General features: G+C 41.6%; 14 protein-coding genes and 1 long non-coding RNA gene across 24 annotated transcripts; 8 read left to right on the top strand and 7 right to left on the bottom strand.

Moving 5' to 3' along the window:
* Nucleotides 1-2,613: 2,613 nt before the first annotated feature.
* On the bottom strand, nt 2,614-30,787 carry zfyve28 (zinc finger, FYVE domain containing 28). 2 transcript variants are annotated; one of them, XM_033643349.2, is made up of 14 exons: nt 30,342-30,787; nt 14,359-14,499; nt 10,557-10,694; nt 10,160-10,362; nt 9,925-10,014; nt 8,978-9,067; nt 8,782-8,883; nt 7,135-8,682; nt 6,809-6,904; nt 6,187-6,350; nt 5,989-6,105; nt 4,860-4,964; nt 4,649-4,752; nt 2,614-4,531 (listed from the first exon to the last, which is right to left on the bottom strand). In XM_033643349.2, the coding sequence occupies exons 1-14, from the start codon at nt 30,375-30,377 to the stop codon at nt 4,400-4,402; spliced, it is 3,066 nt and encodes a 1,021-aa protein (XP_033499240.2). In that variant the 5' UTR covers nt 30,378-30,787; the 3' UTR covers nt 2,614-4,399. The 2 variants fall into 2 exon arrangements, with proteins under 2 accessions (XP_033499240.2, XP_033499241.2); XM_033643350.2 differs by having other exon boundaries at nt 4,860-4,961.
* A 2,393-nt stretch (nt 30,788-33,180) lies between these two features.
* cfap99 (cilia and flagella associated protein 99) lies at nt 33,181-42,239 on the top strand. 2 transcript variants are annotated; one of them, XM_078175053.1, is made up of 15 exons: nt 33,181-33,810; nt 35,613-35,757; nt 35,849-35,943; nt 36,034-36,140; nt 36,219-36,396; nt 36,547-36,627; nt 37,695-37,763; nt 37,931-38,017; nt 38,131-38,219; nt 39,214-39,418; nt 39,585-39,726; nt 39,810-39,961; nt 40,176-40,381; nt 40,491-40,680; nt 40,821-42,239. In XM_078175053.1, the coding sequence occupies exons 1-15, from the start codon at nt 33,697-33,699 to the stop codon at nt 40,926-40,928; spliced, it is 1,968 nt and encodes a 655-aa protein (XP_078031179.1). In that variant the 5' UTR covers nt 33,181-33,696; the 3' UTR covers nt 40,929-42,239. The 2 variants fall into 2 exon arrangements, with proteins under 2 accessions (XP_078031179.1, XP_078031178.1); XM_078175052.1 differs by having other exon boundaries at nt 33,200-33,810; nt 40,488-40,680.
* On the bottom strand, nt 38,122-40,256 carry LOC144466963 (uncharacterized). Its single transcript, XR_013493354.1, has 3 exons — nt 40,127-40,256; nt 39,558-39,593; nt 38,122-39,440 (listed from the first exon to the last, which is right to left on the bottom strand). It is a non-coding gene; the product is annotated as an uncharacterized LOC144466963 (long non-coding RNA).
* A 1,136-nt stretch (nt 42,240-43,375) lies between the features above and the next one.
* On the top strand, nt 43,376-51,123 carry LOC117266871 (uncharacterized). Its single transcript, XM_033642256.2, has 9 exons — nt 43,376-43,575; nt 45,579-45,752; nt 45,888-46,026; nt 46,134-46,222; nt 46,502-46,565; nt 48,021-48,109; nt 48,218-48,330; nt 48,423-48,579; nt 50,398-51,123. Exons 1-9 carry the CDS (start codon nt 43,518-43,520, stop codon nt 50,553-50,555), a joined length of 1,041 nt encoding a protein of 346 aa, XP_033498147.1. The 5' UTR covers nt 43,376-43,517; the 3' UTR covers nt 50,556-51,123.
* Nucleotides 51,124-54,084: 2,961 nt separating this feature from the next.
* mrpl35 (mitochondrial ribosomal protein L35) lies at nt 54,085-56,887 on the top strand. Its single transcript, XM_033642967.1, has 4 exons — nt 54,085-54,175; nt 54,407-54,572; nt 56,385-56,529; nt 56,623-56,887. The coding sequence occupies exons 1-4, from the start codon at nt 54,145-54,147 to the stop codon at nt 56,809-56,811; spliced, it is 531 nt and encodes a 176-aa protein (XP_033498858.1). The 5' UTR covers nt 54,085-54,144; the 3' UTR covers nt 56,812-56,887.
* A 61-nt stretch (nt 56,888-56,948) lies between these two features.
* On the bottom strand, nt 56,949-68,056 carry reep1 (receptor accessory protein 1). Its single transcript, XM_033642966.2, has 8 exons — nt 67,722-68,056; nt 65,576-65,648; nt 65,008-65,084; nt 64,764-64,884; nt 64,245-64,358; nt 63,655-63,817; nt 61,022-61,287; nt 56,949-59,749 (listed from the first exon to the last, which is right to left on the bottom strand). The coding sequence occupies exons 1-8, from the start codon at nt 67,898-67,900 to the stop codon at nt 59,678-59,680; spliced, it is 1,065 nt and encodes a 354-aa protein (XP_033498857.2). The 5' UTR covers nt 67,901-68,056; the 3' UTR covers nt 56,949-59,677.
* Nucleotides 68,057-69,281: 1,225 nt separating this feature from the next.
* chmp3 (charged multivesicular body protein 3) lies at nt 69,282-72,216 on the bottom strand. Its single transcript, XM_033641934.2, has 6 exons — nt 72,059-72,216; nt 71,472-71,532; nt 70,900-71,079; nt 70,667-70,788; nt 70,395-70,509; nt 69,282-70,282 (listed from the first exon to the last, which is right to left on the bottom strand). The coding sequence occupies exons 1-6, from the start codon at nt 72,101-72,103 to the stop codon at nt 70,143-70,145; spliced, it is 663 nt and encodes a 220-aa protein (XP_033497825.1). The 5' UTR covers nt 72,104-72,216; the 3' UTR covers nt 69,282-70,142.
* A 4,461-nt stretch (nt 72,217-76,677) lies between these two features.
* hspa4l (heat shock protein 4 like) lies at nt 76,678-85,822 on the top strand. Its single transcript, XM_033643527.2, has 19 exons — nt 76,678-77,100; nt 78,107-78,164; nt 78,283-78,423; nt 78,847-78,969; nt 79,057-79,156; nt 80,168-80,301; nt 80,387-80,631; nt 80,723-80,799; nt 80,897-81,048; nt 81,180-81,286; nt 82,004-82,137; nt 82,388-82,584; nt 82,732-82,806; nt 83,001-83,144; nt 83,674-83,799; nt 83,892-83,999; nt 84,143-84,262; nt 84,668-84,829; nt 84,919-85,822. Exons 1-19 carry the CDS (start codon nt 76,994-76,996, stop codon nt 85,105-85,107), a joined length of 2,499 nt encoding a protein of 832 aa, XP_033499418.2. The 5' UTR covers nt 76,678-76,993; the 3' UTR covers nt 85,108-85,822.
* A 1,551-nt stretch (nt 85,823-87,373) lies between these two features.
* plk4 (polo-like kinase 4 (Drosophila)) lies at nt 87,374-94,730 on the top strand. Its single transcript, XM_033642573.2, has 15 exons — nt 87,374-87,574; nt 88,484-88,579; nt 88,904-88,999; nt 89,596-89,710; nt 89,835-90,816; nt 90,911-91,002; nt 91,275-91,621; nt 91,717-91,821; nt 91,937-92,039; nt 92,130-92,279; nt 92,402-92,630; nt 92,716-92,818; nt 92,920-93,045; nt 93,127-93,233; nt 93,670-94,730. Exons 1-15 carry the CDS (start codon nt 87,545-87,547, stop codon nt 93,794-93,796), a joined length of 2,808 nt encoding a protein of 935 aa, XP_033498464.1. The 5' UTR covers nt 87,374-87,544; the 3' UTR covers nt 93,797-94,730.
* Nucleotides 94,332-135,494, bottom strand: LOC117267012 (inositol-tetrakisphosphate 1-kinase). The gene is made up of 11 exons (XM_033642574.2): nt 135,263-135,494; nt 134,631-134,781; nt 129,611-129,635; nt 116,228-116,353; nt 109,634-109,751; nt 101,978-102,076; nt 101,663-101,703; nt 100,401-100,566; nt 99,048-99,115; nt 98,795-98,957; nt 94,332-97,065 (listed from the first exon to the last, which is right to left on the bottom strand). Exons 2-11 carry the CDS (start codon nt 134,723-134,725, stop codon nt 96,746-96,748), a joined length of 1,221 nt encoding a protein of 406 aa, XP_033498465.1. The 5' UTR covers nt 134,726-134,781; nt 135,263-135,494; the 3' UTR covers nt 94,332-96,745.
* A 2,738-nt stretch (nt 135,495-138,232) lies between these two features.
* LOC117267016 (putative E3 ubiquitin-protein ligase UBR7) lies at nt 138,233-144,108 on the top strand. Its single transcript, XM_033642580.2, has 11 exons — nt 138,233-138,448; nt 138,790-138,923; nt 139,014-139,074; nt 139,158-139,253; nt 139,376-139,429; nt 139,521-139,626; nt 139,727-139,869; nt 141,745-141,939; nt 142,104-142,260; nt 142,387-142,448; nt 142,686-144,108. The coding sequence occupies exons 1-11, from the start codon at nt 138,332-138,334 to the stop codon at nt 142,767-142,769; spliced, it is 1,209 nt and encodes a 402-aa protein (XP_033498471.1). The 5' UTR covers nt 138,233-138,331; the 3' UTR covers nt 142,770-144,108.
* Nucleotides 144,109-144,125: 17 nt separating this feature from the next.
* On the bottom strand, nt 144,126-166,505 carry btbd7 (BTB (POZ) domain containing 7). Its single transcript, XM_033642579.2, has 11 exons — nt 166,151-166,505; nt 159,278-159,505; nt 156,263-157,396; nt 150,722-150,930; nt 150,102-150,177; nt 149,497-149,657; nt 149,241-149,384; nt 148,577-148,766; nt 148,245-148,423; nt 147,605-148,009; nt 144,126-147,465 (listed from the first exon to the last, which is right to left on the bottom strand). The coding sequence occupies exons 2-11, from the start codon at nt 159,357-159,359 to the stop codon at nt 146,689-146,691; spliced, it is 3,357 nt and encodes a 1,118-aa protein (XP_033498470.2). The 5' UTR covers nt 159,360-159,505; nt 166,151-166,505; the 3' UTR covers nt 144,126-146,688.
* Nucleotides 166,506-168,382: 1,877 nt separating this feature from the next.
* Nucleotides 168,383-169,545, top strand: LOC144467087 (cytochrome c oxidase subunit 8A, mitochondrial-like). Its single transcript, XM_078175430.1, has 2 exons — nt 168,383-168,576; nt 169,294-169,545. The coding sequence occupies exons 1-2, from the start codon at nt 168,460-168,462 to the stop codon at nt 169,399-169,401; spliced, it is 225 nt and encodes a 74-aa protein (XP_078031556.1). The 5' UTR covers nt 168,383-168,459; the 3' UTR covers nt 169,402-169,545.
* An 872-nt stretch (nt 169,546-170,417) lies between these two features.
* On the top strand, nt 170,418-213,279 carry unc79 (unc-79 homolog, NALCN channel complex subunit). Of its 8 annotated transcripts, none has more exons than XM_033642840.2 (51): nt 170,418-170,553; nt 171,895-172,015; nt 176,787-176,941; nt 177,705-177,875; nt 178,007-178,102; nt 178,212-178,267; nt 180,850-180,979; nt 181,102-181,166; nt 182,484-182,572; nt 182,969-183,009; nt 183,764-183,792; nt 184,970-185,199; nt 185,448-185,619; nt 185,776-186,006; nt 186,363-186,553; nt 188,132-188,255; nt 189,978-190,118; nt 190,780-190,995; nt 192,036-192,263; nt 192,454-192,595; nt 193,761-193,840; nt 193,936-194,084; nt 194,193-194,350; nt 196,890-197,071; nt 197,168-197,369; nt 197,503-197,685; nt 198,304-198,372; nt 198,768-199,105; nt 199,233-199,415; nt 199,609-199,771; nt 201,146-201,295; nt 201,405-202,658; nt 204,993-205,094; nt 206,070-206,186; nt 206,302-206,404; nt 206,495-206,635; nt 206,762-206,800; nt 206,918-207,030; nt 207,270-207,355; nt 207,749-207,922; nt 208,233-208,301; nt 208,385-208,495; nt 209,730-209,834; nt 209,940-210,017; nt 210,139-210,228; nt 210,355-210,530; nt 210,853-211,036; nt 211,144-211,347; nt 212,316-212,393; nt 212,487-212,528; nt 212,631-213,279. In XM_033642840.2, the coding sequence occupies exons 1-51, from the start codon at nt 170,532-170,534 to the stop codon at nt 212,817-212,819; spliced, it is 7,962 nt and encodes a 2,653-aa protein (XP_033498731.2). In that variant the 5' UTR covers nt 170,418-170,531; the 3' UTR covers nt 212,820-213,279. The 8 variants fall into 8 exon arrangements, with proteins under 8 accessions (XP_033498731.2, XP_033498726.2, XP_033498727.2 ...); XM_033642835.2 differs by having other exon boundaries at nt 176,628-176,941; nt 183,767-183,792; XM_033642836.2 differs by having other exon boundaries at nt 176,628-176,941; nt 198,816-199,105.
* A 2,494-nt stretch (nt 213,280-215,773) lies between these two features.
* LOC117267211 (proline-rich membrane anchor 1-like) lies at nt 215,774-230,573 on the bottom strand. The gene is made up of 4 exons (XM_033642960.2): nt 229,453-230,573; nt 228,487-228,628; nt 225,909-226,041; nt 215,774-218,071 (listed from the first exon to the last, which is right to left on the bottom strand). Exons 1-4 carry the CDS (start codon nt 229,732-229,734, stop codon nt 217,972-217,974), a joined length of 657 nt encoding a protein of 218 aa, XP_033498851.1. The 5' UTR covers nt 229,735-230,573; the 3' UTR covers nt 215,774-217,971.
* Nucleotides 230,574-233,884: the final 3,311 nt, after the last annotated feature.

Below are 233,884 nucleotides of genomic sequence, written 5' to 3'. Positions count from 1 at the left end.
ATTTCGACTGGGAGGGCATATATCCCAATCCTCACTTGGAGGAAAAAAAAAGTGTCGTTGAGTATAGTTCCTGTGGACTCTGGCAACACTAAACCCCTGAGCTTGCCTGAGAAGGATTAATTGCACAAAGCTGCCATTTCTAAATATCCCATGGAGAGAGACTCTCACTGCAGCCTGTTATATTTTGTTCTGAAAATGTCGGCATGCAGCCTCGTTCTGTGGACGATAAAGGAGGTGCAGACTTCCATCTGTGTCACCGATGATGAGGAAATACAGTGAGTGCTGGATGAACAGTAAGTGACAACAACCCCACCCATATGAAAGAGTACCCTTTGCAGTGGAAACGCTAGGGTTTAGGTACCATGTCTGAAGGGTTACTTTTAGTTTCAAAGGTACCATACCAAAAGTGTTTGTGAAACAGGGGCTACAGGTTCTCATTTTGCAGCTAAACAGTACACTAGAATGTGTTTCTGAAAGCATTTGAGGCAAGAAAAGGGTAATGCAGTAACAAAATCTTGATTCATATCTGATCAGCGCTGCCGAGTTTGACAGTTTGACCGCAGCTTACATAGTGATTAACATGACTGACATCTGCTCTGTCTGAAAACAGCCTGTGATTGCTCAAAGTCTCACATCGCAGACTACATTTTCTAAAACCTGAAGACAGAGCCAAGTGAAGGTGCAGAGGTCTGGTGTGTTCTCTCAGATCATCTGAATTTAAACGAGCTCAAAGTTTATTGTGGGATTCTTGACGCCAAAATAAAACTGCCTTCCCAAGTTTTAACTTGAGCAGTTGTAAATTGCTACTGAAATCTCATGTGGAATACAAGATTTTCAATATTTAAGGGTAAATGAATTGAAATATCTGGTTCAGCACCCTTTGGTGGAAAGCAATTAGGTACATTTACTCAAGTACTGTACTTAAGTACAATTTTAAGGTACTTGTAGTTGAGTGTTTTCATTTTATGTTACTTTCTTCTTCTACTCCACTACATTTCAAAGGGAAATATTGTATTTTACTTTTTACTACTCACTACATTTGATGACTTTAGTTACTAGGTACTTTGCAGATGAGGAGTTTGAAAACCTATAATGAGTAGATGAAATACAGTGCATTAACATATTATATTGTTATACAGTAAATTAAACAACCCAAACATGGGTGTAGGATGCTCCAACTGTAGAATATGTGCATTTGACAAAATCTGTGCAGAAAATGCACAAATTGGTGCATAAAAATTCTCCAGAATGCAGGAAATGAAGTGTTTGACACTCAAAAATGTCTGTCCCCTAATGTTGGAATGAGACCTTTGCCCGTTCACCCAACATTATAAAATGAATAAAATTAGCTCTATTGCAGCCAGCTACAACATAAAAATGCATCTTTAACATTACTGCATCAATAATGATACAATCTAACATTATAATACATAGTAATGTGACAACTAAACAGCCCATTTGGCTTCATAGTGAGTACTTTTACTCATGACATTTCCTTGTTTATACTTACACAATCCCACTTAAGTCAGATTTTGAATGTAGGACTTTTTACTTATAACAAAGTGTTTTTTTTAATCGTGATATTAGTAATTTTACTTAAGAAGAGGATCTTAAAACTTTCTCCACCACTCTTCAGTACTGCATCTCCCTGTGCTTTGAGTGATAAATACCATTTTGATACAACGCCATGAACAAATGCTGCCCCCTAGTGGTCCCTAAGTTGACTAGATCAGTTCCTGCAATGAGGCAAAGAAATTCTCCTGCACCATCAGTACTGTTTCACTTATTATATCAAGGGTGTGGGTTTTGTTTCAAATTTTGGGAGACACATATGAAATGGCGGATGTTGGGGTCATCCAGCTCCAGTCTTCTCCAGTTTCATGCACCAAGTTGTGTCTTTTCTGCATCAGTTTATTGTATTTTGTCAAAATAAAAGTCAAGTTTTTGGGGTCTCTGTCAAGAAAAGGCTTCCTGTGCTGGTCCTGAATGGTGTGCTGTAACTGTGTTTATTTAGATCCATCCCAAGAGATGGATAAAAACAATATTGAAAGCAGCAGAGACTGACATATCCTGACTTTAGCCTCTAGTATGGCTCAAGCATCAGAAACACTGGATCCTACACTTCCAGTAATATAACCACAATCTCAGTTTCACTGGAATCAATTCCCCATTTAGTAACACAAACTTTGTTAGAAAATTGTCATCATGACTTAGCTCCCTCCCTGTTTTCCCTGTAACTACTGTATGTGGAAAAATCTGAAGGCTGAATAATGTGTCACTCCGGCAGCTCCCCACAAAACTCAGAAATTCAGTTAAGCAGGGTGTTGCTCATCTGATGAGTAGGCCCACACCGCCTACTCAAGTGGCAGGAAACACTGACAAATAGGAACGAAAATAGACTCCGGCTGTAAATGAGCTTTTTTGGAGAAAATTCAGTCAGTCAATATTTAAATGAAAAAGATACTCAACTATTTCAATTTTCAACCATCTCAGTGTTCTGTGTCTCCTGAAAGACAGGACTGGACTGTAATCAATGGAAAGTACGTCAATCTATCCGGAGCACTACGGACACATTTCAGTGCAGGGGAAAGGAGAAGTTATCAGTCAACATTCTTAAACAGGAAAAAGTAATTTATTTCAATATACATCGCATTTAAAACTATATAACATTATTTGTTTGTTGAGTATTTTACACAGCTCTTATCATGGAAATGTCCTGGAATTTTACAAAATAAGACCAAGCTCTGAAACAATAATAGGAATTCCCGCCCTTTAATTACTGCATGATTCCTTGTATTTTACATAAAAGAGATTATAGCTTCATACATTATTTTTGTTCTTTATAAAAGGAAAACAAAAACATACCTTTTCAAAGTGAGTTTATATGTTCTTTGATGGAAAAAAAGACTGATCGAAGAAGAGTAGTGAGTGATTTTGATTATGTAATGCCTGAGAAACTGCTTTATGTCAGAGCAGGATGGACATGATGTGACATTTCATCGACGTTGCTCAAAGGTCCATATTTGTAGAGTGGCCACTTCAGGCCATTCAGATGTACAAACTGCGATATATTAGGAGCATGGAAGATACTTTGTATGCGGTCATTGTAATGGAAGCAGATTCAAGAGCAGAAAGGAAGTTAGTCTGTGAACAAAGTATCTGTTCTGGTCCGACAGTACCACCGGAGTCAAAGCTGGAAATAATTTAGTGTAAACCCAAATCAGCACAACTGATCTCCTCAGAAACGGCCTATATAATTACAATTTAAATAGCTAAATGTTGTGGCTAAAATGTGCAGGACCATTGCAGTTAGTAGTCACAATATTGCACTATAACGAGTTTGAGGAAGAGAAATCAATGGGCAATAATCGGCCTGTAGTCTGTAGGCCAGCACCTGAGAAGGCCTCTGGTTCAGAACACATTGTACACGACATGGTGATGAGAGCACTGAGCGAAGAGAGGTCAACTCTCCACTAGGGGGCCTTCAAGACCTGACAGTGATGACTAAGGAGTCCCTTTTATCCATCTCGGTGTGCAGCGAAGTCCCCAGAGAAAACTAAACATGCCACGGTGCAACTGTAAAAGCAGCGGGCACAGCCCATTGCCATCAAGAGGTGAACGGTCAAACTTGTTTGAACCTGGACGCCATTTCACAAAGTGATACAGAATTAAACATTCATTGCCATTAAAAGCATGAAAGAATCTCAATATAAAAGCTGTCTGTTTTTCATTTTTGCTTTACTGGGACTGGTAGCCAGGTGAAGACTGCTTTCCAGTTCCCATATAAATAGCAACTGTTTACTGAAGACATTGTAGTGTAGCTATTACCAGAATTATCCTTATTTACATGGTTATCATGACTTACATTCTTTTGAGTAATCCGAGTCCCGTGGGAGCTCTGGCACAAATGTAGGAAGCTCGCTAAAGCATAGCAAAATATGTCACAAGTCCCGTCATTTACACCTAAAGCAACAGAACAAACAAGGTGGCCTGTTTTGATTTCGTGCTGCAACCTGCTACAGACTGCTGCACAACTCCAGTTCAAAATCTCTTACTGCCTGTTCATCCCCTCTCTCTCTTGCACCTCTTTTGTCAGACAGGCATTTGTGAATCATTTCTGTGTGTTGGCTGGGCACTGAAATCAAACCCTTTGGTTCCCAGTGATACATCAGTCTCTCCGAAGCAACACAATCAGATCAAATCACCACTCGTGGCTGTGTGTCTCATCTCGCTGTTCTGCCATCTGTAACGGCCGCACTCCGAAGCCTTGCTTAGCAGGCACGATGACGACCATCAAGCTTACCAGAGCAGTGTGGCATTTGCTTTGTACACAGCTCTGGATCTGTCCGTTGCATATGCTTGTTGTGGCGAACTGTGTGCTTTCGGTGACAGTCTTGGGTTAGATGCCAGCCTTGTCGCTGTAGAAGGGCGTGACATGAAACATGTAGCAGTGCGTGCAAACCCTGACAGGCTTCACCTGGCCATACCGGGGCAAAGGAGCAGAGTGGGAAGAGCAGCGAGAGCAGAAGATCTGAAATGACACAGCATGTAATGTATCAGACACTATTCATATGATGCACAGGGTATGAATCATCAACTACACATTAAACTGAGAATCTGGCACACAGACTGTCACACATCATTATACCTTTCCACAGCTTCTACAGTGATGCTTCCTCCGGATGACAGTGAACGGAGCCTTGCAAGCAATGCAGGAGTTGCAGGCTTCATCAGGGACCCAGTCTGGAGGGTCTGCACAGACACAAACAGTTAACACAAAGTAGTCTTGTCACCATCAGTACATCTGCAGAGAAAACAAAATTTTAACTCTGAGTGGGTCTGTTTGTGGATTTTCTGACCTTCGAAGTGGCCCTCCCGGGCCTTGGCTGCCAATTCCGATGAGGAAATCGTCTCCTGACAGAGAGCGCAGTCTTCCAGCACGGCATTACGCAGAACAGGACCTGCTGGACACCATAAAAGAAGAAACTAAAATGGGTGCATTGTGTGATTGATTGCTGTTTATGTTAAAAGCTCTGCTGCAGAGTTACGGACCAGTTAGACAATATAATGCAGACTAGCTGATGCAGGTGAAATGTCATTACATTAGTCAAGATGGGATATGATATAATAAGTATTGGTGGATTTCTCAAAGAGGTTAAAGGAAGGGGGGGGGAGACAGCTGCCTTGTGGGCCACACAGCTAAACAATGAGCTGTAACTCACTATAGAGACAGAGCGCAACACGTCATACTCTGACAACCACGCCCACCAGAGGGGAAAACTATTAGTGCCACAATATGCATCAAGAGCTGAAATGCAAACAAAATGCCTGTAGCTAGCTAAAAACATAAGATATCAGCATGTCAAAGGGTTATTTTAGCACCCTATGTCTAAATATTGTCAGTCTCAGTGTCCCTTTTTACCTTGCTTATCTTGGAGAAATTATCCCACTGAATGTTCAGTTGCTACATACTTTGATATTTACAACTATGTAATTGAATCACCAGGAGAGATCATCATTTAAGCTAACAAATATCAAAACCAGGCCTTACATATTATAGTTAGCTTCAACCTCTACAATTTGTCTGGCCAAACTAGCAAAATGCTTGCTGCATGTAGGCATACTGAGTGTCAGGATCCCACTGTTTCCACATATCCTTCTGCTGATGCCTCACGTCTTAATGCTTAAAAGCTCAGTTGTTCAGGTCGGTAGCTTGTAAAAACTTAGTAATGTCTGCTTGTTTGTTAGCTGACATTAACAACAAGGAGGCACCTTCACGCAATGCAAAGTAAATGGAGAGTGATTGTTTTCCCCTCCAGTAAGGGCGGGACTTCATGCGCTCTGTCCCTGTAAAGCTCCATAAACGTTGGGGGATAATTCTCTGTAGATTCATCACAAAGAGCGACCCCCTTGTTTTGAATTCTGTCTGTAATATTTTCATGAGACAATGTACTGTTACATGTTGTACACCCAAGACACGTTCCTCACCTTTCTTGTGGTTGTCGTTATCTCCCTCCTCGCACTTGGTTGCCATGACTTCAAACAGAGTCTTGAGGATGCTGCGAAGGTCACTAGCATAGTTGGTCTGTAGCTGATCAGCAACACCTGCATCATGCCAGAACACATATCAGCATGGGAGAGACAAAGATGTGGAGGCAGCGCGACTGACACTGCGAGGGATTTTACCTGATATACAAACAAAGAGACGGTGGATGAGGTCGCTGCTGCTGTGGAAGCGGGATCGGATCTTGTTCCTGGCGGCCAGCTTGGCGTTTTGTAGGGCCAACTGGATCTCCTGATGCTCCAGATCTTCTGACATCCCTGAGCTGGGGGTCAGACTGCTGACAGGGCTGGAGGTGACAGACAGAGCAAGATTGTCAATTTCTCCTAACAAATTGTTAAAGCACAATCTACACATTAAATTCATATTTCATCCGTTGTATATTTAAATCTTTAAGTTAAAAATGATGAATAGCATATAAACTAATATGACAAAAATCAATTTCCCTTATAATTTACAGCAATAAGCCATTATCTTTAAATATACTGTGCAGAATGTATATGGAAATCAATACTACAACATCTAATTAAAAGTACAGTGTAAGCCAGGAGGCAAATTAATGTAGTCTTCTTATGGGAAGGAGTGACTGACACTTCAATCGACTGCTGCATAAAGACTGGAAGTTACCAAAGCTATCTTTTTAGCAATCATGCAAGGATTCAGTTTTCGGCTACTTTTTTGAGCAAGGGCAGAAAAAGACACTCACAAATATGACCGTGACACACACTTTCATGAGTGATGAGTTACCTGGGAGTGTACGCACTGCTCGACAGACTACACGTGGTGACCGACACACTCTCACAGTCACTACTTGACACAGAGCTGAGGGGAGAGCTCTGAGAACTAAAAACAACCAAATAAAGAGTGAAAAAAAGAACAGAATAAAATGTACATACACAAACAAAATAAAAATAAAACAGGCAATAATTAAGGCAACATAAGACAAAGTGAGATGAAAGCAACAAAATATATAATACATGATGAATGGTTAAATAAAATGTATAATTATGTTGATGCATGATTGTGTCAAAATCACACGTCCCCCAAATGAATCAATAAAAAGGACAGCACACCTGGAGCTCCTCCTGCTGTCCTCTTTGGTGTCCTTCTTCGAGTCTTTCATTCCTGGCTTGTCCTTATCCGTCTCCTTGTCCCTCTGTCGGCCTCCACTGGCCTGCTGCCTCTTTTCATTCCTCAACTGGTGGTTGCACGGGGAGGGTCCAACCCCTCCACTGGAGCCACAGTCCTGAGCGTGAAGCCCCGGCCCTGGAGCCACGACCAGACACTTCTCACAGAGCTGGGAGTTTGACTCGTCTTCAAGCATCTCTGCAGAACAGCGGGAAGAAGGGGGAGTCAACTGGGCGAGCTCACCTTTACTGTGAGGCTCGTGACTTCGTGGCGGCAGCCGACAAGCAGAAGACTGGATGACAGAGTTGGGGGCTGCAGTCTTACAGTGTTTGTCCAATCCCAGGGCAATGCCTAACTCGAGTCCAGTGGTCTCTGTGTTGATGGCGTCCTCATGGCTGTCCTCGCAGCTCCCACAGCAGACGCAGGAGTTGAGCAGGCAGTGAGTGGCCACCAGAGGGCCGCAGGGTTCAATCTCAGAGGGAGCGGGCCGCGGCAGTAGCAGCTTGTCCACTGCCAGCTCAGTCAAGCTGGGGGAACGAGGGTTGAAGATGACCGTGGCAGACAGCTTCATCCCACCCATACGGTGGGCGATGACCTCAGCCGTTTCAGACGCTGTCCCCTCCAAACCCATATCCCACCCATTGGTGTAAGGCAGAGATTCAGAGCCAGGAGCGGAAGTGCAAGGTGTGCGCTTTGCATGAGGACAGTGTGTGTTCTGGCTGCGTGGCTGTGGGCACGGCTGCTCTGACTGGGCCTCAGAGTACCAGCCATTCCTGGTAGAGTCTGGCCGCGGTCCCAGGTTACGCTGCACAGGACGGGCAGACTCTGGGGCTTTGGACGGAGAGGCAATACAACGACAGGCCCCTCTTGAAATGCTGGTGATGCTGTCTCCTGCTGCGTCCAGGTCCTCCATGAAGAAAACCTTGTCCTCCTCCTCTACATGGATGCCTGTCCTTCCCTGGCTCACCACGAGCCTGCGGGGAGAGGCCTCAGTGCTAGAAGTGCCACTGAAGCCTCCTGCCTCTCCTCTGTGGGGATGGTGTGCTGGGGACTGACCCTGGCTGGGAGGCGACAGAAGGGTGGACATTTCGTCCCCCACGCGGTACACCATCATGTTGAGCTGCTCCAGTTCCTCCTCATCGTACTGCATGGAGCAGGCCAACTCGGCCTCCTCTGCCTCCTCGCACAGCATGCCCTGGTCCTGCTCCTCCTCTCCCTTCTCCGTTTCCACCTCCTCCCAGCCCCTCTCCACTTCCGCCACCTCCTCCTCCTGGCTGGGACAGACAAACAGAGCCAGCTGCTCCCGCTCCGCCTCACTCTCCCTCTTGGAGGTGTCATTAGCGAGACTGCAGGATGAGTGATTCTCCTGGATTGGAGCTGGTGAGCCGTTTGTGGCCTGCCCCTGCTCTACGGAGAACTCCCCGTCCTGAGAGATACACAGGTTCCTTTCCAGTGTCATCAACTCCTCCTCAGTCAGGGTCTGCAGCAGGTCTCTGCAAAAGCATTGTAAGATAGTTGTGACGTAGTGACAGAGGAAAAAAGATCATTTAAAAAGGAGTTTTTTTGTGATGTTGAATATTCATGAATTGTACCTGATTTTCTTCAATAAAGTGCGAAAAGGCCGGAAGAGCTCAGACATGTCCTCTGATTTTCGGTCAAGGTTGAGAGGTCCCTCTGAATACACAACCAGCCCACTACAGGAAAAATTTTTAAAATTCTATAAGAGGACAACAGAGAGTAGAAAACAAGGAAGTGGGTGGAAGAATGGAAAGGACAGGCAACACTTACCACACAATGGCTAGTCTGGGAATTGTAAACATCAGTGCGGGTTCATAGTCATCGATCATGTCTTGAGTGAGATAGCCCAGCTTTAGGGCCCTGGAACAACACAATAGAGGAAAACACATGATAGAAAAATTAACAATATCATCTTCAGATATTATTTAGATTCTGGGAACAGGATGAATGTTTTAAGACTTTTTTTGATGCCATTCGGAACGAAATTTAGGAAAACTTTTACAATAACCAAAATTAAAGAAAAGAAAAAAAAAGAACCAACATCAATTAATTAGAGTATCATTTTTAAGACTTTAGAAAGACTTATTTAAGACATTTTTTTTTCGCAATCCCAATTGAGGCCTTATTTTTAGATCAATTAATTCAATACCCTTTAAGACGTTTTAATGATCTGCGGAAACCCTGCACACAAACACATTTTTTGATACAATGACTGACAATTTGCTGAGCCTTCACACTTAATGAAAAAACATGATGATATAATGTTTGGCTTGCACACCCTTGTGCCAGGGACACAACAGCAAGAAAGAGGAGAGGCATTAAAGCATTTTTTTTTAAAACAAACGAGTTAGCTGCAGCTTATGTGAAACTTTCCATTTAAGTACTATTTTCATATTTTGATGGCAAAAGCAGCAACACTTGTTCAGACATCTTGATGCTACACCATCACAGCTCATCTTTACATGCTGTAGTCTCTTTACAACTGTGCATCACTCAGCGCTGTCACATTTTGTTGCTCTGATTAGTTGTGGGTCCTGCCAATTGCATCCAGAGGCATTTTCATCCACAGCCGACCGTTGATAATGCCCCTTGAAAATCAAAAAGGAACTGAACGGTTCCAGACTAATTCGCATTTGTGGTCCGGCTGTGTCAGGCTAAAAGAAGTCAGCTGTGCTCTATGGGCTGTAATTCTTCAAAATGTTCCACGGTAAACTCACCTCTCCACAGTCTCACAGAAGAGCACAATCACCTCCTGCTGTACGTAGTATTCTTTGGGAGACTTGACAGGCACCATGGCTGACACATAACTGGGAATTAAAGAAAAAGAAAGCGGGATATAATGGCATTCACAGCTTTGTTGAATGTTCTTGCACCCAAGAATCCTCGTGAGGATGATTAATGTGGATTAATATTATTGCTTCAATTGCCATTACTGTCTTAACCTTTATTTACCTGAGCTCAAACTCAGCAAAAAGGCTGTCGAAATGTCGCAATGCGTCCTTCATGCGGTCCGTGTACAGGTTGAGGTCTCTCAGGGCCTGGTCTCTGGTGATGTTGCGTACCTCCTCCAGGCTGCGAGTAAGGTCCTTAGCAAGGGGCCTCATCGCTATACTCTCTATCTCCCTGTTCATGATGATGGAACCGGCGGCCAGACACTGCACAGGAACACATACATCATCAATCATTTCTCCTTGTATAGACATAAACTGAGAAAAGTATGCTTACAATGACACTTGACAATCAATAAATTTGTAAAGATTAAATATATAATTTTACTAATTTCATGCACGTGTGTACGACTTGTGGAGGGTTGTTTTCTTCTGGACTGATGCTGGAGGGAATACTCTACCTCAGCTCCAAACCACAGCTGCCCTGCCAAGTTGTCATGGCGAATCTCCTCGGGGAACTTGACACAGAAGTCTCTGTTGGCCCGGTCGGTGGGAATACATTCATCCATGATCTGATTGATAATGTTCAACACATTGTCCTGCAGATGAGCACAAGAGTGACAGAAAGCAACATTGAACAAACTAGTTGGAGGCATAAACATGAGTGTTCCCGAAAAACAATTTTCTCAGTTTTAACTCTGAGTCACTAATGTTAGTTAATAACCCAGGTCTCAGCTCTTTCAGGAAGGTCGTTGTATTGCAGCATTTAAAGACCATTGATTAGGAAGTGAATGAAAACTATTTGACAAGTACATGAGACCATTATGGCCCTTGCAGTTACATTCTCCCTCAATAAAAACACGAGACTAAAGCCCGTAATTCCAGCAGTGAAAATGCAGTGTCACACACAGCAAGAGCTAATCAAGAGCTTATGTGCCGCTGGCATGTACAACAGCCATAACAATGACTTACAATGAGCCTTTCACTCAACCGCAGCTGCACTGTGCGCTGTAATCTTGTCAGGCACAGCACTGCGTCTTTCTCTGCTGGCCCCGAGGAGAAAGATTAAAAAGCTTTGAGAAGGAGAGCTTAACCACTGATTCCTTTATGGCTGTGTGTGTGTCTTGGCCCGGCCTGAGTACCACCCCACTGTCTGTGAGCGTCTCCCAGCAGGGGACATCGATGATAACCTTCACTACTGTTGGTTCCATATCATCCAGAGGTTGTGACTTTGGCGTGATACCTGTGTCTGACAAAAGACTGGCTTCCATTTTTTCACAGCCTACCCCTGACTCCTCTCACTGTCTCTGACCTATTCTGTTCCCTCTGTCTCTCGTGTACGCCATCTAACTCAATCTTTGTCCATCTCGAATGCACACACAGTCGCTCGCCTGTTCCAGCAGGCCGCACTGTAAGAACAGCCGTGCCAACATAATATGAGCAGCATGCCAGCAACCCCCACAGTGGCCCATGAATAAGAGCTGATAGCAGCAGTGGCAGGTTCAAGTGCAAAATTTTGGCTTGAGTGCACTTGTCTTCTATTCTTGGGGCCTCGGGGCTGTGGGGTATCATGCTGCTTAATTCATACTCCGAAAAAACCCTTGAGGAAGCATGCCACTCAAAAGACTCCTCTGAACATATGAGTGCTGAGAGTTTGCTGTGAAACATTTTCACTGCAACTTGTAGGGTGACAAAGACTAATTTGAGGTACGCGCCATAGGCTGTACAAAAATAACAGACGCAGCCACCTAACGTCACCCACTGGTTTGTGGACTCCTGTTTCAAAGGGCTCCACAATGTCAAATGCCCGATTGCCCGGGGCAAGTTAAATGCCATGTCGGGCTAGTAAATCTAGCAACTCACTTGCCCAAAACTTGCACTTGCAAGTGGTAAAAATAATTAAACACATTGTTTTTTCCAGAGCTGATGATCAAAGGAGTGAGCTATCTCGCTTCCTTCTCATCTCTGTCAAGAGTTGCACATGCGCAGTACTGATCGGGCACATGTAAGAAAATGGCGGCGTGTACAGACAAAGTTTATGAGATACAGCACAAGGGAGCATTTTAATTATCCTGGAACCAGGAGGTTAATTACGTGGCGCTAAAGGATGTGGGTGAAACTCCAACTGTGTCTATTGCCAGGTTTGCTGGAAGTTTCAGTGCAAGGCGGATAAAACTGGGTCGTTTTTCATGACAACTACCTTTAATCTTTGTTGATATTTGATAACTACAAATAAATAAAACAATTTGTGTAGTGTGGGTAGAAACTGACTTTGGGTAAGTAGATTTTTGACCCACTTGACCAACCATTCTCTAGTTTGGCATTTTGGCTGTCACCATCTTGGATTTTTGGAGCCAGACATGACCATCTTTGGACGAGAGGGTGGAGCTGTGGAGGAGCGAGGGGTGGATCTGACTCATAAACTGTAGCGACCCCTCACAGCAGCCTGTCACTCAAAGCAGCCAGGCCCTTAATTATACATAACTTTAAGCCTTAACGAAATTGAAGCAGTTGAGTTAAATATTTTACAGCGAAACAACATTCCACTGAAATGTTACTGAAACATATTTGATCAGCCCTGCATAGTTTGACAGTTTTTCTGCAGTTCACAAGCAGTGAATGACACGACTGACAGCTGATTGGTTGCTTTTGGTGCACCGTAGTCGATTTTAACATATGCCATTAAAGCCGCAGAAGGAGGAGGGTTATGATTTTTTACACAGATAATCTGTCTCATGTACGTCTTTCAGAATACAGTTTCAGCAAATATGCCAGATTTTATTTTCATTAAAGTGACCAACTGTAGCTTTAACATGGGTGTCTATGGGGACTGACTCGCTCTTGGGGCCAGCCTCAAGAGGCCATTAGGGGAACTGCAGTTTTTGGCACTTAGCTGTTGGCTTAATTTTTAAGCCCTGGAGGCCACTTGGTACGGACACATCCTAACCAGAGCTACTCATTCAACTGCTTCTGCTGAAAAGCCTCAGCTTGATTAACTTTGGGTGATAGCAAAACAAACATTTGAAAACTAAGTAAGAAAGAGGACAAAGAGCATCGGGACAATTAAAAGAGACTGCAAAGACATATAAAAGAAAAACAAGGTGACAGACTGGTGGAGGGAAGGATGGAGGGGAGAGACACAGAACAGTCAGGGATCAAGTGATGACCTTATTAAGTGGTTCTCCCCTGTGTGCTGTGGCGGTAGGGGGAGGCTAAGGCACAACGGGCCAGATGACGACCTCCCTCCACCACCTTCAGCTCTCTCAGCGTGATGCAGCATGGCAGCCATCACTCATGCACCGCATCACCTTCTAAGCTCCTCTCCACCCTGATGACGAAAAGACCAGAACCAACCTGCACAACCTGGACCTGTATCACCACATATAATAACTGACCATACATACAATCCCAGTGTTTCGTACATTAGAGTGAAAAGAAAAAACAATCTGACCTAGTTCTTAGTAAACACCATTACCTCAGTCAAAGCTACAGCTATAAAATGCCTCTTACCCAAAGACACCGCTCTTGAAACCATTTACTAATAACCACATGACACACAGCTGAGCCAAGACGAGGTCTACTTATCTCTGTTTATCAGCAAAACTGCTTGATGTAAGAACCCGCCCAAGCGATGTTTACTGAGGCAACAGTCATATCACTATGCATGTATCCAGTAAGAAGGTGATAAAGGTGGTGTCTATTTTTAGCTTCCAGGTCAAACCCAAAGATTCAGTCAGGTGATTATGTTAACAAAAAGAATTTAAAGTTAACAGAGGACTTGGCTCAGAGTCAGGTCAACAGTGAAACAGGATTTCTTGCTGTATTCATTCTATTAATCTGCATTAAATGTAAGTGACGGGGGATAAAATCCACCTTCGTCACTGTTTCCCAGACGCTCAATATTACACGTCCACACAGATGCAAAGTAACCCAAGTTTTGAAAAATCTTCCCCTTAGAAGGTGTTTCAGAAAAAAATCTCAGTTTTACAAAAATATCTGCATACTTGTAAACAGGGCCTTAATGGACGGAATGAAAAGAGGGAATGATTACAGCAGCAAAACCTGTTTAAATGCTCATATAAGCACCTGACTTTAAATACTGGGATCCTGTTTTTAATTCTATTCCAACTGCAGGGCTATTTGTATGTATTATTAATGACAAATGAATGAAATAATAACACTAATTCACAAAGACTGACATGTATCCTTAGGGAAATGAAAGGCACAGACAGATGATGACTTTGTCGGTTTCTCCCTGCTGACCTGACAAGAGCGGAACTGGTTGACCAACAGGGTACATCTCTGAGGGTCCTTCCTGCCGTCGAGGCTGTCCAGCTCAGTGGCCACCTGATTCAGCTCTTCATCAGCGTAGTAGAACTGGGCCAGAAGCTGAGGGTCCGTCCTCTGCACAGAAACACAAAAAGGGACATTAGGAGGGCATTTTTAATACTGGTATAGTACAGGAAGCAACACACAGGATTTTCAAAACAGGGCAGAAACTTAAGATTTTTCTTCTTATCAATTAACCTGTCAATTATTTTCTCGATTAGTTCTTCAGTCGAAAAACATGTCAAAATGGTGAAAAATAAACTTCACAATGCCCTAAAGCCTAAGATGACTTGTCAAGTTTGGTCAGTCCAACAGTCCGAAACTAAGAGATATTCTGTTTACTATCACAGAAGACTAGAGAAACTTGAAAATATTCTCATTTGAAAAACTGAAACCAGAGATTTGTATTCTCTTAAACAGTCCGACTCTTCTTTAAGTTACATGTAGCCTAAGCATGACATTGGAGACAGGTAAGTGAGTATCAGTTACTATTCTGGCTGTAAGACTTTTAAACCTCATCATTTTAACAAGGCAAAAATGATTATTTTGTTATTGTTTTAACAAATCCTGTGAGTCTCAGCCACAGACACACTGTCACCGCTTCATTCGAGCTACAGTTGCTGGACTGTTAACCAGCATCGAAACCAAGCAATCAAATTTAATATATCTCTGAATATGTTTGATGTAGTGAACTTCACTCCAATCACAGCAAAGCACTGCGGAGCAAAACGTCTGAGTGCCCTTTCCTAACTGGTTCCTAAGCTGTGGACACAAACACTATCAGAGCTCCAACAGCCGTGAAATCATCTGAGCCAACCTTGCATCTCTAAACAAAATATAAACAGAGGAAATGACCGCACATATAAACAAACAAGATTTATATTTGACTCTAAACAGAGTATACCGGCCAGGCCAGGACAACCTGGAAATCTACTAAACTGTGACAGATATGGACAAACTCCCCCGATGTCCTAAACCTACTAGTTGATCTCATAAGGTGAGTCAATTATTAATTTCTGCTGCAAAATTTCGTAACTGGTGTCAGGCATCAAGGAAATCCTGCAACAATACAGAGTGACGACTATTGCTTTATTCTGGTCATCAGGTCCACTAAAGGAAGGATGTTTCCATGTATAGCGCTTGGTGGAATTAATGTGTACACTATTTAGAGCTCTGCATGAGTGAAATACAGTGTCAGGCATGGACAGCTGCAGCCTCCAGAAAACCAGCTTGATGCCTGGCGGTTCTCTAACTGTGGGCAAGTAAACACATGAATTACGTATTATGTCCTGCAAGCCTCCTGGTTACAGCAACACTGTGCTACTACAGCACTTTGGTGTTAACAGGTGGAGTATTAGCATAGTTTCACCCACTCTGTATACACTAAACAGTGAACTCTTTTATTCACCTTCTGCTGTGGGGATATAAACTGTAATCTTGTGCAAATAAACCACAAAGCTGAGACGGTGTGATGTAGAAAGAGCAGTCATGTCAAGGCAATAGCAACATACTTCAAATCTGTAGGGACAAAAATAAAATCAGGTAAGTAGGGCGTTGTATAGGCCAGCTTAACAACAGATTGCTCTTCCATTTGCCAAGGTAGTCTGGTGATTTATGAGCAAACACGAGGCATGGGTTATACACATTCATACACATAAACACATTTTCAACAAGTACGGGAAGGTAAATGATAAAAAATGGCATTAACCCTGACAAGAGGAGTTAACAAAGGTTAATATAGTGTGAAAGCTCCCCAGAAGAGTGGGTGTAATTAGAGAGGCTGGCCCTGGTAGAGGATTTATGTCATTATCTCCCACCGTGCTCCCCTCAGTGTGTGTGTGGTGGGGTTGAACAGCACAGCACAGCAAATCACTCCACTGCTGTGTGAAGTACACGAACAGCAACAACACACAAGGTAGGATGCATGAAAAAAATGCAAACGTTTGTGTCGCTAAGACCTATCCAAAATGAAATAATTGCAATTAAATTTCACAATAAAGATACCAATTTTTGAATCATGACACCAACAAACACTGTATGCACTCACACACACACTTCTCAGGGAGGGCTCATCGAAAGGTTAATGGTTTTGAAAATGGCGACCGCATGCCGACGTGCATCATCACAAACCACATGGACCCACTGACGGTACAGCTTAAAAAGGACAGCATGACTGTGCAGACTGGAAGAAGGGAAGAGCTACGCCCGTAAACAGGATCGTTCTGCCTGACACACAACAACTGTCTGGAAATGCTTTTTCGCAGAGTCAAACTGAATACTGGTATTTACCAAAAACCTCTCACAGGACCTTTTCCCTTAAGTTTGCAGTGCTTCCTGTTGCGTGATGCTCTCCCCGTGGGCCCTCGCTTCTCTCTGAATATGATACATGGTGCTGTTCCCTCACTCTCTCTCATTAATAATGAAACAAACAGCAAGGAGAAAACACAGAGATGTAACCTACAGCTGGGGTACTTGTCGCATTATTACTGTGAAAGGGAGTGAAAACATATTTTATATTTTAAAGGTTATTTGGAGGACTGAGACATGCCACGAAATTATACTAAAGATGGGGAGGGATATATTTTGACATCCTTTATTTTTTGTGAATGTCATGCTTTTTGGGGTGTTAACACAGTTGCAATATTTAAAATAGCAAGTATGGTCCTTTACTGTGAAATATTTGTGTTTTCATATGCCCAGAAGTAAATCAGAGCTGACCTAGAGCAAACTGGCACTTATTTTCTTGCTCAAGGACACTCCAGTAGGGCCGATATCTGTCGACATAAAACCCAGTTTGTACCACGGAGCAAAATCAATATTATTCCTGCACATTATGTTCATGTGTGTGAATTTTAACATCTGTGGCATGTCATGTTTACTGAATAAATTGGAGGGGGAAAGCATCTAATCCAAACTAGAACAGGCAGCTGAGTCTATATTACAGCAGGCAAATATAGTTAGTATTTCACACTCTTCTCAAGTGTTCTTTGTTAACAAGGTCACACACATGCTCGATATATAAATAATCTGTGAAGAATGGGAATAGGCAGCCACAGTGTTATGGCAAGACAAAAAATAATCAGCAGGCTGTAAAGTACTATAGTAATGTACTGTAGTAATTGTCATCATTGTATTGGCGTTGCTACAACAGAAATACATTTAAGTGTGTTTCTGTGAATGTGTAGGCTTATGGGAAACGAACACAAAGGAAATCTTAATTAGACAAGAAAACAAACAAATTCACCATAAAAAATTGGGGGTTTATCATAACATCACAACATTTAATCTCCTAATAGTGAGACAGGCAATGATATCACCCGATTTGACTGGACTTCACACAACAATGAGCGAGTCTATGATATAAATGTCAAGATGACCAAACAGGAAAGAGGAGTGGGAGACAGTGAAAGACCTTTTTCTAGCACAGGCACAGCACGGCCCACAGAGTGGTGGCATTCATTTTGAGATTTCTGGAGCATATAGGCCGACGCTGACAGAGGAAGAAAAGAAGTATTTGAGACAGATGCCATCCTATAGCCTCCTCCTGCTGCATTCCTCACACAAGAGGGAACATTCCTACAGTATTGCATCATGGGGGAAAAGTCAAAGGGAGGCAATGTTCAAGACGGGTAGATGTACTTTTAGATAGGTGGCGACACTTGAGCTGCTCTGTCAATACGTTTGGAATAATCATTGATATCATTATCATTAATGATAAGAACAAAAAGGTATGAAAACAGAAAGTCAGAATGGGTTGAAATAGAGTGAACCAAACAAACTACTGAGATCAGGAAGAGATTAGTTGTTACTACATATTTGCACCTAGTATTGTAATTGTCAGGTTTAACCGTTACCAGAGACAGTTAAGAAACAAGAGAGTCTGTTCACTCCAATGGGAGAAGTGAACGATTCTTTCACCCCATCATAACTGAAGTAAATATTGGACCCATTTTTATCGAGCCACATAACTTCCAAACATTCTGACACAAAATTTACATTTTTCAGACTAACATGTAAGGAGAAAAAAAACTTTGCTTGAGACCCGTCTCTTTCACAGCAGCACACTCTTGAAAGATCTGGCAACAACTGACATGATCTTGTTCTTAGTTGATTCCAGATATTAAGCTAGCCGATAAAACAAGCAGTAGTATTTTTCATATGCCCGTCAAGGACAAAAGAGTACAGAAAGTACTGTATTGTCTACTTATTGCCTGAAATGTTTTTAGAGACATATTTTAGTGCACTGTTTGGCTGTAATATGAGAATTTGTGAACAGGAAGTGAGCGTCATACTGTAAAAACACAGGGAAAAAAAACTCAGATCAAACGGTAAAAATAGGCAGCGCTGATCAAATATGAAGAAAGATTGTGTTACTGCATTGCCTATTTCTCCCAAAACAATATTTTTAAAAACATATTTTAGCTTACCATTAAACTATAGTTCAAGATTGTTTGTTATTTGCCAGCTGCCATAATGTTTCCTGTGTCAAAACAGCTAAGCTCACATTACATCACCCACTAGCAGGAGCGTTTATTGGTACAGTGTGGTGCATTGCATCCTGGTAGTTTTAGATTTTCTGCCACTTAAGCAAAAGCAAATTCCAAAGCCCTCTTCCTCCATTTTCTCTGGTTATGCAGCATCAATGCCAAAATCAGTTGCAGATCTTTTTATTGCATAGACAGTCCAGTTTTATGAAAAGTCTGAAATACTTCTTCAAATACAAATATTTCTCCATGTGTGCATATATAAATGAAATAAAGTCAAACTTATCATTTACAAAAGATTAGTGGTAAAATGAGAATGCAACGGTAGAGATTTTCATGGTATGAAAACCATCTATGAAAATATTGCAGTTTCACAGTATTACAGAATCATTATTATTATCAGTCAGAATGACGCTTAAGGGAATTAAATCAGAAGTTTTTTTTAATTATTATTTTTTGGCTTTTTTTTGATAGGACAGTCTAAGTGCTAAAGAGGGAGAGAAACGACATGCAGCAAGGGGCTGCAGGCTGGAATCAAGCCCGCAGCTGCTGCGGCAAGGAAGTTGCCCCTGCACATGGGATGCCTGCTCTACCCACTAAGCCAGTGGGCACTCCAGAGAGGTTATTTTTGGTTGAACAAACGTTTTGTTACCAAGATTAAAACTTAAAACCATTTTTTAAATGGAAGTATGTGTAAAAAGTCTCCCTGCTGAAAATAACAAAAAGAAAGGTGGGATTCTCCATCCATTTTTTTATTAATACCATAAGCAAATGTACACGGTATGATAACGGTCAATTTTAATATCATAGTATACCTTGAAACCAGTATCTCTGCAACCATTATTGGCAGTTGAGTTAGTACACTGTTTGGCCTCCCAGTTGATTGCTTTTGATTTGACACCAGATGTTTCTTGGCGACTCATTTATACATTACAAATGTCTTTACTAGCTAAACTAGCTTTCTAACAGCTGGCTCAACCAAATCTTGGGTCACGGCAAAAGTGAAAGCAACATCTGATCAAATTCAGCTCAGTTAACACCTCTAGCTAACAGTCCCTGAGAGATGGGGCGATACAAGTGATAAACTACAGACTAATCCTTGGTTCGTAAGTAAAATTTAAAACCTTGAAAGGTAATATTTACTCTGTTACATGGACGATGAGTCAGTGGTGATGGGAGACTCTGAAAAGCAAAAAAAAGGCAAGCTGTCTGGTTACATAACATAGATTGGCACAGAGTAAAGTATTGGCCTTTGAGTAAATGCTTAAAAAAGATGCAGCCAGTAACTTGCAACTATTAAAAAAAAATAATAATATGCAGCTATATATACCTCCAGCCTGAGAAAAAAAATGTGGTGACAAAAAAGAAAAAAGTGACTAGGAACAATCAAATTAAGGAGCTGGAAAATAACACCTTCTTTTAAGGCTTTAACAAAAACTAAGTGTGTGAACACCCGGGGATCGGACTCCTGAACTTGCCAGTTGTGTCATCATCACCAATGACAGCTCTACCTTGCGCAAGTGAGGAAATGATTCAGCAGATTCGGCTCCTGTCCCCTGTGGCGTGCCACTCTCCTGTTATACTCCTGCTGTCAGTTGTCCTGGGTGCCCTCTCTTTGAGATGACTCAAAAACTCTACCCACCGCGGTCACAAACCCATCATTTCAGACTATTAGGCTCCCATAACTTTACCCAGAGTGACAATTACTGTTAAGCCCCCTCAATCACATCGTTTCACAGTGACTCAGTGAAATTTCTGTCCCTTTTGTTTAACATTAAATCAATAACAGGCGTTGAAAGTTCGGCTCTTATTGAAGCGTGTTACTGAGAATTGCCTGCTGCTGTACCATCAACATTTTCATCAGCCAGCTCACTCCTTGAGCGGCTGATGCTGGGCTTAATTTCTATTCAGACTGTGCGGATGATGGAGGCCGTCAGGCTAATGCTTCATGAATGTCCATAGCATCGGTGCGTGCACATTGAGCCCACTTAAGGGACTTATGAGAAACCTTGCCTCTGCCCTCCATACTCTATTCCAGGCTCAATTTGCTGCCTTCTGGCTGCCATCCAAGAATCAGAGGCAAATATTGTAGGGGGGGGAAACCAGTTCACTCTGCTTCATCCAGTCAGTTGGCAGACTGGCAAAAAAGCAGCCGGATACAGTTCATCACCTTATTTATTATTCAGGACTCAGCATAAAAGCCCTGGCAAGAGCGAGCCAATCGCTTTGGTAACAAACAAGGCACTTCCTAAACCATTATTTATATTAAGTTTGGCAGAATAAAAAGTATAACCTTTCTAAGAATGCAGTGTTACGCTGAAGTACAGTCAGGTGTTGAGTCATTCCTTTCATGTTCAGCTCGCAGGCATTTCTTTCTTCACCTCTGTGTTGCTTTCTGCAGCTTCGGAGTTATTGATGGTGACTTTACAGGCATGAACTCAAACTGTCTTAAAATTGCTCACATTTTAAGACAGTTTCAGATTTTCTATTAAATAAATGTGCAATTAAATTAATGGCACTAATCACAGGCTGCTGAGGAGTATGTCTGCACTAACCATCTGAAAGTTAGATCCACAGCAGACCGCACATTTCCCTTTATTGACTCAATATATTCAGAGTGGTCTGCCCATCTGCACCGACGGCATAATCTGTGTGCTTGTCTCCTCTCAGAGGGCTGCCCTAATCTGGCATTTGGACTAAGCAATGACCTGTGCATGTGCCTGGCACATGGTCTAGCATGACAGGCCGAGGTGACACAGGGGGGCGCAGAGGATTTAGGTGGCTACAAGTCTTGTCCAGGATCCCCAGATGGTAATGTGGTGACATGTGGGGACACTCCTCTTCCTCGCAACTGCAGTGAAGTTCTTATGCAAGAAATAATCTGGTTATACAATCAAGTACTGACTGTTAAATTGAGGCTACAGAGGGGTAGGTGAATTTTAGATGTACAAAATCAACAACCTGACATTTTTCATGGAGTGTGCTAAAGAGATGGCAAGATTTGTGGAGATGCCTCCTGTCTAAATACAAAACACCTGCAACAGTGAAATACTGGCATGCCAAACATTTAAGAATGAAACTCAAACAAACCCATCTATGCCCTGTCATGATTCCTCCCTGCAATTTTGACCCACATCCCCGCTTCACTGCTGAGGATGTGCATGACTCATAGTCAGGCTAATTCTATCCACATACCTTTCATTGTTACAAGCAGTGACTGAGAGCTGGCATTGCCCCGGCTGTCCCAAATTACACGTCATTACACAATGACAGCTGTGGACAGCAACAGTACATGTGTGAGTAAACACACATCTGTGACTGCTGTCTGTGGAGATTAAATGAATGCAAGTCAACATGCAAAAATAAAAACAAAAAATTAAAAAATCAAAAATAACAAACAAGTGGCACTAATCTGTTTGCATCTTTCCACATGGCATAAAGCAAATTTAAAAATACTATGCATCAGTCAGACATTACTGACTTCACTTTTGTCTCTCCTCTCTGACACATGAAAACTACAGGATGATGACAGACATATTTTACTATACATGTGTTGAATACATGCAATTTTCTCTTAAAAATATGAGTTAAAATATAAAATCTTGTTTGATTTTATCAGTTCTTCAGGATTTTTTATCATCCCGGCACTAGAATCCAGTGAGAAGAAACACTAGAGCTGCTAAAGAGAGACATCCTCTCATTTTATCTCCTGCCAACTGTATCTGAGGCCAAAATCTAATCCCAAAAAATACAGGCCCACTGTTCTCCTCCTTTCCCTCCCATTCTCCCCTGCTGATAAGACACAGCCCAAAGCAGGAGGGGTGGCATTTCATTTGCTGGCTCTTCCCAGAACAATCAGACTCATAATATAGACAAAGGGCACCTTGAATGCATGCTTTATGTTTATCATCAGTGACAATGAAGAGGGGAATTTAAAAAGCCTTTGATCAGAGAGGGTGCCCATTATTACCATTAAGAAATTGAATGTAGAAGTGAGTGCAGCCTCTCAGTCCATACCGGCACAATCTGATTCTCCCTGGTACCCTTAAATCTCACTCTTCTTCCACAGCTATTTTCTTTCAATCATCGCTTCCCCACACCTTGGACAGTGGGCTCTGATTCCCCAATCCTGCAATGAATTTAAAAAGGCCTTCAATCGCCTGGGCTGTCTCGATCTGCACTAGGGTCAGCTCTCTAAATCCCGGCAGCTGACACCAAATCAATTACCGCATGGCTGGTGGGTAAGCAGAATGGGACGTCTACGAAGAACTCCAGAAACAAGGCTAAATATGAAGCCGTGCTGGCCACTGCTCAGCAGTTTGCCAGTCATCCCTCTTCCATCAACTCCGTGCCAACAGTGCAGAATCAACTTTGCAAAGACAAGCCTCTAATCGCTTCACCTGCTCTCAGTTCTCCCACCTGCATGTCTGCAATATTCTCAAACAAACCAGGGTAGTGATAAATGACAAGTGAAGGGCAAACTAGAAGCTGAGGTAAATCACGTAACCAACAGCAGAACCTTCTACAGCCAGACAGGGCAAAAGAGTACAAGCGACCAAATATCTGTCAAGCACTGCTAAATATTTTCATTGGTGGCATTGGTGAGCCTGACATTTGGCAGGTCTGTCTGCTTGTGTAGCATTTTTTCCCCACCCACATTCTGCCAAGACCCGCCTCTACTCTGCATCTGATTGGCTCTGACTCAAATATTCTTCTTTGCTGAATGTGGGTGGGGGAAAAAACTGCACCTTGTACTCCTCCTTGAGTGACATCACAACTTCTTAACATACCAGTAGTTCAAGATAAGGAGAACTACTGACCCTACCCATAACACCTGTTCCAAGCCCTGAAAGGCCCATGATTCACCAGTTGTTGAGAACTGTGACAAAACATGTTTAAAGAAGAAGAGTCATGCTCTGATGGAAATATACATGAGAGGTATTCATCTACAGTTTTATATTTTTGTACAAGATTATTTATTAATTGGGAAAAAGCACCTAAATTTACTTATAGTAATTTAAAGTTTAAGTATAAACTGAGTTAATGGGTATTTAAAGAGGAGCAGTGCAAAGGATTAGGTTATTGTCAAGTCATAAAATTGTGAAAAATGCCCATGTCTGATGCCCATGATGTCTTCAAATCACTTATTTTGTCTGACAAACAGTCCAAAATAAAAGGATATTCAAATTACAATTAACAAAAGAAGCAGGAAATGCTCACATTTAATATGCTTGGACATTTTCGGTTGATTAACCAACAGAAACGATCTGCACAGATAATGAAAACTTGCCAATTAGTTTCCTGTCGTTTTGGAAATTGTTTCAGCTCTAAGTGGTAGGTAGATAAATCTATGTTGTTGTTTTTTTTAGATGTTTACAATCCAAAAAAAACAACAACTAAATTTCAAAGTTAATCATCAACTGAATTTATGGGTTATCAACTTAAAGGCAATGCACACCTAAAATATGTCTTGGTGCTTGTTTTCAATCGCACTGTCGCAGATTTTTAAAAACCAAATAGGAAAAAAAAACAATTACCCTGCCTCCACCTCCACACCTTCTAGCTGTTTTTTAATTCGACATATAGAGCTATTACTACTGTTTTAACCATGTGTCATAACCACCTCTTCATAGACGAACATTTCTTTTCAAAGTCAAATTCAACTGCTGCATTTTAAGTAGGGCCCACACAGCTGGCAGCAGAAGGAAAACTGGCTCCTGAGTGGATGGTAAGTACAAAAAAAGTGTTGCTTTGTCAAAAACATCAGCTGTCAACATGTCGAGTTTTCCTTCTGACAGTGAAGACAGACATCTCAAAGGCATCTTTTATGGTGGCATGACAATGATTTATGACCATGATAAATACTTACGTGCCTCACTGTGTTTTATTAACATGTGTACAAATGATTTCGCAACATTGGTTTGATGAGATTTTACCTTGAACTACTGAATACATATCAGTTTAAACATTTATTTTGAGCTGAAATAAAGAGGCCAACAACAACTGTAATGATTGATACATTTACAAGTTTACGATAAATATTTGCTGGGTTTTTTTGTTTGGTCTTCTAGGATAGCAAATTGAATACATTGAGTTTTGGACTGCTGCTCTACGAAAAGAAGACATTTGAATGTGCCAGCTTGGACTTTAGGGAACTGTGATGGGCATTTTCATCAACTTCGTGGCTGACAATGATTAATTATTTGATCAATCAAGAAATGAATCGACAGGTTGATAATGGAAATAATAATTGGCCCTAATTAGGGCTGTAAATATAGTCTTATTGGATTGGTGTGCATTATATTGCACATGCTTTGTTACTGTGTACACTACCAGTATGGATTTAATGAAACTAGATATTATACTTTCACTGTAATACAACAGTGGCAAAAGACAGTTAAATCTAATGCTTTTTAAAACACCTTTTAACCAAATTTTGGACCATTTTTTGAGCAAATCATGTTTTACTATTTAAGTATCGCAAGTAAGCATTGCAGGTATGAAGTACGTACAGGTGTTGTGTATGAATATGGTTATTAGAGTGAGTTAAGCGGATCTACATTTTGAGCAAGTATTAAGTAAAATGAGAATATCATACTTCTTTTAAGATTTGTAACATCAGAAATGTGAACTTTTACATAGAAAGACTTCACTTATTTTCGCAGAAATAAATGAAAATTTGTGTAAATGAAACTAGATAAAATGTTTGTAGCAGTTAAGACCTCACACAGTCAAGTTTAAGACTATTAAATGACTTTTAAGGCCTTATACAATTGAATTTAAGAAATTTTAGGACTTTATAAGGACTTGCAGACCCCCTGTGAAATTGCTTTCTTATTTTATCATATATGAAAGATAAAGCTTCGTAACAAGAATGTTACACACAAATATTATTCAAATCCTGAGGAAATTAGCTTTTGAAGCTATATATTCATGCTACACTAAATGAATAAATTAATGTGTTTGTTAATACTTTTGACATAAAATCACGTGAAAAAACAAAACTGGAACTGGTCAAATAAATAAAAAAGGTGTATTTAGAAAGTTACACTAAAAACTACTTATAAATTAAAGCACTTTTCTTATGGCCAAGCCTGTTAGGGTGACCATTTTATCTGATTATATTCTTCTAAAATTGAGGTCGCAAAAATCAGCGACCTGTCGGATGTTTGATCACCTTACCACAGTAGTCAGGAATGATTGGCACTATCATGTTCATAGACTTGTGAACAGGCTCCATTGTTACACGCTGATATGTGTTTGACATTTCGATAAGGAGGAGCGCAGAAAGTATCAGCTACCCATGCACTACACAGGCTGGTGGGGAAAGGGGAGGGAGTGAGAGGCAAATTAGTAGCATTCTGTAGATGGAGGTGAGAGCACCCGGCCTGGTGCGAGCTGTGAGCCCGTCACACTGACAGATGAGGTGGTGTGGAGCTGAAGGTCGGCTCCTGAATGCCTGATGGAATAACAACCACGAGAGGAACACAGGCTCCAGAGGAAGTGTACAGCTTTAGCCTCCTGACATCTCTCTCTCTAGCCACCAGTCACTTTGTAAGTTTGCAGCTGATGAATGAGAGGTAAAGAGCGAGTGGCCATTTTGACTGCTCAGAAACCTGAGCCAGGTCTTCTCTTTGTTTGGGACTGTGGGGATGTGTGCTGAGGCAGATTTTTATGAATACTTCTCCCCAGAGTTCACCCTTTCCAAAGCCTCTTAACCAATGTAAAACTTTTCCCTGCAGAATGTTCAGTCAAAGTTCAACTAATGAGCAGCCACACAATACCTAAAGCAAGCGGTAAGATTTCCTTTGTAGATATTTGGGGGAATAAAGCTTCACTATTCACACAAAAACCAGCTAAACCAGTTCACATGCTCCTTAGGAATGTGGAAAATATCCTTACTTTGGGTGGGCTGACGATTAAAGCCTTTCCCCTACAGCCTTACAGAAGAGCAGGACAATCCACTCTTAGACATTCATCTTTTTCTCCAAAAGTTGGCACTTTGATGACAGAGTCAGGCACAACAGACAGGTACATTATGTCCTGCACAGAGCCGCACACCACTCTCCAATACACTGGGAAGGGATTGTGTAGCAGGGGCAAAAGAAAGTCCTCCTCAGTGGGACTTATCTGGTGAGGTAAAGAGCAGCCCTGGAAATATCAATAGCTGCGCTTCAGTCAAGGGAACATGCTGATTCAACACTTTTCTGTCTCCAGGAGAACATAGTTCAATAATAAACGGCTTACTGTTGATGCAAAATGACAATGCTCTGCGGTGTTCAACTATAAATGCCAGAATATGTGGGTTGGGCACAGATTTTAATTACCCCAGAAATATTTTCTCTCTGTGCAAAAGAGACTTGGTGTAGCTGTAGCTGCTGTTCAGGAGAGGGAGCATAAAGTGATCTGAACCCTCCTTTCATTACTGTTGTCTTTTCATACTGATTGGCATAATTACAGAGGCTCTTAGCGCCTTTCTCTTCACTCCTTTGAGGCAGAACTGATCATTTAAAACCCACAGACTTATGTGTAATTCTCTTAATTCCTACCATGGCTCTGATTTGGCAGAAAAGGCACTGATGTAATAGCTCAGCACTTCAGAGTCAGGAGTCATTCATGAATGTGACAATACTCTGGTGAACCCCGACACTTAGGCCTAACCTCAACAATGAACCGCCGAAATGCTGTGACAGCAAACATGGTCACACAAAGAAAAGAGGAGTGACGCAGGTGTGTGTGTGCGGTGAGGAGCAGGTGGATAATATATAATCACAGGCATTTCATTTCATCCCAGTCTGACATTACTGTTGCAAAACTCCCAATTACGGCTACTGTTTGACATTGAAATGCAGTTGTCTTCTACTATCAGAGAGACTGACTTGTCAATTTAGACAGGCTATTAGAAATACATGCTGGCAAGCCTTTTAAAGGTCCAGTGCGGAGGATTTAGAGGGATGTCTAGGCAGTAATGCAATATACTGAAATAAATATGGTTTCTTTAGTGTCCAAACACCTGAAAATAAGAATCGCTGTGTTTTCAAGAATGAGCCATTTATATCTACATAGGTATGGGATCCTTGTCCATGGAGTCTACCATGTTACACCGCCATGTTTCTACAGTAACCTAGAAAACCTAACACTGGCTCTTTTTGGACAGGAAGAAACCTCTGCGTATAATTTAGCTCTCGGTAAAAACCTCCTGTACGACTGGATCTTAGTTATCAGAGAAAAAAGTTGAGCTCACGTTAGCAGGTGCCGGGCTAGCTGCCGGTCTGTGATGAGCCGAACAGCCTTAGAGAATTGTGAAACAGCTTTATTCCATGTTTTTACCAGTTTTATTCACCTGGTCTGTTTGTTTTGGAGAGTTAGAGACCTCTATGAATAATTCTGCTCCCCGTAAAAACCTACTGAACAATCAACACTGAGGGAATTCTAACCGGGAGAAGTTTCAGATGGCTGCAATCTGCAATCCCACCACTAGATGCCACTAAATCCCCCTAAAAGTAAAGCTAACAATTTAATTTTCTATGCCAAGAAACACAACAATACACCACAGTCACCAATTTGTTTAAGAGGCTGTCTGTGTTTTTCCTCTGCTTCTATCAATACAAAAATCAGCTTTTGAGACTAATCTACAGCAGTTATGATACATGATGAGCTTTTATGTGCCCCTCTTATGCCAATATACTAAAAGAATGCATTAATAAACACTGGTGTGTGGACCAAAGAAGATGACTTTACACCTTCAGCCTCTTTATCAAAAGTCAAGATTTTTAATTGAGTACAAAAAGTTGGAGGAATTCAACATTTTTTAAATTTCCATAATGTTTTTATATAAATGCTCCGCTGTTGATAATAATAACCTTTTGTACACCCTCCTCCAGAAGAGGCTGCATTAAAATACTGTGTAGTACAAGTGGTGTGCGTCAGTTCCCAAAAGTGGTTTTCAATAGAATATTTGCTCAGTCTCACCAGTAAACAGAAAACTTTTAAAGCATATGAATAATTGGGGTGAGGAAATGATTAGTACATACATGCTGGAAACCCACGTCAAACATCACAACATGCAAAGCTCAGTCAGAATTCTCAAGAAGTCCATTAGGGTAGGAGTTCCTCAATCCAACTTAGGCACAAAATCTCTGACTGTTTACTGCTTGAGTGAAATGCTGTATGATGATACAGCATTAAAAAGTACACTGAAGCTTTGTGTGTGTGCAAGTCATCACATCAAGTGCCGTGCTTTACAATTCCTCCTCCTAAAACCTGAAAGTTACAAGAATTCCCTCCCTGGAGAAATATTCACCTCCACTCAAACTAAAAAAGTGCTGCAGCTGGCACATATTAAACTGTTCATTTAACAAGGCGATCAAGCCTTCAATACTTCCTCTGCTGTGTCAGGCATGTTTCCACACTCTGAGCTTGATTTAAAGAATCACAGCACATCCATTACGAGCTCAACCCAGAGGTGATGATTTTGCCTGCGAATGACGTGTCTCAGGCCTGAGCGGCGTTTGATTTGTTTTGCTTTTAACAACAATTCATCCAGTTTGGAGTGATGTCTACAATCAGCAAACAAAGCAAACCCATTCAGATGCAACAGAGCTGAAACAATTAGACATTTATCTAAACATTTAGAGAAAAAACTAAACATTTTTGATCATCAATTAGTCATTTTTCAAGCTTGAATGCCAAACATTTTACCCAGTTTCAGCTTCACGGCTGAGAGGGTTTTCTTTGTCTGATGTTATGGTAAATTTGATATATTTGTGCTGTGGACTGTTTCCAGACAAAACAAGCAATGATAATACCTCACTTTAGGCATTTTTTTTACTGTTTATACCTAATAAATAATAAAATAACTAAGAATATAACCTGCAAACTAATAGATAATGAAAACAATAATTGCTTGCAGCCCTAAAATGCTATAAACTATTTACTTTTCTATCAAAATGCCATTTCTTATTTTGTAAAATGACATTATCACTATTTATAGTATTACTGTTTTATTATTACTTTATAATAACTGCTGCTATTGTTGTTGCTACTATACCATTATGGTTTTACAATGAATTTTTGACTTTAATACCAAAAGAAAATCACTTCAACAATGTCTAAAATTAATGACAATGCCATCTGAAGGCAGCAGTCAGTATAATTCAGTGTACATTATTAGGCTGTAACATTGTTAGCCCTGCATAGCGCTTGAAAACAAACGCATCAACATCAACAACAACAACAACAAAGGGATAGGTGCTGGTTAACACAGTGTAACATCAGGAGCACAGGCTAACGTTAGCAGATGTGTGGCACTGTATGAAGTGATCAGTCTCGCGAGCCACACTGCTCGGCTGTTGTGCTAGCTATCTCCAAAGCTAAGCATAAAAAATGACTGACTGCGGAGCTGACACAGCGTGAGGGTGCAAGATAACTTACCTTGGGCTTATACAGCCACTTTCGGAAGCGGTTCATCGTTACCTCGCCACCTTCCTTTGTCACCAACCCCTCCTCTCCTCTCCTGTACCTGTGTGTCTGACACTATCAGCGGCGGGCTGCTAAGCTAGCTCGGGTTGCTGGGTTCCCAAACGCTAAATGTACCAAACACAATGTACGGTAAGTTGTCCTGAACGTTACAACGCGGCTGTGGAAGCGCATAAAGGAGATGTTCGACAGCAACGACTTATTTCCATCTTCCCTGAATCTCGAGGTTGGCTGCCTGTCTCCCCCGCCCGGCCACTTTCCAAGTCCCGACGATACAGACGAGCGGAGCACCGACGGCTCTGCTGTTCTCTGCCCCTCTAACGTTACTTGATGACAGTCACGTTGACAACATTCACCTCCCACTTTCCCAGGAAGTGATGCCTTCATGTGCTGCTCCCAAATACAGTGCTCCCCACCGCTCCTGGTCAGACAGATCATAGGCTACAAAACAGACCATGTAAGCATTACAGGGGGACTGTTTTTTATTTCTTAAAGATCCCCTTCATGCATGATTTTTAATAAAACAAATGCTCGAATTTTATTATTCGTGTCTGTTATGATTAATCCACAAAAAACTGAATTACCTGCAATGCTGGGGAGTAACTAGTCAGGGTGACGTCAGGTAATTTAGGACACTTTTTGGTAGATTACCAAGTAAAAAAAAACACCTGAAACTCTAAGTACTACACTGAGTAAGCTTTATAACTTGCTATAGCTTTCTGCTATATTTCTATAAATAAAACTGAATAGAAACTCTGGACTTTCAAACATATCAAGAAACCCCACATGTTCAGGCACAATGTGTGACAGTCATGTTTGTTTTTCAACTGGTCAAATCTAATTACAAGCCCAGTTATTAATCCATTAAACCACTAATATAACCTGTGTCTATTCATTAAAATCTATTTTTTCTTCCATGCTTTCCCTGTTCTTTTGCTCTCTGTTTCCTCTGTGATAGTTTTTCTACACTCACTCAAAACCCTTTATCATAAAGTGTATTGTGAAAATGTTTTGGTTATAAGTCAAACGTTTAATAAAATGCAACATCTTACAACCATTTTCTGATGTTATATCCTTATTGCTGCAGTACTCTCAACATCAAAATGAGAAAATCAACATCATGCCATATGGCTTACCCTGCAAGACAAATGAAAATAATTAATTTAAAGCAAATTTTGTAAAAATGTGTAAAAAAAATAAAAAATAAAATGTAATAACGTGTTTGGTGACTGGCTGCTACTATGTAAAGAGCCGAAGATAAAAAAAATACCTTATTTGTCCCATTTTACCTGATCTCCCAAATTATCTGACTTCATCCTATATGCAACTGGTTGCATGCAATTAAATTATAAAATAAATGTAATTGTAGTCTGTTTCAGTTAATGTGAATAAAATTGTTATTAAATTACAGTTACTCATCAAACTGTCGGTGATTACAAATGTGTTACATCTGCAAAAATTATATTTTTAGTAAAGTACTTTTATCATACAATATAATATTTATTTTGTTGCCTTGCATCTTTCCACCATGCATAAGTGCCTTCTTTTGGCAAAACCTATTTCTGGACATTTTTCAGCATTATTGCATAGTTTAAAACATTTGTTATGCAAGTAATCAAATGTAATAAGTCACAAAACTTTGATGAAGTACTTAAAATAGTTACATTAGGCTACTTATTACGTTTCAAAAGCAACCATCCCAACGCTTATTACAAATAAATATTTCTTAAAATTACACCGAGACCAACTTCTCCTTCATTGAATAACCTAGATTCTGTGAATATTTTTAATTTCAAAAGTTTGACCACTGGACATGAGATGTCTCGTACATACCTACTGTATCTTTTACGTAATTTACCACATCAAATTGCAAATTAGACCCTTGAAGCAAATTTGTGATTTGCAATATTGAACTTTATAAATCAAGATGATGTGACTAGACCATGATTGGCTTCCAAACTAGTTGTGTTGTCATAAAATCATGCGTTCATATGCACATCTTGGATTAAGGTTTGAGGTCAGCACAGACAAACTTTCAGATAAATATGAAAACAAAGTCTGCACATTAAGGTCAGGAATACAAAGTAACAGAGAGCAAAACAGATTTATGAGCAGCATGTGACTTAAATTCAAGTTGCGTAGAGTTACATTGCATCAGAGATGTTTGCTGAGTTGGACAAGGAAACAAGAGGTGGCAAAATAATCTCAGCTCATGGTCCACTCGCTTGTTCTGGAGCCTTCAAAATATCACACAGTGTTCATCAGCAGACAGTTGATAGCTGAGTTTGCTTTCAGCAGGAATGACACTGTTAAAGTTAAAACTAGCCTAATTCTTCTCATCCATGTTGTCTCAGATTTAATCTTGAGTGTTTATTCTTACAGCTCAATCTTTGGCAAATCACTGTTAAAAATGGAAGACTAAATATTGAGCCTATTTATATTTCCAAACTACATTTGTGACCACAGAGTGACAACCCAGTGACTTTGATTACATGCTCACGAAAATCAGTTTATGATAATCAGATTATGGCAGGAAATCAGATAATGCATTGTGAGACTATAAAACCCCAAGTTTGCATGTGATCTGTTCCGTAATCAGCTTTTCCACACAAACCCCTTAAAAACCCTGATGTGAAGTTAGTCACTTCTCCCGTCAACATGTATTTGTGTTGTTGCTGTCTTAATCTGGGTCTAATTACCAGCATGTATTTCCTCTGTCTTTGTTGTATTTATCACGTTGATGTGCTCGTTGCAACATTTCCCACGGCCCATGAAGGCAGCGCAAGGCTCGCACAGACGTCACAATATGCTACGTCATATTTATTGTTAGGGCAGCCAACAAAGGATCAGGATGTCACACTGTTAATCTGCATCCGAGGGATTAAAACCATGAGTGTTGTTTATACGTTGAACAAAACAACCCTGTAATAAAAACACCTCTCATTAATACAAATAAGAGTTGATGATTGTTGTTTTTGTAGGCGACATCTCATTTAATATTATGTGTTTAAGCTGGGTTACGTTTCTGTTTACGCCTGTGTGTTGCTAAGCAACGACTGTACATGGCAACAGTTTGCGCTGAAAACAAACCGCTCCGCGACTTTCTATGACTCTACAGTATGTATCTTTTAATAGAAACCTCTCTGGTCTGTCTCAGGTAGAAGTAAAATGTGACTTTTTACACAATCCATAGGCTGTACGTGAGGAGTGAGGACAAGTACTGCACTGTATTTCTGTGGGCTTTTCTGCCAGCAAAGATCTTTTCACCACAGTTATCAATCTCCACCAGCTTTCTGCAGATCGATATAAAATGGCATCAAGCTATGGATCACTTGCCAAGGAGGCCATTGTGCTGCTCGATCAATTCAGCGCTGGCAGACAGAGTTTGGATGACTTCATTGAGGAGGCTTCAAAGCACCTGCAGGTTGGTGGAGTCAGAGCAGGGCCCTGATGCAGCTTGTTGCATAGGTGTAGATTTCAGGGGGGACGCAGGGGGACATGCTCCCCTAAATATTTAGAACAACTTTCATTTTAAAATTAAAGACATTTATAACATAAATTGTTGCAGAAAAGGCACAAAATGGTGCATAAAAATTCACCAGATTGCAGAACATTAAAGGTCAATTGTGTAAAATTTAGAGTGATATACTGGCAGAAATTGAATATAATATAGTATGTATGTGAGTATAATCAGCTGAAAATAAGAATCAGTGTGTATTCGTTACCTTAGAATGAGCCATTATATCTTGATAGGGAGCAGGTTCTCATCCATGGAGTTTGCAATGTTGCACCACCATGTTTCTACAGTAGCCCAGAACAGACAAACCAAACACAAACAGATAGGGCCATTTTGTTTTTATGTCGGACTATGTTTTTACAGGTTTAAATCAGCATGTAGCAACTACTTTCAATGAAAAAAGCCACTAAGAGGCTGAGTAGGCTCTTTACCATGACTCATTCAATAAAATCCATGCTTAAGTCCAAAGTTGCGTTTTTATGATGCTTTATTAAACAAACAACTGAGATAACTTAAGCAAATTTAGATGAAACAAAATATTACTGATGTGATAATGTGATTGCGTCATTACATTATGTGATAACAGTCAACAGCAAATATCGGAGCCACCCTCTTTGTCTGAAGGCCGCCACCCCAGTGAACAAATAGGTCAAATAATGTGAAACCACACCCATACCTGTGCCAATTACTGCCACAAGTGAAAGTGATTAAAAGAATGTTTGCAGCTTAACAAATGATGAACGACAGAGGTTACATACACATTCTGGCTACTACACAGCAGGTCTGTTTGTTTTGGAGAGGAAGACATTATCTGTGGATAATTCAGCTCGCAGTAAAAACCTCATGAACGTCTGGATCTTAGGTTGTCAGAGAAAATAGGTGAGCTCATATTAGCAGGTGCTGGGCTAGCAGGCCATCTGTGACAGTCAAAGAAACACTGTTCTGTAACGTGAAACTGCTTTATTCAGTGTTTTTACTGTTTTAAATCACCGGATCCGTTCATGGATGCGTTACTGAATGGGCCTACCAGACACAAGCCCAGGGACCCAGAGTTTCAGTCGGGCCCACAGGCCATCACCTGCAAAATGTCACTTAGATTAATACACATTGAATAGGAGGAGACTCAAAATGACCACATAAAGGTAAAAAGGAACTGCAAAGAGACACAAAATAACTACAAAAGGGGCAAAACAACCACAAAGAGACAAAAAATGACCCAAAAAAAAGACCCAAAATGACCTCAAAGAGACACAAATGACTGCAAAGAGACGCAAAACTACCACGGGGAGGCACACAATTACCACACAAAAAAACCCCACCAAAAAGTCTGTGTGTCTTGCTTCTGTGTAGGATAGGTGGTGGGACCTTTTGCATATATGTGCCCAGGGATTGGTTCTCATATAATCTGCCTGTGGGCCATTCGTTTTGGAGAGCAAGAGACCTCTGCAGATATTTCGGCACCCAGTGAAAATCTCCTGAACTATGAACACTTAAATTATCTTAACCAGGAGATCTCACTTGACACATGGGAGAAGTGTCAGCTTTTTGCAGTGTGCAGTCCTCACCACTAGATGCCACTAAATCCTTCACACTGGACCTTTAAGTGTTTTCTTGCAGAGGACACCCAAACTCATAGACTATGTGTCTCCTGAAACATTGAGATGAAACTTACGCCCTTGCCTGAATGTCTCATTTACTATTTGTTTCAGAACATGGATACTCTGCATAAGAAATTCATACTTGATGTCGTTTCTGGATGCGTTGAGCACAAAAAGTTACTGGACATAGTGATCAATGTCTTCTATGGCCAGAACTGGAAATGCCTATCTAGAGGTGATCGCAGTCAGTTTGTCAGTAAGTTAATGAACTAAAACTTCTATGTTCTAATCCAAATTTTGACTCAAGATTGCCACTGATGTGTTTATAATGCTGTGTTGTTCTTCAGTTATCTGTTACCTCGCCACATTTTGTCTTGATGACCTTGGACTTCAGCATTTTAGCAACATTGTCAAATCTCTGGACATCAGGAAGATGCACACAGTAAGAAACTCTGATCACAGTGGTGTTGTTTCATTGGAAATAACCAGCAAACAATAGCTTCATTAATGTGTCCTCTGTGTTTGGCTGTAGTTCCTGACTTTCTTCTTCACAAACCTCACCATGTGGATACAAGATGAATGGAATAGTATCTATGATGCTGCCTTTGTGAAGGAACACTTGATCAGCCCTCTGCTAAGGTGAGAAAAGTAGTTTTTTTTTAGGAAATCTTTTTTTTTTTACCAAAGGCAAGGAATAAAAGCATATGTGTCCTTTAGATGGTGCCCTGAGATGGATATTCTCATGGACCAGCTTGCTGCCAAAATATCTCGTGGGAGTCAGGTGAAGAAAGCTCCCATCAAAACCACGGAGCCCCAGGAGTTCTCTCTGACCAAACCTAAACCTCGACCTCTGCCCGTGCCTGAGCTCATTCCACTGCAGGAAAAATCAAAACCAGTCAGTCCTATTACAGTCATATACAATATTTCCTTCAAACATTGTCACAGTTAGTTTCTGTATGTCTCCTATAGGCTACAGACAAGACGGGTCATTAAGCTGTATATTGTGTTGAGGCTGTGACTGACTCACTTTGTCTTTGTTTTATAGGTACCAAATAGCACATACAAGGCTCCAAAAGAGATGCAGATGATAGAGGAGATCAAACAAAAGAACCATCAAAAGACTGAGGTACAATATCTGCTTTTACCATTATCATCAAAAAAGGCGATGACTCCTAAAAGGCAAAATACAGTCTGTTATATTAATGTAATATAAAAGAAAACAAGCTTGACAAAAAGAGTAGATTAACAGCTGACATATACACAGTTAAATAAAACACAGAGAAACCAACATATACATTACAGAGGCAGAGAGCTCTGTGTCTGACAACAGGTATAAATCAAGTATGGATTGGTGTAGTATAGTATTGGTATAGTACACAGTGTTCATACTAATTCTATTCAGCATCATACCTGCGTTTGGCAATGTTGTTGAGCTAGTTTGCTGTTTCTGTTAAGTAGCTCTCCATTAGTCAGTCACTATACAGTAGGAAATGGCAATTCAGAATGAAAGCTCTGTGCTGGAAATTCACTGTACTCCAGAATAAAGTGTTTTTTGGGAACAACTGCTCTAAAAATCAAGGAATACTTATTGTGGTCATATTTAAAGATTTGAATATAGTACAAACTGGCCACTCAACACAAAAAAATCTTCTATCTTAAAACCATGTTGGTGGAACCCTTTTGCCAAGTCACTGCCACAAATCTAATATATAAATAGTTTATGAATAGTTTGGTCTGGTGACGCCAGCGTTACCACACAGGGGTGGAAATGTATGGAAAAATGCACACTCACTGACAGTAAGTAGTTGGTCTGACTGAATGTGGAAAAACTGAGACATGTTGTTGAAACTGTAGGCCTACTTATTTTTCTGAAGATATCTTAGGCGGTTTATGATCTGTTTTGTAAATGGATTAACATTTTCAGAACAAACCAAAGAAAAGAGAATCATTTGGAGGTGTTTTTATTAATAGGTTATTATGCAACGTCTTTACTGGTCAATTCCACGTGAGATCAAATTGGTCTGTAACAAATGAGTTTGTTACAGACCAATTTGATCTCACGTGGAATCGAATTGGTCTGTAACAAATGAGTTTGACACCCCTGGCCTATATTACTATCATATTAATATCAGCAGCACTTACACAAGCTTTACATGCCTCTGTAATGACATCCCTATTTGTTTTTCACCATAGGAACTGCTCTATGAGGCAAATGTGAAACAGTTCAGATGTGCAAACCCACAGAAGTCTGAACACACTAAGGTAGGGGCTGTTCTCTGTGCTTTACATAGATTTCCAAAGTAATATGCTTAATTCATGTCCAAGCTTACTTACATAAAAATGTAGATCAAATGAGAAACCTCAATGACTGAGTGAACCAGTGGACAGTTCAAAGTTACATTTCTGCTGAACCATCATTTGCATTGCAGAGAGTGATGTCTCAGATTAAAGAGGACTTGGATTCAAAACTCAAGTTCAGCTCATGTCATTCTTCTGGACGTCCCTCCAGTAAAAAGGTGAGATCTAATTATTATTTCACCTACTTCAGCTGGTCAGTCTTCACTACGACAGAGATGAATATCAAGATGTAATACCCACTGGCATGTGTTTTTTTTTCTGATTCTGTTAGAAGGACAGCTGGCCCATCAAGCTCAACAGTGCAGCCATCCTGAGGCAGGGGGCACTGTACCACCGTCAGGTGGAGGAGGAGCTGCAAAGGTACAGAACTGCCAGTGCTTGACCTATTTTTAGTGATTTCAGAGAGAACTATTGTATACTTTACATTGCTTATTACTCATTTATTTGTAAGTGCTGGTAACTAGTTACTTTACAGATGAATTCAACTTTCATGGATCTTAAAAAATATGATGTTCTGTTCTAAACTAACCCAGACCCAGACAAAATTATTAAACATAAGCTCCACTTCAGTCAGCTAAAATCCTGCTTTGGCATGAATGTGTGAATAATAATAATATAATGATATAATATAAATAGTATACAGTCACAGGAGACAATTTTCTGCATCGAAGACTTTTGATTCTGTAAATATATTTCCCTGATTACACTTACATACTTCTTTTTAAAGGTCCAGTGTGTGGAATATAGGGGGATATATTGGCAGAAATTACACATAAAATTTGAGTATGTGTCAGCCACCGTAGCTAGCAGCCCCTACATGACGAGCTGATTGGCGTCGGAAAAACAATAATTTTTTATGTGAAATTGCTTTATTCAGGGTTTTTTTTCTGGTTTAAATCACATTGTCCATTTGTTTTGGAGAAAAAGAGACCACTGCAAGTAATTTAGCTTGTGGTAAAAACCTCATGAACAATAAGGACATGGGAGAAGATTCAGCTGATTGCAGTCTGCAGTCCTCACCACTAGATGCCACTAAATCCTACACACTGTTCCTTTACATAACATTTTCAAGGCAGGACTTTTACTTGTAGTGGAGTATTTCTATAGTGTGGAATAAGTACTTTTACTTACGTAAAGGATCTGTTTGCTTCCTTCATCACTGCCCTTTTAGTAGGATTATACATCTCAGCATCATCACTGATGGCTGCTTTGTGTCTTGTTGCGAAGTTGTGGATATGTTGTTCTAATGTCTCTATTGCAAAAAAGACCTTGATCTCAATTAGACTCCTTACATCAAAAAAGCTCAAGGAGACTATTTACAGCGTGGAGTCATTCCTTTGTGTTTGTGACCCAGAATAGAGCGTTTGGTGGAGGGGACACGTGAGCCGTCATCTTTCCTCCAGTGGCAGAAGGAGATGCGTGAGAAGGACCTTCAGGAGGAGCTGGCCAAGATTGAGCGCAGGCGTCTTGAGAGACGTATCAGTTACGAGGAGGCAGCTATGGCCCGCACACGGCTGATGGAACGCAACCAGAAGACTGCTCAGCAGAAGAAAGAAGAGGTGGGTGAACATCCCTCGACAACTGATAAGAGAAAGCATTATAAAAGATTACACAGCGCTTTAAAACGTGTAACAAGACTTGACAAAAGTATGTCTGTTCTTTACACACCTTGAAAGAAGTGATTTTACATGGACTTACTTTCTTTATGGTTTCTGTTTCTTGCAGACAGCTCAGCTGATGCAGAGATATGCGGAAAAAAGGTTACAGGAGGAAAAAGAAATGAGAGACTTGGTGCAACAAGTGGCGGACGGACACAAGAACTCAAAGACAGCTAAAGAGAAATTACAGAAACTCAAGCAAAACATAGGTGCGCCTTCTTGTTTGACATCGCTCGATCACTTTTTTCATGGTTGTCTTTTCATTCTCAACAATTGTATGCAAATTCCACAGTGAAAGAAGTGTCAGAGCAAAGTCGAGAGCTCCTTCGTCAAGCACTGGAGGAAGCACAAGCAGAGCTCAGCAGGAAATTTGAGATCATCCGAGAAATCCACGCCATTGAATCGCTTCCTCACGTTACAGTCAGGAATTTTGATGACACAGAGGTGAGTGAAGGCAAGCGTGATGCCACCTAACCGGGGGCATGATACAAAAGTCTGGACAGTGTATGGACTGCATCCATAGCATTAGGGCCCTGTATACTACACACACACATACACATACAGTATATACACACAGCTCTATGCCCTTGAATCTATCATCTGACTTACTTTCACACACTTCTTGTGTCATCATGGTTAATTTGTTGTCCCATGTCAGACTGCAGGCCACGAGCTGCTGGGAGAGATGTCCCTGGTGGAGCTGAAGGAGCGGCTGGCCCTCCTGAGGGAGGCGCAGCAAACAGAGCAGCAGGAGAAACGGGAGCAGATCCTGGAGGAGAAGCAGAACAAGAGGCAGCTGCTGTCGGAGCAGCTGGACACCATCACCCTCCACACGAGAGCGCTGGCACAGGCTGCAGCCATCAGGTCAGGAAAATGTTCCGCTTTGCCTTGATTATGGTAGCAGAGAAGTGTGGGGCTGAAGCAGATACATACACAAGCACGCACTGATGACAGTTTTGGCATATCGCAGAAGAGAGGAGAGGAAAGCCAGGCTGGGTTTTCAGCAGGCGGCATCTCAGGATGAGACAGTTTTGGCTCTGCAGAAGAAGCTCGAAGAGAAACAACAAGAGCGCCAAAAACTGAAGCAAATTGAAAGCAAGAGGGCCAAAACCTCCGAGCAGGCGGCAGCACACACTGTTAGAAACACAGGGACGCACAACAAAGTGAGTATGAAATCCAAAACAAAGAGGAACTGACTCCTCTCAGTCAGTAAGTTGAAAGCCGTGTCTGTGTTTGTTAGTGTTGGGATTTTTCATGCTTGAAGCAGTAATAATATTTGTCTCTCTCTTTCTTTTACTGCCAGAAAAGCCTGACGCAGAAAAGCTGGGAGGAATTGGAGCTGAGCTTAGAGCGTCATATCCAGAAGAACGCTCCTTATGTTGTTTCTCACACAGAGACACTCAAGACATAAATATGCTCAACATGCTCCACAGGCCTGTGAATGTTTAATTTTAGATCAGAAAGATGATTAGTTGTATTTGCTGCAAGAAATGTATGGGATGATTAGCTTTTCCTCTTTTGTTATGTTCTTAATTTGACACATTTTGCATTAGCATTGCTGGAGAAAACGTCTGGTTGCCACTATGATTTATCACCACAAATTGTTATTATTGAATTCCATCTGAGTGATCATCCAGGGTTGTTTATAATTTAAGTGTTTATTGTTGTGTGTGTGAGACATGAAAGGGGAAGTGAACCTTCCAACATATGACTGATAACGAAAATTTCCCTTCCCCAAAACAATGTTGTTATTTTGTGCCTTGTATGTTTTGGTAACAAGTTACTGTACAAAATGTCAGTCATGATTACTCATTAATCATCATCCAGGTCATGCACCAAAGGAGAACTAAGGCAAGTATGACACAGAAATGTGACTGCAAATCTTTATAATTGGTATTTTACAATGCAATATTTCTATCTATCCATCTACCTACCTACCTATCCACCCCCTTCCTCCCCATCCATCCATCCATCCATCCATCCATCCATCCATCCGTCTTCCTACATATCTATCCATTTATCCATCCCCCTACTTATCCATCTATCAGTCCACCTACCTACCTATTCATCTACCTAACTACCCATCTATCCATCTACCCACCTATCTATCCATCTACCTACCTATCCATCTATCATCTCCCTACCTATCTATCCATCTACCTACCTAACTATCCATCAACCTACCTATCTATCATCTATCCATCTACCTAACTATCCATCTACCTACCTACCTATCCGTCTACCTGCCTAGCCATCTATCATCTACCTACCTATCTATCCATCTACCTACCTAACTATCCATCAACCTACCTATCTATCATCTATCCATCTACCTAACTATCCATCTACCTACCTATCTATCCATCTACCTAACTACCCATCTATCCATCTACCCACCTATCTATCCATCTATCCATCTACCTACCTATCCATCTATCCATCTACCTGCCTATCCATCTATCATCTACCTACCTATCTATCCATCTACCTACCTATCCATCTATTCATCTACCTACCTATCTATCCATCTACCTACCTATCCATCTATTCATCTGCCTACCTATCTATCCATCTACCTACCTAACTATCCATCTGTCCATCTACCTACCTATCCATCTATTCATCTGCCTACCTAAATACCTACCTACCTACCTATCTATCCACCTACCTACCTATCCATCTATTCATCTACCTACCTATCCATCTATCCATCTACCTACCTATCCATCTATCCATCTACCTACCTATCCATCTATTCATCTGCCTACCTATCTATCCATCTACCTACCTAACTATCCATCTGTCCATCTACCTACCTATCCATCTATTCATCTGCCTACCTAAATACCTACCTACCTACCTACCTATCTATCCACCTACCTACCTATCCATCTATTCATCTACCTACCTATCCATCTATCCATCTACCTACCTATCCATCTATCCATCTACCTACCTATCATCTATTAATCTGCCTACCTATCTATCCATCTACCTACCTATCCATCTGTCCATCTACCTACCTATCCATCTATTCATCTGCCTACCTATCCATCTATTCATCTGCCTACCTAACTATCCATCTGTCCATCTACCTACCTATCTACCTTCCTATCTATCAAAGCACACAATATACAATCACCAATATACTGTTAAGCATCTACATATGCATATGTGCTGTATATAGAAACACTCAGTCCCATTACAGAAGACACTGATGCAACAACTAAACATCTGTGTAAGAGAAAGGAAAAATAAATACCAATTAAAAGAAATAGCATGACAGAATAATAATAAATAACAATTTATAACTAGGTGGAAGAAGGTATGAAACAAGAACAAGACAGGACACATCGGTCAATTAGGTTAAATAGGCAAATAAATAAATAAATACCTCATCTCATCACCCAAAAATGCCACCCCAATAATAATAATAATAATGATTATGATTATACTTAATATTATCATTATCATTATCATCATCATCATTATTATTATTATTATTATCATCAGCATTATGTTATAAAATACGTTACACAATTATTATAATTTTTAAGCACTCTTTCCAGATCAATTTTCTATTTTTATAAATTTCTTGCTAATTTTCTGTGTACGTTGTTTGTTGCTCATTGCCTTCTTCCCATTTAAAAAAAAAAGAAGAAGAAGAAATCATCCAATTTGCTCAGATTTCAGAGGTTTAACTAATAGTTAACTAATAGATTTTAATCACTGACATAATCAGACAAAAGGGGAATGGCGCCCCTGCTGGTTCTTCCTTATAATAACACGATATCTGTCTGAATCCGACCCATTTTTCCTCAGTTTTTCCCTGCAAAGCAAAATCACATGATGTGTATTTTGTCATATGACACTGATGAGAGGACCGATCCCACTGCGAGCGAGCGTCACTGACGTCTGCTGTAAAAACAAAGGCAGCTCGGGCATTTGTCAGGGATGAGATGCTGTAGGCTGACATTGTCTGGAGGTACTGCTCGATAATATGTGGAGGATGGACTGTCGGGGAGCTCTGCCTGCCATATGCGCCGCTTGTTTCATAGGTAAGCTTGACTCTCTATTGACTGTAACTGTTGTAAGCCTATTACAGAAGGCACTGTGGGTCTATTATAGACATATTGTCGAAATATAACAGATACATTTGTAGTAGGCTAGTTCACCAATTAAAATGGGAATAGCATATTATAAGTTATTATAAAGCGTGTAAAGGCATAAAGACACAGATACATGGAATAAGTTATACTTTTAAAGTTCATCAGTTGGGAATTTTTACCTTTAAACTTCAAAAGTTCATAACAAACTTTCACTTCATGAAAAATGGCCACTGTGCTGACTTACTGTGACCCTATAGTGGAAATAATGCTGATGTTAATTATGATACCTTACTGTGGAATTACTATAACCTCTCATTTAGCTAGCATTTGAGTCTGATCCTGCCAAACTTTCAGCATTACAGCGTCTCTTTCTGCCAGTTCAACAGAGGCTCCTGTCTAAAAGTTTAAGAGAAAAAATGTTGCCAACCCAGAGCAGCAGAGAAATCACATGACCCCCTCTCTGAATAATTGCATTTCATGAGGAGGATGGCTCCTATTCAAGAAAGCACTTAAGCACATGGCTAATGTGATTACTACCACAATATGGCCTCTGTTTTGCTGATGTGCTTATACCTGTTGCCCTCGCTTTCTCGGTGGCAGATAAAATTGAACGGTACACTTAAGATTCTGGGGAATGATTTAAGATATCATGATAATGCTCTTTTATTTTATATGAGGAGAACCACTCATCTGCTTTCTCACATTTTGGTTGTGTTTTCGAGGCTGGGTCCATGTTCAGTGCATGCCTGAGATGGGAGATGAATTTATGGTGAAGCTACTTAGATCAACTATTTCTACTACTTCTAAGACAGCTACTATAAATGTATTTATTTATTTAACCCATTTTTACCAGGTAAGTCCCATTTAGAGGGAGACCTGGCCAAGACAGCCAAACAAGAACACAATAAAAACCTAAAACACATACAGTAACATGTAGAAATAGAACATCTACGCACTGCTTTAAAGTCAGCCAGAGAGACCAATTCACATAGTTTCAACTTTTTTTGAAGGTTATTCCAAGTGAGAGGAGCAGAGCACACGAAAGCTTTTAATGCCTGAAAATATCAATAAGGATATAAATGCAATTTCTACATAACAAATCTTCCCAAAACTAAATCTGCAAGCATTTGGACATCACAACAGCCACATTTTTTAATGGTATTTGTATGTTTAGTGTGTGAACATGTGAGCAGGAAACAATACAAACAGAGCATGAGACTGAGCCAGAAAAACTTTGGAAGCAGAGACTGTAAGCAAGAGATTGTAGTTACTATTTAAAATAAGGTTGCTAATGTAGTTGTTACATGAACAAAATAGGGTACGTTCTTTTTGAGTGGTTTTATAAATGTAAGAAATTATTAGGGGTGAAAATGTGAAGGGAAACCTCCCTGAGGCAAATAACCATAGGTCCCAGAAAGCTCAGGCCAGCCCTGTTAATCCTATTTAATATTTCACTTTTTTTTTTTGCTTCTACTGCTGTATTAAATGTTGGGGATTATACAACAAAAACCACACAGAGATTTGCATGACCTTTGCAACAGGTTAGCTGCTGGTCAAATCAATAATTCTGCTCCTTTTACTTTAGTTATGACATATACACAGTGGTGGATGAAGTACTCAGATACTCTCTGTGTGTACTACTGTAATTAGTTGCATTCCACCACTGCAAGGAAACAACTTTCTTCCAGGTGTTAGTTGTGCATTTAATGCCTCTGTTAGATACCTGACAATAGAAAGATGAGACAAAATGGAGACAGATGGAGATGGATTCAAATCAGGGACGTTGCAGCCCCTGATTAAGCCCTTAAACCCCAAGACTGCTAGCACAACTGCAATCGTTATTTATTCATGAACAGTTTATGGTAAATGAAAAGGTTGAGGTTGCTTTGCGGCCCTGTGTAAGTCCACTGTCAAAGGTCAGATGTGAAACATCCAGTGCCCCTCTCTTCCAGGTATTGTGGTGAGCCAGACCACACTCACTCCTGCTGTGACCAACACCACTCTCATCGAGAATGTGACCGTTCTGACTATAACTCCCGTGATCCTCAGCAGCACGACCCCAGGTTGCTCGGCATTCAACACCTCTACTTGTGAGCCCTGTGCACCAGGGTCGCAGTACGACAACAGTGAGTCAGCGGCTACTTCATCTGACACGAAGCCACCATTTTATGATAACTCCTAAATTCTAACTGCTATTGCAGCAATTAAAACAGTAAGGATGGAAAATCATTTTTAGGAAATGCTTTGCTATTGCTCCCCAGACACCCTGTTGTGTGCGTGCTGCTCTGACCCAGGGCTGTGTCTATTTCCTGGAGCCTGCCTGCCATGCAATAAGGGTTTCTATCAGCCACTAGCAGGACAGCAGCAGTGTCTGCCCTGCAACCGTGGCTTCTACACAAAGTAAGGACACAGATTAGTGCCAACAAATTCTTTCACGTCTAATAGTTTTGACTACTTTACTGTGTACTCCTCTGGTCAATGTCTCATGTATTTAAACTTCTGCACAGCTTCACTGGAAGTCCACTATGTCGCCCTTGCCCTCCTGGATCCTTCAACAATAACACTGGTGGAGAAAGCTGCACAAGTTGTTCACCAGGTGTGTTTATTTAGCTAAGGACAAAAACTTGTAGCACTGTTGTAAATCAGTAACTAGTGATATGCATACAGACAAAAACAGCAGTATGCTTGTAGCCAGAAATTAGACTTTGATATTTAAAATGTCTTTACAAGCTTGCAAATAAATAGATTATCTATCTATAAAGATGCATGATTTCTGATTTACATGCAATGACCTCAACACAGTTTCATATAATCGAAAACTCGGGAGAAAACTCGAATCACATGTGTTGAGTTATTTTCTGTCTGCTGCTTTCAGGTTTCTTTTCATTGCAGCAGAGCTCCACTTCATGTGCACCATGCGCACTAGGAAGTTTTTGCAAGTAAGTTGCACTTGAATGTCATTTCTGTGCCTTGTTCTTATGTTGTTGGTAACCATGACCTGGAAATCAGTGCAGAACAGTTGTAAATATCTCTGTGTTTGGATAATCACTTATCTAACAACCAAATCCAACATCACATGATTTCATCCCATGGTTCTCTTTGGCAGCACAGATACACACACACACACACACACACACACACACAAGACCAGTTACACAGTTGCTGCTTTGATTAATCAGCAGAGGGTATGAAAATGAAAGTGGCATGTGTGATCATGTCCCAGAGCATATGAATGCGGCCTATAGAACTGGGCTTGGAAATATGAGATGGTCGTTTCAGAAGCAAGATGACCATGATCAATGCCCTGATAGGGGTTAAGGTCTCCCAGGGGGATCTTTGAGGCGTCTCGATCAAAGCATGGAAGAGGAATGAAAGGACAACAGTTGCTTTGAGCTCCTTCCACTTATTTGAGCCCATACACCCTGTAAAGGAGACTGATATTGGCCTCGTGTAATTGGGATCTCATTCAGAGGTTGTAAGGAGGATTCATTGGTGCCACATGAACTTCACCTTTAAAGGAAAACTTAACAACCCCAAATGATCATTTGTAAATCAATTACCCACCCTACATTAAATTGAATTAAAACTTATGGCATGCCTTTGAGGAACGAAGAATCCAAAAGCGGAGAAAATTCCTGTTGAATTGAGGTAAAAGGGGTCCACGTTTAACTGCAGCATTACAAAACATCTGTTTACAAACTCTTGTACAACTCACTGAGTATAATCCAAGTCTCATTTATCCAATTGTAGCTCAGTTCTTTCCAAACAGACAGCCCCTTTTGTTAGGGAACTGAACTAAAAGGGAAATTTGTCTATGCTGTCTTCAAAGCCAGACCTTACTGACAAAAACAGTTATTTGACCGTGCTGAAAATAGGAGCTGCTGGTCTACCACTGCCTGAACTCATTCAGCCAACTGAATAAATGAGACTTAGATTATACTGCGTGAGTTTTGGATTTTTTATTCACCAGAGGCATGCATGGAAAGCATTTCACCACAAATTTAAGATAACACAGGGTGAGTAATTGATATACAAATGATCATTTGGGGGGGAAATATTCCTTTAATGCTCTGCTCTTTACTCTGACAGTCATATTTAATCTTTAGTTTCAGTAAGTGCCCAAGCAACTTTACTTGTACACACATCTGAAACACTGAAAACTGTTTACAACTGCTCACTCCAATGATTTCCATCCTAATGCGGCAGTGTTTTTACGAGTGGTAATGATGTGTCAATATGCACTGTGAAACCAAGCTGCAACAACAGCTCTAAACTAAATCAGCTCTGACATACCTCAAAAATGCCTCCAGGCTTCTTGTGGCAGTCATGAAATTCATGAATTCATAGTCGTTTGTCCATTTACAGTCACAAACAAGTATCTCTCTGTCTGACAGCTCCTCTGGTTGTAGCCAGTGCCAGATGTGTCCTGGAGGAACAGAAGCTCTACAGACCGCAGCTAAAGGCTGCACACAGTGTCGGCCAGGTAATCCACATCATGCAAACGTAATACGTAATGTTTATGAGTGCTGCAGCTCATAATAGAGAAGGGGAAGCATGAATATTCATCCAGGTGATATCTGGGTTTGAACAGGTATGCACAAGGCTCCCCATCAGATTACGTGTCAGATCTGTGGCAGTGGTTACTTCCAAATCCGCTGGGGCCAGGAGAGCTGTGATGTGTGCCCAGAGAATCACTACTGCCCTGTGAGTCCTGCACCCTCCACGCTCTGACCAGCAACAGAAAATTAATCTTTATGTGTTCGATAAATATGTTTGGTGACGTGTTGTTCTCTCAGAGTCCAGACGTGAACCCCATTCAGTGTCCCGGCGATGCATTTTGTCCAGAGGGCAGCCTATCTCCAAGCTACTGCATGGAGACTTTCTTCCGCAAAGACGGGGACACTTGTGAACTGGCTCCGGTCACTATTGCTCTTTTAGTTATTGGAGGAGGGGGTAAGTCACAACTACCTCTCCACTATGTTTTCTTGATGTTTCAGAGCTTCTTCTTCTTGCATTTCTGTTCACTGTGTGACAGGCACTGGACTCACAGCTATGCTTTTCAAACTGATTACCTCTTAAGTTGATAAGCTTCAAGCTGCAATGTCATACATTAATATAATCTGATTACACACAGAACAGTTTCTTTAAGTACTATAAACTAGTGTTTGATATAGTGATGGTATATAGCTCCCGTTGGATAACATTAGACACGCCCGTTTCCTGTTGCTTGAAGGGTCAGAGCTTGTTTTTTCCATTTGTAAAAGGAAATGAGCAAAGATGAGACAAACTAAACGTGCAGTCGAACTTCAGAAAACGTGCTACTTTCCACTTTTTACTACGCAATGATTAATTAAAAAGGACTATAAAACACGATCACTTTTCTGTACAGACTGAATTGTTTTCCTACAACCATATACTGTGTATAATTGAATATTTTTAATGCCTCCAAGCCAGCAATATTATGTTTTCGAGTTGTCCGTCCGTCTATCCATCCCATTCTCTTCAAATTTGGCACAAACATCCACCTGGACTCAAGGACGAACTGATGAGAGTTTGTTGGTCAGAGGTCAGAGGTCACATGTTTTTGGCCATAACTCAAGAATTTATTTGCTAATTATGACAAAATGTCACACAAATGTCAAATGAAGTGACAACATATTATATCCACAAGGTCAAAGGTCAGCTTTACCATGATGTCATAACGTTCTGCAACACTTTTCTGATCTTTTCATTATCATGACTGGGGAACAGAAGCTGAGACATTTGGTCAGATACTAAATTGGTGACACTAATCTTTGGTGTCCATTTTGAAATTGTGTTGATTGTATAAATCTCTGTGCTGCTGGATTGAAGTCTTTGCTACAACATCCATATTTGAAACATTGTCAAGTGTCATGGCTACATACTGTTTACATGCCTCAGTAAATCATCAGCAGCTCGGCTTCAACTAGTGCAGAATGCTGCAGCTCGTATTTTAACTGGGACAAATCGTAGGTTACATATCACCCCAAGTCTCGCCGCCCTCCATTGGTTGCCACTTTACTTCAGAATTGATTTTTTGATTCTTTTAATAACTTTTAAAGCTCAACATGCTTTAGCCCCCGGTTATATAGCTGAGCTTCTGACCACCTATGCTCCAAGTCGTGACCTGAGATCTTCAAGCCTACCCTCACTAGTTGTTCCTAGATTGAGGTTGGTAACTAAAGGTGACCGGGCCTTTGCCATCAAGGCCTGAGGAGATTAGGCTGGCTAGAACATTACCTTTTTTTTGAAATCACTGCTTCAAACATGTTTTGATAGGAAAGCTTTAAATGCCTGATTTGTACATTTTGACTTTTGTGTTTTATTTCCTTTTGTTCTATTTTTGCCTCTGTACATACTGTTTTTCTCAGCTCTTAACATTTTTAAATATTATATTATTATTGTTATTTTATTTTCATGCACTTTGTGAGGCACTTTGTAACCTTGTTTAGAGAAGTGGCCATTTTATTTCTTTATTGTAATTTTATTAGTCTGTATTTAAATGGACAAAATGGATTTCTTACTGCAGATTTTCTATATTAAGTAAGCACTGTCCTGGAAACGTAGTCTATGCGTTTTCTTTTTGCACACTGAAAATAGATTGTCCTCTCACACTGAGACCACTTCATGCACAAACAGGACATACTGTCATTAAATAAGATGCTCACATTATAAAACACTGTTTGTGTGTGTGGAAATAAGCCCTACTGTAGATGGACATTTCCTGTAACATTCTCTGTCTTTCCTCAGTGGCCCTACTCTTCATCATTTTAATGGTCCTACGTCGACGGAGAGACACTGATGGAGAGCTGACCATAGCCCGAGCTCCATTACTACGCAAAGAGCGACCTCAGGGTCGATACTACGGGATCCCCTGTGATGCAGAACCTGTATATGCTGGCTGGTGAACCAAAGGACCTCAGCTCAGCTTTCCTAAGTGCTTGGTTGGACAAAACCCACTGAAGTCTTTTCTGACTGAAGTCTTTTTCTGATGGTGAAACACTGGAATGCTGCCTTAAGAATACTTTTGACAACCCACCAGCTTTTTTATGTGGTATTTGAATATATTATTGAGAAGCAGAAGTTTATGAATTCCTGTAGTTTGGCACTGTTACAGTCGTTTCATTCAGAGACAAACACGCTCCTTTTGTAAACGAGATTATTGGATTATGAGAGGTATGCTGGAACGGTGAAAACGAGATGTGTGCCTTGACTTGGTGGGAACCTATCCGTCTTATGAAAAGCACTTTTTTTTACAGAGGTAATTGATTTACTTTGCACTTACATGTTGGTAGACTTAACTCATGTAGTGACACAGTCAACTGTGGTTGGTGCCTTGTGTTTTTTAATGCATCTCATTACAGCACATTGTGTTGTCTGTAGTTTCACTGATACATTTGCTCAATGTTTTTCATCTGCTTTTTTAAGGTTATATTTGTATGTTTAAAAGGAAAATAAAGATGATTAACTTGAACCTAATTTTTAGCTCTTTGTACTGTGAATTATATTACAAACTTAAAGGAACAGTTCACCCCAAAATCAAAAATACATATATTTCCTCTAACATGTAGTGCTATTTATCAATCTAGATAATTTTGGTGTGGGTTGCCGAGTGTTGGCGGTATCGACTGTAGAGATGTCTGCCTTCTCTTGAATATAATGGATCTAGATGGTACTTGGCTTGTGGTTCTCAAAGTGCCAAAAAATATACATTTGAATAATTCAACAGTAATGTCTCTTTCCAGAAGTTATGATGCAGTTACTTAAGATAATCCACAGACCTTGCTTTCTTTCTTCAAACTACGCCCACCAACCATATTACCGCACAGAAGGAAGTGTGCATCTACTCATGGACGAAAGGCTTATGCTTGTGACAGCACGAGATGTGAACATTAATGGCATCCTCCTCAGCTGAGCCATAGCGTTAGCTAGCCCAGTGGTGCCAGATGAGCTAGCAGTAGATGTACGCTTCCTTCTGCGTGGTGATTCGGCTGGCGGGCATAGTTTGGTAGAAAGAAAATAGTTCCTACATGAAACTGCTCACAACAGGGTCTGTGGATTATCTTCAGTAACTGGGTCATGATTTCTGGAAAGAGACATTGCTGTTAAGTTCTTCAAATGTATTTTTTTGGCACTTTGACCACAAGCAAAGTGCCATTTCATAATATTTGAGAGAAGGCAGACATCTTATACAGAGGGTATCTCCAACACTCAGCAACTTACACCAAAACAATCTAGATAAAAAGCACGACAGGTAAAAGGGAAAAATATTTATTTTTGATCCTGGGATGAACGTTTTTAAAAATGCATGTTACAAAAATATTAACATTTAAAGTTTTTCTTTTTTGTCATTTATTCTTGGAAGCCAGGTTATTACTGTCCAATTAAAATGTATGCCATGATTGAGTTAATTTATCCCACCCTGTGTGACAGAGGGCAACCATGGATAACATATCCAGCAGGTGTACACCTTTTCTGGCAATCATCAAAAATTTCTGCCAATATTTTAAGTCCAAGTTGCCCCATAATGTTCCACACAGCTTGACATCTTTGACCTCTTAAACGCCTCACAGGTCTTTTCTCTTCTTTTTTGCCTTCGTTTTATGATCTCATTACAAGTATTCTTTAAAGGCCATAAAAGGCCATGTGTCTGAAACACATGGACATCACACAATGTTACATAGCCTCTGTAGTTTTTTCAGTAAAGACATAGATGACACTATAGGCCTTTATTACAGCAGACATTTTGACATATCATAGCAGGAAAATCACACAATAACATAAACAACTGCGTTTAACTTCCAGATCCAGGGCCACTGAACTGTACTCTCAAAGGGAATAGGGTCATTGGTAATGTCATTAGCTGCACCTGTGCATTTCCTGCTATGACAAGTGAGAAGCATGTTTTCAGTAATTACTGCGAGGTTTACCAGACTGCAGAAAGAAGAGAAGTCCCTGGAACACCACTGTGGTTTGGTCACACAGCACTGAACAATTCTTTCCACATTATATAAACATCCAACAGGAGACTGTGACAAACAGCAGATCTCTGGATCAGATAAACATGTTTACACGTGGAGTACAAAGAGAGATATAACTCAGAGCTGCATACAAGGCTATGAGTTAGAGTCATAACACACACAGAGAGTTGATGCTGAAGTACAAACTTTCTAGATGCAGAAATGCACCTCTACAATGATTTTTGGGTTGTCTGCTAATCTATTTGTTATCAAGATTTTAATAGAAATGCCAGACAGCAGTGGTAAAAGAGCGACTTAGATCATTTAGTAAAAATAGCAGTGTTACAATGTAGAAATAATATTAAAAAAATCCTGTATTCAAGTAGACACAGTAAGTATTCAAAGCAAAATACTTAAAGTATAAAATCACAAAGTATTGTAGCTTATTCAGAATAGAACTTCTCAGAGTGCTATATTATTATACATATATTATTTGTAGCTTGTTACTATTGATGCACTAATGTGTAAGATGCATCTCAATATTACCAGACATGGAGGTGGAGCTAATTTTATCTTCTGATGGGTAGGTCTTATTATAGACTAGAAAATGCCTTGTATTTTATAAGCTCTTTAAAAAATATTATCTCAATGGCTGTGAAATAAATGTAATGAGGTAAAATTACAGTATTTGCCTCTGAAATTTGGTTGATTGGAAATATACAGTAGCAAAAATGAATAAATAAATAAATTAATAAATTTCAGTAATTTTTCATTTTAAGCTTTTAACATACAAAGTGAGCAGAAACAGTATAAACAGAATCATACGATGAAGCATTGAGAAAATAAAAATAAAAACAGTACTGAACAGAAAAAGATGACAACAGCAAAACAAATTTAACAAAAAATAAAGTAGAAATTCAAGATTCATTGAAAGGTTTTGAAGATAGTATATACATTATCATTTTGATAGCTTTTGTTTTGTTTTGTGAGGAAGAAATGGTTGACAAATATTGTTCCATTTCCCTCATAAATAGCTTCGGCATTTTTTTTTTGGGCTTGTTTATAAATTTACAGTAATATCTAATATTATCTATTAGCCTATTAGTAATATCTTATCTATCTTCCCAGTATATGTAAAATGACAAGACCAAAATATGAGTGAGCAACTTTTAGGATGTAATTCACAAAAACAGCAATTTATATCTATGTCACTCTTTAACTTCTTTAAAGAAATGATTCACTGGACAGAATCTATGGATCAATTTAAATGACAATGTTAGGAGAAACTTTTGGACCGAACTTTCATGCAGTTAATATCGTTAAAAAAATGACTCAACAAAATGTTGCTGCAGAAATAGAGACTATGTTGTCCTGAAACAAAGCCCTTCTTGTGAAGTTCATTCCTCTATCAAAGGTAAAAAACAAACAAAACAAAAACAATTGCTAGATGGCGGTAATCCACTGTGTCATTGGATGCGCTAATACTGAAGTTTGTCCAAGCAGGACTCCGTACTCACGCCAGCATTCAGAAGGAAACATGGCGGCCGTCCTGGCAAGGAGGATGTCTGGTGTGTACTTACAACTTGACATTCATACTTTTTCTTTTCGCTCTCCTCAGTTCGTCAGTGTTTTTTTATCCATGTTTTAATGCACTGAATTTTTAGAGTAGTTGTATTTACGTGTTGTTTGCTAGCACAGATAATACGTCATGTTGCTACGTTAGCTAGTTAGCATCAGTGCTACGTTTCCTTCCCTGTGACTTCTCTCATGTGTTGTCATGTTGTCCTTGTGTCTGACAGGGCTGCTGAGGCCGCTGTCTGCCTCTCTGTGCGCCAAGACACCACAGGTCTGTCAGCTCTCCACCCTCATCCAGCCTCCACCTCTCTACGGGTCTGCTGCAGCCGCTGTCTGCGCTCCTCTGCGGGCTGCGGTGTGTCAGACACCCCGGTACAATATCCTACAACGGTAAAGGACATGGGGGACACCCCTGTTGATACTAATGTGAAGTGGATATTATCAATAGCTACTGTAACCACTTTATTGTTAGCTTAATATCCACACGTATGTTTCTCTTTTAAATTCTATTCTGTATATCGTGCCAGGCAAGAGGAATTACATTATATTTACACTATACACTAAAGTATGTGAAAGGGGAGCACCACCTATATTAAAAATCCAGTATGTTATTTCCATGGCCATTGAAAGTTCAATCAATATTTGTAAACATGAGCTATTCTCTTTCAAAGCCAGACACCAGAGAATTAAGTCTTAAACTTGTGATGTCATAGGGTATAAAGTCTGGAGATACTCCATAGACAGTGACTGGGAGACTAATTTTGTAGACACACAGAATGTTTGTTTTCTTTTTTATAGCCTAATGAGCTGTATATTACTGTAGTGTTTTCGGTTCTGAAATAGAAAATGTACCCATACTCATACTCAGTGTCATCTATAACATCCGTCACCATTAATTGTCTATGAAGCAGCTCCAGACTTAATACTCCATGACATCACAGATTTGAGTTTTAGCCTTCTAGCTTTTGGATTTGGGAGAGAGTTGTTCATTTCTACTAAAATGTTTGGACTGTCCTAGACCATAGGAGTAACATGTATGCGTTTGTTTTGTATGAGTTCCCCTTTAACACCCTTGTCTGTGTCTGTTTTGTATTGGTTTGAGTGGGACCCCTTTGTTCTGTTGAAGGAAAATCTCAGTACTGCACTGTTATATATATTTTTTTTTCTCATTTTTTAAAAAAATATAGATAAAAGTAAAATCAGAGTTGAAATCAGTGGTGCAACTTGAAAACTGGCTTATTGGAATGATAAAAAAGTAAGCTAACCACAAACAATATCTCAGAGACAGATATATCAAAACCCGAGCAAATAAAATTAAACTATGCATAGCTAGTGATACTTGTTTGTGTTAAAGGAATACTTCACACCCCCAAATAACCATTTGTATAGCAATTACTTACCCTGTATTATGTTGAATTTGTGAAGAAAACTTTTTCTCACATGCCTCCAGGGTGAACAAAGAAACCAAAAACTAAAACAAAAAATCTTCATAGGGGTTCAAGTTTAACTTCAGAATAACAAAACATCCATTTACAAATTCTCACACAACATGTGCAATATAAGTAAGTATCATTTATCCAGTTACGTGCTCAGCACTTCCCAAATGGACAACCCTTTCCAACAGGGAACTGAACTAAAAATGAACTTTATTTATGCTCTCATCAAAGCCAGACTCCATTGACAAGAATTCAGAATTCAGAAGGTGCTGGTCTACCACTGCCTCTATCAGGTACTTTGTGTTAATGTGACTTTAATGACTTTGGTGTTTTAATGGGTTACTTTTGATTCACACAAAATATCACCAACTAACTGATGGGGGCAGCAGTAGACCAGTAGCCCCCTGTGTTTGGCAAGGTAACATTATTGTTCTGACAATGGAGTCTGGCTTTGAAGAGAGCATAAATACATCTCACTTTACATTCAGTTCCCTGTTGGAGAGGGCAATCAGTTTTGGAAGTACCAGTTCCACAGGATAAATAAGACTTAAATTGTACTGCACATATTGTGTTAGAGTTTGTAAACTGATGTTTTGATTTAGTTTTACCGTTGCTGTCAATAGGCAAGTTTTTTCACAAATTGAACGTAACATAGGGCGAGTAATTGATATACAAATGATCCTTTAGAGGGTGAAGTATTCCTTCAAGCAATAAAATGTCATTTTGTAATTTGAGTATATTGAACCTTTGTCTCTGGGTTTTTCAGGGTATCGGCTCTTATTCCCAGTTTGACCCAACAACCAAGCAGGAGCCTTACGTATATCAGTCTGAAGAAGGGGAAGAGGAAGAGTGTGAAATCTGTGACAGAGAGGTTCATGAGGCTGCATTGCGGCCTCTGGATCAGACGCAAGGTACGAGTCTTTTACTGTAAAACTGCCAAAATCACTGATTTAAACACACACACAGGGTTGCCAATCTGAGTTCTTGTTTTCGGGTGTGAACAGGCTGGCTACAAGAAGAAACTGTGGAAGAAGAAACCTGCCAGACGAAAGCGCCTGAGGGAGCACGTATTCTGTAACAAAACACAGAGCATGCTTTTGGATAAAATGACAACCTCTTTTTGGAAAAGGAGGAACTGGTATGTTAATGATCCTTACCTGAAGTACCACAATCGGGTCAACCTCAAACTGTAATCTGCTGATTCATGTAGTGACATCTTCATAATGTTATAATGTTGTATATGTAATAAAATCATATATCTTAGTTGAACATGTGCTTTAAATTTTTCTTTTAAGATAGCAAGACAAAAAAAGATCAACACACAAAGTTTTGCTTCATATTTAATGGCTGTAAATCGATTTAAACAGAAATATTTAACCTAGTAGAACAATAAATTGACAGCCATGGACCATCATGTCATCATTTCACTGCTTTTTGCTTTTTGTTCAGGTTGAAATTTAAGTAATTTGACATTCTGGCCTGCCAGAACAAAATTGCTTAGCATAATTTAAGTGGTTTTTAGTCATGAATAAAGTCAAAGTGGTTAATTTATCGGTAAATAAGACATTATCTATATATATGTAAAGCCAACATGGATAACATTTCATAGTCTTTCTACAAAGCAACAAAAAAATGACAACATAATTCATCGTTTACCAGCAAGGCATCCGAACAAAATCATTCAAGAAATCCAATTTTCATACAAATCATAACAAACATCATGCAATGATGAGTTCATCAGTCTACGCACAAGTATACAAATCTGCTACTTAGCAACGTTTTTTTTTTCTCCATTTTACTTTGCATGAATTTTAACAGAAGGAAATCACCTCCAGCACTAACACTGATACTACTAATGCTGAACACACATACTCTGATTTTTCCTGTTTCTTTTTTTTTCCTCACCATTTATCCAGTAAAAGGACATTTCATGTGCATAACAAGTGTATCTACAACATCAGAGTGATGGACGTGTAAACAGAACAGTTGTACCTGAGAAGCTTTTGTTTCAAACTTCAGACCACCCTAAATGATACAGATACAATGATGGAAATTATAAGTCTACAGCAGGAGTCCACCCATCAACAACCAACACAGTGATACTTTGTGTAAAATGTCGCTATGATTCAGGCTCAGTGAACTAAGTACAGGATGGAAACATACAGTGTATCACCATGCAATATTAACTTAGATTTAAGTTTGTAAACCTGCAAACCGACAAACTCCCTCTAATGAATTCCTAAAAAAAAGTAGAAGGTAAGATCGTTGGGTTTAGTGTTGCTCAGTTAACAGCAGAGCACTACACAGTGATTTCAAACATGGAAAAAGAACCATGTTTAGATACAGTAAGTATTTATTCATGTTATAGTCTATCTCTGCTACAGCTGAAAAGTAACATACACCGATCAGCCGCAACATTAAAACCACTGACAGGTGAAGTGAATAACATTGATTATCTTGTCACGGTGCAATGTTCTGCTGGGAAACCTTGGGTCCTGGCATTCAAGCGGATGCAACTTGACATACACCGAAACACCAGTGCAGACCAAGTGTACCCTGTCAAGGAAACTTTACCCCCCAATGGCAGTGCCCCCCAGCAGGACAGTGTGTCATGCCACACTGCAAACATTGCTCAGGAATGACCCGAGGGATGTGACAAAGAGCTCAAGGCATCAACCTAGCTTTCAAATTCCCCAGATCCCAGTCTGATCGATCATCTGTGGGATATGCCGGTACCCCACCTGGCAACCCACAGGACTCAAGGGATCAGACCATGTCTCGACTGGTCAGAGGTCCCACAGTGGATCAGACTTGGATAGGTCGACGCCTCGAGCTCTTTGTCACATTCCTTGAGCACTGCCATCTGCGTTTGGCATTGCCATGTGGGAGTATACTTCATCTGCAACAGTGCTTGGGTGAGTTGTGAATGTCAAGTTGCATCCACATGAACGCCAGGACTCAGTTTCCCAGCACAACATTGCATTGTAATGAGATGATAACTGCTATTCTCTTCACCTGTCAGTGGTTTTAATGTTGTGCCTGATCGGCCTCAAATTGCCAAATAAATTGTCAATTAAATGACAAAACATGCTCACAAACTGAACAGTAGATTGTCAGAAACAGTCTGCTCCATTGAGGAAAACTCTTGCAGTAGTGATTTCATTTTTCTGTGTTGCGAAAGCTATGACTTGTCACACAAGTAATTATTTCTTTACCACAGAAGAACAGAGCAATAACAATAAAGTTATTGTAGTTGATAATATTCAGCTACTAATTTAATCTGATTTTTGGCCATTTCAGAGTACTGAGGGCAGTAATTTCATATTCTAAACATAGTGCAAAATGATTGTTTAATGAGAACATAGTTGTGTAATAAATTCTTATGTGTGGAGACATTTTAGATTTCTGCTATGTCTTTCTTTAAGGCTTAAATAGAGAGGTAAATAACAGAATATTGTCTGCCACTGCTGTCTGACTCTTCATGATCACAAAAGGTACGTTGTCTCATCTAAGAATGTTTTTAGGTGATTTCTGAATACCTTAATATGATAATCAGTGCAGATTCAGCTACTCACAGATATTTCTCCAGAGGAGATTAAATGGGGGTAAAAACAGCAACGCCTTTTCTTTTGATCCTTGGCTTTTCACACATTCTCTAACAGTGACAGTGACAGTGACAGTACATTCTGTTGAATAACAGTGGACTAATGACTGGGAAGACACGCATGCGATTGCCTACCCCAACCTGATATATAAAAACAATCAAATCAGAATGATGAAGAACACACAAACTGTACATAAATACATATTCAATAACCCACTAACTCAAAGTGTCTATCAGCATGGAGCCCATTCATTCATTTGTACTATCTCAGTGTCACAAACCTCACTGTTTTTAAATCATGAGCCATGAGATACAGTGTATATATAGAGGGGTCATCATAGGTCACTTTGGTAATACCTTATTCCAAAGCAAGGCTGCTTCAGTCATGTAGCTTTTGGCCATTCAGTGTTTCACTTCTTGCAGCAAAGGCAGCGGGATGAGTCTTTAGGACAGTTTCACATGGCTTCATTGTTTGAAGAAAGAGCACTCCTGGATCTTGTGAGAGGCCTTAAGACTTTAAGAGGAGGCTAGAAGGGAGGACAGATAAGGATAAAAGCAAAAAGGGACATGGAGTTTAGTCAGCTAATAGCTACAACAAGTTGCACATTATTTAAAGGAGACCTCGTGTTATTTTATATTTTTCTTATTGTCAACAAATCCCAGGGTCCAAAGACCAAAATGAACAAGTCTGTCTCTGAAGACTAGCTGACCTCCACATGCTGTCTGTGAATTAAGTGTCTGTGTCCAAAACCCGCCAGTTCCTACTGAAGACATACATTGTGAATTATTGTATAGTTAAGTCACTATAGTAACATAAATTGGTACTGAAAATACCATAAATAAATGATGGAATTATAACTGTTGATGATTGAAGTACATCCAAGGGTCAGTCTATTGACTCTGACTCTCTGAGGGAGGAGTTGAAAAGCTGTGACGTTGCTGGGCATTGTAGTTTTTTGGAAATATTGTTAAAACGGGAGTGACTAGTATTTGTCAGGGACTATTTTCAGCTGTGGAATGATACATATTTGGTCCTCCACTGAATATTGATGATAGCAACATCCTCTATGTAGGTCTGATATGAATAACTACAGTACACATGTTAATTGTGATGACGTAACATGTCACCCAGTGCGACAGTGTGGCTTACTGATGTGTTTTTAGTAGTCTTTGGACAACAAGATGTCTTTGGCACCAAGGAATAAACTATACCAGGCTTTGGCCACACAGACAATACCTATCAAAATGATCAATTAATTGTTGGTTTTGTTTATTTTTTCTTGGGATTTGTTGACCATCAGAAAAAAAATAATAATATGCAGGTGTGTCCTTCACTATCACCATGCCAAACAAACTGATATTAGATGTTGAAATACACTAAAAAAACACCCATTCATTCCAGGGACTGATTATCCACAAAGATCACATCAAAAGTAGAAGTTATTATGAGGGGTGAAATACGCTGTAAGGTGATCCATGTCAATCCGTCAGCCATGTTTGGACTTATTTTCATGCCTCATTTCCAAACAAGTGAAAAACTGCAATCATGCAAGAGCAATATCACACATTCATTTGAACGAAACAATGATTCCACTAAGAAGTCAATACATGGTTCAGCTTCATCAGTGCAGAAATCCTGTTGGCGGCCAGACTCTCCACAGTTGCAGAAGAACTTAACCATGATGATTTATTTAGCTACACAGCAGCAGGAATTAGTGAATCGGTGGGTGAATCACCACTCTCAAGGGGCAGTTAGGATCAGGCAGCAGCTGAGCAGCCACGTGGACGAGGCAGTGTACCTCAGGAGCCTTCCTCTTAATCAGCCTGAGCTGTGGAGAGCTTGATGCTTCCTGCACCCCTTTGCCCACCTCCTCAGCCTGCTCCGGAACTGGAGGAGGAGAGGGGGGTGGAGAGGGTGTGGGGGGTGGGGAGGACTTGGGTGTCAGTGAGGGCGTAACGGGTGTGGACTCAGACTCAGAGGGTGAAATGGTCTGGGACGGCAACTCCTTGGAGTCCCAGTGGTCCAACCCCAACATCTCATACTCAGTCATGTCAAAATCCTGTCCTGTACCGTGAGAGAAGGTCGGTGGAGAGGATGAGCAACGCGTAAATCCTGTCGCTGGTCTATTAAATTGAAAGCCAAATACCCTTTGTGTAATTGCTGTAGAGTGGCATCTGATTTTAGTCAGCAGGGATTACGAAAGTTCATATTATAATGCATTACCATTCTGCAGACCACAAAGCAGAGGCCAAATAGGACGTTATGATAAATGGGAGCCAATTTGTTGCAGCACTAACAAGCCTCTGTCTTATTATAAGTCTCTGTTTAGTTTCTGCAGAATTATGTCCACTCAGGCCAATGTTTTTTTTGTCATATGAAGCAATGACAGGAGCAGACAGCTGAAACATATGTTTGACAATATTGTTCAAACATCACAGTAGTGTTCGAGGACAACATTTGTGATATAATATATTTTTCATATTGTCAACAAATCCCTTAAAAAGACCAAAACCAACAATAACTCGAGACTTGCACCTTTTTTTTCTGTACTATAAACCTCCATTGTTGTCCAAAAACTATATAAAAACACATCAGTGAACCACAGTGTTGCACTGAATGATATGTTCCTAGATTACAATGAACATGGGCACTGTGTTTCTTTTACGCACTGAAGCACGAAGTGTGCATTAACCCGCTGCTGTAAATAGTCTCCAAAAAATACACTTTTCATTATTGTTTTAGCAGTGTTTCCTGAAAGTGCAGTGTCCAGCAGTTCTAGAAAATTACTGAGCTTTTTTAAAAATGAAATATACTTGCCACCTGTGTTTATAGCTACACCATGCAGGAATTTTCGGCTTCTGTTTGCTAGCGAAAGTGGAAACCAATGCAAGACTCACTGCATTTGCGTTTTTTTTTTTTTTTCAGTGCTGTGTCTGGGTTTTTGTAGCTTCCTCTTGGATGCCTATTGCTTAAGGTCTGGAATCTGGTCATTATCTTTTTATAAAGTCTCGACCTCCCCTGCGCACTGTGCCAAGGAACGTCCCGGGCACAGCAAAAATACATGCAGAGGGAAGAGTCTCTGCAAATAAATACAGGTCACACACTTTAATGGGGTCATAAGTGTTGCTTGAGTACGTTCACATGCACAAAATATTCAGTTTAGGCCCTTATTCTGAAAAGACAATATTCCTACTAAACTCTTTACATGGCTAATGGCATGAATAGTCCACTAATATTCCCATTTACATGCAGCCTCCTTTTTCAAAACTTCACCAGTTACGGACTTGTTCAACCATTCAAACACAGCCTCCCTCTTTCATTAGCAGTGTGTCGCAAACTACTGTAAAATCCCAGTTGAGATGCATAATCTGAATGTGCTGTATAGATGTCCAAAGAATACTCCTAAAACTTGAATAATACTGGCATATTACACATGCCTTGATCAGAAAATGTTCCAAACGAAAATATCCAAATGAAATACGCACCTATCAAATTTAGAATATTGTCAGGGTCGGAATAATAGTGGAATATTAGTGTGTGTATGTATACGTAGTCATTGAGAAGGATTACTTTTGTATGAGTGTATACAGTGCCTTTTAGGAAAATCCTGCATAGTATACCTTTACATATATATATATATATGTCTTCAGTGGGTACCAGTGGGCAGAGAGCCACAGGCAGGGTGTAGAAGACAGTAAGTACTTAAGGATGGATTCAAACATGGTTTTGGTCTCTTAATGGGACTTGTTAACAATAAAAAATATAAACTAACACCAGACTTTTCCTTTAAATTATGGAGAACCCATAATTGAGTGTGGCCATAAAATGACAGCAGTTATGTTAAGAATATTCTCAGATATTAACAGAAGCAGTCTCAGTTCTTTGTATAATAAAAGGGTTAGTTGTGTCCTAACTGTGCAGCTATTCCTGTCCAACGTAAACAGCAGTGTCTAAATGTTATGTCTGAATTCCATCTACAAAGGAATAATTATTTGCCGATTAAAAAAAACATGACACCCGATCCAGACTGAAACAAACAACAACTGTTTCCACATGATGTTAAAGTAGGAACAAATCCCCCCAGCTACATGTGAGTTTTATCACAGGGTGTTGAGCCTGGCAGCGCTGTGAGGTCTGACCTGCTCCAAACAGGAAGGCAGAACTAAAGTTAGGGGGCCACTCAGGAAAGCAGGGGTCCTAAACAATATCTGCTAGCTTAAATAAACTTCGACAGGAAGACAGAAATCTACATGATAATCTATTTTACACAAACAAACCAGGCACTGCTATTGCCTTAGAGTCCCACTATTACAGCTAATGTTCTCAACACCACAACAGAAAATTCAATATGCCTGTTTAACACTAATAGCTTGTTGGATCCAGTCAGTCTCTATAGTGGCTTGTACTTTTCTGTGCTCTGTGTCTACTCACCCTTGTTGTAGCTCTCCGACTTGCTGCGCATCATAGATCGGGTCCGATGCTGTGCTGCTGCAGGTTGCGTAGTGCCAGGGACGGTGTTATCGGGGTCAGACTGATAGGAAGACAGATCCTGCATGCTGAAACTCCTCAGCCTGTCTGACAGGACCCCTTGGCTCTACAACAGGTAACACCAGGGTTTCATTTTAGAGTTGGCAGCAATGTGTGACAGTTTGAGCATAGATCATATTCAAGGGCTTAAATAATTTGATGCCAACATTCAATAAGCCTACTTTGATATGTGAATCACAAACCACGTACCAGGCTTGATACGCTTATACACATTCATATAGATTTCGGGGCGTCACAGGGGACACATCTCCTTCGGTATTTATGACGTGTGCACGTAGCAGAGGACTTACACCATAAATTGATGCAGGAAATTAGCTGTTTGATGCTTAACATTTTCTGGCAGGGGACCCCTAGACCCCCCTGTTTCATATGTGTCCCCTCCAGTGTTGAAACAAAACCTACGCCCTTGTAAACAATGACCCTCCGCCCTAACCCCAGGTCAACACAAAGCAAATATCCAGCATCTGCATTACCTTTGTTGCAGCCATGACTGCAGCTGTGGCGGCAACATTCAGCCCTTTTCTCCCATAATGCACCAATGTGTCATAGCTTTTGTCCTTCGCTTGGCAGATATACTCATCAATGTCCTGAAACAAGCACACAAAAAAAAATAACATGAACTTTGTGTCTCTTGTAATTAATATGTCACTCTTATTTTACAGCATGTTGACAGGTATTTCTCATATTGCTTGATTACATCATTAATCTAACGTGTTTCCTGAGTCATCCACAGAGGAAAAAGGAAAAGAGAAAGGGAGGATCACCAGGACACTTCCTTTCTCCTGACCTGCGAACACATCTTTAACAGCTAATGTGGAAAGCTAAATTGGCACAAAGGCACTTTTTGTTCTTTGCACAGCTGCAAAGCTCAAATTCTATTAGTGACAAAAAACACAGACTGACTTAAACTGAATGTTTTCACCTCAGCCTTTCCTTGAACTGCACCAGCAGGAAAAAAAAGGGAAGGAACAACAAAAGGAAGGGATTTTCACCTTTTCTTTTGAGGAAAGCGTGGGATGAACAAACTTCCTGTATAGCACACTGGAGCCTTTAGTGTAAGGGGACAGCAGCCACACCACAAAGGCTATCTTCAGTTCATAGTAGAAAGGAATCCTGCAATGGAGACACAAAATGATGGAGCTACTGGTACAACAAAGCATAAAGCTTTACATCCCAGTATGTGATATGGACACATACTATTTAATAAATCAACATTAAATATCCGAAGTGACTTACCAGCAAAGAAACATATCTGTAAACACTTCCACAGCAGTGAACAGGGCAAATATGATCCAGTACATCATCCATTTTACCTGCAATTTAACACAGCGGTTCAAGACAGTTACAGTAGCTGCAGAATCATATTTATGAAGACAACCCTGCATGATATCATCTTGTAACTAAAATACAAATAAGAAATGTATGACATGGAGAAACTTCTCTTTTCTCTTCTCTCAGATTTTGTATCAATAAGTGTTGTAAGTATTGGTCCAAATGGTTATTACACATGAATGTGGAAGATAAATGTCATTAAAATTAGTCATTTTCATTCCCTTTAGAGGCTAGGTGGACAGAGGCTGATACCTCATGTGATGCCCTGTTAGTGTTTTCTTTTTATGCCTCTCTTTCTTCCTTGGACTATTGGGAAAGTAACCTTTGACACAAAGCCAACTACTGATAACATATGAGCTGTAATGTATTACCCTTGTTAACCTCTTTGTTCAGTTCTCCTGTGCATTTTTGTTCCACTGAAACAAAAGCTACACAAATAAACTATTCATAATAATACAAATGATATACTCACATATTCTTTCACATCTTTCGACTTCACAGCTTTATAAGATGAGTATGCAGGATATAGTGTACCGAACACGAGTCTGGAAGAGAGGAAATGTGCACATCAAGTCCAGAAACAAAACATTTAACAATTCAGTCCAACACATATTTCAAGCGTACACAAAAACACATCAAATCAAGACATTTTAAATGTAATAAATAACAATTAAGGACAACATATTACGGCAGAGATTTCAAATTATACGCTTGACCTGGGCTAACATGTTAAATGTATTTCTTTGTCTTGAGAAATCCTTGTAAAATATCTGGAAATAGTTTGTTATAGTGTATACATTTATACATTTTTTGCCCATGAGCCTCGGCCTATACGTAATTGGGTCACTAAACAGGTCTAACAGGTACTGGCCAAAGGGCCATTGGCCTTCACCTGTAAAATGTCACAAAACCGACCGGGTAGAGACTCAAAATGAGCACAAAGAGACACAAAAAGACCACACAGAGACACAAAATGAGCAAAGGGCATAGAAAATTACCTCAAAGAAGGAAAAAAACCCTCACAATATGACCTCAGAGACAAAAAACAACCCCACCCAATTACTAGACTAAAAATGACTACAATGGGACACAACACAACCAAAAGAAAAGAACAAAAAATGACCTGAGAGATACACTAAGTGGCGAGACACAAAACAACCACAAAGACATACAGAGACACGCAAAAAAAGAGGCAAAACCACTGCAAAATCAGTGTGTCTTGCTCCTGTGTATGACAGGTGGCGGTGCCTTTGCATATCTGTGCCCAGGGATCCACTGTCTCACAATCCGCCCATGCCAACATAACTTAACCGATGAACTGCTTGTCAGGTGAGATAAAGATAAAACAGGGAACAGCTTGTCCCTTCTAGAAAGAAACTAAATCAGCCATGCTTGAGGTTATATTTTGCCTTGGCTGATTTAAGCAGTTCAGGTGATAAACATGATGTAAAATTAGCTTCCATGTGTTTTCTTCCTTTCCTTTATATTTCTATTCCTGTGTGGGACACCTGTGCTGCTGGGTGCCCTGACAGAGACGGCACCCTGTTGAAATGCTACAGCCAGGCAACAGCTGTGAGTAGGACCTGATCATGTTACTGACCCACATCATGTTGCACCTCTCCGTCCAGTCCAGCTAACTGTGCTCTGCCAGAGTTAAGACACAAGGACACTAAAAATAACCAGATCATCTGTAGGAGACAACTGAACCTTTCTGTTGCAGACTGGACCCAAAATGACCCACTTAACCAGGTTGTGCACAGCCAGGGCTGAGGCAGCTTCATCCATGTAACAAGATCTAGTAATCTAAATTTAATTGCTTCACTATTTTGGGGTTGGGCCTGCTGCTGTTGGTGTACTCCACTCCACACGCTCTGCAATGGCGCTGATTCATACTTTGTGCAGGTTAAAAATAACCATAAGTTACTGTAATAAACCTCGTCCTATTATTTAAAGATTCAAATTCCTAGCTTTAAGGAAATGCATCGAGTTTTGTGCATACGTCTTCAATAATCAATAACTCTTGCATTGTAACCTGAGAAGGATGACCCATCCCTTTTGTTTTTTTCCAATATGGGACATCAACAGAGAATATAGCTCCACTCAAAGACCGCTCCTGTTTCAGTCACCTCGCCGCTCAGTGACATTTAGCTCTCTATCACTGAAAGACGCCTCTGATTTTCTGGATCTGACTCATATAGTCATAACGTGGATGATAATAGATTATTCAGCCAATCACGTCACCTCTTTGTCCGTAATCATAAAGGGGTATTTGATAAACACAAAGAGTGCCAGGCTGCTGAGCGCTGTTCAGAAACACACAAGGTCCACACAGGCCTGGCTCAGCATTCCTGCTGCTGAAATGGCAAAGTACAACCCTATGGATTTTGGACTGTTTTTCCAAGCAAAAAATAAATAAATAATAGCCAGGCGTCTGCTCTCCGTGCACGCTGACGTCTTCTTCTGATTATATATTAGACAATTTGCGGGGGCTTGTAAAGCGCGCCGCTCCTGCACCGTCAATGAGCGGCTCAAATACCCGCAATAACCGGGAGCAGCTATTTAATATTAACCCACTTTATGACAGAGCATATGGAAAGAAATAATAAAAAATGACTTACACCACAAGTCTAGAGATGATCCAGGAGACCATTGCGCTGGAAAGGCGACAGGACGCGCTGTCTGCGGGGAGGAGTTTCCTCCAGATGACAGGCGCGTCCAGGCGGCTGCGTCTGGACGCACACAGGCGGCAACGTGATGCAGGATAAACAGTGAGCGGCGGAATGTAACCCTTATCCATAGATGGCAGTGTTGCATTGCAAAGACGACACGGAAACTCGGCATGTCTGCTGGGTAAACAGGAGGCTGCCTGGTCAAAGTGTGTTCAGATGTTTTTAGCATTACCTGATTAACCTGTTGGGCCCCTTATTGACACCCTGCCCCCCTTTTCCTTTGCACAGAGTGTACCCTGCCCCCCTTAAGTTCCCTTAAAGCACAGACCACCAGCAAACATGGCAGCCTAATTATTTACCCAGAGATCTAGTCAGTTTGTGGCAATTTAATGAGGTTTACTTAGAATAATGCAGTATGTGATGGTGAATCTAAGTTATTTTATTTTTCTATTATCTATATGTATATATATTTTTCGTTTTTTTTATTGGGTTATTTTTATATATTTTTTTAAAAAAAATATTTTGTTTAATCTATGAAATGTAAGATATAGAACAGTGAAAATGTCCATCACAGCTCCTTAAAACCCAAGTGACGTCTTCAGATTGATTGTTTCGTCCAACACTCCCAAATATTCACTTAACTGTGATATTAAAAAGAAAAACTGTGAATCCTCACATTTGATATTCTGAAACCAGAGATTGTCTGCTGTTTTTGCTTGATGACTTAAATTATTAATCATCAAATTAGTTGCCCATTCACTTCCTGTCACTCAACAAATACATGAATCATCTACCTGTTTCAGCTCTCCATATTAACATGATAATAACTCAACTAGATGGGCATGAAATCTCTCCACCACTGCTCACCTGGGAACCCCTGCTCCATTACAGCTACCTTTGCTTTGTCCAGCCTCTGGCCTACATACTGAAGCCAGAGAACAGAGGCTTGGTTTTGTTAAAGTACAACAAAAGCGGCAGAGGGAGTGCTGTAGCTGGTAGAAACCTAATCCTTTTGTCCGTTTTGAAGCCGAGGAATGGACTCAAAACAAGGGTGCTCGGAATTCACTGCCAAAAGGCTTTTCTAATTCTTAAGAAACAGACCTATCAATATAATGTAATCTTCTGGCAGGTGAAAGAGACAAGGCTAAGGAGGGGATTAATCATTTGACAGTGTCTGAGTCATACCTCCAGTACCTGTTTTTTGGTAGACTACCATCCCTGACCAGAAGAGAATGATTAAAACCAGTACTCTCCATCATTTAACTCTTTAATGGTTGTTTTCAGAGCTGCTGAGAAAGCGTCTCTATCTGCTGGAAGGTGTTTGTGTCAACAGAATTTCCACTTTCCACACAGTACACTTTCTGACCTGCTGAGTGGGCTGTTAATAGCCCAGGTTCCCAAAAGCTTATTTATGATCAGATTAAGCCAAACATATATTTATTGTGATGTTAAAGGGCTAAATGTATACTTGGTTCTTGTTGAGAGTATAGAAACAGGTGCTGTACAGTCTGCTTATTGGCGGCCTTCGTTCTTAAAAGTTTATTTCCGTATTTTTTCCCCATTCACATAGAAAAATTATACACACAATACTTCCACAATACATAGGTTCTGCACTAACCAACCTTTCCATTTCCTCTGCATCGTCTTCCTGAGAAGGAACTCAATCAGGTTACAAAGTCAAACACTTAACGAGCTGAATGTTAATGCAAAAAATGGGTTAGGGTAGTATGCGTGTATTTTTCTGATGAGTGCATTTAACATGTATGACCACATATAGAATAGATACATTTGGACTGTACAGAAAATTAACTATCAAAAAGAAGTAAACCACCCACCATCTCTAGTGTTCCAGATAATGTCGGCTAGTTACCAGTAAACAACACAGCTGAATAACAGATTAGAGAAACTGCTGAATAGTGATCTAAGTTGTGATTTAAGTGCAGGGTGGTTATTTAATCGCTTGTTTGGATCATAAATACCCAAGTACTTCCACCCCTTGTCCATAACTTAGGACAGAAGAATATGGTGAAGCACTGTAGGCACAGCAGGCTTTTCATACTTACATTATATACACGTTCTTAAACCTTCTGTTTGACTTTGGATAATAAAGACTTACTGAGGGTTACCCCTGATAATGAAGACAAAAAGCAGTAACACTTTTTCTTCTGGCTGAGTAAATCAAATGTTCTATAAAAAAAAAATAAAAGACATGAACTGTCATAGCACAAAGTTAACCCCAAACGATTATGTGAAATAATAATTATTATATGAAGCGGAGAGGATGCTCAGCACTGTAAACCCAGCACCAGAATTGTCTCTGTCCTTTTTGGAGTGAGCAGACTGACTCTGACAGATCACTGGCAGTTCACCTTAGCTCCTCAGAGCTTCCAATCTTGACTGCATCGCTTCTATGTCCTCCTCTGACTCTTCGTCTGAAACAGCAGCGGCTGCAGCGGGGCTGATTTCCGGCAGGGCATCTGTGACTTTGCTTGGAGCTTTGCCAAGAGCACCTAAGAAGGCAAACAGAGCTTAAATTCTTAGAAAATCTAGACACCAAAACATAGGCACAAAACAGGAATGTAAAGAAGTATTGTGATGACTTAGTTGAACAAATCTCTTCACCTGCTGTGATCTCAAAGAGGATCTTGTCAACTTCCTCCTCTGCTGCTTCCTCCATCTCCTCCTCATCTTCCATGCTCTCAAATGTGTCTTCCAGCATTTCCTCAATAATGCCAGCCTGAAAATTGAATATGTGTACATGATGCCATAGTTTAGCAACTTGTCTTAGAAATAAGTAAATGGTATGGTATCAGAATTAGTTGTAATCTTTTTTTTTTTGTAGCATTCTGATTGTAAGTAAACTCTATCCATTTATGTTGGACGCTGCTGCTGACCTTCATCATCTCCTTTGATAGGTCCCTCATGGTGGCCTGGATCTCTGGGATTTTAATAAGGCTCTGCATCGCTTTCATCACCTCCGTGCTCTTCTGCAGGGACCCAGCTACACGTAGTAGAGCTACAAACACACAAAATGCAAAGCAAAACCATTCAACTGATGACAATGAAGAATTTTAAATGTTATGATATAAAATTTCCCCTTGTCTAATGACCCAGCTGCCATACTCACCAAGCTGATTCTTCATGCTGAGGACCACAGAGTTCATTTGGGCTTTGGAGGCGTACAGTTTTGTCACAGCTCGTTTTGACTGAATCATCTCCTTTGCGAGGACCACACACACATCCTTCTGGCCCCTTTTGGCTGCATCTTTTATGGATCTTTTCACTTTTTCTTCTTCCCTTTTAATATCTGAAACAAAGGGAGGATGTCAATGCAGACAAAACAGACGAATAACTTATATAATTAGGTCACTAACTGACTGTTGATGCTGAAATTATACAACAATCATACTGAGGAGTCACTGCCTTTAGTGTACAGTCATTTATACTTTCTACTAAATAGTTCAAAACATTGTTTTTTTTTATTAGAAAAAGTGTCCCTTCAAGATATTCCAATTGAAACTAATGTGATTATTTATTCTACTTCTTTTCAGATAGCTAGAAAATACAGACTAATCGTGAAACTACATTAAAGTGAATGAATGAATTAGACAGACATTTTACAGTTAAACAAAACACTACACATTTTCTTAAAACTTACAGCTGTTCAGTGGTTGTTGTGAAATGCTGACTGTATCTTACCTCGGATCTGTCTGTCAATCACTCTCATTTCCGTCCTGATTTTTCTTTGCCACTCAACGACCTGAAATTTGACACTTACTATAAACTACATTGATAATGCCTTAACTGACACAGTAGGTATGTAATACAAATATCAACACAACGTTACGTGTAACATGACGCATAACTTTTAACAGTATAACAGATCATGATGTCAGCTACGCTACAGCGAACACAATCAGGGTTTGTTTACATTGAAGCGACAGGCAGCAGTGTTAGCTTAAATGCTAACTAACGTTAGCTAGCTCTCAAAACAGAGAGCTTAAAGAAGATTAGCTGATCGGTTAATGAGGCATATAAACAACAGAATAACGTTAAATGAGGTACAAACAAAAAGGGTTATCGTAGGGTACTATTAAAGGGTCTGCTGCCTGGTTTTTAACTAAACTAACGTCAGCTGTCCAGTTAGCAAGAAGCAGCAACAGATTGGACGAACTAAGCCGAAACTGACAGCTAACGTTAGCATGTTAGCTAAAGGCGATGTCGTTGTTTCCTTCACACGAACAAACTCTGAAAGACAGTCGTGGTCTTCAGCAGTCAGTACTCACCAGCTCCTTGGGTGGTTTCTCTGATGTTCTACCGAACAGCCCCATTGTTACTAGCGAGTTCAACGCCAAGCTAACCTACCTGACTAAAACTAGCTGGCTAACTGAGCTTGTTGGACCAGCACTTCCTGTTCTTGCTCAGGCCGTCGGGCTCAGTACAAACATGAAGGGAGATTCAGTCCATCTGGTCCTCATCAAGGAAACAAGGACAAGTGTTCAAGTGGAGATGAAATTGAACCAGACACACAGCCAATTAAATTATGTTTATGGTAAGACATTTTAACATGTAAAATGATTTAGAATGAAGGATATCCACGGTGCATTTAGGACCAGTCAAACATTTACTTAAATACAGCTTTAATTATTTTATCAAAGTTAAAATGTATGATATCTGTAAATACATTCAGACTCAGAAATTTGAAGTCCCGATCTAAATTCTGACTATTCAAAATTCAAACCAGGATCCTCATATAGTGCTGTAGTGATGACATTTATTTGTCGGCCAAGGAAGTCAGCGTCGCCTTGGTTTCCTCCAGCTCTGTGCCATACAAAGTTTATGATTCTAACATGTTTTATCCAGCAAGAATTTTTTTTTTTACAAATTAAAACCACTTTTATGATATCTAAAGTGTAAATGCAATTGCTAAAAGTAAAAAACTAACGTTAGGCTATAAATGAACTATACTATGGTCATGTAGCAGCTGCAGAATGGTTGCTCATGGATTGAAGAACCGCTGTCACACCAGGAATCAGGATCTGCACATTTATTCTATCAAAAGTAGCACAGGGCACATAGTGGCAGGCCTCAGTCCCCAGCACAAAAGTTATCCATGCTATAAATAAAATATGTCCACATAAACATGCCCTTACAGGGGTTACAAGTATATTTTGAATTGGTAAATACTGTAAGAGGAAAGAGTTGCATGACTTTATCTCCACCACAAGGAGGCTGTAAAGCCATGTTCAGCATGATGATGTTCTGTAGTCTCATTCAGCCACAGGTTAGCAACCCTCCTTTTTTAAGACACATAAAGGCTTCAGAATTTATGAGCTGGGTATTTATTGATGGATTTCATGTCATAGAGCAAAACATGAACATCTCCCAAGCTTATTTAGGCATCTAAGCAAAAACCCATTGACTTTGAGACGAGGGATCCGGGAGGGCCAAAATGCCAACTCATTTCTGGGACTCATTCTTGCACAACTCTGGTAGCTATACCACAAAGTGGTCTCTAATCTTTCCGGGGTCCACACAGATAACTTTATGTCAGCACATTTAATGTTATAAATTAGTTATTACTGTACTTACCAAATTTCATCTGAAGATATCTGAAACTGAGGTCAATTTAGGTTTTCCAGTTGCAGTTTCTTTTAAGAAGAGATCTAGAGCATGGCTATTTGGCCATAATCAAAATCAAACTTGATATCAAAAGGCTTCTGATGCAGTAGATGTATGTATTATATGCAGGAAAAAGAAGTTCATTGTCCATATAAAGTCTTTATCCTTGGCAAACAATAGAACAAAGAAATGGCTCCTGGTTCTTTTTGTTCTGGTAAAAAAAATCATAGACCCTCACAAGTGCGTACTGGTTCTAAACCAAATAATGCCTGTGGTGTGTAGTGTTGCCCCATTCTTACAACTAGCCAAAATAAACTAAACAACTGCCCAACCTAAGAAAACTCAATGTATAAATTCTAAAAGAAAATACTGAATACATCTGGAAATAAAGACATCATCTAGAGTAATTAGTAAATATGAATGGTAAAGTTGTAATTTGTCACACCATAAGTGCAGCTAATATAAAGAGGTGTTAAGTAATCAGTCTACACATACTATCTGCACTGGCTGTAATCAGACAAAAGTGAAATCAATTGTGCAGGTGTGCAGAGCCATTAAGCACAGCTTTGAGGTTCTTGTAGCCTACTTGACTATTTAGAGTTCTTCTACTTTGTTTTTTTTCTCCACTTTAATCTTACACCACTACATTTATTTGACTTTCTAGCTGAAGATCTTACAAAACATATGATCAGGTTTATAAAATATGATGCCTTGATAAGAAATAAACTACCCATTAATGCATAAAGTGGTGTAAGTTGTCTCCCTGATGACCAACTACAACATTAAAATGCTGTTTACTCATTAATACAGTACATTAGTAAGAATAATAATAATATGATACAATATACATATACCATTCTGTAATGGCCCATTCTGTATAATGAACAATTAAAAAGTTTAACGTATTACTGTGGCTTTATGTAATTCTAGTTGTTTTTTTTTGATAAACATTTGACTTGTTGTAGAGGAAAAGCACGGGCGTTACAAATAACATTAAAGATAGCCCTGATCTATTTAAGTGTCTGTTAGTCATGACAGTGTGACTAGTGTGACAAGACGAACAACAATAGGATCATACCATCACTTATTCTATTACTCACACTTGTGTTTTTCCTGCTGTGACATGTAAAATGTCTTCAGTGAAAGAGGCCTATGACTAAGGTTGGTTAGATGTCCTTTAGTTGTTTTCTGTCACTTATTATCTTATTCATGCAGACATAAAAGTCTATGAGTCAGTGGTGGAAAGTACCTCAGCACATGTACAATGTTACTGTACTTATGTGCAATTTTCAAATACTTATACTTTGCTTAAGTAGGCTACTTCAGTCTGATTCTATTACAGTAGGGAAATACTGTATAGTACGTTTACTCCACTTATCTGACAGTCACTGTTACCTTTGCAGACCTCTGATGGGTTTTTAAACAAAATTGGTTGTTATAGTAGATAAAACTACCCAACTTATTATAAAGTAGTAATAGATCCACCTCAGCCTCAGTTAAAATACTATTTACATGTTAATGCCTCAGAAATAAACAGTATCCTCATACTAGTACTTGAGTATGTCGAGAGATGACAAGCTTTCATTTAATGTGTACATTGCCTCTCTCGTTATAGGAAGATTAAGGTGAAGATGTGCTAAGAAAAAACTTATGGAAGCTACTTTTCTGTCTGTGATTGATGACATATTTTATGTGCATGCAACCTCCTCCATTTTATGCAGCCTTGATTCAGTGTACCATGTATCTCTACGTTTTATTAAAATACAAAGTCACTTACTCATCACTGCAAGCTTTATCATTTGGTGGGTTGGACATCATTGACCACTTGCAGACAACAGCACTGGTATATCTTTATCTATAAAGCAATATTGGGCAAACCTCCTCCTTACCTCTGCACCCTTCTGTGTGTCAGCTCTGGTAGTTACCAGCTTCGCTCCTCCAAGTGGTTTCTTTTTAATGTACCCTGGGTTTTAACAGATCTGGGGAAAACTGTACTCTCCTACTCTGCACCATGGATATTACACTTATATCAATCGATGAATTTAAGGGCATCATAAAGGACATGTGCTTGTTTTTCTTGAGAGGCCACTATGTTTGAGTAGCTGTTGTTTCATTGTGGATTTTTGTTTTACATGTTGTATTTGTTGCATTTTAAATGTGTATTGATTGGCTGCTACCCCGGCCAGCTCTCCTTTGTAAAGGAGATTTTCAATCCCAATGAGACTTCCTGGTTAAATAAAGGTTAAATAAATGCATAAAATAATTATACAACATTCTAAAGAGGCAAGTAGGGTCTAGCCTATCATACTTTAAGTATATTTTGCTAATAATATTTCTGTGCTTTAACTGAAAAAGTCTTGAATGCAGGATTTTTACATTTTTTCACACAATAATATTACAATTTTTTACTTAAGAAAGGGGTCTGAGTATTTCTTACATCATTGCAAAGTGTACATCTGTGAATCTGGGCATCTGAGCGTAGGTCATGTTAAAATAAAACACAAAGAAAATGATTAAATAAAATCTTTATGCGAGCACACCAGTTCAGGATGATTAATTTGTGTTTTCTCACTCAATATTTATTACAACATATTAAATGGATGAACAGTTCATCATATGGCCAGATTTTATTTATTTATTTAACCTTTATTTAACCAGGGCCTGAGTATTTCTTACATCACTGCAAAGTGTATATCTGTGAATTTGGGCATCTGAGTGTAGGTCATGTTAAAATAAAACAAAAAAATAAACAAAGAAAATAATGAAATTGAATCTTTATGTATTAAATAATACACAGAGAAACTCAGGATGGTTAATTTGTGCTTTTTCTCTCTCAGCGTTTACAAATATTTACATATTTAATACAACATATTAAATGGATGAACAGTTCATCATATGGTCAGACCCATGCCACACCTGTGCCACCAACATGGGAGTTTATTCCCCTGTCCACAGCCTTTCAGGCACGCTTTGTTTTTAAACTGTGTGTGCCAACCCTTGCATGCTTCAGATATTAATTAGATATCTGTAACTTAATAGATATAATAATAATCTACAAATCAGTGCTGATGTACGTGAGATGTAGACAGAGAAACTCTCCCCTGACAGCTTTAATTTAGGGCAACATGTCCGTGAGTCCACCGCTGTCCCTCCTGCCTGTGACGTATCTCATGGTCCCCTTTCCAAGGGGTTCTAGATGTTTCTGTAATCGATTGGTTGACGCACCAATCACGTAAGGGCAATGGGTGTGACGCAGCCAATCACAGCCGTCTGGGGGCGGGCCGGAGAGAATCCGTCCGTCAGAGCCGCTGGGTGACGTGAGGGCCGCCTAGGAGTGGGAGAATCCGGTCTGGACATCATCGCTGCCTGGGATTACTCTGAATGAGTTTGCTATAAACAGCTTGACTTACATAACAGCTAGTAATTCAGTTAGTACTCCCTCAGCTAGCTTCCTCGTAGATTTCCAGAGCAGAGGACACGCTTAATTACACCTCATTTTGGAGCAGACCGCCATTGTATGTATCTTTTTTCCTCATAGGTGTCAAGTGCGGTCGCTGCGGAGGATAATTTGCAAGAGGTGAATTGTAGAGGCGCTCACTATGTCAGTGGTAGGGATTGATGTAGGTTACCAGAATTGTTACATCGCTGTGGCCAGGAGCGGTGGCATTGAGACCATTGCCAATGAGTACAGTGACAGATGCACACCGTAAGTATAAATATTGAGAGTCGTCATCACCGTGAAATTTGCGCTGGCTGCGAGTTTGTTACGCAATGTGTGCGACCGGAGGCTGAGCGGTGATGGTATATAGCGGCAGCAGGGGTGATGATGGTGCTGGCTGTGATGAGGCCTCTGGCTATTGGTGTGTTCACCGTCACAGCAGGTGAACGGAGGTCAAAATGTCGCGTGTGTCTGAAATGACTTTTTTTTTTCATTACACACAGACAGCTGACATGTCTCCTGATGAGCACAGTGCTGCGCAGTGCGTCTCAAAGTTGAATGAGATGAGTAACTTAAAGAGGACAGGATGTTATTTAGGTTATATGTTAGTATACTGTATGCTTTAAATGGAAATAAATGGCTTTTGTGAAATATATGACATGGTGATTTTGTCTCTATACCCTGCCAAAAAAGCTACATACTTAAATGACAGGGAATTAAGGGTGTGCCATAATTGTGAATTGTGTGTGAATGTTTTATTAATAGAGGATATAATGAGTTAATAATCTCACAATACAGAGACGTCTCCATGTGGCTTTATGGCTCTGGAGGCTAATATGCTGCAGCATCCTACAAACTGGGATGTGCAGCTGGGAAGGAGAATGAGCATTGCACCTTTAAGTGAAGGGGGATATTTTTGAGGCAAGGTGAACTTGTCACTGCCTGCAAGTGGTAAAGTGATCCCCACACATTGTATGACTATAAGCATCCATCTTTGTCAGTATTTGTTTAAAGAAGAGTTACGTTATTTTGTTGGAAAGGATGCGCTTACTGTTGAAGGTGAGCTGTTCTGTCTCAATGCCCTATTTTGTGGTTCCTTCTCAGACTCCCTTGTGAAATTTCCTTAATCGAAATCAGCCTCTCAGCCCTCCACATTTGATTCTGTCTGCAACAGTCAGTCAATTACAGTTCTGCCTCGTCTGCCACATCTGTTAACAGGATTATCTTTGTCGTAGCCTGCCTAATTTGCTGATGTTTTTTGTCTTCCATCAAGGGCTTGTGTAGCTTTGGCCTCCAAAAACCGCATAATTGGGAACGCAGCCAAAAGTCAAGTAAGATCAGCCAACATTACACACTGAAACGATCGCATAAATTGTAACTCTTGTCTTTGAATATGAGGTTATAATCTTTACAGTACTACTGTACAAACTGATTATCTTCTCATTTTAGATCACAACAAACTTCAAAAACACAGTCCATGGCTTCAAAAAGTTCCACGGCAGAGTATTTGATGACCCACTGGTCCAAGCAGAAAAACCCAAACTGCCTTACAGCTTACATAAACTGGCCAATGGAAACACTGGAATTAAGGTGAAGCACTCTACAAACCTCCAGCATGTTCTTCCCCCTTTCTCCTTTTCTGCTGTGACTGCACACCTTTGTTCTTTAAATTCAAGAATGCACAAATGAATATTTTTCTCTCTGGTGGCTCAGAGTTAGAACAGGTTGTACTCTAATGGAAAGGTCAGCGGTTCGATCCCTGGCTCCTCCATTCTGCATACTGAACCCCAAATTGTTCCCGATGGCTGTGTGATGGTGTATGAATGGATAACTGAGTAGCAGGTGGCACTTTGTATGGTAGCCTCGGCCACCAGTGTGTGAATGTGTGGTTTGAAAAAGTCTCCATACAAGTGCATGTCCATTCAATTTACTTCCACATAACTTGATGCTTAATATGCTGTACTCTCTAGCTTTTAATGAGCCTTCGAAGTCCTAATCGAATCGTGTCTACAGGTGCGTTATTTGGAGGAGGACAAAGTGTTCACAGTTGAGCAGATCACAGGGATGCTGCTCACCAAGCTGAAGGAGACGTCAGAGAGTGCCCTGAAGAAACCGGTGGTGGACTGTGTCATCTCTGTGAGTGGTCAAAACATTACAGAAGAGCATCAACATTACTTACAAAGTGGTTCATTGATACATATTGATTTGTGTCTTTTTTTTCAGGTCCCAAGTTTCTTCACAGATGCTGAAAGGCGATCTGTGTTTGATGCAAGTCAAATCGCAGGGCTGAACTGTTTACGGCTAATAAATGATACCACTGCAGGTCAGTGTTCTTGGCGAATTTGATAAAGTGAAGCAGGACAGGACTAGAACCTCAGTTATGCTTTCTGCACAGACAGTTGCATAGACATGAGCTAACGAGGCATCGTTACGAAGACACGTTTGGATCTTTTATACTCCATGCGGATTTCTCCCCTCGCCAAACCAATAGTTTCCCAAACTGTCGAGGGCAGTGTATCCAAAAGACTCTTGTCCACATTACTGTATGTTACTCTGTTTTCTTTGTTCATCTGTGTTGTTAGAAAATGTCCGATGTTAACAGACCAGGCCCTCAGGAAAGCAGCTCAACCTTGCTGCTAATTTTCCCCCAGTGGCCACTTATGGTATTGCAGAAAAAAAAACAATCCTGTGGCCCCAAAGCATTTTCCCCAAAGACCACCGTTATAAAAGATAAAACCTTCAAAACTGTTGACAGGAAACCTCGAACTGCAAGCAGTGTCAATTAGGACTCTTTCTATTATGCGATTTAAAAACCTGTGACATCATCACAATGTAAAGCTTATGTGAGAACCACTACTGTGCATATTCAGTGGGCTGCATACCACAATTATGCAAGGTAAACCTAGAAGCTAGAACCTTTTTTGGCGAATTCGTAGTTTCATCGGATTCAATAGGCGCCATCTTGTGGTATGGTATCTAGTTATTATACATTTATGATGAGGCCCCCAGGAAATGTGGCGGGCGTTGAAGCCAGTTTTCATGGTGGCTTAACAGTGTAACTACCTACGTCATGTGATACCCTGTGGCTAATGGTGTGACGTCACTTTGGTCTTGCAGACACTCGCGACCCTCGTTGATGCGTCAAGCATAAATAAAGCTTTAAGTGGAAGGACATTTAGTTTGTGCAATCAGCTTTGTGAACTACACTAAACTTTGCCACATTTCAATGGGGGTGCACACTGAACTTCTGCAAGGCATTACTAGAATAAATGTACTTCATAACGCCACTAACAGTAGTATAATTTGGCATTAATATTTGTATTTGGATTCACAGTGGCTTTGGCCTATGGGATCTACAAACAGGACCTTCCGACTCCAGAAGAGAAACCAAGAAATGTGGTATTTGTTGACATGGGACATTCATCATTCCAGGTCTCCATCACTGCCTTCAATAAAGGCAAACTCAAGGTTAGCCTTTCACCTTCTTTCCACCTCGATCCACAACTGCATCTGCAGTTTATAACCCTAACTCATCCTAATTCTGCTCTGTCAGGTCCTCGCCACTGCATTTGACCATCACCTGGGTGGACGTAATTTTGACGAGGCATTGGTAGATTACTTCTGCGAGGACTTTAAAAGCAAGTACAAGCTTAATGTGAGGGAGAACCCAAGGGCTATGCTGCGGCTGCACCAGGAGTGCGAGAAATTGAAGAAGCTTATGAGTGCCAACTCCTCCGATCTGCCTCTGAACATAGAGTGCTTCATGAATGACATTGATGTTTCAGGCAGGATGAACAGGTATGAATTTTAAGTTTTCCTCCTTAATTGCATCTTTTCAGTAGAAGTGGAGCGTCATAAATATGTTTTCTTCATTATGTGTAACCCACAGGGGCCAGTTTGAAGACATGTGTGCTCAATATCTGATGAGGGTAGAGATGCCACTGAAATTAGCCCTTGAACAATCAAGTACGTCCGTCAAATGTGGCTGAATTTTTAAATGTATATTGCTTGAATACTATATGAAGGAGGTATCCACTCAGTCCTGTTTGTGTTCTGTGGGCAGAGCTGAGCCGGGATGATATCTATGCAGTGGAGATAGTCGGAGGAGCCACGAGAATCCCAGCTGTCAAGGAGAGGATCACCAAGTTCTTCAGCAAAGACATCAGCACCACGCTCAATGCAGACGAAGCTGTCGCTAGAGGCTGTGCACTTCAGGTGTCTTCACTCTAACAGATAATGTTTTCTTGTTTTGCTGCACTCTTTAAATATTCTGCTCAGTTCCTCGAATATAATGCAGTAAATGTGCATTTGTTTGTGTGGTGTGTGTGCTGATTTTTTGGGTGTAGTGTGCGATTTTGTCTCCAGCGTTTAAGGTGCGTGAATTCTCCATCACTGACGTGGTTCCCTTTCCTATAACTCTTCGCTGGAAATCACCAACAGAGGATGGATTAGGGTAAGGACATTTGACTTCTCGCAGGGCCTGGACACATGATGTCTTTTACTGCCTGGAAAACGCGTGGTCTGGTGCTGGGTGCTTCTCTTGTGTTACCTGGGTCCAGACATTTGAATCTGCCCTCTCCACCAAGTTTGACAATTCTGTCTGCTATCAGGCAAAATATTGTGCCTACTCTGTGCCAGCTTTCAAGGGCATAGAGGCAGGTTTTGTCTGAAGTTGCTAAACAACCATAACCAGCACCTATCATGGCCTACTTGCCAGAAATCCTGAGTTCGGAGCTGACCTTTTTCCAGGCGTTTTTCTTCTTCTTCTCCACTTACTATAAACTGATATTTATGGACAAAAGGAAAGCTATCTGCCAGCTGCGATTGGTTGCTCCTTGTCACATGACATGCAGCGCACGTCACTGCATTCCAAAAGTTGAACTTTGTTTATTTCAGGGCATAGCCGTCTCGCTCTGATAAATAGGTGCTTGGGAATGCTTGCACTTGCCACACCTTAACATTGAGAAAAATGGATTTGAGGGTACAGCCATGTGTGGCATTAACGGTATACAGAAAACAAACCATTACATTTCTCTGTAGTCATTTCTCTATGTGCATTTCTCTATGTGGTAAATCAAGCTAGGTCAGCTAGCTTAAGGATACAGTATTTGCTGACTGTGTTTCAAAAACCTGACTTTGCTTTTTTCTCTTTGTGTATTTTTTGTCACAGGGAGTGTGAGGTGTTCAGTAAAAATCATGCTGCTCCATTTTCCAAAGTGATCACGTTCCACAAGAAGGAACCCTTTGACCTTGAAGCCTTCTACAGCAGCCCTCAAGAGCTCCCCTACCCAGACCACAGAATAGGTAACTGCTCATTCTGTTATCGCAGAGTCAGACATACCTGCCAGTAAACCAGTGCCTGAAGTTGTTTTTTTGGGTGGCCCATGTGTGGCTGAGTCCCTATGGAATAAGGCACAGCCTCTAACAGATGGGTCCTAATGAGCCAGGGGGTTGGGGGGACGCTCTCAGATGGGATATCACTTCCACCTATGAATGTGTTTAGAGTGTTTAATCAAAGCACTTTACAAACTATTTTGTTTCCATCTGCCACCAGGATGTTTTTCTGTACAGAATGTGGCTCCCCAGCCAGACGGAGACAGCTCTAAAGTGAAGGTCAAAGTGCGTGTAAATGTCCATGGCATCTTCAGTGTGTCCAGCGCCTCTTTGATTGAGAAGCAGAAAGGAGAGGGAGAGGACATGCAGATTGACTCGGAGCCAGTGGTGCAGAATGAAGGCAGGGCAGAGGACCAGGTACACAGATTCTGTTGTGAAATCAAGGAAGGCCAGTTTCTGGAATAAATATGGCTTAGAAGACAGATATAACTCAGATATTAAGTATTTTGTTATTTATATCTAATCTGGCTCTGTTAAAATGGCTGAATGTGTGTTGTGCCTCAGACCAAAATGCAGGTGGACCAGGAAGGCCAAAGCCTGGGGGACCAGCAGAACGAGGACATCAGTTCCAGCAGTAAGGTCAGACGGACCTAAATTTAGGGATGTGTGGATATTTTTTGAAGCCAGTGCTAGTATCCCCTGTTTTCCTGTATATATCAGACAGCGTTGATATGCTGATATTAATTAGACTACAAAACTGTAGAATTACAAAAGAAGTTCTGTGAGGACTGCAGCCGAAAGAATGAATTGTGTTTTCTGGTTTCCAAATCCAGGAGGGGGCGGCTGGGGATAAGCAGGACCCAGCAGCAGGAGGGAGCAAGCCCAAAGTCAAGGTGAAGAGTATTGATCTGCCCATCGTGGCCAACAACATTCGACAGCTCGACAGCGATGTCCTTAACAACTTTGTAGAGTATGAGGTGAGAGCTCCTGCTGGCCTTTTGGAAAAGCCGAGTCATGGTGTGACTGAAATGCTGATTACCTGAGAACTACTGATGGAGTAGAGTTAAAACCTGATGTGTTCTGTATTTGCTGCATCGTCCGGACATGGTCTGGGATTGTTTGCCGAGGCGACTTATACTTGTAGTCATTATTCCGTTCTTGCATTTTCAAAGCACTGATTGGCCCAGTAAGGAGCCACAGTGTTTGTTTAATGATCACTATTTTAGGGAAATTGCTTTTTCTGCATATTGCCCCTTATTCTCAGGCACAATGATCCCCCTATTAAATGTCTTGATAGTAGGTTGACATGACAGAAACGCCATTATGACTACAATGCAAGCTGCTCTGGTATTATACAGTCAATGATCATTTTTCTCAACTTTGTCAGAGATGTTCATTCAACTCAACGTATAGTTTTTGATCTAATTAGTCAGATAACATTATATTGTAAGGTATTGCCATTGTTGTTTTGCTCCCCTGTGACATTTTTGTGTTTTTGACTCACAGCATCAGATGATCATCCAGGACAAACTGGTGAAAGAGCTGAATGATGCTAAAAATGCTGTTGAGGAGTACGTTTACGATCTGCGGGACAAACTTTGTGGGATATATGAAAAGTATATCACTGAGGAGGTGAGTGCTGCTTTCTTACAAACCTTTATGTAGCAAGAAAATGATCTATGACTGTACTTACTTAACAACTGTTGTTTCACCATTAATAACAGGACAGTAACCGGCTGACACTGATGCTGGAGGACACAGAGAACTGGCTGTACGAGGATGGAGAGGACCAACCCAAACATGTCTACGAGGAAAAGCTAGATGCACTCAAGGTTTGTCGTTATGTATTCCAAGGAAATGTCTATTTTCAATTTAGAAAAGGCTCTCTACTGAGCTCTAAGAGTTTTTTAAAGGTTTTAAAGATTTTAAAGTGAGAATAAATATCAACATTAACATGAATTCTGTTATTTTCCAGAGGTTGGGTCAGCCCATTCAGGATCGGCACAGAGAGCACGAGGACGGGCCGAGGGCTTTTGAAGAGCTGGGAAAGAAACTGCAACTCTACATGAAGTTTGTGGATTCCTATAAACAGAAGGTAAATATATTTGATATAGGGATGCAGTGCATTTACATCTTCTTTAATAATTTAATAATATAGGATTTTTAAAAAATGTGTTGGCTTTGCGCAGTTCTTTACAACAGTGGTTTTCAAACTTTTTGTGCCCAAGGTACACCAAAGTGCTATCATGAGGACGAGTGTTTAAACACAACACAAAATAAACCACTGCCACAAATCTTTGCATATAAACTATTAATTAAAAATGTATACTGTTTTTGAGAATCAGTTCAGTATCACAAAACGTAATATGGTGATACTCAAGTGTATCAATATTTTTTCTCACACAATAATGCTTTTTTTTAGCTTGGTTTCAGTGACACCCACTGAAAATCTTTTGTAGATGTAATCTTAGTAATTTTCTTGTCACAAACTCTCCCCCAGGATGAGCGATATCTGCATTTGAGTGCAGAGGACATGGGCACTGTGGAGAAGCGTGTGAATGAAAGCATGGGTTGGATGAACAGCATGATGAACGCGCAGGGCAAACTCAGTATTACTCAAGACCCCATTGTTAAAGTAGCAGACATCATCACCAAAATACAGGTACGTGAATGACTATTTAAGATACAAGTATTACTCTAATTAGAAGTGACTGTCTTTCACCAACACATTTAATGCTTCTTACTCACCAGGAACTGGAGGAAATCTGTAATCCAGTGATCAACAGGCCAAAGCCGACAGTGGAGGAGGCCCCTGAAGTGAATGACCAAAACCCTGGAGCTCACAACGGTCCGACAGCCAAGCAAGGAGCAGAAGGGAAGGGAGACGCAAAGGGAAGCCAGCAGACAAAGCCCGGCACCAAAGAGATGGAGGTGGACTGAGATCAGTGTCTGAGAAGCAAAGTCTGCAACCAGTACCGCGTTTACCACAACTGACCATGTAGACAGTAGAAACATTGATACCTGGGACCATCTCTCAACCGTCACCAGCCACTTTTGTGGATTTGTTTTTTTATTTTGTGCCCTCTCGTTGGACTTCACCTTTTGAGGTTTCTGTTTTCATCCTCATGTGTGACAATGGTGTGCTTTACTCTCTCAAAGGTTTGACATACTTAATAAATTAAAGAGTGATGCAATAGATAAATCTCTGATTCTGACATTAAACTGTTTCCTCAGTACCACACAGGAAGAAAGGTGCCCTTTGTGTTTGCATTCCATGTGTCTCATCAGTGTCCTGTATCAGCAGTAAATCCTATCACTCATAAGGGAAAATACTTAGCTCTCCAAACAGCTGCTATTGCAGAACTATTAATTTGTATGCAATAATACAAATTATATATATTTGTATTTAATGAGTTATAAATGATGTCCATGTCTAGAAACTGTAAATACTATTTTAGTAAATAAAAGTGGCCAGCATATATAATATATGTACATAAAGAACATATTCCTAGTATAATGGCAATGCTTGATACACCAAATCTCTTTAGGAAGTGTTTGGTTGCCTAATTCCTTTTGTTTTCTTGCATTTTTCCACACTTATAAGTCATGGGATTTAAAGATGGCAAAAATAAATACATTTGTCTGGAAGACAAGATTTCTTTAGTCTGAATTTTTTTGATTTTCTGCAGTGGAACCTTAACGAAATTGGCAAAATCTATACTTGTGTCTGAGTAAAGTCCCGAGATGAGATCTGGACAACAAATGCAAAATGAGATGGAAGCTCACTCTGACACAACTGTAATTGTGTATCTAAATATTGTGAACTGAAGGACTGTGATTACACACACACCTGCAGTGTGATTTTTTTGACTCTCTGCAGGTAAAATTACGCTTCAAGAGATAATGTGTATGGAGCCATAAAGCGTTTAAAACTAAATGAATAAATCAGACATTAAGGAATATTAATCATATAAATAATAACAGAGGAAAGGTTAAATGCAACCAGCAAATTATCAAATAATCCAATACATTTTTCATCCTATTTTTTTTTAACAATGAGATCATTTTTAGGCATTTCCAGCACTTTTATTTAACAAGGCCAATTTGTCCTATATTATTTTCATGTCATACCATGCTACCAAGTCTTTGCCAAAAAAGGAAAACACGTTGGAGCCAGTTAAGTGCCTGTAATTCAAGAAATTAGAGTGTAAATATCCAGTTGATTAATTGATTTGTAGACTGAATGAAAATTAGCAACTATTTTGACAGTCTATTACAATTAAGGTATTTTTTTTAATTTAAATTTCACAATCCACTCTTCATTTCACAATTTCACACTTATTTCATCATGAAGTCCTGTGCTTTTTTTTCCCTCCCTTTTCTTTGAAGGTAAAGTGACAAAATATTCAAATACAGATAAAACATTTGTTATATGACCATGCCTTTAAAAACAGTCCTTGTGGTTCGATAAATTAACATATTTCAATCCATGAGAAAACGTATTGGTAAAAATAAATAAATAAAATGAATAGATAGATAGATAAATAAATAAGATAAGTAAATATTTGGCAAGAAGGAAATAAACAAATTAAATAGTTGAAATAAAATAAACCCTTCACCCTCATAAAAGAAGGCAATAATACCAAGTCCCACTCATAGAATCAATCAAACAATAAAGGTAATTTTTAAGCAAACATTCACTTTTTCTGTGTTTTATCATTATAAATGGAATATTGATAGGTTTCGGACAGAAATCATTTGATCACCTCAAACTGGGAAAATTGTAACAACATTATTTTGATAAATTTAATAGAAAAAAATGATTGATAAAATATAATTATCAGCTTAATGGACTATAAAAATAAGTATTTGCATTTAGATGAAATAACATTTGATTAGAATGGGCTGACTTATGAATGAATTATTTCACCATTTCATGGTTATGTTTAATAATGTCTGTATGCATTTATCTGATTCCTTGTTTTACAACATAGTATTTACTTAGACTTGTACACAAATACAATAAATATACAAGCTTTACGGAAACAAACTTTAATGTACAAGCTTACAAAGTAAGATGGCGGGTTTAAAACTACCTTTAAACACATTTATAGAGCTTCATTACAAAGTCATGTGTGGGACGCTGAAAGGGGGCGTGGCATTGCCGGATTGTTGTTGTCGACGTAGCGTGTGACGTAGGCAGGAGAGTAACGGGCGGATATTTTCAAAATGGAAGAAATGGCAAAGTTTTGGAGGGGAACGCAAGAACAACATTTATCTGCCCTCTGAGTCCTCCTGTACCGACCATCGATGCACTCAGCCGATCGAGGAATACTTTTTGAAACTTGCAGGCGTCTGCATGTGAAAACCAGACACGATGAGTGTTTCAATCGGCGATAAAATTGAGGTGAGTATTTATGTTAGGCTAACGCCCACATGCTAACTTCAGACTCTGCTCTGTTTGGTAACGTTAGCTGAAGTTAAGGTTGGGGATAGCTGTCAAATAGCTAGTAAGTCGTGAGTCAGACGGTGTTTGTCGCTATAGATTAACATTTAAACTGTGAAGAAATAAGTCAATATTATATATTTAACTGAATGTGTCAAACGTTTAACTTTCTGCTAACGTAGTGCAAGCTAACGCCATTTAATTAACTTAGCCAATTACGATAGCGTTAGCTTTTTAGCATTTTTATCACGTTTGTTTATGTCCCGAAAGTGCCCGTGGTTTATTTTAACTTCTCTTATCACTCTAATGTCATCATTATCATCATCTTAGTGTTGTCGCTGTTATCAACGTCATGTTGCAGCCTCGGTGCCTGTGTGTGTAACCTTACCCCGACTCTCCTCTCGGGACAAACACTGTTGTTTCACCTCAGTGCATTAGTTCAACATGCTGCTTGGAAACGGCAACAAGTGGTGCTCGTTAGCGGGAAGAGAACCGGGATAATTAAAGGTTTTGGTTGGCCATATGACGGCGTCAGGTGTTGGTGGCTTGTCTGACAGTTAACGTTTGCTGTGGGAGGATTTCTCCGATGCGAAGTCGTTAGATGCGGGATTGTTGTGTGTTGCTGTACATCACAGCATGGCGCAGGCAGTGTTTGATCAAGTTATTAACTATTTCTTCCTAAACCACTCTGCTGACACACAAGCCAGCTGCGATGAGGAGAAATGTGTATCTTATGCTCAGGAGGTCAGGATTGAGGTATTGTTCTTTTAAAGATCCTGTCTGTCACGGGATCAAAACATAGTTATATGTCTCTGCAGATCCATCTTTGTTTGCAAATCTCAATGTTTGTTTTTCTGTCTTCTCATACAGGATTTTAAGGTCCTCACCCTCCTTGGCAAAGGCTCCTTTGCATGTGTTTACAGGGCAAAATCAGTCAAGACTGGTCTGGAGGTTGCGATCAAAACGGTAAGAATCCCACCATTCATGTCTTTGTCAGTGATATGAGACAATTATGGCATGCTTCACCTGTAAATAGACTGTTAATCATAGCCCAAGCTGTTGCTAGTGACAGTTGAAGTGTAAACTGGAACTGTTTGGATCATTAGACCTTAGTTGCCTCCCAAGGGTACCTTGTGGTCCCTTGACTCCCCACCAATGAGGTCTCAATGGTTCACTGTCTTTGTGGGTGACAGATTGACTATTAGCCAACAGACCAAACCACCAAGCTGCATTGCACGTTAATCCGATAAGTGTTGAGTGTATAATTATCTCTGTTGTTCTCATCTGCAGATTGACAAAAAAGCAATGCACAAAGCTGGTATGGTCCAGCGTGTGACAAACGAGGTGGAGATTCAGTGCCGATTGAAACATCCCTCCATACTTGAGGTAATGTTGGTCAGACACAGCTAATTTCTTGTCATGGAGTAGTGTGACTTATAATTACTCTACATAAAGTCTACCGTGGCTCTCATATATTTGTTCTGATTTAGATTTTCTGTATAACATTAATGGTTGAAATACACTTTAAGTAGGAACAAAACTTTACAATGTGCCAGATTTGCAGACAAAGACAAACAGCACTAGTAGTGGTAATTCAGTCCAATTGTTTTTGCAAAATGAAAAACACCCTACAGTTTCAGAAATCTGTGTATGTTGGCTGTGTTCGAGTCTGTGTATATGAGCTTTGTGCTATGGTTGTCATGGTTACCTTACCCACTGTAATTACTTTGTTCAGTGTTAGCGTCACTCTTCAGTATGTCTTTGAAGATTAACTAGGAGAGCGGGATCTTTTGCTTTGTGTCGGTACTGAATTTGATGCCATTTTTTTTTTTTTGACCACAGCAGTGTGATCATTTTAGATAAGAGTTTGATAGTTTCATCAAGTTCAGTTGTGTTCTAGATTTTGTTGCACTCATATTTTTGTGTCCTCTCACTTTGGCATGATAATAAATACTGTATTATATGTCATGTTTTTATCCAAGCTTTACAATTACTTTGAGGACAGCAACTATGTGTACTTGGTGTTGGAGATGTGCCACAATGGAGAGATGAGTCGGTACCTTAAAGAGCGGAAGATGCCTTTCTCTGAGGATGAAGGTCAGGCAGAACTATTTTACTTTGAAAATAAAATTTGAATGATGTTGCAGTAAATATTTTACTGAGGTTTAGTTTGGCGAGCTGCTTGCCTTTAAAAAATGTTGTTTTTTGTTTTGTTCCACAGCAAGACATTTTATGCATCAAATAGTGAAAGGAATGCTGTATTTACATACCCACGGCATCTTGCATCGAGATCTAACCTTGTCAAATCTTTTGCTGACAAGCAACATGAACATTAAGATAGCAGACTTTGGCCTCGCCACTCAGCTCAAACTCCCAAATGAAAAGCACTTCACAATGTGTGGGACACCCAATTACATCTCCCCAGAGGTGGCCACTCGCAGCGCTCATGGTCTTGAATCAGATGTGTGGTCACTGGGGTGCATGTTCTATGCTTTCCTGATGGGCCGTCCTCCATTCGACACGGACACAGTCAAGCACACTCTGTCTAAAGTGGTTCTTGGGGATTATGAGATGCCCAGCCATGTTTCTCTAGAGGCTCAGGACCTGATCCATCAGCTGCTGCAGAGGGACCCTGCCCAGCGGCCCAGCCTCTCTGCAGTGCTGGACCACCCGTTTATGACCCAAAGCCTGCTGGTCAGGACCAAGGAGCTGGGGTTGGGGGATGAGGGATCCATTGACAGTGGCATTGCTACCATCTCCACAGCCTGCACCTCCTCCATCTCAGCCAGCGGCAGCAGCCGCCTCCAGAGAAGAACCAAGCACATGATTGGCTCTGCTCTACCTAACAGGATGGCGCCTATTCCAAGTCTTCCACGCCAACCCAACAGCGCCTGTTTTGAGGACGGAGACCAGTGGCAGCAGCAGCATCCTGCAGACAGATTTCACAGAGAGGGCAGGAGCAGGGGGGTTCATGGTGGAGACAGCGGGCAGCCTCATTCTCGCTACCTGAGGAGGGCTCACTCTTCAGATCGCTCCAGCTCTTCTGCATCAGGCCAGGGGTCGAGTCACGCTGAGCTGGGGAGATGCCACTCAGAGGAGACATTGACAGGTTTAGGTAGACCAGTCTTCCCCATGTCCTCTACTCAGCACCCATTTACAGAGCACGGAAGGCTCCCCTCTCCCCCCGTCAAACAGTCAGCAAAGTAAGTCTCTATTTATGATCTTCAGTTACTTGTTTATTCATTTTTTATTTTTAACAAATTTATTGAGACTAACAGATTGCACTTTCTGTTTCAGTTCTGGGTATATGTTGTCCACGCAGACTGCACATCCACCAAACTTGCAATTTCAAGATCTGGAGGGAGTCACTAATTGGCTCAATAATGAGGGTAAATCTGATGTTTAGTTTTTTGATTATCTGTGCATATGAGAGATTTCAACAGCTATCACTCAGCTTATGTTCTCACTTAGGGCAACTTTTAGTTAGTTCAGTAGCTTGATTTGGGGCTGACATGCCTTTGAATGAAATTATCTGTTGTTATTAGTTGATTCACCCTTAGATACAGAGGCTAGTATAGGCTCCAGCTGCACTTGTGAGACCGAATGTTAAAACCATCCTGTTAAAACCAGATCTTTACAAATGTTGTCTGTTCTTTCTCAGCCTCTGGGCAGAAGCCCACGGACAGCAGCACTCACAGCAGCAGTGGCAGCTTCCACAGCAGCAGAGGACCTTTGGGGGTTCATAATTCCTGGACAGACATGCCCATGGGCCGAAATATGAACCCCCACCACAACCAGCACCACATGCACCATAACCTTCCCTCCAACTGTGACTCGTACAGGGAAAACATACCTGGAGCAGAGTTCCAGCCTCCTCACGGCAGAGAATTAAAGCCTCCTTCAGTCAAACCCGGTGTGGATAAAGAGAAGAAAACGCTGAGGGACATAGTCCCGCCCCTGTGTGCATCCAGACTGAAGCCAATCAGACAGAAGACCAAAAATGCTGTTGTAAGATAATACACTCTTTTTTAATTGATCTGTTACTGTTCACTATGTGAGCTGTTACAATAATTGTATTTTTTTATTTCTTGTGCTTCCTGCAGGTGAGCGTGCTGGACACAGGTGAAGTGTGCATGGAGTTGTTAAAATGCCAGAATGGTCAAGAGAGGGTTAAAGAAGTCCTTAGGATTTCCTGTGATGGCTTGATGGTGAGTTCACTTAAGTGTTCCATATGTGACTGGTAGGGGGTGGTATAACAACATAATATGTCACTAGGCTGGTGGCATGAAATAATATGAAGCTTAATATTATCATCTGTTGTAGGTGACGATATACCAGCCTAATGGTGGAAAGGGTTTTCCTGTCCTGGACTGTCCTCCTGCTCCTCCAGAAGATATTCTGATTTGTAGCTACGAGGACCTTCCAGGTATTCAGATGGACGCATCACACCCAGTGACATCAGCTTGTCTAAGATTAGAAATTGGACTTACTTGATTAATTTGTGTTTTTGTCACAGAAAAGTACTGGAAGAAGTACCAGTATGCCTCCAAGTTTGTGCAGCTCGTGAAATCCAAGACTCCAAAAGTGACTCTCTATACCAAGTACGCCAAGGTGATGCTGATGGAGAACTCTCCCAATGCAGACCTGGAGGTTTGCTTTTATGATGGTGAGTCTAATGTGTGTATTGAAACATGTGAGGAAGAAGCTGCACTGGCCTTTTTTTTGTCTGATAGGGCTTCAACTAACTGAGTTTATGTGTAACCCTTCATAAACACTTGTGTTGTGCAGGAGCAAAGACCCACAAGACATCAGAGCTGGTGCGAGTGGTTGAGAAAAGCGGGAAGTCGTACACGGTGAAGGGCGAGGTGGGGCTGAGCGGCCTGAGCCCAGAGAGCAGGCTATATGTGGAGCAGTCTGATGAAGGCCACAGCATGTGTTTGTCCCTGGAGGCCGCCATCACAGCAGAGGAGCAGCGCAGCACCAAGAACGTCCCTTTCTTCCCCGTCACTATCGGCAGGTGAGATGCTCACATTTTTATATATTCTTGGTTTAATGTCACCACTTGTGGCTAATGTTAGCTTTGTGTATGTCACCGCTCCTAGGAGACCTGCCAACCCAGACACGCTGTGCTCATCATCCCTGCCCTCCCAGCCGGTTCTTCCTGAAATAGCTTCACCTCCTCAGCCTCCACAGATCACTCCTTCAGTGAGTGTCTCACAGCCCTATACTTCAGGATGTATGAACAGATGTTTAGAGGCTCTCACTGCTAGACTATGATTTTTATTAATTTCCATTTTTATGTCCAGATGATCTCCTACGATGGGTCTGACTTCACCACAGCCAGTCTGAGTAAGAAAAGCTCCCCGCTGCGTCAGGAAACAGGGAAAGTGGTGAAGTCGATATTTGTACCCAATGTTGGATGGGCCTCCCAGGTAACTGAAGAATAAATTAACCTAATATTCTATAATCTGCAAAGGAATTGTCTGTGATTAAATCTATGTTTGTATCTGCAGCTGACGAATGGAGAGGTGTGGGTGCAGTTTAACGACGGGTCTCAGCTGGTAGTTCAGGCGGGAGTTTCCTGCATCACCTACACATCTCCAGAGGGGAGGATCACCAGGTACAACACACTTTCTGTCACCTTAAGGACTTGTGTGTTCATTAGCTTTGTTACTAAAGGAATTTTTCACTCACAAAATGACCATTTATACAGTAATTACTGTACCCCGTGTTGTGTTGAATTCCTTAAGACGTTGTTTTTCTCGCATGTCTCAATGATTCAATGTTCACAGATCACAAATTTTAGTACCAGACCTGTGTGCTAGGTACCCCAAAAGAAGGGGTACCAAAATTGGGGACGGTACGAAACGATTTCATTGGTACCATCCACAACTTTTCACAATGGAAACGGAAAAAAAGCGTACCGAACTGAACTGTACCATACCATACCGTACTGCTCAGTGGAAATGGGGCTATTGATATGCAAATGGTCATTTTGGAGGTGAAGCATTCTTTAAGGCAGTGGCAGCTCTCACTAATGTCCGTCTCCTCCACAGGTATAAAGAAAACGAAAAGTTGCCTGAACACGTCAAGGAGAAGCTTCACTGTCTCTCCACCATCCTGGGACTGCTGGCCAACCCGACAGCACACCATCTACAACCTCATGAACACTTGGTGGTTTAAAGAAACAAACACCCAGCACCCTAGAGGCCTGGCAGAGAGCAGAAAGTAGCATTAGAAACCTTAATACCCTCTTTTGTCTGGCGTTCTTGTAAATATGTGGGCTTTTTTTTTTTTACATGTACAGAAGACTAAAATTATGAGAATATATATTTTTATTTTAATAAGCAACCATTTTGTGTCAATTAGCCTTGTTGGAAAAAAAGTTTGTGTCATGATATGTGTGTCTTGGTTTTTTACTGTGTCTCCAATTCTATGAAATGTGCGATTCATAAACGCTGAGTCAATAAACACCTGGAGGCTGGGTGGAGAAATGCTGCACTCTGTTTTGCAGTCTTCTCTTTGCACTCATGAAGGATTTTTTGATGGAAGAAATTAAAGTATTTAATAATGACCTGAAGGGATCAACTGAATGGATTGTGCAGAATTAAGAAACATTTTTCGGCTTGAAGTCTCATGTGACAGGTGTAAGATGTGATACTGAAGAGACAGCATGCACCCACAAACAATCAGACAACCAAAGCTGAATCAAACAGAGTCCGGTAAGGTTTCACGTTTATTTCGCCCTGTTGTTTTGGCCATTTAATTAAAAAAAGGTCACAAAATTGTGGATTCCTCTCAATTACAGAACTGATACAAAACAACATACTGTACGGATGTAAGCCTAGGCATATATACACGTACTGTACAAGACACCCAAGAAGTAAACATTCAGGTGGAAACTGGGAGCATGATGACACCGTCTGGGTTGCAGAAATGACCAAGGGTAGGATTAACCATTTATTTCCCATTTAGAAGCACGATAAGGAACACAACATAGGACACACAATATAGTGGTGTACACAGTATCAGTCTTTCCAGCTTTAACAGGGACGCGCCTAAAACTTTGCCCCTTTTTCCTAGATGAGTCGTCGGGTTATAAGGATGTGAAAGCTCCCTTTGAACCTGCTGCCATACCTTTACATTCTTAATTCACTGTTGCTTGTTGGAGATTGAGGAAATATTCCCACAATATAATGTGTCTAGTGAGGACAAACTTTCAGAGCATCACTGGTGTTCTCTTGTCCCAGAGAGATGCTGGTGAGATGGCTGCGCTGACACTATTATTTACGATCACATTGCGAGCAAGAGGACAGTCAGTTCCCTTGGATACTGATGGAGGAAATAAAACAGCTAGGAGGAGCTCTCTGGGACAAGAGAAGGAGAAGCAGGCTCAGAGGAATGCAAAAAAAAAATCTAGATGCTAGAGGGAGACAACAGCATCAAGCACAAGCTCATCCATCCCTTTGACACCACCTGTACAACCACACCCAGCGTTTTTTACTACACCTCGAGTAAATATCCACCGTTTATTCAAAAACATCCACCGTGCTTTCACTTCATTTATATAAAACATTTTTTTCCCCATAAAATCTCAATAAAATAAAGTTGCTCTTAGTAGATATCAGGACAAAGATATTAACAAAATTGGAGTAAAAAAATCTCACAGTGAACACTGGGAACAAGAGCTGGACCATCTCCCCCCCGCCCCTCCACTTCCCCTCCAAATGATTTTAACATGTGACACAAATACAGCAGCTGGAACAGAAGACAAGTCGGAGAATTTAAGCAATCGAACCAACTGGTTTCTTTATCTACATTTTGTCAAGAAAGTGCTGTCAGAGTTGAATCTAATATCATAAAGCTGAACAAATTCCTCAATTTTCTGGAGCCGTTTTCATTTCATGGTATCAAAAATAATTCATACCCAATTCATGGGTACTCAAACACACATTTTACCTTTAAATTTAGGGGAATAACTGATTTTCCGATTAACAATTCTCTGATTGACACAGCAGCCCCAAGTCTGTTGATAGGTCAAGTTGGCCTCAGGAGAGTAGTTTGCTCACATGACAGACACAAGCGTTGAAGACACGTTTTTTTAAGGAGATTACAAACCCATGAAGTGACGAGAGAAATCTCACTAGATCCCACTGGAATTCTGAGAAAAAAAAATAAAAATCACGGAATTCTCTGAAAACATCCACAAACACGAAAAGGAATGTGATCCTCGTCTTCCTGCACTGGAGCGACTCAAACTGGGACTCTAACAAGGACGCAGCTTGTTTGTTGAACACCTAACACCTTCCATCTGACATACAGTAAAACACACCTTAGAAACATTGGTGCAAAAGTAAAAGAAACTTGGTCACATGGTCATGGAGATCTGCTTTCTTTTTTTTTAACCTTTATCTTTCTGCAGGCGTCCTTCCTACACTTAAGTTTGATGGCACTCGGAAAAGTAAACGGCTTACCTGTTTGTTCAAACTAACAAAACCCCCAAAACTATCTTGTCGTTCATGTTCGGACTCTTTACGTCCTCTGCCGTCAGTTGGCCACAGTCACATAGCAGCCCAGGATCTGTGGAGTAGTGTTCAAATGCCCAGCCACCTTTTCTCCCCCTCACTTTTGCAGAGTCAGTGGTATTGACCAGAATACAGACACACATCACCGGCACGGCCCGTTGCAATGTAAACGTACCAGTGTGTGTGTGTGCGTGTTTTGTGTTTGTGAGATACAAGGGATCATACATTGCACGTCTAGTGGCACATCTTTCTCCAGTCCTGATTCAGCCATTCCCCGTTAGCTACCTCGTCTGGACCCTTTCATTACAGAGAACTCACACAAGAGAGAAAAATAAAAATCAGCTATTAGGCAAAAGTTCCCAAAAGTTCACATTACAGTACTGTTAAGTCTCATTAGACAAAACGAAAAATACAAAAAGGCAGAGAGAAAAAAGCTTACACTCAATCACCATCATTTTCAATATCTATATAGGAAAATGTTTTTGATTAGATATATTATCATCATTAACATCATAATTATTATGATTATTATTCATTATTATTGTCACCATTGTCATCCGTTTTGTTTTGTTTTTTTGTTCAGGGATCAAACGGAGAGGGGGATCAGTCACTGGGAGGAAGCCTTGGTAGCTATCGTGGAGACACAGTGCTGCTGGAAGTTGGGGGACATGGCCGAATTGCAGCCCAGTCTCTGACGGGGGCCCTTCAGCCCTCCGTCGCCCTCTACGATCCAGGGGCTTCCGCTGGCCTCCTTTCCCAGCATGCTGCAGCAGCCAGGGGCCGGTGGGGCAGCGTTGGGTACCGTGGTGCTCACTGGCAGGCCTTTGGGCTGCTCGCTGGCAGGAGCGAAATCCGGGTTGTGGGTCTGAAGCACGCTGGTGATGTGGTTCAGGAGGTCGTTGAAAAACTCTGGGACCCCCTCATAACCTGAGAATATAAGGGGACGACAGTCAGCTCAGCTAATTCAGCTTTTGAACATATTCCAAATGTTTACAGGGTTTTACTCATGTTTAAATACAATAGCTGTTCTTTAATGACTGAAGGAAAGCAGGCAGCAAAAAGATGTATGCAGTGTTTCAGAGATCTGGAACCAGTCTGTATATTAACAACAAACTCAACTTAAATTCTTTTGTTTCAGGTTTAAAGGGTAACCCCGATATTTTTCAACCTATGTTCCCATGGTTTTGCTTCTAAGTGACCAATAGAAACCACAATTTTTGAAATTGGTCCAGTATTGAGGAAACTGCTGACGCTGGCAGCCATGAAATAGGTTGCAATGTCACCAATCATGGCATGTTTGCACCGTCAATGCACGTCCACTGAAAGTGTTTGTTTTGCCACTGACAGGCTCAAATTATTATTTCAAGTCTCTGACAACTTCTAAAAAGGATTCCTACAGAGATAGACTTTTGTTAAAAAGTAGGATCCATTTTGTTTAACCAGAAACAGCCCTGAAATCACCGTCATCAAACCCACCAGACTCCATTTAAATAAACAGTAATTTTAGTGTGTATAAAGCCAGCATATTTTTACATCTAACTGGGTGAATAAAGGGTTTATTTCAACCAAATCAGAGATGGTGATTGTTGGACGAGTGGAAAGATGAACCAAGACTGCTTTTCTGAATTTTATTTTGTTTCTGTCAGCTGTGAATGAAGTGTGTTTTATGATGATATACTTACTGTTTATTTAAATGGGGTCTGGTGGCCTTGGTGATAGTGGTTTTGGGACCGTTACTTTTTGTTTAACAAATGGATCTTACTCTTTAACCGAAAGGTGTATCTATGAGGGTTTCCTTTACACAATGTTGTCAGACACAAAATAACAATCTGAACCTGTCACTGGAAAAAACAAGCACTTTTAGTGGACTTGAATGCTCCCAGGCTGTTTCGCTGCTGTGGTGCGTTGTTTTTCCCTTCATGCACTTACACAGGAAAAAAAAAAAAAAGAAAGAAAATAAGGGTCCAGGTTAAAAAGTACCAAAGTTACCTTTCACTTATAAAATGGGGTCCTGTTAACACAGTGACTAAGACCTGGTCCATGTCTCAACAAACATTTGAATGCGACATTTTTGTTTTTGCTCCCATTTTTCACAGGTTTTAACTTAAAGATCTAAGACATTTTTATGCACTCAATAGATACAATTCTCTCAATCTACCTCAGCTGGATGTACTGCTAAGTCCACAGAAACGACAGTGGAGATAGCTTATGAAAGTGAAATGAACATTCACTTGCACTTGCAACGTCTCTGGCGCCAATGGCACGCTCCCTCAAAACTTGTGACATCTGTAGCATTAAGTAGTGTGATAAAACTGCACATTTTAGAGTGGCATTTTGTTATAACCAGCTCAAGGCACACGGGTAGTGATGATGCTGTTTACTCAGCATCTTAATATTCCACACCCGTCAGGTGGATGGATTATCTTGGAAAAGGAGAAGTGCTCAGTACTGCTGATATTAACAAATTTGCAATCAGAGTGTGAAAGAAATGTATCTATTGCGTACACAATACAATCTTAGATCTTTAACTTAAACCTGTGAAAAATGGGAGCAAAAACAAAAGCGCTGCATTCAAATTTTTGCTCAGCATAAAAATGAACAAGATAATCAAATCACAGACAACCAGGGGCCCCTGTGGATGGAAGAATGCACCTACCAGGGAATGCATTGATGTCAATAACGGCATGTTGGCCTGTTTGGTTGTTGATGATGACGTCAATGCCAAACAGGGACACGCCCAGCGCCTGCCGCAATGACCTGGACAGCTCTCGGATGACATCGTCACTGGGTGGCTGAGACACTCCCTCTACGTTCTCTCTCTGAGATAAACATTAACAACAAAATGTTAAAAAAAAAAACAAAAGAAAGGAACCACATGGAAGTAACCGTTGATGATGTTGTGGACGTACCGTGGTCAAGTCTGAGGATGACTCTGGTTTGGAAACATTGTGGCTGTTGAAGAAGATTGCTTTCCTGTCTGAAAAAGAAACAAGAACAGGTGAGGTTGAATTTTAAAGATCTTTGACTGCACTTTGACATCCTTTCCCTGTGTGGTCATCTATATACACTTCTCATCTCTGGCAGTAGGTGGCAGCAAAACTTAAGTGGTTACACATGTAATAAGGAAATCAGAGCTTTACTAAATTAATGTCTTGCGGATTTCAACACCTGCTGTAAAGAAACAGAAACTGTCTCAGTGTGAAGCCTTTTAATCTTTAACCCTCTTAGTCATAACCATGTCATGTTGGGTGTTCATGTATGAACAAAACTGCACGTAAGGCGTTTGCCTCAGGCGAAGGATTTCCTTTGAAGCAGAGATTAATGTGATGGGATGAACTTTAGAATTTATTGGCCACTTATTTCGTTGTTATCGTTGTAATGATTAACATTAGAGCGTGCTGGAGGGAGAGAAGAGGGGCGGGGAGTGGAGGGGGGAAAAGTAAATTCCATACTGTCCAAATAAATATGCCCCTCGGCTTGTAGAGGGTCATGGTAATGAAGTGTTAGGCAGATGGGCTTGTCCATTCCCAGACTGGACGAGCAAGCACCAGTTTAAGTCGACAGAAGCATGAGGAGGAAGACTGGATGGGACAGAACATCTCTCACGCAGTTATTTTTAAGTTCTTTCCGAGCACTAACCCCTACCTCTCTTTATCTTCATACCTCACTCTTTCATCCGGCGTTTCCCTCCACTCACAAAACGCGATGCATAGCTCCAGGCTGCAGAGCGCAGCGATCTAAACGCTGTGCAGATGTAACACTGTGCTATGTTGCTTTATGTGTTTGACAAGGGTCGTGCTTTCCTGCCGCACCACTCAGCATTCCAGGCTGAAAGCAACTGTTCTCTGTGCACCGTTACACAAAGCAGACTACTACGCTGATGGTGACACTGCTTTGCATGAGGGCCTCTACTGTATCTGCATGCAAATACTGGAGTCATCTGTGCCAGGGGACAACCCTGTATTCAAAGTTGCATCATGGGTAAGGCTTCTGTCATGTTTATGGAGAAAAACACCACTGCTCTTGTTTGTTTTTAACAGCATGTACCAACAGGGTGAAACTGAATTGCACTCTGCTGCATCCCTTAAAAGGGTGAATGGGTCCAATCACAGGGACTATAAAGCCATTTTATGAGCCCTTTTATTGGCTTATTTGGAAAAGCCATGCAACTTATACAGTGTGGCCAGTGTGGCTGTTAGCAGCCCTTGGACTTCCCCGCCTGTCTCTCTCTGACCCCTCTGCCTGTCTGTCTGTCTCCTCACCTGCCGGCCCAGCGGGGAAGTTCTTCAGTGAAGGTCTCTCCACCACAGTGTAGGAGTCTCCCACCACGAACACCTTGTAGAGCACTGCGTTGTGGTTGATGAAGCTCTGGATCACACAGGGAGGCTTCACGTCATTCAGGTCCTCTTCACTGAAGATAATGGCCATCTGTGGACAGGAGGACACACAGTAAATGACATGCCTACACATAAAAAAAAAAAAATCAACCAAAATGGCTGTTCAAACCAACAACACTACTTAAATCCTAACTTTAGTGAATGCAGTGAGTGTGGAGTAGGAATGCTAATTTAGAGTCTTTTTCGTGACTGATAGCCGACCCTCGTTAACCGATCATTAACCACAAACCAACAAGTTGGGAGTAGGGTGGGGTTTACAGTGGGTAAAATCTTATTTCATTGCAGACCTGCATGTAGCGTACTGCTTCGCTCAGCACCTCCTTGCCCCGCTGTCTCTCTCTTTATCTCTGTTTATCACAAAACTATTACTGCAGGAAGGTGAGCTGCGTGCCATGGACATAGAGAATCATGTGGTGACGGGGTTAATGGTATCACAAAGCCAACATTACCCAACAGGTTTAAACACAGAGTCCAGCTGTATCAGTGTCAGTGTGAGTTTGTTAGGACTGTTTAACGGCTCGGTTTTGGATGTTAGCTGCTGCTGCGTAAGCTCATGCTAACCAGGCAGACACTAAACTGACTGTTCTGTGTAACAGCAGCAACCGAAAGTTTGCTGCTCCTTTCCACCAGTAAAGAGGATAATCGTCAGTATATAATGAGTGGGGAATTGGCTCTCACGTAGGTGTCCACCTCTACCTATAGTCATTGGCAAGTTGAGGGGCGCTGTAGTCGTCTCACAGGAGCAACATGTTGGCATTGCCCTGGCTGTGGCATACGACTCAAGTCTGCTGTCTCATCTCCCCCAGTAGCGTCATTATATTATATTTAATCTATATACTTTAATTGTTTAACTGATAACATCAATCACTCAAAATTCTTAATGTTGATTAACAGTGAAATAGTTAATAATTAACGTCCATGCTGTGGAGGAATGAAGGCTATTTGGTCAGCCTGACAGGGGTATTGATTTCAGCTGACACGCAAAGATACAAGAGGTACAGCACTTTATCTGATTCTGTTGTTTGGACTTGAGTTAAATGACAGTCCTGTGACAGGACAAGTGTTACTGCTCTCACAAAGCAAACTGTGCAGGGCGTGAGTGACCTCTGAGCCCTGTGGCCTCTTACCTCGTGGGAGTTGGTTCCATGAGCCACCCGTGTTTTGCAAACTGAGGGAGAAAGAAGGGCAAGGAAACACAGATGACTTAGCACGGTAACCTCACTTAGTGAAATATTGTGGAGCAGGAATGACATTTCAGCAGGAGAATAAAACGTCTCACATTAAGGCCTTACACTTTGACCATGAACGTAGAAATGTGAGACAGGAAATTAGTTTATGCGACAAAATTTCAAAGTACAATGTTAGGTTCAAATAAAGTAAATGGAGTATAGATTTAAGTCCTCAATATCTAGAGGATATTAAGGTATTAAAAAGACACTTACTGAAGGGGAATGTGAGTCCTTGCCTCTTGATCTGCTCCAGCACATCTGGGCTGCACTCCGAGTTCAGGACCATGAATGGAGGAGAGCAAATTCTCTCATCTAATAAAAAGAGAAGTAAAAGAGGGTTGACAAAATTGAACTCCAAAGGTCCTGGAAATTTTCAGTTTTCCAGAAATGATGACTGGGATAAATGTCAGATATTAGCTTGTGAGCTTTTAGAAAGAGAAAGACTAACACAAGGGTTGCAACCAGTGTTTATTTTCTTTATTAACTACTCTGTTGATTATTTTTAAAATCAACTAATTGCCTGGTATATAAAATAAAGAGAGGCTCACGGAGCCGAAAGGTGACATCTTCCAGTTGCTTGTTTTGCTCAACCAACAGTCTAAAACCTAAAAATATTCAATTTCTGTACATAAAATATAGTAAATCATTGTCATCGATCAATTTTCTGTTAGTCAGCTAATTCATATGTACACTTATAATTACAATTACATTAGTGGACATGAAAAAGGAAGGTCATAACCTGTACTATGATCCATACATAAAAATAAGGAGAACTGGTTCCTAATTGTCCTGTCTATCAGATTCCTTTTGTCACTTCCTTCATGCATTTCTGTCAGTTATTCATTACAAAACAATGTCGTCAAATTAATTTACCTACACTACTGGAACCTTGCAACATGGAGTCATGGTGAAGAGGAAGAAACGGTCCAAAGTGTGGCTGCATTTCTTGATGAAAGACGATAACAGTGCTACTAATGATCATCTCAATTAACGGTGGAAAGAACGGCAATATTCTGAAACATTTCTCTCATCTTCCAGTATTGCCATTTATATGACACTCTACACACAAGTACAACTGCTTCCCAGCCGAGCAGCACATCTGTACCAAGGGTAAATATCCTGCGTTATAACAACAATAACACCAAGCAGAGAGAGGGAGGCTTAGCAGGTTTTTGACTTTGACTAAGAAAACCTCAATGAAAATGTAAGCTGTACAAATATTCTCGTATTTCATCTCATTACCCTGTGTTCACACTCAGAGCTAACAAAACAGTTGTGTTGACACTGAAAGCCTGTGTAGGCCTACTTTTTTTCCACACAGACAACTACTCAGGAATCAAAAAGGCAATCAATGAAGAATCGGACTGATAAGCAAAACTGATAACAGCATTGCTATCAATAAAATCTTATCAATTCCCATCCCTACATACAAAATATGCAGTTACTGATTTGGCAAAGTTATCACTGTTGTTCTTTGAAATAAATCTTGTTTTAGTCTAACATTAAGAATCAGGTTATTGTCAGTCATCACTCTCTGGTGAACAGCTTTACTAGATGATGATTAATGTTCCTGCATACTGTCTCATAGTAATGATGATAGCCGAAGTGATATGTCGAACTTTTAAAAGTTTTCTTCCCTGAATTAGCAGCACTTGAGGCTATTCGTTCTGCTATCATCCATAGCCTACTTAGAAAAAGATTAGGGGCAGCACATCCGACTGTAGTCAGAGTGAAAATGCTCAACACCTGTTCCACACAGGCAGCAGATGAGTCTCTCCCATATGCAGACACACCTTATTTAATTTGGCCTAAAAAGATTATATTTATATGTCATCCTTAAGACAGGTTTAGACAACAAACTCAGCAGAGGCCATCTGAGACCCGGGGGGGAAGATGACTCCTGTTCAAATAAATAAAGCAGAAAGCTGCCAGGCCCTTCTGCTCCTCCCAAACAACACACACACACACACACACACACACACACACACACAGAGGAAAATGCTGAAATACAGGAAGACACATAATCTCAAGAGGGACTATAGACAGGTCAAACCAGCTGAGGACATTACAGAGTCATCACATACATCACCTGACTGATGGACGTGATTGATAGCTCACAAGGCACCCAAACGGCAAACAAAGCAGGGGCAGTTAGACTATACAACCTCAGCCGTACCTTAATTAATTACAACTGAGGCCAGGAAAAACAGCCAGCCTCCTTCTAATCCATCTCCACCGTGTTTTTACATCACATCATGTTTGTTTACATCATATTTTTACATCACATCCTGGAGCTGCAAGTCGGTCAGTTCCGATAAGACTGAAAATAACAAACATCCTGCAGCTCCGTCATACTTCACCATATCAGGGCTCAGGATGCATCTATATTAAAGTTCTGCCTTCTGTAATTTCCCCTCTACATTAGGTACAGGGGGGTGATAAAGCAGCTGGTTGGAGATATCACCACAGGAAATCAGCGAGGGGGGCCAAACCAAGAGCTGGCAAATTGCTAATGACAAAAACACAATAGAAACACGCCGGCCTTTGTGAGCTGTGGGCCTCAGCAGTGGCAGGGCTCTCTGCTCTCGCTAGTGCTGAGGTCAGGAGAATCTCATTTGCCTACATTAACTCCAGTGTTGAGTGTTGAACTCTGGGTGTGCACTGGGCCCCACAGACATCTACAGCGCCCACAGAAGCCAGATAGTGCAGACACACACAGAAACTTTTGGGAAACCCCACAATTAAAGCTGATGCATGAGGCAACATGAGATTTTCAAAAGCCCCAAAGGTTATCAGAGAAACTTCTTTGGTGACATCAAGCTGTAGAGCAGGTTCCAGGAGCTCATGAGGAAGCTTATACAGTAGACCAGAGTTATGTAACAGGGTTGCACAATGGTGTAATGACTTGGAAGATATCATTAAAGAGGCTCTATGCAAAATTTAGAGCGTGTCTGGACACATATGTCACCATGGATGTGGCTGAGCCGGCAGCTAGCAGCTAACAACGCTAACTCCTTAAACAGCACTTAACAACAGCAACAGTGCTGACAGAGCTAAGGATGGTAACCAGGAGGGAACCTGAAGGTGGGTGCTACGCTTTTGTGATGCCGCCATCCCAGTACCAGCAGGAACTACTGTATGAACAGTGTAGAGCTGCGGCAATAAGCTAGTGGATTTCAACACACACAGAGGTGTCTCTCTTATTGTTAATGTCTACTACAGTCATTCTGCTGTTCTCTGCTACTAATGAGGAAAAGAAAAGACGTCACGTGGTTCTGAACATGGTTTTTGTTTAAGGTTACTTTTCAACGTATTGTAATTAAGGTAGAAATTCCAGTATTGCCATAATACTACTACACAGCAACTCTTTATTCATTTTCTGTAACCACTTATCCTGTTGGGGGTCATGGGGGCTGGAGCCTATCCCAGCTGACATTGGGCGAGAGGCAGGGTACACTCTGGAACAGGTCACCAGACTATCACAGGGCTGACACATAGAAACAGACAATCATTCACACTCACATCCACACCTCAGGCAAGTTAGAGTCACCAATTAACCTGCATGTCTTTGGACTGTGGGAGGAAGCTGGAGTACTTGGAGAAAACCCACGCTGACACAGGGAGAACATGCAAACTCTGCACTAGGGTCAAACCAGGAACCCTCTTGCTGTGAGGCAACAGTGCTAACCACTGCACAAACATGTGTCAAAGTTTGCAGATCGACATCCAGGATCAGATGGATGAAGGATTATTACTGATATTTCAGGTACAATCTTTTTGGTCTAAAATAATCTGGCTCGACTGTGGCTTGTTTAGAAGCTGTCCGACTTTTATTCTAGCAATTTTGCAGGTTTTGATATCTCGTCAATGACTTTGGTGAGTAAAATATTATCACAACTGATAGAAATGATGAACACAGCTACAGAAATAACCTGGAACAACCCTTCAAGAATCCACCTCCTTGTTGTTGTGCTCATCAGCTAATTGCTCCGCTGCAGTCGAGCATGTGCTTTGACCACCATGTACAGAACTAATTTCCTAATAAGAACACTTTTATTTTCACTCCAAAAAATAAATCAGCATCACAATCTGATCTAGCATGGTTTAAATGCTTCACTTTTTTTTGCTGTTACATGACGGACGAACAACACAATTCTCCTATTCTCTCTCACAGGCAGATACTTGTTCTGTGCACTATAACCTTTCCATGTACAGCTGGGTCTCTTCTAGAGTTGGCTCAGCAACCAGTCACTTCTTTGGAGCAGGAAGCCTGGAGGGTAACCCATCAGTCATCTGTGTACTGGCCACAGCCACGTTTATCGGACTGCTGTTATTTTACCAGGACAGGAATAGCTGCATCAGAAAACAAGCCTGGTGGGGAAAATATCCCCATTACATCACCGAGTTCCCAAAGACGGATGGCGCTAAATTTTGTTAAACAAAAAACCATCAAAAGAATATAAACCTTGTCAAACGGAAAACATTGCAAGCTCCAACTTCAAGATTTATAATAAAGAGAGCAAGGAATGGTGGATAAGAGCGTGTGGCCAAGTTTGTAATAGCGTGCATGCTTGGCTCTGGTCGACGCTTTAGGGATAAGGGGGGGTGGAGGGGGTGGTGGGGAGGATCAATCTCTGGCTCTGTCTAAACACTGCATGCTCACAGCAGACCCTGTGGAGCCGAGGACGACGTTTACGGGAGATGCTTTTTAAATGTCATTATCCAGTTACACTGCTTTTTTTGTTGCTCTTCTTCTTTTATCTCATCGGGACATCCGCTGCAACCCCCCCCCCAACTGTCCGCTCGGTTACATCATATTCATGCATGCAAATAAATAAACTCCAAACTTATACGCAACGACTGGTGTTTCTGAGAATGAACAGAGAAGAAATTCCTGCTTTAACACCTAAGATTCAGACGATATGATCCGTCTGGTTTGAGGCATTACATGCAGAGAACGACAGAGAGCCAAGTTACATTAAGCTTCATAAAGTGTGGAGCTGTTTAGGTGGAACGCTGAACTTGCCTGTTGCTATTTAGAGCTTGTTTCCTAGAAACCCCAGCATCCTCTCTCGCTGCTCTCTCTGCATCCCCCTCCTGAGGCAAAGCTGCAGGATTTTCAATATTTTAAATTGAACTCCAAACACAGCTCCGAGAGAAATGCAATTCTCAATATCACGCTCTAAGAGGCTTACGCTCCAATAAAAATTATGAGTCATTTATTTTGAAAGGGAAAAATTAGATGGGTGAATCCTGCTTTGATGAGATATTCATCATTTAACAATTGGGACAAAGCGCCATCATGTACCGGACAGGCTTTTACTCTAGTTGGGCAATCCTGGCTGCCCGCTCGGCTCATTGGGCTGAGATGAGTGTTTGGGTTGTGTCTCACTGTTTGTCTTTCTCATGCTACAACTATGATTAAATATTGATCACTTGCATAAACGGGACACTTGTTCTGTTGGTCCAAGCAGAGGCGTGGATTAATGCTTGCACAGGGACCTCAAGACAGTCTGACTAATATACGAATAAACCCAGACAGGTTTCAGTTTGATCCCGAGGAATCTGCTTGTATTCAGGGAGAATTCTTTTATCCTGAGCTGGAGAGGAATAAGCTTAAAACACTGGGAGAGGATTTGTTTTATAGAAGAGTTGACTTGACGACGGTTTCCGTCTATAAAAACAGTCCACGATATCAAAACTCAAACATACACAGGAACCAGCGGATTCCACTAAGTAACATAAACAGTTACCTTGCTCTGGCTCACATAGGAAACACAAAACCGAAACAAAGCAGCGCCAAAATTTCAATAAGCACAACTATGAATCAGTGACACTGATCCATTAGCGCTCGTGTGGCCCCTGTCTGGCTACTTTCTATTAAACATATCATTAAGTTGAGATCATTCTTGTACTTATGTTTATATCAATTTAAACAATTCAGAGCATAACAGCTAAATGTACTGTGACTGGGGCTATTTAACATGGAGAGACCACTCAAGTGATAAAATAAGGTTTCCAGAGAAAGCACTAACGCACCTCGAGTGCTTCCTCCTATTGAGCACTATTCTGAGTAATGCACACTGTGAAGCATGGCAGGCTCTCTGTGGCCTTTTAGCACAGGGTTGCCTTGGCAGCTGCTCCAGGACTCCATGGCCTCTGCTGATAAGGAGGAGGAAGTGGCTGTGCCTAAGAAAGCAAGGTAGACTCTCCATGCTCTCACACTATCCCGCTTTTTCTCTAACCTTAACCCAGTTCTCCCAGTCAGTCACCCTTTTTTCTCTGACTGAAGAAAGTACTCTCTGTCACATGCTGTTTTTCCTACAATCACAGTGGTGTGGTGTGGGATTATAATGGCTTACACTCCTTGTTTGTGTCTAAACCAACCACAATTGTCAGGGAAGTTTGGTATGCAGGCCTAAGTGTGAGCAGAGAACACCACTTGCATTAATGGAAGGAGTAAATAAAAAAAGGAAAGGAAAAGCATGTAAATGCAGCCAGTGAGCCATCTTCCTCTTTAAACCTAATAGAAACAGTAAGACAGTGCGATGCAGCTTATACTCTGTTGCATAACAGCCATCATGTCTGTTTGGATAAAAAGACGTCTTCTTGCGGTTCTATTTTAAGACACTAATGACATTGCCGACATGCTGAAACGCCTCTGCTCTGACACCACACTGCGGCCCCTTGTGGAGTCATAGACGATCAGTGAAGTAATACTTAAAAGGTTTACATTCCCTGCCATGTATGGGGTTAGAGGAAGTGTGGAAGAGTCACAGGTGTGTTTACAGTGTGAGTGGGTAGGGAATGCGCTCTTGCCGTCTGCCTACAGCCAAAATATGTCTCCAGCTGATTAGTTTAAGGTCTCAGTGACAGGGGAAGGTGTCGGGCTGACTCGGGACGCAAGGATCCATCAGTGAGAAACCTACACAGAGCCAAATGGGTTCAGGCGGAGGAAATGGAGAGGTGCTGTGTCGAATGAAAGAGAGGAGAGAGAACTACGATATCAGCCTAGCACCCTGCCGGCAAGCATTAAACATCTGCTCGGAAGCGTGGAGTAACATTAGTCAGTGAGAGGCGACTGGGCCGTCACATGTTATCCATGTATCCCCCTCTAGAAGTGTAGAGGAAAGACAGAGAACCCACAGTCACCACGACTCCTTTTAATAACATTTGACATGTTGCATAAGGAAGAAAGCAGCGTCCATGGAATCAACAGTTCCTTTGTTATTTTAAACAACTTCTGCTTTTATGTAATAATGAGGACTCAGAGAGGAACAGAGACATTAACGGTGTTTGTTTAATTTGACCCCGTGACACGTTGTGTATTGACTCAACACACAGAGTAAGAGCCTGGTCACACGGTGAAATGACACAGCATAAAACCACTCAGTTCCCAGTTAATTAGGTACACCTAGCTGAAACAAATGTAGTCTGATACAACAGTCCAGCTGTTCATTTTACTTTAATTCATTTTGAACATTTAGTTTTTGTTGATTTTGGGACTGATTTAGCTTTGAGGACATTTTGGAGGCTACAGTTTGTAGTGCTTCAAGTGTCACGCTGTTATAATTCAACAGCACTAAAAGGTGTAGCTACCAAAATGACAATAAAAACTGAGTCAGCACCTCTCTAACATTATAAACTTCATGGGCTTGTGTATTAGTCTGCATTAGTTTAAGATATGTGTACATAAACTGTGTGTTAATCTGCATTTCTTCTGAAACAAATGGTGCTGAAGGCATACTGATGTAGTGACTACTTGTGCCGCCTGTCATTAAGCGGACAGTACGTTAAGACGGTTATTGAGAGCCAGGCAGAGGAAGCCTGATGTGCACAAGTATCACCAAGTTACATGAAACATCTTACCTTGCATACAGCTCTCTAGCCTGTGGATGAGCTGGTAGGACTTGCAGCGATCCAGCAGAGTACGGATGGCTGGAAGGGGGTCCAGGACGATGGTCTCAGGGTGGGCATCGATGTAATCCTGGAACACAGAGATGCAAACATTTTAACAACATTTTATGTCCTTTAAAAAAACAAACAAACAAACAAACAAACAAAAAAAGAAGTATTAAACAACATTAAAGTCTTTCCAAACCGGACATGATTGTGACACGCTACCCATCCTACAAGGTGTAAGTAGCATCTCCTCAGATTGTGGTGACTGGACGCATTTTTCATAAATCCTTTTTATTTTTTTTCTGCAACACTAGAAGCTACAAGTGTGTGTCTATCACTGAGACAATTACTTAATCAACGATTTACCCATTAACAGAAAATTAATTGTCATCAAATTCTGATAATTAATTGTTAAAGGCACTTCTCTTGGAAAACTGCTACTGCTGAAGAGGTTTCTTTGAGCTCAGGGCATTTTTCTCTATTTTCTTAAACTGTTCAGACTCGACACATTTATTGATTTCAATTGGTGAGAAAATAAGTGACAGATAAATCATAGGGATGCACCGATTTATCAGCCAAACATCCTTGTCAGCTGATATTTGCCTTTTTGCTGCCATTAGCCTATCGCCAAATAGGATGACATTTACCAATGGCAGCCGCTGATGTTTTTCTGTTGTTTCATGCTAGTTTTGCAGAGACTAAAAAGCAGGCCTCAAAACTAACTGTCTCATAGCCCAGTGGACAAAAGACGTGTTTGGGATGAAAAAGAAAAAAAAAATTCCCCAGGATGCATTTGGGGTTAAAGGACTCAGTAAATTCACTATGGGCACATCAGGGAACACTATTTTTCTCTGATCATGCCATGTTGTGAACAATCTGTGTTAAAATCTGCAGGAGGAGGAGAGCTAGTTAACATTAGCTGTTAACAACTGGTGCTGAAACTGAAATTATAACATTATCAACATTTAGTTTTTGGCAGGAAACTTGGATAAACACATTATATTAAAGGTTGTTAAATAAATGTGCATGATTGAATTTGTGCTCTTTCAAAGATATTGTAATGAAGAGATAAATGACTTTAAAACAACAAAAACAACAACACAAAAACATATGTATCGACTATCAGCTAAATTGTTATTTTCAAAGATCGATCCAGAATTTCACAATGGGTGCATCCATTTTAATCAATAAAGAAATGTGAATGAGGGTGTGTTACTGTAAGAAACAGTGTGCAAACATGGGGGGGGGGGGGGGGGGGGGGGCTGCACATCAGCATATGGAGGTTTCACACCACAATCAACCATCTGTCATGACACATGACATGCACACAAATACATCCGTACAGATTAGGATTGTTAGACAAACATATTGAAGTAGGCAAACTACAAATACAAACACTGAGTTGAAGGGTCACCATGCCTCACTCTGTATATGTGTGAGAGCCAGAGACAGCGTGAGATGTATGCCAGCGGGTCTGCGCAGGTTACATCACTACATCTCTGCATGGCCGGCTGTTAGGTCAGCGTGAGATTTGCTATTTTACATAACTGCACTCCCCTTTGCTTCTCTCGTCGGCTCTCCTCTGGCTCTGTCCCCGCACCACCTCCTTTCCACTTTGCAGCTCTACATGCTCTCCACATTTCTATCTCTGCTCTGTGGATTTCACTGCCAACCATCCCTTCTGAGCAATTTTTACTGATTCACAAACGCTGTCAGGTGGAGCTGGCTGGCCTGCACATTACACAAACAGCCTGCCGCTCACATCACAGTCCTTTGAAAAACACCCCAGCCCCGCTGTCATACACGTAAGCATGAAATTAAACACACGCGACAGTGTCAGACATCAACCACACACGTACAGTGTTGAAAAAAAAATGTCATTTGTGAAGTGGCTCTCATGATACATACACACACTGACGCAGGCAGCATGTAAACAAATGCCTTTGCTTTGACATGGAGGACCCATCTGTAGGATTTGCTAGACTCTAACGGGCAATGCTGATCAAAGCCAGTTGAGCGGTTATGTAAGTCAAACAGGCTTCTGCCGAAAAATAAATCCAAACTAATCTTCCAGGAGTTCAGAGGAATACTCTGCTGATAAGGACTGTCATTTGCTGAGTTCTGCATCTCAGAAGAAGAATCGCATTCAAACACAGACAAGAGGGGGAGGTGAGATGGAGATGAGCGCCGGCTAGCAGGTGTTAGAGAGGAAAAGAGCCAGACGTATGTCGGTGTGGGTGTAAGCGAGTGGGCATGAAGGCTGCACATTTTCTGTTCGTTTTTACGGGCAGATCTGTTTCCATAGGGAAAAAAGACTGTTCAAAATCTCACAGAATATGGTTAGTGGAGGATCGAATCTGTGCTACTGGTTGAAAGCCATGTCTGTGATGCCACAGGCATCAAACCTGTAGTGGGACGTATTTTTTTTATCACTTAAAAGAATCACAACTTTGTCAGCTTGAGTGACCTAAGTGCTGGATCACAGAGAAGCACACTAGACTAGAAACTTAAAGGGGCTGTACACCACATTCAGAGTGCATCTATGGTCTGAATCTAATTTAGGTTGTCTGCACTAGGGATGCTCCCAATGACTAATTTTCCTGACATTTAAACAGATGCTTAAACTTGGACTAGCTAGCACCGAACAGTGCTAACAGTGTCAGCAGAGCTAACAGTGTTAACCAAGGTTCCATCCCAGTATCAGCGGTAACAACCGTATGAGTGCGCACAGAATAAATGTGACTTCTGGTCAGTATGCCATTACTCCACTATATCTTTAAATAGCAAATAGTTGTTTGGTGCTTTATGAATGCTTTGGATGTTGTATACAAAGCTTTTAATTATGTTTGTATCACCTGTATGGCAGCAAGATAAAAAAAAAAAATCCACAAGTCTTAATAAATATCAATAACTGCTTATAAATGCAACTTTGCTTTCCAAATGTAACCATTAGATTGCTAACACGGCCAAAGACGCTAATAAAAGATTCAAAGGTCAGCAAACTAATAGTTCCTCAAACCAGCCTCCTACACAGATTACTATAACGATCTACAGCTCCAAAATCATGCTAATAATATTTGTCCCAGGTCCGCTGTGCACACGGCTCACACCTCAGGCCACTGAATCACCCGAGCACATCACGGCCTGACATTTTGTTTTAAATAAAGAGGTATTTTAGAGAGGAAGGCTTTTTCCCTCCACCACACAAAAGGTTATTTATGATCACAGATGTGTCATGGTAGAAATGCGCCAGTGCTTATATCTCAAGTAAATGTAATCACACATGACAACTATGTTCAGGTAAATAGCCAGAACTGAAGAGGCACAGACAGGACTGAGCCGCAACGCTGAGCTGTTGACTTACCAGCTAATTCTCGATCCAACCTTCATCTCCAGTCACAACCTTCGTACCAGGAGTGAACTGTTGGACTAAAACCACTGTTTCTCTGCACCGAGAAAAGCCTGCCCCGACAGTTGGGTACTTGGTATTAATGCTTAGAGGGTGCCATCCTTTCGAGGTACAATGTTCACAGCAGGCTGGAGACCCTTAGTTAGGATCAGGACACACTGGGTCCTTGAGGATCCCGTTTACAGGCATAGCTGCGAAGAAAGGAGGTCTATGCTACCCTGTAATTAGTGAGCTGGTTGAGAAAATTGTTGGAATAACAGAGATTTAGAGGTCAAATAAGAGAGCACTGTCAATGAACAACAAATGTTCCGCCTTTTCAATTTAGAAATGACTCAAATGATTAATCTATTATCAAAATGTTTTATCAAATAACTGTAACAGCATGTCTTTGTTTCTGTGTGTCTCCATGTGTGCTTGCGTTAGGTGAGGCTCCAGGGATGATGCTTCTCTGTGGGCCGATGTGGAAGTTAGCGTTGCCCTGGTTCCTTCATCAAAAAGCCTATGGGATTTGGGGTTATTGCAGAAAATAAGCTCTATGATACGTATGCAATTTGCTCAGCAAGATAATCTTCACAATTCAACTTCAATTTGATGATCTTTGAAGCCTAAATGCAATCGCCAGAAGTGAAAAGCTAATGTTTGGTCATACATAAACTACACTGCAGTCACGTGACTTAACGTTGCCCCCCCAAATAGCGCTGTAAAGCTGTGTTGGCTCGTACTCGTCACATTAACACATCAAAGTTGGAGGCAGTTAGGGTTAGAGCAAAGAGGTTCATGGGTCTTGGATCTTCGTCAGGCCAAAATGGCTGCCCCTGTACATATCCATGTATGGATATATATACATGGACATATATTTATATTACATATATTTTCCTTCATAGGAATTTGATCTGGCTATATTTTAGGGAAGTGTTTTAGACCCAGTTTCTGTGCCTGTATTTGACATTTTTTGTGTTTTGCCTCTTACTTAATGGGATGGGATGATGCATTTTAATATATCACTTTATTAATTATGCTATATGTTTAACATTTTGTAGTATGGCCTGCATTTTTTTCCCTATGTATTTTCTTGAAATGTTTATTGTCAATACCACTCGGAGTAGCTCAAAATGGTTAACCACACATGCCATCCTAGAGCTCATCAGCCTATTGGTGTGCATTGTGTATAAATGCAGTTGTAGTTTAAACGTTTCTAACACTTTGACCTGATGAAGAGCCAAGTAGGATTTGTGGCATGGAGTAAATGTGCAGGAGTTACCTCTTTCTTCAGTATGCGCTGTTTTTTGTTTGTTTTTTTAGCCTTGCACCTATGTGATGTGCAAATAATTATTCCTCCTAAAACTGGTCTAGCACTAGTCAATCATAGCACAGGAGGGCAGGACTTGCCAAGAGATGCAGTGAGATCCACAACAATGCTGGGTAGAGGAGTAGCAATGCGTATCTTCCCAAATATGGTCATTCTGGCTATCTAGGGCACTTTTGTGGCAAATGGTTCTTTACAAAACAAAAAAAAAAAACTAGGTGTGTGCATTTGTTACAAAATGTCCAGAGCACCACTAAAGTGTGCAAATGCAGCCATGTGTTGATATATTGACCAGGTTCTGCTGTATAAGTGATTGCTCCACACCAACTTCCTGTTTGTCTTTCCTAATTGAGCAGTCAGGAACACGCTGACAGAACTGCGTGACGTTGATCATGATTACAGATCCTCTGAGTCATTCAGAGAGAGACAGAGTCACAGTGAGAGCTGGTGGAACAAAATTAATTTTCACATCATCTATAACACTGCTGGATTACTGTACACACACGCACGCACGTACACACACACGCCAGTTTTTTGAAGTGTGTTCACGGTGCCACATTTGGAGCTGTGACCTGCTGTCCATGTGAGATTTCTCTCACTTCAGGAAGAACAAGAGAAACTCTTTAAGAACTTTCACTTGAAGCATTTATGAGTCACCATATAGCTGCTGATGTCCTTTATGTTCCTGGAGATAAGTTAAGGCTCTTTGCTTGATGCCTTGAACTGGAGCGTATATATGTAAACATAAAATCCTGACGTCCATAAAAGTTTATTGACTGAAGTAGAGCTGCTGTGCTACTTTACATTTCTTTCTTCATTTCAACTGTATATGAACGCTTAGCTAATGTCCCATATCATGCCTGCTGACAGTGGCTGGGCCTTATGATCAACGGATCATGTAAATGTTATGTGTGATATTAAGGGTGCATATCATTTGAAATGTTTGTTATAATACATATACGTAACATGTTTAGTTACAAAATTTTCTTCTTCATTTAACAAAAAGCCAAAGTTCATTGACATTAAATGTTGTCGAAACACAAGCAGACATACAAGAGATCTGTCTAAATCTAAAATGTCGGAAAATATCATTTAAAGACATACTATGCAAAAAGTAATACAGAAGAAATCCCTCTCTGCCCTCTGCCTGTAATTTCCTATTTTCTTTTTATTTTTTGTGTTCAGGATGTTCATAGGTGTGTGCCCCCATAGCGCTCAGGTGAGGATGGGGCTTTAAAAAAAGGTAGGTGCCTGACCATAAGCAGCAGGCATGCAAGATTGACAGCACTGAAAAAATAAAATAAAAATAAATAAATAAATAAAAACAAATTAAAAAATAAGAACAAATAAAATAAAATTAAACAAAGCAAGTCAAAATGCTAAATGAGAGTGAATCCGGCGTTGGCTTTTACCCTCACTGACAATCCTTCATAGTAAACCTTTAAATCAGGAACTGCCTGGTCAAAGACTACGCAAGTAATTTCACAAACCTGACCAGACACTGCATGCCAGCTTTCACTCCTTCACAGTTTTAGATACTTGGTACTTCAGCCACATGTTGGCCAGTGACAAACAAGTATTAAGGTTTGATACGACATGCAGTATTATTTTGAAACTCTTTTAAAGACATTTTTTATACATTCCCATATCTATTTGTTTAAACTGTGGAATTGCATAAATGTTTGGGCAAGTTGCACATTATTTTCAAATTGTTTACGACCCACAAGTTTTTACTAAACAGGAAGTTACCAATTTAATCTGCCCCACTTCTGCAGACCTCTGTACTTGTGTTCTTCACATCACTTATAAATGCTCCGGGGAAACAAGGGGAGACAAAGACACATACCTGTACTCTTTGCACCAGCAGCACAGCCTGTGAATCATTCTGGTCAGCCTCCAGGATGAGGTCAGTCAGTTTGTGGATGATGACGTCCAGAGGACCCTGCTCCTCCAGAGGCTGGCTGAGGTCCAGCTAAGGAAAGAAGGACAGACATGGGTCAAGGGTCACGGTGCAAACACACTCCTACACTCAGGTATTCATTTATCACATTTAGAAATGGTTTACCAAATCATTTATAAAAATTGCATTTTTAAATCTGTAGTGATATATTATTGTAATATTTGTTTGATTTATTAACAATTAAATTAAAAAAACTATGACACTGTTGCCTCTATCTCTTATGTCTCAGACAGGTGAGGGGGAGAACAGTAGCGCCAACAGTATTCTTTACACAAAATCAAAAGCATGTTCACAGAGGCAGAACGGCAGGTTTTTAACCTAAAGAAAAAAATCTATTAAATCTCCACAGTTTGTTCAGGCCTCAAGTCAGAACTTGCCAAAATTCCCCCTCCTTCAAGTACTGTTGCCTGCGGGTGGTTGACAAACTTATGCAATTTCCATTTTAATGCGTTTCCCTTTTACCTCCCTTCCCTTGTTACAAAGCATTCACCATATTTGCATGTTGGAAAAATGCAAGAGGAAAGTGTGTATGTATCGGCATGCTTTATTAAAGGCATACATGCACCAGTGCACTGGCCAGGCAGCTTAGGTAGGAGGCAATACAAGTGATGAAGTCTAGGATGTATAGGAATTACTGTAATATATGTATAAGACTGAAGCTGCACCTGACTGGCTGCAGAATTCACCAAAACTAAAACTGACTACAAGCTAATTTAAGCTATTTTTTAGTGTGATAGATAGCTTTTATTTTTAAGAAAGAAACCACTAATTTGGGAAAATCATCAATCTGCCATTGCCCTCCTCATTTATACTCCCAATCTGTTGATAGTAAAAGAGTAATCTCTCCCCCCATCTCATAGCTCTGCTCTAGGAAACAAACATATTTTGTTTTCTGCCTCGTTGGTTATAAAGCAGCGTTGGGGATTGACTCTAAATCTTCCTTCTCCCTCTTTTATTTATAGCTCTAACTTTGGTGCAGCCAGAGTTTATGTTGTATTTGTTTTGAATTACACCATCAGGATTTATTTCTGGCGTCATCTATTTTACTATGAGTTACAAACTTTCTCTCCCTCTGGCCAGACCTCCAGTCTTGCTGAGCATATTCGACAGTCTCTGAGAAAACGCCAAATTAGCACTCGTTTGAAGTTTACCGCAGATGAAAGACTGAGTGCACTGGCCAAGTAGTTCACAAGTAGTCAAAGCAGCTCTACGAGTAAGATAAGACTTATGTAGGTCAGCGCTTACACACGCACACACACATACAAGTAATAACAGTACATGAGATGGAGAGATACTAGACTTTAGCGAGCCCTCTGCTGATGTAATTGCAAAGTCCAGTTCACAGAAGGCCTATATTGTGGCTGAAAGTGTCCAGTTTGTTGGACAAAGGAAGTCAAGTTGTGTGTGAGAGACAACTTTTAAAGTCAGAAAACACGAGGGTGCTTGGAGTTGTGACTGCTTTTTCTGTTGCTACATAAGGGACCTTCTGAATTTAGGAGGCAGGGTTGTGTGAAAGGACAAACAGACAGTCAGAGAGACCGATAAAGCAGCCTTCAATACGTGGCAAGGCATAATATTACTGAAAAACAGCCATGAGGTTTTTTACTTTGAGACAAACTCATCATCACATATCTCTGGCTTAGGCTCTGTTTTCTAACAGCAGTAATACAACTGTGGCTGTCTTGATTTATTAGGCAAACACTGTGACAAATAATCTAACAGCACATCATGAATTCTTGAATGTGTAAAATGAAATTACAGGACTAACAGACAACTGAAGCCAGAGCAAACACATTAACACTGCACTGACAAGACTGTGTCAAAGAGAGCGTATTGTGTTGGTTGTAGCGCTGCGGTTGCGTAAAGCAGTCATACACTAACCCATTAGCTAATCAGCACATGTGAATCACCTGATTGTTACAGACAAAAGACAACTCTGCAACACCTGTGCAAATAACTCAGAGCTGGGCAGGACCCCACTGTCCTTCCTGCTATCCAGACCGTACGCAAACTGAGAGCGAACACACCTTAATCACACTGGTGTGGATCAATGCAAGACCTGTAAAACTGTACAGAGTTTCAGTTGGTTCAGGGTTGGCCGCAGTATACCTGTCAGTTAAGCTAACATCTCCTGGTTAATAATTGTGAGAAATGTGATGGATGGATGACTGATTAGCGTACCCTTGGTCCTGCCCTGAAAAGTCAATTGCGCAGAGTGGTAAATCTGTTAAATATCAATTGATTTAGAGACCATGTTCTTCACACTGGGTGCAGCAGGAAGAACAAAAAGTCCAGTTGTATTAAGTAAGACTTTGTTTTGACAGAGACGCGGCATGGAATATGGGCTTTTTCTTGTGTTAAGCAGGCACAACCTATACCACAAATCACACAGTCTGTGCACAGCATGCTAACACACAAAGAAATACCAGCACACACCCTGTAATGTTTCAGTCAGGCTGCATTTCCTTAAGAGCTCATTATGCTACATCAACGCTGCATGTCTTTCCCTGTCCATCTTAACACTGCTGGATCTCATTCTCCTCCATTCCTCCTGCATGTAGAAACACGCCCTTCAGCTCAAAAGCAATATGCCAAGGCGAGCTGCAAAAATGTATACAAGGCAATGAGGCTGAAAGTGTCCTGGGAGTCTGGCCGGTTTGCTGGAATTTACACACACAACATTTTCAAATCGACTGCATGGAGGGCTGAGGTTAGGTGTGGGCAATATGGATAAAATCGTCTACCACAGCACATGTAATTTCGTATTTTTCTATATATCTAAAGTCAGACAAGTGCACAGTTATTCTTTAGTAGCAGACGTTACTGTAGAAGACAGTGGCTGATCAAGTATTTACACACTAGACCACTGTGGATAAGAAGTTATGATGCACTGTAGGACTCAAAAACCAGCTTCAGGAGGTGATATGCAAAGCTACGGTGGCAATACTTCATCTGAATCAACCAGTATAAATACATAAACTAAAATGGTAAAGCCCGGGTTTAAAGACAAACTCAAGCAGGGTCCAAAATTAAAACCTGCCAAGCTCCAAATAAGGGTGGATTTTTCATTTGGTAAATAAATCTCAGAAGGCTATTAGCCATACAAAAATAGCTATGTAAAAGTTTTGTGTCATTAATGGGCGTGCTGCTTTTGTCGTCAGTGTTGGAGATTGACACACACACACACACACACACACACACACACACACACACAGATGTGTTTTTATGCAAGTCTAAACAGAACCGTGAAACGGACTTTCTCGAGCGCGCGGAGATTGAGAAGTCTGATGAGGAGGTTTATGTTTATTAAAATGATATATCATCTACTAGGTTTACACAACCTTCAAATGTAATCTCCTGTTTGATCCTTTTGTACATTTAATAGCAAATACTTAAGTAGAATTTTGAGTCACGAGTTGTACTCAGGCTTGAAATTATTACCTTCAAATAACTTCACTTCAAATTATGCGCTGCCCTCTTCTTTAAAAGGTATACTTTACAGATTTACAACCAGGTGTGTGCCACTGTGGTGTGGGGAAAGTGTGCAGATGAACAGTTTTAAGGTGCCCAGCAGTGTTCAGGTGCCCCTGTGCCACTAGCTCCTAGTGCGGCCGGCACGAGGGGAAGCAAAACACTGTTCATCTGCACACACTCCCCACAATGCGGAAAAATCGGCAATCTATCCAATGTTATGCCTTGTTATCTCAGTGAAAAGTACTGAGGGATTGTTTTCATCTTCCAGCCCCCTTGGCCAGTGAATCAAAAAGTAAGTTTAAGACACTGCTGCAGACGTTTTGGTGACTCAGTGTCTCGGCAGTCGAGCTGGTTTATCAGGAATCATGTGGTAGACAGAAGTGTGACATATGGCAGATGAATAAAACACACAAACATGCTGCCATGACCTTAATAGCGCTGTTTGGCTGTCGTAAGTCAATACTCGTAAAATGTGTTGTCACCTGTGGATAAACTATCACTGGGTCTGCAACACTATGAGCAGCAGTTGTGACAGGAGTGGTGTGAGGTACGGCGTGCTGGTAAAAACAGGAGCAGGTCTTTTCTGACTGGTTAGCAGTGTCAGCATGCAGGGTAGAAGGGAATTAGTCTGTACTCCACTCCGCTGAGGCACAGCTTTTAATCTCTTGCTTACACAACACAGAGGGCCCATCCACAGCCTGGCCCCTCCACAAAAGCAGGACTCTACATCGCGGGGGTCAACACCCACTGGCAAAGACACATTGCAGAGGATGAAGCTCTCCTCTTGCCGTGCGTAGACAGGATGACCCCGCTTTAGAGCTCATCCAAAAACCCAGCGGTAAAGTCACTGATGTCCTGCTAAATGCTAAAAGCAGAAATGTCAGCTGACGTCTTTGCAAGTTCCTCTGGGACTGAGTGCGAGCGATGGGCCATGGTGGTGACCGACAGCATAAAAAACATGCTGGATCCTGGAGGGAGAGTAGTTCAGGGCCAATGTATTTTCAGCTTTGATGTAGCTCCATGGTGGGCCCGAGCTTTACCCCAGGGAAATCTAAAAATGGTGAGTTTCAGCAAACAGCAGGGACAAAGCTCATATGTGTACCTCCGTTTTCAAAAATAACTGTGCACAAATACAGTGCACACAAACTTTATCAACCATTGTTTTGCAGCAGCTATTTGTCTCTGTGCCTGGTGAAGTTTTGCCATGGAGCCGCTTCATCCTTTAGATCTCTCTTTCTAGTTGCCCTCAGCTGGATCTAATCTCACCTGGCTTTTGCTTTGTTGTCAGACTAGCCCAGAGTGCAGACAGACGTGATGAATGATTTATTTAGTATGGCGTGCAGCACTCCACACCTCTGTGTAAGAGAAACATATGTGTCTGTTGGCCGCACCTCGCATGAAGTAGAAGACTAACATGAGAGAGGATCAACATGACCGTCAATCTCCAGCCAAAAACCATACGGAGGGTCAAACTGGGAGCTCATTAGGCTAATAGCCGTCTCCTCAGGATCCCTGGAGTCACCACGGATGACTGTTGAGCACTGGAAGCTAATGAGGCAACTGCCTTTTTATCAATTTATTCACTTTGTTGAGTACAATATTAAATTTAACCACTAATAAATGTGCTTGACTAAAGTGACTCAGCAGAAGAAGAAGAGAGACTTCAGACAAGCCCTACTAAGAATGGCTAAGGAGTCTTGATCCATCATGTTGGTCAAACTGATGATTATCTCATCCATCATCATCTCCATGCTGAATTTAAATCACCAAACAACCTTCATACTAATTGCAAATAATGGCCACCAATCAGTATTCTTTGGATGGTGTTCCACTGGTGGACCAATTAATACCACCTAAAGACAATATCTTGTTTGTCAGGCTCCAGAGGATCAATATGTGGGTGAGATACAGTAGCATGCCGGAAATTAACTTTAAATTCCTAGGCACTTACCATATAATAAAAACAGTAACTCAATAACTTTCTATGGACAGCCCACTCAAACGATGGCCATTTGCTGTGATGGGTTCTCTCCCAGAGAGCGAATATTGGCTTTCGCAAGGCCGAGCCTGGTGAGTTAATCTCATCAGCTCTGTGATACAGACAAGCTAATGTACAGAGCGCTGGGTGGATGGCTCTCATGAGCTCAGGGCTATGGGGTCAGTATTGATGAGCTGCTACAAAATCGCTTGGATGAGGGCGAGAAAGCATGGGGCGGGATGAAAAGTAGAGACAAGGTGAGCGCGATAATGGGCTACTTAAAAAAAGAGCTGGAGTGGAAAGATGCCGGAGGCTAAAGGGGCAATCATGTAAAGTCATTCAAAAGAACAATCTGTTCTTTTTCAGTTCTGTCAGTCTTGGTGGGTATACATGTGGCTTTCCCACACTAGAAATGGAAATATAAAATGAGGTCCCTGGGGCTGCCAGATTTAGAAAAGATCACACAGGGTGACGTCATAATCACTTACAACCCACTGGAGGATCAAGCCTCTTGTGGCAAATACCATACATCAGTGGGGAAGTGCAATGTAACATATGTATGTATCATTTTGACCTCTTTGTAAAATTTTTGATTAAGTAGATTTTAGAGATTTATTTAACTGCTAGAAACATGGTGTCTTCATAAAACTAGGTTGTTGCTATATGACCAGAGAGAACAGAGGAAAAGGGCTGTGGCATTCTCTTTTACTGAAAAAGTAGAAAACCTACAACTACCACAATGCACTGCACGACACCAGACCAATAAACTCTCCTGCTGATATGTAACATAATGCAAGTTACTCATCCCGAAAACAATATGGCAGCTGAACAGTAACAAACAATCTTGTATGAAGGTAAGCTTAAATGTGTTTCTAAAATCATTTAAAGAGAAAAGTAGGCAGCACAGTAACAGAATCTTGAATTATACAGTACAGGCCAAAAGTTTGGACACACCTTCTCATTCAATGCGTTTTCTTTATTTTCATGACTATTTACATTGTAGATTCTCACTGAAGGCATCAAAACTATGAATGAACACATGTGGAGTTATGTACTTAACAAAAAAAGGTGAAATAACTGAAAACATGTTTTATATTCTAGTTTCTTCAAAATAGCCACCCTTTGCTCTGATTACTGCTTTGCACACTCTTGGCATTCTCTCCATGAGCTTCAAGAGGTAGTCACCTGAAATGGTTTTCCAACAGTCTTGAAGGAGTTCCCAGAGGTGTTTAGCACTTGTTGGCCCCTTTGCCTTCACTCTGCGGTCCAGCTCACCCCAAACCATCTCGATTGGGTTCAGGTCCGGTGACTGTGGAGGCCAGGTCATCTGCCGCAGCACTCCATCACTCTCCTTCTTGGTCAAATAGCCCTTACACAGCCTGGAGGTGTGTTTGGGGTCATTGTCCTGTTGAAAAATAAATGATCGTCCAACTAAACGCAAACCGGATGGGAGGGCATGTCGCTGCAGGATGCTGTGGTAGCCATGCTGGTTCAGTGTGCCTTCAATTTTGAATAAATCCCCAACAGTGTCACCAGCAAAACACCCCCACACCATCACACCTCCTCCTCCATGCTTCACAGTGGGAACCAGGCATGTGGAATCCATCCGTTCACCTTTTCTGCGTCTCACAAAGACACGGCGGTTGGAACCAAAGATCTCAAATTTGGACTCATCAGACCAAAGCACAGATTTCCACTGGTCTAATGTCCATTCCTTGTGTTTCTTGGCCCAAACAAATCTCTTCTGCTTGTTGCCTCTCCTTAGCAGTGGTTTCCTAGCAGCTATTTGACCATGAAGGCCTGATTGGCGCAGTCTCCTCTTAACAGTTGTTCTAGAGATGGGTCTGCTGCTAGAACTCTGTGTGGCATTCATCTGGTCTCTGATCTGAGCTGCTGTTAACTTGCGATTTCTGAGGCTGGTGACTCGGATGAACTTATCCTCAGAAGCAGAGGTGACTCTTGGTCTTCCTTTCCTGGGTCGGTCCTCATGTGTGCCAGTTTCGTTGTAGCGCTTGATGGTTTTTGCGACTCCACTTGGGGACACATTTAAAGTTTTTGCAATTTCCCGCACTGACTGACCTTCATTTCTTAAAGTAATGATGGCCACTCGTTTTTCTTTAGTTAGCTGATTGGTTCTTGCCATAATATGAATTTTAACAGTTGTCCAATAGGGCTGTCGGCTGTGTATTGACCTGACTTCTGCACAACACAACTGATGGTCCCAACCCCATTGATAAAGCAAGAAATTCCACTAATTAACCCTGATAAGGCACACCTGTGAAGTGGAAACCATTTCAGGTGACTACCTCTTGAAGCTCATGGAGAGAATGCCAAGAGTGTGCAAAGCAGTAATCAGAGCAAAGGGTGGCTATTTTGAAGAAACTAGAATATAAAACATGTTTTCAGTTATTTCACCTTTTTTTGTTAAGTACATAACTCCACATGTGTTCATTCATAGTTTTGATGCCTTCAGTGAGAATCTACAATGTAAATAGTCATGAAAATAAAGAAAACGCATTGAATGAGAAGGTGTGTCCAAACTTTTGGCCTGTACTGTATTTCATCAGCACTGCGAAGTCTTATCGTTTGATCTCAGTTTTTACAGCCTTCATTTCTCACAATACGGGCAACAGTATTGCGTCCACTTCCTGTTCACAAACTAGTGTTTCCCCCTAAAAGTTGGAGATTCATATCATCAGTCAGAGAACCTTCAATCAACTGAGACTGCTTCAAGACGAGCAGATATTTCTTTTTTTTTTTTGCCAGTCAGCGTGCAGTGGAGACTATTTCTGAGAACTTTTATGTCCACAGCAGCCTGTATCGAAGAGCGCTCACTCTGCAGCAAAATCTAGGGACCAAAAAGTTCTCCCTAGATTTTGCTGCAGAGTGAGCGCTCTTCGATACAGGCTGCTGTGGACATGGAGGAAGCTGCACCAAGGAAGAGAGGCTTAGTCCTCTAAGGCTCTGAGATGATGTTATCTTCTGCCTTCTGCTTAGAAGCGGTGAATTCACAGCTCACAGCAACTTAATACAATACAGTCTCTGGCTTGAGTTTGAAATGCAGTATCTGCAAAAAATGTTGTTGCACATTTCTGATTCATCTTTAGCGCAGTTAGCTTGTTTACTATATTTCGTGGATGTCGCCGTCACACTGAATGCTGAAATCCTGTTCAAACTCTCCAACTTCATATGGAAAAAAAAGGAATCAATTGTTGAATATTCGTATTGAACAGCCATATCTGATCTGACTGACATACATCTGAGTCAGGTACAGCCCTACAATGCAGGAACAGAATCTTGGTATATATATTCAATTAGCTCTGCCTCATTGTACAGTGTGATTGGTGTTTGAGAGAGAGAGAGAGAAGGCATCTCTTTCTCTCTATCTGCTTCTATACTTTTTGTGTCCGTGGTGTGGGGCATAAGAAAATGCAAAAGAACAATCTGCAGTTTGAGCAACAGCCGTAGAGTGAGCAAAAATCTGGGTTTGAGCAGAGACATGAGCCGGTTAGAACTGGTGAAATGGAGGGAAGTTTACCACAGTTCATTTAAACACACTACCCATGTTGTTATTGTTGTTACCAATAACTATTTTCATTATGGATTGATCTGACAAGAAAACCATGGAAATGCTCAACACAATATCCCGAAAACCCAAGGTGACACCTTCATGCATCTGGTTTATTTCAACAAGCAATCCAAAACAAACAGATTCTGCCGATCAACTAATTGTTTCAGCTCTAGTACACAGCCATTAGACCAACACATCTGTTTTTACAGACAACAAATGCGTGACTTAGCTTGTAATGAGGCTGTCAACGACATGAACTGATGGTTTATTCTGCCAGAAAAAGCCTCGACTTAACTCATCCTTGGATATCCAAGGTTGAGTTGTTATGGTCAGGATCAGTTTGCCTGTCAGATCACAGGGACAAGGTTAGGTGATTCAATTGGCTGTAAGAGATAAATCTGCAGCTATTTTCTACACCAGCCTTCTAGAGAAGGTTCAACTGACTTGATATCCACATGACAGCAACACTCTGCCCACCCTTAAAGCTAAAACAACAAAAACAACCACAAATGCATGAAACACAAACAAAGCTCGAGCTGAACACCTAATCTGCAAGGAAACACAATTTTGATTTTGAAGCAACAGCAGTGCGAGACGGTAAAGCGGTAAAGATGTTCCATTACTGTACCACCACTTCCTTTCACACGATATCCCTTTATTACCATCTCGCCTAATCGCTCTCTTTATCTGTGTCTCTAGCAAAACATTGCTCTTCTTCAATAAGATGAATTCATTCATTTACTGTAATGTCTTAATGTGTATATTTGTCTTTGGCTTCAGTGAGATTGGGCTCAAATTAATTACAGGACAACACAAGACAAGAGGAAATATATACCGAATAGCATGGTTCCAAATGCATCATCTGAAATTAGAAACGGCATCATTCAGTCAACAGTCTAAGGGAAAGTCTGAGGGTTGCTGGCCTCAGAATTTACTAGTGCAATAGGAGAAGACAGCTTTGTGCACAGACTTGTATAACAAGGCCAAAGCATTACAACGGCTACCATTATCTTCGCTCTGATGCAGCCATGACAGTACAGGCACTGACTGGCATTGGTTGCATCTCGGGCGACAAAGTCACCGGTGTAAATTGAAAAATACCTCTGGTGGTCTGAGTAAACTGAGCTTTCTAAATTGGCAGCGACAGCAAAGCTAAAAATAAGGAGTGTTTATGCTGATTTGTAAAAGTGGGGAAAAAACTTCAACAGGTAGTCCTGGAAAAGAGTTCTTGGGAAGGCCAGGGGGCTGAGCGAGTCCCTGGGTACCCCGAGCTGAGGGTTTGTGAGGACCTACTCTCCCAGGAGTGACTGAATGCACAGTGGGAAACAAAGCCCCTGCTTACTTTGGGACTATTCCCAGGACAAGGCTCTTTCTGGGTGTGCTTATATCGTTAGCACAGCGAGAGGAAAAAAATAACCTCAAAGCATAAGGAGGAAAAGGCCCCCCCAAACAAGAAGACAAGAGACGGCATTAAAAGAGAAAACCAGAGTAAGAGACTGAGAGAAAAGGCTGGATAATTTCCTCTTCAATTGCTGAAAGCACTTTAACTGACGAGTACTTGTCAACATTGAGCTCCCAGGACTTAGTAACAATTGTTACTATGCTGCTGTATGTGCTGTGTTTACTAAGTCAATGCACTGTACTGTGTCCAATATCCATTAACGACAGCAGTCTTTACTACCCTGGGGAACATATGTAGCTGAACATAACTCAGCACCCCTCTTTTACTTGAGCTAAGTAATTACTGGAGATGGGCTATTATGCCTTTTGGTATGTCCACATCAAACAGAATACCTTAAAGTGAATATAATTAGCAATCTGTTAGGAGCTGTAGCTGCTCACATTTAGGCAGTTTTATATTATAAAATGGCCAATTATTGGCCAAGTGCAATATCCAAACTCCAAGAGCTGCAATTTTGATAACAGTAAAACATGTCACAAGATACCACTACTAATGAAGGACTGGGGTGCTACAGAGATGCCCTGGCCTACAACTTATATTCCAGACGTTAAGGAACATACTTGTTTGGTACAGACCTCAGCAAGTTTTTACAGTGAAAATGAAATGAAAAAAATTCCATCCCCACTAAAATCTAAAATCACAACTCATATCACAGTATCTGTCAATTTTTTGCACATCACGTAGCCCTACTTTTGGTGTACGTGACTGATGTCAGATACTATGTTGACTTCTACAAATACTACCAAGCTTTAAAAAGTTTTAACCACACACACCTGCACCCCAACACTTTCATAGAATAAGTAACCACTGCCCCAATTAGATTTCGCTGACATTCAACAGAGTTTACAGAGTGAAGGCCATATTCTGCTGACATGAATTGCATCACAGCTCAACGATGAACATGACCTGGCTTGGTGGACCCTCCCTGATGATGCTCACAGACTGAAAATAGCAAGAATGTGAAGCAACTACACAGGTATGTAGAAGGTAACAACTCACAGTAGTTTACAATGGACATCTGACACAAGTATGTGGAGTAGTGAATGGTTTGGTTTCAACTCAGCACTGACTCAGAATAAATACTTTCTCAACAAGGATAGCCTATCCACCTAATTCCTGAGGGGAATTCTGTAGAAATGATTATGGGCGCAGCTTCCAGTGAGATAGCGGAAGTAGCAGTAAGCTAGTTAGTCCCATAGACTCTCTGTGGTTAGTTAGCATATGAGAAATAAAACCACAAGAGTTTCATGAGACAGAGCGAAAATGTATTAAATCAGAATTTGCAAAAGAGAATGACATCTAGACTGATAGGTCCGTCACTCAACGTCGGTACATGATATCCCTGTCTTTCCCCGTCCCCGACTTCATTCTCAACCTACATTAGCATATTGCTCATTATAAAATAAACTCAGCAACATACCTTGAAATATGTATTTAGTCATTAGGGCTGAGTATGTGTTACTGATTTACCGTAATTCCTTTATATCATATAAAAACATGAACACCAAAAGTTATTTCTTCTACGACTACTCTATATTACTAAAGTCTGCTGCTTAATTCAGCTTCATGTTTCACTCAGAACAGTTTTTAATAAATCAGAAGTTAAAAAAACGTGTAAACAGATTAGCTGGGAAACATCACATCTATTCACTCTACATGGAGCTACAGTTAATACTGAATTATGTTAAATGTTTGCCGCATGTGTTAGTATCTCTTAATAAGTCATCAGAAATCATAAATCATCTTTAGAAGGAGCAGATGTTTAACTTACGCTAGCTCGGGCCATGTTAAAGTTAACCATATTTTAACGGAGCGAGGCAAGCTAATTGCTAGCGTACTCAGTTGAAAAGGAAAAACAATGCGTTGAGATGGCTGTCAGAGGTGGCAGAGGTGTGATCACATAATTCCGTTTGAGCTGTAACAGGTGGTGTGTGTTCCACATTTTATTTCCCAGTTGCTCTTGGAAAGAAGAAAAGAGCACCGCAAACAAACTGTTACCATTGGAAAACGCCGGAAGTTGATAATTCACGCAAGGTATCATGGGGGCTAGCAGGGGTGGACTGGCCATCTGGAGGTTCTGGAGAATCACAGAACGGCCGGTACTCCAGGACGGCCGGCGACCACCATGCAGTCATCACCTTTTTTTTTTTTTATTTTTTTTTTTCCTTTTTCTCCCTGATAATCTACTGTTCCACGTCCAGTCCGCTAGGTGGTAGCCTTTAAACTGAATGCCAGCCAGCACATAGATATCTATGAGCCGGCCAGCTGCCAATCAAACTGAAGGAGAAGGAAGCGCATACGTCACGCAAATCGAGCAGCCGTGTGCAGCAGGTGCAGATGGGAGAGACATTACAGCCTCTTTACATTGTGATTTATCATAACTCATACCATGTCTTGTTGTGTGTTTCAGGCAGTCACCTGCATTGTATTGTTCAGAAGAGAGACATCTGGACTGTGTCGTTTATTTCTCAGTGAGTATTCCACACTATGCTCTTAACACAACATCTAGTCAACATCGGTGCTATTGCTATAATTTGGAAGGTATACTATCATGTGTTAAGATTTAAGTATTTTGACACCCGTGTCTGGGGCTGATGAGTTTCCACGCACTGGTTGTTGTGGGCTGGGCCGAGTCAAAGTCCAGGGCTGTTTTTTAGTCCCAGTCCGCCCCTGGGGGCTAGGAATAAGGTGAATAAGATTTCCCAACTAAAACAATGACTGACTGCTCAATTTTGTATTGTTACAACAAAAAAAACAGTATGCGTCATAAGTTTGTCCACTTACCTGAACAACTTCTATTCCTCTTTTCCTGAAAAATAAGACAAAAATAAAAGTCATTAATCTGACCAAAAACAAAAAGTTATCAGTCATAAACAGACACTGCAATGCATGGAAGTATCTAATTCCATAACATGCAAGACGTTATGTAAATGTGAGTTTTTCTTAATATATATATATGTATAAAAAAAAAGTAAATGTGTGTCAGGCACTATTGATGAGCTACTCAGTGGATGAAAAGATCTGAACGAGCCCACAGAAAAGCAGAAATCCAACACAAGCTAAGTGATCCAACAAATATATTTTACTTGCATAGTGAAAGTGACAAGAACGCACAGTCCTGTTAATTACTGTTTGTTTCTTTCACTTTAATGTTATGAAATATAGCTAAGTAAAACCTGCTGTTGCATCAGTTGCTCTTGCTGGATTTATTTCCTTTAAACTGTGAAGGTTCCTTTTATTCTTGACATAAACGTGATGACAAAACAGTTCCTCTTCATACGAGAGAGAAAACAGAAACTTGCCGAGGTCTTAAAACACTTTGCACAGATATGGACATGAGCTACTGACACATGAGCCTATCTGTGCATAGATGTCAAACACAAACAAACAGTGAAAGTAAATTGTTCAGTGTAGTCGTCTGGTTATAGCAGGACAGCAGAGAAGAGCCACGGAGATTGTAAAAAAAAAAAAAAAAAAAATTCCCATCCCAGAGCTGAGGAATATTCCACTTTATAAATACTAGTCTTTGGATCAGAAATAGTTGCTTGGCAACCAGCAGACCACTATAAGAGTGGAGTTTTTGGTGGAGGTGACTATCATAAGATAGTGCACCACTAAACCAGGGCTGCACAATGTATTGGCTTTTTAAAAAAAATTAATCTTCATTGCAATGTCAACTTAGGTAATAAACACATTGCGAAAGACAGTGATGTTGCACTCAGGAATTTTTTGAGTTAGTTGAACGAGAGTATGGGTAGAAAACGTCACTATAAAATGTAACTTGTGTTTTACGTCTTTTGTGTTAAATTCAGTGTTCTTTTTGTTCAATTAACTTTCAGTTTTTTAAATCTAGTAAACAATTTGTAGTATTTTAGCAGCATACTGAGAGCTGCAGTAAGGCAAAACTAAGTACACTTTAATATCTGTTTATGTATCCCAAGTAATATCGTTAACATGATATTCAACAATGGTATTATATTTTACGCATGAGGAACCTGGACAGATCTCTTCTCCTTATCTCTGCAACGTCTTCTTCACATACAGCGAGCAAGATATGCTGTCCAGATATGCTGTGAGTGACGACAACATTCAGAGAGTCTATCAAGCGCTGATCAAGCGGAAGCAACAGTTTGCTGTTGTGCTGACAATAGGTTGGAGGTGTGCAAAGCTTTGCTGAAGTAGAGCCAGGGCAAGAGTTCTATCAGACAAGCGACACGGCACTTAGCCTTTTCACAGACACACAGAGTAGGTGAGGGCATCTTCATTGGGAAAACTGAAACAATCTCAGTTAGGAAGAGGTGTGACAGTAAACAGCAGTGTTAAAGTAAATGTTTAACCACAACCACTTGTACATAATTAGAAGGCAAGATGACTTCTCTTTTAAAAGAGTTTTTCAGGAAATCTGTCAATGGCACAGAGGATGTCCCTCATTTGTTTAACATGTTGGATTTATGTTCAACCTAATCCCACCACCGCTGAAAGACAAATAACTGCCCAAACAAAACAGTAGATGGACAGAGACATTCTCACATTTCTGGTGGAGCTGGCTTGTCAAGTGACCTGTCTAGCTCCATTCTACACATCAGAAAAAAACATATATAACAAGTAAAATTTAAATGGACCAAACAACACATATCCTAGTTGGGGGAATTTACGATGAACGCGCAAAACCAGTCCAGCGCCACAACCGACTCAGTCAGTCCAGCCCAGTTGTTTTTGAGGTTACAGCCCCATGGTAACAGCAGTGCAGCCATTCACCGCTTCACAACAATGTGGATATTTAATACTGCAGCTGGCGTGTTTCATGTGGTGTGAATGGGGCCTTTAGTTTCGTCCCATCTCAGATATGGAGATCATCTGCTCTCCTATATTGTTACACAGCCAGCAGAATGAAAGGGATGAAGGAGGAGACCCAGCGGAGAAGCAGGCCAAGGTCAGACCTTTTTCAATAGGAGGTTCAATGAAAAACAAGACACTTTTTATTGCACCGTTTCTTACTGACACACAGCACCATATATTCGTAAACTCTAACCCTAAAACTGGGTATGATGGTACACCATAGACATGGCTACTGCCCTGCATGACAGTATGTGATTACAAAGTTTACGTGCTGGTGTTATTTGAGAATCTGTTGATGTGATCAAGCAAACATTAGACAGCCAGGTGAAGCCGCATTACCTGTTTGGGCTGTTAAAACCCTGTTTTGTGTGTTCCCTGAAATCAACACCATCAGCTCCTTGCATGTTATACTTGTCACAGGTTTTGAATAATCACAGTTTCCCCATCACTGGGTGAAGGACTACAAGCATACAGTGGGTGTAGCTCAATATAATCTCATTAGACTTGTTGTCCTAGCGAGGCCTCGCCTTGACAGGACAAAATGACAATATTTTCACATCATCCAAAGTCGCTGAGGCTGGCTGTTTTCAAGGGCATTGCATTATTCCAAATCAGGTATATGCGAGTCAGTAGGAAGCCTTGAAATTGCTGTGCAAGCCGACGGGACAAAAACATAAACCCCAGTGGGTCTGACAAGCAGGAATCCCTTAAGTCCAGCTGCACAAGACAGGGCAGCTCCACACTGAAGCACTCACAATGTCAGCTGCGTGCCACATGATGAGAGGGGAAAAAACCTGCTCAGTCACTACGAGAGTATGACACTGGCACATCCTGTCAGGGTGAAACATTTGGCTTATCTTTGATAATACAGCCTGACGAGTCAAAAACTTGCACATATCTATCTGTTCAATAAAATCAAGGAGCATGAAATGATATTTGGAGAGTGTGATATTGCCAAGGAAACCAGTACTTAATAAATAGAACTGGTTTACTGCCTTAGGGTTTGTTAATAAGCTGACACTAATGCACACCAGCAGCATGACTGGCACACCCTTGGAAAGTTGTACCTCCTGGTAAGACAAAATGCCTTTTAAATAGCAGTTGTAATGTATATACAGGTACCACACATAGGAAGGTTATCTTATTCCCATCTTTTCCTTCCTCTTGAAGATGCCTCTTGCTTTCTAACATGGTATATGGTGAGGGAAATATGTCAAGCAAAGAACCAGAGGACTAGTTTCAGTAGGTGATCGTACACATGATACACCCTATTTACTGCGTGGCTCATTTCCATTTAAATGTGTGGGTGTTTCTTGTTGTTCCTGTATAAAGCTATCAATGTAACTTCATCTTCTTGCTCTTCTTCAGCTTGTCACAAACACCCTTTAACACTTGCCCCCTGCCCTTCACACTGAAGAGCCCTCAGACCAGCTATGAGGGAAGACTGGGGTAAGCAGGATGCAGGGATAAAGCCAGGAGAGGTGTTACTCGGAGGTTTATGAAGAGATTAAAAATGTTTTGGTGGATTACAGTGTGGTAATCTGTGCTGGCTCAACCAGGTTGCTTTGTGAGGCAACAACCCTCTTTAAAAAGGTAGGAAGTGATTGCCTGCTGTAATGCACGCTGACCTACCAGGGTGCATTCTTGCTAAATCAAATGACTGAAGACTATTAAATGTTTTCTCCATTCTCTCTCACTGTTAGCTGCTGCCGTTGTTTGTAGTTTCAGGATGACTGTGGTCCTTATGCAGCATAGACAGCCAGGCAATGTTGCAATAAGAGATGATAAGGCGCCTGCCATACCTTGGAGCCATTCCCCAATCCAGTATACTGTGTAACAGCTATTGTAAATCAGTGAGGGAGAGTTCACATCTCCTGAAGTCATGTCTGCTGAGAAAATCCATGCCCTACTTTATAAGACCTTATATAACATTTTTACTTGGCCGGAGAAGGATAAGCTACAAGAAGATAACATACATACAGCGCTCATATAGCTGTTCCTCTCAAGGCTGGGCAGCAAATCCTTGCCACTGCAGAAATACACCCTTGAACAAATTCATGTTATGGCGATGCAGTTGGACAGCTATGTCTCTTTCCTCTAGATAATGTCTCACAACTAAACACAGACAGCTAAGACTGCTCCATGTGATATCACCCTCTTCCAATAAAAATCCTTGTAAGATACAGTAATGATCAAAGGTTAACTTTGTGGCACATATTCTGCTCTAGATATGTTAGCAACACAACAGAGATTTCTTTTTAATCCACACACACCGGCCTTACAGTTTCATGCTTCAGGACAACTGACTAAATAATAACACCTGTTTTAGCTGCTTGTCCTGTTACACATGCGCCTTAGGGCACCACACTCCTACCTACACACATTCCCTCCTCCCACTATGTCTCGACAGGCACTGAGTCAAGTCAGTGGCACCGTACCTTGGGGTATGCATACATACCAATTTATAAAGAAACGCCTTCGCATTATAATGGAGGGAGGACACACACAGGACACACAGGCTTTATCAGCTGTGTGGAGAACAGTATCTCGCTCCCATGAATGCTGAGTGTGTATTGTAGAGGTGACAAATAATCCTGGTTCTGACATGAGCAGGGAAGTCACTGATGCTGTGTGTGAGTATGAAAGAGGACGTTCAAATGAAAACTACTCCCTCTGAGAGCAGAAGAAATGATAATCAGTCCCTGTTGTCATCAAGTCATTAAGAGGAAATGCAGTGTCTGTGTCAGCACACCCAGTGGAGGGGTATACACTCACCTATCAGCCAAAAAGCCATTGAAATATATAGGAAAGTACACTCATCTATATAGTAGCACACCCACCTCATCACCTAGCACTAAACCACTGACTGAGCACACCTCTTAGCTCACTGTGACACACATTGTAAATGACATACTATGTGAATGTATGTGACCTGGCTTGGATGCATCATATTAGTGTCACATACCTGCACAAATCAGCAAAGGCCTGAAAATTCAGCTTCTTCATCTTCTTCTCGCTGAGCCAGTAGCCGACTCTCCGGCCTTTCAGGAAGGTCTGCATCTCCACTGTGCTCCTGATCCTTCTCTGGAGGTAAACGATGTGACTGAAGGCTCGACCTGGACACACGCAAACAGGAAACCCAACGTATATGTCTTACAACAGCCGATAATGAAGGGAGTACTCAAGTTCACGAGTCACACACAGCCAGAAGTGGCGCTTACTTGTCTGCCTCATTGAGCTAAACGCCCTCACGCTTCACATTATCTAGTTTACAAAACATTATAGTACAGTAGCTGTGGTTGAGCATCAGCGAACCACACACGCTGACCCCTTTTCGCTAACCTCAACTGCTAACGTTAGCTAGCTAGCTGGGCAGAGACAATCTGCATAGCTAACCGATGGCATGCAATTAGAAAACAAGCTAGCGTGCTAACAAGACGGAGCAACGTTAAACGGCTGAACAGATCCACAACACCCCTGAGTACCGAATGAATTAACTAACCACGGCTAGCAACGGCTAGTTGACTAAAAGATGAAGCAACTGACTGCACGGTAACTACGTCAAAAAGAGGCTGTGGTGAGCTAGCATTAACTAACCTGGCAATTTTAGCACAGTTCCCCCCTGAATGTGTGTCCTCTTCAGAAACTAGCTCGGGTAGTTTCCCATTCTCGGTCCGTGCTGGGGAGAAGGAGAAGAAGTTTTCAAACAAGGTGACAGATGACAGGCACAGCTGTGCTCACGTTGAGATGTTCCTGGTGCTTTCTCCCTCAGTCTCTAGGTTGAACTGACTGCACACACCCAGGAGCCAGGAGACTGACGCTGCCTTCACGGGCCCCTCGGAAAATACCGCTCCCAACTGACGAATCACAGTCTGGCCTGTTTTTACGTGCTGTTGCACTTTCGTAATCGATTAACTTGGCAGATTGTTTTCTCGAGTAATCGATGGATCAGGTTGTCTATTAAATGTCCATCTCAACTTCACAGTTATCTTGTTTTGTTTGGTCAACAGTCCATTGATATACAATTTTCACTAAATATAAAACAGAGAAAATCAGCACATCTTCACATTGAAGAGGCTGGAGTGAGCAAACGTTTTGCTTTTTTCCCTGAAAAATAAGTATTTTATTTAATTTAATTTTTTGTTTGATGACTAATTGATTCATTCATTCAAACACACAAAATGTCCTGTTGAAGGGAGCATGAAGTGGATAAGAGACCCTAAAGAATGATTACTCTAGGGTTATGGGGGCATGCAATAGAAACTTCGATGTTACACATGTAAATACATAATAAAAAATAATAATAATAATAATAATAATAATAATAATAATAATTTCATGTAGGACACAGAGAAATAGGTCCATAGCATAAATTCAGGGATATGCAAGTTGCTATGCGCAGAGGCCACTTTGCCAGGGGCCAGTCACTACAACTCCACAGGGGTCGGGTGTACACAGGGGTGTTTCCAGGATTTGAGGACATTCGGGGCTCAGCCCTGACCTCTGTCGGGGGCCTGGAATCCTTCCTGACGCTTTTGTGATAAACAAGCTCTATTTTGATGCTTTTTATGCACCCTGGCACCCTGATATTTACATTAAAAGTGGAAAAAGTCCATTTTGAATTTAGTTGTAAATTAGCATTCTGCCCCTGTCGCAGGCCACATTTGGCCCATGGGCCACTAGTTGAATAGTGGAAAATAGGCTGGAGCCTATCCCAGCTGACACTGGGTGAGAGGCAGGGTACACCCTGGACAGGTTGCCAGAGTATCGCAGGGCTGACACATAGAGACAGACAACCATTCACACTCACATTCACACCTACGGCAAATTTAGAGTCAGCAATTAACCTGCATGTCTTTGGACTGTGGGAGGAAGCTGGAGTACCTGGAGAAAACCCATGCTGACACGGGGAGAACATGCAAACTCCGCACAGAAGGGCTCCCTCCTGGGATTGAACTTAAATAGTTGAAAGTGCTATAAATGATAATGGAATAATTTCTGTATGTAATGATAGGCACACAACTTATTTATGTCAGTCCAAAATAATAATTTTGAATTATTTCTACTTAAAAATATGTATCTAGCCACTGTGTACTATAAACTAGTATGGTCAACTTAATTGAAAGGATAACAAAAAAACGTAACGTGTGCAGTAACCAAGTTTACATCTGTTTAAAGCAGTTGTTTATTGATGATCATCACTTTAACAGCAATATTTGTTTTCATCATCAAGGCAAAAGATACCAACAGTAGGACTGTTTTTCCTCTCGGGACCCAGAGTTCTTAGCTCAGTCCCTGCACTGCATATTCACCATCTTATTGGGCTGTTCATGGCGAGTGATTAACATTTCCGACAGCCTTTAAAGGCGCCCGGGATGCGGTCAGAGAAGTTCAGTGTGTTCCCTGTAAGCACTGCCTGTGTGTTTGTCATCCACACCACATACATGAAGAATCAATAAAGTTAAAGACAGAATGCACTGGGTTGTGAATTTGTATATAAACCAATTGCAGTTTGCATTATGAACCGATGCCCTATTGTCCCACCACCGCTTGCATAATGACAGCACCCTCATGCAATGCATCCACTGTTTTCAGCATGAGCGCATATTTTCGGCGGGCGTCCTGATAGAGAAACACATCACAGTGGCGCCATCCATCGGAAAACCACTGCAACATACAGCAGTTGTGTTTTTTTTCCCTTTTACCAGTTTTAACGCTAAAACAACAACAACCACTATAACTCACAGGAAAAACGTTTAACATGACACAGTAAATGACACATAAATAATCTCTACTGTCACTATACAGGCATCCTCATTGTATTACTGCGCATATAGCCATTTACGAAGAATAAAATAAGGCAATGAAATAAGACACTTACTCTAAACAATATAAATACAACATACAATTTATAATTTTTATCTATTACTTGTGTTTATTTATGAGTGCACCTGAATGTGGCTGTATGTTTGTACAATAATAAAGAAATCTGAATCTTAATCTGAATAAAAATATAAAGTATAATACAATACAGTAGCCTCAATTAGTTATTCAAGTATTCAACATTATTTTAATTAGCCTTTATATGACCATTAGCCTACACTATTTGAACGTTTCTGACTATTTGTCCTAATTTCATGAATGAATTCAAAAGACTTACGCTTGAAAATTACCATGACGTCTTGAAAACAAAATAAACAAAAATATTTCAAAAATACACATCAGCAGAGACGCCATTAAGGTGGCAGAAGGGAAGACACGGACACCACCAGCAATCTCCAACCTCTCTCCTGACTTCCATCTACCACCTGGACAGGTATGTAACATCCTAAAAAATTGGGTCCAAATTCAACTTAATTTTTATCATTTTTAATGATGGTTTACTGCATGCCACCATGAGAAGGACTGGTCACCATAGCATACATACGATGATATAACCAAATGAATGCTACCTGCTTTAATTAAAAATCACTACTGAAAAAGACATAGTACCGAACATTCAATTACTCAGGTAGTTGATTGTTAACTAGTGCATTGCGTCACTTCCTCCACGTGGTCTTGGCCCAAACTCCCGCCCGAACAATCATCATTTGTCAACACTGTTGTGCAGCTCACACCGGTGTGTCTGTGTGTGTCTTTGTGTCCTCTTTCTTCTCTCTTACCAGAATGGCTGCACACAAAGAGGACTCGGACCCTGACGATATTCTCGCCAACGAGGAGGAGCTGGAGAAGGCTCTGTGCGTGCTGGCTGGAAGCGACCCGGAAAACTGCTCTTATTCTCGGGTAAGGAAAGCTTCCTGCACCGCAGCCCTGCAGCCATCGCCTTCATCCGCCTACTGTCGCCTAGTCGCTTTCTTCTAATACAGCAGTTGTAGATGTAGTAGTGTGTGTGTTCAGTGTGGCTGTGTGTAAGCTGTAGTTTCATTGTTAAGTATGTTATTATAATTGCCAATAAAAGGGTTTGTATTCTCTGAAGGACACTGGAGTGAAACTATGACATTAAAATCCTTTTGCATGGTACCACTGCAGCATTTCTATTCAGAGAATATAAAATAACACGTACAGTCCTTTATTACAGGGTGCATGTCATCAGTAATATGCATGCTGCTGTGTATGTGTTGCAGGGCTACGTGAAGAGACAGGCTGTGTTTGCCTGCAACACCTGCACTCCCAGTGCTGCAGAGCCTGCTGGGGTCTGTCTGGCCTGTGCCAATAAGTGCCACGATGGGCATGACATCTTTGAACTGTACACCAAAAGGTATTTTGTGCAAGCTTTCTGTGCTGATGATTCAAAATTCAGTCCGACAGTTTGCCTTATCCTTTTCATTTCCCTGTTTTTCTAATGTAGAAATTTTCGCTGTGACTGTGGAAATGGCAAGTTTGGGGCGTTCAAGTGTCAGCTAACTCCTGTAAGTCTTTTAGTTTTACAGCAGTTTCCAATTTCATCATCATGCTCTGATTGTTGAAGTTATTCCACCTCTTGTATTCACAGGCCAAAGACCAGGAAAACATCAGAAACCTCTACAATCACAACTTCAGTGGCTGCTACTGCACGTGTGACCGGCCGTACCCAGACACAGATGATCAGGTATTCCCTTTATTTCCTCATTAACTCTGAACATTCATGCAATTCAGATTATTTGGATCGAATCTACTGTTTACGTTTGTCATCTGTCATCACACAAAACACCTTTTTTAATTACCCAATAGACCGACGATGAGATGATTCAGTGTGTCATCTGCGAAGACTGGTTTCACAGTAGGGTAAGCATAAGTCATATTATTGAAATCACATTACAGAGTGCTTTTTTCCCATTCAAATTCATATTTAAGTCATTCTGTTTGTGTTTGACAGCACCTCGGCTGCACTGTAGTGGAACCTGAGGAGCTGCAGGAGATGATATGCGAGGCCTGCATGAACAAGGCTCCCGTCTTGTGGACGTATGCTGCTCACTTTGCAGGTGACTAATAATTTGTCAAGGGCAGCAAGTATAGACCACATTGTAAACATTTAAAAGTGAAATGCAGATAGAAATTTTTCCATCTGTCTGTCCCCTTTAGCACCACCTGTGATCAGCGTCAGTCATCCCAAGGAGGAGGTAGAAGTCGATGTGGAGGAGAGAACAGAGAAGGAAGAAGCCTCTGAGTCCAGTCAAGGTAGTGATGAGGAGCTATCCACCACTGCTGAGCACACAAAGCAGGAGGTGAGAAACTCATGGTGCCTTTTTCTGTTTGCATTAAGGGTTTGCCATGTTAAGAACAAGATCAGATAGGAGGGAGTTAAAGTAAACACTAACACCAAATCTGTTCTTTTGCTAACCCTGCTATGAAATTATTTCATATGGGATGGCTATGGTAACCACACACAAGCCTTCATGTCATCGGACAACTTCAGGTGGTTTAATAATCAGAAATTTGGTTGTGTCAGAGTCAAAATACAGTTTACTGACAATATAATGCCATGTCCATACAACTGCATTTAATGACTGACGCTGGCTGATGTGAGGCAGCCATGTTTGTTTGGTTTTCTGGCACTTCCAAATAACAGTGCCAAATTGAATTATATCTGAGCCTTCCCAGTCGCAGTTACAATTTGGATGTTGAACACTATTTACAAGTCGGAAACTTGTTATTATGAACACTCCTGTGACACGAACGCATGCGTTATCGCAGTCCTCTAGGGCTTTGCTGGAAAATGGAAGTAACATAAATGTATATGTTTCCATCAGTGGTTTTGGTTGCATTCTCCTTCAGCTGTGCTCATGGTATATTCGGAAAAAAATACACAGGTGCAGCACTTGAAAGTTTTTGACATAGACATGGGTCATTGAAAGTGCTTTGATTTATATATTTTGAGCAAGAATAGAAAGTTCTTTTGATATTATTTTGACTTAATGTCAGGAAATAGACAACATTCTTCTTTCTGTGTGTGTGTATGCCGCAGCTTCATTGTTTCACCCGCCACCTCCCTTGAGAGAGTGCGACAGTCATGTGTGTATGAGTGATCGAAGTGAAATGATGCAGGTCAAACAGCGGCAAGCAACCCAGAAAACTAACGTTAAGTGAGTCCATGTCTCAAACTAAGCTGTGTTGGGTCCTTGAATTTGAGTGAATTAGGCCTGCAACATATGATACGTTACGATATGATACACTTTATTGTCCCCGTAGGGAAATTCAACTTGGACTCAGGAATTGCACAAGTGTTGCTGCCTTACAATAATAGTCTAGAAGAAATTAAATCCTTGAAATGTCCTTGAATTTGATGCTTGAGAAGGTGTGGGAACCCTGTAAGTGGTTAAAATCTAAAGAAAACATCCTTTTCCAAATGTATTTAACCTATCTTGTACATATACTGTACATGCACAGATCAATTTTAAAAAGTAGCACATATTCATAGTTTTGCATTTATAGGGAAAAGGCACATCATATAATTAACCTTGCTTTGTAACTCAGTTGCAAAGTTCAGTTTCAGTTTTCGTTCTGTTCGTCTATGGGCATTGTCCCTATATAAATAAGTTAACTGGAGGCTGAGTGAGCACTGTGTCAATCTGTAGGTGTTTCCTACTTATGTTAGTATGATGGGTGCTTCTAGTTTACCTGTTTGTCTACCCTCCTCTACAATGTGAAAGCCCTCTACAGCTGTAAAGTGTAGAGTTTCAGTGTGTATTAAAGGGATTTGTTGGAAAAAGGGGCCCCAACTGTATGTGAGTGTTCACTGTGCACATTTTTGTTGCCACAAGATGGGGCTGGAGGGTAATGAGCAGATTGTAGGGCAGGCTCCAGCTCCTGTTATCGTGCTTTCCCCTCCTCTGGGTAATTAGGGGGGAAATGACCCATGAGGCACTGCTGCTCCTGTTCTGTAGATGGCTTTGGCCAGGCTTCACAGGACAGCTTACTGTAAACTGGTGATTGTCATCGCCCAATCATCTCATCGTGTCAGTCGCCCCCGAGACTTCCCCGGATGAGTCTGCAGTGCTGTGTGCAGAAATGTTTTACAAAGCCCAGGTGTTATCATCTGTTCTCCCTGCCAGTTTAACACAGAAACGCACCCCATCATCTGCTATTACTTGTATCTTTAGGAAGCGCCAAGCAGGAGTTCCCCTTGCAAACGGACCCATGAGGAAATGACAGGCAGCTCTGAGAAAGCCACGACCAAACCTGTTGTGTGCAGGCTGAAGGAGCTGCAGGCTAAGGGGCTGGAGAGGCAGAGACAGGGAGCGGTATTCTGGCCCTACAGCTGGCGCTCAAAGCTCTGCACCTGCACAGGCTGCAAGGTAGGCCACAAAAATGAGCTCTCAGATTATAGTGTGGGCTTTAACAAAGGGCACAAGAAGGCCACTTTGCAGGTGTTGGCTCATGTGATCCTGGTTCATGTAGTCCATAAAGTATGTCTTTTATGAATGAATGTTTCTCCACTGTGCGTTGCATTGTTGCACAGAGGGCGTATGTGGCTGCCGAGGTGCAGTTTCTTATGGATCAGTCCGACACCATTCTGGCCTACGAGAACAAAGGCTTGGACGAGCCGTTTGGGCAGCACCCGCTGATGGCGCTGACAAGCTCGATGGACCGTGTGCAGCAGCTGGAGGTCATTTACGGTGAGCGTGGGGAGGGCAGTGGGGAAGATGTGGGGTCAGTTGTCCTCCAAGGATGTAATCATGCAAAATGAAATTTATGGCAGAGGCAACTGATCGAGACTAATTAACCGTGTGTTCCTCCCTCAGGTTTCAACGAGCTGACAACTTCGCTCACTGCGTTTTTAGACCAGTGTGCTGCTGAAGGAAAGGTGAGAATAGCAGTGCAAATTTAGTCTGGAGTGTTAGAATTAAACTTCAACATCTATTAGGGTATTTGATACTTGAGTATTCAGCTGTTAACCACATGCAGTTGGTTTTGTTTTACATGCTTAAATAGTGCAATTTTGCATCCAAAAATCATTTTTCTTGGACACTGGGTCTTCTGTTTTCGCCTTTTTCTTCCTCCAAATCTCAAACTTGAACCATTCCCTCCTTGTCTCTATCAGACAGTCACAGTCGAAGCTGTACACGAGTTCTTTGCGGAGCTGCGGGCTAGAAAAAGACGAAGGACCAATGCAGGAAACCAGTAACGAGGAGGCCATGCTGTTGTCATATCCCCGGTTCATACGGTGCTTTCAATGAATGTGAAACTTTGAAGATGACCCTTTTTTTCTGTTGAATAAAAGGGGCTTCTTGCTGCAACATATGTGATCCTAAAGCTTAAACAATTAGTGCAAAGAGTACTGACTCGCTGTCATTGTTGTGAAGTGTTATTTCTAAGGTGAAGGGGTGGGAGTTTTATGTCCAGTTTTTATTGATTTTCAACGATGCCTTAACTCTGAAGCTCATAATGAATGTTATTTACGAACAGAAGAAATTTTGTTTCAGCACGCTACGCTTTAAAAAAAAAAGACTCAATTGTTGTATTACTGTAATGTTTTGCAAGTACATCACATAATCATTATAATGCCTTATAATGTGCATTCCTATAACACGTCCAGCTCATGATTTGACTGAGTGAAATAGTGTGTTTAAATTGTCAAGAGGCTTTCTGGTAGCAACCAGTTAAAGGGAAACTTTGGTATTTTTGTACCTGGGCTCTATTTAACTGATGTTTTTTTGTCTAAGTGACTGATGGAGACAGGTTTTTAAATTGGTCTGATATTGAGAGAGATCACTCCAGCTGCAGTGGCCAAGGAGGCTGCAATGTAATCCCTACGGGTGCTTGTGCACCATCTATTTACATCCACTAAACATGCTTGTTTTTGGCACTGACATTGACATTACAGATAAGACCCTGTAGAGAATTTAAATGTGACCCAGTCTCATTCTAAAATCATGCGAGAGGTACTTGTTGCAAGAAAAACAGTGGTTTAAACATTAGTAAGAGTTGGAGAAGGGAGTTGCTTGAAGAGTTTGTTGTGTTGGAGTACAGAAGGTGCAGCTTTGTGTTATGTAAATGATTTTCAATGTCATGGCTGAATATATAACTGATTCTGACAATGTGGAAAAGTCTGCAAGATTTCAGAACAAGACTTCTCCTTGAGCGAGACTTGACTACTAAAGAAAGCTTTAATTTCTCTGTAGGATCCTCTCTATAATGTTGTTGGACAGTTGCAATAACTCTGGGCTTGTCAGTGGCAAAAACAAGCACTTTTAATAGACTTAAATTTCAATACAAAATTGCCCTTGGGATTAAATTGTAGCCTGTTTCAAAGCTGAAACACTCACTCTTCAATACTGGACCAATTTAAAAAACGTGTCTCCATTGGATACATGGTAACAAAAACATGGGAAAACAGTTCAAGGTTTAAAACACCAAAGTTTCCCTTTCAGACAAACGTGTTTGTAAAAGTGATGTGAACAAATACCAGTTTTATGTAAATTAATGCTCTAAATAAAGTCATTACATGTTTTTAGTGCACAAATCACTGAAATCAAATTAATTCCATAATATCAAACCAGTTTATTTTGAGGATGCCCAAGTTGACCACTGTTACGCACCTTTTGAGGTGACAGTAGAAAAATAGATTCAGTGAAACTAAATGCAACTTAATATCAGTCTACAAACATGTTTTCTATGATACCATACAAGTACAAAGTACCTGTTATAATTCAACACAAGCAATCACACATTTCAGATGGTTCAATTTCAAAAGGTGCTAAATAACACTATGTACACAAAACGAGCTACATGAGATTTCAAAGGACTATTTGATGCAGGCTGGTAAGCTGGTAGAAAAGAGCTTGCATAGACATCAAAGTCACTTCTCCAATAAAAGCCCAGCCGCAGGCGGGGGAAGGCACTGACTTCTCTACAGCAAAGAGCAAAACAAGGACTTTTATTCAATGGAACATTGTCCTGGAAAATAAAACAACTACCCAACATGAACATGGGGAGGAATCTGGAGTTTTGCATTTTTTCCCCATGAAGCAACCTAGATGGAAAAATGATTTTTCTGCTTGGCAACTTCATCACTGCTAAGCAGAGAGCTAGTATCTTCAGATCCTCTACATATTCCTGTTACTTTAAAAGTAAAGGAAAACAGGGGAGGGAAAAAAAAATCTCTACAAACATGGTAATCCACACCACCTACGACATTGAACAGACTGCCCTAATGCATAACATTTAAGAACGAAATTGATTCTGAGACACAATCTTTTTGTTTTATACCACACATTCTTAGTGAGATTTCATGACAAAGACAAGTACACAGTGTTGTCCACTACAGTAAGAACCTTCAACGACCACTAAAATGTGATAGAAACCATTAAAAATTTGTCAGAACATGTGAAGCTCAATTCATTATATACAATTTTCCATTGGAGATATGAGCCAGCAATCGCCAACTTTTTTTCAATGTAAGATTCCTTTTGTTCGATATTCATTTGTTCCTTTTCCCTTCAGCTAATAGACAGGTGGCTCCTACAGTGCAATGTTACTCATAAGTGAGGTTGTATGCCAGCTGTTGGCTGTAACAGGCTTTTATGTGTGTACTTGCATGGTGCTGGAGCTACAGCTGCTGCGGCTCTTTAACAGTATATTTAACAGTATCAACACTGACTTTGCAGTTCCACAATTCCCCATGAGGTGGCGTGATGGAGGCCTGATGTATATAAATATACATGGTTTTGGCATTCTTGTTTAGTGAAACCCACCTCTGCCACCAAGAAAAACTGCAGTTAATGTGTCCATAGTGAACAGAACAGTCAAATAAGCAATTAATAGGGGTTGCAATATAATGACATCATACTTAATTGAATAAAGGTAGCTAAAACTGAATATTCCAAGCACTGATTAAGGCTTTAGATTTGATTACTTGATGCTATTGGATTAAACAGAACAAGAGGCTCTAGCACACTGACCACCGCGCTCTGTGCCAGAGACTCTGGTTAAATCATCTGACTCTGATATGTACAAACAGACCTGACTAAAGATGGGAGTGTACAGTACTGAGATTGTCTAAACACCTGTGTGTATCAAAGTTATCCTCGCACACAGACACACGCACACACACCTGTTCCAGCTGAAAAACCAACAAACTCTGCATTTGATCACTGTACGTCAGTTGCCATGGCACCCCTATATTTTCCCACTGTATCTCAGTAATGAACCCTGCTCACGATCCTCCTGCCTCCCCACCATCTGAAAATGCCAGGCCTCTGCCTCCTAGCTAGACACTCAAAGGCTGCGATAGGTAAAGCCTGACACAATTATCAGACTGGGTTACAGGGGAATGACGAGCTCTGATGACCTACTTCCTGTCGGATCCAATTCCTGCTTTGTGTGACCAAGCCTTGGCCCGTTACTCATCAGCACTGCAGACCCAGGGCCAGGAGGGGAAAACAAGTCAGGTGGGTTGCTAAAGGCATGCTACAGGAAGAAATGGAAATACAAGTAATGGGAGGAAAAGAATACAGCCAGACGTATTTACATATGATTTTATCACAATACTCTCTGTCCCAGACTGTGTACCATTGTTAGCTTGTGTAAATTGAGATTCCTATCCTGCCGTCTCCCCATTCTATGCTGAAAATAATGGAGAGACAACAGAGGCTATGAATATAATCTTTGTTAAACCATCAGTTCATAACTGAGCTACATCTAGTGTTATGATCTCCTCATGCAGGATTCACACAGCATAGAGCGAACCTCTTTCTTTACAATCAAACTCAAGAGACCAATCCATCCTGGTAGAGCCTGAGTCATCCTCTAAACCAGCAGGACTAGGCAGGCTTGCAAAGATCAATTACAAGCATTGACAATTGACCTACAGCTCTTACACATTCCATACTCTGACTGTGTGATGGATAGCACAGTTTGATAGAGGTAGGACAAAAGGACAGATCCTATAAATAGCAACCATCGACCACCCCTTTCCCCCTGCTCCTCTCAAACACACACACATATACACAGGCACACATTTAGTGCTTTGCCGTCCATTGTGACGGACAGCCACTCATCATGCTTTCCCTTTTCTTAACTCAACCCCTGGTCCTCAACTGGGGTTAAAGTGCGGATTTCTTATAAGGGTAGTCAGGCTTGCTGGGTGACCTGCGGTCTCTGGTGATCTCCTCACTGACACTGTTCCTGTGAGGCTGCTGGAGGGACCCCGGGCCCAATGATTCTCCAGCTAGAACCATGTCCTCCGGGGCATCTCTAGGTCCTGTGTGCCTCTCCTCATAGCTGTCCATGTTCCCACTGGGAGACCGTAAATGGCCTAAGCCATGAGTCAGGTCTGTCTCATTTGATCGCCCCCTTGGGATGTGTCCCATCCTAGGCTGGGCCCCAGAGGGGCTGGCAAGAACTCCATCGTGCCTCTGAGAGGTCATGCTGAGGACATCCAGACGTAATGGGTCTGGGGCAGTTCGTCCCTGCGGGCGGCCCTGGGACTGAGAGTCAGAAATGTAAGGGGGTGGATAAGAGCTGGAGGGGGTGCAGCTGTGGCTGTAGAGGTCTGGTCCTGCAAAGGAGGGCAGAGGGTGAGTGGAGGTCGGGGTTGCAGGTCGGCAGGAGAAGTCATACAGGTCAGGGAACTCTGCTTGAGCCTCCAGCTTGGGTTCCGGAGCGTGTCTCTTGCAGGAGTGGCCATGTCCAGGACCGTGGCCATGGCTGTGGCGGGCAGAAGGGCAGGGCCCATGGGGTAGATGGTGGCCTGAGGGGCCCATTGGGCTATGAGGGCCTTCCCTTTCCATCTCTGCCATGTGCTGCTCCCTCAGGGACATGACAGACACACCCAGTGCAATGTCAGGCATGAACTCCCTCATAACAGGCTCCATGTTCATCTGCATCACAAAACAGATACAAATGTGTGACATTACCTGACATTTGAGCAACTTAGGATCCCATGCACAAACCATTAAGCCACATTTGAATAAACAAAATGGTAGCACAAGGTCTTGAGGAAGTAACATTCACACTCACCGCTTGCTGGTCTGAAAGCAAAGCTCGGCCCATAGCCTGTGGGTTGGTGCAGTCTGGGGGCTGGGGCCTGGGCACAGAGGAGTAGTCTGAGCTGCCATGCTTAGTGGCTGCATGGCGCTGGATCAGGGTGCGGTTGCAGGGGTAGGAGAAGGAACGGGTAGGGGTTGGCATGGGCACACGAGGACGCCAGGCACCCTTGAGCTGAGCATGGCTGGGTGTGGCAGGGGGGTGGTATGGGGGAGGTGGAGGAGGTAGGGGAGGGTGGAAGCCCACTACCCCTTCCAGCTCTGTGAACATGCTATCCATGGCTGGGCTGCTGTTTACCCGACACCGACCCACCTGGCGCAGAGCCAGAATCGGACTCTCATCTCCAAAGCGTTCATCAGGGAAAAACTTGTACGGGTTCTGTAAAAGACAAAATAGGAGCTATAGAAATCTATATCCATCGTGGTGCTGACAAAGCAAAACCCCTTTTTAAGATTTTCCTTAAGATTTATCTGCCTGGGGTTGTTTAAGGTCTGTGTCTGCTGCAGTACTGAGGTCTGTCTGTGTCCTCTGCCTTCCTATCCCTGTTAGTATCCCAGCCTTAGCCATCTCATCCCCCTCTAACCCCTGGGGACAAACTCTCCTTTCTACTAACCTGCAGTAGCTCAGTGGCTCCGTCTGCCAGGCCAAACTCCCTTAGCACCCGCAGCTGCAGCTCATAGCTGACGGTGGCTCCTTCACCACAGTTTAGGGCGTAAGCTCTCTGGACCTGCTCTGTGTGTCTTAGTTCCTGCAGCCTCCGGATCATCTCCTTTACCACAGACAGCTGAGGCACTGAAAGATACACATAATACATACATTGATGCATGTTATGTTTTTTCACTCGATAGTAACCATATCAAAATTATGGTTTGATACTAGCATCATGTTTAAGGGTACTCGAGCAGTTTCTGTTACCATCTGGTCATTCCTCAAATATTTCCTTACCTGGAATTTCATTGGCCACAACCGATGGTGCTGTGGATGAGTTGCTTGCCATTTGCTGGTGACTAATCATGTGACAGCACTGAGGCACAGCGTTGTTGACCATGTAGAGTGTGTCTGGGACGTTGGACATGCGCACTAATCGCAAGCGCACCAGGTCTGTCTGCTCCACCATCATTTCATCGAGCACAGACTGAGGGGACAGGTAGTCGAGAGAGGGCAGGTTAGGCCAGAACTCCAAAAAAATAAAACTCCTATGTGCAACTCAAGGATGCCGAGAGGGTTTGCAAATTAGTTCCACTTGACTGACACTTCATCTAATAATGACTCTCTCTGGTGTGGGGATATGTTCATAAATATTCATGGCGGTGGGAAGCCCTATAAGTTATTAGGAAAAGTGTGCAAATGGACAGAAAATGAATTTCAGTCAAGATGATGGAGGCAGCTATTAAAAATGGCGAGTGTGCATAGCAGCAACTGGGCATGGATGATTTTGGCGCATCTGAGCTATGAACAGGTCTACAAATTTTCCCGAGGCACTTAATGGTGAGGCTGTCCTCTTCACAGAACCTCTACTCTCTTTGATGATAGCTATAAGGGACACAAATAATCCACTGCTTCCTGCTTTGTCTGGAGGCCCCATTAATCAGGAGAGAATGAGCCTTACCTTAGCCTCTTCCACATAAGGAGAGAAGAGGCGGGGACGCACATAGATGCCGGCGTTCTTCTGCCGTAACCAGGCATTGGCTTTCCCCCCCTCAGCTGTGGGCAACATGTCTGAAGGAGGGGTGCTTATCAAACCCCTTTTAAGCTGTGAAGAGGGGTGAACAATGTGGATCAATGATAAGTTTAAGAAGGTGACTAAGGTGCACACACATACACACACACAGCAGCTGAGAAAAAGGCAGATAAGGAGGACTGACCGCGTCAGCGAGGACGTCACTGTTGGGAGGTAAGATGTGCTCAGTTCGGATGAAGGGCAGGAGGGGTGACAGGATCTCCTTTAGTTCCTCCACGTCCAGGTCTCTCCGTTTCACTCCTCTCTTGTTTACACTGTGGGCTGTGCCGCTCAACAGGTTGGGCTCTGGGTAAATGAGGACAGAAACAGCCATGAGCATCTTTTTAATATAATGCATATTACCGTGACTATTTATGTAACTATGATTAGGCTTTTAATGCTATAAAGCCACCTTCTGGCTATTTTTCACATTGTTCCGACAGTTTAAAAAAATCATGGATAAATATTGCATTGGTTACTGTGTGGTTCAGTTTTTTCAAGCAGGTTCCTGGCCGATACAATATGATGACAAATAACCTTGACCATAAATCCAACAGAAGACAACTGCTTACTTAGGTCAGAGCACACAATGACATGGCAAATCACTATGAGACCACTTTTTTGAGGGTAAAGTTTGGTTCCTTTTTGTAATGCTTTTAAGTGTATTTTGGAGGCTCTGGTAAGTGGGTAATTTCCTCAGAGCCATTAGGGGGGCTGCTCAGAGGGTAATTATAGAGTGTATTATCTTACCCCTGTCTGCCATCCTCTTAATAAGCTGCTGCTCGCCCCACTTAACAACATACTTGAGAATGTCCTGTTCGCTCGCCTGTGAATGAGACCGAGGTACAGAGAAAGAGAAGGGACACACAGAGAGATATAGGACAGGGAGAAAGAAAGACACAAAATTATTATTAGGACAAGGTTAGATATCATCGAGAATAAAACTGGGAAGCTGTTAAATGAGGATAAGGTGAAAATGCAATATGTTCAGGCGGTGGCCCAGCAAAGCTCAGGCCTGGTTGGTTTGTTTGTGTGTAGTTGGATTTCAGCACTTCACCTCAACCATCTGGTCTGATGCCCGAGTAGCTTGGCAGTGCAGATGACAGCTCAGCTTTGATTAGGTTCTTGGTTTGAAGGCATTTCCCTCCTGGGAATGGTGTTAACTCTGGAGACCCTGAGTGTCGTTGGTGAGTGTGTGTGTGTGTGAATAATAGAGAGACCCTGTGAATGCACCTCTGTGTGTGTGTGTACTGTATTTTCACCAAGCAGTCACTGTGAACACGTCAGACTTTACTGAAAATGTGTCTTCCACAGTATGAGATGTTATAGGAGTTGACAACAGACTGACAGGTGATGCTCTGTTTCCTTACCTGTAGGTAGTCAGACTGAATTGCGCAGAGAAGGTGCTCCTTGCTGAGCTCGTAGAGAACATCGGAGCTGACAACCTGACTGAACTCCTCGCAGAGGAAATGCATGGCCTGCCTGTGGACCCACTTGGAGCCATACGGCTGGGAGCTCCACTTCAGGATGGGGACGAGGGAGTCCAGAGACAGGCTTTCCACAACAATGTCCTCACAGCCTGGAGAGCCAATGACAAAGATAAGCAATTCACACCTAGACATTTAATCCAGTGTCTTTATGGGCACACAAGTACAGGTATTAAAGCCAGCAATATAATACTAAACAGAAGCTATAAGAAAAGAAATACAATAGAGCATGATTTAACTGAAAGTTTATTTGAATACAAATGGTAATTCTGCAGCCGCTGCTAGACCATCAGTAGTTTTGACTCGTATTCACTGACCCAGGGAGTCTCCCTCCACTAGCCCCCACATCCTCCTTGCTGCTTTTCCTAAATCAGAGCACATACCAGAACAGCAGGCAGTGGTTTAGCTCTGTAACACACCAACCCACATAAATGCCTTTGATACCTTGATGTGTTTCAGTCTCAAGCTGCCTCCTCTTAACCGTGATAAGTAAACACAGCAGCCTGAGGAAATGTGCTGCCGGTGCACGGGCACACACACTTTGGAATTGTGTACACACTTCTGTGCATAAATCAAAAATGCATTAAAAAGCCACAGAAGGCTTAGGGAATTATGTACCTGCTGCTGTAGCCATTAGAAAAAAGAGCAAAGTTTTGAAAATTCAGCCTACGCCAGCACTCAAACTCACACTTATTCTAAGAGGGATCCATTTAAGCAGAATTAAACCCCCTAACATCCACGCCGATTAACATATGATTGGCTAGGTCAAGCTATCTTTGCCAAACCCAAATACGCTGGAGCCTCAGTGGCTCTTATTCGCAGCCTTTCTCTAATCAATAACTTTTAATACAAAACGGACATCCATGGAGATAAAGCCAGACTGACTGACGTCCAGTTAGAGCTGCCCTGAGCTGAAACACAGAGCCAACTTCCTCATTCCAGGCCGTCCTGTCCATCAGCTCATAGTTGGGCCAGTAGCAACACTCCTCTGGGAAGAGCTTATCTCAAAGTAGAAAATCTAAGCTGCCTTTCCGCCTCCAAACCCCCCACTTTGAACATACACTCTAGGAAACTGGACACCAGACTTGAGAGTGATGGCTCCAGTGATGCTTTTCCTTTTGAATCCGTCCAAGCACGACTCACTCATTTTTAAGACAAACACACATGCATATGTAAGCAATAATGCCCATGCACACACACATGCATGCATAGATGCACACACTGATGATGCACTTCCCCTTTTGGGCGTCTTTAGTTGTAATGGCAAGTTAACGAAATGCAAAGCAGACACCCGCAGTGTTTTAAAACGAAGGGTGGAAATCCTGCATCGTTAAGAAGACAGATGGAGTTGAAATGTGGACCCAGGCACTTTGCCTTTTTTTATCTGCTATAAACAGACTGGAAGAGGGAATGGATTCACAACATCTGTGCCTCAGTCTCCACTATTCGTCCCCGTGCTGTCTGTCGTCTAGAAAGTGATTTTGCTCACATCAGTCTCTCACCTTTGCATATTTGCCCTCTCTTAAAAGCAGACACACATACACACAGGCAGACAATTCCCCACTTGGGACCAGTGGCCCAGGAAAGCAAACAGCTCTGCTCTGTGTTAGCCCATTAGAATTCACAGCGACAGCCAGTCTTTTAAAACGCAGCACTTTTATTATGAGCTGGAGATTAGAATCAGCATTATATCTAATACTAACCCACCTCCCCTTCTCTCCACGGGTGGTACACCACATTCACTGGAGCTTAGCCGGCTGACAAGAATATCAACACAACAGCAGGGGCAGCAACAGCCAGCTCTGCACTACACTAACTTTAGAGGACGTATGCATTTTGTCTTGCTGTTTTTATTTGGAGCTCCTTGTTTATGAAGCGCACAGTCTCCAAAGCCACTTAAATCATCAGCTGCACTCAATGGTCTGTAAACAAGCCTGTGGATGTAAATCAAGTCTGATGATCACTCAAGGGCTGGGCCTTCATTCAACACACTCCAAACACAAGACAGGGCACTGAAAGTACTGGTCAGTCAGTGAGCATGGAGCGAGAGGAAGTACCAAGCTGAAACCACACCAACTGGCTATCATCTCTGCGGTGCACTTGAAAAATTAATAAGGCTTTTAATATTGGTTGCTATTTGAGTGAGATGGAGTCATAAAGGGATACACATCTTGAGATTTAATAGGGAAGAATGACAGAGAGCTCAATTGCTCCACAAAAACCTCCATGGGCCAAAACTTCACACAGCCAGAGGGTAGCAGTCGAGGTGCACACAAGGGGGAAGCCAGTGTGACAGATGAGAGGGCTCCCTTCATATGAAACCCCTGACATAAGCCTCTCTGCTGCCTCATGAAGAAACATGGCAGCTACTGAAGTCTCAAGCGGTGGGATGGACACAGACAGATTTCTCCTTTCATAATCAACTCACAGATGCCAGGATGATTGCACTTTGGAGTGTGTGAAATTTGTCAAATCAATGTGGAAAAAGGCATAAAAGAGAAATCTCCAAAAGGGTAATAACAGGATGTTGCAAAACAGACAAAGAGAGAGGACTTGGATAAAATGAGACCAGGTCAACCTCAACCATCTCACCACATTCCACATTGAGGTTTCATGGGAACTGATTAGAGCGGTGCAGCACAGTGGGAGAGGGAGGAGAGGGGATAAAAATACCCTTGAGTAGGGGCTTGTTCGGGGGGGATGGGAAGGAAGAGGAGGTGATGGTGTGTGGGGGTGACATTATTTGGCTGCTCTTTGGCTTAAGCTGCCCGAATGACCCTGAGAGTGACACCAGAGCTCGAGGGTGGGAGGTGGTGTCTAACCAGCTGTGTGTATGGTGTTAGTGTACGGTGCTATTGAGATCACTGCACAGGACTTAAAAAGGTGATTGATTCTCTGCCCCTCAATCAATTCAGCAGCTGCCCACAACTAATCCTAAGCTTTTACAGAGACTTTATACAGGCATGTTTACTATTGTAGAGTGCATTGTGTCCCAGAAATGGCTTGTGTTGTTCATACAGCTTCCTCTTTGGACAGCTGCATTTTGTTATTGTTTTCAAACAAAAATAGCCAAATATACAAACCTATTAAGATTACACAATGCACTAGATTTGTATCAATATTGCAATAAGAAATTTGCACACAACATGCTGCAATATCTGCTTACTGATGAATCTATACTGGATTCAAATCAGGTTAGAGCTGTTCTTAGATTCGAATCATCAGTCGGAGACCCCTCAGTTTGCTATGATTCATCTACTCAAGCAGTGTTTTTGCAGTCAATCTGCAGTGTACCCCTGGGGTTGTTTTGGTCCCCAAATGTAGTTACAGAATGAGGACTCCTTGTTTTTACATAGATCTGTGGTACAGGCATCTGAGGACCCAGACCCAAGGTGAGTCTGAGAGAGACAGAGGCAGATGTCTGGAGGAAGAGAGGCTTTGCCCAGTCAGACGCTGAGATAACATCATCTTGTGCCTTCTGCTTATAAGTGGTGAATTTACAACTCACAACAACTTAATACAATACAGTCTCTGGCTTTTGTTTGATATCTACCATCTGCAAAAAATGATACACATTCTTGATCCATTGTGGGCACACATTAGCTGGGACGGCTAACTTGGCTTGTTTACTATACTGCATGAATATCACTATCAAATTCGAATGTCCCACTGAACCCAGTTTAAACTGGAAAAAAGGAACGAATAGTCAAATATCTGAATTGAACAACCAAATCCAATTCCACTGACATGATTTACATGGTGTGTCTGCAGCTGCTTCACAGTAAAACCTTTCAGCCACAGGCTTTTACTGTAAAACAGCTTCACTGAAGTGTTCTGTGTCACAACAAATTATATAAAGTACATTTTGACTATGTTGAATATTACTGTAACTTCGTGTTTTAAACTGAAATTAATACTGCTTTGATTTCATTACTCAGCATGAGTCAGTGAAACTGTATGCTTAAATTGTTTAATGCGTCTCATATCACCATTTCAATATTTAACAAACTAATTCCCATCATCTTGGCTCTGTGAAAGATAAGATGGTTATAGGATATGATTGTACTGAGTTATACAATCTCTCTGGATCCACACAGCTCTGATAGGCAGGCCAAATGCAGTACTTTTTGTGTGTGCATTTGAAATAGACTGCTACAGGTATTGCATATTGCAAAGGTTATTCTGTTTGACGAGGAGCTTTGTTAGATGTGCTAGAAACTGGACAATGCTCAGACATGCCACTCTGGAGGAGGTGCGAGTGACAAAGTGACTGGCTCATCATGTCAACCATGGCTGTAACCTTCGGCATGTTACTGAGGTCATCCTCAAACAGTGGCAAGAGTCAGACAGACAGTGTCATCCGAGTAAAGATAGGCCAGTGACGAAGTAGGCGACCAGTGACGAAGTGTTGACAGAGGCTCAGATGCGCTGCATGTATCAGACAGTAAGCTGTCAGTCCCTGGAGACACAGACAAACCCTTCAGCCTATATCAATCTGTTACTGGCTGCCGCAGCTCTAACACCCATCACAGCCAGCCAAGCTGTTTAACACTAGCGTGGTCTGCATTGCCATATTGCACATATGCCAACATATGCATTATGTAGTTTAAAGGACAGAGTGGAATATTAATACAATGAGTGTGAGACACATTATATGAATTCATGAAGGGAGAGATTAAAGTAGAGTATTGCGCGGCATTAATTATGAGAAAAAAAATATCCAGCCAGTTGTGACAAAATCCAGCTCCTATTATTTAATCCACAGAGACCGACACTATAATTATGACAGTCCGGACTGACAAATTAACCTTGAAATTCATAGTAAAGGCTATTCAACTACATTATCACATTTAAAAACAATTTGTTCAAGCTGAGACCTCAGCAACTAAATTGTAAGGCAGGCTATACTCAACGTAGAGCAGGACAATTTAACAAATTTATGGCATTTATTAAAACATTATGAATCTTTTATTGTCCTAAATTTACTCACATCACAACTATAAAAACATCTCTATTAAATGACAAAAACTACAACAAGCACTGAAGCAGAAGTGCAACCAACAGTCCAGTATCTTAGCTACCTTAAACTGTAATATAACAGGACAAACATATCAGAGGTGAGCAAACATGAGAGAGGAAACATGCACTGATGCATATTAGATATTATCACATTTATGGTTAAAGGTTAATCTGATATGTCTTTCTATTAATTAATTAATTAATTGTGATTTGTGATATTGGGCTTTATAAATAAAATTGAATTGAATTGAATGTTGCGCAGTCACACTCACAAGCACTAATAGGTATAGACAACAGTTAACCTTTGAACTATGTCTACAGAGAGCAAAATCTTTCTTTTTTAACCTGTCACGTATTATTGATTGGTGTTTGTGTGTGTTCTAAATGTGTGTGATTATGACTTACCTTGAGCCAACATACTGAACTCCAAGAATAGAGCAATGTGGTACAGTTCCATGGCCTCCTCGGTGCGTGTGCTGGCTCCACGTCCCCCAGACACCAGAGCTTGCACCTCGCCAAGACTGCCCGCTGAGGGGCTGCCACGTAGCACCAGCCCAAGCTCCACTACATCTGTGTACATGCAGTGGAGAATAACCTGCACATATTTCCGTGGGATGATGGACTCATCCAGCACGATGCGGGTGGGTGTCTGTAACGTGCGCTCTGTCATTTCCTCTCCTGTGCGGATGCGCCTCTGCAAAAGGTTCCTAAAGAAAGGAGAACGTGCTGAGAGGATAGCTTTGTGAGCCCGAAGGTCCTCGTCTGGGGTCCCGGGGCCTCCTGAGCCCACTGTTGGTGCAGCGGCCACGGCCCCTCGTTCATTACAGCTCTCTATCATCTCAGAGTCTGAGGAGAAGCTGAGCAGAGCGTCGTAGTAACACATGTAGTCAAACAGGCCCTTCATATCAGCCTCCAGGGAGTTGGGTGTACCAAACTCCTCACTGAGTTGCACCAGTACATCCACATTCTGCAGCCTGGTATCCTCCGCTCCTCCCACTCCAAACTCCCCAGTGTACAAGTAATGAAGTAGGGCAGAGAACATGGGCACGTCAATGCCAGCTGTCTCAATGTCCATGAGAACCTCCGCTCCATAGCCAGGGGATGACGACAGCAGAGTCTTGAAGAAGGGGCAGCGTGCAGCCAGGATAGCCCGGTGAGCTGGGAAGCAAGTACCTTGGAAGATGAGATCCACATCAGTGCAGTACTTGTGCTGGTAGAGGGCAGCCAGATCCCGCTGCAAGCTGGGTGCCTCAGCGCGTGCCAGGCTGGCCTGAAAGCTTAGCTCCTTGAGGGCTGCTGTGCCCTCATATTCCTCCACCAGGGCGTTGGTGTCACGGACATCCCACCCTGATAAAAGCTCTCGCATCTGCCGCGCATGATCTGCTGAGCGGCTGGACTTCCTCCTTTTGATGAACCTCCGTTTGAGGGTCGCCAGACCAAGGCTCTTCTTCTTCCTGTCTGTGGGCCGCTCATGGCCATGCTCAAGGCTGTATAGCTTAGACTCCCAGCCATATCCCTGCTGAGAGTAGGATGAGGTCCCTGGAATGAACACACAAAGCAGGTTAGCTTCAAATGAATTGTAGTTTGTGTTTTAACAAACAAATGTCTAAACAGATGTAAAGCAAGAAACCTCTTCTCTTTATTAAATAGCTGTGACAGTTTTCCTTGATATTTCCTCAGAAACTGTGTTCTGGTGAGACACTCATTTCATAACCCCAACACCAGTTCACTCTTGAGGCCAGACTGCTAGAAACACAATCTGTCTCTGGCACCCCTGTGGTGCGGCCAGCTCTGTCAGGCCAAACACACACTACCCTGACCCAGCTACCAAAGCACGTGGATCTAGTTCAACAGTAGAAAAAAACCAAACAGAATCCCTTCATTTTGCTTTGTTTCAGGCCAAACTATGGTTCAGCACAGACTGAGAACCAGTTAGCTCATGGAGGACTTTGTCCTGCATTGTACTTCTCAATGAACTTTGGTCCATTCGCATACTTGGGCCCAATCAATTACTCTAAATGGCAGTCATCTTTGGCTTGACAGACAGGACTCGTACGTCAGAGGAAGCTCTGCCAAGGAGATCCTCTCTTCCTGCCCTTCTCTCAGCATCCATCAGTGTGACCCAAATAGTAATCATTCTAGCACTGTGAATCATCTGTGGCCCAGGCCAGCTCAACCAAGCAACTACAGAACTACAGAAAAAAACCTCTCAGGGGCTATAGAGATAATTTGGGTCTTTCAACAATACTTTCACTTTTAAGAAGTATACAAAAACCTCAGAGCCAAAGTCATTTTGAAAGTGAAATAAATAACTTTTTTTTGTTAAGGACAGATTTATTGAAATGAATCTCTAAAGCAGGTTTCCAAACCCTCTGGCACTGAGGGCTGCAGAGATTTAAGGACCATAAACTAGAAAAACTCCATTGGTTGATAATTTAGTCCCAACTAAGTATCCTAACATGCCTCATAATAGAAAGACATCTCTAACAACCAATCAAAAACACTACTTAAATAAAAGCAACACAGAGTGACCTCATATACCTCTGTGCATACAAGTGACACACACACTATACAACCTATATGTCAGGCTCTTTCAGTGCATGCAGTCACAAACTAACAGGCAGAAATAACCTGGCTGTAGCACAGCAATGTTCTCTGACTACGCTGAAAATGGGACAAAAGCAAAAGGTCCCAGACTGTAGCTGTCACGTCATTCAGTAAAATAATGTGACAGTCTAACAAGCAGCCTATAGCTGGCCACCGGGACAAAAATCATGACACCAGATTAGCTCCCATCCGGTCTGATAGCCAGCAGTCTTATCATAATCATATCACACCACAAGCACGTAGTAACAACAAAGCTAAGAAGAGCAAGACTGCAAGGCTGGAAGGGTGGAAGTTACGTTTAAACTCTGACAGCAGAATACTTAATGTGATCTTGGTTAACCACCCACACCGGACACAAGTTCCTTTGCATATCTGCCCCTCAAAACACTTCATAAAATCTATATGGCAGGAAAAAGTAGCCTGGCTGCATTGGTTTTTAATGCATTTGGATCACCTGTATGACTCAGTGACCCAGTTTGAGAGCTCTCATGCACAAATATATTCACCTCTTGCACCATTAGTTGTCATGGAAGCAGGTTAATGTAATCTAAAGTGTGAGTTCGGCCATGATAGACCCCCTGTTGTGTGTTTGTAGCATGGGTGCATGGTGCCAAAGTGGGTTCAGGAGTACAATTTTAACACTTCACTTCAGAGGAGAGTGGGAAAATCATGTTTTTCCACTAACAGTTAATGTAACAGAGATATTTCACCATACGCTGACTGAAAATACAGAATCATCTATCAGAGCTGACTTTGTGTTAACTGTGCAACCGATCACAACGCTCTTAATTAAACCACAGATTAAGTACCTACCTATAAAAGTCTGCTGTGCCTGTGCATTTCCCCCGATGCGTGGGGAGCATGAGTGTGGATAGCTGGATCCATTGGCACCCATCCTCACTTCTCTTCACTTGCTATTTGGGGGTCCCCCCTCTTGCTGAGTCATTCTGCTCAGACAGCGTATTCCTCCAGATCCTCAGTCGTGGGTCAGGCACGGATCCTCTGAAGCGTCCTCAGAGCCCCGGGCCCAGCCTGCCATACCTGGAGGGAAGAAGATGAAAGAGGACAGAAAGAACAGTGACAAAGACGTTCAAGTCAAAGAGTGAATGCTTCTTTAAATGGTGCTGACTAACATCTCATAGGGAATGCAACGATGATGAGTTTGGACTGTTTGGACTCTGTCAAAGATAATGAATGGCCAGGGGGCGTCGATGTTAAGGAAGCTGAAAAGAGGGACATCTATTACTATTTGTCACTCTATTTCAACCACACTGATTTCAGTGCAATCATGAATCATAGTTGCCCTGGTAATTTTGCAGGCCTGAAATGCTAAAGATTCTGACGAGAAACCTTTTTTTAGAATGACAGTCTTCATCTGAAGACTGTGTGCTCAAGCTTCTATCTATAATCTTCAGTGGTGACTTAGGTTAACAGAGACTTCCTCTGCTCGGCCCTAAGGAAACTCTGACTGGCAGTCGACAACAAATCTAATGCAGATGTACGCTGGAAGGCACAACCCACTCTGCCTTTACCCATCTTGTCCGTTTTAGTAGTTTAAACATTTGAAGTCTAATGAATAATTTGGATGTTTTTCCAGTTAAGCGTGTTTTTATCTGTGCAGAGTATAATTATACTGCAATGTTAGTGACAAGTCACTGACCAAGGTCATATCAATTAGTCAAAAGGCTAAGTGTTACATTTTCATTTAATTGCTACTGAAACATCTCTGAGCTAGTTTTTAAACATTGGGTTCAGATCATATTAGTGCAGTCACACTAAGCACTGCATCATAGCTGCAACGACTTCTGGTTGTTCAGTGAAATTCTTTTCAGTGCCTCACAGAAGTGATGGGAAATGTCACATATGAATGCAATCTTAGTGCACTACGTGACAATACATACTGTGAGACAACACAAATGTGTCTACTGTCAGAGACTTTGGCATGCCATTTTTGCAGTGGTATGTTTCCCATTAGTATTTTTGGTTGTATCAGGGCAATGTTGCATACTGGATTTTTATGATTTTGGCATCAACGGGATGAAATACTTTGATTTGTCAGGTAGAGCTGCAACAACGATCATTTTGTTTAGTGGTTAATCTGACAATTACTTTCTCAATGAATAGACTGTTTAGTTGATAAAATGTCAGAAAACAGTGCAGGCCCTTTCCCTTATACAAATAGTTTTATTCATTAGCTGTTAATTGTCATCAAAACAACCTTGTTTTATCCGCCTTGCTCTTAAACTTGTGGCAAACTGTGTTATGCATATTTGGAGTTTTGCCCACATTCTAACTGAAATGCTTGCTTGCACTTTCACTCATTAATTTTGTCTTTGCCTGCCACTGTTTTCTTGCGATTGCCCGATCTGTACTGCACATGTGCAACTCTAAACAGAGATGCAAAGGAAGCGGGATTGTGCGCTCCTCAACTTCCTCCATCATTAGCTCCAGAATAAACAATGGTGTTTTATTCTTTTTTTCCCACTTGCCTGATCGGGCAAGTGAGTTGCTTGATGTACTAGCCCAATGTGGCATTTATATATATCATACTTGCCCCTGTGATCCTAATTGTTGAGCCCTGTGACATATGCCCTGTGTGATTTCAAAGAGCCCAAGGTGATGTTCTGAAATGGTATGTTTTATCCAACCAACAGTCCAAAAATGCACAGCTATTTTGTTTATTATCAGGTATGACATCAAATTCTAGCATTTAAGTGGCATGAAACCAGCAAATCTTTGGCCTTTTTGCTAAGAAAAATAAGACTACAACAACCATTCAATGATCAAACTAGTTGCCAATTATTTTCCTATAGATCAAGTAATCCATTAATCAACTTATCGTTGCAGCTCAATTGTCAGGTATTTAATTCATATTCAGCAAAAAACAGACATTGCTCTCTGTTAATTTTGTCCATTAGTAATTTCTGAACACACCTTTCATTACAGAGGACATCCTAACAGTTTACAATAGAAATAGCACAGGTGTAAATAATTAAAATGAATGATGGCTTAATTGCATTTAGCTGCTTCAGTTTCAGAGTCCTGGTATAATGCATGCTAGCTCATTGTCACATTGCTATGGCTTACTGGGACACATGAATACAACAGAGCCATCCTTAATGTTATTAGCAATACCTGCACCTTTCCTGAAGTAAAAATGCCTTCCGTGGAAAATGCCTTTTGAAGCCCTTATGTGATACCAATATCATATCACAAAAGATTTTAGGTATATTTAGGTGGTACTTTATATGGCTCGGTCAAATGCACATCATTTTAAGATGGAGGTGAGCTACTGCACGTAGCTCAACACAGCCATTTTCTCTCAGCCTATCCTTGCCAGCCGTGGCACCAATGAAGGCGCCCTCAGTAACTTTTTCTGCTCTCTCCTTTGTACTGTCACTGGCTACGATCTAACACAAAACAGGGCACCTCATTAATTAAGCATACCCTTTACCCATCAGGCTATTAATTACAAACTGAGTGTATCTGTCTCGCTTCATTTATACCAGCAAGTACACTGGAGAGCAAAATTATTCTGATTATTTTCCAAACCAGAGGGACAGCTTCTCAATTTTCCATGCTGCTTACATCTTGGGTAACTTTGCATAAATGTGCCCAAATGTGCCCTTTTATAAACAATATTAAGAGACTTGGAAATGTAATTCTCATTGCTCTTGACCTTTAAATAACTCAATATAAAAGCCGTCATATACATTTCGTTCTCATCTGTGCAAGACTAGACGGAGAACTGGAGTGTGATGGGAGATCTGTTTTATCTCAGCCTGCTAGTTTTTCCTGCCTACCATACTAATAAATCATTGTGGCTGCCCCTGTAGAGCAGCACTCCACAGCCTCCCAAGGGTTCAATGGAAAACCACAGCCTCTTACTCCACACACAAATAGTCACCAAGCAGTCACACTGGAACACTCCAATAAAATGTTGGTTGATCTTTATTTCATTAGACTGCTTTAAATAAGCCCCATCTTCACAGGGAATTCATTTGGACAAAATTAGAAATTGAATTTGAATATGTAGGAGAGAGGAGGAAGCCCTTGAGATATATACTGTCTTGTTTACAAAAGGAGGTGGGGGGTGGGGTGTTGGGGTGGTGGTGGGGGGGTCCTCAAAGGAGCACAGCAGAGGCAGAATAAAACAAAGCAACCAACACATCAACTGAACAATACACCGACTCCCAGCTAGGCAGACTTACGGCTTTAACTCATTCAAATAAGTGAACCAAATTTAACTTCAGCTGCAGTGCAGAATTCTAAAAGCATAATTTGGGACAGCTATTTCCTTGAGACCTGACTCACACTGTTCAATAAGAAGCATCTCTGCCATAATCTCTCTGATGCCGAACATTAAGACACTCTCCTGCAGTTTGGACTGAAACAGTGTGCTGCTCTGTGTGCTGGGAGCAGAGGAGGGCAGTGCCACAGTCGGGGGGGGGGGGCAGACGCCAGCCGAGCTGGACTATACGTCCCTAATGAGAGGTGACAGGAGACACTCCCTGCCCCCACCTATCTCTCTCTCTCTACATACACACAAACATACGCGACCTTTCAAACTGCTCACCTTGCTTCAGTCGCTTGAATCATTTCATTTTATTTAAAATCAGTCATTTGCAGAGGTTTAAAAGACAGAACCCCGACCTCCCATAGAACATTACCATACAAAACTGCTTGGCACGAGAACAGGACCGATGTATTATTCAAATGACAGCCAAGGCACTTTATCAATCATTTATGTGGATTTCCTCATCATGGCTAGAGAAAGGGAAGCAGTAGGTATCTGGATCTCCTTTCCTGTCCTGCAATCCCAAATTTCTGGAGCATGTTCTTATTATTTCAAAGCACATTTTTTACAGGTCATCCCCCTTATTCAAAGCTATGCTAATGAAACGCACACAGCCAACATTTTGAATCAAAGTGACAGCTATAATGAAGCTAAGACTACATGACAAGACTTCAACAATCAAAAGCATAGTGAAGAATTACTTGAGCAGTGTAGCAGATGATTGAGAAATTTCTCTTTCTTGCCTTTATGGCAGCTGTGTAACAGTCTATCAGTCTAAAGAGCCACATTGCTTTGCTCAAATGGTACAAAGATACGTAGGTGGTGTGTTCTCCTTTGGTCCCACTGTGAATCCTTTAAATGAAATGATGAAATCACCACCTTTTGACAGTAATCTTTGTTAGGCTCAATGACACAGGCCCTAATCTTCTGAAGAGGAGCAATCACTGTGCCAGTATCGCAGTCAGGCCTGAATGAAAAGGCAGCAACTGTAGAAACACTGAAATACATCCCCCCCAAACACTTTGCTGTCTAAAATTACACAGTAGCTGCAAAGTGCTCTAAATGTGTCAAAGCTCTCAAATACACAGCTCTTCAATATAATTTCTTCAACAGGGAATTTTTATTAGTCCATCGCAGGCATGTTATTATCTCATGAAGTCCCGTCACACTGATCCCAGAAGAAGCATAGATAATTTACTTTCTTGACTCGCATACAATGAAAACGAAAGATGCGGGCCTTGTCCAATTAATATAAAAACACAATCTAATTATGACAACTAATCCCTTGTTGTAATTTCAGTTTATAATAAGTTTAGATGGATATAACTGAGAAAAATGTTTTGCTGACACAAAAGCTGTTCAGTGACTTGTGGGGGAGAGTGTGTTTTGCTAAACAAGCTGGAAAAAAATACCGCTTTGGGCAGTAATTGTAGACTGTTTGACACTTTGTATATTTGATACAATCAAAGGTGCTCTAAAAAAGGTCATAATAAGCAATGCAGTGGTGAGCAGAAACCAGAACTTTCTAACAGAGTGACCTCCACTGTATTGATGTGTCTGCATACATCTCACAGCAAAATGTGAAATATGGAACGCAGGTAGATAGAAAACAGAATACATAACTCCCTCTAAATAATCATGATGTCATATTTTGCCTAAAATGATAGCTGGAGAGGCAAAATTCAGTGGCACAGCAGACTGCTTACCTCTGCAGTGTTTTTGCCAATCAGGTCAATCAGTATAACAGTTAATCAGGCCATTCGACTGATTACAGACGCTGCCAGGAGAGCTACAGGAAACTACAGGAATCAGAACAGGCTAGAAAAAGCAACACACTGAAATGACAGAGACAGATAGAGGAAACAAAAGTCCCCACAATGATGACTCATGGTGGGCAGCCTCTGGATTAGCCCGTCAACCAACAATATGAGCCATAGTGCTGCATATTTAGCATGTCATAGACCATGTTGTCAAGTTTTTTTTTGCAATGGATGCCACAATACACAAACAAAAATTAGGTATCACACAGGATATCTCATAAGCACCAACAAGTTATTTTCTTTTAGACCTTTGGGTGAAAGGATACCTACAGTGACAAAGAATGGGTGGACATGTTCTAGGTCAGCCAAACAGGGACATCTTTTCAATAAAGAAATGTTAAGTGTGCACACACTAATGACTATACAAACACAGCCTGGCAGTCAACCTTCAGGGAATGAATGGCAGCCAAGGAAACAATAAGTGCTTATTTTGAGCGAGTTGTCAATGCTCCTTGTTGAGTTCTCCATCTAACTATCCAGGGTAAACAGCACTCAGGCCAAAGTCCGGCTCGTTCAGTCACTCAGTGGCAAGTACTTGCAGGCTCACGGCCTTTAACGCAAGTCATGGACTTATGAGCATGTAACTCCAATAATTACATGTCATTATACTGCCCTGGAGCACTGACACAAATACTTAACCTGGTTAAATGACAAACCCAAATGCTGAGGGGAACAGTGGATGCACCTTCTCCAAATGAAAAGGGAGAAAGATACAAACAGGTTGTGCAGAATGCTGAGTCTAACCAGAATTTCAGTAAGATTACCACAGGATTATCACAGGGTGCATATGGCTACTTACTACTTAAATAGGTGTTGACACCAACAAGGATCATATGCATTGTTGGAAAGACCCCTTGGGATAGCAATACAGGCTGGAGGGTGAGGCAAATAATAAACTGTGAACAAAACAGAATGCCTATTCCTGACCCCTAAATATATGTGGATGATATTTTACTACTGGCAATTATGTTATGCCTTTGATACACCAATGAAGCCTTATCCACAAACAGGCTGTAAATTGCAATATGTGACAGGCCATTTTGTTGCCATAGCAGGATCTATCAACAACTATCTGACACAGAGGCAATAAACAGCAACATGTAGGTCGATCAGCAAAGTTAAAATGCACATATATTCCAAACTTTTTTATACATCTATCCTCACAAAAACAGAGGAAGCGTTCCCTTCTGTAACCCGTGTATAAAGAAATCAATCATTTGCAATGGCTTTGTTAGCCTTACGTTTACGCGGAGCTATTGTTGCTCTTTGGGCTATTGGTGGGCTATGGCTGCTCAGCGGAAGCCTTGGTTAAAAGTGCTTGTAAGAGCAAAAACCAAGTGGGTTGTTTGTCTCAGCTGATAAAAATGGGAAGTAATGTCCAAATAATTCGCGACAGTCTGGCGAGAGGAATCATATTCACCACAGCCCTGTAATTAGTAGCATATCCTAAAAGGCTAGGGTAAGCTATCTCTGCTGTGTCGCTTTGACTTTACCCCCTCGGAAACAGCAATTTACTTCGAGCAGGATGCGATGCAACTGTTGAAAAGCCAGCGTCCAAAGCATATTTACCAGAAAGTGGAGAGCTTCGTGGGCATTATTTTCCTTCGTATCACCTCGTAGTTTAGACAGTACTCCGACCCAAGTTGTCCCTGGCAGAGGGGGAGAAAAAATGCAGCTCAACACCTTCTTTTTCCAACTCTGCTCATTACGCACGCCTCGACGTCAACGTCCACATTTGATCACTAATATGCGATAATTTCCACTTGCGTCGACTTTCCGGCGAATTTCCAGTATTTACCTCGACTAAAAACTAAACCAAACCCGTTTTTATTCTCGGTTCGGTTCGGTATTTCCCCATAGTAGCACAACGCCTTGTTGGGTGGTTGTTATGGCCTATCCCAACGCTAACCGTTTCAAGATAACGTTAGCCAGATTAAGGGATAGCGCTTCCGATTAGGATTTTCGAAATAAAAGAAAGTAATAGAACAATTTTGTATCATACAATACAATACACACCATGTAAAGACAGTTTCAATCACACGTTCAGTTTAAAACCTTTAAAAGCAATTTAAACAAAAAACTATAGAAAAACAACGGCGATACCAGTCATATTAGCTAAGGTAAGCACGCCATGCACATATGTCACGCCTTTATTTTGAAAGCAACATAACATTCTTATCTGTATTTTCCTGAGCTTGACGGGATCTCAGTGCTGTACGCCGACTGGTCAAGAGGCCCGTCAGTACTCCGAGCAGCTTGTGCAATAAGATATTTGCGAGCGCCCTCTAGTGGTTTGTCTGTGGCAGTGAGGGTTATATGGGCTACTTGCGTAGATATCCAATCAACCTTTCTTTATGTTTCTTAGATGAGATTGTCACTAATTTGGTAGAGGGTTACATAATCAGTTCGAGTATGCATAGAAGTGAATCATTATTGATGAAATTGATAGTTGAATGAAAATATAATCTCCCAGTTAAACATCTTCTTTTATTCATTACCTTTTTCTTAATGGTCTGTCTACGTGGGACTACTATGATTTAGGCTATAACACAAATAAAGGCCATGAAAACCACCTAATCTACAGTATATGCAGCTGGGGGAGCCCCACCACACTGTTCGAACTGGTATGATATCTATTGTAGGCTAATATCATCTGATTGAAGTTCTTTCAGCCTCCTGTTGAGGGCGACACAATACATGTAATGTAGGCGTCTTTGGCACACACTGTATAGCTTTCCTTTTAAATCATAATTTATGCACTCCAAGGTCATTTTTGCATTTTTTCTTTACACAGAATCCCCCATTTTTATACACTCAAAAGCCCCGTGAGACTTGTCATAATAACATAAGAGTGGAAGGACACTGAATAAGTAACAAGGAAAAAGACATCTCAATGTGACTCCTGTAGGACCAAAGTCAAGCCATTAATGTTATTTATGCTCATCACCCTGGTCTTTCATCAATAATTCAGGAGCTTAAGCACTTAAATTTAGGTGTATTCTAATCTGGTGAAGTAAAGGGGGATATGTGCCATCAATTTACAGAACTAAGTGAGTGTTTATATCGTGGCACCTTATTGTAGCCTAGATAATAAGATGATGAAGGACTTGTTGCTGATAATTTTTCACCAGGGATCAGGTCTGGTGCTAACTACCTTATTCTGTACCAGAAAAAAACAAATTTAATCAGGAATGCAAGGCATCATTTCCCCCCTTAGAACTATTCATCTGTTTCCTACTTTATCTCAAGCCTGCAGCCATGTCTAGTAAATCAGTTGAAACTTTGCATGTTAAAGTTTTGGCTCTTTTATTTATTTTTCATGTGCAGAGGTCGATGCAAAAACCTGACTTTTGAACGTATAAAATATGCATGATACCTAAAATAACTTCAACTCTGAATCTAGGCAGATTTTGCCATAATATGAGTCATTCGTACAGTTATTGAAAGCTTTCATTTCATCGTAAATATTCCTGTATTTTAATTGATTGTCAAAAAAGCCCACCATCTATTGGAAGCACATGTTAACTAGTCTACTTAAGTTGCTGTGAATTACATAAGTTGTAAATTTAAGTTTTGAAGATGTTGGAGGATGATTGCTGCACTACCCCATCTTAAAAATACTGTCAAGAGTTCATTTTAATGTAGAATAAAATGTTTTCTTTATTCAGTAGTGGTCTCACAGACAAGGCCAGATTTCTTATCCTGACTAGAAGTTGTACAGTATGTTTACATGAGTGTCTCTGGCCCATGGAAGATACTCCTCCCATGAGCAGTGTAGGGAATTAGATGAAAGTAGTGACTATCTGTTAGTATCACACAGGAATTTCCACAGAAACATTGCCATTTTCTTGTCGAGGCCAGCGACTCTGAGCAGAAAGATGTCCTCCCTTCTTAGGAGAACCACACTGACCTGCTCCAGGTTGATGAAAACCATTCAGCAAAATCACAGATCAACCATCTACAGCAAGCCACCAAAGGAGGAGATTGGGCCAGTGGTAGGACTCAATATCTTTGTTATTAGTTATATGTAGAAGCAGACATCCCAGCTTGTTTGACTGTATCAAAAAGTACTGCAACAGCAGGAACTCTAGTTTAGTTTTTTTCTGTGCCAACTGAATGCTAAACTACAATTAATCAAATTATAAGGACCATGTTGGTACACAAAACAGCGCAACAGTCTGGGGACGTCAGTATCTGTGATACTTCACCGTATTTCCCCTAATGCGAGGAATTCAAGCGAACTGTGCTCCCCAGTCTGTAGAGTGGGAGAGATGTTTTATTCATTAGTTATCCATAAGTCAGTGTGAAGCTCTTGCCTCTGTAAAGGGATCCTACGATGGAACTGCAACATAGTGGCCGGTGTTTATGCCACTGTAAATCTGTTGATCTGTCCTCAGGGACATGCACAGGGGCTTTTACAAAGCTTGGCTCAGGTTAGGAATACCAGAGTGCAGAGGGACAGAGGGAATATCATGGTAGGATGATATAAATGGGGGTTGCTGTTATGTCACCTGGTGAGTCACTGAGATTGGGACCCTCTGCTGTGGACACAGGTGTTCAGTCCCATGTATTTAACCCGTAGCTGATGACAGGAGAAGTTTGAGAGCCAAACCCAAACATTTTTTCCTCATGCAGTTGTTTGATTTATTCAGAAAAATATAATTTCTATTAATCAAGATTTTATATTTATGTTCTCATGGACTCTCTTTCAGCAATCTTTGTTTGCCTTGTGTGCGTTTGCTGTGGCTCTCTTGGGCCCGGCTGGATGGATCATGCATCACCTCCCAGAATACCGGCGGAGATCACCTCCACAACCCTGACTTCTGCAAGAACTCTGCATTCACGTGCATACACTTAATATATGTGGATTTTCTCAATGTGTAAAATGAAGCTTGATGATGTAACTGTTTCCCTGTATAAAAGGACTTTGATGTGACATCTGCTCTGGTATGTGTTATTTCTAAGATATGGTATGTGTAAAAATAGGCCAATATGTTGTTTGGAAAATGCTTAATATTTGCTTCATAGCATAAACAGTAGTACTAAGCACAGGGGTCATTCCAGGGTGCAGTGACAGGATGTTGCTCCCCATCAGCTGGACATGAGATGGAAATAGTCCAACAGATCTTGGCACAAACTATGATGGGAAGGGTCTGTCAGTCTGTCAGTTGTTCAGACCCTGAAGTCTGATAGAAAATGATGCAGAACTTTATGTAAAAATGTCTTATTTATCACAGATTTAAAGAATAGTATAAATGTGCATATGCAAATAGAAAAAAATAATGATAATTGAGATTGTTAGCCTAATTGCAAACCAACATCACCCGCTTGTTACTAAAATTAGGAAACTCCTAATAAAAAACGAGTAAAATCTAAATCTCCTAAAAAATGAATGCAAATCAATATGTTTCTTCCTCCATGATACGTCATTGTTTATAGTCCTAACAGTGTGACAACCATCTGTTGCATGTTTTGCCTTTTATATGCTGCACAGATGCATAAATGCACAGGAATATCTGGGCAAATAAAGCTCTCCTTCCTTGGTATTTCCCTCCTATAATCAGTTCAAAGAGGACTGATTGGGTTGTTGGAATTCTTGAATGACAATTTGTCAAAGGCGGATCAGTCCATTTGGAAAGGTATGATGTGGCAGATAAATATCAACATTCCCTTCCGCCACGAAAACGATAAAATTCTTCAAAATAAAAAAAACCAGACTCACAAAAATTGCTCTTGGTTTTTTTAATTCCGCTAAAAGCGACCGCAGCACCGCTTAAAAAGCCCCAGTGTATAAATCCATCGCGCAGAGTGGTACAATCAAGCCCAGCCTGGGCTGCAAGGGGGGTATATTCACTTTTTCACGACTGAGGGAAACACAACGCCGGGGAGGAAAAAAAAACACTAAAACAATTGACAGTCTGGGTTTTATGTTTCTCCAAGTGTCTGCGAGATGTCTACGAAGGCAGAGCAGTGTAAGTACGGCTGTGTGTGCGCGTGTTTTGCCTGTCTTGTCATGGAGGGGGGGTTTGGAAACTGGAAATGTGATTTTTGTTTTAAGCAAGAAAGCGAATGAGGGGAGCTGTCCTTGGTGATGAAACCGCGGTTGCCATGGCAGGTTGCAACACGTCCTCTCACTGCAGAGGATGGCTGGAGGGCTCAGCGCACACAGGAAGCCACTGTGTTATTCCTCGGCATGTTAAAGGGGGGAAACAATTTAATGGCTACATCGTCATGTTATTTATTTATTTTCATTGACGCGGCTGAACGAGGTGTGCTGCTGATCTCAAGGTCGACGTGACAGGTTCTTTAGGCTACTGAACAATATGGTGGCAGTAGATTGATCAATAATGTGGTTTGATCACACCGTCCTAAAGGCGGTTGCTCACTGCCTCCTCCTTCCTCTTCGTATTGCTTTTGAACAGGTGGACAGCAGCCTCTATCTACAGACCCCCCCTCCATATTACTGAATGATCAGATGTTGCTGGCTTTAAGTGTACAAAACATGGGGTCAAACTTGGTGTTGGGGGCTTCCATTTCAATTGGCTGAAAGTTGTGTGTTGCTGATATTTTTTAGTGGTCAATATATGGAAGAATTAATCAGGCTAGTGTCAGAAAAACAACAGAGAACAGCAAATTGGAAGCTGATATCTCCATATTATTTTTATATTTTTTTAGTATGTTTTGCAGCACAGACTTTGACCACACATGCATAAAGCCTGCAGCTGTTATTTTTATTTTGGGGTTTGTCATTTACAGGTCAGGGAGGAAGCTAAACACCACTGCCCAAAGTCACAGAAAATGGGTCAGCGATCATCAGCTCCAACTTATTTTAACTCTTATTTAACTAGAGGGGGAAAAAATGCAACACATCCATACCTAAAACAGTGACCCGAGGGAGAGCTGAGAGAATGTCTCTCAGTATCATCTGCTCAGGGATGAGTAAGACCTCTCTCATGTCTCACACTGACTGCATTCTCCCCAGCTTGTCTTGGGACTTGAACTGGCAACCTTTTGTACATGAGCTTGTTTCTGTAAGCAATAGGTTACTGCGTCCTCAAGGGCTTCCCGTGACCCTGCTGCTATACCAAAAAGGTCACCTGGTGAAGGCCAGAGAGCCATGGGAACACAGGCTCCTTGTTTAACTTGATCATCGGAGCATCCGTGTTACATGCTGTGTTGCATTAATCTTAGCCGAGAAACAACAAACAACACAGCTTCATGCATGTTCTGTTTGCCTTATCTGTGTGCTCAGATTCACATGCTAGTCTCACTAGTGTTGATTTGCTTGTTACTCTGCTCTTTATTTTGTCCAGTTGCCTCTAAGATACGATACTTGCAAGAGTATCACAACCGTGTGCAACACAATATTTACCCTGTGCCCTCCGGAACAGACATTGCAAACACACTGAAATACTTTTCCCAAACCCTGCTCAGGTAAGTACCCTGCTCTGCAGCCAACAGGTGACGTAACAGATTGTAGGATGTTTGATATTTAGCTTCCTCTCAAGATCAGATGAGATAGCTTAGAGCAGGTTGTTCTGACACACTTAAAGAAAGGGATGACAGTGAAATCATTAGTTGGCTAAAATGAATTTAGTGTCAAAGGGAAATTAGGGAAGTGGTTGCCTGTGTTTACTGCCTTGCCTACCCTGCTCTGACAGATAGAAGAAGATAGAGCAGATTTCCTATGGTGTTATGGTATTGTGTTAAAGCAGCAGCACAGATAGACGGCTCAGTGATGTTTATTGATTCAGTGGTCGCCTGTTAAATTAACGCTTCCCTGGGGCGGCCTGTTGTGTTCTTCCCAGCGGGGGCTGGTGGAGAGCAGCTCCTCCGGCTCTGCAGTTGCAGGGTCAGCCTGCTCCCCTGGGTGCTCTGAAAGCCCAAGGAAAGGAACAGCATGTTATTTCCTCCTCCAGCACAGGTCAAGTAGGCAGCCATTTTGGACACATCTTATTTCATGATGTGTCATGTCCCTGTTTTTCCAGCTGGTGCTTCTTTTCGTATCAAAGTATACTGCAGTGATAGGATATTTTGGTATGTCATGTGGCTGGTTAAGTCTCACTGCCTGAAAATATTAGTGCTGTTCTAACTTATTAGCTAATTTACAAAAAGGGTGGGATTACCGGAGGCTGAACTTGTGTGCCCCACTTTTATCATTATTATCAGCTTAGGGTGCAATCTATTTGAGATTGGCAGCCAGCCTCAATTCTACACTTTATGCCTCAGCCCCATAAGGATTATTCCTGTGCTGAGTGATGCTGCGAGAGTATCCTGGATACTTTGCGCTTTGCTGAAGGGCTGTCGAGCACCAGCAGCCGCTGTGCTGTTTTAGACATGGCCCCTCATATGTCTTTGGCACAGATGGAGCAGGACAGAGGCTGCAACTGTGGGAATCTGTGTTAAAGGGTAACTTCTGTATTTTTCAGCTTGGACTCTATTTTCCCATGCTTTGTGTCTAAGTGACTAATGGAACAACAATTTTTGAAACTGGTCACGTATTGGGCAAGAGCAGCAGCAACTGGCAGCAGCAAAACCGGCTGCAATGTAACCACTTGGGACATATTTGCACTGTCAATTAACGTCCACTAAAAGTGCTTGTTTTTGCAGCCGACAAGCTCATATTGCCATTACAAGTGTCTGACAACATTATGGAAAGGATCCCTACGGAAAAAGTCTTTTTGTTAAAGAGTAAGGCCCTTTTTGTTTAGCCAGAGACGGCTCTTAAACTGCTATCGCCAAACCCACCAGATTACATTTAAATAAAGAGTTTATCATCGTAAAACACACTATTCAAAGTCAGCAGAAACAAAATAAAACTCACAAAAGCCATCTTGGTTTGTCTTTCCACTATTACAATAACCATCATCTCTGGTTTCGTTGAAATAAACTTGTAATTCACCCAGTTAGATGTAAAAATATGCTGGCTCTATACACGCTTAAATTACTGTTTTTTAAATTGAGTCTGGTGGGTTTGGTGATAGCGATTTAGGGGCTGTTTCTGGTTAAACAAAAAGGATCTTACTCAAACAAAAAAGTCTATCTCTGTAGGGATCCTTTCCATAATGTGGTCAGACACTTATAATATCAATTTGAGCCTGTCAGTGGCAAAAACAAGTACTTTTAGTGGATGATACTTTTGTTGGATGGTGCACAAATGCCCTGAGTGGTTAACTTGCAGCCTGTTTCATGCCTGCTGGCTGCAGCACTCTCACTCAATTCTCTTTTTATTAGTCACATAGACCCAAAAACAAAGGGAAGTAGGGTCCTGGTCGCCCGAAATCAGTCAACATTGTCAACTCGATACACCAATGACGAATGTATTCACCTGAATCGAGCGTAATTTTAAGTCCACACTGATGTGTATGCCAACATACCTGTTTTGCCAGGGTTTTAAGAGTGAAGTGGAGCAGAGTAAAACAAACTAAAATGTCGGGCAATATTGGGAAGACATTTAGAATAGCCTGGATAGCAACGTCTATCTCATCTGTAGTGCTTGCTGTTGTTGTTATTACTCATTGGTTCTGGCACACCGCTTGACAACAGCTTGACAACGGCTTTGGTCTTGCCTGTGGTAGTAATTCGCTAATTTCGTCCACCTGCAATGCTCAATGGCTGTTTTTTATTTTAACCAAGAAACAGTCGTTCCATGTCACAGTGCCAGAAGAATCAGTCAACCTGAATTTGGTGGAAGGGGCGATTTCAAACATCTGGACCCAGACAAGGGTCCAGGTTAAAAAAATACCAAAGTTACCCTTTAGCTCAAGTAGCATCATTCTACTGCGAAAGCAATTGCTCGCTGTGATGCCACCATTAACAGCTGCTTGACATTTTCCCAAAGCAGAGCCTCATAGCTTCAAGTAAGTCTCCCCACCGTTAGAGGGGTCTGGTTTCCTCAGCAGGGACCCCAGGATTATCCATACACCTGTGCTTTCTGAAGCCTGGGTTGCAAAAACAGAGAAAGAAAAGTGAAAATGAAAAAGAAAAGAGAGTGAGAAAGTGGGAGTACTGAGCCTTGAAAAGTGGAGCAGGCATGTGTCATGTTCCTGGAAAGAAAAACAGAAATGCCCCCAAAGGAGGTGGTTGCTGAGTCATACACCAATTTTAGGTTGCGCACAGGTCAGATGCAGAACAGAAAATAGAGAAGGGTTAAATTTTTCTGTTTACTGACAATTACATATGCCTCCTTAAAGATGAGGCATAGCTTTGTCATATTTCTCCGAGTCACATTGAGCTCTCTGCATCAGTGAGCCACACTGACTTCATGCCAAGCTGTATCACTCTGAGAGGAATGACTGTAGGGAGCAGAAATCATATCTAGTATTGTTTAGACATGGTTTTCTGTGTATCTGTAAATCCAGGAAGTCTGATTGTGCTTTGAATTACTGCTACACACATAGTCAATGATTTTGTATTGACAGTGCAGGGTTTGACAGTCAATGTATGTCATGTGTCTGTATCAGTGCATTTCTACATGTGTTTTATGTGTCGTATATGTTTGTAATTTTTCGTGTTGTCTGTTTGTATGTATGTATGTATGCACATATGTGTGTGCCTTTGTGTGTATATGTTCAGTGTATGCGTGTGAGCGTGTCTGTTTATCTCTATGTTCATTGTTCAAAATGATGTTTTATATGAGAAATGGGCAGTGAAAAAGTTATACTCTGAGATACAGTCCGTTGTGAAATACTTGAGACTGTTTGAGATTATAATAACGCAGATTTCCGAATGAATCTACACTGACTTGAATCTTACAGAGTATAACTTTGAGGGGATAAGTCAGAAAATGTTACATTCTGCTGTTGACAGTAAACTGTTAAACTACATGCTCAACATTATGCATCTAATGTTATGTTAAAAAATATTGAAATCCCCTTTCTCACTTGCCGAGAATGCTGTAACTCTACTTTTTGAGTGACCTTTCAAAAAAAAAAAAAAAAAGAAAAAAAAGAACCCAACACATCAGCATTTATAATCTGGGCGCTCTTGATAAATCCAATCATTTGCCTGATAGAACAGCTTAGCTCTTTAATAATGTGCAGTAAAAAGAGCAATGCTCTCTGGCCCCCCTTCCCCCTCCGCTCCACACTCAACCCCAACTAGTTTTTTCCTTTTGTTTTCCCCTCTCTTAAAATTGAATATGTCCACCACCTTCCCCAGGGGACAGCAAACACAATTGTCCATCCTGCATTAGCTCACAAACATAATGCTACCAGTCATCTCCCCCCTGATACAACCTATTCCTTTGTCATTATAGTTTCTCCTCTACCGTAGATTAGTTGTTACATTTATTTTAGAAACCTGAATCCATATGCCTGTTGGATCTCATTATTTCTCCTGATGATACTGGTACAGTATCATAATGTATGCATACGGACATTATTTCTCTGGTGCAATAAACATGTGCTGTGACCTAGGAGCACTTGATCTAACCTCACACACATGTTTATTACTGGCTGAAGCATGTTTCAAAAGTGTCACCTCTGTATTTTCCCGAACCAATTTGGTGTCACTCCCATCCTTGACAGCCCCACTAAAGACAAGGAAATTTCTTTTTTTATTATTTTTCATTGGCCTTTTTGCATGGTAGCCTCTGACCTTGCTGATTGGAAGATGGCAGCCATCGAGGGACAGTCGTTTGCACTGTGCCTTTTTGGAGAAGTATGGGGTTGCCACTGAAAACATGCCATTTTTTATATTTTTGCTCCTTGTCACCAGATACGCATGAGATGCAGTGATCATTGCAGTTTGTGCTCATGTTTTTTTTGTTTTCCAAGTGCAAAGACAGACAAAACAAGATAAATTGAATTAAAGTCACTCTGAACAGACAAAGCAGGGAAAAATTGCCCGTGCCTTCAGTGATACAGTCAAATAGTGAGACACTGCATCCTATGTGGGGTTTATCTGGGTTTGTTTTTTTCTATTTACGCTGTCTCTGTAGTGCCATTTCAATGTAATGTGCTGTTTTTTTGTGTCTTTGTTGTCTCTTTTTTTCCCTTGTTCCCCTCCCCTACCCTCCCTCCCCTCCCCTCCCGCCCCGGAGCAGCATTCTGTCCCGCACAGGCAGGAAGGAGAACCAGGAAGCTTCCAATTTGGCCGTGCCCATGACCATGTGTCTTTTTCCTGTGCCATTCCCACTCACCCCATCTCTAAGACCACAAGTCAGTTCCATCAACCCTACAGTTACTCGCTCCCTCCTTTACAGCGTTCTGCGCGATGCCCCGTCAGACCGCGGGGGGCAGGGGCAGCAGAGTCGGGACGCTCAGCTCTCAGAGTACCCCTCTCTGGACTATCAGGGCCTCTATGTGACCCTCGTGACCCTGCTTGACCTGGTGCCCCTGCTGCAGCACGGTCAGCATGGTGAGTCAAGGCCCAGTGCACCACTGTTTGTCATCATCATCCCCGAGCCGTCTGGCCTGCATGAAGCCACTGCTGCTTTTTTGGCCTCTTTTGTAACTGGAGGAGAGAAGTCCTGCTGAGGATCTTGAGGGATGCATGGGGTGATTGGGAGCACGCTGGATCCTATCAACTTAATCGTTCATAAGCCATTGGATACACCAGACATAGGCCTTCTCTTCTGTGTATCATACTTGACTGCATGTTTGTTATGTAAAGTGGGAGAAATGTTCTACTTATGTTGTCATGTGCAAATATATAAGTTAACTGGGAAGCACACATAGGCAAATGTAATGTGTTATGTTTATTTCTTTCAACACATTTAGAATACATCTGAGAATGACTTATTTCCGCACTGTTTTTTCACGGGCCCAAGGCTGCATCACAGTCAGTGCTCTTGTTTTTCATGAATATTTTACCACTGTTAAAAAAAGCTCAAAAGCATGAAAACCCATCTCCTTGACTAGAATGCTCTACTTTTCCTGAAGGCAAATTTTACTTCAGTGGCCTTTAAAGAAAAGCTCACTGCCCTCAGCTGAAGTTCATATTCCAAATGTTCTCTTTTCCCATTGTTATACTGTTATATAAAACATTTATTGACTGGAATTTCATGTAACTTTTACATCTGTGGCTGCATACAGTATGTGAATACTGTATGCACTGTTAATTGAATGAGTGTCTGTGTATCTCTCTTTGTCTTTTTGTTGCCTTTTCCCTTTCTCATCAGATCTGGGACAGTCCATATTTTACACAACAACTTGCCTCCTGCCCTTTCTCAGTGATGATATTCTCAGCACTTTGCCCTATACTATGATCTCCACTTTAGCCACATTTCCCCCTTTCCTCCACAAAGACATCATTGAGTACCTGAGCACCTCTTTCCTCCCCATGGCTATATGTGAGTATGACCTTTCATCACATAATTTAGACAACTCATAACTGTGCCTGATGGTGTAATTCATATTTTATGTAACCTATTTATTTCTTTTGAAATTAAATGCCATTATTCTCTTCCTTGCTTGTCTGTAGTGGGCTCTACTCGGAGGGAGGGGGGAGTCCCGGCCTATGTCAATCTATCTGCCTCCTCTATGCTCATGATTGCAATGCAGTACACCACAAATCCAGGTAAACCATCATGTTGGCTGCTTTCAAAGCATGCATGCAATGACCTTCACTGTAATGCTATGTAGTAATGTCTCCCTACTTAACCTTGTCTCTCCTGTTTTTTTTCTAGTGTATCACTGTCAATTGTTGGAGTGTCTGATGAAGCACAAACAGGAAGTGTGGAAGGTACTTTCCCTCTAAACACATAATGCAGACATAAGATTATATGTGTAAAGTGCATTAGAGTGCTGCAGAAATGAGTCCTAAAATCTGGACACAAGTTAGCATCTTTGCACTTCTGGTTCCCTTGTCTCAAAACCAATTCTTTTTTTGAATAGGTTTTTGGTTAGATGCCTGGATGAATATCTGTGGGTAACACAAGAAGTGTTGAGGTTTTGTTCTACCACATAAAATACATCAAGAAATGCCACTTTGTAAATATAGAGGTTTTAATGCATCTTGAAGTGGCTAAATTAGACTACAGAATGAAGTCACGTTGACCGCGGCTTTACAGTCTGGTTGTGGTGGTGATGTTGAAGTCTTGTGAACTTGGGTTTGTTTATTTATAGCTGAATGTTAGATTTTTGCATCTGGTGATTGCATTTACACTTCAGAAATCATAAAGGCGGTGTTTATTTCTGAAGATTATATTGCTGAACAAAAGGTATCATAAACTTTTGTTGGGTACAGAGCTTATTTTCTGCAATAATCCAAAATCTAATGGAAAAATCCCATATGCTTTTTGACAAGGGAACCAGGGCGACACTAACCCACAGGTTCTCCTACAAAAAACCCCAAAACAAAACAAAAAAACCCCATCATCCCTGTAGCACTTTATACTAGAGTTCCACAACATATAGAGAGTAATAATAATAATAATAAAGAATAAAACTGGTAGGCTATACATTAAATATCCTAAATCTGCATCCACCACAGCAGTTGCTATTAGAAATTGAAACCTTCCAGCTTCACTTTGGCTCTCTATTTAGATATTTCATCTTGGGAACATAGGCTATGCTGTCTTTCCTAAAAGTTACAACATACTATATTGCTCTCCTGAATCCTTTTTTAAATGCTTTCACATTTGGGGAACTATGTTTATTAGCCTTCTTGCTGAGAGAGAAGATCGATACCATTCATATTTGAGCGCTAAGGAGCTAGCTTGAGCAAAAGGACCGTTAGCTTGCATTAGCATATGCACAGAGGGACAAACAGCTAACCTGGTTCTGTTTAAAGGTAAAAAAGAATGCTCTGCCAGCTAAAGCTCACTAATTAATATTTAAAAAATGTTTCTTTAATTCATATAAAAACTAAAATATAAAAAACCAGTGCATAACTAGCCCTAAAACTACAAATTGCTCCTACATTTAAAGCTAGCTGCACTGACTCTTTATGACAAGCTAAGCTAACGGTCTACTGGTGCTAGCCTCATATGGAATGGGAATATGTTGTCATCAACAGCGAGTTGGCCATTTTGGAAGGATAAAGGTAAGAGTATCATCCTCTGGCTGTTTATCATAACTTTCAAAAAGAATGGCTGAACTAACACAAAACATCACTCAACAACAAATGTAGTGTATTAATTATGCAGTTAATGTTAACTTTATGTGTTTCATATTGCTAGATACTGCTAAATTAATTATGCATGATCTGCTTTTGTTATCAGTGAGTTAGCATAACATTAGCGAGCTCATCTTTTACATCATTAACGTTATTCCGCTTTTTGCCCTTATCCTGAAAATGATAATCATCTTACAAAGCTGTTTACATGTCTAATGAAAATGAATATTCCCTAATTATATGCAGCTGTGCATACTCCCATTAATGTGCAGTAACATGTTGTTTATCATGCTAAAATATAGAACATTGGAACAGTTGCTCTTTTGCATTATAATAGGATTTTTTTTCAAAAGTTTAGTACCAGTGGCTGACATGAAACACAGCCTCCCTCTTTCATTCCTTCAACCACCTTCTTTTAAAGGTCTGTGTTGTGATATTTGCGCATATCCAAATAACTGTTGATATCCAAGTCTTTCATAATGTTTTGAAGGTTGGTGTGTTTCTCCCTCCGACCAGAAATGTGGGCTTTTCTTTTAGGCATGCATCTCTACCACAGCCTTCAAACTGTTGGCTAGCTTCTCCATGACACTGCACAGAGCAGACTGTGAACAGACAGGAAGCTGTGCGTCGCAAACTGCAATAAAACCCCACTTAAGATGCATATTCCAAATGTGCTGTAGACATGTCCAAATAATGCTATTAAAACCTGATTAATGTCTGCAATGACTTCAAATTTGTAATAAAATTTGCTTGTTTGCCTCTGTAAAGAGCTCTTCTTTATATCAGCTTATGTTTATCATGCTTACTTGTACTTTATAATGATGAAAGCTTAACAGATGACAAATGATTACACTGGCGGCTATGGGCGCTTATCCTTCCAAGATGCTGCTCCCAGAATGCTCTGCGGTTCCCATTCCCTATATTTAGCGTCATGAGGGCGGAATCCATTTTTTTCATGTAGTGGACTAACTCTTTGCAAAAAAGCAGAACACCACTTCCTTTAAATATAAAAAGTAAAAAACATATATTTTGATATCGAACAATGGATATCAGGCAACATTTCAGTTAGTCTTTACAAAATGGATACCGTGTATTATAGTATATTGGAATGAAAACCTACCACAAGCTGCCTTCTATGCATTAGTATTTAAATACCTTTGATTATCATTGCACTTTGTAATTACTGGTGATGTTTGTACTGTGTGCAGGACCTTCTTTATGTCATATCCTATGGCCCGTCCCAAGTAAAACCTCCAGCTGTACAGATGCTGTTTCATTACTGGCCCAACCTAAAGCCGCCAGGAGCCATCAGTGAATACAGGGGGCTTCAGTACACAGGTGAGATTCTCTTAATGTCACATCTGCCGCTCGCTCTGCCCTTGAACTGACTAAAGGTCTAACCTATTCCCCATTTTTCTTCTTTTCTCCTCTCCATCTGCCAATCTCCTGTCCTGCATCAGCCTGGAACCCCATCCACTGTCAACATATTGAGTGCCACAATGCTATCAATAAACCGGCTGTCAAGGTGACTTGAGTCTTTTAACAATATGTTACATAAGCTTTAAACGTTAAACTCTCACATCACAGGCATGGTGCATTTATGGCTGTTGGATCCCACTTCCCTTTACATTTACAATGCCTTATTATTGTAAGAGGATAGATTAGCGGCACACTCTGCATTCAAAAGCTGCTTCCCTTGAGATATTCTTCGGGAATGCATGGGGCATGTGCCAGATTGCCTTGCAGAGTTCAACCATGCGTGTCGGCGCGTTTGCTTTTGTGAGCCCCTTGGTAAATAAATCAGTGCTTGCCTGGGCAGCTGTGGGGAGTGGGGTAATGATATCGGCTTCTTTGCAACTTTACACCAGCCTCTGCTGTTGCTGCTCTGCTTTATCAGCTACGCCTGCCTTTACTCAACTGTACTCAAAACTGACAAATAGAATAGGAACAGGGGCACGGACAGGGGCCGGATTTCAATTAACAGGAGCAGGGAGGGGGTATGGGGGGAGGGGGGCTTAATTGGGAGCGGTGACCCTGCGCAGCCCTTGAGGATAGGGTGGCATCAAGTGAGCACAGTAAATTACAGTGCACCATCTGAACATTGAGGCCATGAGCATTGAGGTTTAGCACAGGGCCAGGCACAGGTTGTAAGAGAACAGAGTGCAGCATATGCACGCAGCCATCCACACAGAGGCGTGGGGAGACAGGTATAGGTGTCACATGATTACTTGGGTAAGATCATGATATACTACCTTTGAAGAGTGCAGTGTGAGAGGGGCTAATGGAAAATGTGAGCTGTGGTAAATGCAGTGTATGAAACTGTATTCTAAGGGACTGCACATAGATTACTTTGGGGGAAGCGGATTCAGAAAAGAAGAGGGTTGTTTTCTGTTCCTTTTTGCTGAAGGGAGGGTCTTCAATATCTTTTTGGAAGAATGGGGGAGGGTCTTTAGTGGTTAAACTTTTCAAAGAGCAGGTTTTTGATTTTATTTTGCGCATAGTTCAAAAATAAAATATGGCTGGAATATTTGCTAAACAGGACGCACAATTGTGTTGTATTTTATTCCACTTCAGTTGGTGGCTACATGAAAATTATCATGCACTTTTGGTTATTAATGGCAAAATGATTCATAACATTTCCATTGTGTTATATGACTTTGTGAAAAGTAATATTCAGTCCCCCTCAGCACCTTGGTAATTTTTGTACATTCCCTAAATGAGCTGAAATGGTTTCTGTCCCTCTTGAATCAAAATAAGAATGAAAATAAGACATCAAAGTATCAGTATTTTCATTTTTTAAATACCATATCCATATTCTAACCCTACCTGTTTTACTTTGCAGATGTGTATAGATCCTACTCTCTCTGTTGCCCTGGGAGACAAGCCCCCTCCTCTTTATATATGCGAGGAGTGCAGCCAGAGGATAGCAGGGTATGCATCAGTTTCACCTCGTTTCTCCATTCTCCCCCTCTCTCAATGAGATGCCATTCAAAACATACATCACCTACCGTCTGCCTCATTATTCCTCACTTTAACCCAGGGGAAATACATCGCCATGGTTACATAATTCCCTTGCGCTGATAATGAGATCATCATCACGAAACCACGCAGCCACTTGTTTCTCTTTTCTCCAGTGTGTAGCATGTTATAATTGCATGGATGTGCAGTTTTGTGTTTTCTTCGATACTGAAGGAAGATGTTTTGCGTCCCAGCTCTGCTAGTAAGTTGCTCCCGTGCATGTATACACGAGGTAGGATTGTTGTAGGCTCTGAGGAGCAGTTTGCCTGTAAGTCAAGCATTGTTTATACATTTCTTTGACCTTTTCAGAGACCACGCTGAATGGCTTGTTGATGTACTCCTGCCCCAAGGTGAGCATTTACAAACAAGAAGGTGTTTCTGTCTTGCTCACACAGCAAAGAGACATACATACAGTACATAGAACATTTGTGAAATATGTTCAGTATAATCAACAATATAAAGAAAGGTTTTAAGCACAATGATATGATAGAGATGACAGAGGTTAGCATAGGTTCACATATTTGTTCCTTTATTATAATCATATTTATAGCCATAGTTAAATCTGGCAGATACTCAAAGTTTGTCATCTGAGCCTACACATAAAAAGAGCTGTTTTTCCCATAATACAACCTTTTCTAGCATATCAAAGTCTACTGCTGTTTTCTAAAATCATTCCTGCTTTTAAGAAAAAAACAAAAACAAAGGAAGGGCGCAACAAGAGCAAGTGTAGGCTGATAAACTAAACTAAAATCAATCGGGTCTTTTACATGCAACAGCAGATATTCTAAAAGAAGTGCTCCAATATACAGTTATAATAAGAAAAGAAAAGAAAAGAAATAAGTACGTTTTAGGTAGTGGGCTGTCCTTTTGTATTATATATAAATATTATTTAATTGTTAAATGAGTTGTATTTCATGCATAGAAGCTCAGGTATAATGTGTATAAAGTTTTTGGAAAAGTTTTTGAATTCAGTTCAGTTTTAGAAAGCTACTCCTGTTGTTTGCAAATTGAACATTATTGTTCAAGAGGGAAAAAGAGGGAGGAGAAAAAAATGAAAATAAAAAGAAAGACAATTTTTTCATTTTTGCTCATTTGTCTTTGCAGCAGAGATATCTGCCATTTGTCAAAAGAAGGTAAGATTTGTATTTGTGCTGCAACCATCTACTCATTGGCTCATATTCATTGTGATCTATCCCTTTACAGCATTGAACAGTATCCAATGTTTAGGACAAATAAACCTTTGGAGTGATTTGTTGTCACTAATTAACCTCTCTGCAGCTTCAGAATAATGAAATTTTACCTTGAACTACACATACAAAGCATAAATCAAACAACACACATGCCATGAATAGTCTTATTACTAAAAACAAACAGATTGAACCTGTTGACCTTGTGGAAGACATTTCACAAAATCCATTTTTACCTGTGATACATCGTGAGGTCATTTATTTATGAACCTGAAATGTTTTCTTCATTGAGAACTCCATTCACTGAAGCGGCTCAGTAAAGGCCACATCGTTTCATATTAAGCTGCTGGGGCGTGATGTTTGTTTGCTGTTGTTGAACGCGCTGCTGAGGGCAAGTGCTCCCTGCTGGTTTCCACGGAGACACCAGGAAAACTGAGTGTGAGATGATCTCAGGTATTCCGGTCAGGCTGAGCAGCCGCACTGGGTTGTCAGGGGGGAAACAGCTGGCCTCCATCCTGGCTTGTCCAGCAGTTGATAATCCACAGCCTCCCTTTCCGATCAGGCTTTGTCACGTTCATTTCAGAAAGCCCTTTAAACTCCCACCTGGATTCACAACAGCCTTGTCATCTTCATCTGAGAATAGCTACTTATAAATACACCATGATACCCAAGATAGAGCGTACTGTAAACAACAACGATGTCAGTAACATCACTTTTTGTTGTTGAAAGCCGGTCCTCGCCATCAGAGGACAGATATGTTAATTTGATAGCACTGCATCCCTCTAATGGCACAAGATTAGAGGCTGATCAGATTAGGATGGTTCTCTAGTGCCATGCCTTTTATTTTTAGAAACCCGAGACACCGTGGGGACACATAAAGACTTTTTCTATCACTGCAGATATGGGCAGATCAACATCTTTAAACAAATACATATTGGAGAGGATGGTATTCATAGTCAGAGGAGTAAGTTGCTTTTAAGGCCAGGGAATAGGTTTATTTTTAGATGCTTGTCATAATGCATTATTGGCTGATTTGCTGTGATGATGGCATATTTTTATTTTGTTGCCTACCGCCCAGAATAGAAATAGAAACTGATCTCCTCCTCCTTTCTTGGCTTTGTAGAACTGTAGCTCTCATGTTAGGAGGGCTGTGGTCACCTGCTTCTCGGCTGGCTGCTGTGGGCGCCATGGCAACCGGCCTGTCCGCTACTGCAAGCGTTGCCATGTCAACCACCACAGCAGCGAGGTGGGGGCTGCGGCGGAGACCCATCTGTACCAGACCTCGCCCCCTCCCATCAACACCCGGGAGTGCGGAGCAGAGGAGCTAGTGTGCACTGTGGAAGCTGTTATAAGGTACATTCACAGTGTTTACACTAACATATCACAGCCACATTTACAGTGCATATGCCTGTAATGCTGTGAAACATGTTTTTACGTGAATATATGGACAACAATACTGCATGAAATTAGATTATTAATGTATATGCTGTGTGAGGAGCCTGTCTGTTTTTTTTAGTTTCTCTCCTGGTCTTTTTCCATCAGTATGACTCTGCCTTCTCTCCGCCTCTGTAAATCCTCTGTTATCATTCCTACTCATCCAGCCTTCTCAAGGAGGCAGAAATTCATGCAGAACAACGTGAGTTTGAGATGAACAGGCGTCGTCAGATGGGCCTGTCCGCCTCCCACCACTCTCTGGACAATATTGAGTTCGACAACAAGGAGGACGACCAGCACGACCAGCGGCTCCTCAGTCAATTTGGCATCTGGTTCCTGGTGTGTAATCACAGGCTTCTGCTGTGTCTGTCAATAACAGGGAGTTGTTAGATAAGGATGTGTACAGTGCATGGCCCCTTTATCACTTTACACTGCTGCACTTATGGTTACCGGACTGATTAGTTTTGCTTCTCTGACCTTCACTCACATCTGCAGGTGAGCCTGTGCACACCCAATGAGAACACGCCCACAGAGAGCCTGGCTCGGCTGGTCAGCATGGTCTTCCAGTGGTTTCACTCCACCGCCTACATGATGGACGATGAGGTCGGAAGCCTGGTGGAGAAGTTAAAGCCTCAGTTTGTCACCAAGTGGCTAAAGACAGTGTGTGAAGTACGATTCGACGTCATGGTCATGTGTCTGCTGCCCAAGCCTGTTGAGTTTGCCAGGGTAAGGCTAAGATCCAGGTCAAATAAACTCACAATCTATGGTTTCGATGATGTACAGGGTGCTGATACTGGATGTGGACGTGGGTGGGAAAAGGTTATATTCGGAAAGCACAACAAACATGAACATTATAACTGTCAGTTATAATGGCCGGATGGCCAATGCACGTCCTAACCAATGTTTATCTCAGTTACAACTCCCATTAACCTTTAAACATGTTGCACTGTGCAACAGCTAGCCATCATTAAATCAGCACGTCACTGAGGGATGAGGTTTATTAAAATTATAGAGGGCAGGTCACCATCTGAACTCTGTGGGTTGGGTTTGATCTAAGCCAGTACGTGCACGCTTTTCCCCAGGTGGGAGGTTACTGGGACAAGTCATGTAGCACAGTGACCCAGCTGAAGGAGGGCCTGAATCGGATCCTGTGTCTGATACCTTACAATGTCATCAGCCAGCCACTGTGGGAGTGCTTTATGCCCGAGTGGCTTGAGGCCATCCGCACCGAGGTGCCCGACCACCAGCTCAAAGAGTTCCGGGAAGTGCTCAGGTACATCCATCACCTCTAAGTATTGTACACTGTGTAATAAAGACATTTGTTATTGCATGTAAGTAGGGGGTAAAATGATCACATTTAAGTTACTTGCAGCTAATTCTGAGATACCTAGCATACCCAATTAACAAACAAAGCTGTACCTTGATTTCAGTTTTGTCATGGGCTGGTGCATTTTCCTTAGTCCCGGATATGGCTGGCCAAATGCACACAACGTGACATGACGTCAAGATATTTTTAGTGCAGCTACAATAGAGTTTAATAGTAGATATGCATATTTAGAAGTCCAAACATTAAAGATAAATGAATGATGTGAACTCCACAGAAAAGAAAGTGGTGAAAGCTCTTTTCCAAAAATAATACTTTCAGCCTCAACTGTCTATAATGCATGACGCTAGCTTTTACAGCATGGAAAAACTCTTAGACTGGAGAGGTGGGTGCACTCTGGACTAAGGGGCTTATCTATAGTAGGTGTATAATTAGGGAAAGCTTAGTAATTGTATGCAAATGACACTGGGGAGTAGACTTTTCTTTTCCTTACAGAGGTACATTAATACCACCCTGATGTCTGTGTACTAGAATCAGGAAATGATTAGCTTAGCTTAGCATAAAGACTGGTAGCAGGGGCAAATAGGTTAGTAGTTAACTCATTGCATCTTGTTTGGTTAACCTGTACACAAACTGAAATGTAAAAATGACAGGTTTTCATGGACTCTTGTCATTACAGTGAGTTTGCCAGATAACACGCAGAGACTCCAGGAAATCAAAGTGTCTGAATGTCAAGTAAATCCACAACTTCCTGTTTTTGCATTCTGCTTGTGTAGTAATTTTATATACCTAAGTACATTTACTCAGGAACTGTTAATTTTGTGAGCCACTTTGCGTAATGAGTACTGTCAATTGTGATACTTAAAGTATATTTTCATGCTAATATTAAGTACTCTTGCCTAAGTACGATTTTAAATATGAGACTTTTACTTGTAACAAAGTATTTTTACACTGTGGTATTGCTACATTTTCTGAAGTAAAAGATTTGAATATTTCCACCAACTCTGCAAACAAACTGCAAGGTGTTAATAATAAGTGTGATGTTGACAGATGTATTGTAGAAAACTGGCTAGTTGTTTCCCTTGTTTCCAGTCTTTATGCTAAGCTAAGCTAAGCTAAGCCAATTGCCTCATCTCTCCAGTTTCATATTATTTTCACAACATGCTGAACTATTCCTTTAACCATACCTAACCTTAATCAGCTAGGCCTAACCACAGCCCAGAATCTTTGGACATGTTTCCCCACTTTATATGAACCACGTCTGCTGCTGTTATCTACACATTAAAAGTCTCTTGCAGTTAATATGCTATCATTAGCATGCTGCTGTTGTGAGTATCTTCCACCTATGCGTCATTCTGGTAAATGTATGCATGAATGAAACAACCCACTGAAGGAGAAATAAAGCAGAGGCAGTGTGAGGACAATACATTTGCAGTGTGGCACAACATTAAAATTACAGGAGTGGAGTGAAAAGTGCTCATTGTGTAACAGTATGTGAGGAACATAGCATTCTGCTTCTGCTTACAGTAAGATGTTTGACATCGAGCTTTGCCCGCTGCCCTTCTCCATGGAAGAAATGTTTGGCTTCATCAGCTGCAGATTCTCCGGCTACCCAGCGTCTGTGCAAGAGCAGGCTCTGCTGTGGCTGCATGTGAGCACACATACACACACACATGCACACACACACACTGTCTCATGTCCAGTTCACATCCTGGGGTTCTGTCCACAGTGCGTGTGAATTGAACAGGTTGTCACAGAGTGTGAGAGTCTGGGCAGGGGCCCTGCTGAATATGGATCTGGGTCACCAAATGAGACTGAGAGAGATAGGAGGGATTTTGCCTTTCATCCCATATGCACTCACAGCTTGCTGCCCTGTATACATGGATCAATTTCAAGTTTTCTATCACAACTATGATCAAGAGATTGCATTAATTTACCCCCATTAAATAGGTCACATTCAAATCAGGCAGAGAACTGGTGCCCAATTTGGCTCTGTATATCTTTCTCTGCATGATATACCTCTGTGGTATGTTCATGGTGTGCGGTTCTGTAGGTATTTATATTGTTTTAAGTGTCTGTTAACCCACAGTTTGTCACTTAACACTACTGGTATTTAGTGGTGCATGTAGTGTTCACGTACATGTATACACTGGAAAAGCTCAACAACTGCAGTATTCAATATTTTTTCCTCAGAAGGAAATAGTTTCTGTTGAAAACATAATAAGGTCTGTGCATTGTCATGTTGCTGTTGAGTATATCTAACGTTATTTTTCAACACTTTGAGCAACATCAACAAAGTTAATCATCTTTGCTGTATTAAGAATGTAGCAGACTTGTTTGCCTGGGAACCAGATGAATCTGCAAGCTCATGTTTTATTTGTTCTGGCAGATGCGTCTGGTCGACCTTCACTTTGGACAGATTTCCAGCGGCCTATAACATGCCAGGCCAATCACAAGCGTTAAACCAATTCTGGGCGCATTTGAAGGAGCAATTCAAAAAACTGGATAGAATATATTTCCACTAAAAGAAGAAACAATCAGCATGTTCATCTCTACACTCGGGGTGACCCTGGATAGTCAACTATTTGACGATTTGATCTTAGGAGCCTGATTCGTCTGCCAATTTCACAATCAAATCATTGCAGTTGCACGAAAATGTAATTATGAAACAGGAGATCATTCTGTTCACTCTATGTGGGAGTGCTGAATGTCTGATTTTATATAGAATTGCTTGGGTTCTCCCAATAAATCATGATCTCTTCCATTCCCTTTCAGTACTATAGACAGTGCCACACGGATACATGCGCCTCTTACACACAATTAACTGCGCTGGATAGAATATGTCCTATTATAAAATTAGTTATCATGGCAAGTCAAGAGGACAAATTGTTTACTCTGGTGTTTCAGCTCATATATGGATATAGATCAAACACAAAACACACAATCTGACAATCAGTCGACACTGGCAACACTAAGAAAATCAGATTTGACTGTGTAAATTCTTAGTAGGGGACACACTTATTCTGTTGCTCATATGTTATTTTCACTCTCTGCTTTTTGTCATGTCGTGCCTTAGTGTGCTGGGATTGCCTGGTACTTCTGAGCTCTGATTGGCCATCTGCACAGGGCAGATCTGGTGGTTGGTTGCCTAGTGCTATGTCACATGTTGATAACCTGTTGATAGTGTCCCTTAGAGATGAAATATTAACTGAGAGGTTCCAGACTAATTAGTGTTTTGGTCTGGCAGTGTCAGGCTAAGACTTTTTAAGCATTGGAAATAACATCAAAACTATCTACATGGTAGTAGAATGAAAGGTTTGTTTTTTTATTAGTGTTAATGTACCCTTTGTTTGTTTGTCTTGTTTGGACCCAGGTTCTGTCGGAGCTGGACATTGTGGTGCCTCTTCAGCTGCTGATTGGGATGTTCTCTGATGGAGTGAACTCGTTGAAGGAGCTGGCCAATCAGAGGAAGGCACGTGCCTCAGATCTGACTGGAAACACTGGGGCTCGCAGGGTGAGGGAGACAGCGATGCCTAAACTACTCCTAAAAAATGGAGATATGAGGGTTCAGTTCTCATTTTCATTTATTTGCATTCCAGTTTAGCTGTCGGATCAGCAGTGAGTCAGGACTCATAGTGTATCCCTTCTCACTCTACTCAAAACATCACCTGACTCGATGTTATTACACCTTTGGGTGCTTTTTCTTGGGCTATTTTCTGTCACGTCAGTTAAGGATTATGACACATTTCTACTCCTCTTCGCTTCTATTTTATACCGTTCATTGGGATGTACTGTATGTTGCCATGGTAACTGCCAATGTCTAAATATAGCTCCCTTAAAGGGCTTAATTGAACTTGACTGTGATGTGGATTTATCATTGAAATTTATAGCCGAGCAACTCTGCACTCATGTGTTGTTAGAACTGACAGTAACAGGGGAATGTTTGAGATTAAAAGACTGTCAGAGGCATCAATAGTTTGAATTTGAAGGGAAAGTAGGAGTATGCACGCACATCTAAGCCAAAGAGGGTAGCTGCAGCAACTTATTTATCACACCTATGTGACTATTGGGTGTAATAAATAAGTGGACATCGGATCCCTGCTGTGTCTGAGCTTTTGAATTGAAATACATATATTTTACATTATATGGTTACAGTGTGTGCTCTTTGCTCATAGGTGAGCGTGGTGTCAGATCCAGGACGCCGTGGGCAGCACAACACCCTCAGTCCATTCCCCAGCCCCTTCAGAAGCCCATTCCGCAGCCCCCTGCGCTGCAGCCCATTTAAGAACCTGGGTCACGCTGCCGGTCACTGCGCTCTGGATCTGGACTGTGACGATGATGACATGAACCTCGGCTGCTTCATCCTCATGTTTGACCTCATCCTAAAGCAGGTGACCACACCTTCCTGATGAGCTTGCTAAAATGATAATCATATTCCTAAAGGGGCTATGGTTTTATATCTAAGGCTCAATGGTGATGATATTTAAGGTTTTTTTTTTTTTTGTTTCTGGGTGTTTGTATGGCAGTAACAGAACATCTGAAAGGGACAATTAACCCCAAAAATGAATGCTCTCCTCTTACCTGTCGTGTCACCTATCAGTCTAGATGGTTTTGTTGTTAAGTTGCAGAGTGTTGGAGATATCAGCTGTAGAGATGTCTGCTGTCTTTCAAATATAATGGAACTAGATGACACTTGGCTTGTGGTGCTCAAAGTACAAAAACACTTCATTTGAAAAACTCAGCAGCAATGTCTCCCTCCAGAAATCATGACCCAGTTACTCAAGATAATCCACAGACCTTGTTGTGAGCTGTTTAATGTAGGAACTTTTTTTTCTGTCTACCAAACTACACCCTCCAACTGTATCACCATGTAGAAGGACTGCTCATGACAGTGTGAGATGTAAACATTAATGGCGTCCTCCTTGCCCAAGCTAGCAGTAGATGCACAATTGGCGGGCGTAGTTTGGTAGTAAAGAAAATAGTTCCTCCATAAAATGACTCACAACAAGGGTCTGTGTATTATTTTGAGAAACTAGGTCATGATTTCTGGAAAGAGACATCGCTTTTGAGTTTTTAAGCCATAAGCCAAGTGTCATCTAGTTCCATTATATTGAAGAGAAGGCAGACATCTCTATGGTCAATATCTCGCACACTCTGCAACTCAAACCAAAACAATTTAGACCGATAAATGACACTACAATTAAGAGATAAGATAATATGTGTTTTTTATTGTGACATAAACCATCCCTTCAATACAACGCTCTCTCATTGTATTAACAAACATATTCCAAGGATGTACACTGAAGTGTATTTGTACATGCACAGTTGTCAGATAATGACAACAATGCCCACAGGTGGAATCTTGAGATATGTGTGTTGTGCCCCACTTTTTACTCTCCTGTTTTTACGGTCAAATCCCCCGCTGTCCCAGATGGAGCTCCAGGATGACGGTGTGATGCTGGGTCTAGACAGCAGCCTGGGGAAGGATATCGTAGGCATCATCAACAACGTCTTCCAGGCCCCTTGGGGCGGCTCACACACCTGCCAGAAGGATGAGAAGGCCCTGGAGTGCAGCTTGTGCCAATCCAGTATCCTGTGCTACCAGCTGGGCTGTGAGCTCCTGGAGAGGCTTACCCCCCGCGAAGAGATTCGCCTTGTGGTGAGACACAGCATGAATTGTTTTGCATCTAATACATGTTATACTTTATAACATTATTTAATTAATACATGTTCATAAATAAGTTCAGTCTCTGTCTCTCTTTGTTTTTGTCAACTTACCAAAGGGTAGTTTAAAACTACTGAATTACTAATGAGTGAGACATTTTGACTGTGCTTGATTTCCTCTACAGGAACCTACAGATAGTTTGGAGGAAACCCTGCTCTTGGGTCAGGCGGATTTCTCAGTGGGTACCGAGAATGGAAACGAGGAAGGAGACAACCCAAGTGTCGCAAACACTGACAACCCCAGTAACCATTCTCCTGATAACCCATGTGTGTATCAGTTCAGTGCACAATGTTAGAAATCCTTTAATGTGTCAGCCATAACAAAATATAATATCACAAACTGTTAACAGCCAGAATAAACCCAATAATCCTTAGAAAAATACCTCACCCTTTTAGGAAATACTCTAACCTATTTGTTAAACCAAGCTGTAGCTTTATCTTTAAAGGAATAGTTTGACATTTTGGGAAATACGTTTATTTGCTCTCATGCTGAAAGTTAGATAAGAAGATTGATACCACTCTCATGTTTTTACCTTAGATACAAAGCTACTTTTAGTCACTAGAAGGAAATAAGCCTGCCACCACCTCTATCACTCACTATTTAACACCTCATGTCTTGTTTGTTTAATTCATACAGAAACTGAAGTAAAGATCATTCACTGTGTTTTATATACCTGACTAATTCGTGGCCAGGTGAGGTGACTTCCTAGCGTTAGCAACCAATGAAAACTTACTGCTCCTGGTCAAGAAATAGCTGTTTCAGTCTTTATGCTAAGCTACACTAACTGGCTACCAGCTCCAGCACCACATTTACTGTACATTAGTGTTGCCAACTCCCTGGGATGGCAATGAGGAATGGTCTGCACAGAACGCATCCCAGCCATTGGTCATCATTTTCCCATTCCCTTCTGTTTTTCCATAATCTCTTATCTGTTATTTGCCAGTGGACTATACTCAGAGATTGCGGTTTTTATAAGTCTCACGCTACTGTCAGGCGTATCACAGCAACTTGTCTCTTGAGAATGAGTCATGACCAATGAGAAGCACATTCTGTGCTTGAGTAGTTGCGCATAATATGATAGACAAGCTAATGGGACAGAGCAGGAGGGTTTCCTTTTTTCTCATACAAATCGCCCTGTCTTAATACTCTAATCTGTAGTATTTCTCTCACATAGATTTGCACTGAAATGATTCTCAAAAATATGGAATATAGCACTTACTGTATTAATTCAATACTGAACACACATTTTTTCAATTATGGTATGATTCCTTATTTTACAGGATAGTTGGCAACCCTGCTATGCAGACATGAGAGTGGTATCAGTTTAGGGCTCATGTTTGCATCGATGTGTTTCATGTTCATTATTCAACCACATCATTATGTTGCAGAGTAACTTGAAAGTTGTTTCTAACACTACACTCTTCCTTCCAGCCATGAAGAATAACTCTGATAAGAAGTTCTCCTACCAGCAGCTCCCTGTGTCTTTGAAGCTCATATACACCATACTGCAGGTACTTGTGTGTTAAAACTGAGGTACTAAAAGACTGGAAGCATTTAGGAATGTGATTTATTTGAGTGTTGAGTCAAACCTCTCTTCTGTATTCAGGAAATGTCCAAGTTCGAGGAGCCTGACATCTTGTTCAACATGCTGAACTGTCTGAAGATCCTGTGTCTCCATGGAGAGTGTTTGTACCTTGCCCGCAAGGATCATCCCCAGTTTCTGGCCTATGTCCAAGAAAAGATGCTCATCCCAAGGTGTGTGCTGACAGTTCATTTTAATCACAATGGCTGTTGAATATACGATCAACTCCTTGACAGCAATTATTGTGGGTGTATGAGTCTAATTTGGTGTTTGTGTTTCAGTTTGTGGTCCATGTTGAAGTCAGAGTTTTGCCAGCTGGCCTCTCTGGCTGTGCCTCAGCTTCTCCACGCCCTCTCTCTGTCACATGGGGCGGACATCTTCTGGAACCTCATCAACACAAACTTCAACAGCAAAGACTGGAAAATACGATTTGAAGCAGGTGAGAGTCAGGCCTATGGTGTAAAATTACATAAATTGTGTGTCTGAAAAAGATTATATACGGTGGACAACCTCATATGCAAGTATTAACACCTCATCATGATGTGACTAAACCGTACATATTAATTACAATGTCTGTTGTGTATGAATGAACTGTTAGAAGAAGCCCCCCAGTCTGCTTATATAATGTGCTATCTAAACCACTGCCTGCCCACATCTCATTCTTCTGTTGTCATGGTTACCGTGTGGCTCAAACAGGCAGCAAAGAGGAATTGTGGGATTAATAAGGGGTTTCTCGCCTTGTGATTGGCAGAGAGGAGCTGTACGACCTTGAGACAGAGGCAGAGGACATGTCCTCTGACATAGTGTATGGATACAGGGAAACACGGGAACAATTGAGTTGACAGTAGCCTCAAACAAAAAGTGTACAGTTATTAGCTTATTGTGCATATAAATGCCCTAGAAATGTGTGAAATAAATTCAGTCATCCAGTCTTTCCAACTCATAAAATGCACTATAAAGGCAGTTTCAGATGCTGATTTAGTGTATAAAGACAGCAAGCTTTAGTGATGTTATTGCACCCTCTTAATGGTACCGTTCATTGAGATATAACTGTGGGTATAAATCATACAGGTATGTATTTAAACCCTTAAACATAACCAGCAGGCAATGTGGTGCTACTCTGGGATGTCTCTTAATCCACACACTGACACCTAGTGGTCAACACTGGGTACTATCCATCAGCACACAGTGGTTGAAAGTTGATGGGTTTCAGAATAAAGCTTCTATCTTTAGATTTTAATCTGACTAATGGCAAATACTGCCAACAATTATAGGGAGAAATCGTTTTTCAAAAGACTGTTTGTATTTTTATTTCATTCCAAACACAGGCGATGTGGGACTGTATAACTGTGTGAATGTGAATGTTGTGCAAACACAATAACTTATAAGCATTATATAATAGAAACAGTGTTTTTACACTTACAGAGAGAGCTCATGACTATTGAGATTTTTTGTTCACCTCTCTTTATAAATTTTGTGTATAAAAGATACATAGAACAGATACTGTGTCATTTTATATTATAATGTTTTATTTTTTAGTTTTTTTTATTTTTTGATAGAGACAGAATATGTCAATGAACAGCGCATAAAATACAAGAATTAAACATGCAGGAGTTAGCAAAAAGTTCTTATTTACATCTGTAGTCCTTAGACAACAAAAATGGAAACATTACAAGTACAATATACAGATACAATTACATCTTACTCAGTAAAAAAAGACAAAATACACTCAACATGTCAAGTTAAAAGTTTGTGATGGGTCTTAAAAGTGGAATATATAGGACACTCCCTTATTCTAGGTTTTAGGCCATTCCAATATTTACTTCCCTTTCCTCTTGTTACGCCCCACCCTTGGGTGGCCCTACGAGGCAAACAAAACTCCATCACTAACCCAAAGTAACCATAAGACATCTTTAAAACACTCAAATCCATGGGATTTATTAACAAATAAGCAAACAAGACAACAAAAAATCCCATGCTGAGAGGCAGCAGGACCAGCAGTCCCCACGCCAGAGGCCTCTGTCTTTTGCTGCTGGCACAGGAGCTCTTAAGCACCTCCTCCATGCCAGGTGCAATGCACCTCGTTAACTAATGCCACACACCTGGGCAGATCTACAATGGAGGGAAAAGGGACAACAACACAGAACACATACAGCTGTAACAATAGGCATACAATGAACTCCCACTGTATGAGTAAATCAAAGTAATGCCAAAGCTCACAATGTATGTGTTCACACTGTGCAGTCCAATCATCAAGCCACATCCTGAGTTCTCAAACTGTATGTGTAAAGTATAAAATAAACTGGTACGTCGGCTCCTGTGGACTGTTCTGGCTATTGACAGTTGTCAATAAAGATTTGTTTGAAAGCCTCACTCCCCCCTGAACAATGCACAGGAAGCAAAGCTGAAACTCCAAAATGAGTCATGCAGCTCAAATATGGGGTCAGAAACAAGCTCAAATCATACAGTGTACGCCCAGCTTTACTGACAGCACAGCCTGTCCAAATGTGATGCGCCTATGTGGCACCTCACAGTTCCCTCTAGTGTCGACCCTGGCGCTAATGCCTCTGTCAGACCTCTGTTTAATGAATTTATTCAAAGGCGTGGCAAGCCCACGCAAAACCTTATACATAAAACAACCATATTTAAAAATTTTAAAAATCTCAAGGCTCAATCAATTAAGTTTAAACTGATTTTAAGAAGATTTCATTTTATTTATATTATTTATTACATAATTTCTCCATTTTTTAACAAACAACATCAGTGTTGATATACCCATGCATTATGTGAAGACAAATATGATGGCAGAAATAAAACAGTAGCTCGGTAATACATTAATTTATCTTCATCAATGACCTTGTAGCTGGTTCTGTTCTATCTAATTATGGCCAGACGCATGGCAGCTCAGTTGTCTCTTCTTATTGTGTAATCTGTCTGTGCTGCTCCCATTCACTCTGTATTCTCTTACTAACACACAGTGGAGAAGGTCGCAGTGCTGTGTCGGTTCCTGGACATTGGTGCTGTGACGAAAAACCACTTGTTGAAGTATTCCCTGGCCCATGCTTTCTGCTGCTTCCTGGCCTCTGTGGAGGACGTCAATCCAGCTGTGGCCACCCAGGCCAGACTGCTGCTGGACACCATCAAGAGACCGGCCCTGCAGGTGACCTTGTTAGGCACCTTGTTCATGTACAGTAGCTGCTTATATTATATATAAGTCCTGCTGTGTATTTACACATGTGTGTTGTTTATTGTCCAGGGGTTATGCTTGTGCCTGGACTTCCAGTTCGACACTGTTGTGAGGGATCGACCTATCATCCTCAGCAAGCTCCTGCTGCTGCACTTCCTGAAGAAAGACATTCCTGCGCTGAGCTGGGAGTTCTTTGTCAACCGCTTTGAAACATTATCTCTGGAGGCTCAGTTACACCTGGACTGCAACAAGGAGTTCCCTTTCCCTACCAGTACGTAGCTGCTGTGTCCCCATTCAGAGTTTTAACAGCTACTCCACCCACTCGTCATGTTTCTTGGCAGAATATTTTTTGTAACAAAAACATTACGGCGCAGTGCTCCAAATTATAATCTTTCTTTTGACAGCCATCACAGCCGTGCGAACCAATGTAGCCAACCTCAGTGATGCGGCAATGTGGAAGATTCGAAGGGCCCGCTTCGCCAGGAATCGGCAGAAGAGTGTGCGCTCGCTCCGTGACAGTGTGAAGGGAGGCCCGTCAGAGTCTAAACGGGCATTTTCGCTCCCTGAGTCACTGAGCAACCGACTTCGTGAGTAGCACAGATGTGTCTGTCTATCAGTTTGAGTCTGAAACTGTGTCACTTTCATTCGGTCTGTGGTCACACAGTGTTTGCAAATAGCTCCTGAGTGCCTCATAGGTGCTTTGTTGGACTTGACATTACAAATACAATCCATATTACGGAGAAGCACCTCACACTGTCTGCATTGCCCTCATGTGGTGATCACAGCTCATTTTCTATTCCTTTTTTATTTGCAAATACTATTTGACCACAGCTGACCCATTTTCCTAATGTTTCTCTCCTCACTCGTTTGTTCCCAATGTTCATCTCACTTAAATGTCTAAATACTGCTTTGTTTAATAAAGGAGGAACTCCCAACCATGCCATTCATTTTATCCTTAGCTCTGCACAGCAGGCTGTATGAGTGTCTGGGAGATGCTTCTTGTGTTGGCTTCAAACATGAGATTTGATATTCTAATTCTTGATAGCACTTGGATTTGATACAGGTTTGAGGGCATGTAGTGTGTTTTGTGTGTTTCTGTGTGTCTCTGTGTGCACATGTTGGGTGAAGATGAAGCTCAGACATGTGTCCTGTACCACCTCCCCTGTACATTCTCCTAAATTGTGTTCTTCATGTGTGGTTTTTAGCTCTAAGGCTTACGAGGCAAGAGCACTCTGCCCCGACACTGGGAGATATGATAGAGAAAGTCCTGCCAGGTAAATAACAACCGGAATCTGAAACATTATTCTTCATAACCACATCATATTTGAGGAAATCGCAGTATGAGTATAAATGAAGGTACCATAAAATAATTTTGACAGACAATGTGAAAAAGCAATGTTTGCTCTATTGTGACATTCATTGTTTTTTCACCTGACACTAAAAGGAGTGAAAAGCAACACTCTTGCTAACGGCTAGCTGGTCATTTTTTTTTTTACCCCGTTTACATATTCCATGAACATGCTGCACTGATGTATGTGTATTGCATGATCATGTCTCTGCCTGTCTTGACAAGCAGTGGACAGGATGAGTTGACTCCCCACACCTTTGTGCTGTTACTCCCCCCGGTCCCGCACCCCTCCCTCTCTCCATCTTCTTCCTCTGCCTGCAGCACGTTTCCTCCCGCACTTTAATCCTGACGCTTCAGCCCCTCTTGTAGGCCAGACACCATCTCCAGAGGACGATGCAATCATCAGAGACCTGCTTCCGGAGGATGCCGGCATAGATCACCAGACGGTTCACCAGCTCATCATGGTGCTCATGAAATTCATGGCCAAAGACCAGAGCAGTGCCGAGGCAGACATTGGCAGTGCCAAGGCTTTTAACACAGTGAAGCGTCACCTGTATGTGCTGCTGGGCTACGACCAACAGGAGGGCTGCTTCATGATTGCACCTCAGAAGATGCGCACCTCTACCTGCTTCAATGGCTTTATCGCCGGCATTGCACAAGTAACTGACATATAATCTGCTGTCACCTTTTCTGGTATTCTGGTATAACTGGTATATTTAGCAGCTAAGGTGAGTAATATCACAGTAGAACATGAATGCTGATGATTTTACCTGTTGTTTCCTTCAGGTGATGGACTACAATATTGGTTTGGGGAAGCAGCTGCTCCCCCTGGTGGTTCAGGTCTTGAAGTACTGCACGTGTCCCCAGCTAAGACACTATTTCCAGCAGCCACCTCGATGCTCTCTCTGGGCCTTGAAGCCACACATCAGACAGATGTGGCTCAAAGCCCTGCTAGTTATCCTCTACAAGGTACTCTTTGTTTCACTCTGTGTTAGTGGGATTTCATGGCATGGATCATTAATCCAGCCTCCCAGAAAAATGTTTTTTCACCTCTTAGTGAAAACTGAATCATGCTGTTACATATTTTCTTTCAAACGTATGATATACAGAATGAAATACAAAGACGATAACATAGTGTAATTTATTCTTCTGTGCACCACAGTACCCTTACAGAGACATGGACGGGAGTAAAGTGGTCCTCCATCTGATCCACATCACCATCAACACACTGAACGCCCAGTATCACAGCTGTCGTCCCCATGCTACAGCAGGACCGCTCTACAGCGACAACTCCAACATGAGCCGCTACAGCGAGAAAGAAAAAGGTAAAGAAAGAATAATTATGTTGTTTATCTCAAATAGTGATGGGCGGACCACCACCTCTTTTCACAGTGTATGTTCCTTCGAGTTGATACATGTAGATATATTGAACCTTTCGGTCCTTAATATTTCTTGCAAAATATGGTGTCAGTTTTTCCATGACACTGATATTGTACATTTTACAGCCAGTGCTGCCTGCCCCTCAAAATTTCTCCTGAATGCATTCCCAGTTATTATGTTAAAGATAAATGGTAATTTTTGTCATTTTCAATATTTATTTAAATGCACTGATTCAGCATCCCACTTATATGTAGGTGGGCTATGTAAGCTTAAAGCTGTTACAGAAATGCCACTGACTAACGCAGCCTCGTGCTGCATTCATGTGGTGTGGGAATAATCAGATAACACTCAAAGCGATAAAATACAACACATCGTCTTTGTAGCGTCCATTTTGTTTCCACATTACAACGTAAAGGGGAACACCACCTATATTAAAATTTCCAAGATGTTATTTTCATGGCCTTGGAGCGTTCAATCAATGTATGTGAACATGAGCTACTCTCTCTCTCAAAGCCAGAAACCTGAGAAGTAAGTCTCAAACTTGTTATGTCATAGGCTATAAAATCTGGAGCTGCTCCATAAAGTGTCTGTTTTCTTTATCAAAATGAGTTTTATTCTGTTGTAGTGTTCTTAATTCTGAAACAGAAAATGTACCAGTATACTCAGAACATTCCTCTGGGTGCTCTTAGTCTCATCTATAACAATTTTCCCAATTTATTGTCGATGTAGAACCTCCAGACTTCATACTTAATGTCATCACAAATTTGAATTCAGCATTTTAGCTTTTGGAGTAAAATGTTTACTCATATTTTTGAGCTGTCTTAGACCATAAGGATAACCTGAATGAATTTTGAAAATGGGCGTAGTTCCCCTTTAAAGCTCAAGTACTCTGCCAAGTCAGAAGAACGAACATCTGAGGAGCATGTCAATGCATTCTTGGCTTTGGCTGGCAAAGGTCTTACCTTGAGTCTGTTTTTCTGCCGTTGCTGCATTAAGTTTTGACATGTAACCGTTTAATCAGCACTCGGACATTCGACAGGTTGACTCGGTACATACTGGACACCAAAAAGATTCATTTGTTAATTTTTGCACAGCACTAATCTCAAAATCCCCAGTTTGCTGAACAGTTTTTTAAACTTCCAAATTAGCTAATCCTGCATATTAGGAAAACATTTTGGAAGAAAAGGTGTTACTATACAGTGTAGATTATAACGGCAAGATAGGATGAATATGACAGTCTTTCAAGTAAATGTCTCTTCCAGTGGGTATTGGTTTGCCTCTAAATGCAGAACTGATGCTATTTTTTTCTCCCATCTTAGAAGAGGACAGTGTATTCGATGAGTCAGACGTCCATGACACGCCGACTGGTGCTGCTAACAAGGAGTCACAGACCTTCTTTGCCCGCCTGAAGAGGATTGGTGGCAGCAAGTCTGTGAAGTACCAGCCGGTGGAGCTGAATGCCAAGAAAGGTAAGAAGCGGAGGCTTTCAGAGTCAAACACAGTATAACAGCAGAGCATATTGTTGAGAGATTACAGGAAGGCCTCACTTTCACTCTCACTTTTACTTCTGTGTGTCAGGTGAAATTGAGCTGTCGGAGTACCGTGAAGCCAGCGCCCTTCAGGACAGCATTCTGCACTGTGTGAGGGAGGAGAGCACCAGGAAGAAGCGGCTGCAGGCCATGCACAAGCAGAAGTCTCTGGACATCTCCAACACTGACTCCATCCTCTTCAATCTGGACGAGCACCGTCGTAAATCCTGCATTGATCGCTGTGACATGCAGACGCACCCTGTGGTCCTGCCCCCATCCTCAGCCACATCCCACGGCAGGCATCACGGTAAAGGTTCATCCGACGGCTCTTCAGTTCGGGCAGAGGGCAATGATGCTGTGGATCGGCGAGGCTCCAAGCCTGTCATCCCAGAGGTCCGCCTCAGCTGCATGGAGACCTTTGAGGACAAGTTGGACCTGGGCTCACTGTCAGGATCAGGTCAGGGGAAGGAGGACCAAGACCTCATTGACCTCTCCTCTGACTGCACCTCCATCCCAGAAAAACACTCTCTGCTCTCCATGTCTGACAGTGACTCCTTGGTGTTTGAACCGCTGCCTCCTCTGAGGATTGTAGAAAGTGATGAGGAGTTTGACCTTAACACCATCATAGCCTCCAAGTTCAACGGCAGTCCAAAGCTCTCGACTTCCCCTGCTAGCAGCAAGACTTTGCGACTGTCTCCTGTGGTTCAGGTGAGTGTAGAGGACTGCTCCAGTGACAAAAAGTCCCCAGACCTGATGGTGAGAGAGGGAGGCTCAGAGCTTGTGGTGACAAAACCAAGCGGCGTGACTCCCAGCGCCTCCCTGGATCTTCCTGACCGACCAGAAAGTGTCTGCCATGAAAGCCCCATGACCCTGAAGCAGAAGAGAGACCTGCTGAGGAAGACCCCACATGTCCCTGACACCTCGCTAGATGACATGTGTGAGGAGGTAAAGGCCGGGATGGGACCGGGGACAAGTCCCTCTGGTAGGACCATCTTCTTAGACATCCCAGAGGACAAAGCAGAGCCTCTGTCCTCACCAGAAAAAAGCAATATTGACAGCAATGATGAAGAAGAGGATGGGGATGATGAAGATGATGACGACATGGGCGATGAAGCGGATGAAGCGGACAGCGACCAAAAACCTGACAATGCGGACGAGAATGATGAGGCAGAGTTTAAGATCCAGATTGTCCCCAGACAACGGAAGCAGAGGAAGATCGCTGTCAGCGCCATCCAGAGGGAATACCTGGACATCACGTTCAATATGTTCGACAAGCTGGGTGGTGAGCAGACCACAGAAACCGGTAAGATCGAAGGATGGGTAAAGATAATCTCTACATTACCAGTGTGTGGGTCAGGTGCTGTGTAATTAGTTTCAGAAGGATTTTTTAAGACAATGTCTAAGATTTGAGGAGACTTATCCAATCCCTTTGAAAAGCATAATCACTCTTTGTAACAGTGTAGTTGAACAACTTTAACTAAACTTAAAGGAGCATCCCAGTGTTTTTTTGTTCAAGTTTTAGCCTGATAACTAGAAGTCACCTACTATACTATGAATCACAGTTAAAGGATGGATCCATTATTATCTATTTAGGTTGTTATAACATTATGTAGCTTCCCAGTAGTGTACTTTATGTATTAAAATCTAGCCATTCAAATTTTGGTTAAAGTACATATGTTTAAGCATCAAAATGCTGTTTTCCCATGACCTGACGTAGGTTTTTGCATATTTTTATAAATCAACTTGCCCACCTACTGTGCCTCTTTATGACAGAGCCAAGCCTTCTTTCAGGTTTGTGTGTTATCACTCTTCCAAATTAGTTATATTCCTGTCAACCCCAAACCAACACGGAGGCTAAGTAGTGTATTGCTGCGGACACCACTGTTGTCAGGATCCAAAAGTCACACAAAAACACAAACAAACTAATCGATCAAGGCAGCAGAAGACCAGCAACTCCTGTGTTCTGCAAGGTAAAATTACATTTTTTTGTCCAAGGAGTCTGGTGGCTTTTAAAAGGACAATTCAGTACTCATTGGGAGTTAGAGAAGTGATACAAATATTACACTGACCATGGATGAGTACCTCACACAACCCAGCCTCACCACTCTAACCTATGTCACTACTTTTTGCTAACAGCTGAATGGGTGTTTCCATTTAAAAAAACAAATGCACCCACCCTGAAACAATTTTGCAAACCAGCTGATGTGTTTTAGAAATCCTTTTTCCATAGTTACAGGCCAGGCACCCTGTGGTTTCCCTTTCTGCACAATATGAAAATCAATTAGCAGACTGTGATAACTTGTGTTAAATCACTTACACATCACATCACATCACATCACATCACGGCCTAGCTCCAGGCTTAATCACTGACCTCCTCACAGTTTATGTTCCTAACAGATCACTGTGTACTGCTGACTCTCTCACATCAACTATGAGTGAACCGCGGTCCAGGACTGAAGCCTACAGTGATGCTGCATTCAGTTCCTTTGTTCACATCTCCCTGTAGATCTGATAATCATGTGCACCTGACTTACAACCTCGAAAAGAAAACGTATCTTTTCAAACTTGCACCAATCTAGAAAAAATATCGTATTTTACCTATTTATTGTGTGCTATATAAATAGTTTTATTATTATTTTGTCATGATCAATTTTCGTCATTGTTATTATCAATTTCGTCATTTAAAAAGGAAAACTGAAAGAATGATAGACTCATGACGCTAGTTAGCCAGTTAGCACAACACAGAACAGTAACAAACAATTACAACCGTTTCTGCTAAAGAGCTCAATGGCTAAAAACATAATCTTACCTAACATAACATGTTTGTGTTGACCTCACGCCCTGTTGATTTTAGTCCTTTATTTGCTTTCCTCACTTCCGTTTCTCTTATCCTGCACTGAGCTGAACTGCCACTTAGATGGATATCTCTCACTGATGGGCTCCGACGGGTTCCACCAGGCTCTGATGGGTTCAGACACCAATTCAACACACTGAATCGGCCAAAAAGCTACCAACAGTGGCCGACTGGTGCCAATGGTGCAGCACATAGCACAAAAACTAGGGCGATAGATGCTCACAAACCGGCCGACATTGACCTATGGCCAACAGTCGGCCTGGTGTGTGAGGGCTCTAAAGGATACATGATTTGTTTTAAAGGAGATGAATATTGTCAACACACAGGTATGCTCCTTTAAGTTTTTAGAACTTAAGTGAACTCTGAAACACGTTAGCTGCCTCAAATCTTCATTTAACCAACCACGGCAGCTGTATGGATTTCTGTGGTGTGTTTCTATGTGTGTGTGTGTGTGTGTTCACTTTCCTTTCATACTAACACTTAAGAGGTATTTTTAGCACACATCAGAAGCTGTTGAGCTATATAATGTAACTTAATATAAAACAAGTAGAGGAGCAAGACCAAAGATCAGACTGCAAACTGTGATTTTCTAAATCTGAACTGGTGGCACAGGAAACAAAACACTAAACTTCTCATAAGACACTGTCATAAATTAGCACTAAATAAACTTTATGCTAGCAAAAGTGGTGCTTATCACGACTGAATGTATCTTATGCAGTTCTTTACTGGCATATAACAGCACATATTCTACCCTGCCCATTATTTACCCATGTTGCCTTGCAGATCACAAAGTTCTGTCTACATTGGAAAAGCCACGAGAATCTGCCTCGGCCCCCACACTTGAAGCTGCTATGCCTGAAACAAGCCATCGCTCTTCAGTGTCAAGTAGGATCCAATTTTGTGTCCTAATTTCCTTATAAACTTTAAATAATTTGAGTGTTTTGGTATCATAAAAAGGGCCTTAAAGCCACAGTTGGTAACTTTTATCAATAATTTTTTTTTATTTGCTGAAACTGTCACTATGTTTACACAGCATTAAATGAAACAGATAATCTGTAAAAATAAAAATTATATTACTCTGTACTCTATTGGGTTGTTGCACGTATAATGGCCTTATTGCACCTGGACATAAACAACCAGAGCCGAGGAGTTTCTTATTTTACATCTAAACGGTACGCTAAAATATTTTTTGAAGACATTTGAGGTGAGAAATAGACAGTGCAGAAACAGAATCTTGATTCACATTTGATCAGTGCTGTCTAGTTTGACAGTTTGACTGCATTTCATGAGGTGTGATTGACATGAATGACAGCTGTGGGAGATTCTAGCGAATATCATTAGAGGCAGAAGAAAGAGGAGGAGGGATGTGATTTTTCCCATATATCATCTCTGTAATGTACTTATTTCAGAATTTGGTGACAGTTCCAGCAAATATGACACAAAGTTATTTTCATTAAAGTTACCAACTGTAGCTTCAATCGACCATTTTCAAAACAGGTCATTTGTTTCTCATATATAACCTGTGCAGACAGCAAATAAGGAAATTATCTTTTGTAGTCTTGATGTCAGAGCTGGAAATATGCAATAAAATCACATAATACTATTTGACATCTAATAAAGCCAGTAAAATTCCTGACCAAAAAAAAGTTTTATACATTCATTTTCAAATTAGTTTCACTCTAAGGTCCTGTTACAATGCTTAACTTAATTTAGTCTTTATGCAATAATAAAAATCACATCTCTTTTCATGTGCGTCTTACCTGCAGTATTTCCATGTAACCACATACACCTGTTGCTATTGATGAAACCGTTTTAGCAGGTACTTCATCCCAGGGGTCTTTTTTTGTGTCTGACCTTTAGCTCAGTACCGTCAGGTGAAGCGAGGCTCTCTGGGCGCTCTGACCATGAGCCAGCTAATGAAGAGACAGCTGGAACACCAATCCAGCGCGCCACACAACATCAGCACCTGGGACACGGGTCAGTCACTGTAGACTTGTCCTTATCCTATAATGACCCCCTGAGGAAATATATATATCTTACATACATATCTATATCTATCTTTGATTTAATTACTAATATTCTTCCTTTGCAGGTCCCACAAAGACCAGTCTGCTCTCTGCGCCAAGCACAGTCAGCATGTTTGTTCCAGCACCAGAGGAGTTCATTGATGAGCAGCCCACCACGATGTCTGACAGGTGATTGAATCAATCAGCAGCTGTACTTGTCTTGACACAGGTCATTGTGATCCTTAAACTGGCCTGTTTTATTTCTTTGCAACGCCCCAGGTGTCGTGACTGTGCAGCCGTGCTGGAGGAGTACGATGAAGAGACTCTCTGCCTTGCAGTGGTCGTTCTCTCAATGTTCATCCACCTCAGCCCTGATTTGGCTGCTCCGATGCTTCTCGACATCATGCAGTCTGTGGGCAGGTACAGCCGCTCCTGCAATCTGCATCCACACAGCACTCCACCGTTAAATGAAGTTTCATAACTCACCCTCAGAGCTCATGCATAATTCATCCCCGAGTCCTAATCCACTGCTTTAACTCCTTTCAGGTTGGCATCTAGTGCCAATTTTTCTGGACAAGCTGAGAGGTATGAGACATTAAAGCCGTCATGCCAGCGTTCACTGTGCTTATAGTCGAGTTTAATAATAGATGTGAAGTGTGACCGCCTGTCCATCACAGCCTTTCTTCCTGTGATGCTTTGCAGTATGTTGATCCCAGGGAATGTAGCAGGTGTAGCCAAGCAGTTCCTCCGCTGCATGTTTCACCAGCTGGCCCCTAATGGCATCTTGCCCCAACTCTTCCAGAGTAACATCAAAGGTCTGCTCATACTACTGACTACTGAAATTCCTTCACATGTGTCTGAACTATTTCTATAGAGACTTACAGCATGTCTTGTTGCACTAACTTTATAACCTGTAATAGATGCATATTTTACTGCTTTACTTTACATATTTATTTGAATATTTTTTCCATGATGATAAGTCTAATTAAATAGTTTCCTACTGGACATACTGTCACCTTCATTCTTTGTATGTCTATCTTTATTTTTTCTACAGACGGCAGTTTTCTGCGAACACTTGCGTCGTCCCTGATAGATTTTAATGAATTGAGTTCTGTTGCTGCCCTCAACATGCTGCTGGAGGTGGGAATTTTTTTTCCTCTACATGCAATTGTGTTGAGTCATTTAACCAGCAGGAGGAGCTCTTGTCAAAGCAAAAGCTTTTGAGGCTCCAGCTACAAGCACAGCATAAGCCCATCTAAAACAACAAATCACTGAGGCATCCAAGAAAACCTTGCCTCACTCTGCACCACTGTACCAGTTTATTGTTGCTGTTCAGCTAAATAAATGACACAGATGAGAATTGGTGCATGAGCTCATCCAAGCAATCATCTTTGATTTAGCGTCCTAAATCCCCTGCTCTCATCATGAGCATTGTGATTGATCAGGACTGAATGATCAGTTAAATGGAAATATTCTCACTTATACAGTTTCATTATATAACCCTGTTATGGTTTATGCCTCTGTGCCCTCCAGGGCCTGAACAACAAGAAGAGTCTGCCAGCAGGGGGCACAATGCTGCACTGCCTGGACAACATTGCCACCTTCATGGAGGCGCTCCCCATGGACTCTCCTAGCAACCTGTGGACAACCATCTGCAACCAGTTCCAGACCTTCCTCACAAAACTGCCCTCCGTGCTTCCTCTGAAGGTAGATATCGACTCTTCCGCTCACTTAGTCATGGTCTGATATGGTCTAATGTGATTATGGCTGGAGGGAAAAGCATCTCGCAGTGCCCTTGTCGGGTTCAATAGGACAGAGTCTAAAAATTGTAATTGATTTGACTCTGATGCTTTTGACCTTGGGGGTCAAATTAGTGTACTATAATCAGTTTATTAATGCAGACAAATTTAAAGTCCAGGAATATGGCTGAAGCACCATGAAATAAACTTTTGCAGTTGGACACCTACTGACAGTCAAGATTTTTCAAATGTTTTATGCAATCTGTGCGTCTCATTAGTGCCCCATGGATTCCAGTTTGAGGATAATCATTTGTCTGCTGAAAATCCCAACCACAAATGCAACCCGGGTAAGCCCACTGCATAATTATACATACACATAAGTCCAAACCCTGGCTTTTAATATCTAACGTTTTCTTCTTCCACCTTGCAGAGCCTCCTGGAGCCTTTCTCCAAGCTGCTGAGTTTTGTCATCCAGTATGGCATGTTCAGTCTCACCTACCTCGTAGAACTGTGCGGACTGTGTTACAAAGCCTTCAACAAGGTACTCTTGAGTATGTTTACATATCATCTGTTTGTGTATGTATGAATAAAGCCTGTGTTGACATCCAGCCTTGAAATAGTTAAACCTTTTAAACTAATTTGCAGTGTTAAAAATGTTGAGCTCCTGTTTGCAGGCCTCTCGCTCATCACTCTTTTGGTGCTACACCTACTTCCCCGACTCGCCAGTCAGCCAGAAATGTGGCCATGTGTCACAGATGATTAAGTAGGCAATCAGCTAGTATTGATTAACATGATTAGTTGGTGTGCTAGGGCCGACAGTGTGTTTCTGAGTGGCTGTCTGAGACAGAGATGGAGCCAGGGCTGTCTGCACTGCTGGACCAGATGGATCCTCAGTCCTCCACCACTGTCAGCGCTGCATGCTTTATGTCTCCTGCAGTATTGATTTTCTACACCCTCTTTAATTCCTCACCGTATAATATCCGCTTTTCAAAACCTGGAGTCACTAAGAGCAATTGCTTCTGGAACCTGTCCTGTGCAGTTGTTTTATGGAGAGGTGAGGTTTCTGGGAAGCACAGTTCAGTTATCTTTAGAGGTCAGGTTTTTAAGGACACAAAGTCAGGTTCTCTGGACCTGCTAAAGTTTGTCACACCACGCACCATTCGTCACAGCCGCACTGCATGATACACCAAATGCGACTGGGCCCTCTAGCTTAAGAACAGCCCATGATTTGCTATTTACGAAATGGACATGCTCCATTAACTTTTAATTATGAGAGTGCCGGGTACAGGTATGCGCATTAACAAGTGAGAGTCAGGAGCAGCTCTGCATTCTGTAAGAGCGGGGAACGAGCATGTGCCTGCGCCTAACATAAGCAAACATGACTGCATAGAGAAAGAGAGAGGCAAAGTGGAAGCCAGAAGATGACAGTGTGGTTTGTAAACAGGCAGCTGGGCTTTGTGTGGAAGGGATGAACAAAGAGAGCAGCCTGTCCTCAGGGAGGGAGAAGGCAGCCTGACAGCCTCATCTGAGCTGCCTGGGACTCTGGGAGGAGAGATCTGGACTGGCCTAAATCTACTCCTCAGCTTCACTATTCTCTGTCTATTCTCTGTCTCCCTGCCTCCCCTCCCTCCCCTCTCGCTGCCTGTCCTTCCCCCTCTATTCAGGCTACAGAGTTTATGCTCTCCTCGCAGCATGAGTAAGGGAGAGTGATAATAGAAAAAGGCAGTCTTGCTGCATCAGTACATTTACTCCACTCTCTATCTCCTTGCATCCAGGAGAGAGATAAGTTCTACATGTCCCGCATTGTGGTGTTAGAGCTTCTGCAAGCTCTCAAGTTCAAGTCTCCTCTGCCTGACACAAACTTGTTACTGCTGGTCCAGGTAAAAAAAAAAATGCAGTTTTGTGCACTTCAGTTTACACGAACCAAATAAATCACAGTATTTTATCCTGACTACAAATCTAAAACCTGCTGTGGAATTTCTCAGTTTGTTTGTGCAGATATCGGTACACGGCTAGCAGAATCCACCATCATCCAAAAGCACATGATCGCAACGCTGCCGGGGGTAAGACTTTACCCGATGTGTGTTTGGAGCTTATTAGAATCCGCCTCATAAAACAGCAGGACATAAAGATAGATCCCACTGTGATTCCTCCTAAAGGATAAACTGTTTTTGTTCTCCACAGTGCACAACAGCAGCCATGGAGTGCATGAGACAGTATATAAGTGAGCTCCTGGACTTCATTGCAGATATGCACACGCTAACCAAACTTAAAGTAAGTCTTTTTCTTTGTGTGAGTGCCACAAAATGCGTATTATCTTATCATATGCAAAGTTTTATCCTTCCATATTTTGCCCATTGTTCAACCTTATCTTTCCCATAATCCAAATCTGTTACTCAGAGCCATATGAAGGCTTGCTGTCAGCCGCTGCATGAGGACACTTTTGGAGGGAACCTGAAAGTGGGCTTGGCACAAGTCGCTGCCATGGAGATCAGCAAAGGCAATCACCGTGATAACAAAGCTGTGGTCCGTTATCTTCCCTGGCTTTATCATCCGCCATCCACCATGCAACAAGGGTAAGAATGACAGAACTACAGATGAGTTCAGTGACTTAAAGAGTCAGTCCACCCAAATGACATGAAGGCACATTTCCTCCATTGATATTTAGCTTTGTTTGTCCATGTTGAAAGATTAGAAAAAGAAGAAGCTGCTGACAGTTTTTTGATGCCAGATCAGAAATCTCAAAACCAAATATGTTTTTATGTATCTTTGGTGAACCACATGTTAGTAAGACTTACTGACGGTGAAATATTGAGTAGAGAAATATGAGAATCAGATTGTATAGAATTTACTGTGGGCAGATTTGTGAAACTAAACTGCAATGTTTTTTCCCTGCAGACCAAAAGAATTCATCGAGTGTGTGTCCCACATCCGTCAGCTCTCCTGGCTCCTTTTGGGCTCCCTGACACACTGTGCCCTGCACCAGGGCTCCACCTCCTGTATGCCCATCCCTCTAGATGCCGGCTCCCACATCGCAGATCATCTTATAGTCATCCTTATTGGTTTCCCAGAACAGTCAAAGGTCTGGCAGAAGTGAATCCCTGTAAATGACCCCACCCAGGATTTGATTAAATGATCTATAACCATCTCACCGGCCTTCTCTGTTTTGCTCTCGATCTCTGCCCCCAGACGTCGGTGCTGCACATGTGCTCTCTGTTCCACGCCTTCATGTTCGCCCAGTTGTGGACCATCTACTGTGAGCAGGCAGCCGCTGCTCCGTCCCTGCAGAACCAGAACCAGACAGAGTTTTCCTCCAGTGCCATCCTCACTGGCCTGGAGTTCTGGAGTCGGGTTACACCCAGCATCCTGCAGCTCATGGCCCACAATAAGGTGGTGAGTGCTCTGCTGATTATTTTAAGGCAGGCAACTCTGGTATTTTTCAGCCTGGACCCTCTTTTCTGGTGTTTTTGTGTCTAAAGAGACTAATGGAGACAACAGTTTTTAGAATTGGCGCAAGAGTGCTGCAGCCAGCAGCAACAAATCAGGCTACAATGTGACCACTGGGGCCATCTGTGCACCGTCAATTTATGTCCACTTCAGTGCTTGTTATAGCCACTGACAGGCTCAGGTTGTTATTATAAGTGTCTAAAACCATTATGGAAAGGAAACTCTGCAGAGACAGAGCTTTTTGTTGAGGAGTAAGATCCTTTTTAACCTGAAATTGCCATTGCCAAACCTACCAGACTCCATTTAGATAAGAAGTAATTTTAATGTGTATAGAGCGGCATATTTTCACATCTAACAGGGTGAATTAAGGGTTTGTGTCAACCAAACCAGAGTAGGTGAATGTTGAAACAGTGTAGGGATGAACCAAGACAGGTTTAGTGGCTTTTAATTTGTTTCTGTCGACTTTAAATAAAGTGTGTTTTATGATGATAAAATACCTGTAGAGCTGTTTCTGGTTAAACACAAGGGATCTTACTCTTAAACATAGGTCGTCTAGGTAGGGATCATTTCCATAATACTGTCAGTGACAAACAAGCACTATTAGTGGACGTACATTGATGGTGAACAATTGCCAATTAATTATGCAATCATTACAGTGCAGCCTGTTTCGCTGCTGTATGCTGCATCAGTCTCACTCAATACTGGGCCAGATTAATAAAAATCATTGTTCCAGTTATTCACTTAGGCACAAAAACATGGAAAAATAGAGTCCAGAAAATTACTGATATCACTCTTAAAGGCTAAGGTAGGAATAAGGTGCCTGGAAATGTGGTGTGGATTAATGCCTGTTTCAAATATGATAAGGAAACTGTAAGTATGTTAGAGAAAATCACAGCTGATATTTTTTCTCCCAGATGGTGGAGATGGTGTGCCTTCATGTCATTAGTCTTATGGAAGCCCTGCAGGAGTGCAACTCAACCATCTTTGTCAAGGTTTGCTATAACTCTAGTGTTTTTCAACATTGTTAAAATATGGTCACCTTAACACCTAATCTAATACTTACCCGTCATCATTCTTTCCTGTAGCTAATCCCTATGTGGCTACCTATGATTCAGTCAAACCTTAAGGTAAGGCTTTTAAAAAACTTTTAAAGATTAATAAAGTAGCTTTTGATTCTTCAGGTGATTTCAGACTAAATTGTTGCCATCTTCCTTTCCTTCCTTCACCAGCATCTATCCGCTGGGCTGCAGCTGCGACTCCAGGCCATCCAGAACCGTGTAAACCACCAGTGTTTGCAGGGCCCGTCATCCGGAGCCCCTCCGTTTGCTCTGCGCAAATGGCTGCAGTGCACCCAATTCAAGATGGCTCAGGTGGAGATCCAGTCGTCTGAGGCTGCCTCACAGTTCTACCCCATGTGACCTGCTCTGTGGTCCCCTTGGATCCAGACTGGGTCCTTAGATCTGCATGCATCCTCTCTGGCTGAACCCTTTGACCAAAAAAAAGGACTCCTCTGTGAACTGATGCTGTACGGGATTCATTTGGACTGGATCATTTTCAGCACCTTTAGTATACTACCTGTATATGTACAGTAAATCTATGCTATTTTAAAGTACTATAACTGGAGCTCATTATTAAAGGTTTGGTAGGCTTGTGTGGGATAAGTGTATCAGGTGCCTAACTGTTGTATTCAACAGATTTGAAGAGTCAGTAGATGACTAAGAGAATTTCTATAGACCCATGTTAGTAATAGCGAGGGTGTGAAAGCAAATGCTTGTTGAATCTTAGATACGCTCACTCTGTTACATTCATATTCTATCACTTTTTAAGTTGCTTGGTTGCAAGCTGGATAATAAAAGTGCGAGTTTTTCTAAACGCTCAGAACACTTTGTCATTTCGTATGAATTGCCGACCCCTTCAAAATTCAAATGTGACATTTACTGCCCTTTGATGTCCTGGCTGATCTGGAAAATGTCCAGTTTACCATAATGCAGATGGCAGAGCGATAAAATCAGCTCTGTTGTTTTCTCCCCCGGACGAGAAACTGAACCTCAGGTGTGTCCGGGAAAATGACATGACATGCATTACTCAGCTCCCGCCTGAGATCCTTGTCAGACTGTCAGTCATGCTGCCTCTTGCCGTCAGAGCTCTGATCGATCAGAGGCCAATCTGAGTAGCAGCAGTAGCTTTGTAACTCGATAAGGTGGAGCCAGACATTGGAGGTAAACAAGACTATTTCGGTTGTGCCCCCCCCTCCCTGCCCCAAAGTGGAAAGCCCCCCCCACCCACCCATACTTCTCCATTCCCCTCTTCATTGGCAGCAGCGAAACAGATTGGCCCACGCATATACCAAGCAAACACAATTACCTTTGGCCTAATGTGGTTTGTTGTGATTAAGCATTGTTGTGAGGTCTAACCGCATTACCACGAAGCTCTTGTCTGAGAATAACAGATGACATGACAGCAGGGCTAGAAAGCCGAACAGCACATTAATCTTTGTTTTGATCTTCACTGCTGCAAGGATTTCATTATCAAGCTTTAAGATGAATTAGATCTGATGATATAAATGGGTTCCGCAAGAAGAAATTGGTTTATTGGACAAAAATAAGTCAAATTTGATTTGCATATATTTTTTTTTAATAAACTTGCTTTTAGTCACTGCATGTGTAAGAGGACCCATGTTGAGAGGTGTATGCCAAATGAGTCACTGGTGTAATGATATCACACAATGTGACTAATGAACACACACACTCACTCTCACACACGCATACACACACACACACACACAGACAAACACAGACAAACACATGCATACACACTCCCCGGTGACCCCAAGCTAGCTGAATCAGGCTGCAGTGCCCCGTCTCATCAACCTCTAGTCTTGGCTCATCAAAGAGCCCCGCTCCTGCTGTGTGCCTCTGTGTGTGTGAGTTTTTTAAAGTGATGCTGGATGCAGGTGTGTATGTGCATGTGTCCCAGCATGTGCACAGGTGTGTGCGTCTGCGTGTGTGTGTTTAATCAAGTCCCCCTTGCTCTGGGGTTGCATCTGTCAGCCACTGCCACCGTTGTGATCGTTTGAACTCACAGCCCTTTTCCAAAGAACCTCTCTCATTAGCGGCAGCTTATGTAATCAGTGTCCCACAGGTATCCAGCACTTTCCCCGCCCCTGCCTGCCTGCCTGCTGCCTCCTGAAGGACCATATGGGAGCGCTGACCTGATGAGCAGGCAGCTGGAGGTAGTGAAGGTAATTAACGCTGACCAAAGGCCTCTCAGGCAGAGAGGGTGTGAGTGGGTCCTCAAAGATTGTGAAGGTCAGCTTTGAAAGAACTTTGCAAGCTCTCTCTCACATACACACCAGGTGTGTGGTGACATTCCTTGATTAAAGAGCAGGTTGAGAGCCAGTCTCACACAGGCTGCAGCCCTAGTTCTGTATAAAAACCATTTCAAGAACCAACATTTTAAAGAATCTGTGTATCAGCGCCCCTTTGCTCTACGGAAATACCTTCTGAGAGCCTCGTAAAGCTTGTTGAGACAGTGACAATCCCTGGTCCCCCCGCCTAGTGCTGTCACATTGCTTTTATTACAGTGAAATCCACAGCGCCCTGGCTGGACAATGCATGAATGTTTAAATTGCTCAGAGTGTCCATTGGCATTACCATCAAGTGGCACATCTAAAGCAGGGCAGGCAAAGTACTCTATGGTCCCTCATTCACATTATAATTCATTGACATTCCTCTTCAGTGCTCCTCTGCATCAGCCTGTATAGTACAGGTTTGTCCCCCTTGTTTGTTTCACATCATTAACCGCAGCTAATGTGCAAATTAAAATAGAAATGGGAAAGTGTCTATACGATTTAATGTAAGAGTGCAGCCTTTTTCGCAGAGGTGAATCCACCACCTCCTCTTAGCTTCCGATTAAACCCTAATTTTGTTAGAGCAACTTGCATTCTTGCTTTGGCTGCAGAAATCCTTAGCACACATCCGTGATTTTTCGTCACATGGTTATTAATCGAGCCCACTGCGAGCACAATATGCAAACCCTATAAGTTTTCTTGTTTGCGTCATTAAGCCCCATGGAGAGCAATACGCTTGGTAATCGCAGTTCATTAAAGATGCGCTGTGTGAGACAGACTGAGAACTGAGAATGTCCTCCGCTGCGGGGGGCCCAGGAGACAGGGCCAGCACAGCTCTCTGCCCAAGACATGAACAACACAACACAGCGCAGCGCAGTGCACACAGGATGGGCACAGGCTAAATATAACAGTCGCACTTTTATCACCTTTCGCCACACACAGGTACAGGTTGTCTGCCATAGCATAACAACAGTGTCATATCTGCACATGTAGCTTTTTTTTTTAAACACAATAGACTGTAGCTCTGTTGTTATGTACAGTTTTATTTACAACTGAAAAACTCAGCAATGAAATCAACTTATGCACATCTTTCTATCTGTTTGGTATAATGCATAAATTGTGTGTGTACTATTGATTGCCATATATACATTAATGGCTTGCTCCATCAACATGACAACATTGACATAATTCTAAATGGTAGCACATTGTTTAAGTTTTACTATGTATAAACATATGTTCTGTTACACTGTACATTAATTAACAGTCCAGAAGGCAGATATTTAAATATCAATATTTACATTCATGCATCCATCATTTCTCTCATATAGGTACATGGTGGGGTATACTGTTAGTTAATATCTCTGCATGTTTAGATGCAAGCATGTGTTTTTCCAATTTTTCCACAGTTTAGCCAATATCTATACTTAACTGACAGCCACAGAGTACAGCCCACTCTCACTGAGTACACTCATCTGCATGCACACTCACAGACAGACAGACAGACACACACTCACTCTCACACACACACTGACGCATGCACACACACAGACACACGCAGATTTAATGTATAAAAGCAGAGCAGCGTTGAGTGATGCTCCAGTTCAGCTCAGTTGTGTTTTTCCAGGGGGGATGTGGAGGATGCCTGTGACAGCACTGAGTCACACACACACGCACGCACGCACGCACGCACGCACGCACGCACACACACACACACACACACACACACACACACACACACACACACACATCGCTGCTGAGGCCATCCGCTGTGCAACCTGATCTCTGGCTATTGGCTAAGTCTCCTGTCTCTCACCAGTCACAAGGTCAGCCCTGGGCTCATGTCCCCTGTTTCTATAGCGATGGGCTAAGCCCTTCTTGACAGACAGAAAAATGAAGATTGTCAAATCCAAACAAAGCATGGCTGAAGGCATCTAGCTGGCCCCAAGACTGAAACAACAAGATTTAACAAAATGACTTGTGATAGCAGGTTTAACTTGTAGAGGGGGGGCTTGCATTGAGATAACAAATCAAAAATGGGGACTGACATATGATGCAGCACAGAAATAATGTTTGGAAAACACACATTCACATAGCACATCATAGAGACCCCTGACTTTTTTTTAGCTGAGGTCTCGGGGAAACAGAGAAAAGCATATCAAACACCCAGAGACAAAACAACTGATACCAAAACTCTTTGCAGAGCAAGCACGTTTTCTGCATCAGTGTCTCAACAAACTGACAGCAGGCTTAAAGCATCGGAGCATCACAAATGAATTATATGGTTTATAAATTATTCACTTTAAAAAACAGAGCTATCAAGAAATAAAATGAATTCATTAAGATGTTTGAGAAAGATGTGAGTAACTTACAAGACAGTTTTTTTTTCTTTTAAGTAGAAAAATAAATTCAAAAGTAGATAAGTAAATAAATGGAGCAAATAAATTGATGAATGACTGGAGTATATTACATTGAGCCTAAGTCTTCAGTGGCATTTTTGGCATGGTAAAATAACCAGAATGTCCCATGTTGATGTTGTTGCTCCTGTTTTTTTTTAATATATGGATTTCTTTAAATTGCATAGTCAGATGAATCCACATCTCAGAGCCAGGGCCGACAGGAACATCATGCCTCTCACAAAGCATCTGTCTCAAAAAAAAAATGGAGAACCAAAGATGGACAGTGTCGGGATCGGACTATAAAAAAAATGTTGCATTCTCTGTAAAAACTGCATGCAAGTTATTTATTGTGTGTGATGGGCTTGTCCTGTCTGGCCGCCCGTGGGACTGCAGGGATGCTGTATTGTCTGTTGTTCCATTGCAGATGTCAACAGTGTGTGAAGTCTGGATCTGCAGCAGACTGGCAGACAGTCCCTCTCCAGCCAGCAGCCAACCAGCCTGTCAGCAACACTTGCTGTTACTAAGAGCATAATGTTCAGCCTGCTGTGCCACTTTTGACACCATGGGGGTTTGTGGATTTCTCTCTCCGTCCTTTCTGGTTTGACTTTTTTTTCCTCTCCCTTCCATCTTTTGCAGCTCCTCTTGAGCTGAATGGTGTCTTCAGTCCGGGCAACATGCCAAGCAAAGAGGGAAGGTTTACCTATTTGAAAACCTTGGGTAAAACCCTGTTGCATTCTGGGTGAGAAGGGATCGTTGTATTCGGGGGGGAGGTAAGGTGACAGACGGTTATGGTGATGTCACTTCCTGCGCCTAGCAGGAGACAGTCTATACCACAGTGTTGTTCGTACCCATGGCCTTCTTGTTACGGATGCTCATGGCGTATTCCCCACGACTTGTCCCGTTCTCCTCTTTTCGTAGTGGTTTCCTGCAAATAGACATTTTCATAAAGTGAGGATTCCTTGACAAGAGAGTTACATTTGCCCTCAGCTGAAGGCCATGTCATTAAACAGAGTTTCTGGACTGTTAACCTTTCGGCTGATTTGATTTCTCGGGCTGCACTGGGTGCATACACTGGTCTCAGCGATCCGTTCTAATAAGTTCAATATTCAAAGGTCACTATTGCAAGGAGACGGGAGGGAAAGATACATTGCAACACGGGGGATAAGGCAATTACCTACTCTGACTGGTAGATGCAATCTTCCCCATAAGTAATGAGTATGTGTGTGGCTGTCAAAACAACTTGGGAATAACATCAATAGCAACATAACCTCCTCTCAACACTGGTTGCGCTGTAGTACTCTGTCCTTTCTATGAGTACGTTGCGGTGCAAAGTAAAGCTGCAACACATGATCCCCTTGCTGCTACTGGCCTGTGAAGAGCAGTATCATTCAATGCAGCCCTTTTCATGCACTCCTTGGTGCCTTTGTGGTTATTATATTTGTCCAGTGTACTGTGGCTTCTGCACCGACCCCCTCAGCTGCTCTCCCCTGCTCGGGCTTATGTAACTCAGAGACGGATCTGAATACAGTTAGTACAGTCATTGTCCCACTCAACACTGTACTATGCCTTCATTGCCACAGAGGACCCTTGAGCGACATCTTAGCTCAGCGTCTTCTCTGCTCTCCTCTGAAAGCCCTGGCTGGCCGGTCCGACTTTGACGAACAGTCATTCCAAGTCCAGTCCAGCACAAATCTTCTTCCCTTCTCGGGGCATTGTGCAGCGAGGGAATCCTTACAGGGTAATATGAGCTCATACATGACATAATGCAATCCAGTACAACAGCCCCGCGAGAAAAATTACGTTTGTCAAGTGTGGTATGTTTAGTTTTTGATGAGACTGTGTCAGAGAGGATGAAGATATGAGGGCATTATAATTATTTTTTAAAGTGATATGTAACTTTAAAAAAGAATAAATAACACAATCTTACTCTCACAAATGAAAAGTTAAATTCATGAACAATACAAAGCACTGTTACGCAAATCAGTATACTCAGAGGTTTAGCTGCTACAGCCTTTTCTGTCCTGGTATGACTGCTGGTCTTAGCTGACTTTGGATAGATGTTGCTGTGCAAGTGACAATTACTGAGTTAGTTAACTGACTTTAGGACTCCTTTTTACTTGTGCTTCTGTGCACTGCATTTTAGCATATGCCATAACACCATGATTGCCACTTGTGACAGAAATGGCGAAAGTTCAGCAAAAATATAGACTAGCTTTAACGGCTAACCTACTTTTCAACCTGGACCCCTATTTTGTCACTTTTTTGTGCCAAATTTACTAATGAAGACAACATTTTTTGAAACTGGCCCCATATTGAGCAAGACACTGAAAGAAGCTGCCATGTAACCATTTGGGGCATTTGTGCACCATCCAAAGTGCTCGTTTTGCCACTGACAGGCTCAGATTGTCATTAGAAGTGTCTGACAACATCATGGAAAGGATCTACAGAGATAGACCTTTTTGTTAAAGGGTAGGATCCTTTTTGTTTAACCAGAAACAGCCCCTAAATCACCTTCACCAAACCCACCAGACTCCATTTAAATAACTAGTAATTTAAGTGTGTATACAGTAAGCATATTTCACATCTAACTGGGTGAGTTAAGGATTTATTTCAACCAAACCAGAGTTGGTTATTGTTCGGAGAGTGGAGGGATGAACTAAGGTAGCTTTTGTGACTTTTATTTTGTTACTGTTGACTCTGAATGAAGTGGATTTTACATTGATAGGCAGAGGTGTTTCAGGGCTGTGCCTTGTTTTTTTTTTTAAAAAAAAAGGATCCTTCTCTTTAACAAACAGGTCTATCTCTGTAGGAAATCCATTCCACGATATTGTAAGACACTTAGTATAACAATTTGAGTCGGTAAGTGGCAAAAACAAGCACTTTTACTGGATGTACATAACCTGTTTCTCCGCTGCTGGCTGCAGCCCTGACGCAGCCCTGTCGCTCAATACTGGACCAATTTCAAAAATTGTTGTTCCCATTTAGACACAAAAACATGACAAAATAGGGTCCAGGTTAAAAAATAGCAAAGCTACAAAGCATTTTGTGCTGTTGTCATACAATATTTCATTATATTCTTTCTGTCATTATGTCTATGAACTCAAAGCCCTACCATTGAGTTAAATTAACACCTTTAGATTTCAGCAAAAAATGCACCATGCATACACTGCAAGCTTTAAAACTGTAGCATTTATTATATGCCTCTCACACTGGATTGCATTATATCTCATGTATTTACACACTGTCTTACACTGAGGCTGTAAAATAAAAATGGACAGCTGATGTAATGTCTTCCAATTTCTGTCATGTAAAATGTGTTTTTGCGACATTTCTCTAGGATATAATATGATGGGTAGTCTGGTAAATGTCAAATTAGGATGTGGAGTTTTCCTGCACATGCTCATATTGGTCATTTTCTCCCTGCTGTCGACTCAATTTGTCTGCTGTCCCTTTTTCGTTGCTCCCATACACTTTGGCCAAACTCATTTTGCCACACCTGTTAATCAACCATCTTGTTGCTGTCAGCTTTTAAAACTGTTCCTGTCTTGGCTGTTTTTCAGCTGTCATTTCAGCGCCTTGAACCACCTCCGCCCCTCCACCTCCTTGAGACACTTTCATCTGTCAACAAAGTCATGCTTTGCCAGTCTTTAAAGAGTTTCTCCGTAAAAAATAAAATAAAAACCACAATGGGGTTTAAACAATAAACACTCTCAGTTTGCATGCTCTTTCATTTTCAGCTAACATGATTCTAGTGATGGCAATTTCACTCTGCAGTCCACCACTTTGGTCCAAACTGAAATTTATCAACAACTGATGGAGGGATTGTCATGAAATCTTGCAGACATTCATGTTCCCTGGAGGATGAATCCTGCTAAGTTTGGTGATCCCCTCACTTTGTCTCTAGTATCATCATTTGTTTGGAATTTGTTGTCTTTAATGATATATCTCAATAATTACTGGACAGAATGCCACAAAATTTGGTGTAGACATTCAGTTGCCCTCAACGTAAATTGCACTAACTTTAAGACCAATGCAAAATTAATGACTCTCCCATCAGCCTTGGCTGTAGTTGATGTGTTTAGTGCTGATTAGTAAATGTTAGATGGCTAACACACCAAACTGAGATGGGGATCATGGTGAACATTACACCTGCTTAGCATCAGATTTAGCATTGTCAGTGTGAGAATGTTAGCATTTAGCTACAAGCATGGCTGTGTCTGAGTAGCTACAGCCTCACAGAGCTATAGACTTCTTATAAATGGATCAACAAAAATAAAAGTCATATACATAATACTAACTATGTTTTACTTTTAACTGAAGGGACAGTTCATCCCAAAATCAAAAATACATATTTTCTCCTTTTACCTGTAGTGCGTTTTGTCAGTCTAGATTGTTTCGGTGTGAGCTACTGAATGTTGAAAATATCAGCCATAGAGACATCTGCCTTCTCTCAAAAATAATTAAACTAGATGGCACTCAGCTTGTGGTGCTCAAAGCGCCAAAGAAAAAAATACTAAGCAGCAATGTCTCTCCCCAAAAATCACAACTCGGATACTCAAGATAATCCACAGACCTTGTGAGCAATTTCATGTAGGAACTATTTTCTCTTTACCTTACTACGCCTGGCAACCATATAATGGTGCAAAGGGAAGCGTGCATCTACTTATGGACGAGGGGCTCATGCTTGTGACAGCACAGGATGTAATTAGTAAACATTAATGTCCTCCTTCTTGGCTCAGCTCTAATGTTAGCTGGCTCAGTGGTGCTAGGTGAGCTAGCAGTACATAATGGATGTATAGAGAGAACAGGATACAGCGTTGGAGGCTGAACCCTGTTCAATCCGATGAAAGTTACTCAGTGGTGCATGAAGCCAAAAACGTCACACATAAAATTAACCAGATGATTGTCACTGCTTCTGCATTATTAGGCCCATAGAGCAGGCACACTAGAGACCCACTAGAGATTAGTCCGCCAACTTAAATGGGGATAAGATGATTTATTCGTGCAGCTCCTCTGGCTTTTCCAAATGTTATTGGACCCAATAAATCAAATTCTGATAGCCAACAAGTCATTTTGTCAGGATTGTGGCACTCAAAAAATGTATCCACTGATTTACAGACGTCTCTTTCACAATGTAAGTCTGCGGGGAAAAGTCATTTTTGGCTGAATGGCATCACATGAAGGACTCAGACGTTGGATTAAAAAAAATGGCTTCAAAGCCTGGCATACTTCCTGAGGACCTGCAGTAGAGGCACGCTTCCTTCTGCACCATAATACGGTTTGAGGGTGTGCTTAAGTAGAAAGAATATAGCTCTTACATGAAACTTCTCACAACAAGGTCTGCAGATTATCTTGAGTAACCGGGTCATGATTTCTGAAAAGAGACACTGCTGTTGAGTTTTTTGGAGGGTGCTTTGGGCACCACAAGCTGAGTGCCATCTAGTTTTACACTGGAGGGAAGGCAGACATCTTTATGGCCAATACCCCCCAACACTCGGGAACTCAAAACAATCTTGATTTGTAAATAGCACCACAAGTAAGATGGAAAATGTGTATTTTTGATTTGGAATGAACTGTCCCTTTAACACTGTATATTGAGCTTTCTCTGCCATTTTATAGTCTCGGATTAATTATGATACATTTGTGTTAATGATTGGAGTGTTATATATGATCATTTTGAATTACTGTTGCCTGAAATGTCGCACACCGCATTCAATCTGCAGTTGCCGGGGTTGTTGGAGGTGATGTGAGCTAATGGCTCCTGAGCAAAGTTGTAAACAAAGCGTAAGCGATGACTAAGACTTCCTGTGGGACTCTGTCAGCTGGGAGGGGTCGTATGGCTTAGGACACTAGGGATACATGCTGGCCATGTAGGACAGATGCTGCTTGCTGTGTCCCCGTGGAACCTGGGGAAAGCCTCAGAATAGAAACTGTCCAGCCCCAGGGTGGAAACACATTGTGCCGCGGGGGAGACAATTGGCTGATGCAGCCGCAGCTAGGGGAGTTGGGATATACCAAAGTTTTCTCTGAGGGACAGACAGCAGTGTTTACAGCCAGTCTGGAGATTCTTCTCCTTGGAATAAAAAGTTGGCGGGGTCGATATTCGTTTAGCGTTATGCAACTTCCTTGCAGCTCACCGATAATTTTAATCTGGAATATTTTTGACAGGTCAGTATTTCATTTATGCTGTAAAATCGCGTCTGACAGTGGTGATCTATTGCCTGCTGGATGGTGCCTCGGCCCTGTTTATTTCTCCCAGGATGTAATCTTTGCACAGACTGACCGTGTCGCTTCGGGCCGCCACACAGGGCAAAGCACTGGGGCCTCAAACCGACCTCTACCCAGGCCTTCAATAATAGATGCCATGCTGTTGACACATGGCAGGTGGCAACACAACACTTCACAGGTTAGATGAATATTTCATATCAAAGCTGTGCAATCACAGCGCACATTCCTGTTTGAAGTTTGGGGAATGGATCATGGCGAAATTGGGACATGTGTTGAGCTGTTTACAATTACTCCAGCCATCTGGAAATTAGAGTAACATGCTATGGTTCAAAGAAAACGCATTAAAAAACAGACTGTGAAAATCTGTCACCGGTTTTGATGGTGCCTGTATGGTAATATTCTAAAATAAAACAGAGGAGATTAAAAATGTATTAGTAAATACTGGATTTGAAAGCATTTTGCCTGACAAGTATTTTCCTTCTATTGTATCTCTGGTGGAGTGTTTTGGATATACTGTATTGCCCTTGGACAGGAGCAGCTGTGATGTATTATCTGTCTTTGGACAAGCCTCCCAGAGCGGTAAGTGATTGGGAAAAGCATCTAGCTTCATTAATCAGTTGGTTTGAGTTTTGTTTGTTTTGGCTTCTTGGATGGTTGACAGCCTGGACTGCAGCATCATGTCTTTTGCTTTGGATGGCACAGCAACACTAAAACGCAGCGTGTGTCTGAATCCTCTTCTCTATGCTTGCACACACCAGCCTCCCTGGTGCTGTGGACTCTGAATAGAATTGTATGGAAGTGTTTTTCCTTTCCAGCCCCTTTGCTTCTGACACATGACTGGCAGACAAAGATTATAAAAAATAACAAAAGGCCAGGAGGGCTGGGACCCGCAGAGCTAGCTCCTCTGCTGTCTGTGGTGCTCAGGCCTTGGCCCTCGGCCAGCTGATTTTCATTGGGAAAGCCCGGAGCACTGAGGGGCTGGAAGGGCTATATATAACTGGCTGTGTTATTCTCACTGACAAACCCTCTCTCTCTCATTGTTATTGACTGAGACGCTCAATTACTGCCTTTGCTTGCTTTCGTAGACAACATTTTTTCTGTCCTTTTCACTGTGTTGTTTCCTCTGGAAAACGATAGATGATTAGAGCATCTGTGATAAACGTTAAAGGAATCACATTTTCTCCCTGGACAGCTCTCCTATTGGCTGGTGACTAATGAATGTCTAATGAGGCCAGTCTGGCTGGACCTCTGTGCTTTTTCCCTCCTCATTCAGAGTGGAGGGCAGCTTGGCGTGGCACAAAGTCTGCAGTCTAGAGCCCACAGAGCTTCAGGACACGACCCGCTTGCATGTATAAAAGATGTGGCCTGCGACTGAATGACTGCGCAAATTAATTCATAAATAATGACTTGGGTTTGGGGCTAGAGCCCGTATTGCAACAACACTTTCCTACCACTGCTGCATTAAAAAAGGTGCCCCTTGGCTACACAAGGGGCTGGAGAATTGCCATAATGAATTCCTGAGCCAACCACCTATTACTTCCACTGCCTGACTTTGCCTATTTGTTGTTTAAAGAAAGGAGAAATAGAGTTCTGCTGAGGAAAGCCATATCTGGCATGCAGGCTTAATATAATTCCATAAATGCAATGAGCTATGATACTAAATCAATTTAAATACACATAAATAAAACATAGAAGTAGCTCCCTGATTTAGCACACACATCTGTGGCTGTTCTCACATGGGTGTGTGAGAGTCAATGTTTACGCCATATTTTATAGAGTGTGTAAATATGCCAAGATGATGTATCTACGTATGTAAAGATGTTGTGACTTAATGGATGGGTGCACACTCAAGTATCCTCCGCATGCCTCCCTGAGAATATGCAGGGCTTTGCACGATGTGTGTGTGTTTGTTAAATGTCTGCGAACATTAACGTGGATGTCAGAGTGCATGTGTGACACCGTGCTGCCTGAATGTCACACAGAGAATTGGGTCTGGGTTGTGCTGCAGGCTAAAACCTCACGCAGCCTTTTTCTCTAATAAGCCAAATGGGGGAAACAGTTCCCGCTGCAACAGCGGCATCTTGGGAATCCTCTGCTCGCCTCATGCTTTCACTTTCATGAATCCAGCTGCCATTCTAGGAAGCTTTAGACACTTATGCAAATTAAAATCAACACAGTGTTGTAAAGTCAGGTCTTAGTGCATCTCGATAAATGAATTTATAGGATGTTTCTGGTGACTAAGTGTAGTGGATCTTTCTCCGTGACATTTACAACCCATTCCATGATCTAACCTCTGACCTCAGACTGACCCAGCAGGGTGATGACAGGGTCATCGTAGCCTCACAAACAGAGACATGAGACATAGTACAGTCTCCCCTGGGTCAAATTACACATGATATGTTGAGTGGCCTGCCTGTGACAGTTCCTATTTCAACATGTCATCACTTGAAAACATTTCAGAGACACGTGCAGGCGAGAGCTAACTGAAGCACTACAAGAACAGAACAAAAAAAGAGAGAGACAGATAATCCAACCTCTTGATGGCCTTGTAGCAGATGATGATGGCTGAGAGGAGGAAGACAACTGAGGCACAGCCCACTGTTCCAAGCACTATAAGGTCCATCTCCATCCACCATGGCCTCAACAAAGGCACCATGGGCTCTGCCACTTAAAAAAAAGAGCAGAAGAAGGGGCAGGAGGAGAGAGATTTGGATACAGAAAAGGAGAATCAGTAGGATGCATTTAACAAAATAAATCAGTAAAAATCAGTTCAAAATTTAAAAACATGATCACAGTGTTAGACACAGCACTGCCTTGAGTTGTTAGATCCTTAGTGATTGCATTATACAACGCGATAACAAAGGCAGCATGGAGGTAATTTTTCTTCCCTGCTCTGAGTTGGGATGTAGCCGTGTCCTCGCCTGTTCTGTAGGTCTTAGGTTCAACGTTCAAAGATATCCAACCCGACACCATGAATCATTTAAGGTCCCGTCAGCCTTCCTTACACCAGCACTCTTGTCCACACCAATTACTGTTGCAGGAACCTCCTGCTCTTTCCACATTAGATCTATGGTGTAAGACCACTCACCAGGAATGTTGTATAACATTATGTGCATCAGCAACTTTGTGTCTGTAATGCAGAACTTCTCTCGTCTCTTTCTGCTGCATTTGGTGCTCTCCCAGCATCTATAAATCAGTTTAGTCATGTGCATATCTATACGTCTATCTATCCATGGATGCTGCTTTGTTCCAGTTTTGTGCTCCCTGAGAAAATACACGGTGCTGCATATCGTACCAGAATCGTAGCTCCTGCATTTACAGTTATTTTGTTATGAATGAGAGGAAGGGTTTACACCATAGCAACAAATACTCCTTAGTAATGCTGTGGATTATTTTCCAACACAGCACATTTCTACGGAGCAAATAACAAGGCACGGCTCTCCCCAGTACAGCACACCACGTCATAAGTCACTATGAATTTAAAAGCTCCTCTCAGCCAAACTTCCATTTTAATCCTGCGTTTTGTCAACGGCTGTAGGATTTAATTCAGTCAGTGGTACGGATCTACTTCATTGTGATAAAGCACATGCCTTTGAAGGACTTCGGAAACCATTTTTAGCACGCACAGACTTACTTAACAGTGCCAATTTCTCTCTCTCTCTCTCTCTCTCTCTCTCTCTCTCTCTCTCTCTCTCTCTTTTTTTAGACTTTTAGCAGATAGATAAGGTCTCAGCCATTGTCCCAGTTTTTCCACGTTAGCTATGCATATTCATTGCATTTTTAAAGAAGCAAAATTTCATCTCTAACCGTTCTGCAAATTGGGCTTCTGAAGGAATATCAAGATAATTATGCGCCTGTATAGATTAAATTGAGAACTGAAGAAAAAAAAAGTGAATTATTCATGGTGTCTCCACCCTCTGCAAACATTTCCATGTAAAGTTGAAAAGGAATAGAAATTGGCCTGCTTATCATATTTATCATGACACACTGCTGTTTATAGATGCAGCGTTCAGAGTTCCACTCATGCGTTGGCTGTAATTGGGCGTTCAACCCCCCACCACCACCACCACCACCTTAGCGTACAGTCAGATGGTCCTGACAGCATTAATGCAGTGACCAACATTTACAGAAGGGTCTATAAGTCTTGAGAGGTAGCTCACATGGTGAGTCAGGAGGGAAAGAGGTCCTTTTAAATTGATCAGATGGAAAGAAATCATTGGAACTGATTGATTAAAACCTTTACACTGCTGCCTGTTGAGACTTTGATGATTAAGTGCGCCTCCCTACTCATAATATTAAGGGCTCAGGGTGAGTGATTCTAAAGAGTCACAGTAATAGCTCAGAATGGCTGCATCATCAGCATCGCTTGTCCCATATTTCAGTGCACTGTTCATTAAGGTGCTCGGGACTTCATACAAATCATATCAACTCTCCGCGAGCAGGCTGGTGAAATATGTTCGCCTATCTGTCAATGGATTTACCATCTCAGAGGGAGTGTCGGAGGGAGAACTGCTGCAACAGGCAGTGGATCCCAACAGATATACTCGCTTGTTGTGTACAAGCACCGACACACAAAACACACACACCCTCATTGCCGCCAGCTCAACTTCAAAACGAAGCTAAAAGTACTGGGCTGGTTCATTAGCCCCTTATCTCTATCAAATTAAAGCTAATTTAATTAACTCATCTGTGTTTTAATCAGGGGTCCTCCGGGGGAAACCCTACTACTGAACCACTGAGCTTGGCAGCCCAGCAGGCATGGATTTCACAGGCAGCTGGGTACTCCCCAAGGTCAGACCCAGCATAAATTAGTCCTGTGTTCAGCTGTCAACATCCTGCTGGCTCTATCACACGCACAGACGCACATGTGCAAAACAGTGCCCATGCACGGGCGCTCACACAGTAATCTCAGGGGGCTGATGGTAGATTTTTCTTTTGAGCATAAAAGGAAACACTGCACGTCAAAACAGTTCCTTGAGACTAGCCAGTTGCTCGACACCTGCGTTTGGCTAGGAATGAGAGATCCAACTGTGGGGCGAGAGCAGACTGAGAGTGAGACAGACTTGGAGCGAGGCAGGTGTGAAACCTGGGAGCCTGAGCTGGGAGCCTTACCTGTGGTGCCCAGTAGCCGTGGGGGAGGCGGTGGAGGCGGCGGAGGGGGAAGGGGAGGGTATCTTCTACAGTGGCATGCCAGCTGGCACTGTTCACTAACTTTCTCCGCCACAGTCCGTGAGCATGACCTCTGGAGTTCTCCCTTATGGTGAGGGAGAGAGAAAGAGAGAGACATTGAAATGACTGAGCCACTGTCCTTCAGTGCATTACTCATGAGTGCCTTTAGCACAACACCGTGCAGCACAAATGGAGATGCTTGAACACTCAGCAGCCTCTTAGTTAGCAGCACTGTGGATATCCTCTCAGCATTCTTTTTTGTATCACGGCTCACAGTGTTGTTGTCACCGGGGCTGCTGTGTATGTAGTACATGCAGAATAGTATCACGTCTATGGCTGCAGCCCGCTCCCTGTAAGAAACCACCCACCAACAGAGTGGGCAGCAGGCTGCCCCGAGGAGTGTGCGTGGGTGGACTTGGAAACTCAAGCAGATCACATTACACATGAACCCTGGCAACACTGCGTGCGTGTGAACAACAGCTCACCACTATCTGTAGGCAGCAGCACGGGGCAGAGGTTAGAATACTCATCACTAACATATGCCTGCTGCAGGGATCCTGGTGGGATAACTGAATATTGTTATCATAAAAACACAGTTGGCTACTCCATGTTCCCACTACAAGAGAGCTGAGTGTCTGTGTGTGTGTGTGTGTGTGTGTGTGTGTGTGTGTGTTTCTCATGCCTTACTGGAAACTCTACACATGCATGCCTGTCAGTATTTCCTAAACAGAGGTGCACTGGTGATCCCAACATCTGGTGTAAACACACAATTCATTGCACATTGATTGCAGCATAATAAGTTACTTAAAAACACTCCTTATCCATCCAGTAAATCAAATTCCAGGTACATTAGTGCAACATCTTCTCATGCGTAAAATGACAAGCGGCGCGCCTGAGCATGATCCTTACCTGGCATGAGAGTAAAAACAGTGAAAGAAGGCAATGACCGAAGAAAAAAGGCCAAAAACTTAAAGTAAATGGCATTAGATCTTGAACCAGCATTCCTCTTGCGCTGTTCTCGAAGATACTAGGCAGCGATTCCAACAAATGAATGCAGTATACATAGGCTTGAACTGTTTGGGAAATAACCATCCACCCTGTCCAGTTCAGCGGCGATATCTGTGACAAGCGTCTCCAGAAATAGTTTATGCCACAATCATTTTCCTCTTGAAATCCCGTTGTCGGTAGCATAGGACAGGCGAGCCGGTGGAATGAGTACCAAATCTCGATAATTCACATCTCGAAAGTAGTTTCTTTGCTTATTGGCACTCAGATAGCGACCTGAATCACGCCGCTACTCCGTGCAATGTGAGGGCGGTAGATGGCCCGTACCTTACATCCCTCCTCGGCTGCAAGCATGAGTGCAAATGGGCCACTCAAGCCATCGAAGTTGAAGAGAGGAGAAGAAAAAAAACCGAACAAGAGAGAGATCCTCAGGAATATCGTGCGGCAGGATTCCTCACAATAAAACCACACATGCCCTCAACTTATCTAGGCTGAATACTGTATGGGCGAGTCCGGAGGGCAGAGCCGAGGGTTAAACTGATGCATCCCCCTCTGTGCCAAAATACAGCGGGCTGTTTTATACGGGAGCATCACCGCCGCGCACTTGATGCAGCGCTCACATCAGCTCCTCCTGACAGCGTGTGCTCAAACAAATTCACCCTCCGCTTCTCCAAAAGTCCCCCCCACCTCCTAAACACACACACACACACACACACACACACACATACAGTGAGAGGGGAAGAAGGAGGTTATGTAGGCGGCGGTAATGTCAGCTGGGTTCTGTTTGTTTTTGTTTATGTTTGTGTTTGATTTTTTTTATAGTGGTCCAGGCTGAAAGTATAGCCCACAATGCGTGGAGGCGAGTCCGTAAGGATGACGCGTACTAGACCGAATTAAAGTCAAGTGGAGAGAGAGAGAGAGAGGGAGAGTGCAAGACGCCTACCGACTGAAAACACTGCCGTACCCATGTTTGATGTGCTGTGTGCCTGCTAGAACACTCCAATGTCCCAAAGTAGGCTCAGATAAACAATACTGATGTAACCTGGCATTTACTGCTAATGCTCAGCTGCACAGACATTTATAAGATATTTATTGGCTATTTATTTTTAAACACTCAGCTGTTTTTTTTATTTTATTCATTTGCCACCCATATTGATGATAAGAGGTGATGCTTTGGGCCAGAGTGCAAAGACTCAGACTAAAATGGGCAGGGTTTTTTTTTTTTTTTTAAAGAGCAGAGTTGCATAAGATTGTTGGTGGTCTTCTTCACAAGGCACAGTTATGAAATTACCCCACAGCCCACAGCCATGTACATGGTACTAGAGAGCCAACGTGACATTCACAGTTTACTGGAATAACAGATAACTGACAGCAGGGATAAAACCACAGTGCTCATCTTAGTGCCATTAAAACAATAGTGTTTGGATCTGTGTGTGAATTTATTCTTTCACACCACATCATTATTCTACATCACATTTATAAAGTCCTTGTACTACCCACTCCTAGTACTGGCACTGGCTTATTTTACTGATCACAATCCAAGAGCAGTTAATTGATTGCAGAAAATTAATTGGTTATTATTGTTTACTGTTGTCATTCTGCAAGAAAAAGCTGGAAACTACACCCACTTCCTGCTTGTATATCAGCGTAAACTGATTATCTGTGGGTGTTGGGCTGTCTCTTTGACAAACCAAGATATCTGGAGATGTTACTTTAAGATGTAAGGTAAAGTGCAGGTCATTTTTTGTCTACTTGTGGTAGTTTTGTGTCTTTATGTAGTCATTTGAGTGCGTTTGAGGTCATTTTGGGTTTTACTCAGGTCATTTTGTATTTCTTTCAGGGGAATCATGTGTGTTTTTGCACTGCTTTGTAGTCATTTTGTTTCTCCTCATGGTTGTTTTGTGTCTTTTTGTAGTAATTTTGTGTCTCTTTGAGGTAATTTTGTGTCTTCTTTGGTTGTTTTGTGTTGCTATGTAGTCATTTTGTGTCTCTTTGTGATCATGTTGTGTCTACTTGTTGTTTTGTGTCATTTTGTAGTCATCTGAGTGTCTTTGAAGTAATTTTGTGTCTCTTTTGAGGTAACCATGTGTGTTTTTGTGTTGCTTTGCAGCTATTTTGTTTCTCCTTGTCATTGTTTTGTGTCTGTTTGTGGTTGTTTTGATTCTCTTTTAGGTAATTTTGTCTTTTTTGGTCATTTTGTGTTGCTATGTAGTAATTTTGTGTCTCTTTGTGGTCATGTTGAGTCTACTTGTTTTTGTTTTGTGTCGTTTTGTAGTCATTTGAGTGTCTTTGAGGTAATTTTGTGTCTTTTTGTAGTCATTTTAGGTCTCTTTGAGATAATTCTGTGTCTTTTTGGGTTGTTTTGTATTGCTTTGTGGTCATTTTGTGTCTCTTAATGGTCTTTCTCTTTGATTTGTGTTGTTTTGTAGTCATTTAAGTCTCTTTGAGGTGATTTTGTGTATTATTGAAGTCATTTTGTGTCTCCTTTGAGGTTACTATGTGTGTTTTTTTGTTGCTTTGAAGTCATTTTGTTTCTCCTTGTCATTGTTTTGTGTCTTTGTAGTCATTTCGGGTCTCTTTTAGGTCATTTTGTGTCTCTTTGTGGTCGTTTTGTGTCTTTGTGCGGTTGTTTTGTGTCTTTGTGTGGTTGTTTCGTGTCTCTGTGTGGTTGTTTTGTGTCTCTGTGTGGTTGTTTTGTCTCATTGTGGTCATTTTGTGTCTCCTTGTGGTTGTTTTGTGTCTCCTTGTGGTTGTTTTGTGTCTCCTTGTGGTCATTTTGTGTCTCATTGTGACTGTTTTGCCCATGTTTGTTGCCCATTATTTGTCTCTCTGCAGTTCCTTTACATATCTTTGTGGTCTTTTTGTGTCTCTTTTCGTCAGTACACATTTATTTGACTGACATTTTGCAGGTGAAGACCAGGGGGGCCCTGAGACTTTGGGCCCCTGGGCCTGTACTCTTTCAGTGATCCATCCAAGGTTGCAGCCCTAACACAGTTCAAATACTTTGCCCTTCTTTATCCTATATTGTGAAGGCCAAGGGGACGCGTCCCCCTCAATATATGGATCACATGCATTTGTCCTCCCCTAATAAAAACACAAAAATAGCAGAGGACTTTTATTTAGACAAAATTAAAGACATTAATGCCATACATTGATGCAGAAAAGGTGCAGATTGGTGCATAAACAGTCACCAGAATGTAGGAAATTCAGTGTTTGATGCTCATAATTTTCTAGTGGAGGACCCCCAAACTCCCTGGTTCATGAAACCTACGCTCCTGCCCAGCACCACTGTTAAAAAACTGTTTGAAATCCATTGCCTTACTCAAAGGCACTTCACCAAGGGCACTGCTTGAAGCTGATATGTCTTCTTTGCAGGTCAGGTTCTCTGCATCTCAGTTCACCAACACACTACCCGGCTTGTATGTCATTTTCATTGCTTATTCATGTTTCATAAATCCACAATCATTTGTTGTGCCCAAAGGACTTCTGTTTGAGAGTATTGCTTGTGGTTTAAATAACAGAAGTGACAGCCAATTGTGTCACAGCCGGCTTATTCCAAATAACACAAACAGCATCTAAGCCAACTATTCAAACAACTTTGGATTAAGATCAATGGATTCAGCATCGAGCCCTACAGCCTTTTGGTGCGGCTGAGCATTTATCACATCTCTTGCCTATCAAAAAGCTCTTCACAGACAGTAATGGGGCGAGCTAATGCACAAGAGCTGTGGATGACTTTTAGAGTGGAAAATCCACATCTGCTGCTGAACAGCATCTGCGCACACAATGCAGAGATTTGTCAGAGTTTTTGAAGTACACAACAAGCCTGGATTTGGCGTATAGTGCGCCCGATGGTTTAGCTCGTCCATCCTCTCCTACATTCTGTCTCAGTATCGATTATCTGACAAGAGGAAAGCACTACATCCTCCTGGTTCCTTCCTGCTGCCTCACCTCCTTCCAACTAGCAGCAATCTGCCACAACATACATCACAGTCCTTTTAAACTCAGATAAGAAAACCTCTTAATAAAATTACTGTGGTCTTTCAGTGTTATTATTCTTGCTGAGATACTTAATCAGCTTCTCTGCAAACAAACAGAGCCCAGGAATAATATGCGTCAAACAAAAGGAGGTTGTAATACCCTGTGTCATTTAAAGGATATTAATGTCCAAAGATAATTAACTCCCCTGCATTTATCTTTACTATCTGTGTGTTTCCCCTTTATTATAACAACCCAGCTTGGCTGTGTCAGAGTAGAGGTAGATTGCCATCTAGTGGGAGGTGTTGGCAACACATGACATTAAGGTGCTCTGTAACTATATTAACAGATCATTGGA

This window comes from Epinephelus lanceolatus, chromosome 15, assembly GCF_041903045.1.
Source record: "Epinephelus lanceolatus isolate andai-2023 chromosome 15, ASM4190304v1, whole genome shotgun sequence".
NCBI classification, from domain to species: Eukaryota; Metazoa; Chordata; class Actinopteri; order Perciformes; family Serranidae; genus Epinephelus; species Epinephelus lanceolatus.
The sequence above is the reverse complement of the archived record's forward strand: the minus strand, read 5'-3'. Positions and strand labels throughout refer to the sequence as shown.

Excerpts from the sequence above, each read along its gene's own strand:
- zfyve28 (XM_033643349.2), bottom strand. The coding sequence starts at position 30,377 with ATGAACCGCTTCCGAAAGTGGCTGTATAAGCCCAAG. Across the intron at positions 10,695-14,358 it reads ACCAGTTCCGCTCTTGTCAG|GACAATGTGTTGAACATTAT; the intron begins GTCAGCAGGGAG and ends GCTCATCTGCAG. Across the intron at positions 4,753-4,859 it reads CCGGGAGGGCCACTTCGAAG|ACCCTCCAGACTGGGTCCCT; the intron begins GTCAGAAAATCC and ends GTGTCTGTGCAG.
- cfap99 (XM_078175052.1), top strand. The coding sequence starts at position 33,697 with ATGGCATCAAGCTATGGATCACTTGCCAAGGAGGCCATTGTGCTGCTC. Across the intron at positions 39,419-39,584 it reads CTCAGCAGAAGAAAGAAGAG|ACAGCTCAGCTGATGCAGAG; the intron begins GTGGGTGAACAT and ends TGTTTCTTGCAG. Across the intron at positions 40,681-40,820 it reads ACACAGGGACGCACAACAAA|AAAAGCCTGACGCAGAAAAG; the intron begins GTGAGTATGAAA and ends TTTTACTGCCAG.
- LOC117266871 (XM_033642256.2), top strand. The coding sequence starts at position 43,518 with ATGTGGAGGATGGACTGTCGGGGAGCTCTGCCTGCCATATGCGCCGCT. Across the intron at positions 45,753-45,887 it reads AGGGTCGCAGTACGACAACA|ACACCCTGTTGTGTGCGTGC; the intron begins GTGAGTCAGCGG and ends ATTGCTCCCCAG. Across the intron at positions 48,110-48,217 it reads CTGCACACAGTGTCGGCCAG|GTATGCACAAGGCTCCCCAT; the intron begins GTAATCCACATC and ends GGGTTTGAACAG.
- mrpl35 (XM_033642967.1), top strand. The coding sequence starts at position 54,145 with ATGGCGGCCGTCCTGGCAAGGAGGATGTCTG. Across the intron at positions 54,176-54,406 it reads CCTGGCAAGGAGGATGTCTG|GGCTGCTGAGGCCGCTGTCT; the intron begins GTGTGTACTTAC and ends TGTGTCTGACAG. Across the intron at positions 54,573-56,384 it reads CGGTACAATATCCTACAACG|GGTATCGGCTCTTATTCCCA; the intron begins GTAAAGGACATG and ends TGGGTTTTTCAG.
- reep1 (XM_033642966.2), bottom strand. The coding sequence starts at position 67,900 with ATGGATAAGGGTTACATTCCGCCGCTCACTGTTTATCCTGCATCACGT. Across the intron at positions 65,649-67,721 it reads ATCATCTCTAGACTTGTGGT|ACTCGTGTTCGGTACACTAT; the intron begins GTAAGTCATTTT and ends CCTCTCTTCCAG. Across the intron at positions 64,885-65,007 it reads ACAGATATGTTTCTTTGCTG|GATTCCTTTCTACTATGAAC; the intron begins GTAAGTCACTTC and ends TCTCCATTGCAG.
- chmp3 (XM_033641934.2), bottom strand. The coding sequence starts at position 72,103 with ATGGGGCTGTTCGGTAGAACATCAGAGAAACCACCCAAGGAGCTG. Across the intron at positions 70,789-70,899 it reads CAGCATGAAGAATCAGCTTG|CTCTACTACGTGTAGCTGGG; the intron begins GTGAGTATGGCA and ends GTGTGTTTGTAG. Across the intron at positions 70,510-70,666 it reads TATCAAAGGAGATGATGAAG|GCTGGCATTATTGAGGAAAT; the intron begins GTCAGCAGCAGC and ends TTCAATTTTCAG.
- hspa4l (XM_033643527.2), top strand. The coding sequence starts at position 76,994 with ATGTCAGTGGTAGGGATTGATGTAGGTTACCAGAATTGTTACATCGCT. Across the intron at positions 81,287-82,003 it reads CCAACAGAGGATGGATTAGG|GGAGTGTGAGGTGTTCAGTA; the intron begins GTAAGGACATTT and ends TTTTTGTCACAG. Across the intron at positions 82,138-82,387 it reads CTACCCAGACCACAGAATAG|GATGTTTTTCTGTACAGAAT; the intron begins GTAACTGCTCAT and ends ATCTGCCACCAG.
- plk4 (XM_033642573.2), top strand. The coding sequence starts at position 87,545 with ATGAGTGTTTCAATCGGCGATAAAATTGAG. Across the intron at positions 89,000-89,595 it reads AACATCCCTCCATACTTGAG|CTTTACAATTACTTTGAGGA; the intron begins GTAATGTTGGTC and ends TTTTTATCCAAG. Across the intron at positions 93,234-93,669 it reads CCAGAGGGGAGGATCACCAG|GTATAAAGAAAACGAAAAGT; the intron begins GTACAACACACT and ends TCTCCTCCACAG.
- LOC117267012 (XM_033642574.2), bottom strand. The coding sequence starts at position 134,725 with ATGCAGACCTTCCTGAAAGGCCGGAGAGTCGGCTACTGGCTCAGCGAG. Across the intron at positions 102,077-109,633 it reads GCTAGAGAGCTGTATGCAAG|ATGAGAGAATTTGCTCTCCT; the intron begins GTAAGATGTTTC and ends TCTTTTTATTAG. Across the intron at positions 101,704-101,977 it reads AGGACTCACATTCCCCTTCA|TTTGCAAAACACGGGTGGCT; the intron begins GTAAGTGTCTTT and ends TTTCTCCCTCAG.
- LOC117267016 (XM_033642580.2), top strand. The coding sequence starts at position 138,332 with ATGGCTGCACACAAAGAGGACTCGGACCCTGACGATATTCTCGCCAAC. Across the intron at positions 139,430-139,520 it reads AAGACTGGTTTCACAGTAGG|CACCTCGGCTGCACTGTAGT; the intron begins GTAAGCATAAGT and ends TGTGTTTGACAG. Across the intron at positions 142,449-142,685 it reads AGTGTGCTGCTGAAGGAAAG|ACAGTCACAGTCGAAGCTGT; the intron begins GTGAGAATAGCA and ends TGTCTCTATCAG.
- btbd7 (XM_033642579.2), bottom strand. The coding sequence starts at position 159,359 with ATGGGTGCCAATGGATCCAGCTATCCACACTCATGCTCCCCACGCATC. Across the intron at positions 150,178-150,721 it reads TTCAGTCTGACTACCTACAG|GCGAGCGAACAGGACATTCT; the intron begins GTAAGGAAACAG and ends TCTCATTCACAG. Across the intron at positions 147,466-147,604 it reads TGCTTTCAGACCAGCAAGCG|ATGAACATGGAGCCTGTTAT; the intron begins GTGAGTGTGAAT and ends TTTGTGATGCAG.
- LOC144467087 (XM_078175430.1), top strand. The coding sequence starts at position 168,460 with ATGTCCTCCCTTCTTAGGAGAACCACACTGACCTGCTCCAGGTTGATG. Across the intron at positions 168,577-169,293 it reads AGGAGGAGATTGGGCCAGTG|CAATCTTTGTTTGCCTTGTG; the intron begins GTAGGACTCAAT and ends ACTCTCTTTCAG.
- unc79 (XM_033642834.2), top strand. The coding sequence starts at position 170,532 with ATGTCTACGAAGGCAGAGCAGT. Across the intron at positions 197,370-197,502 it reads GGAGTTCCCTTTCCCTACCA|CCATCACAGCCGTGCGAACC; the intron begins GTACGTAGCTGC and ends TTCTTTTGACAG. Across the intron at positions 199,106-199,232 it reads TTATCGCCGGCATTGCACAA|GTGATGGACTACAATATTGG; the intron begins GTAACTGACATA and ends TGTTTCCTTCAG.
- LOC117267211 (XM_033642960.2), bottom strand. The coding sequence starts at position 229,734 with ATGCTACCGACAACGGGATTTCAAGAGGAAAATGATTGTGGCATAAAC. Across the intron at positions 226,042-228,486 it reads ACGGCTACTGGGCACCACAG|TGGCAGAGCCCATGGTGCCT; the intron begins GTAAGGCTCCCA and ends CTTTTTTTTAAG. Across the intron at positions 218,072-225,908 it reads TGCTACAAGGCCATCAAGAG|GAAACCACTACGAAAAGAGG; the intron begins GTTGGATTATCT and ends GTCTATTTGCAG.